This window comes from Bufo bufo, chromosome 9 (genome assembly GCF_905171765.1).
Source record: "Bufo bufo chromosome 9, aBufBuf1.1, whole genome shotgun sequence".
Lineage (NCBI taxonomy): Eukaryota > Metazoa > Chordata > Amphibia > Anura > Bufonidae > Bufo > Bufo bufo.
The window spans coordinates 114,828,596-115,116,953 of NC_053397.1; the positions used below are offsets into that span (position 1 = coordinate 114,828,596).

A 288,358-nucleotide genomic window follows, 5' to 3' on the forward strand; every position below is an offset into this window, starting at 1 on the left:
GATTCCTGACGGCGATTATTTATGGCAAACTCGGCTAACGGTAAATATGATGACCACACCTCTTGGTTTTCAGACACAAAACATCTTAGATATGTCTCAAGGTTTTGGTAGGTACGCTCAATCTGTCCATTCGACTGAGGATGGAAAGCTGAGGAAAAGGACAAGTGTACCCCCAAACGGGAACAAAAAGCTTTCCAAAATTTAGAAATAAACTGGGTTCCCCGATCCGAAACAACATCGGAAGGGACCCCGTGAAGCTTCACGATTTCACTGATGAATACCTGAGCAAGAGTCTTAGCATTAGGTAGTGCGGGTAACGCAATGAAGTGTACCATTTTGCTAAACCTGTCCACTACTACCAAGATAACTGTTTTACCTGCAGACAAAGGTAAGTCAGTGATAAAATCCATTGACAGATGTGTCCATGGCCTATTGGGAATGACAAGTGGCAATAAAGACCCTGCAGGACGTGTATGAGAGACTTTCGCGCGCACAAGTAGAACAGGAAGACACAAAATCTATTACACCCTGACGCAACCTTGGCCACCAAAAACGACGAGACAATAGCTCTAAGATTGCTTTACTACTCGGGTGCCCAGCAAGTGCCGAATTATGATGTTCCTTTAATAATTCGAGACGCAGGTTTAACGGTACAACAATTTCTCTGAGGGGCAAGAGACCGCAGAGACAACCACTCCTCTTTGTAGAATGGGTACCGGATCACTCACATTATCCCCTCCAGGGAAACAACGAGATAGTGCATCTGCCTTGGTATTTTTTGAACCAGGACGATAGGTAATAACAAAGTTAAACCTGGTAAAAAATAGCGACCACGTAGCTTGTCTAGGGTTGATTCGAGGTACAGAAGGTTTTTGTGGTCCGTAATCACAGTGACGGGGTGGATTGCCCCCTCTAAAAAGTGACGCCATTCTTCATAGTTCCCTATTGCCAATATCATAGTTCTTCTCTGATGCAGATAGTTTTTTAGAAAAGAACGCACAAGGACGCCATTTGCCAGGAGACGGACCCTGAGACAGCACAGCCCCCACTCCCACCTCTGACGCATCAACTTCAACAATAAAAGGCTGGGAGACATCAGGTTGGATTAGTACAGGTGCCGAGGTAAACCTCTCTTTTAGAGAGGAAAAAGCAATTTTAGCGGCGTCAGACCATTTAGAAAAATCAGTCCCCTTCCTAGTCATGTCAGTAAGGGGTTTTACAATCACCGAATAAATTTTAATGAACTTTCTATAGAAATTTGCGAAGCCCAAGAACCGTTGCAGTGCTTTGAGGTTCTCAGGAAGATCCCAATCTAAAATTGCCTGGACCTTCCTAGGATCCATACGGAAACCTGAAGCAGATAATAAATAACCTAGGAACTGTATTTCCTGAACGGCGAAGACACACTTTTCAATTTTAGCATATAATTTATTCGTCCGTAGGACCTGCAGTACCTGTCTGACATGCACCTCATGTGTTTTCAGATCAGACGAATAAATTAAAATATCATCTAGGTATATCACCACAAACCTGCCGATAAGATGACTAAAAATGTCATTAACGAAATGTTGGAAGACAGCAGGAGCATTGGTCAGACCGAAAGGCATGACTAGATTTTCATAATGCCCCTCAGGGGTGTTAAAAGCTGTCTTCCACTCATCCCCTTCCTTGATACGAATCAGATTGTAGGCCCCCCTAAGATCAAGTTTGGAGAACAACCTAGCACCCGCAATCTGATTAAACAGGTCAGGAATGAGAGGAAGAGGGTATGGGTCTCGGATGGTTATCCGGTTTAATTCGCGAAAATCTAGGCAAGGACGCAGGCCCCCCATCTTTCTTTTTAATGAAGAAAAACCCTGCAGCCACGGGTGAAGAAGAGGGTCTGATGTGTCCCTTAGCCAAGCTCTTGGAGATATAATCTTTCATGGCTTGTCTCTCCGGACCCGAAAGATAAGATATATAACCTGGTCTTGGGTAATTTTGCACTGGGAATCAGGTTAACCGGGCAATCATAAGGACGGTGAGGTGGTAACTTCTGACAACCCTTTTCAGAAAAAACGTCCTCAAAGTCCGAAACAAATGTAGGTAGGGTAGCTATGGAGGCGACTAAGCAATTGCTATTTAAGCAATTTTCTCTGCAATGCTCACTCCACTCCAATATCTCCCTGGCCTGCCAATCCACCACCAGGATGTGCCCTACCAACCAGGGAAGACCCAACACCACAGGAGTGGGAAGCCCCTCCAGAACATAACATGAAAGCCACTCGTTATGGTGGTCCCCTACCCGAAGGTGTAAGTTATGGACAATGTGAGTGAGGTTTCTCTGAGACAGAGGAGCAGAATCAATAGCGAATATGGGAATAAGTCTCTGTAGCATACAGAGAGACAAACCCATAGTGTAAAATGGGCATCTTTCAAATTTACTCCTGCTCCACTGTCTAGAAAAAAAGAAATAGTCTACGTCTTAACACCAAAAACAACAACCGCTGGCAACACAAATTGCGATGTTCGTATGGAGGAAACGTATACCCCCCGGCTGACATCCTCCACACAGCCTGAGGTTAGTAGTTTTCCGACGGTCTTTTGTTTTTGAGAAAGGAAGGACAGACATTAATAAAATGACCCCTCTCCCCACAGAAAAAACAAACCCCACGCCTACGGCGAGCCTCAGGAGGACGGACCTGACGAGTAGTTCCTCCTAGCTGCATAGGCTCGTCTAAGTCCGTACAGACTAACTGCTGCTTGGGAGGGGTTACCAGTTGCTCCGGATTTTTCAATCTGTCCCTAAGATGTCTATCTATCCTGATAGAAAGGGACATAACCGCATCAAGGGAAAAGGGAGTCTCATACAGCGCAAGCGCATCCTTAATCCTTTCGGATAACCCAGAGCAGAACTGACTCATGAGAGCCGGGTCGTTCCACTGGGTATCCGTAGCCCACCTACGGAACTCTGAGCAATACTCCTCTACTGGCCGCTCTCCCTGTAGGAGTCTCCGTAACTTTGATTCAGCCAGTGCGATTCGGTCAGGGTCATCTTATATGAGACCCAAGGCCCCAAAGAATTCATCCACTGACCGGAGAGCCTGGGAATCAGTGGGTAAAGAGAACGCCCAGGATTGTGGGTCCCCCTGAAGCAGGGAAATAACAACCCCCACCCGCTGTTCTTCATTACCAGAGGAGTAAGGGCGCAGTTTAAAATATAATTTACAGGCCTCACTGAACGTCACAAATTTGTCCCTTCCCCCAGAAAATCTGTCAGGAAGAGCAACCTTGGGTTCCGCAACAACCTGGTTACCTGTAGCAACCGCTGGGCTTGCGGTCTGTAGCAATTGCTGCTGTTGCTGGAGGACCGACGCCTTCAATCCTGCCACCTCCAAAGACAGGCCTTGAAGTTGCTTTGACAAAGCAGCAATTGGATCCATACTGGATTCTAAGTAGGTAGAAAGAAAATTTATTTTTATTTATTTTTTTACCTACACAAAATAAGGGCCAGATATAATGTAATGACCGGCGTCACGCAAAGGGAGGGAAATGGGAAGGCCCTGTCCAAGGGAGAGGGAAAGATGGTGACCCCTGACTCACCTTGCGGCTAGCACCTGACTGCCCTGACATCCCTAGACGGGTTCCTCACCCGTACGCCGATCACGTGCCTAAACCCTGGCTTTCCCTAAGATGAGCCCTATGTAGTGAACGGGGCGATGGGATCACTAGTCCGCACCACTGACACTAAGAGGAAAACACCAAGGAGAGGACAGACAATACAGACAAACATATAATCCCAGGTGGGCGACAACAGCAGACAGCAAAAATTCCAACAGGGATCCGGAGGGTAACGTTCTGGAACAACAACCAGGGAACACAGCTACACAGCTCCAGTGGGTCAGTATAGAAGTCCAGGCAGGAAGCTCTATATCTGGCAACCAGAGAAGTGAGAGATGGGAATATAAGGAGGTTGGGATTGCTACGGATCCCTGAGTGAGCCAAAAAGGATTGCAAGGCAAACCCAGAAAGCTACCATTAATAAACAGCACTGTCTTTAGACATAGAGCGCGCAGCCACCCGCTGCGACTTCCTGACCCCGGATATAACGGAGTCAGGCGTGGCTCTTGACACCCTCGTGACAATATATATGTAAAAATGAGTTTCAATAAGAGAGGGAGGTTGAATGGTGGGCTGTTGGCTGTATATATTGTCATTTGGATAAGATTAAATATATTATTATATGGATGAAGTGGTGGGGGGCGGGGGTAATATAATGTATAGGGTGTTAGTGAGGGGTGGGGGTGAAACAGGGGGGACATGTCCATAGAATGAAACATATTCGATGTTGAATTAGACAAAAAAGGGGGGGTGGGCGTGTAACAGACATTAGGCGAACATTCATTAGAGAAAGTATGTTTGATATGGAATTTGTACAAATGAACAACTGAAAATATGTCATATTCTAGGTTCTTCAAAGTAGCCACCTTTTGCTTTGATTACTGCTTTGCACACTCTTGGCATTCTCTTGATGAGCTTCAAGAGGTAGTCCCCTGAAATGGTTTTCACTTCACAGGTGTGCCCTGTCAGGTTTAATAAGTGGGATTTCTTGCCTTATAAATGGGGTTGGGACCAGCAGTGGCATTGAGGAGAAGTCAGGTGGATACACAGCTGATAGTCCTACTGAATAGACTGTTAGATTTTGTATTATGGCAAGAAAATAGCAGCTAAGTAAAGAAAAACGAGTGGCCATCATTACTTTAAGAAATGAAGATCAGTCAGTCAGCCGAAAAATTGGGAAAACTTTGAAAGTAAGGGCTATTTGACCATGAAGGAGAGTGATGGGGTGCTGCGCCAGATGACCTGGCCTCCACAGTCACCGGACCTGAACACCAATCGAGATGGTTTGGGGTGAGCTGGACCGCAGAGTGAAGGCAAAAGGGCCAACAAGTGCTAAGCATCTCTGGGAACTCCTTTAAGACTGTTGGAAGACCATTTCAGGGGACTACCTCTTGAAGCTCATCAAGAGAATGCCAAGAGTGTGCAAAGCAGTAATCAAAGCAAAAGGTGGCTACTTTGAAGAACCTAGAATATGACATATTTTTAGTTGTTTCACACTTGTTTGTTATGTATATAATTCCACATGTGTTAATTCATAGTTTTGATGCCTTCATAGTCATGAAAATAAAGAAAACTCTTTGAATGAGAAGGGGTGTCCAAACTTTTGGTCTGTACTGTATATATATATATATATATATATATATATAAAAGCTATATATATGTATAGAGACACATTCATGTATGGGGGGGGAATAAATAAAAATTTAATCAGCTAAGTGAATGTACTGATGCGTCCTATTATATTGGGCCAAGGGACAAAAGGTATGGATCATTTTACTTGTGGGGTAATAGTGGTTGATCATTAGTATTTATTGTGTTCTAGAGATTCGTTGAGGCCGAACGGAATGACAGAGTTGAAACGGAAAATCCAGTACATTTCTTTTTGACATAATTGTCGAAAGGAATTCGGAATCCATTCTATAGTGGTCAAGCTCAAAGAAGATGCATTGCCAGAGTGGAATTGTGCGAAGTGTTTTGAGACACTATGTTTCATGTATTCCAACGGTTGGAATCTCAATAGTGAGTTATATTTTGTTTTTTTATATATATTTTTTTGTTTTATTTCTTTTTATTCATTTTCCTTCTTTTACATTATTTATCTATATTTATATTTCTTTACAAATATATATGTGCGTTTCCCTTTATCCGCATACTTCCCTATAGACCATTAGACATGTCAGGCTAGTACATGTCCTTTTCATTTCTTTTTATCCCCATGTACATGGCTCCCCTCGACCACTCCATCCACACCAGTATGCCCACATGCTGCGCTCCACAGTGGAATGCAACACTACTGTGCCTTACACTAGCGCTCCACCTCGGGCGGGGCGAGGATGCGTCCATACTTCTGGGCTTTCGGCCATGAACTGAAAGTTCGGGCATGCGTTCCACTTTGGAACGCATGCAGTAGGAAGCGGAAGTCGTCCTGTGCGTTCCACTCTGGAGCACATGATGGACATATACAACCAACGATACGGTGTTCTGCCGAAAGTCTATAGTTTGCCGAAAGTCTATAGCGGAAGTCGCGTGGCGCGCTGCGCAAGCGCACAAGCGTACTTCAGCGAAGCATTCCTGCAGCACCGCTCGTGCGCACACTTAAGGGTATAGATTTCTTAAAGTGACAGTCATCTCCATTAAAATACAGCTCCATTAATCTACATTAATTTGTACCCTCGCGGGCTCGCTTCGCTCGCCACGCTTTGGGCTCGGCCTCGCTGCGCTTGGCATTTAGTAAAACTAACTCTATGCCGCCATTGATAGTAAAGAAGTAAATGGATAGTAAAGAAAGAGATGGATAGTCTTTCTTTCCTATCCATTTCCTTCTTTACTATCAATGGCGGCATAGAGTTAGTTTTACTAAATGCCGAGCGCAGCGAGGCCGAGCCCGATGCGTGGCGAGCGAAGCGAGCCCGCGAGGGTACAAATTAATGTAGATGCTGTACTTTACTGGAGGTGACTGTCACTTTAAGACGATGATTCGGATGATTTGTGGAAGTGCGCTTGCGCAGCGCACCACGTCACTTCCGCTATAGACTTTCGGCAAGCTATAGAGATCTGGCAGAACACCGGCTCAAGCAAGAGAAACCCTCCTAAAGAGCATTCAACCCCTAAAGAGGCCCACTCACATTCCGCCACCATATGTATACAACATTATTATTCAATAACCATGGGTCACATGACTTGGTCGATCGGACTGGAGGTGAAGCCCCGCCCACTTCCGGTCCGCATCAAATTTTGCCGCCACTTGACTCTTAATTGATTGATTACCACCCCTATTTATGTATGTTGCCATGCAGACTCTTGCATTGTATTTTACTTGCTCTTGAGAAAGGGGGATATATACCCCAAAACGCGTTGAGCTATTAACCATTAAAGAACTCTCCACTTGGAACCCTGGTGTCATTCTTATGGGACGTGGAAGCGAGTCCATATGATCATATCAAGCGATCTCGGCGGGGGGAGGGGAAGGAATAGGTGTCATATGTTTATCCTATACCTCCCTCCCTGGTAAAGTAAGTCCCCAATCTCCGCCTTATATCTATGCAAATATTTATTACACTATTTTCCAGTGTTTTAATAATACACTGTTTTAATACCATTCACTACCGATTTTAATTATTTACAACCGCATACTCTGGGTTGTTTTTTTTTATAAGATTTTATACAAGATTTTCGTAATTCTACTAATCCCCTGGCGCCCCAGTGCTAATCCTCCCCCGACCACAATCAAAGCTAATTCCCACCAATCCCCTAATTAGGGGAACCTCTAGCACAAACATTTTTTTTTCCTTTTTTCTCCCTCAAACTTGCATTCTTCTGCAGTGCACGGTTGTGCACTGTATATGTAAGGGCGCTGCCTCGGGAACGGTCATTCGCCTTCCTCTTTTTTTCCACCACCTAGATGTCTCCTTGGCGCTTTTGAAACCTTCTTTTCCATCACCCTTACTCTTTGTTTTTTTTCCCCTCATTTATATATTTTCAAATATTGGGCAGAGTGATCCAGGAGTGGGACGGAGATGCAAGATCACGAAACAGTGACATAAGCATCTTCTGGGCCCAATAGGGTGCATTGTCCCCAGCCGGGTGACCCCTGGGGGTGACTTTGTGCCCCCTGGTTGTGAATCTTGGCTTTGAGTGGATTGGTGAGTGTGCCATGGTGAATTGAACATGGCGATTATATCACCTGAATTTGATGAAGATATACTGCATAAGGGCTGTGAATGAGGGCAATGATGGCAATTTGTAATTCCAGCCAGTATTCCTCTATGAGATTAACAGTATGGAGTGAAATGCTATGTTTTGAGTGGCAGTCATGTGCCGCGATCATGTGATTTGAGAAATGCATCCACCTCCTTATGGGCTGGAGCATGCGCAGTTATTTTTGACTGCTGGGTCGACATCTTGGTTGTGGTATCGGAAGTCCTCTATGTGAAATGTTGGTCTCGCGGGAAGAGAAGCACCCGACGCCTGCAAAGTATGTTTTACACAACGCCGATCAGGTCCTGCCGTCTCGAGCTACATGATTGATTTTAATTACACAATCATGTACACCTGTGATGAGATGTTTGTTAATTAAGGATATTTTATGATATAGATTGCAGTATATGTATTCATACATGGAATATTAGCACATTGCACTTTATATACTATGGCTTTGGTATTTTCGATAAAGAATCATGTACATCACTTAGGAATTATGTATCTTAACACTGTTTTTAATCATATTGAGGTCTAATCATGTAATCACTATGTCTAATTATGTATGCTATATAAGTACTTGATTTTGCACATTATAACATGGCTTGACATAGAGAGAGCTGAAACGTTGCTATCACATGGGTTAATAAATGACCCACTTTTTTTTTCACTGACTTTTGTGTGCTGCCTTTGCTCTTCTTTTTTTGTTATATTCAAAATATGTTTAAATATAAAACTTAACAAGCATCTGTCCACATGATCACCATACTAAAGCATTCATACTTCCGGTTAGAATTGATCATGGTGAGTTAAAGGGGATTTTATATTGATGACCAATCCTCTGAATATGTGCTTAATATCAGATTCGACACTTGGGACTCTGCCAATTATCTGTTAAAAGAGGCTGGTGGTCTGTGAGCGCCACAGCCTCTTCCTAGGCTAGTGACTGTACTATCACTGTACATCAGTCAAATGGCCAACTTGCAGCTCAGCCTCATTCAATTCAATGGAGCTGAGTTGGAATACCAAGCACTGCCACTATAAGATGTACAGTGCTGTGCTTGGACAGCTGCCAGGGCGCCAGCTGAGCGGTAAACGCGGCAGCTCCCTGAAACAGCTGATCGGCAGGAGTGCTGGGACTCAGACCCCCTCCCTGCCGAAGTCATAATGAAGAACTATCCTCGGGATAGGAAATCATCAATTTCTGGATAAAGCCTCATTCATACATCAGTGTTTTCCATTAGTAATTGTGAGTCCAAACCAGGATTGGAGCCTCCACAGACATAAGGTATAAGGGAAAGATCTGCACCTGTTCTGTGTTTAGAACCACATCTGGTTTTGGCTCACAGTTACTGATGGAAAACACTGATGTGTGAATGAGGCATAATGCCCTTTGAAGGGGTATGTCTGTGGAGGCTCCCATCTCAGACAATGGAGGCATATCGCTAGGATATGCCCCCATTGTCTGATAGGTCGGGTCCCACCGCTGGGATACACACCTACAACGAGAACGAAGCGGGGAGCGCTGTGGCTGGAGGACCCCGGATTTCCTGGGGTCCGTCCACCACCAATCGCTGCTCCCATAGAAGTGAATGGGAGTGTACCGTGCATGCGCGGGCCATGCTCCCATTCATTTCTATGGGGCAGACAGCAATAGCCGAGCCAGAGCTCGGCTATTTTCAGCGGCCCCATAGAAATGAATAGACGGCACAGTGCGTCCTCCGTTCATTTTCCATCTCCGTTCTCATTGTAGGTGGGACCCGCACCTATCACACAATGGGGGCATATCCTAGCGATATGCCCCCATTGTCTGAGATAGGAAAACCCCTTTAACCACTTAAGTACCACAGGTTTATACCCCCCTAAAGACCAGGCCCTTTTTTACAAATCGGCACTCCACAACTTTAGCGGTTTATTGCTCGGTCATGCAACTTACCACCCAAATGAATTTTACCTCCTTTTCTTCTCACTAATAGAGCTTTCATTTGGTGGTATTTCATTGCTGCTGTCATTTTTACTTTTTTTGTTATTAATCGAAATGTAACGATTTTTTTGCAAAAAAATGACATTTTTCACTTTCAGTTGTAAAATTTTGCAAAAAAAACGACATCCATATATAAATTTTTCTCAAAATTTATTGTTCTACATGTCTTTGATAAAAAAAAAAATGTTTGGGTAAAAAAAAAAATGGTTTGGGTAAAAGTTATAGCGTTTACAAACTATGGTACAAAAATGTGAATTTCCGCTTTTTGAAGCAGCTCTGACTTTCTGAGCACCTGTCATGTTTCCTGAGGTCCTACAATGCCCAGACAGTAGAAAAACCCCACAAATGACCCCATTTCGGAAAGTAGACACCCTAAGGTATTCGCTGATGGGCATAGTGAGTTCATAGAACTTTTTATTTTTTGTCACAAGTTAGCGGAAAATGATGATTTTTTTTATTTTTATTTATTTTAGGGGCCCAAATGCGTGCGAAGTAGTTTGAAATCAAAATCTGTAAAAGATGGCCGGTGAAATCCGAAAGGTGCTCTTTGGAATGTGGGCCCCTTTGCCCACCTAGGCTGCAAAAAAGTGTCACACATGTGGTATCTCCATACTCAGGAGAAGTTGGGCAATGTGTTTTGGGGTGTCATTTTACATATACCCATGCTGGGTGAGCTAAATATCTTGGTCAAATGCCAACTTTGTATAAAAAAATGGGAAAAGTTGTCTTTTGCCAAGATATTTCTCTCACCCAGCATGGGTATATGTAAAAAGACACCCCAAAACACATTGCCCAACTTCTCCTGAGTACGGGGATACCAGATGTGTGACACTTTTTTGCAGCCTAGGTGGGCAAAGGGGCCCATATTCCAAAGAGCACCTTTCAGATTTCACCGGCCATTTTTTACAGATTTTGATTTCAAACCACTTCTCACGCATTCGGCCCCTAAAATGCCAGGGCAGTATAACTACCCCACAAGTGACCCCATTTTGGAAAGAAGACACCCCCAGGTATTTCGTGATGGGCATAGTGAGTTCATGGAAGTTTTTATTTTTTGTCACAAGTTAGTGGAATATGAGACTTTGTAAGAAAAAATAAAAAAATAAATGAATCATCAATTTTCGCTAACTTGTGACAAAAAATAAAAAATTCTAGGAACTCGCCATGCCCCTCACGGAATACCTTGGGGTGTCTTCTTTCCAAAATGGGGTCACTTGTGGGGTAGTTATACTGCCCTGGCATTCTATAGGGGCCCTAATGTGTGGTAAGTAGGTAAATGACCTGTGAAATCCGAAAGGTGCTCTTTGGAATGTGGGCCCCTTTGCCCACCTAGGCTGCAAAAAAGTGTCACACATCTGGTATCCCCGTACTCAGGAGAAGTTGGGCAATGTGTTTTGGGGTGTCTTTTTACATATACCCATGCTGGGTGAGAGAAATATCTTGGCAAAAACAACTTTTCCCATTTTTTTATACAAAGTTGGCATTTGACCAAGATATTTAGCTCACCCAGCATGGGTATATGTAAAATGACACCCCAAAACACATTGCCCAACTTCTCCTGAGTACGGCGATACCAGATGTGTGACACTTTTTTGCAGCCTAGTTGGGCAAAGGGGCCCACATTCCAAAGAGCACCTTTCGGATTTCACCGGCCATTTTTTACAGATTTTGATTTCAAACTACTTTGCACGCATTTGGGCCCCTAAAATGCCAGGGCAGTATAACTACCCCACAAGTGACCCAATTTTGGAAAGAAGACACCCCAAGGTATTTCATGATGGGCATAGTGAGTTCATGGAAGTTTTTATTTTTTGTCACAAGTTAGTGGAATATGAGACTTTGTAAGAAAAAAAAAAGAAGAAAGAAATCATCATTTTCCGCTAACTTGTGACAAAAATTAAAAAATTCTAGGAACTCGCCATGCCCCTCACGGAATACCTTGGGGTGTCTTCTTTCCAAAATGGGGTCACTTGTGGGGTAGTTATACTGCCCTGGAATTCTAGGGGCCCTAATGTGTGGTAAGTAGATAAATGACCTGTGAAATCCGAAAGGTGCTCTTTGGAATGTGGGCCCCTTTGCCCATCTAGGCTGCAAAAAAGTCACACATGTGGTATCGCCGTATTCAGGAGAAGTTGTGCAATGTGTTTTGGGGTGTCTTTTTACATGTACCCATGCTGGGTGAGAGAAATATCTTGGCAAAAGACAACTTTTCCCATTTTTTATACAAAGTTGGCATTTGACCAAGATATTTATCTCACCCAGCATGGGTATATGTAAAATGACACCCGAAAACACATTGCCCAACTTCTCCTGAGTACGGCGATACCAGATGTGTGACACTTTTTTGCAGCCTAGATGGGCAAAGGGGCCCACATTCCTTTTATGAGGGCATTTTCAGACATTTGGATCCCAGACTTCTTCTCACGCTTTAGGGCCCCTAAAATGCCAGGGCAGTATAAATACCCCACATGTGACCCCATTTTGGAAAGAAGACACCCCAAGGTATTCAATGAGGGGCATGGCGAGTTCATAGAATTATTATTTTTTTGGCACAAGTTAGCGGAAATTGATTTTTATTTTTTTTTCTCACAAAGTCTCCCTTTCCGCTAACTTGGGACAAAAATTTCAATCTTTCATGGACTCAATATGCCCCTCAGCGAATACCTTGGGGTATCTTCTTTCCGAAATGGGGTCACATGTGGGGTATTTATACTGCCCTGGCATTCTAGGGGCCCTAAAGCATGAGAAGAAGTCTGGAATATAAATGTCTAAAAATTTTTACGCATTTGGATTCCGTGAGGGGTATGGTGAGTTCATGTGAGATTTTATTTTTTTACACAAGTTAGTGGAATATGAGACTTTGTAAGAAAAAAAAAAAAAATTCCGCTAACTTGGGCCAAAAAAATGTCTGAATGGAGCCTTACAGGGGAGTGATCAATGACAGGGGGGTGATCAATGACAGGGGGGTGATCAGGGAGTCTATATGGGGTGATCACCCCCCTGTCATTGATCACTCCCCTATAAGGCTCCATTCAGATGTCCGTATGTGTTTTGCGGATCCGATCCATGTATCCGTGGATCCGTAAAAATCAAACGGACATCTGAATGCAGCCTTAAAGGGGGGTGATCAGTGACAGGGGGGTGATCAATGACAGGGGGGTGATCAGGGAGTCTATATGGGGTGATCACCCCCCTGTCATTGATCACCCCCCTATAAGGCTCCATTTAGATGTCCGTATGTGTTTTGCGGATCCGATCCATGTATCCGTGGATCCGTAAAAATCATACGGACATCTGAATGCAGCCTTACAGGGGGGTGATCAATGACAGGGGGGTGATCAATGACAGGGGGGTGATCAGGGAGTCTATATGGGGTGATCACCCCCCTGTCATTGATCACCCCCCTATAAGGCTCCATTCAGATGTCCGTATGTGCTTTGCGGATCCGATCCATGTATCCGTGGATCCGTAGAAATCATACGGACATCTGAATGCAGCCTTACAGGGGGTGATCAATGACAGAAGGGTGATCAATGACAGGGGGGTGATCAGGGAATCTATATGAAGTGATCACCCCCCTGTAAGGCTCCATTCAGACGTCTGTATGTGTTTTGCGGATCCGATCCATATATCCGTGGATCCGTAAAAAACATACGGACATCTGAATGCAGCCTTACAGGGGGGTGATCAATGACAGGGGGGTGATCAATGACAGGGGGGTGATCAGGGAGTCTATATGGGGTGATCACCCCCGTCATTGATCACTCCCCTGTAAGGCTCCATTCAGACGTCTGTATGTGTTTTGCGGATCCGATCCATGTATCAGTGGATCCGTAAAAATCATACGGACATCTGAATGCAGCCTTACAGGGGGGTGATCAATGACAGGGGGGTGATCAGGGAGTCTATATGGGGTGATCACCCCCGTCATTGATCACTCCCCTGTAAGGCTCCATTCAGACGTCCGTATGTGTTTTGCGGATCCGATCCATGTATCAGTGGATCCGTAAAAATCATACGGACATCTGAATGCAGCCTTACAGGGGGGTGATCAATGACAGGGGGGTGATCAATGACAGGGGGGTGATCAGGGAGTCTATATGGGGTGATCACCCCCGTCAATGATCACGCCCCTGTAAGGCTCAATTCAGACGTCCGTATGCGTTTTGCGGATCCGATCCATCTATCAGTAGATCCGTAAAAATCATGCGGACGTCTGAATGGAGCTTTACAGGGGGGTGATCAATGACAGGGGGGTAATCAATGACAGGGGGGTGATCAGGGAGTCTATAAGGGGTGATCAGGGGCTAATAAGGGGTTAATAAGTGACGGGGGGGGTGTAGTGTAGTGTGGTGCTTGGTGCTACATATTGTTGAGCTAACTGTGTCCTCTGGTGGTCGATCCAAACAAAAGGGACCACCAGAGGACCAGGTAGCAGGTATATTAGACGCTGTTATCAAAACAGCGTCTAATATACCTGTTAGGGGTTAAAAAAATCACATCTCCAGCCTGCCAGCGAACGATCGCCGCTGGCAGGCTGGAGATCCACTCGCTTACCTTCCGATCCTGTGAACGCGCGCGCCTGTGTGCGCGTGTTCACAGGAAATCTCGGCTCACGCGAGATGACGCCAATCGGCGTTAGTGTAGCCTGGGAGAGCCGCCGCGATGACGCCTTTCGGCGTTAGGTGTGCGGCAAGTGGTTAAAGGCAATTTTTTTTATTGCATTGAACTTATTTTTGGCTCAAAATCATATTTTCGATTGGCATTTATTTAAAAATATTGAGCTGTTCAGTCACAAAGGGTTAACTTTTTTTCTAACTGTATAACTAGTACTTTCACTTTGTGCCAGTCATCAAATAAACCTTATCTCTAAACTACTGAGAGGTCATAAACCCTTATTTAAGCCACATTCTTATCAGTAAGATAAGGATTGAGCTTTAATGAGTGTTTATAATGTGAGAGAGTAGAGATAAGAAGTCCTTCTGCTCCTCAGATGACAAAAATGACAAAAATTCCACAGACAGATAGTACAGCATGTCAGCTCTGTACAGAAATAAGGATTCCACATTGTTAATAAAGACCAATTGAAAAAATGATTTTTAGCTCAAAATTAGTACATTGCAATAAAAAAATGCCCCCAAAGGTGTAGATAGCCTTTAACCCTTTCAGGACCAAACCATTTTTCATCTTTCTGCCCAGGCCATTTTTAGCAAATCTGACATGTGTCACCTTATGTGGTAATAACCTTAAAACGCTTTTATTTATTCAGGCCGTTCTGAGATTGTTTTCTCGTCACATACGGTACTTCATGACAGTGGTAAAATGGAGTAAAAAATCTCATTTTTATTTATTAAAAAAATACCAAATTTACCAAAAATTTGGAAAAATTTTCAAATTTCAATTTCTCTACTTTTATAATAGATACGGTAGTAATAATTCCAAAAAAAAGTTATTACTTTACATTCCCCATATGTCTACTTCATGTTTGGATAATTTTGTGAATGCCAATTTATGTTTTGGGGACGTTAGAAGGCTTAGAAGTTTAGAAGCAAATCTTGAAATTTTTCAGAAAATTTCCAAAACCCACTTTTTAAGGACCAGTTCAGGTCTGAAGTCACTTTGTGAGGCTTAGACATCATGCACACGACTGTTGTGTGTTTTGCAGTCTGCAAAGTGCGGATCCACAAAACACGGATGGCGTCCGTGTGCATTCCACAATTTGCGGATTTGATATAACAGGTTATATTCTTTTTGCGGACCACGCCACGGAGCAATGGATTGCGGACAGCACACGGAGTGTTGTCTGCATCTTTTGCGGCCCATTGGGTCCAAAAAACTGTGGCTCGGATGCGGACTAAGACAACGGTCGTGTGCATGAGGCCTTACATAATAGAAACCACCCAAAAATGACCCCATTTTAAAAACTACACCCCTGAAGGTATTCAAAACTGATTTGACAAACTTTGTTAACCCTTTATGTGTTCCACAAGAATTAATGGAAAATGGAGATGAAATTTCAGAATTTCACTTTTTTGGCAGATTTTCCATTTTAATCCATTTTTTCCACTAACAAAGCAAGGGTTAACAGCCAAACAAAACTAAATATTTATTGCCCTGATTCTGTAGTTTATAGAAACACCCCATATGTGGTCGTAAACTGCTGTACGGGCACACGGCAGGGCGCAGAAGGAAAGTATAATTTTAAGCTGCCAGGTCACATTTGAAGACCCCCTGATGCACCCCTAGAGTAGAAACTCCCAAAAATGACCCCCATTTTGGAAACTACAGGATAAGGTGGCAGTTTTGTTGTTACTATTTTAGGGTACACTTTATTGTGAGGCAAGGTAACAAAAAATAGCTGTTTTGGCACAGTTTTTATTTTTGTTATTTACAATGTTCATCTGACAGGTTAGATAATGTGGTATTTTTATAGAGCAAGTTGTTACAGGCGCGACAATACCAAATATATTTTTTTGCTAGTTTATTTCAGTTTTACATAATAAAATCATGTTTTAGTGTCTGCATATTCTGAGAGACATAGGGCCAGATTTATCATGACTCTGACAGCTCACTCCACTTTAACATATGGCTTAAGTCAGTTTTAGCCAAGTCAGATTTATGATCGGCCCTTTAAGACTGTAATAAATGTGGTTTGACGGTAGCAGTTTATCCGTCAGTAAGCAGCTTTACAAAAGTCGCACATCTTTACGAAAAAGTCGCACGTTTTTATGAAAAAGTCGCATGTTCTATTAAAAAGTCTCATAAGATAAGCATAGTCCTCACTGGAGTGAAATTGCGACTTTTTTGCGACTTTTTAAATAGTCCCAATAGTAAATCTGTCTAGAGATTCATTTACATAAGAAAACACGCCCACTTTCAGAAAACTGGCGAGCATAGTGCAGAGCAGAAAAAAGTCGCAAATTTGTGCGCAGTTTTAGCGTTTGGGACTTTTTCACTCCATTATTCTGACCTGAGCTAATGATAAATCTGGCCCATAGTTTTTATTTATTTTTTTGGGGCGATTGTCTTAGGTATGATCTCATTTTTTGAGATATAGGATGATGGTTTGATTGGTACTACACTGCTCAAAAAAATAAAGGGAACACTTAAACAACACAGTGTAACTCCAAGTCAATCACACTTCTGTGAAATCAAACTGTCCACTTAGGAAGCAACACTGAGTGACAATCAATTTCACATGCTGTTGTGCAAATGGGATAGACAACAGGTGGAAATTATAGGCAATTAGCAAGACACCCCCAATAAAGGAGTGGTTCTGCAGGTGGTAACCACAGACCACTTCTCAGTTCCTATGCTTCCTGGCTGATGTTTTGGTCACTTTTGAATGCTGGCGGTGCTTTCACTCTAGTGGTAGCATGAGACGGAGTCTACAACCCACACAAGTGGCTCAGGTAGTGCAGCTTATCCAGGATGGCACATCAATGCGAGCTGTGGCAAGAAGGTTTGCTGTGTCTGTCAGTGTAGTGTCCAGAGCATGGAGGCGCTACCAGGAGACAGGCCAGTACATCAGGAGACGCGGAGGAGGCTGTAGGAGGGCAACAACCCAGCAGCAGGACCGCTACCTCCGCCTTTGTGCAAGGAGGAACAGGAGGAGCACTGCCAGAGCCCTGCAAAATGACCTCCAGCAGGCCACAAATGTGCATGTGTCTGCTCAAACGGTCAGAAACAGACTCCATGAGGGTGATATGAGGGTCCGACGTCCACAGGTGGGGGTTGTGCTTACAGCCCAACACCGTGCAGGACGTTTGGCATTTGCCAGAGAACACCAAGATTGGCAAATTCGCCACTGGCGCCCTGTGCTCTTTACAGATGAAAGCAGGTTCACACTGAGCACATGTGACAGACGTGACAGAGTCTGGAGACGCCGTGGAGAACGTTCTGCTGCCTGCAACATCCTCCAGCATGACCGGTTTGGCATTGGGTCAGTAATGGTGTGGGGTGGCATTTCTTTGGAGGGCCGCACAGCCCTCCATGTGCTCGCCAGAGGTAGCCTGACTGTCATTAGGTACCAAGATGAGATCCTCAGACCCCTTGTGAGACCATATGCTGGTGCGGTTGGCCCTGGGTTCCTCCTAATGCAAGACAATGCTAGACCTCATGTGGCTGGAGTGTGTCAGCAGTTCCTGCAAGACGAAGGCATTGATGCTATGGACTGGCCCGCCCGTTCCCCAGACCTGAATCCAATTGAGCACATCTGGGACATCATGTCTCGCTCTATCCACCAACAGACTGTCCAGGAGTTGGCAGATGCTTTAGTCCAGGTCTGGGAGGAGATCCCTCAGGAGACCGTCCGCCACCTCATCAGGAGCATGCACAGGCGTTGTAGGGAGGTCATACAGGCACGTGGAGGCCACACACACTACTGAGCGTCATTTTGACTTGTTTTAAGGACATTACATCAAAGTTGGATCAGCCTGTAGTGTGTTTTTCCACTTTAATTTTGAGTGTGACTCCAAATCCAGACCTCCATGGGTTGAAAAATTTGATTTCCATTTTTTTTTTTTTGTGTGATTTTGTTGTCAGCACATTCAACTATGTAAAGAACAAAGTATTTCAGAAGAATATTTAATCAATTCAGATCTAGGATGTGTTATTTTTGTGTTCCCTTTATTTTTTTGAGCAGTGTATTTTAGGGTGCATATGACTTTTTGATCGCTTGGTATTACACTTTTTGTGATGTAAGGTGACTTGACAGGGTGTGCGGGCTCCGATATGTTCCTGACCGGAATATATTGGCTAAAATATAATTTTTTCAAATCTGCGTGAGGGTTTAGCCTTCTATTGTTAGTTGCATATTATTGTGGTGCACCATTTGCAGTGATCTATTCACTCCTATATCTATAACTCCTATATGTAGAATGTTTTTGTGGTACTTGTGGTCCGCTGTCGGCATCCTCCATTGTATGCATTTTTGCTGGGGATTGCTGTTTGCAGCGGATCACAAGTGGAGGATCTGCTCCACCGGTTATATACACTACAGTATTTGGAGTTTGAGTATTTCCTCCCAGTAAGGCCACTCTATTCTGTGCAAAAATACTGGAACCAATTTGTCCTACCGCATCCGGGTTTGTTCTGATTGTCGTTCATCCAGGAGACATTCAGAGAGAAGGAAAAGGGGACATCCGGTATGGGTGCCTTAGGCCTCTTTCACACGGGCGTTGCGGGAAAATGTGCGGGTGCGTTACGGGAACACCCGCGATTTTTCCGCGCGAGTGCAAAACATTGTAATGCGTTTTGCACTCGCGTAAGAAAAATCGCGCATGTTTGGTACCCAAACCCGAATTTCTTCACAGAAGTTCGGGCTTGGGATCGGTGTTCTGTAGATTGTATTATTTTCCCTTATAACATTATAGGGGAAATAATAGCATTCTGAATACAGAATGCATAGTAAGATAGCGCTGGAGGGGTTAAAAAAAATAAAAAATAATTTAACTCACCTTAATCCACTTGACCGCGATGCCCGGCATCTCCTTCTGTCTCCTTTCTTTAGGACCTGGGTAAAGGACCTGTGGTGACGTCACTCCGGTCATCACATGATCCATCACATGACTCATCACCATGGTAAAAGATCATGTGATGGATCATGTGATGACCGGAGTGACGTCACCACAGGTCCTTTACCCAGGTCCTAAAGAAAGGAGACAGAAGGAGATGCCGGCTCCGCGGTCAAGTGGATTAAGGTGAGATAATTTTTTTCTTTTATTTTTTTTAACCCCTCCAGTGCTATCTTTCTATGCATTCTGTATTCAGAATGCTATTATTTTCCCTTATAAAAATGTTATAAGGGGAAATAATAATGATCGGGTCTCCATCCCGATCGTCTCCTAGCAACCGTGCGTGAAAATCGCACCGCATCCGCAATTGCTTGCGATTTTGACGCAACCCCATTCACTTCTATGGGGCCTGCGTTGCGTAAAAAACGCAGAATATAGAGCATGCTGCGATTTTCACGCAACGCACAAGTGATGCGTGAAAATCACCGCTCATGTGAACGGCCCCAGAGAAATGAATGGGTTGGTATTCAGTGCGTGTGCAATGCGTTCAACTCACGCATCGCATCCGCGCGGAATACTCGCCCGTGTGAAAGGGGCCTTAAAGTTAAATGGTATAATTTGGGTACTAATCTGTCCCTGTTAACGCCCTGAGGGCTCGTTCACACCACCATTGGTGTCCCGTTCTTGTATTGCGGACCGCAGGAAAGCTACGCAACAAAGCGTGCGCCTTGACGTTCTAAACCCCAGGGCGGTAAGTGACGATGGCGTTAAATCTGGTGAAAAACAATGACCATCTGGCCTACCTTGGGTTCAATGTTGAATCTGTATTTAGCGCACCCTGTATAGAGGCTGACTGTAGGGTTCCACCCCAGTAGATATGACAAAATCTACTACTACCGGTTCCAGCCCACTTCCATCAAATGCGCCATAATATCGCACGGTTAAAATTTCAGGTACTAGAACATGTCCCACTACCACGAAGGGGCGGCGATCGTATTCGACTGCTAAAAATGAGGGAAGCCTATTGGATCCACAGGCTGGACAGCCTTTCACCACATGGTCTCAACCGTGAATATGAGATCCAAAGCTTCATATAATTTCTATTACTGTATTACCAGTTACTGAAATGACTCAAATATGTATACTGCACAACCAGATGTATACTGTACAATTATACTAGTACGCTGATATTAATTATTTTTGTGTTTCTTTCCAGGCCCATTAGAATACTCCCGTGCCGCAGAAGAGTATCCTTTTTTTTCTCTCATAATTTATTCTAGGCTGTCCCTTTCTTTCTATTTCTCAACTTATCCTCATTCTATTTGACCTGATCTCTCCTCAGGTCACTGTACGTTTTATCCTCTTTTCATATTCTCCTTTATTCGCTTATCTTTCTTTCCTCATTTCTCATGATTTGTTCTGACCACGTTACCTGGTAGTGATAGAATATAATGTCCAACACATCTGTTATTTTATGATGACCTTAATCCCCCTCTTTTCTACTCCTTATTTCGCCCATTCACTCTATCTCTCCTTTTAGGTCACTGTACCTTTAAGATCATTTCACTACTATGTCAATCTCTATTATTTTCTCTTATCTCACTTTCTCTATGCCCTCTATGCTTAGTAGCGATATTAGACCATGTATAGCACATTTTGTCAAACGTATCCTCATAGCTGCGATCCCTGTCACCTGCATATAGCACTGGGGTGGATGCGTTCCACGCTGGAACGCATCAACTTCCAGTTTGCGGAGGCCTGAGCGCGTCACTTCCGGTCTGTGAGCGCCGACTGCTTCTAGGCATGCCGAGATGCGTGTCAAGCTGGAACGCATACACTTCCGGTACGGAAGCTCCAGCTGTAGCCTGCCTCCACTCTTTGGCGCCACATAAACCCACACTGCCCCTATAAATATGAAATTAAAGCCATGTACCGACAGACGCCATTCTGGCTTAGCATGCACAGCTCATGCACACTTCACCTGCGTCCTTTCATCTTGTTCCTTTCCTCCTCTGACTGCGGCATTGGTAAGTAGTAGTAACATCTGAATAGCTTGTGCATATTATGTGGGCCTCTATATTCCTTAACACTGGATGAATAGCTAGCACATTGACTCTTCCAAAGAGATTTTTGTGACCGTCTCACCCCACCTATATGGATTCCTCTGCTCTGCTCTCCATGCAGGACTTGAATTATGTATTTTGTATACTGTAATCAATGTACTTAGATTATGGATTTTGTACACTGTAATCAATGACCTGAGTCTTAAATATTTCTGCTTCATGTGATGCACATGCCATAGCGATCCAAATGCAATCCTCTTATATGATCACTGGTTATGCTTTTTTACCTTTTATGTTCTTTGTGTCCAATTTTGATTTTGAATTGTTCTTTTTTTCTGTAGTATCTGACGAAGGCAATTTTCTTGCCGAAACGTTATACTGTCGCATGTAAAAAATATACCTCCAATAAATGTACCCTACCTTGGGTTCAGTCGCTTAGCTGACTCCAGGTAGGCCAGATTCTTGTGATCCGTAATTACCGTAATAGGGTGAATTGCTCCTTCCAACCAATGCCGCCATTCCTCGAACGCCAACTTAATGGCCAGCAATTCCCTATTCCGCACATCATAATTCCTTTCAGCAGTAGAGAGTTTTTTAGAGAAAAATGCACATGGGCGCCATTTACTAGGTGAAGGACCCTGTGACAAGATTTCTCCTACCCCTACCTCGGACGTGTCAACCTCAACAATAAATGGCTGAGTCACATCCGGTTGCACCAGAATAGGGGCTGGAGCAAAACATTCTTTCACAGCAGAAAAGGCCTGTAATGCCACATCAGACCAGACAGAAATATCCGCACCCTTCCTAGTCATGTCTGTTAAAGTTATACCAATATTAACTGGATAGAATGATATCAAAACATCGGACCCCCAAGGAGTCATAATAATCACCAAAAAAAATGAAACTGACTTTCGTATGTATGAAAATCCAAAAAGCTTTATTGTAAATATATATAAACAGTACATACATGTATTATAAAACAGGCAGCACAAGGCGGGACACACAGATGAGGAGCAGGACCCAAGGAGAGGCTGGGAGATCAGTGCACAAAAATACAGGGAAAAAGAATACTAGCTGAAAGAGCATACCTCAGAGCCTCATGGCAGCAACGCCCCAAACACAATGCAACAGAGGCGATTGTGGAGACTGAGGTTAAGATGGAAGGAACACAAAGGAACACAATTAAACATACCCTGAATGGTGCAAAGATCTCTCGGCCAACTCCTGACCAGTAAATCTGGCTTCTTCCGGGGATACGGAAACACATAAAAACATCTCCCCTATATAGTGCCCACACAGGTGTGTGGAAGATAATTAAGATTACAGGACCTGAATGACGTCAGCACCAATGGAATTGAAGCCCCAGTACTTAAGAGCCAATCAATAGAACCAAAAGCAGTTTGTGAAGGTAGACCGAGCCTCTAGGTGCTAATGACGCCCCCATAGCACCTAGAGGCTCATTAGCATATCAATATAAGTTCTTTTTTTAGCGAAACGGATGCCCCAAAAGCAATTATATTAGGATTGTTCGGTAGAGCAGACACTAGCGGATCGCTAGTGTCTGAAAGCTAATTATGTGAAAACGAAGTGGTAGAAACCCTTTAACCACCTCAGCCCCCAGTGCTTAAACACCCTGAAAGACCAGGCCACTTTTTACACTTCTGACCTACACTACTTTCACCATTTATTGCTCGGTCATGCAACTTACCACCCAAATGAATTTTACCTCCTTTTCTTCTCACTGATAGAGCTTTCATTTGGTGGTATTTCATTGCTGCTGACATTTTTACTTTTTTTGTTATTAATCGAAATTTAACGATTTTTTTGCAAAAAAATGACATTTTTCACTTTCAGTTGTAAAATTTTGCAAAAAAAACGACATCCATATAGAAATTTTGCTCTAAATTTATAGTTCTACATGTCTTTGATAAAAAAAAAATGTTTGGGTAAAAAAAAAATGGTTTGGGTAAAAGTTATAGCGTTTACAAACTATGGTACAAAAATGTGAATTTCCGCTTTTTGAAGCAGCTCTGACTTTCTGAGCACCTGTCATGTTTCCTGAGGTTCTACAATGCCCAGACAGTACAAACACCCCACAAATGACCCCATTTCTGAAAGTACACACCCTAAGGTATTCGCTGATGGGCATAGTGAGTTCATAGAACTTTTTATTTTTTGTCACAAGTTAGCGGAAAATGATGATTTTTTTTTTTTTTTTTTTTTTTCTTACAAAGTCTCATATTCCACTAACTTGTGACAAAAAATAAAAAGTTCTATGAACTCACTATGCCCATCAGCGAATACCTTGGGGTCTCTTCTTTCCAAAATGGGGTCACTTGTGGGGTAGTTATACTGCCCTGGCATTCTAGGGGCCCAAATGTGTGGTAAAGAGTTTGAAATCAAATTCAGTAAAAAATGACGAGTGAAATCCGAAAGGTGCTCTTTGGAATATGGGCCCCTTTGCCCACCTAGGCTGCAAAAAAGTGTCACACATCTGGTATCCCCGTACTCAGGAGAAGTTGAGGAATGTGTTTTGGGGTGTCTTTTTACATATACCCATGCTGGGTGAGATAAATATCTTGGTCAAATGACAACTTTGTATAAAAAAATGGGAAAAGTTGTCTTTTGCCAAGATATTTCTCTCACCCAGCATGGGTATATATAAAATGACACCCCAAAACACATTCCCCACCTTCTCCTGAGTACGGAGATACCAGATGTGTGACACTTTTTTGCAGCCTAGGTGGGCAAAGGGGCCCATATTCCAAAGAGCACCTTTCGGATTTCACTCATCATTTTTTACAGAATTTGATTTCTAACTCCTTACCACACATTTGGGCCCCTAGAATGCCAGGGCAGTATAACTACCCCACAAGTGACCCCATTTTGGAAAGAAGACACCCCAAGCTATTCCGTGAGGGGCATGGCGAGTTCCTAGAATTTTTTATTTTTTGTCACAAGTTAGTGGAAAATGATGATTTTTTTTTTTTTTTTTTTTTTTCATACAAAGTCTCATATTCCACTAACTTGTGACAAAAAATAAAAACTTCCATGAACTCACTATGCCCATCAGCGAATACCTTGGGGTCTCTTCTTTCCAAAATGGGGTCACTTGTGGGGTAGTTATACTGCCCTGGCATTCTAGGGGCCCAAATGTGTGGTAAGGAGTTTGAAATCAAATTCTGTAAAAAATGACGAGTGAAATCCGAAAGGTGCTCTTTGGAATATGGGCCCCTTTGCCCACCTAGGCTGCAAAAAAGTGTCACACATCTGGTATCCCCGTACTCAGGAGAAGTTGAGGAATGTGTTTTGGGGTGTCTTTTTACATATACCCATGCTGGGTGAGATAAATATCTTGGTCAAATGACAACTTTGTATAAAAAAATGGGAAAAGTTGTCTTTTGCCAAGATATTTCTCTCACCCAGCATGGGTATATGTAAAATGACACCCCAAAACACATTCCCCACCTTCTCCTGAGTACGGAGATACCAGATGTGTGACACTTTTTTGCAGCCTAGGTGGGCAAAGGGGCCCATATTCCAAAGAGCACCTTTCGGATTTCACTCGTCATTTTTAACAGAATTTGATTTCAAACTCCTTACCACACATTTGGGCCCCTAGAATGCCAGGGCAGTATAACTACCCCACAAGTGACCCCATTTTGGAAAGAAGACACCCCAAGCTATTCCGTGAGGGGCATGGCGAGTTCCTAGAATTTTTTATTTTTTGTCACAAGTTAGTGGAAAATGATGATTTTTTTTTTTTTTTTTTTTTTCATACAAAGTCTCATATTCCACTAACTTGTGACAAAAAATAAAAACTTCCATGAACTCACTATGCCCATCAGCGAATACCTTGGGGTCTCTTCTTTCCAAAATGGGGTCACTTGTGGGGTAGTTATACTGCCCTGGCATTCTAGGGGCCCAAATGTGTGGTAAGGAGTTTGAAATCAAATTCAGTAAAAAATGACGAGTGAAATCCGAAAGGTGCTCTTTGGAATATGGGCCCCTTTGCCCACCTAGGCTGCAAAAAAGTGTCACACATCTGGTATCTCCGTACTCAGGAGAAGTTGAGGAATGTGTTTTGGGGTGTCTTTTTACATATACCCATGCTGGGTGAGATAAATATCTTGGTCAAATGACAACTTTGTATAAAAAAATGGGAAAAGTTGTCTTTTGCCAAGATATTTCTCTCACCCAGCATGGGTATATATAAAATGACACCCCAAAACACATTCCCCACCTTCTCCTGAGTACGGAGATACCAGATGTGTGACACTTTTTTGCAGCCTAGGTGGGCAAAGGGGCCCATATTCCAAAGAGCACCTTTTGGATTTCACAGGTCATTTTTTACTGAATTTGATTTCAAACTCCTTACCACACATTTTGGCCCCTAGAATGCCAGGGCAGTATAACTACCCCACAAGTGACCCCATTTTGGAAAGAAGAGACCCCAAGGTATTCGCTGATGGGCATAGTGAGTTCATGGAAATTTTTTTTTTTTGTCACAAGTTAGTGGAATAGGAGACTTTGTATGAAAAAAAAAAAAAAAAAAAAAAATCATCATTTTCCACTAACTTGTGACAAAAAATAAAAAATTCTAGGAACTTGCCATGCCCCTCACGGAATACCTTGGGGTGTCTTCTTTCCAAAATGGGGTCACTTGTGGGGCAGTTATACTGCCCTGGCATTTTCCAGGGGCCCTAATGTCTGGTAAGTAGGTAAATGACCTGTGAAATCTGAAAGGTGCTCTTTGAAATGTGGGCCCCTTTGCCCAGCTAGGCTGCAAAAAAGTGTCACACATCTGGTATCTCCGTACTCAGGAGAAGGTAAGGAATGTGTTTTGGGGTGTCATTTTACATATACCCATGCTGGGTGAGAGAAATATCTTGGCAAAAGACAACTTTTCCCATTTTTTTTATACAAAGTTGGCATTTGACCAAGATATTTATCTCACCCAGCATGGGTATATGTAAAATGACACCCCAAAACATATTCCCCAACTTCTGCTGAATACGGAGATACCACATGTGTGACACTTTTTTGCAGCCTAGGTGGGCAAAGGGGCCCAAATTCCTTTTAGGAGGGCATTTTTAGACATTTGGATACCAGACTTCTTCTCACGCTTTGGGGCCCCTAAAATGCCAGGGCAGTATAAATACCCCACATGTGACCCCATTTTGGAAAGAAGACACCCCAAGGTATTCAATGAGGGGCATGGCGAGTTCATTGAAAAAAAAAAATTTTGGCACAAGTTAGCGGAAATTGATTTTTTGGATTTTGTTCTCACAAAGTCTCCCTTTCCGCTAACTTGGGACAAAAATTTCAATCTTTCATGGACTCAATATGCCCCTCAGCAAATACCTTGGGGTGTCTTCTTTCCAAAATGGTGTTATTTGTGGGGTGTTTGTACTGCCCTGGCATTTGAGGGTCTCCGCAATCATTACATGTATGCCCAGCATTAGGAGTTTCTGCTATTCTCCTTATATTGAGCATACGGGTAATGAGATTTTTTTTTTTCGTTCAGCCTCTGGGCTGAAAGAAAAAAATGAACGGCACAGATTTCTTCATTCGCATCGATCAATGTGGATGAAAAAATCTCTGCCAAAAAAAGAAAAAGGAGGGGAAAGGCGTCTGCCAGGACATAGGAGCTCCGCCCAACATCCATACCCACTTCAGCTCGTATGCCCTGGCAAACCAGATTTCTCCATTCACATCAATCGATGTGGATGAATAAATCATTGCCGGGATTTTTTTTTTTATATATACAAAGTGTTTGCCAAAGTATATGAACACCGCCACCTCCTCAGCTCATATGCCTCGGCAAACATATCTTTTACTGCAGAGGAGAAATCTCGTCTTGCAGCGCCGCATACACCGACTTGCGTGTAATCTGACAGCAGCACAATGCTTCTGTCCGAATGCACATCAGTGCTGCAGCTGGTCGATCGGTTGGTCCACCTGGAAGGTAAAAAAAACAAAACAAAAAAGAAAAAACCAGGCCGCAAAGCAATAACTTTATTAACTTTAGAACAGAACATATTAACTTTTTTAAACTTTTTTAACTTTTTTACTTACCGGTAATTTTTTTTTTGTTTAGTTTTTTTTACCTTTATAGAACAAACCTCTCCTTCCCCATGGGACAATGTGCAAAGCGCAAATCGCCCAAAGATGTGGCGAAGTACGTTATGCACTTTATCCCAGGTGAAAGGAGAGGTTTGCAGCAGCTGAGAGTAAAAGGGCCCTAATAGCCCTGTGTGCCTGTCCTGTGAGATGCAATCCCTATGCTAGGTGTACCTGTGTGTGGTACTTCCGGAAACACTCTCCATAGCATAGGGCAGGGTGGTCAGCACAGTCAGGACAGAAATAGCGGGTGTCACGCCTTATTCCACTCCTGCTACAGACACGACATCTTTTTCGGGGTGACGGTTGGGTTGAGGTACCAGGAACGACACTGGGGAAATGTCGCTCGTGTAGACGGCTAACTACACTGGGGGATGGGGCCACGGAACCTCCTGGGTAAAGGAGGTTCTCGATGATCTCTTCCTGGAATTTGAGGAAAGATCGTGTTCTCCCAGCCTTACTGTAGAGAACAAAACTATTGTACAGCGCCAATTGAATTAAATATACAGACACCTTCTTATACCAGCGTCTGGTTCTGCGGGAAACTAAATACGGAGACAACATCTGGTCATTGAAGTCCACCCCTCCCATGAGCGCATTATAGTCGTGGACACAGAGGGGCTTTTCAATGACACGGGTTGCTCGCTCAATTTGGATTGTCGTGTCTGCGTGAATGGAGGAGAGCATGTAAACGTCACGCTTGTCTCTCCATTTCACCGCGAGCAGTTCTTCGTTACACAAGGCAGCCCTCTGCCCCCTTGCAAGACGGGTGGTTACAAGCCGTTGGGGGAAGCCCACGCGACTAGTTCGCGCGGTGCCACAGGCGCAAATCCGTTCTAGAAACAAATGCCTAAAGAGGGCCACACTTGTGTAGAAATTGTCCACATAAAGATGGTACCCCTTGCCGAATAAGGGTGACACCAAGTCCCAGACTGTCTTCCCACTGCTCCCCAGGTAGTCAGGGCAACCGACCGGCTCCAGGGTCTGATCTTTTCCCTCATAGACACGAAATTTGTGGGTATAGCCTGTGGCCCTTTCACAGAGCTTATACAATTTGACCCCATACCGGGCACGCTTGCTTGGGATGTACTGTTTGAAGCCAAGGCGCCCGGTAAAATGTATTAGGGACTCGTCTACGCAGATGTTTTGCTCGGGGGTATACAAATCTGCAAATTTCTGGTTGAAATGGTCTATGAGGGGCCGAATTTTGTGGAGCCGGTCAAAAGCTGGGTGGCCTCTGGGACGGGAGGTGGTGTTGTCGCTAAAATGCAGGAAACGGAGGATGGCCTCAAATCGTGCCCTGGACATAGCAGCAGAGAACATGGGCATGTGATGAATCGGGTGCGTTGACCAATATGACCGCAATTCATGCTTTTTTGTCAGGCCCATGTTGAGGAGAAGGCCCAAAAAAATTTTAATTTCGGAAACTTGGACTGGTTTCCACCGGAAAGGCTGGGCATAAAAGCTTCCCGGGTTGGCGGATATAAATTGTGTGGCATACTGGTTGGTCTCTGCCACGACTAAGTCCAAGAGCTCCGCAGTCAAGAACAGCTCAAAAAATCCCAGGGCCGAACCGATTTGAGCCGTCTCAACCCGAACTCCAGACTGGGCGGTGAAAGGGGGAACTACAGGTGCGGCTGAAGTTGGTGACTGCCAATCAGGGTTTGCCAGCACCTCAGGGATTCTAGGGGCTCTACGGGCCTGTCTTTGCGGTGGCTGCGACGGGGTAACTAGTGCACGTGCCACCGTACCAGCTTCAACTGCCCTTCTGGTGCTCGCCACGTCACCATGTTGTACGGCAGTGCTGGTACTAGGTCCAGGGAGGGCTGCGCTGCTGGTGTATGCCTCACCACGTGATCCGGCAGCGACAGCCCCACTCTGCTGCTCTTGAAGCGGATCCTGCATAACCTGTGGTCTAGCGACATGGGGCCGGGTACGCCTGGTGCTGCCAGGGACCTCCACCTCCTCGTCCGAACTTTGGGTCAGAGAGCCACTGCTTTCCACAGGTTCATATTCTGACCCGCTAGATTCGTCAGATGAGGGTTCCCACTCCTCATCCGACTGGGTCAGAATCCTGTAGGCCTCTTCAGAAGAATACCCCCTGTTTGACATTTTGGACTACTAAATTTAGGGGTATTCCCTGAGACTACCCAAGAAAAAAAGCAAACCTGTCTTACAAAGGGGAGGCTAGCGAAGTACCGGAGGCCGCTGCGGTTGATAAAAAATATCAAAACTGATTTTTTTATCGCCGCAGTGCGTGTAAAATGAATGTGCAGTGATCAAAAAATATATATTTTTTGTCACTGCGGTGGGGCGGGCGTGGGTGAACGCACGTGTGGGCGACCGATCAGGCCTGATCGGGCAAACACTGCGTTTTGGGTGGAGGGCGAACTAAAGTGACACTAATACTATTATAGATCTGACCGTGATCAGTTTTGATCACTTACAGATACTATAAAAGTACAAATGCTGATTAGCGATACGCTATTCAGCGAATAAAAGTGACTGCGGTGCGGTGGGGTGGGCGCTAACTGACGCTAACTACCTAACCAAGGGGCCTAAACTATCCCTAAAACCTAACAGCCAATACTAGTGAAAAAAAAAAAGTGACAGTTTACACTGATCACTTTTTTTCCTTTCACTGGTGATTGACAGGGGCGATCAAAGGGGTGATCAAAGGGTTAATTGGGGTGCAGGGGGGTGATCAGGGGCTACAGTGAAGTGTTGGTGCTACTCACAGTTCAGTCTGCTCCTGTGCTGGATCCAACCGACGAAAAGGACCAGCACAGGAGCAGAGAAGCCATATAACAGATCATATTTACTAATATGATCTGTTATATGGCTTGTGATTGGATTTTTTAAAAATCGCCAGCCTGCCAGCCAATGATCGTTGCTGGCAGGCTGGTGACTAACTTGTTCTTTAACTTTTGCCGGCCCGCGATGCGCATGCGCGGGCCGGCTTGGAGCGAAATCTCGCGTCTCGCGAGATGACGCGTATATGCGTGACTGTGCGCAGCGCTGCCACCTCCGGAACGCGAATCTGCGTTAGGCGGTCCGGAGGTGGTTAAGGTGGTTTAAGCTAGGGGAGCTGAGGTGGTTAAAGGTAGATAATAAGAAAATAATGGAACCCACTGTTCAGTGCTGCCAACAATATGGATGGAGAAGCAGTGTTCTTTAAATGTTCTTCTTTATTTATTTTTTAAATATGATAAACGGTCAATGCATTCCCTTCATCAGGACAAGGAGCAGTCGCTGTAGAGGTCTCTGTTAAGGGGGCAGGGAATGGTGGAGGTCACAGTTAAGGGTACTGTAACCTTTGTCAGTGTTAAGGGGCAGATGCTGTAGAGGTCACTGTTAAGGGGGCGGGCCCCTGTGGAGGTCACTGTCAAGGGGGTGGGGCGCTGTGGAACTCACTGTTAAAGGGGCAGGCTGCTGTTAAGGTCAAAGTTAATAGGGTGGGCTGCTGTGAACATCCCATTTTAAAGAGACGAGGCACTGTGTGGGGGAGGGGGTCAGTGTTAAGGGATAGAGGGCTGTGGATATCACTGTTAATGGGGTAGGGTACTGTAGATGTCACTGTTATTGTGGATACTGTCGATATATTTTAATGACACACACAAACATCAAATTAAATAGATGAAATATACCCGTGCAAAGCCGGGTCCTTCAGCTAGCATATTATAGAATGCACAGGTTGGGGCTAGGGCTGCAGCTATCGACTATTTTTGTAATCGAGTATTCTATCAATTAATCCAACGATTAAATTGTTGTCCCCGCAAGCTGAGATAGTAATTGACCGCCGAGAGCTCCGCCTCGTGTGGGATTGAGGGGTAAAGGGCCTCAATGTCAAGTCTACTTCCTGTTAAATGAGAGGTCTTGTGGGACCCCTAGTTCCTGGCACTCCCTCTTATCGATATTTCTAAAATATTTGTGACATCTAAGTTTCCGGGCGAAGAGCTCACAACCTAAAGGTCTTTCACCCAGGTAGAGAGATCAAAGTTGCGTGTGGGGACAAAGGACAGTCCCTTGCTAGGGACCGAAACCTCAGAACAAGTGAGGGTTCTGCTAGAGAGGTTGACTATTTCTGTATTTGTTGTTCCATGAATTGTGTTCGATCCTTTAGGGTGTAATTGGTCCTCATTTAACCAAGAGCCGGTATTTAGACCGCTAGCCAGAAAACCTGCCAATCCATGCCACAAAACAAGGACAATAGATGTTTAAACATGCATTGGGAACTCCAGATACGGGTCCCACTTGTCATGAACAAACAGACTGATGCTGGGGTATCTATGGTAAAGTCAAACAAATAGTGCTTGACTAATATCTCAGGTAAATCGGGCAGATAGTGCCTGACTACCTAGGTATCAGGTAGGTATCTTGCTGCTATTTTTATCAATGCTAGCCTCATAAAAGCCCTACCTAGGTAGTCAGGCACTATCTGCCCGTATTACCCAAGATATTTGTCATGCACCATCTGCTTGACTTAACCATAGATACCTCGGAATCAGTCTGGTATCTATAGCCCATAGTTTACGACAAGTGGGACCCATACCCAGATGTCCCAATGTATAATGAAACATCTATTGTCCTTATATAACTACTTCCCCTGATGAGCATAGCATTTAGCAAAACATGCATATAGGGAATTACATAAGGGCAATTTATTTGAGGGACAGATTCAGGATGCGGTCGCCCTTATCAGGGCGAGTGCTCTATATGTAGGCTTCTTTGTGGCCAGGGTAGCACTCCATTAGAGCATTAAGGCTCTATTCACATGTCCGTAACATGTTTTGCGGATCCACAAAACACGGACACGGCAATATGCGTTACGCATTTTGCGGACCGCACATCGCTGGCACTAATAGAATATGCCTATTCTTGTCCGCAATTGCAGACAAGAATAGGACATGTTCTATTTTTTTCGGGAACGGAAATGCGAACCCAGAAGTGCGGCTCCATAGAAATGAATGGGTCCGCAATTCCGTTCCGCAAAATGCGGAACGAAATTGCGGACGTGTGAATGGACCCTAACAGGGACAGATTAGTTTCCTGAAGGGCTCATGCACACGAATGTGTGCTGCCCGTGGCCGTATTGGGACACCAGGTGTGTGCATTCCGCATCATGGATGCGGACCCATTCACTTAAATGGGTCCACAAATCCGGAGATGCGGTGCCGAACGGAAGCACTACGGAGTGCTTTCATGGTGTTCTGTTCCGCAAAAAGATAGACTTTGTCCTATCTTTTTGCGGAACGGATCAAGTTAATGGGGTCGCGATCCGCATGCGGCTGGCCCACGGTCGGTGCCCGACCATTGCGGACCGCAATTTGCGGTCTGCAGCACACATGCATGAGCCCTAATTATACCATTTACCTTTAAGGCACCCATACAGGAGGTCCCCTTTTCCTTCTCTCTGAATGTCTCCTGGACGAATGACCTACCCACTGCTGGAACGACAATCAGTCTGGAAAAAGTCACAATCATCACAGACCTATGAGCACAGCTTTATATCAATATAGAGCAACTCCACCCCAACATTCAGTCCCATTCTACAAAACATCTCTACCCCAATGTACAGTCCCATGTAAATAACATCACTCCCCTCCCTCCAGCCTCCTCGAAAATACAGTCCCATGTTAAAAAAAAAATATATATATTAAAATGCCTTCAGTCCCTCCAGCATACAGTACCATCTTTACTTTTATTCATACCATGGTACTAGTACCATGTAAAATGCATGACTCCCCCTGCATCAACCCATCCTCATACAGTCCTATGTAATATACATCACTCTCCCTGTCTTCAGCCCCTCCAGCATACAGTCCCATGTAAAATATATCATTTCCCCTGCCTTTAGCCCCTCTAGCATACAGTCCCATGTTAAATACAGCACTCTAGGGCTGCAGCTAACGATTATTTGAATAATGGATTAGTTGTCGATAATTTCCTCGATTAATCGGGAAAAACATCAAAATGACAAAAAAAAGGGGTTTATATGATTTTACTTAAAAAATTATGTTCAAAGGCCATATTAAAACAAATTGTGGATGGCACTGTTATGGGGGATCTGTGGATGGCACTGTTATGGGGGATCTGTGGATGACACTATTATGGGGGATCTGTGGATGGCGCTGTTATGGGGGGATCTGTGGATGGCACTGTTATGGAGGGGATCTGTGGATGGCACTGTTATGAGGGGATCTGTGGATGGCGCTGTTATGGGGGGGATCTGTGGATGGCACTGTTATGGGGGATCTGTGGATGGCACTGTTATGGGGGGATCTGTGGATGGCACTGTTATGGGGGGATCTGTGGATGGCACTGTTATGGAGGGGATCTGTGGATAGCACTTTTATGGGAGGGGGATCTGTGCACTGTTATGGAGGGGATCTGTGCACTGTTATGGAGGGGATCTGTCACGAGGGTGTCGAGGACCACGCCTGACTCCGTTATACCCGGGGTCAGGAATTCGCAGCGGTTGGCTGCACGCTCTATTTAAGATAGGGCTGTTTTCCTTATGGTAGCTTTCTGGGTTTGCTTAGCAAACCCTTTTGGCTCACTCAGGGATCCGTAGCTCCTTCTCCTCAGCTGTTCCTTGTCCAGCACTCCCAGACCTCCTTATATTTCTCTCTCACACTTCTCTGGTTGCCAGAGATAGAACTTCCTGCCTGGACATCTATTCTGACCTTCTGGAGCTGTGTTGCTGCGTTCGCTGGTAGTTGGTCCAGTACGCTACCCTCCAGATCCCTGTTGGACCTTTTTGGTTTATTGTGGTCGCCCACCTGGGTGTATGTGTTTGTATGTTTTGTCTGTCCTCTCCCTGGTGTTTCCCTCTTAGTGATAGTGGTGTGGACTAGCGATCCCACCGGCCTGTTCACTATCCAGGGCTCATATTAGGGAAAGCCAGAGTTTAGGCACGTGATCGCCGCACGGGTGAGGAACCCGTCTAGGGACGTCAGGGCAGTCAGGTGCCAGCCGCAAGGTGAGTTAGGGGTCACCACCTTTCCCTCTCCCTTGGGCAGGGCTTTCCCTGTTTTCCTCCCTGTGCGTGTCGTCGGTCATTACATTATCTCTGGCCCTTATTTTGTGTAGGTAAAAAAAATAATTTTTTTTTTTACCTACTTAGAATCCAGTATGGATCAAATTGCTGCTCTGTCCAAACAATTTCATGGCCTGTCTTTGGAGGTGGTAGGATTGAAGGCGTCGGTCCTCCAGCAACAGCAGCAATTACAACTGACTGCAAGCCCAGCGGTTGCTACTGGTAACCAGGTTGTTGCTGAACCCAAGGTCCCTCTCCCTGACAGATTTTCTGGGGGAAGGGACAAGTTTTTGACATTCCGTGAGGCCTGTAAGTTATATTTTAAACTGCGCCCTTACTCCTCTGGTAATGAAGATCAGCGGGTGGGGGTTGTTATTTCCCTGCTGCAGGGGGATCCGCAGTCCTGGGCGTTCTCTTTACCTACTGATTCCCAGGCTCTTCGGTCAGTGGATGAGTTTTTTGGGGCCTTGGGTCTCATATATGATGACCCTGACCGAGTCGCCCTAGCTGAATCAAGATTACGGAGACTCTTACAAGGAGAGCGGCCGGTAGAGGAGTATTGCTCTGAATTCCGTAGGTGGGCTACGGATACCCAATGGAACGACCCGGCTCTCAGGAGTCAGTTCTGCTCTGGGTTATCCGAAAGGGTTAAGGATGCGCTTGCATTATATGAGACCCCCTTTTCCCTTGATGCGGTTATGTCCCTTTCTATCCGAATAGATAGAAGCCTTAGGGTCAGGTTGAAAAAACCGGAGCAATTGGTAACCCCTCCCAAGCAGCAGTTAGTCTGTACGGACTTAGACGAGCCTATGCAGCTAGGAGGAACTACTCGTCAGGTCCGTCCTCCTGAGGCTCGCCGTAGGCGTGGGGTTTGTTTTTTTTGTGGGGAGAGGGGTCATTTCATTAATGTCTGTCCTTCTTTCCTCAGAAACAAAAGACCGTCGGAAAAACTACTAACCCCAGGCTGTGTGGAGGATGTCAGCCGGGGGGTATACGTTTCCTCCATACGTACATCGCAATTTGTGTTGCCAGCGGTTATTATTTTTGGTGATAAGACGGAGACTATTTCTTTCTTTCTAGACAGTGGAGCAGGGGTAAATTTGATAGATGCCCATTTTGCCCGCACTTTGGGTTTGTCTCTCTGTACTTTACAGAGACCCATTCCCATATTCGCTATTGATTCTGCTCCCCTGTCTCAGAGAAACCTCACGCACATGGTTCATAATTTACACCTTCGGGTAGGGGACCACCATAACGAGATGCTTTCAGGTTATGTTCTGGAGGGGCTTCCCACTCCGGTAGTGCTGGGTCTTCCCTGGTTGGTAGCGCACAATCCAGTGGTGGATTGGCAGGCCAGGGAGATATTGGAGTGGAGTGAGCAGTGCAGAGAAAATTGCTTAAATAGCAATTGCTTAGTCGCCTCCATAACTACCCTACCTACATTTATTTCGGACTTTGAGGATGTTTTTTCTGAAAAGGGTTGTCAGAAGTTACCACCTCATCGTCCTTATGATTGCCCGGTTAACCTTATTCCCGGTGCAAAATTACCCAAGACCAGGTTATATAATCTTTCGGGTCCAGAGAGACAAGCCATGAAAGATTATATCTCCGAGAGCTTGGCTAAGGGACACATCAGACCCTCTTCTTCACCCGTGGCTGCAGGGTTTTTCTTCGTTAAAAAGAAAGATGGGGGCCTGCGTCCTTGCTTAGATTTTCGCGAATTAAATCAGATAACCATCCGAGACCCATACCCTCTTCCTCTCATTCCTGACCTGTTTAATCAGATTGCGGGTGCTAGGTGGTTCTCCAAACTTGATCTTAGGGGTGCCTACAATCTGATTCGTATTAAGGAGGGGGATGAGTGGAAGACAGCGTTTAACACCCCTGAGGGGCATTATGAAAATCTAGTTATGCCTTTCGGTCTGACCAATGCTCCTGCCGTCTTTCAACATTTCGTTAATGACATTTTTAGTCATCTAATCGGCAGGTTTGTGGTAATATACCTAGATGATATTTTAATTTATTCGTCCGATCTGAAAACACATGAGATGCATGTCAGACAAGTACTGCAGGTCCTACGGACGAATGAATTATATGCTAAAATTGAAAAATGTGTCTTCGCCGTTCAGGAGATACAATTCCTGGGTTATTTTTTATCTGCGTCAGGTTTCCGTATGGATCCTAGGAAGGTCCAAGCAATTTTAGATTGAGATCTTCCTGAGAACCTCAAAGCACTACAACGGTTCTTGGGCTTCGCGAATTTCTATAGGAAATTCATTAAAAAATAAATTATTCACTTATTGTAAAACCGCTTACTGACATGACTAGGAAGGGGACTGATTTTTCTAAATGGTCTGACGCCGCTAAAGTTGCTTTTTCCTCTCTAAAAGAGAGGTTTACCTCAGCACCTGTACTGGTCCAACCTGATGTCTCTCAGCCTTTTATTGTTGAAGTCGATGCGTCAGAGGTGGGAGTGGGGGCGGTGCTGTCTCAGGGTCCGTCTCCTGGCAAATGGCGTCCTTGTGCTTTCTTTTCTAAAAAACTATCTGCAGCAGAAAAGAACTACGATATTGGCAATAGGGAACTATTAGCTATTAAACTTGCGTTTGAGGAGTGGCGTCATTTCTTAGAGGGGGCAGTCCACCCCGTCACTGTAATTACGGACCACAAAAATCTTCTGTACCTCGAATCAGCTAAGCGTCTCACCCCTAGACAGGCTAGGTGGTCGCTATTTTTTACCAGGTTTAACTTTGTGATTACCTATCGTCCTGGGGCAAAGAACACCAAGGCTGATGCACTATCTCGTTATTTCCCTGGAGGGGGTAATGTGAGTGATCCGGTACCCATTCTTCAAAGAGGAGTGGTTGTTTCTGCGGTACACTCTGTTTTGGAGGGGAAGGTGTTAGAGGCCCAGGGGGACGCCCCGGTCTCTTGCCCCTCAGAGAAATTGTTTGTACCGTTGAACTTACGTTTTGAATTATTAAAGGAACATCATAATTCGGCACTTGCTGGGCACACGGGTAGTAAAGCAACCTTGGAACTATTGTCTCGTCGTTTTTGGTGGCCAAGGTTGCGTCAGGATGTATTGGATTTTGTGTCTTCTTGTTCTACCTGTGCGCGCGCAAAAGTTTCACATACACGTCCTGCAGGGTCTCTATTACCACTCGTCATTCCCAATAGACCGTGGACACATCTGTCAATGGATTTTATCACTGACTTACCTTTGTCTGCGGGTAAAACAGTTATTTTGGTAGTAGTGGACAGGTTTAGCAAAATGGTACACTTCATTGCGTTACCCGCACTACCTAATGCTAAGACTCTTGCTCAGGTATTCGTCAGTGAAATCGTGAAGCTTCACGGGGTCCCCTCCGATGTTGTTTCGGATCGGGGTACCCAGTTTATTTCTAAATTTTGGAAAGCTTTTTGTTCTCGTTTGGGGGTACACTTGTCCTTTTCCTCTGCTTTCCATCCTCAGTCGAATGGACAGACTGAGCGTACCAACCAAAACCTTGAGACATATTTAAGATGTTTTGTGTCTGAAAACCAAGAGTTGTGGTCATCATATTTACCGTTAGCTGAGTTTTCCATAAATAATCGTCGTCAGGAATCCACTGGCAAGTCACCATTTCTTGGTGCATATGGTTTTCATCCCCAATTCTGTACTTTCAAAGAGGGGGGGTCTTCTGGGGTTCCCGAAGAGGAACGGTTTTCGTCATCTCTTTCATCGGTATGGCAGAAGGTGCAAGCTAACTTGAAAAATATGGGAGGTAAATACAAATGCATGGCTGATAAGAGACGGTCGCCAGGTCCGGACCTAGGAGTGAATGACTATGTGTGGTTGTCTACTAGGAATATTAAATTGAAGGTTCCCTCTTGGAAACTGGGTCCTAGGTTTATTTGCCCTTACAAAATTGTAGCCATCATCAACCCCGTGGCTTTTCGCCTGGAGTTACCTCAGACTTTTAAAATTCATAATGTTTTTCATAAGTCGTTACTCAAAAAATATGTTCCACCTCTAGAACCATCACCGCTGCCACCCCCTCCTGTTGTCGTGGATGGTAACCTAGAATTTCAGATATCCAAAATTGTTAATTCTCGTCGGGTCCGCCGCTCTCTTCAATATCTGGTGCATTGGAGAGGTTACGGTCCCGAGGAAAGAATGTGGGTTCCTGCGTCTGAGGTAAACGCCGACAGGTTAGTTCGGGTTTTTCATGCCTCTCATCCTGGGAGACCTGGTCCTGAGTGTCCGGAGGCCCCTCGTAGAGAGGGGGGTACTGTCATGAGGGTGTCGAGGACCACGCCTGACTCCGTTATACCCGGGGTCAGGAAGTCGCAGCGGTTGGCTGCACGCTCTATTTAAGATAGGGCTGTTTTCCTTATGGTAGCTTTCTGGGTTTGCTTAGCAAACCCTTTTGGCTCACTCAGGGATCCGTAGCTCCTTCTCCTCAGCTGTTCCTTGTCCAGCACTCCCAGACCTCCTTATATTTCTCTCTCACACTTCTCTGGTTGCCAGAGATAGAACTTCCTGCCTGGACATCTATTCTGACCTTCTGGAGCTGTGTTGCTGCGTTCGCTGGTAGTTGGTCCAGTACGCTACCCTCCAGATCCCTGTTGGACCTTTTTGGTTTATTGTGGTCGCCCACCTGGGTGTATGTGTTTGTATGTTTTGTCTGTCCTCTCCCTGGTGTTTCCCTCTTAGTGATAGTGGTGTGGACTAGCGATCCCACCGGCCTGTTCACTATCCAGGGCTCATATTAGGGAAAGCCAGGGTTTAGGCACGTGATCGCCGCACGGGTGAGGAACCCGTCTAGGGACGTCAGGGCAGTCAGGTGCCAGCCGCAAGGTGAGTTAGGGGTCACCACCTTTCCCTCTCCCTTGGGCAGGGCTTTCCCTGTTTTCCTCCCTGTGCGTGTCGTCGGTCATTACAGGATCTGTGGATAGCACTTTTATGGGAGGGGGATCTGTGCACTGTTATGGGGAGGGGGATCTGTGGATGGCACTGTTATGGGGGGGGGGGGGGATCTGTGGATGGCACTGTTATGGGGGGGGGGATCTGTGGATGGCACTGTTATGGAGGGGATCTGTGGATAGCACTTTTATGGGGAGGGGGATCTGTGCACTGTTATGGAGGGGATCTGTGGATAGCACTTTTATGGGAGGGGGATCTGTGCACTGTTATGGGAGGGGGATCTGTGGATGCCACTGCTATATGGAGGGGGATCTGTGCACTGTTATGGGGAGGGGGATCTGTGGATGACACTGATATGGGGGTATCTAGGTATCTATAGATGACACTATATAGCATCTTATGCTATGTGTCATCCATAGATCTACCCCATAACAGTGTCATCCACAGATTCCCCTCCCCATAACAGTGCACAGATCCCCCTCCACATAACAGTGGCATCCACAGATCCCCCTCCCATAACAGTGCCATCCACAGATCCCCCTCCCCATAACAGTGCCATCCACAGATTCCCCTCCCCATCACAGCAGACTATTCTGGCAGTAACTTTTACTCAGCGCATCTTTATTACCTTACAATGAAGCTCCGGTAACAGGCAGAGCGGGCGACGGCGTAACGTCACTCACTCACGTGACGCGCCTGCTCCGCCCACTTTATGAATGAAGCAGGCGCGTCACGTGAGTAAGTGACGTAAAGCCGCCACCCGCTCTGCCTGTTACCGGAGCTTCACTGTAAGTTAATAAAGATGGGCTGATTTAATGTTGAAGTAAAAGTTACTGCCGATAAAGGACCCTGACCGCCCGCTCCCGCCCCAGATAGCAACGAATCGGACGATTATTCGATAACTGGATTCATCGGCAACGAATCCAGTTATCGATTAATCGTTGCAGCCCTACATCACTCCCCCTGCCTTCAGCCTCTCCAGAATACAGTCCCATGTAAAATACATCACTCCTGCCTTCAACCCCTCCAGCATACAGTACCATGTAAATACATCACTCCTGCCTTTAACCCCTCCACATACAGTCCCATGTAAAATACATCACTCCTGCCTTTAACCCCTCCACATACAGTCCCATGTAAAATACATCACTCCTGCCTTTAACCCCTCCACATACAGTCCCATGTAAAATACATCACTCCTGCCTTCAACCCCTCCAGCATACAGTACCATGTAAATACATCACTCCTGCCTTTAACCCCTCCACATACAGTCCCATGTAAAATACATCACTCCTGCCTTTAACCCCTCCACATACAGTCCCATGTAAAATACATCACTCCTGCCTTTAACCCCTCCACATACAGTCCCATGTAAAATACATCACTCCTGCCTTCAACCCCTCCAGCATACAGTACCATGTAAATACATCACTTCCCCTGCCTTTAACCCCTCCACATACAGTCCCATGTAAAATACATCACTTCCTTTTCCTTCAGCCCCTCCAGTCCCATGTAACATACATCACTCAACCTGCCTTCAGCACCTCTGCATACAGTCCCATGTAAAATACATCACTCCCCCTGCCTTCAGCCCCTCCAGACTCATGAAAAATAGATAATTCCCCCTGCCTTTAGCAACTCCAGCATACAGTCCCATGTAACATACATCACATCCCCTGCCTTCAGCCCCTCCAGCATACAGTCCCATTTAAAATTCATTACTCCCCCTGCATACAGTCCCATGTAAAATACATCACTCCCCCTGCCTTCAGCCCCTCCAGACTCATGTAAAATAGATAATTCCCCCTGCCTTTAGCAACTCCCTGCCTTCAGCCCCATGTAAATCTCTCTTCAGATGCCTCTAACATACAGTCTCCAGTACAATGATCACTCCTGCTCCCTTCAGCCCCTGCAAAATGACCCCCAAAAAGGACAATCATTGTTGCCATCCACATACTGACAAGAAGAATCTCCTGCAAATCATGAGGCCCCGCCCCCCATGGATGACGAGACTCCGCCTCTTCCTATGACATCATACCTACCAGGAGCAACTCCATTCTAGTCACTGAGTTCTAGTTACTACCCTGTGACGTGGCATGCTGCCTGTGAGGCGGAAGCTGCACCGTCTACAGTACGAGAGGTCGTCTGTATGTCTGCCTCTGCACGAATGGCTGGCTGGCCTGGCTTCTCTGAGGACGAGCTCAAGAGGATGAGGCCTCCGCAAGGTACAGTTTTGTGGGGATGAAAACTACTCTCGGGGCGCTGTGAGGACTGTGCGGTCTATAGACACGGAGGGACTTCCCTGGATTCATTGGGCACATTTTGTCATGAAGTAGTTACATGAAAACAATACCTGTTTTGGGGAAGATGGTAAGTACACCTGTAAGTAAAGGTGTACTGCCCAGTGTATTAGTACCTGTAGAGACTGTGTGCCCTATGCAGAGCAAGGCGATTGTAGCCTGTAAGGTGTCTTTCAACCCGGTTTGTCCTTATCTACAGCCAGTGGTGTGACTAAGGTGTTTGTGCCCCTCACAGTAGCTATGCCCATGTTGTGCCCAAAATACTCCAAATCCGTACATTGAGTAAAGGTTAATTTTAACATGTACTTGCAAAATGTTAACATATACAGTTAGGTCCATATATTTTTGGACACTGACACAATATATATATTTTTTTACCTGTTTACTAAAAAATCAAGTTATAGTTATATATTGGCCATAAAGTCCAGACTTTTAGCTTTCATTTGAGGGTATCCACATTAAAATTGGATGAAGGGTTTAGGAGTTTCAGCTCTTTTTTACATGTGGCACCCTGTTTTTAAAGGGACCAAAAGTAATTGGATAAGTGACTCCTAGGCTGTTTCATGGGCAGTTGTGGGCTGTTCCTTCGTTATTTCATTCTCAATTAAGCACATAAAAGGCCTGCAGTTTATTTGAGGTGTGGTGCTTGCATTTTGAAGATTTTGCTAAGGAGTAAACAAGCGGTCAAAGGAGCTCCCCATGCAGGTGAAACAAGCAATCCTTCATCAGCGAAAACAGAAAAAACCCATCCGAGAAATTGCTACACTATTAGGCCCCATTCACATGTCCGCAATTTCGTTCCGCATTTTGCGGAATGGAATTGCGTACCCATTCATTTCTATGGGGCCACACTATGTGCTGCCCGTATACTGAATTGCGGACCCGCGCTTCCGGGTCCGCAATTCCGTTCCCGAAAAAATAGAACATGTCCTATTTCTGTTTGCAATTACGGACAAGAATAGGCATATTCTATTAGTGCCGGCGATGTGCGGTCCGCAAAATACTGAACGCACGTTGCCGGTGTCTGTGTTTTGCAAATCCGCAAAACACGCTATGGCCGTGTGAATGGACCCTTAGGAGTGGCAAAATCTACAGTTTGGTACATACTGAGAAAAAGCACTGGTAACCTCAACAATGCAAAAAGACCTTGATGCCCACAGAAGACAACTGTGGTGGAAGATCGCAGAATAATTACCATGGTGACGAGAAACCCCTTCACAACAGTCAACCAAGTGAACAACACTCTCCAGGATATACTGTATTTTTCGCCACATAAGACTAATTTCCCCTCCCCTTTCCCCCCCAAAAAGCGGGGGGAAATGCCCCTGCGTCTTATGGGGCGAATACTAATGAGCGCTTCCATTAGTATGAGCGCTCATTAGTATCGGAGGACTGGGACTACCAAAATGATGGAAAGAAACAAGTATGGCGGAGGCATGGTACAGATCATGATCCAAAGCATTCCACTTCATCTGTAAAACACGGCGGAGTCAGTGTGATAGCTTGGGCATGCATGGCTGCCAGTGGCACTGGTTCCCTAGTGTTTATTGATGATGTGACACAGGACAGAAGCAGCTGGATGAATTCTGGGGTTTTCAGAGACATACTGTGTGCTCAAATGCAGCCAAACTGATTGGTTGGCGTTTCATAATACAGATGGACAATGACCGAAAACATAAAGCCAAAGCAACCCAGGAGTTTATTAAAGCAAAGAAGTGGAATATTCTTGAATGGCCAAGTAAATCACCTGGTCTGAGCCCAATAGAGCATGCATCACCATGATTTTGTGCATAGAGCTGGGGACATGGGCTGCTAGATGGCCGCTAGCTCATCTGCAATACCCAGTCCCCACCGCTCTCTGCTCTTTTATTGTGTTAAAAAACCTTTTTGATCAATATGCAAATGACCTGATATGAGTCCTGTGTCCGGAGATGAGTCAAGCGGAAAGGAGCCCAGCACCGCCCCGCGTCCTCCGAATCTCCTCCTTGCTGGCTGACGTCACAGAGCTGGAGCGCCGAAATCTTGCAATGCGTGAGCTAGCGCATGCGCAGTGTCGGCATCATGTTCATTCCCTGTGCTGGCATCAGCACAGGGAACGAACTACGCATGCGCTAGCTTGCGCATTGCGAGATTTCGGCGCTCCAGCTCTGATCAAAAAGGTTTTTTAACACAATAAAAGAGCAGAGAGCGGTGGGGACTGGGTATTGCGGATGTGCTAGTGGCCATCTAGCAGCCCATGTCCCCAGCTCTATGCACAAAATCCTGGTGACAGGTTCTCTTTAACTTCTTAACGACCCAGGACGAGAATGCTCGTCCTAAATGGCCAGTACTTTGCGCTCCAGGACGAGCATTCTCGTCCTGCTGTTCCGAATGTATTGTACTGAATTGAAACGGGGATCAAACCCTAAAAAGGTGAAGTCCACAGTGGGACAAATATAAAAGTTAAAGTTAAAAAAAAAAAAGCCTCCATTTCCCAAAAGAAAGTAAAAAAAAAAAAATTGGGAAAAAAAGAAAAGTAGACATATTAAGTATCGCCGCATCCCTATCGACCGATTCTATAAAAGTATCACGTGACCTAACCTCTCAGATGATCACCATCAAAAAAAAAAAAAAAAAACTGTCACCTTACATCACTAAAAGTGCAACACCAAGTGATCGAAAAGGCTTATGCCCCCACAAAATATTACCAATCTAACCGTCACCTCATCCTGCAAAAAATTAGCCCCTACCTAAGACAATTCGCTCAAAAAAAAAAAAAAAAAACTGTGGCTCAGATTATGGAGACACTAAAACATGATATTTATTATGTTTTTTGTTTCAAAAATGCTTTTATTCTGCTAAATGTAAAAAAGACATATTAGATCTCGCCACGTCCGTAACAACCTGCTCTATAAAAATACTACATGACCTAACCCCGCAGGTGAAGACCGTAAAAATAAAAAAGTTAAAACTTTGTCAAAAAAGCTATTTTTTTGTCACCTTACATCACAAAAAGTGTAATAGCAATCAATCAAAAAGTCATATGCACCCCAAAATAGTGCCAATCAAACTGTCATCTCATCCCGCAAAAAAGATACCCTGCCTAAGACAATCGCCCCAAAAAAGACTATGGAGACACTAAAACATGATTTTTTTTATTATTTTTTTTTTTGGTTTAAAAAAATATTGTGTAAAACTTAAATAAAATAAATCATACATATTAGGTATTGCCACTTCCATAACAACCTGCTCTATGAAATTATCACATGACCTAACCCCTCAGATGAACACCATAAAAAAACAAAAAAAATGTCTAAAAAGCCATTTTATTTATATTTTTTGTCACCTTACATCACAAAAAGTGTAATAGCAAGTGATCAAAAAGTCATACGCACCCCAAAATTGTAGCACTCAAACCGTCATCTCATCCCGCAAAAAATTAGACCCTACCTAAGACAATCGCATAAAAAAAAAAAATAATGGGGCTCTCAGAATATGGAGACACTATAAAACATGATATTTTTTTTTATTCAAAAATGCTTTTTGTGTAAAACTTAAATAAATAAAAAAAAGTATACATGTTAGGTACTGCCGTGTCCGTAATATATATAAAAATATCACATGACATAACCCCTCAGATGAACACCGTAAAAAAAAAAATTAAGTGTCAAAAAAGCTATTTTTTTTGGTCACCTTACATTACAAAAAGTGTAATACCAAGTGATTAAAAAGTCATATGCACCCTAAAATAGTACCAATCAAACCGTCATCTCATACCAAAAAAAATATTTGACCCTACATATGCAAATTAACCTGAGATGAGTCCTGTCCCTGACTTATCTCACGTACAGGACACATCTCAGGGTAATTTGCATATGTATCAAATCGTTTTTTTAAACAATAAAAGCACACAGAGCTATGGGGACTGGATATTGCGGATGTGCTAGTGGCCATCTAGCAACCTATGTGCTCAGCTCTATACACAAAATCCCGGTGACAGGTTCCCTTTAAAGCTGAAAGTCTGAACTTTAACTGCGCCTGAATTGTTTTGTTCAAAATCCATTGTGGTAATGGTACGGAACAAAAACTAGAAATGTTGTCTCTGTCCAAAAATATATATGGACCTAACTATATTTACAATTTCTATATTTAACAGAATTGCCTTACCCTAGGGGTCCAGATGCTTGTTTATCTGAAGCATTTTTAAGTCATCCGCAGCATCAAACGTTTCCTAAGAAAGATAAAGCCCATCATTCCCCATCCTTTCAGAAGAATACATCATCCCGAGTACACTTACCTAACTCTACCCAAGTTAGAAAACCACTTGAAGAAAAACCTAAAGAACCTGTAGCGGACAACAAAGAAATTGCATCCGAACCACCTAGTATAAGGACGAGAGAAGATGACGAGCTGTCAAAAAAGGAGGTGGAACTGTTAGTAAGACTTTTTTTTTTTTTTTTGTAAGAGAGATGTGTGAAAGTCACCAATGCAGCAAAAGTACGTTCTAAATGTGAGTTGATATCAAATTAAACTGTGATCAGTCACATTTCCTAACCACAGAACTCTTAGGTCTTATTCACACATGAGTGTTTCATTAGTGTTTTCCATCAGTGATTATAAGCCAAAGCCTGGCGTGGTTCCTGCGAACGCTCGTTCCGGATAATCCCAATAAATGTGCTGTCGATCCCCCGATGAACAAGAAAAACAGCTAGTTCCAGTGATCCTGTTGTTTCTTGCAGGCACCACCAATCATCATTTCTGGGCGGCAGATCGTGCTGTCTCAACAGCGATCTGCTGCCTAGAAACAATGATTCTGTACAGGGACAAGGGATCGTTTTAGCAATCCCTCGTCCTCATACGGTAAAGCAGGGGTGCACACCTGCAGTCAAAGTTTGCGGCCCCCGTTCTCCTTGACAGAAACACAGATGATCGTGCAATCAGCTGTGTTTCTGCCATGATCGCCGCACGGCGCATTACGGCTCCTGCACTGTAGCAGGACCGGTACTCAGCTGTCCATGACAGCACGAGACCCGAGGAGAAGGCAGAAGCAGTGTATCAGCGCTTCTGCCTTCTCAGATAGGTGAGCGGCACGCTATGCAGGGTGGACCTGGCTTGGAGACAGAGGAGCGCAGAACTGCAGGGTCAGGAGACCCTGCTCAGCCCCCACTGCAGGCTGATTTGCCCTGTAACTGGGGCTCTTTTGAATGCCCCAGTTACAGTTGAAATAGTGCAAAGAAAATCTCCTATTGTCTCCCAAAGGTCTTTCAGTGACCTCTTGGGGACAGATTATGTGGAAATAATATATTTTAAAAAAATAGGTTAAAAAATAATAAAATTAAATAAAAACAAAAAATATATTAAAACAAAATTGAAAGAAAAAAATAAAATATGCAAAAAAAATTGAAAATGATAAAAAAATACAAATAAAAAAAGAAAAATTCCTTAATATAAGTGTTTACTGACTTTTTAGGATCCCTTGGGTGACATTTTATGTAGCAAAAATATATATTTTAAAAAAATAAGTAATAAACCAATTATAAAAAAATAATACAGTAAAATATTAATAAAATACAAATAAAAGGAAAAAGTGAAAAATTAACAGTGTCAGTGTCCCCCAAAGGTCTTTATTACCTCTTGGGGAATATATTTTGTAGAAGAAATATATAAAAAATTAAGTAAAAAAAAGATATAAAATGCATAAAAGAAAAAACACCCACACCAACCAAAACAGTCAGTTATCGCCCAATTCACTTGAAACCATACATATTATATAAAAAAAAAGACCAGACACAAATTAGGGAACTAATTATAATAATTTATGTTTGTCAGTTTGCATATTTAAAGAATAAGGAGCTATAGTTTGAAAAAAAAACTACTTTTAAAAAAGTTTTGTACAGTTCCCCCCCCCCCCCCCAAATAAAACTAAAAAATAAATTATAAAGCCCTATGTGTCAAGTAAAAATTTGTTGAAAAAATTATTTTGGTAGTCCCAACACATAAAACATTAAAAAGTTCCAAACGTTTGAACCACCACGTGCGCTAAATCACAAAAAAAGTGTCCTTTCAGACCTGGTTATAAAAGTGTTAACCAGTAAGCGCTTTCCCCACTAGTAAGGGACAGTGCTTACTGGTTTTTACATGGCGTCTGTAACTGGGGGGCAGAAGGTGGTAATACTAATGAGCTCCGTCCTCTGCATTTATGAATAGGAGTCAGGATGGAAGGAAATGTCGCCACTTTTCCAGAATTTTCCTGTAAAAATGATTTTTTTTAACAAGTCCCTGCAGCTTGGCCACTGAAACAGAAGATTCATACTTACCTGCTCCATGCCACCCTGGCCCACTCTGCCTCTATCTTCTGGTTCCTGCGCTCTTTACACCTGTCGGTGCATGGACATGGTCACATACACCGCTCCTGTCAATGACTGGCTTTAGTGGTGACACGCTGCTTATGGCCACATCACTGCTGAAGCCAGTCATTGGCTTGAGAGGTGTATGTGACCATGATCATGCACTGCCATGTGAAGACAGCGCGGGGACCGGAAGATGAAGGCAGCGGGGGCAGTGCAGAGGATCGAATCAGCGGGGAACAGGTAAGTTTAACTAACTCTTCGGTTTCTGGGGCCATGCTGCAGGTACGTGTTAGAAATTAATTTTAATGGGAAATCCCTTTAAGCCCCTAATACACTGCGAGATATTCAGGTCAATTATTGGGAATAAGTCTTCATAAGAGCGCTCATTCCGGATAACTGGCAGTATAATCTGGCATCTCTCTGTGTAATGAGGGATGTGCTACTGATAATCAATAGAACTAAATGAAGGAGGAATAACTGTTATAGCGATCATTGTTTTTCCCATCTCCCTCCTAGAAAGAGTTACCGTATTTTCCGTGCGTCTTCTAAAACGAATACTAGTGAGCGCTTCTATTATGGAAGCGCTCACTAGTATGTATTAGAAATGGGGAGCGAAGCAGGCATGTGACAGTGCAGCGCATGCCAGGATGATGGGAGCGCGACAGCTCAAGAGGAGCCGCGGCACTGGGCAGATAAGATGATTTCTCGCCCATATTCATTGGGGAACACAGGAACCGTGGGTATAGCTATGTCCTCTAGGAGGCGTTGACACTAGTAAAAGCTGTTAGCTCCTCCCCTAGCAGCTATACCCCCTCCAGCCTGGAGAGAGCGCTTCAGTTTTTTTCTAATGTCAATAGGAGGCAAGACCTGAAGGGTAGCTCCTGAAGATTTTTTTTTATTTTTTTTTTAATTCCTTCTTTCAGGTGGGAAACAATGGTCGCCTAGCCTCCCTGTTATCTCGGGGGAGCACGCCAGCGTTGGTCCACTACGCTGCCTCCTACCCCCACAAGAAGACAAGGTGGACCAGGGCAGCCTCCCCTGCATCCCGCCAGCAGAAGGGTCACCCATCCAAGTCCCTATTCCAGCGTCCTGCCACTACGGTGCCAGTAGCTGAAGGGGTGACCCTGCTGGACCAGAGGAAGGGTGAAGATGGCGACAGGAGAAGAGAACAGGATGGAGAGGTGAGTACACGGGACTAGGTAAGTATTAACCCTCTTCTCCCTCGTTCATTATCTAGCTGGGCCAGCCTATACTCAGGGGGTTCAGCTTCTGTTCTGGTCTGTAGTCATTTCCCCCTTTACAAGGAAGATCAAGACCCGCTCTACCGATGTTGATGGGGCTAGCATCAATTAACACCCTTACTCCCTGAATCAGGACTCCATATGCCACACATAGGGGGTTAATGGCACTGGGCTGAGCGCACCGCTGTGGATGGGGCGCTCGGTCAGACATGCGGAGGGGGAGAGGAGAAGGCTCCCGCTCCCCGACACCTACCGCCATGATCCACCCCTTTCGGGAGGAGGACGTCGGCGCGCCGCTCCGGAGGGGGTTAACTGCAGCGCGATCGGCCGTGCACCGCATCGGTGTTCCAGCCCGCGCTTTTGTCTGCTCGGAGTTGGTATTGGCCCGGCCGTATTTGCGCTGCTTCGGTACCTCTGTGACCCGGCCAGTGCAGAATTTGGTGGCCTCTCCTGATCGGCTGTGCACAGGGAGGGGCACTCTCTTTGGATCGCTGCTGGGCCGCAGCCTTCGTCCCGGGGGGGACTATCTGGGGTTCTACCTCTAGTACAGTGTCCCATAATGTGGAGGAATTTAATCCCTTCCTGCCTCGTGTCATGAGGCCGGCTTCCTACTTTTCAATAAAAATAAAATAAAAATGCCCACTGCTTCAGATTCATGTCAGGATCTGATCAATCTCCCAAGATTGCGTCTACGGTGGCCAGCAGTACTTGTCGTATGCATTACCCCCTCAGTTTTGCGCTGACTGGGCAAGCGTTGGCTACTACTATGGGAGCGGTATTGCGTTACCACTACATACTTGGGTTCTTAGTGCACAGCTCTTTCATCAGGTGGTGGACTCTTCTAGCACTGAATTCGGTGGCCTCTGCGGGTCGCCCCCTCCTCTGCTGGGGTATGGGGCTAGCAATACAATTTGACTCCCCTTGCCTGGCTTCCTCCTCAGGCAGAGTTTTTGCACAGCCACTTAATCCTTGGCTACTTCTGTATAGCGCTGGTCTCAGACGGGGAATGGGCTTAGACCTAGCCTATTCTTCTCCTGTCTTTTTTTTTTTTTTTCTCCTCTGGCTCATGGTTCATAGCCACCCCGCATGCCTTGGTAGTTCCCATGTTACTACCTTCCCTCATCTGCATTTGCACGGGGTATCCGTTTAGTGGCCTTCCATTTCCATATTTTTTATATTTTTTTTGGGGAGGTGAACAGATGAAAAAAATGGAAATGGGCCTTTTTTACACCTTTTATGCGTTCACCGTATTGCATAAATATTTTTATATTTTAATAGTAGGAGTGTTTTGGGACATGACCAGGATCTTTATTTTTTTTTTTATTGTTTACAAATTTTAGTCATAGTAAAAATTAAAATAGGAGGCACATATGCAAACTGTTGTAATTCCTACACCGTTCACCTGATTTGGATGTAAATACCCTTAAATTAAAGCTGACAGTCTGCAGTTAAAGCACATCTTGTTAGTTTCATTTCAAATCCATTGTGGTGGTGTATAGAGCCAAAAATGTTAGAATTGTGTCTATGTCCCAATATTTCTGGACCTGACTGTGTGTGTGGATATATATGTATGTGTGTGTGTGTGTGGATACATGGGAATCTTCCACCGCTATATTGAGACCAGGTATCTCTGCAACCTACACTGCCAGAACCCTGTCTCTGTGGTTGGGACAGCTAGAGGAGCATATTGAGTCCGGCACGCCTAGAGAAGGCTTCCTTGCTTCAATCCCTATACTGAAGCAGGCTGCCAATTTTATCGCTGATGCTTCTGCAGATATAGTAAGACTATCTGCCAGAACAGCTGCCCTATCAAACGCTTCACGAAGAGCTATATGGTTACGTACCTGGTCAGGTGATACGGCGTCATAAAATACGATCTGTTCTTGGAGTTTTTGGCACGGCTCTGGATGACATCTTGGAAAAGGCATCAGATAGGAAGAAGGGCTTTCCCACTGAATCAAAGTTTTTTTTAAAAAATTTTTTTTATATACAAGAGACGTTCCTTTCGGCCCCAGAGACGTGGTAAATTTGACCAAAAAAAGGAAGGATTCAAAACAATCTTGGCAGTCTACCAGAAGGAAAGGGGTTTTTGTTTAACCCTGACAAGTCCACCTGCACATCCTCCCAATCACTCCAGAGGGGCCGTAGGGGGAAGGCTCAGGTTTTTTCACTCTGCCTGGGAAAATATTCAAGCCTGCTCCTGGGTACTAGAGTGGATAGAAAAAGGATACAGTTTGGAGTTCAGCCATTATCCTCCAGACCGGTATATGGAGAACATAAAATTAAAAGCGGAAAACCAAAAGGCAATAGACCTACAAATATCACTCCTGTTGGACAAGAGGGCCATCGTTCCTGTACCAGTGGAAGAACGTAAGGAAGGTTTTTATTCACCAATTTTTCTGGTAAGAAAACCGAACGGCTCCTTCAGAGCAATAATAAATTTGAAAGCCCTAAACAAGTACATAGTGTACAAAAGGTTCAAGATGGAGACGATAAAATCCGTGACCAACCTCCTTCAAAAAGACTGTTTCATGGTAACATTAGACCTGGCAGATGCCTATTACCATGTTCCAATCCGAGAGAAAGACCAGAAGTTTTTGAGGACGGCGGTATGGTTCAAAGGATCCCTATGTCACTACCAGTTCCAGGTTCTTCCATTTGGCCTCAGTTCCGCTCCAAGACTGTTTACGAAAATCATGACTGAAGTGGCAAAATATTTTCTTCTGGCAGAGATCTTATTCATCCCATACATGGACGATCTTTTGATTGCGGCTCCATCGGAAGACCTGCTGCTTCATCACCTTCAAATTATACAAAAGACGCTGACCAACCTAGGATGGATAATAAACAAGGAAAAATCATGTCTGCTTCCCTAAAAAAAGAATGATATATTTTTGGGAGTTCTGCTGGACTCGATGCTGATGACTTCCTTCCTTCCAGAGCAAAAAACAGGACACCTTGATTTCCAGCACCCAGAAGTTCTGGAGACAGAAGCTTCGCTCTTTCCGGAATATGACAGTCCTGGGTCTTATGACTTCAACAATCCCGTCGGTAAAATGGGCCCAGCACCATACAAGAACACTTCTTCAGACCTTTCTTTTAGAGAGCTGGGACAAAAAACAAACTTCCTTAAACAAAAGAATAAAAATCCCATATCGTGTTAAAACATCCTTATCTTGGTGGATGAATCGAACAAATCTTTCCCGAGGCGTGGCATGGAAGTCGACGAATCAGGTCGTCATCACTACGGATGCCAGCCAACATGGGTCTATGGGAATCTCGCCTACAACAAGCCTTGTCAAACTTGAGAGAGCTGACCGCGGTATGGGAAGCCCTGAAAGCCTTCGCCCCTTTCATCCTCCTGAAGAATGTAAAAATCCTATCAGACAATTCAACGACTGTGGCCTACCTGAACAAGCAGGGAGGAACAAGGAGTCGCTCCCTTTCCTCGGTGACAGGAAAAATTCTAAGATGGTCGGAGAAAAATCTACTGTCTCTGTCCGCAGCACATGTGAGGGGAAAAAAAATCAAGTGGCGGACTTCCTCAGCAGAGACTGACTAAGGGGAGGAGAATAGACTCTGAACCAACAGGTCTTCAAACAAATTTGTTCCAAATGGGGCACTCCAAGTGTCGACCTGTTTGCCACAAGAAAAAACACATAGGTCAGGGACTTTTTTTCCCTGTCAGCCCTAGATTGTCCCCTGAGTGTGGACGTCTTGTCAACACCTTGGTCCCAGCAGCTGCTCTATGCTTTTCCTACTTTTCCCCTGATACAAAGGATCTTAGCCAAGATCCTAGAGGAGAATGCCCAGATCATACTGATAACTCCGTTCTGGCCCAGAAGATCATGGTTCCCAGTACTAAAGAACCTTGCAGGGAAAGACTTTTGGATCCTCCCTCCCCGACCGGATCTATTGTTTCAGGGCCCAGTTCATCTCAGTCACCCAGCTTCACTTAACAGCCTGTAGGCTGAAAGGCGCATACTAAAAGGGAAAGGTTTTTCAGAGGCAGTAATATCCACCCTTTTGCAAAGTAGGAAACCAGTTACATCAAGAATATATCTGAGAGCCTGGGAATCCTTTCTGCGATTTAGCGGCGGCAAATATGATCCTTCCGGAGAACTTCAGGTGGCGCTAATCCTGGACTTCCTTCAAGCGGGACTACATAAAGGACCATCTGTGAGTACATTTTTAAAAGTCCAGGTAGCAGCTTTTAAGTGCATTTTTAAACAGCAAGCTATTGGACATAAATGTTATCAAAAGGTTCCTTAGTGGGGCAAGTAGAATCCTCCCAAAATTAAGATCTTCAGTTCCGCCCTTGGATTTAAATCTGGTACTATCCAGATTAATGTATTCGCCCTTTGAACCTTTAGCAGAAATCCCCTTGATAACATTGACCCTCAAGACAGTTTTTTTTTGTTAGCCATCACTACAGCAAGAAGAGTAGGGGAGATCCAGGCCTTTTCCATCCTACCTCCTTTTATCTTATGATTCTGGAGAATAGAATCATATTAAAACATGCTCCTGAATTTCTTCATAAAGTTGTAACAAAATTCCACTGTCAACAAGAAGTTACTCTTCCCTCCTTCTGTTCCCAGGTGACCTCGGAGAAGGAAAAACTATTTCATAACCTAGACGTTAGGAGATGCGTCCTACAATATATGGAGGCCACGAAGGATCTAAGAAAATCCAACCAGCTACTTGTACAATATCTGGGTCTGCATCGGGGCCAGGCAGCTAGCAAGTCTTCCATCTCTAGATGGATCAAGGCCTGCATTGTCCTAGCCTACGAGATGGAAGGGATTGCTCCTCCACCTTTGTGAGCCCACTCTACCAGGGCATTGGCCACATCCTGGGCTGAAGGGGCATCGGCCTCGATAGAAGAAATATGTCGGGCAGCCACATGGTCAAATCCCGGCACCTTTTTTAAACATTACAAATTGGACGTCTCTACAAATAGACTTATCTTTCGGATGCAAAGTCCTGTCGGCAGTTGTCCGACCCTGATCATGTCTCCTATGTTATTCCTCCACGTAGTGCCATTGTGGAGGCGTCAGGAAAAAATTAAAATTACTCTTACCGGTAATTGGATTTTCCTTTATCCTCCAACGACATGAGGAATACCCCCCCCCCCCCAAAAAAAAACAAAAAACAAACAAGTATTAGATATATGTAAAAAGGGGGATATTTTCGACTATTTAACTTTTTGGGTTCCATTACACTTAGGAGAATTAATCCTGACCTAATTAATCCTGACCTATATTGAGCGATACCGTTTTTCTTAATGTTATATACCTTATTAAATTTGAATTGTTTTGCATCTATCTCTGAGTACTAGGTTACTAAGTGGCAAGACAAGAGGGAGGGGCCCTTTATTGACTGTTATCGGAAGCTGTTTCCTGTCCCTGAAGAAGGCGGGTTAACCCTCCACGTAGTGCTGTTGTGGAGGCTAAAGGAAAATCCAATTATCGGTAAGGGTAATTTTCATTCCCCTCCACTACTGTCACCGCGGCTGCATCACTGCTCTACGCCCCCAGCTAATCGCCGATCCACTGCTCCGGTAAACAAAGCCATTTCAGTCCTGCTACTTGCCTGCAGCAGGGCTAAGCTACTGAACAAACTACCTGCTCGGCGGCCGGAACTGCATGTATTGGGCGATACGATTTCCACACCCCTGTGTGAATGTACGCTCACCTAAAGAATTATTAGGAACACCATACTAATACGTTGTTGGACCCCCTTTTGCCTTCAGAACTGCCTTAATTCTACATGGCATTGATTCAAAAAGGTGCTGATAGCATTCTTTAGAAATGTTGGCCCATATTGATAGGATAGCATCTTGCAGTTGATGGAGATTTGAGGGATGCACATCCAGGGCACGAAGCTCCCGTTCCACCACATCCCAAAGATGCTCTATTGGGTTGAGATCTGGTGACTGTGGGAGCCATTTTAGTACAGTGAACTCATTGTCATGTTCAAGAAACCAATTTGAAATGATTCGAGCTTTGTGACATGGTGCATTATCATGCTGGAAGTAGCCATCAGAGGATGGATACATGTTCTCATTCAGTTTACGCCAAATTCGGACTCTACCATTTGAATGTCTTAACAGAAATCGAGACTCATCAGACCAGGCAACATTTTTCCAGTCTTCAACAGTCCAATTTTGGTGAGCTCGTGCAAATTGTAGCCTCTTTTTCCTATTTGTAGTGGAGATGAGTGGTACCCTGTGGGGTCTTCTGCTGTTGTAGCCCATCCGCCTCAAGGTTGTGTGTGTTGTGGCTTCACAAATGCTTTGCTGCATACCTCTGTTGTAACGAGTGGTTATTTCAGTCAACGTTGCTCTTCTATCAGCTTGAATCAGTCGGCCCATTCTCCTCTGACCTCTAGCATCCACAAGGCATTTTTGCCCACAGGACTGCCGCATACTGGATGTTTTTCCCTTTTCACACCATTCTTTGTAAACCCTAGAAATGGTTGTGCGTGAAAATTCCAGTAACTGAGCAGATTGTGAAATACTCAGACCGGCACCAAGTCTGGCACCAACAACCATGCCACGTTCAAAATTGCTTAAATCACCTTTCTTTCCCATTCTGACATTCAGTTTGGAGTTCAGGAGATTGTCTTGACCAGGACCACCCCCCTAAATGCATTGAAGCAACTGCCATGTTATTGGTTGACTAGATAATTGCATTAATGAGAAATAGAACAGGTGTTCCTAATAACTCTTTAGGTGAGTGTATTTTTTTTAAATACACACACACACACACATTGCTCAAAAAAATAAAGGGAACACTTAACACAATGTAACTCCAAGTCAATCACACTTCTGTGGAATCAAACTGTCCACTTAGGAAGCAACACTGAGTGACAATCAATTTCACATGCTGTTGCGCATATGGGATAGACAACAGGTGGAAATTATAGGCAATTAGCAAGACACCACCAATAAAGGAGTGACCACAGACCACCTCTCAGTTCCTATGCTTCCTGGCTGATGTTTTGGTCACTTTTGAATGCTGGCGGTGCTTTCACTCTAGTGGTAGCATGAGACGGAGTCTACAACCCACACAAGTGGCTCAGGTAGTGCAGCTTATCCAGGATGGCACATCAATGCAAGCTGTGGCAAGACGGTTTGCTGTGTCTGTCAGCGTAGTGTCCAGAGCATGGAGGCGCTACCAGGAGACAGGCCAGTACATCAGGAGACATGGAGGAGGCCGTAGGAGGGCAACAACCCAGCAGCAGGACCGCTACCTCCACCTATGTGCAAGGAGGAACAGGAGAAGCACTGCCAGAGCCCTGCAAAATGACCTCCAGCAGGCTACAAATGTGCATGTGTCTGCTCAAACGGTCAGAAACAGACTCCATGAGGGTGATATGAGGGCCCGACGTCCACAGGTGGGGGTTGTGTTTACAGCCCAACACCGTGCAGGACATTTGGCATTTGCCAGAGAACACCAAGATTGGCAAATTCGCCACTGGCACCATGTGCTCTTCACAGATGAAAGCAGGTTCACACTGAGCACATGTGACAGACGTGACAGAGTCTGGAGACGCCGTGGAGAACGTTCTGCTGCCTGCAACATCCTCCAGCATGACCGGTTTGGCATTGGGTCAGTAATGGTGTGGGGTGGCATTTCTTTGGAGGGCCGCACAGACCTCCATGTGCTCGCCAGAGGTAGCCTGACTGCCATTAGGTACCGAGATGAGATCATCAGACCCCTTGTGAGACCATATGCTGGTGCGGTTGGCCCTGGGTTCCTCCTAATGCAAGACAATGCTAGACCTCATGTGGCTGGAGTGTGTCAGCAGTTCCTGCAAGACGAAGGCATTGATGCTATGGACTGTCCCGCCCGTTCCCCAGACCTGAATCCAATTGAGCACATCTGGGACATCATGTCTCGCTCTGTCCACCAACGTTACGTTGCACCACAGACTGTCTAGGAGTTGGCAGATGCTTTAGTCCAGGTCTGGGAGGAGATCCCTCAGGAGACCGTCCGCCACCTCATCAGGAGCATGCACAGGCGTTGTAGGGAGGTCATACAGGCACATGGAGGCCACACACACTACTGAGCCTCATTTTGACTTTTTAAAGAGGACCTTTCACTAGTTTAAAAACTAACTATATCAGTGGGCAGAGCGGCGCCCAGGGGTCCCCCTGCACTTACTAGTATGTCTGGGCGCCGCTCCGGTGTCTGCAGCTCCCTCTGTTGTACTGGGCGGAGTTTTTGTATTAGGGTTGTCCCTTGCTGCACCGCTGGCCAATCGTAGCGGACAGCTCATAGCCTGGGACTCCCAGGCTATGAGCTGTGCGCTACGATTGGCCAGCGCTGCAGCAAGGGACAACCCTAATGCAAAAACTCCGCCCAGTACAACAGAGGGAGCTGCAGACACCAGAGCCTATATTGGGCGAACGGAGCGGCGCCCAGACATACTAGTAAGTGCAGGGGGACACCTGGGCGCCGCTCTGCCCACTGATATAGTTAGTATTTAGTTTTTAAACTAGTGTGAGGTCCTCTTTAAGGACATTACATCAAAGTTGGATCAGCCTGTAGTGTCTTTTTCCACTTTAATTTTGAGTGTGACTCCAAATCCAGACCTCCATGGGTTGAAAAATTGGATTTCCATTTTTTTTTTTTTTTTTTTTTTTTTTTTGTGTGATTTTGATGTCCGCACATTCAACTATGTAAAGAACAAAGTATTTCAGAAGAATATTTAATTCAGATCTAGGATGTGTTATTTTTGTGTTCCCTTTTATTTTTTTGAGCAGTGTGTGTGTGTGTGTGTGTGTGTGTGTGTGTATATATATATATATATATATATATATATATAAGTCTCCGTCGCTTCAATGCATGTAGGGTTGTGGTCCTGGTCAAGACAATCTCCTGAACTCCAAATTGAATGTCAGAATGGGAAAGAAAGGTAATTTAAGCAATTTTGAGCGTGGCATGGTTGTTGGTGCCAGACGGGCCGGTCTGAGTATTTCACAATCTGCTCAGTTACTGGGATTTTCATGCACAACCATTTCTAGGGTTTACAAAGAATGGTGTGAAAAGGGAAAAACATCCAGTATGCGGCAGTCCTGTGGGCGAAAATGCCTTGTGGATGCTAGAGGTCAGAGGAGAATGGGCCGACTGATTCAAGCTGATAGAAGAGCAACGTTGACTGAAATAACCACTCGTTACAACCGATGTATGCAGCAAAGCATTTGTGAAGCCACAACATGCACAACCTTGAGGCGGATGGGCTACAACAGCAGAAGACCCCACCGGGTACCACTCATCTCCACTACAAATAGGAAAAAGAGGCTACAGTTTGCACAAGCTCACCAAAATTGGACTGTTGAAGACTGGAAAAATGGTTTCTTGAACATGACAATGAGTTCACTGTACTAAAATGGCCCCCACAGTCACCAGATCTCAACCCAATAGAGCATCTTTGGGATGTGGTGGAACGGGAGCTTCGTGCCCTGGATGTGCATCCCTCAAATCTCCATCAACTGCAAGATACTATCCTATCAATATGGGCCAACATTTCTAAAGAATGCTATCAGCACCTTGTTGAATCAATGCCACGTAGAATTAAGGCAGTTCTGAAGGCAAAAGGGGGTCCAACACCGTATTAGTATGGTGTTCCTAATAATTCTTTAGGTGTGTGTGTATGTATGTATGTATATATAAAAAAAATATTTGTCGCCATTTTCTGAAAGACCTCTTTTTGGCACAGTTTTCACCGATGCTGGGGGATACAGCAGGAGCCCAGGTGTCACTAATAATCGGGCCCCTGACGGTGATTTGGAGCTGCAGCCGCCTGATCAGCATACCATATACATACGGATTAAAAAGGAACAGGTGACAGGTGTTTTTTAACTGCCTAAAGACCTAGGACAAGAATGCTCATTCTAGGTGTCCCAGGACGAGCATTCTCATGCAGTGGTCCTTTCCCTCCCCCACATGCGGTGCCACGATCAATGGCAGGGGTCCTGCTGTTACTGACAGCCGAACCCATGCTGCATCCACCAGCATCGGTGATAATGCCAGTGGATTAATCCCTCATATGCCACGGTCAGCGCTGACTGCGGCACATGTGAGGTTCGTGCTCCCACTCCTGAGCCATCAGGTCCCAGCTCTGCGGTGATGGGGACCCGATGCTTGCCATGGCAGCCCCAAGCCTTTCAAAGGCCTTGGGGTCCGGCAGCTACGGGGGCCTATGAGGCCAAGCCCCCAGACTGGGTCTCATAGGCAAACTATCGGTGTATTAGGCCTCATGCACATGACCGTTTTTTTTTGCGGTCCGCAAAAACGGGTTCCGTGATCCACGGAAGAAAAAAGGGACACGGGTCTTCCTTGATTTTTGGAGGATCCACGGACATGAAGGAAAAAGTCGTTTTGCTGTCCACCTGGCCGTGTGGAGCCAAACGGATCCGTCCTGACTTACAATGCAAGTCAATGGGGACAGATCCGTCCCCCATTGACTTTCAATGTAAAGTCAGGAGTCCCTATTAATATACCATAGGATCGGAGTTTTCTCCAATCCGATGGTATATTTTAACTTGAAGCGTCCCCATCACCATGGGAACGCCTCTATGTTAGAAAATACCATCGGATTTGAGTTAGATTGTCAAAACTCAGATCCGACAGTATATTCTAACACAGAGGCGTTCCCATAGTGATGGGGACGCTTCAAGTTAGAATATACTAAGAACTGTGGACATGACTGCTGCCTGGCAGCACCTGATCTCTTACAGGGGGCTACAGTAGCGTCCTGGTTTCCATGGTAATTGATCGGAGCCCCAGCGATTAAACTGTGGCTCCGATAGGAACTCTCCGCTGCCACCAATGATAAGGGGGAGGGGGGGTGATTTTAATTAGGGGGAGGGGAGGCCGCACTGCCCACCAATGAGTTAAATACAGAGGAGGGAGAGAGGGGGTCCGCACTGGCCACCAATGAATGTAATACAGGGGAGAGAGGGAGGGAGAGAGGGGGCCGCCCTGGCGACCAATGAGTTAAATACAGAGGAGGGAGAGAGGGGGGCCGCCCTGGCCACCAATGAGCTAAATACAGGGGAGGGAGGGAGGGCGGGCCACACTGGCCACCAATGAATGTAATACAGGGGAGGGAGGGGGTCTGCCCCCTCCTGCCTGGCAGCACCTGATCTCTTACAGGGGGCTATGATACGCACAATTAACCCCCTGTAAGAGATCAGGTGTTGCCAGGCAGCAGGGGGCAGTCATGTACACAGTTCGTAGTATATTCTAACTTGAAGCGTCCCCATCACTATGGGAACGCCTCTGTGTTAGAATATATTGTCGGATCTGAGTTTTCACGATTTGCGGATCCGTCTGTGTGAAAGTAGCCTGCGGCCACGGATCACGGGCGCGGATGTCAATGTTGTGTGCATCCGTATTTTTTCACGGACCTATTGACTTGAATGGGTCCGTGAACCGTTGTCATATTTTTTTGACGGACAGGAAACACGGATCACGGACGCGGATGAACAACGGTGCATTTTCCGAGTTTTCAACTGACCTATTGAAAGTCAATGGATCTGCAGAATTTCCCGGAAAACGGAACAACTGACACGGATGCACACAACGGTCATGTGCATGAGGCCTTACTCTGTGTAATACACTGATTGTCAATGCAGTACAATACAGATGTATTGTACTGAATTTAAACAGGGATCAGACCCTGAAATGTTGCAGTCCCATAGTGGGACAAAAAAATAAAGTGAAATAAGTGTTTTTAACAATAATAAAAAAAAATTTAAGTTTCAAGTAAAAAAAAAAAGCCCCTTTCCAATAAGACAAATTTTTTAAAAATAGAAAAAAAAAAAAACAGACATATTGGGTATCACCACGTCCGTAACAACCTGCTCTATAAAAATTTCACATGATCCACCCTGTCTGGTCAACACACAAAAAAATACAAATGGTGCCAAAAACGCAATTATTTTTTTTTGTTAACTTACATAACAATACATTACATGATCAAAAAGTCATATGTACCCCAACATAATACCAATCAAACCGGCATTTTGTCCCTCAATAGAGGAGACCCTACCTAAGACGATTGCCCAAAAAATAAAAACGATATGCCTGTCAGAAAATGGAGACCCTAAAACATAATTTTTTTTTTTGTTTAAAAAATGCTCTTGTGTAAAATATATATATATATATATATATTATAAAAAAAACTGACACATTGGTTATCGCTGCGTCTGTAACAACCTACTCTAAAATTAGCACGATTAGGGTTGAGCAAACCCGAACTGTAAAGTTTTTAGGGTTTTTTGTAAACTGACCTGAACCCGAACATTTTCGTAAAAGTTCAAGTTTGGTGATTTAATAGCGCTTGGTGAAAGGCTGTCACACAAATATTTAGACAGCACTCCTTGATGATGATAAATAGTGATTTTTATTTCATATTATTTCAGCCGAGGTCAGTGGTATATCCGTTGCGTGCAACGTTTCGGGCTAACATACGCCTTTCATCAGCCGGCTGTACACACATTGTTGTCTTCATAGTGCCTGATGAAGGGCGTATGTTAGTCCGAAACGTTGCACGCAACTGATATACCACTGACCCCGGCTGAAATAAAATCACTATTTCTCATCATCAAGGAGTGCTGTCTAAATATTTGTGTGATATCTACAGTTCTTGAGGTGAAGCTACAGAACACAACCCGGACGTGCACCCACCCTTGCCATTAATTGAAAAGAGTGCTGTGGCCTATTAACTTGCAAAGCTTGTTGAAAGGCTGCAGGGCAGCCAATCAACAAGCGTTTAACTCGTGTGCCCTTAGAAGCCATCACAGCCATGCCTACTAATGGCATGGCTGTGATTGGCCAGTGCAGCATGTGACCCAGCCTCTATATAAGCTGGAGTCACGTAGCGCCACACGTCACTCAGCTCTTACTAGTGTAGGGATAGGATTCTGCTGCTGTGTGAGGGAGAGAATAGGAAAGAATCTGATATCAGAACTTGTTTTGGTTTAGTTTTTTATTGTGGGTGCAATGCAACATTTTTGTACCCTGCCCTGAGCCCAGTGACACAGAAAAAATAAATAAAAATAAGTTTTATCCGTCTGTTAGTTAGGTGGGCATCGGCGGCCATTTTGTGCAAGTGCAGTGCACCTGCACTGCATATGTTCCAGGAGAAGGGAAAATAATATAGGTAATCCGTCTGTGAGTTCAGGGACCCAGGGGGTGTCATATTCGCATTGTTTTCTGTAAACTACCCTGTGCTGCATATGTGAGTGTAATCCATTAAGTAAATCCATTCTGGGGGGACAGATTAATTATTTTTTTTTGCTAAAAAGTACCTTTGTGGCCTGCACTGCATTTGTGAAAGTGAAAGAAAATCGGTTAAATCCATCAGTTTCATTGTGGGTGAAAAAAATCATATATTTTTTTTCCATAAAGTACTTTTGCGGCCTGCACTGCAAATCTGATAGTGAAATATAATCAGTGAATACAACTGGGACATTGTGGGTCAAAAAACTTTTTTTTTGGCCATAAAGTACTTTTGCGGCCTGTGCTGCATATCTGACAGCCAGGCAAATAAATGCAGTAAATCCATCTGTAGTATTGTGGGGTGACATTTCCACGGTTATCAGGCCAGTCATTCACAAGTGGCTCAGAGGGTGGGTTCCTGCACCAACATAGGCCAGGTACACAATTGTCCAGCCAGGGCACATGCGCATAATTTATCTGTCTGTTCATTCTGTGGCTGATCTTCCTACAGCAATTTTTTTTGTTGGGCGCAATGCAACATCTAAAATAAATATTAATAATTTGCTACTTAAAGAGGACCTTTCACTACTCTACAAACTAAAAACTAACTATACCAGTGGGCAGAGCGGCGCCCAGGGGTCCCCCTGCACTTACTAGTATGTCTGGGCTGCTCCGTTCGCCCGGTATAGGCTCCGGTGTCTGCGCTCCCTCTGTTAGTACTGGAGTGATTTCTTGTATGAGGCGTGTCCCTTGCTGCAGCGCTGGCCAATCGCAGCACACAGCTCATAGCCAGGCTATGGAGGGAGCGCAGACGCCGGAGCCTATACCGGGCGAACGGAGCGGCGCCCAGACATACTAGTAAGTGCAGGGGGACCCCTGGGCGCCGCTCTGCTCACTGGTATAGTTAGTTTTTAGTTTGTAGAGTAGTGAAAGGTCCTCTTTAAAGGTAATCTGTCACCTAGTTTGAGCATATTAAACTGTTAACATTGCAATGTTCAATAAACTACCTTCATTCCAGCATGGGTCTTATTTATTTTATTCAAGTTTTCATTTTGATCAAAAATATGCTAATTAAGCTTCAAGGTGCCCAGAGGGGCGTTATTCCTTTTCTCTAGTGCCCAGCCGGCTTTTATTTCAAGCCCAGCACGCCTCCTCATAAATAAATTTTACTGCCATATCTGAGCCGAACGGCGCCGCCCCCTCCGCTACATCATGTAATTTATTCACCCCACGATCCTTGCTTCCTCCTTTCTCCAGAAATGTCGCGCAGCCACAGTATCGCCGACTGCTTGCGCCTGTACGATACTACGGCTCCTCAGGGCAACAGCCTCAATAGTGTCACTGGGCATGCGCCGAGCCCAGTGACGTAATCAGAGCGCCAAGCAGTCTGAGCCCTAAGTCATGCAGCAGTCTCTTCTGCTTTTTGATGACTCTGCTAGCAGGGTTTACAGGGCCATCCACATAGCCCTGCCCCAGAAGAGGAAGAGCATGAGTGCACTGAAACCCAACCACTTATGTTTCAAGACGAGTACATGGAAGGACCACTGCAGTACGTCTCGGATGATGACAAAACATAGGTGCCAACCGCTGTGGCTTTCTGCAGTGTGCGGACCGACGAGGAGGGCAGGGGTGAAGACTGGGTGGAACCTGATGTGGAGGACTATGAAGTCCTCGACCCTACATGGAATCAAGGTCATGCGAGTGACCTGTGTAGTTCGGAGGAAGAGGAAGTAATCGCACAGAGCCAACAGCACAGCAAAAGAGGGAGCAGGGTGCAAAAGTGGAGTGGCTGTCCCCTAGACAGTATGCCTGCGACTGCGCACCCCACCAAGGGACCGAGCACACCAAAGCCAGCTCCAAGGAGTTCCCTGGCGTGGCAGTTCTTCAGACAATGTGCTGACGACAAGACATGAGTGGTTTGCATGCTGTGCAATCAGAGTCTGAAGCGAGGCATAAACTTTCTAAACCTGAGCTGTGGACGGGCATGGAACAACAGACGAGTGGTTGGTGCCAGTGAGCCTTAAGCCTGGCCTGGTGGTTTGCAATAATTGGCGAAAATCTCGTAGCAGCTCTGGGCCTAGCCGGTTTGTCGCACATCCCTTGCCTGGCGCATGTGCTGAATTTAATTTAATAACTTGACCCACGCTCTCCACCCAATCAGATTTCAGCCATTGACCTCCCTTGGATGTGGTATCCCTTTCTCTGCCTCCCTCTCCGGCATGGAACCCTGATTCCCCGTTACCCGTGATCACCATGGTAAGCGCATAAAAGAACATCGAAAGTTTATAGGGAAGATATCCAAATGGATCGTGGACGTCACGGGGATGTGCGATCAGGCAGAAGTTATCTAGAGTCAACAAAGCAGCAGTAGGGCCTCTCCTGTATAACGTTTCGTCATCCAAAATACTGCAGTGACATTCCCTGTAATTTTTTTACTCATTCTAATAACCGGGCATCTTAGGAGTCCTGTATTGTTATTTATCGTGACTACCTCCCCGATTCGGGAGTGGGTAATTGCCGCGTGCCTCCTGCCTTGCTTTGATTTTTCTGCTTTAATAACCTTGTCCCACATCTCCACCCAATCGGATTTCAGCCATTGACCTCCCTTGGATGTGGTATCCCTTTCTCAGGCTCCCTCTCTGGCATGGAACCCTAATTCCCTGTTACCCGTGATCCCCATGGTAAGCGCATAAAAGAACATCAAAAGTCGATAGAGAAAATATCCAACTGGATCGGGGACGTGCGACATGGTGGAGCAGTATGTTTGCACACGCCTACACGTACTGACTGACTGGGTCTGCCCCCTTCAACTTCTGGGTCTCCAAATTGGGCACATGGCCTGAGCTTGCCCTTTACGCCTTGTAGGTGCTGGCCTGCCCTGCAGCCAGTGTATTTTCTGAACACTTGTTTAGCACGGCAGGAGGGGGTTATCACAGACAAGCGCAGCCGCCTGTCCACAGCCAATGTGGACAAGCTCACGTTCAGTAAGATGAACCAGGCAGGGATCCCACAGGACTTGTCTGTACCTTGTGCATGTATACCGGCCTCACCCAGCAATTGTTGTACCCCAGCGCACTTTATCTTTTTGTTTTATTTTTTATAATTCCCAATGTTTTGGGGTTTAGCCAAATTTAAACAAAAATAAATAAAATAAACAAAAAACAGAGTTGGCTACCTCCTCCTCCACCTACACCGCCACATCTACCGCCTCCTCAACCTCCTACTCCATATGGACCCCCTACTCCTAGAATATTTTTTATGTTATTTTAAGTCCTTTCCCTATCCACATTTGTTTGCAGAGTACTTGACTTTTTTTTAGAGCCATTTTAGTGCTCCAAAGTTCGGGTCCCCATTGGCTTCAATGGGGTTCAAGGTCAAGTTCAAACCCGAACTTACAGGTGTCCGCTCAACTCTACACATGATCTAACCTGTCTGATTAACGCCAGAAGAAAATAAAAAAATAAATAAGAACTGTGCAAAAAAAATACTCTTTTCATCTCCTTAAATCACAAAGTGTAATACCAAGCGATCGAAAAGTCATATGTGCCCCAAAATGGTACCAGTCACCTCATCCCTAAAAAATATGACACTACCTAAGACAATCGCCCAAAAAATTTAAATATATGGTTTTTGGAAAATGGAGATGGAAAAATATGATTGTTTTTCTTTCAAAAAATGCTTTTTTTGTGTAAAACAGACCAAATTAGGTATCGCTGCGTCCGTAACGACCTGCTCTGTAAAAATATCTCATGATTTACCCTGTCAGGTGAAAACCGTAAAAATAAAATAAAAACCATGCAAAAAAATCAACTTTTTGTCACCTTACATCACAAAAAGTGTAATACCAAACGATCAAATAGTCTTATGTATCCCAAAATAGTACTAATCAAACCGTCACCTCATGCTGCAAAAACTGAGCCCCTACATAAGATAATTGTCAGAAAAAAATAAAATAAAAATATGGCTTTCAGAAAAGGGGACACACAAACTTTTTTTTTTTTTTTTTCTTCTTTTAAATGCTTCATTTTGCAGCAAAAGTACTGAAAACGTTGTTTTATCCCCTGCCCGGCGTGCTTCTCCACACATGCCCCCTTCGTTGTGACTGACCGCGCTTATGCACGAGAGTGAACAGCCAGCTGTCAGTCACAGCGAAGGGAAAGGGGGTCGTGGTTACCGTGACTTGAAGCAAGGATGCCGCTGCCTCCTTGACTTCAAGCATGTGTGGAGAAGCGTGCCGGGCAGGGGATAAAACGTTTTCAGTACTTTTGCTGCATCTGCCTTCAGGAAGAAAGGAATCTTCATACACACTGCTGGCGGCTTGGGATGGTTTTGGGAGGTGACTGGTTACCTTTAATCATTCAATATTACACTTTTTAGGGGGCAAAGTGACCAAAAAAAGTCTATTTTGGCACAGTTTTTATTTATTTATTTACTAGCAGAAGGACCCAGCTTCGCACGGGTATATTTCATCTTTTTCATTTAATGTTTGTGTGTGTCGTTAAGATATCGACAGTATCCCCCATAACAGTGACCTTTACAGCACCCCGCCCCTTAACACTGACCCCCCCCCCCCACAGTGCCCACCACTTTAAAATGGGACCTCCACAGCAGCCCATCCGCTTAACTTTGACCTTCACAGCAGCCTGCCCCTTTAACAGTGAGTTTCACAGCACCCCATTCCCTTGACAGTGACCTCCTCAGGGACCCACCCACTTTACAGTGACCTCCACAGTACCCAACTGCCTTAACAGTGACCTCCACAGCAGTTGCGCCTTTAATAGTGGCCCCTGCCCCCTTAACAGTGACCTCAACAGTGTCTGCCCCTTTAATGCTAGGGCTATACAACGACATGTGTGGCACAACATTTTGTCTCAACAATTTTTATAATGATAGGCTATGGTGTTGCACTGCGACATGTGACATGCTGCGACTGTGAAATGACAGTTGCAAAAAATCCATCCAAGATGGATTTTTCTGCGACTGTCATGTCGCAATCGCAGTATGTCACATGTTGCAGTGCAACACCATAGACTATCATTATAAAAATTGTTGCGCAACACATGTCGCAGTGTAGTTGTGCCCTATGTGTCAGCTGACCTACAGCAGTGAAGAAAAATGGCTGGGTTGTTATGGAAACCTGGAGTAAAACTGTGTGTATGTGGAGACTAAGGGCCTACGAGCTTCTATTGGCTGGTAAGGGACATGTGACCGTGTGTATGGCAGTTGGGATATGAAGAGAGACTTGCAGGCTTGTATTGGCTAATGCAGGTCTTTTTTTGGGGAATATCTCAGGTATGGTACATCCTAGAGAGCTGTGACCCCCACAAGGTTTCTTTCCAGGTACCAAGGGATGTGTATACCAGGTTTCATTGAAATCAATGGTTGCGTTTTTGAGTGATCTCAGAACATACATACATACCTGTAGTTAAATAACAAGACAGCACTACTAACTGAGCAAACTCAGTCCAATCTGTGGTGGTGCCAGCAGTGTCGAGTCCCGGCTTCTGTGTCTCCTCACATGACTACCAAAGATGAAATAACCCTCCAACGATTAAATATCCTCCTGAAATTTATTAACACCGAATGCAGTGTGTGTGTGTGTGTGTGTGTGTGTGTGTGTGTGTGTGTGTGTGTGTGTGTATATGAGGGGAGAGAAGAGCTCGCATGCCTTCTCCCCCCTTCTCACTTCGGAATTCAGACTGGCCTATCTTCTGCAGCGAAGAGAGGAGAGAGCCCAATATGTGAGCACTTTTCTCCCCTCATTCTAGCGATCATTGGGGTCTCAGCACAGTTTTTTTTTTTTTTTTTTTTTTCTTTTTCTTTCTTCTAAATGGTTATATACACTCACCTAAAGAATTATTAGGAACACCATACTAATACGGTGTTGGACCCCCTTTTGCCTTCAGAACTGCTTTAATTCTTCGTGGCATTGATTCAACAAGGTGCTGATAGCATTCTTTAGAAATGTTGGCCCATATTGATAGGATAGTATCTTGCAGTTGATGGAGATTTGAGGGATGCACATCCAGGGCACGAAGCTCCCGTTCCACCACATCCCAAAGATGCTCTATTGGGTTGAGATCTGGTGACTGTGGGGGCCATTTTAGTACAGTGAACTCATTGTCATGTTCAAGAAACCAATTTGAAATGATTCGAGCTTTGTGACATGGTGCATTATCCTGCTGGAAGTAGCCATCAGAGGATGGATACATGTTCTCATTCTGTTTACGTCAAATTCGGACTCTACCATTTGAATGTCTCAACAGAAATAGAGACTCATCAGACCAGGCAACATTTTTCCAGTCTTCAACAGTCCAATTTTGGTGAGCTCGTGCAAATTGTAGCCTCTTTTTCCTATTTGTAGTGGAGATGAGTGGTACCCGGTGGGGTTTTCTGCTGTTGTAGCCCATCCGCCTCAAGGTTGTGCGTGTTGTGGCTTCACAAATGCTTTGCTGCATACCTCTGTTGTAACGAGTGGTTATTTCAGTCAACGTTGCTCTTCTATCAGCTAGAATCAGTCGGCCCATTCTCCTCTGACCTCTAGCATCCACAAGGCATTTTTGCCCACAGAACTGCCGCATACTGGATGTTTTTCCCTTTTCACACCATTCTTTGTAAACCCTAGAGATGGTTGTGCGTGAAAATCCCAGTAACTGAGCAGATTGGGAAATACTCAGACCGGCCCGTCTGGCACCAACAACCATGCCATGCTCAAAATTGCTTAAATCGCTTTTCTTTCCCATTCTGACATTCAGTTTGGAGTTCAGGAGATTGTCTTGACCAGGACCACACCACTAAATGCATTGAAGCAACTGCCATGTGATTGGTTGACTAGATGATTGCATTAATGAGAAATAGAACAGGTGTTCCTAATAATTCTTTAGGTGAGTGTATATTAGGAAGGCACAAAGGTCCGTCGTGTAACCGAGGTTCCTGGCCTCGGTGAAGTAAGAGCCGGTATTTCCAGGGGTTCAGCAGCAGCTAATGATGATTGACACTTTGCTATTTTAGTATAGCTGATCAGGGACGGCTCTTACTGGGAGTAGTCAAAGAGCTGAGTGGGTGACTACTCCCCACGTTCCAGGCCGGGTCTTGACTGGCCTATAAAAAACCCAGCTGGCAGTGTCAGCTGAGAGTGATTACCCCTCTCTGACAGAGGAGCTCTGTCAATCGCTGGTGTGGGAACTGAGCCCTGTGCTGGTCTGAAAAGCTGAGACCTGTGTGTTGGGAGAGCAGGCCAGCTAAAGCCTGCATTTGGACTGCTGGAGGCAGAACCGCCGAAAAGGTGACGTTTTTGTTATGCACAAACTTTCTACTCCTTGTGAACACCAACCCTGCAAAGAGTGTTTTTTGTTTGACCTTGTGTGAATAAACACGGACATTTGAATTACGAACTTGTACTTTGCCTCTGTACTGCACCCGCTTATCCCAACTACCAGAGCGAATCCCCACAATATATAAATGAATTTCTGTCTGTGTTCTTTATGCACGGCCAAACAACTGGACAGATCTGCACCAAATTTGGCACATAGGTCATAGGTACATTGGGTGTCTGGGAAGGTTTTAGACTAGGTCTCGGCTCTCTAGGGCGTACCGTTCTTGAGATATTCCCAAAAGAGGCAAATATGGCACCATCACATGACCCTTATCAGCCAATTGAAGCTCGCAGGTCCTCCAGTCTCGACAGACAGTTTTACACAAGGTTTCCATAACAACCCAGCCATTTTTTTTTACTGCTGTAGGTCACCGTAGAAGGGGCAGGGCACTGTGGATTACACTGTTTATAGGGAGCAGAATGCTGCGGAGGTCAGTTAAAGGGGTTGTCTCATGACAGACAATGGGGGCATATTGCTAGGATATGCCCCCATTGTCTTATAGGTGCGGGGTCCACCGCTGGGACCTACACCTATATTGAGAACGGAGCCCCGAAAGTAAAGGAAGGCACATGCGCAGCCGCCCTCCATTTATTTTCTATGGGGCGGGCGAAAATAGCCGAGCGCAGGCTCGGCTATTTCCGTCGAGCCCATAGAAGTGAATGGGAGCAGTGGCCGGTCATGCGCTATGCGCTCCCTTTCACTTCTATGGGGAGCCGGCTTTGTGGTGACCGGACCGGAGTCCTCCAGCCACCACCTTTCAGGGCTCTGTTCTCGATATAGGTGCAGGTTTCAGTAGTGAGACCTGCACCTATAAGACAATGGGAGCATATCCTAGCAATATGCCACCATTGTCTAAGATGAGACAACCCCTTTAAGTGGCAAGGCTGCTGTGGAGGTCACAGTTAAGGGGACAGTCCCGCTATAGAGGTCATTGTTAAGGGGCAACGTGCTGTAGAGGTCACTGTTAAGGGGGCGGGGTGTTATGGAGGTTGCATTTGAAAGGAATAGAGGACTGTGGAAGTCACTGTTAAGGAGTGGGTTATTTTGGAAATCGCTGTTAAGGAGATGGAGTACTGTGGAGGTCACTAATAAAGGGGCGGGTGCTGTGGAGATTACTGTTAAGGGGGCAGGGTACTGTGCAGGTCTCTGTTAAGGGGGTGGGCTGCTGTGGGGGTTACTGTTAAGGAGTTGGGGTACTGTGAAGGTGACTGTTAAAGGGGCGGTGCTGTGGAGGTAACTTAAGGGGGAGGGGTGCTTAGGAGGTACCTGTTAAAGGGACATGACGGTGTGATGGGGTCACTGTTAAGGGAGGCGGGTGGGCTGTTGTGGAGTTCATTGTTAAATGGGCGGGCCTCTGTAAAGGTAAAAATTTAGGGGGTGGGCTGCTGTGGAGGTCACATTTTAAGGAGGTGGGGCATTGGGGGGGGTTTAGTGTTAACGGGTGGGGGGGCTGTGGAGTTCACTGTTATAGGGGCGGGGTGATGTAGAAGTCACTGATATGGGGGATACTGTCTATCTTTTAATGTACACAAACATTAAATGAAATAGATGAAATATACCTGTGCAAAGCTGGGTCCTTTTGCTAATAATATAAGGGGTTGAGTCCGCACAACCTGCCTGCAGGTGCACATCACTATGGCGAACTACATACACAAACGGAAAATGCAAATGTGATCGCACACTACATCCAGCACTCTGCCCTCCATGCTGGATGAGACATTGGTTTATATTTTGGTCAGTATAAAACTGAGTCTGCTTACATAGAACCTACCATTAGCCATCTGGCTCCAGGAGAAGTATATGGTGGGTTCAGCATGCATGTTGGTACTTGCATCCCTGGATCCGATGAAAGCTGTAATGGCACCGGACGGGGTTACAAGCAAAGTGTACTTGGCTTGCATGCTGACCTGCATTCCCTGGATTTTATGTGGCTGTCATGGCCCATGAACAGGTAGGAACAAGAGTTAGGGACCACTCAATTGAGACGACCTTGACGCGGTGAGTGGCTTACTATGCTTTGGCCAAAATATAAACCAATGTCTCATCCAGCATGGAGGGCAGAGTGCTGGATGCAGTATGCGATCACATTTGCATTTTCCTTTTGCTAATAATATTTACCGCAATAAATGTATTAATATAGTTATTGTGGGAATATTTTTGGTATCGCCCAACCCTATTTCATATAACCAAACCCATAAAACTGTGGTGGAATTCCCACTATATCACATGTAATATTGAATGGCGCCATTAGAATCTGCTACTTGACCTACAAAAAGCAAGCCCTTATATGGCTATATGAACGGAAAAATAAAATAAAAGGGCTCCAGGAAGACAGGTAGTAAAAAATGGAAAATCGCTTGATCAGGTTTATTTTTGTTTTTAAGGGTTCAGTTCTCCTATTTAACCACTTAAGGACCACAGGTTTATACCCCCTAGTGACCAGGCCCTTTTTTTACAAATCGGCACTCCACAACTTTAGCGGTTTATTGCTCGGTCATGCAACTTACCACCCAAATGAATTTTACCTCCTTTTCTTCTCACTAATAGAGCTTTCATTTGGTGGTATTTCATTGCTGCTGACATTTTTACTTTTTTTGTTATTAATCGATATTTAACGATTTTTTTGCAAAAAATGACACTTCACTTTCAGTTGTAAAATTTTGCAAAAAAAACAACATCCATATATAAATTTTTCTCAAAATTTATTGTTCTACATGTCTTTGATAAAAAAAAAATGTTTGGGTAAAAAAAAAAATGGTTTGGGTAAAAGTTATAGCATTTACAAACTATGGTACAAAAATGTGAATTTCCGCTTTTTGAAGCAGCTCTGACTTTCTGAGCACCTGTCATGTTTCCTGAGGTTCTACAATGGCCAGACAGTACAAACACCCCACAAATGACCCCATTTCGGAAAGTAGACACCCTAAGGTATTCGCTGATGGGCATAGTGAGTTCATAGAACTTTTTATTTTTTGTCAAAAGTTAGCGGAAAATGATATTTTTTATTTTTATTTTTTTCTTACAAAGTCTCATATTCCACTAACTTGTGACAAAAAATAAAAACTTCCATGAACTCACTATGCCCATCACGAAATACCTTGGGGTGTCTTCTTTCCAAAATGGGGTCACTTGTGGGGTAGTTATACTGCCCTGGCATTTTAGGGGCCCAAATGCGTGCGAAGTAGTTTGAAATCAAAATCTGTAAAAAAATGGCCGGTGAAATCCGAAAGGTGCTCTTTGGAATGTGGGCCCTTTGCCCACCTAGGCTGCAAAAAAGTGTCACACATGTGGTATCGCTGTATTCAGGAGAAGTTGGGCAATGTGTTTTGGGGTGTCTTTTTACATATACTCATGCTGGGTGAGAGAAATATCTCGGCAAAAGACAACTTTTCCCATTTTTTTTATACAAAGTTGGCATTTGACCAAGATATTTATCTCACCCAGCATGGGTATATGTAAAATGACACCCCAAAACACATTGCCCAACTTCTCCTGAGTACGGCGATACCAGATGTGTGACACTTTTTTGCAGCCTAGATGCGCAAAGGGGCCCACATTCCTTTTATGAGGGCATTTTTAGACATTTGGATCCCAGACTTCTTCTCACACTTTAGGGCCCCTAAAATGCCAGGGCAGTATAAATACCCCACATGTGACCCCATTTTGGAAAGAAGACACCCCAAGGTATTCAATGAGGGGCATGGCGAGTTCATATAATTTTTTTTTTTTTTGGCACAAGTTAGCGGAAATTGATTATTATTTTTTTTTTCTCAGTCTCCCTTTCCGCTAACTTGGGACAAAAATTTCAATCTTTCATGGACTCAATATGCCCCTCACGGAATACCTTGGGGTGTCTTCTTTCCGAAATGGGGTCACATGTGGGGTATTTATACTGCCCTGGCATTCTAGGGGCCCTAAAGCGTGAGAAGAAGTCTGGAATATAAATGTCTAAAAAATTTTACGCATTTGGATTCCGTGAGGGGTATGGTGAGTTGATGTGAGATTTTATTTTTTGACAAAAGTTAGTGGAATATGAGACTTTGTAAGAAAAAAAAAAAAAAAAAAAATTCTGCTAACTTGGGCCAAAAAAATGTGTGAATGGAGTCTTACAGGGGGGTGATCAATGACAGGGGGGTGATCAGGGAGTCTATATGGGGTGATCACCCCTCTGTCATTGATCACCCCCCTATAAGGCTCCATTCAGATGTCCGTATGTGTTTTGCGGATCCGATCCATGTATCCGTGGATCTGTAAAAAACATACGGACATCTGAATGCAGCCTTACAGGGGGGTGATCAATGACAGGGGGGTGATCAGGGAGTCTATATGGGGTGATCACCCCCCTGTCATTGATCACCCCCCTATAAGGCTCCATTCAGATGTCCGTATGTGTTTTGCGGATCCGATCCATGTATCCGTGGATCTGTAAAAAACATACGGACATCTGAATGCAGCCTTACAGGGGGGTGATCAATGACAGGGGGGTGATCAGGGAGTCTATATGGGGTGATCAGGGGTTAATAAGTGACAGGGGGGGGGGGGTGTAGTGTAGTGGTGTTTGGTGCTACATATTACTGAGCTACCTGTGTCCTCTGGTGGTCGATCCAAACCAAAGGGACCACCAGAGGACCAGGTAGCAGGTATATTAGACGCTGTTATCAAAACAGCATCTAATATACCTGTTAGGGGTTAAAAAAATCGCATCTCCAGCCTGCCAGCGAACGATTGCCGCTGGCAGGCTGGAGATCCATTTGCTTACCTTCCGATCCTGTGAACTCGTGCGCCTGTGTGCGCGCGTTCACAGGAAATCTCTGCTCACGCGAGATGACGCCAATCATCGTTGGTGTGACCTGGGAGCGCCGCAGCGATGACACCTTTCGGCGTTAGCGTGGCGGGAAGTGGTTAAAATAAAAATAGAAATAGGTTTAGAGTTAGGTTACCAACTGTATCGAGGTCACCTTGCTGTTTGTGGATGGGCCCAAATAATTTTTGATCAAAAAATATACCTGTTAAGAACCTCTGATTGCATATTAGATGAGGTGCCAGTTGAATTATACTGCTGTGCCTGTTTGACTTTTTCCTTTAATTGTGATTTTGTGCACCTGATCCCTCTACTTCATTAAACTAGGGATCGGCTGATACCGATAATTTGTGAACTTTCAGGCCGATAGCCGATAATTTATACCAATATTCTGGGAATTTTAGTTTTTGAAAAAAAAAAATTTTCCTACACATCTGCTGAAAATTAATATGTTTATTGTTAACGTGTATTTTTTTTTTTTTGTAAATCTTTCTCTTTCATTTATACTTAATATTTTAGTGTTTGTGTTTTTTTTTTTTTTTTTTTTTTTTACTAACTTTTAGCCCCCTTAGGGACTAGAACCCTCTATCTCTATCAGGGTGAATAGGATCTCACACTGTCCCTGCTGCTCTGTGCTTTGTGTACACAGCAGCATAGAGCTAAACATGGCAGCCAGGGCTTTAGTAGCGTAACAGGATTACACAGCTGGTGCTCCGATCGGAGGAGCAGGGGAGAGGGCATCCTGTGGCCACTGCCACCAATGATTAATACTGGGGGGGGCGCACTGCGCCACCAACGTTTTTAATACTGGGATGGGGGTGGGGGGCGCACTGCGCTACTAATGATTAATACTGGGGGGCTTGGGGGGGGTCGGGGGGGCGCACTGCGCCGCCAATGAAGATAAGTCTTTAGTTTATTCATATACAGGAGGCGGGAGCTGGCTGCAGAATCACATAGCCGGCTCCCGACCTCTATGAGCGGTAGCTGCGATCCGTGGGCACCTAAGGGGTTAACTACCGCAGATCGCAGCTACCGCTCATAGAGGTCGGGAGCCGGCTATGTGATTCTGCAGCCAGCTCCCGCCTCCTGTATATGAATTAATGAAAGACTTATCTTCATTGGTGGAGCGGTGGCCACAGCCCCTCCCCTTCTTTTGTCCTCTCTCCTCTAATTGGCTGCAGCAGCAGCACAGGGGGAGGGAGACACTGCTTCCTTCTCCCTTGTGCTGCTGAGGGAACGCGGAGAGCGCTGACAGCAGAGCGATCTGTGTTCCCAATACGTTATCGGTATATCGGAAAAATAGATGCCGATAACGGTCAAAATCCTGAATATCTGCCGATAATATCGGTAAAACCGATAATCGGTCGATCCCTACATTAAACCACCAGAGAACGTTTAATAAGTAGAAAATATTTTTCTTTATTTTGTTGTCTAAACAAGGGGTGCATCTTATAGTCTGAAAAATACAGTAAGCATCACCTAAACTTGGAACAGAGTTAAGCCTAACGTTTTTGGCCTTATGATAGTTGTGTGTCACTTTGATCTTACAGGTGCGATGTACTTTTGACCTCTTTAATTAAAGGGGTTGTTCAGGCAGTATATATTAATGACCTATCCCCAGGCACCCCCGCCAATCAGCTGTTTGAAAAAGAGGCAGCGCTCCATGCGAGCACTGCTTCCTGTTCATTACACTGTGCATTGTTTCCCTTTCAGCTGCGGTGCTATATAATTAGGCTACTTTCACACTAGCGTCGGGGCTCCACTTGTGAGTTCCGTTTGAAGGCTCTCACAAGCGGCCCCGAACGCATCCATCCAGTCCTAATGCATTCTGAGTGGACGCGGATCCGCTCAGAATGCATCAGTCTGATGGTGTTCAGCCTCCGCTCCGCTCAGCAGGCGGACACCTGAACGCTGCTTGCAGCGTTCGGGTGTCCGCCTGGCCGTGCGGAGGCAAGCGGATCCGTCCAGACTTATAATGGAAGTCAATGGGGACGGATCCGTTTGAAGATGACACAATATGGCTCAATCTTCAAACGGATCCGTCCCCCATTGACTTTCTTTTTAAATCAGATATTTCTTTATTAACATTTTCCAGTCTTATTTTATCACATTAACATGATATTTTGTAGACCACAGATGTATACATTATCTGTCATATATAGTATATAATATATACATTCTATTACACATATCTACATAGGACATGGCATAAATCCACATATAGCCTCTGGTATCAAAAGTATCTTCAATGTGAGTACAATTATCCATCCTAAACAAATAAACCCATACCCCCCCCCCCCCCCCCTCCCTAATCCCTTTAAGGCAGGACACACTCCTAAAACATCTTCCTTAGTCATCACTCTCGGGGTGTCGGCACCACATTACTCTTAAATAAGCCATCTACCATCATCTAATTCCAATCAGCGATGTTCCATATAACATCCTAGTCCATCATCAATCTTCCCATACAGCCACATTCTAGTTCCAGGTAACCCCCTCACTATCAGGCTTCTATAAATGCCCCACACACCTGCCACCATCCAATATTCTATATATATCATCCATTCTCACTGCATTCACCTTGTCATAGAAAAAGTCCTTGTAAGTGCCAGCCAGGAGCTACAGCACCCAGAATTATCAATCCAGCTGCCCCAGATTGCTTCGAATTTGGACAGACACTTCCTTTTTTGATATACTCCTCTTTCTAGACGAATCACAATATTTAATCTAGCAACATATTCTGATATATCAGGAGGTATGGGCTGGATCCACTTTGCTGCCAATGTTTTCCTAGCTTGATATAACATTCTACCTATTCCAGTAGTTATAACAGACTGTAAATTATTATCTGGTACCAGGCCTAATACACACAGTTTGGGATCCAACTTAAAACTAGCACTATATACTTTGTTCACCAGATGTAGTATTGCTTTCCAATAAGATGACAGTGATGAACATGACCACATCATGTGTAGAAGGTCAGCTTCATCACTTCCACACTTCGGACAGGCTGGACTATTTCTGTAGCCTATTTTATGCAAGAACACTGGGGTCTTATATACCCTATGTATTAAATATAGATGGGATAACCGTGCTGCCTCACTAAGGGATAAAGTAGGGGTAAGTTCCACCGCCTCAGTCCACTGCTCATCCGTGAGTACCCCTAGATCTTTTTCCCACTGACGTCTACTTGTTAATGGATACCCTTTAAGAAAGTCCTCTAATAGGGCCTGATACACCCTGGAGATTGCTCCCTTCACTGAACCAGCTGCAACCACCATATTCAATGTCTGGCTTGACATAAATGTCACTGGGGCTATCTTAGATTGAGCTTCTAAAGCATGTCTAAGTTGTAAGTATCGATAGAACTGTGAAGAGGGCAGCCCATATTCAGAGCACAATTGTTGGTATTGTTTTAAAGTTCCTTTAAAATAAATATGGCTCAGATTCCATACCCCTTTTTTATTCCACTGGGAGAATCCATTCAGATTTTCCAATTCCTGAAGTGCGGGGTTATGCCATAAGGGCGAGATGTTCATCAATCCTGTCATCCCTAAAATACTCTTTGCCTTATTCCATACTTTCCTCATAAGAATCAAGGTCGGAATATTTCCCATTTCTCCTTTTATTTCTCCTTCAATGGCTACCAACGGGGGAGACCTATTTGCAGCCCACTTTATCAGCTGACCACTCTTCCCTCCCATGTCATCTATTACCCCCCACCCTTTAAAATGTTGGAGTTGAGCCGACAGAAAATAGAGCATAGGATTAGGCAAGGCCAGACCACCGGCTTCTTTATTCCTCTGCAGAATTTCATATTTTATTCTTCCTCTATTATTTTTCCAAATAAAAAATCGGAACAGCTGCTGTATTTTATGGAAGAAGTGCACTGGGATCCATATGGGGGAATTATGCAAAATATAAAGCAACTGAGGCATGAATATCATTTTAAGCAAATTGCCCCTACCGATCATAGAGAGAGGCAATTTATGCCAAACAGCAACCTTGCTTCTAAACCTCCCTAACAAGGGTATTAAATTACTAGGAATATAATCTGCAGGGTTCATTGACACAGTCACTCCAAGATATTTAAAAGATTGCACCACCTTGAGTTCAGAGAAAGTAGCATGAGTGGTATGCATTCGAGACGATACCGGGAGAATTACTGACTTATCCCAGTTTATACGAAGTCCAGACTGATCACCAAACTGCGATATTATAGAGATTATGGAGTCTATGGAATCCACCAGATTACCTACATAGATTAGCATGTCATCTGCATATAAAGATACGCGCTCCTCACTAGAGCCCCTCCCTAGCCCTCTCATCAGTGGAGTAGATCGTAAAAGGCACGCCAATGGCTCAATTGCTATTGCAAATAGCAAGGGAGACAACGGGCAGCCCTGTCTCGTCCCCCTCTCCAATGCAACCGAGGGTGATAATTGTCCGTTTACTCTAATTCTGGCTCTGGGCTCACTGTACAGAAGCTTGACCCATTTTAGAAAACTTATTCCAAAGCCCATCCTAGTCATGACCGCCCACAAATACTCCCACTCAACGCTGTCAAAAGCTTTGGCAGCGTCAAGTGAGATCACAGCAGCTTCACTATCCTGACCTTTCCTCCCCTCCAACTGCAGGTTTATAAACAAGCGCCTAAGATTCAATGCCGTGGATTTTCCAGGCATGAACCCAGATTGATCATCATGAATAATAGATTGAATGACCCTAGACAAACGATTAGCCAAGACTTTGGCCAGAATTTTCACATCCACCGTTAGGAGTGAGATAGGCCTATATGAATCTACGAGCGAAGGGTCTTTTCCCGGCTTGGGTATCACTACAACTATGGCTTCTCTCATGGAACATGGCAATTTACCTTCACCGTATGCATCTTTAAAAACCGTTAATAAATGTGGAAGTAATATCTCCCCATGCCTTTTATAAAATTCCCCAGGAAGACCATCGGCACCAGGTGCTTTTTCATTAGGCATAGAATTCAGGGCCATCTCCAGTTCCTCCAGGGTTATATCCTCCTCAAGAAGTGAGCTATTCTCCATAGATAAGGTAGGGACACTAATTCTTTCAAGATAACCAGCTCTATCAGAAGTAGTGGTGACCAGTCTGGACCTATACACCTCTCCAAAGTGGGTATAAAATTCTCCCAGGATATTCTCATCTCCTGTTATTAGTTGTCCATCTATTCCTCTGAGCGAGGCTATGCAGGAGGGACCATTCTGTGCTTTAGTTATTGTAGCCAACAGATGCCCCACACTTTCCCCTTCAGCAAAATACCTCTGGGCCATAAATAAACGTTTATCATCTGCTCTATTCTGTATATGTTCCCTCAAAAGCTTCTGAGCTTCCTTCCATTGTGCTTCATTAGACAACGTGGGTTGTGTTATATACGTTGTTTCCAGTTGCGTAACTCTATCTGATAGCTCCCTGTCCAGAAGACGACTTTTAGTTTTCCTAACACTAATGCGCTTAATGTATAAACCTCTCACAAACGCCTTCAGGGTGTCCCAAACCACCGCCCCTGAAGTCGAGCCTATATTAATAGTTAAAAAGTCAATGATAGCTTTAGATATATCAGTTCCTGTATCCACTATTGATAGCCAGAATGGGTTTAATCGCCAGATGGGTCTAGGAGCACATATGTGCCTCCCCACCTCCAGTGTAATCAACAGTGGAGAATGATCAGAAAGGCTACGTGGCAGATATAAAATCTCTTTTGTTAGGGCTACCAATGATGAGGATCCTATTGCCAAATCTATTCTGGACAGGGAGCCATGTGATGCTGAGTAACATGAATATTGACGCCGATCAGGATATTTGGTTCTCCATATATCACACAGGTCTATCTCCCCCATCAGTTTCGCCAGAGAGGTAGGGGCAGCAGTGTATGTTCCCGACCCATTGTGAAATTTATCCAAAAAACCATTGAGATAGGTGTTAAAGTCACCTACAATTAATGTAGGAACTAACGGAAATTTAGAAGTAAAGGTAATAACCATCTTCATAATTTCAGCCGAATATGGAGGGGGAACATACACCGCCACTAAGATAATCCTAAACTGAAAAATACAGCAGTCTATGCATATAAATCTTCCATCATCATCAACGTACGATTCCTGAGCATTAAACGGAATAGCTTTATGCACCAAAATGCTAACCCCTCTAGCATGTGTGGAGTATGTAGAGTGAAATTCACACCCCACCCATGCTTTATGTGCTAGGTGTGTCTTATCGGCAGTCAAGTGGGTCTCAGATAAACATACAATAGCTGGCTGTATATCTTTTATAGCATGGAAAATAGCTGAACGTTTAGATGCCAAAGACATTCCTCTCACATTCCATGCACAAATATTAACGGAAGACATCATGGTATCTCATAAGCAAATGCAGAGTGTGGTGCCGACAACCCCAAGCAAACCTGCCCCTAGTAGTAATACTGAAAATATATCCTACCTTAACCCTCCCCCCTCCCAACTGTCCCCAAACTACCCTAAACATTCTGTCAGTCATGAACCCAATAAACAGGGGTACACCATAGACATTGAAAGTGAACCTAACCGTCATGGGTTAACACTAAAGGCACAGATGAAAAAAAATAAGTGCTTAGCTTATACCAGCGCTACACCCTGGATGCGCCAGTGTGTTGGCTCACCCAACTTCCCCCCCGACCACATATTAACCCATACAGTGTAGAACCAAACCAGTGAAAAACCAACATATAAAACCTTCCTTTTTAGAAAAGCATTAGATAACTCAATACTATTTCTAGCATTACTGTGTGTCAAATAAAGGACACAAGAAAAAACAAAAACAGTTCCATTGCAGATATCACCATCTCATCAGGTATTGTTGTCACGCCGATCATTTTCATGAGTGTCCAGCCACTGGCTTGCCTCTAGCGGATCCTCAAACATATGTGTGGATCCATTCGCCACCACCCGAAGCTTTGCCGGATACAACATGGAATAAGGCCACTGCAATGATCTCAATCTCTTCTTTACTGCCAAAAATTTCGCTCTCCTCTTCTGTATTTCTGCAGAAAAGTCCGGGAACATTAGAACTCGGCTATCGCCAATTTGAATATCAGGGATATCCCTGGCTGCTTTAAGTATGGCATCCCGGTCTCTATAATGTAGGACTTTAATCAGGAGAGGTCTTGGAGGCGCCCCCGGAGGCGGCGGGCGAAATGGCACTCGATGTGCACGTTCTATTGCAAAGAGTGGGGATAACTTTTCTTTCCCAATTATGTCCACCAGCCACTTTTCCATAAATGAGACAGGGTCTGAGCCCTCAGTACGCTCCGGTATTCCAATTAACCGCACATTATTCCGTCTTAGACGGTTTTCCATATCGTCAGATTTGGATATGAGTAGGGATACGTTATGTATAACTCGTTGCAAGTCCCTTTTAACAGGCGGTAGCTGGTCCTCCATGTCGCTAACGCGACCCTCCAACTCTCCCACTCTTTCTTTAAACTGCCGCATATCTTGCCTTATCAGCAAAACTTCCTCCTTTAGGCCTCCCATATTGGTATTTAGGGACGTGAGGGCTGTGCTGCATTGTGCCACCATTTTATATACGTCCGCTATAGTGGGTTCAGAAATGGGCTCCGCTTCTGGCGGCAACTCAGGACCCACCTTCAGCTTTGTCACCGATGCATATGAGGCCTGATCCACGAACTCCTCTCCTCCAGCCTCATCGGACATCTGAGCATCAGGCTCCGGATCAGCTACTGCAGCTGCTGGGGTACGGGCAAACTTCCCCAGCTTCGCCGCCACATCAGAGATCTTAGCATTCTGCCCGGCGCCATTTTGTTTAGCCGGCGTGTCTGTGCTGCCGTCCTTACTCTCCTTCTCCCTCTGCTTTTGGCGGGTCATATCGAGTCCGGAGTAAACCCCAGCGTTCAGGGAGGCTTCCAGTCACGATCGGTCTCCTCTGAGGTCAGATAGGAAGCGGGTGAGCGATTATATACAGGATACTATCCAGGAGCTCAGCGCCATGCGTCTTTCTACATCGGCGGTTAGGCCACGCCCCCCCCCCATTGACTTTCAATGTAAAGTCTGGACGGATCCGTTCAGGCTACTTTCACACTTAGAAATTTTTCTAAGGGCTCTTTCACACTTGCGTTATTGTCTTCCGGCATAGAGTTCCGTCGTCGGGGCTCTATGCCGGAAGAATCCTGATCAGGATTATCCTAATGCATTCTGAATGGAGAGAAATCCGTTCAGGATGCATCAGGATGTCTTCAGTTCCGGAACGGAACGTTTGTTGGCCAGAGAAAATAAAGCAGCATGCTGCGCTTTTTGCTCCGGCCAAAAATCCGGAACACTTGCCGCAAGGCCGGATCCGGAATTAATGCCCATTGAAATGCATTGATCAGGATCCGGCCTTAAGCTAAACGTCGTTTCGGCGCATTGCCGAAGCCGACATTTAGCTTTTTCAGAGTGGTTACCATGGCTGCCAAGACGCTAAAGTCCTGGCAGCCATGGTAAAGTGTAGCGGGGAGCAGCATACTTACCGTCCGTGCGGCTCCCCGGGCGCTCCAGAGTGACGTCAGGGCGCCCCACGCTCATGGATGACGTGTCCATGCGATCACGTCATCCATGCGCATGGGGCGCTCTGACGTCATTCTGGAGCGCCCCGGGAGCCGCACGGACTGTAAGTATACCGCTCCCCCGATCCCCGCTCCTACTATGGCAACCAGAACTTTAATAGCGTCCTGGGTGCCATAGTAACACTGAAAGCATTTGGAAGACGGTTCCGTCTTCAAATGCTTTCAGTACACTTGCGTTTTTCCGGATCCGGCGGGCACCTCCGGCAACGGAAGTGCATGCCGGATCCCAACAACGCAAGTGTGAAAGAGGCCTAAGTTATAATGCAATAAAAAAATTCACGGCACTCAAAAATTTTGGTATGAATGAAATAAGTAATTTTTATTGAAATGCCACTGGTGATATGTCAGTTTCAGGCCAATGTTTCGGTCCTCCCGGACCTTGTTCACGGCCTATTAATAATAATGAATATCAAATCAATATATATGACAAATAATAAATATACAAAGAAAACAACCATCCAAGGCAAATCTATAGATGAATATATATATATATACATAATATACATAGTATACTCATTAAACATCTGCAAATATATATTTCCATAGTCATGGGGTCATAATCACAGTCACAACTCAACAGTGTAGTTTAAACAAAGCGCCAAATTGGGTATATAATATAGTCTAAGGCAGGATACTATAATGGGCATATAGTTAATCAGGGACCAAACATATAAACATGATAGAAGATTTTTAATACATTATGGTAATCTACATAGGAAAATCATAAACAGACAAAGAAAATGTATAGAAGCTAATGACTCATAGATATATATATATATATATATATATATATATATATATATATATATATATAAAAAAAAAGATGGCAGCACCGTCACAGAAAAAAGGGAATGGAGGGTGCAAAAAGCCCAATGTGGATAAAAGCCAATCCAATAATGCAGACGTAGAAAAAGGGCAGCACTCCAATAAATAAAATGGCAAAAAACTTTATTTACCCATAGGCTGTAGCGACGTTTCGGCTCTAACACAGGAGCCTTCCTCAAGCAGTGCTGCCCTTTTTCTACGTCTATATATATATATATATATATATATATATATATATATATATATATATATATATATATATATATATATATAGTGGCGGAAATAATTATTTGACCCCTCACTGATTTTGTAAGTTTGTCCAATGACAAAGAAATGAAAAGTCTCAGAACAGTATCATTTCAATTAGGGTTGTTGCGGGTATCGAAATTTCGATACCCAATCGATACTTTTGTCCCGGTATCGATACGATACCGGGATTTCCGTTTTTTCGATACTGGGCTGCGCTTCTGCGCAGTCTAGTATCTCTGAACATGAGCGCGCTGCTATCGGCGCGCTCATGTTCTCTCTCAGCAGCACGGGGAGAAGGAAGCTGTCCTCCCTCCCCCTGTGCTGCTGCCGCTGGCGGCAATGAGAAGAGAGGGGCGGAGGAGGGGCGGGCGCACTGCGCCACCAATGATAGGATTACTATCGGAGCGATGGGAGGAGACATCAGCTTCACTAGTGGGCGTTCCTTTTCCCTGCGATGCGATTGGACAGCGCTACAGCCAGGGAGAAGGAACGCCCACTAGTGAAGCTGATGTCTCCTCCCATCGCTCCGATAGTAATCAGCAGCATGTGGAGCAGGAGAGGAGACAGTAATGGGGCACTGCGGGCGAACGGAGCGGCGCCCAGGACTAAATGGTGAGTGCTGAGACATCGCTGGGCGCCGCTCTGTGTGGCCTAATAGTGAAAGTCTGGACTCATATACAGTAGTCAGTCTTTAACACATACAGGAGGCGGGTGCCGGCAGCAGAATCGCATTGCCGGCACCCTGCCCCTGACAGGGAGCTGCGATCAGCGGCAGTTAACTGCCGCTGATCTGCTAGTACCCGCCTCCTGTATAAAGGGGTAAAATCATTGGTGGTGCAGTGTGCCCCCCCCCTCAATCCCCCCCATCCCATTAAAATCATTGGTGGCACAGTGCGCCGGCCCCTCTCAACCCTCCAGTATTAAAATCATTGGTGGCAGTGGCCACAGGGACCTCTCCACTCCCCCTCATTGGTGGTGCAGTGGCAGCTTCTGATCGGAGCCCCAGCTGTGTAAGCCTGGGGCTCCGATCGGTTACCATGGCAGCCAGGACGCTACAGAAGCCCTGGTTGCCATGGTAACATCCCTAATGCTGTGTGCACAAAGCACAGAGCAGCAGGGACAGTGTGGAGTCCTATTCACCCTGATAGAGATCTATCAGGGTGAATAGGAAAAGGGATGAAAGATCCCAGGTTCTAGCCCCTAAGGGGGGAAATAGTTATTAAATAAAAAGTGAAAAAAAAAAAAACACTAAAATATGAAGTATAAATCACCCCCCTTTTCCCAATTTCACATATAAAATATATAAATAAACATATTACATCGCCACGTCAGAAAAGTCCAAACTATTAAAATATAAAAAAAAATCTAGGTGGTGAATGCCGGAACAGAAAAAATAAAATAAAAACTGCGCGATTCGCCATTTTTAAAAATGAGGAATGCACGTGGCTTTTTTTGTTTATTTTTTTCGCGTGGTATCGAGTATCGCAATACTTTTTCATGGTATCGAAACCGAATCAAAAATTTGGTATCGCAACAACTCTAATTTCAATGGTAGGTTTATTGTAACAGTGGCAGATAGCACATCAAAAGGAAAATCGAAAAAAATAACTTTAAATAAAAGATAGCAACTGATTTGCATTTCATTGAGTGAAATAAGTATTTGAACCCCTACCAACCATTAAGAGTTCTGGCTCCCACAGAGTGGTTAGACACTTCTACTCAATTAGTCACCCTCATTAAGGACACCTGTCTTAACTAGTCACCTGTATAAAAGACACCTGTCCACAGAATCAATCAATCAAGCAGACTCCAAACTCTCCAACATGGGAAAGACCAAAGAGCTGTCCAAGGATGTCAGAGACAAAATTGTAGACCTGCACAAGGCTGGAATGGGCTACAAAACCATTAGCAAGAAGCTGGGAGAGAAGGTGACAACTGTTGGTGCGATTGTTCGAAAATGGAAGGAGCACAAAATGACCATCAATCGACCTCGCTCTGGGGCTCCACGCAAGATCTCACCTCGTGGGGTGTCAATGGTTCTGAGAAAGGTGAAAAAGCATCCTAGAACTACACGGGAGGAGTTAGTTAATGACCTCAAATTAGCAGGGACCACAGTCACCAAGAAAACCATTGGAAACACATTACACCGCAATGGATTAAAATCCTGCAGGGCTCGCAAGGTCCCCCTGCTCAGGAAGGCACATGTGCAGGCCCGTCTGAAGTTTGCCAATGAACACCTGAATGATTCAGAGAGTGACTGGGAGAAGGTGCTGTGGTCTGATGAGACCAAAATAGAGCTCTTTGGCATTAACTCAACTCGCTGTGTTTGGAGGAAGAAAAATGCTGCCTATGACCCCCAAAACACCGTCCCCACCGTCAAGCATGGGGGTGGAAACATTTTGCTTTGGGGGTGTTTTTCTGCTAAGGGCACAGGACAACTTATTCGCATAAACGGGAAAATGGACGGAGCCATGTATCGTGAAATCCTGAGCGACAACCTCCTTCCCTCTGCCAGGAAACTGAAAATGGGTCGTGGATGGGTGTTCCAGCACGACAATGACCCAAAACATACAGCAAAGGCAACAAAGGAGTGGCTCAAGAAGAAGCACATTAAGGTCATGGAGTGGCCTAGTCAGTCTCCGGACCTTAATCCAATCGAAAACCTATGGAGGGAGCTCAAGCTCAGAGTTGCACAGAGACAGCCTCGAAACCTTAGGGATTTAGAGATGATCTGCAAAGAGGAGTGGACCAACATTCCTCCTAAAATGTGCGCAAACTTGGTCATCAATTACAAGAAACGTTTGACCTCTGTGCTTGCAAACAAGGGTTTTTCCACCAAGTATTAAGTCTTTTTTTGTTAGAGGGTTCAAATACTTATTTCACTCAATGAAATGCAAATCAGTTGCTATCTTTTATTTAAAGTTATTTTTTCGATTTTCCTTTTGATGTGCTATCTGCCACTGTTACAATAAACCTACCATTGAAATGATACTGTTCTGAGACTTTTCATTTCTTTGTCATTGGACAAACTTACAAAATCAGTGAGGGGTCAAATAATTATTTCCCCCACTGTATCTATCTGTATAAAGCCACTATGTATATATAGACTGGCTATCGCAGGTGGAGAACCAAAGTTCCATAGGTCTATATAGGTGCCACATTCCATATAGTATATTACTAGTAAATAATCAAATAAAATGTCAAATGGAATATCCACGTAGTTAGGAGCAGTAGAATATCTGGCACGTATATAGGGAGAGCCCATGGGATATAATGCATAAAGTTATATGGTTACAAGCAGCATGTACATACCTCCAAGTAGTCCTGACTATGGAAAAGTGGCGTTACGCTGGGTGACCTGCGCATGTCCGGTATTTAAACAGAGCCTGATCTCGTGATGCTCTGATCACGTCATTGGCCGGATATCCGCTTTGCACAGTATCGGAAGTCCGGTTCGTCATAGCAATATATTTTCGTATCGAACGAATATATTTTTTTCGTACGAATATATTTTTTCGAACATTTGAATATATTTAATAGGGACATTCGCCATTAGAGTCAAATAATCGGTAAAAACAAATACTGAACAGTTAAATATTCGATCAAAGTGATGAAAGAACATCAAGAGTCAGGCTTCATATAAAGAAACATAAACAAAATATTTATAGATAGTAAGTATATTAATTTGTTTAGTTAAGTAAAATTAGTATATTAGTCCACTAAACTAACAAACAAGAGTAGGCCACCACAGTTACACAAAAAATCCTACCTGTACAAAGAGTCATTTTGTCTGAAGTTATCAAAGAAAGGGAAAAGGAAGGGAAAAAAAGGAAAACAAATATATTATCATTGTATATAAAACTCAAAGTCCCGATTCAATCCCAATGGGGCTAATGTCCTTAGTTCGTGTATCCAAAAGGATTCACGTTTTTGAAGTAGGAGTTTTCGGTTTCCCCCACGACGTGATAATGGGATATGTTCGATGATCTGGAATCGTAACTGACTAATGTGATGACCGGCCTGAATAAAATGATAAGGTATGGGGAGTTCCGACTTATTACAACGTATGTCAAACTTATGTTTACTAATGCGGTCTCGGACACATTGTGAAGTTTCCCCAACGTATGCGAGACCGCATGGACACTTAATCAAATAAACAGCAAATGAGGTAGCACATGTAAAGAAACCCTTTATGTTGTAGGTCTTGCCCGTATGTGGATGTGTAAAAGTATTTCCTTTCATGACATGAGTGCATTGTATACAATTCAAACAAGGAAAAGTACCCATTTTAGGATTAGATAGTGTGGTCTGTCTTGATAGCTTTTTCTCAGAGCCAATATCTGCTTTAATTAAGGCATCACGTAAATTTTTTGGGCGTTTATAGCACATTCTAAAGGGATTATTAAATTCCTTTATTTCTGGATAAAACTTACCTAGTAACGGCCAGTTTTTTTGTATAATACGTTGAATCATTGGTACAAATGGGTGATATGTCACCACTAGTGGGAGTCTGGGTGTGGATTGTTTTGAACGTGAGGATCTTGATTCACAATTATCTTGGGTAATTAATTTAAACTCTTTATCTAGAAGACCTCGTGGATAACCACGTGCTTCAAACTTATAAGACATTTCAGTCAATCGCTGGTGTTTCAATGTTGGATCACTGACAATTCTCGATACCCTAGTGAATTGAGAGCGAAGTAATGACATTTTTGTATTCTTAGGGTGGCAGCTAGAATACAGAAGTAACGTATTACAATCAGTTGGTTTAGTATAAATGTCTATCTTCAGGGAACCACTAGATTCCTTGATCACCGAAGTGTCTAGGAAATTAATCCTGGTTTTGTCAATATGGGCAGTGATTTGTAAGTCTTCAATGACATGAAAAATTACTTATTTCATTCATACCAAAATTTTTGAGTGCCGTGAATTTTTTTATTATATTACTTGGGAATTACTTTCCATCACCGAGCACCGAAGACTATTATTATACTCAGTGGAGTGCCAGCCACCTATCGTGTTAAGTTATAATGCAGACGGATCCGTTCTGAACGGATGCAAACGTCTGCATTATAGGAGCGGATCCGTCTGATGAAACATCAGACGGACCCGCTCCGAACGCTAGTGTGAAAGTAGCCTAATAAGTACTGGCTCCATTTACTGACATTCTCTTCAACAGCTGGTCAGCAGGGTGCCAGGGGTCAGACTGCCATTGATCAGATATTGATCCGGTATTCTTAGTATAGATCATCAATGTATACTGCCTACACAACCCCTTTCAGTACTTTTTTATATAGCTATTCATAAAACATAATCCACAGTTCGGCCATCTAGCATATTGCAATATTTGGTAAAGAACTGAGTTTTTATTGCATTTTTTTTTTCCCATTTTGCTGGATGTTATATTTTGCTTCACAGTTAATCCTCGAGGTAAACATTTGATGTTGTGTGCTACTTGTTTTATGTTGATGATAAATGCAGTGAAAACTGACATTTAATTCTTTTACAAACAGGAAAGAAAAATCTTGCTTGAAACAACTTCAACTAAAGCAGCGCTTAATGGAAGAAAAAAATAAACGCAAGAAAGCTATACTAGCAAAAGCAATTGCTGAAAGGTGAGATTCTCTCTCTCTCTCTCTCTCTCTCTCTCTCTCTCTCTCTCTCTCTCTCTCTCTCTCTCTCTCTCTCTCTCTCTCTCTCTCTCTCTCTCTCTCTCTCTCTCTCTCTCTCTCTCTCTCTCTCCTTGGCAAGAGTTAAAGAGGATGTATCACATGTTTTTTTGTTTTGTTAGTGGCAAGTAAGGGTACTGGGAGCTTTAAATTCTTTCCTTCATAATGTGCTTGAGAACATCAGTTGCTTTGTGGAGATGTAGAATTGGTACACAGTTCCATAAGAGAAACGACAGTCCATCATTAGTTTAAAAAATAATAACCTAGTTTGTAAGACGGAAAAAACACAATCCATCCAGTTCAGCCTGTTATCCTGCAAGTTGATCCAGAGGAAGGCAAAAAAAAAAAAAAAAAACATGAGGTGGAAACCAATTTTCCTCATTGTAGCTGAAAAAAATCCCTTCCCGACTCCAATCAGGCAGAATACTCCCTGGATCAACGACCCTTCTCCAGAAATCTAATAAATATAGCCTGTAATATTATAACACTCCAGAAATACATCCAGGCCCCTCTTGAATTCCTTTATTGTACTCACCATCACCACCTCCTCAGGCAGAGCGTTCCATAGTCTCACTGCTCTTACCGTAAAGAATCCTTTTCTATGTTTGTGTACAAACCTTCTTTCCTCCAGACGCAGAGGATGTCCCCTTGTCACAGTCACAGTCCTGGGGATAAATAGATAATGGGATAGATCTCTGTACTGACCCCTGATATATTTCTACATAGCTATTAGATCTCCCCTCAGTCGTCTTTTTTTCTAAACTGAATAACCCTAATGTTGATAATCTTTCAGGGTACTGTAGTTGCCCCATTCCAGTATTTACTTTAGTTGTCCTCCTCTGAACCCTCTCCAACTCTGCTGTGTCTGCCTTATTCACAGGAGCCCAGAACTGTAAAGTGGCAGGACTATGTTCTCATCATCATGCCACTTTAGATGCACCCCATAATCTTATTGGCCTTGGCAGCAGCTGCCTGTCACTGGTTTCAACAGTTAAGTTTGCTGTCCACTAAAATCTCAAGTCCTTTTCCATGTCAGTGTTACCCACTGTTTTACCATTTAGTATGTACGGGTGACTTGTATTATTCCTACCCATGTGGATAACCATTTGTCAGTGTTAAACCTCATCTGCCATTTCTCTGCCCAAGCCTCCAATCTATCCAGATCCCTCTGTAGTAGTATACTGTCCTCTTCAGTGTTAATTACTTTACACAGTTTAGTGTTGTTTGCAAAAATGTATATTTTACTGGTCAAACCTTCTACAAGATCATTAACAAATATTTTGGTAATAAATAAATTGAACAGTAGTGCCCAATACTGACACTGACCTAATCTGAGTATGTACCGCTAAAGACCACCCTTTGTTTTCTCTCTCTGAGCCAGTTACATACCCACATAGACACGTTTCCCCCCAGTCAAAGCATTTTCATTTAATGTACCAACCTTTTATTGGCACAGTATCAAATGCTTTAGGAGAAATCAAGATATGACATCCATTGACTCACCCTTATCCAGTTTTTTATGATTGCATTTTACTTATTTTGGGCTAAAAAGCATTTTTTTCAGTTGGTCTTTATTAAAAATATTGATCAGTTCTGTCACAAAGGGTTAACTGTTTTGTCTAGCTCTGTGAATGATACTTTCACTTTGTGCTGGTCATCTAATAAACCTTACCTCTTTAAAAGGTCATGAACACTTATTTAAAGGGAACCTGTCACCGGGATTTTGTGTATAGAGCTGAGCACATCCGCAATACCCAGTCCCCATAGTTCTCTGTGCTTTTATTGTGTAAAAAAAAACTGATTTGATACATATGCAAATTAACCTGAGATTAGTCCTGTCCCTGACTCATCTCAGGTTAATTTGCATATGTATCAAATCGGTTTTTTTACACAATAAAAGCACATAGAGCTATGGGGACTGGGTATTGCGGATGTGCTAGCGGCCATATAGCAACCCATGTCCTCAGCTCTTTACCCAAAATCCAGGTGACGGGTTCCCTTTAAAGGGACACTGACAGGCCCAATATGCATATTTAGCTATATATATGACTGCACAGGTCTTGTAAGGTGTATTAAAATCATATAAGTATACCCCCTGTCCACCTTAAAAATACAGTAAAGTCATGTTTTATAACCTGATAGAATCGTCTTCTTTCTGCCCAAGGGGCGGCGTTTCAGCTCCACTTGCGCCCAGCCAGCCGCCCCCAACCGCCGTTTAGAAGCGCCGCCCAGCTCATCAATATTCACTTCGCTGGGCGGCTTCTGCTGTCCCCGACCTTACGAGATCCGGCGCATGCCCAATACAAAGCTATGAGACTTTGTAAGGAAAAAAAAAAATCATCATTTTCCGCTAACTTGTGACAAAAAATAAATAATTCTAGGAACTCGCCATGCCCCTCACGGCATACCTTGGGGTGTCTTCTTTCCAAAATGGGGTCACTTGTGGGGTAGTTATACTGCCCTGGCATTCTAGGGGCCCTAATGTGTGGTAAGTAGTTTGAAATAAAAATGTGTAAAAAATGACCTGTGAAATCCTAAAGGTGCTCTTTGGAATGTGGGCCCCTTGCCCACCTAGACTGCAAAAAAGTGTCACACATGTGGTATCGCCGTATTCAGGAGAAGTTGGGCAATGTGTTTTGGGGTGTCTTTTTACATATACTCATGCTGGGTGAGAGAAATATCTCGGCAAAATACAACTTTTCCCATTTTTTTATACAAAGTTGGCATTTGACCAAGATATTTATCTCACCCAGCATGGGTATATCTAAAATGACACCCCAAAACACATTGCCCAACTTCTCCTGAGTACGGCGTTACCAGATGTGACACTTTATTGCAGCCTAGATGCGCAAAGGGGCCCACATTCCTTTTATGAGGGCATTTTTAGACATTTGGATCCCAGACTTCTTCTCACGCTTTAGGGCCCCTAAAATGCCAGGGCAGTATAAATACCCCACATGTGACCCCATTTTGGAAAGAAGACACCCCAAGGTATTCAATGAGGGGCATGGCGAGTTCATATAATTTTTTTTTTTTTTGGCACAAGTTAGCGGAAATTGATTTTTTTTTTTTTCCCTCAGTCTCCCTTTACGCTAACTTGGGACAAAAATTTCAATCTTTCATGGACTCAATATGCCCCTCACGGAATACCTTGGGGTGTCTCCTTTCCGAAATGGGGTCACATGTGGGGTATTTATACTGCCCTGGCATTCTAGAGGCCCTAAAGCGTGAGAAGAAGTCTGGAATAGAAATGTCAAAAAAATTTTACGCATTTGGATTCCGTGAGGGGTATGGTGAGTTCATGTGAGATTTTATTTTTTGACACAAGTTAGTGGAATATGAGACTTTGTAAGAAAAAAAATAATAATTTCCGCTAACTTGGACCAAAAAAATGTCTGAATGAAGCCTTACAGGGGGTGATCAATGACAGGGGGGTGACCAGGGAGTCTATATGGGGTGATCACCCCCCTGTCATTGATCAACCACCTATAAGGCTCCATTCAGATGTCCGTATGTGTTTTGCGGATCCGATCCATGTATCCGTGGATCCGTAAAAAACATACGGACGTTTGAATGGAGCCTTACAGGGGGAGTGATCAATGACAGGGGGAGTGATCAATGACAGGGGGAGTGATCAATGACAGGGGGGTGATCAATGACAGGGGGGTGATCAGGGAGTCTATATGGGGTGATCACCCCCCTGTCATTGATCACCCCCCTATAAGGCTCCATTCAGATGTCCGTATGTGTTTTGCGGATCCGATCCGTGGATCCGTAAAAAAACATACGGACGTTTGAATGGAGCCTTACAGGGGGGTGATCAGGGAGTCTATATGGGGTGATCAGGGGTTAATAAGGGGTTAATAAGTGACAGGGGGGGGTGTAGTGTAGTGGTCTTTGGTGCTACATATTACTGAGCTGCCTGTGTCCTCTGGTGGTCGATCCAAGCAAAAGGGACCACCAGAGGACCAGGTAGCAGGTATATTAGACGCTGTTATCAAAACAGCGTCTAATATACCTGTTAGGGGTTAAAAAAAAATCGCATCTCCAGCCTGCCAGCGAACGATCGCCGCTGGCAGGCTGGAGATCCGGTCGCTTACCTTCCGATCCTGTGAACGCGCGCGTTCACAGGAAATCTCGCGTCTCGCGAGAGGACGCATATATGCGTTCAGGAGGAATGAATCAACCACCTCCAGGACGCGTCGCTGCGCTCGGCGGTCCGGAGGTGGTTAAAGGGCATCCATTGAAAAGCAGACATCACTGGGAAAGGGATCTAGGTAAACTCACGGATGAACAATGGTCAGAGGCAATAGAACTTACCCCTACATTATCTCTTAGTGAAGCTGCACGTCTATCCCATTTGTACTTAATACACAGAGTATATAAGACCCCGGTGTTTTTACATAAAATAGATTACAGAGATAGTCCAAATTGTCCGAAATGTGGAAGTGCTCAAGCTGGTCTATTACATATGATGTGGTCGTGCCCCTCTTTGACATCTTATTGGAAGGCAGTATTACATCTTATAAATAAGGTATATAACACCAAGTTTAAGCTAGACCCCAAAACTTGCATTTTAGGATTACTGCCAGAAGATAATATACAATCTGTAATAGCTACTGGGATAGAGAGAATGCTATATCAGGCGAGGAAAACGTTAGCGGCAAAATGGATTCAGGCAGTGCCCCCATTTATCTCAGAGTATATAGCTAGATTGAATGTGGTGATTCGCCTTGAGAGGGGTGTTTATCAAAAAAGGAAATGTCTGTCTAAATTTGAGGCAATATGGGGCAGCTGGATTGATAACTCTGGATGTTGTAGCCCCTGGTTAGCGCTTACAAGAAGCCTACTGAGTGCTCGTTGAGTATGTTAATGGAGGAGATTGTATGTAAACCTGAGGTGTGATTCTGAGTGTGGAAAAAGGGAGAGGCAACCCACAGCTGGTTATGTATATGATAGATATATGCTGATAATTGATGAAGACTGTTCTACATGGAAACGGATTGGGAATTGATGCTGATTGTTAATATAAGAGTTATTAGTACGGTGCCGGCGCTCCAGGAAGGTGGAGCTGAAGAGAAACCACCATGATTGTGTCCTGCTCTTGTGGGGTCTGGGTGGGGGGTGGTATTGTAGGGTTACTTGTTGGTGGGTGGTTACGGGTTTACGTTAAAATTGCATATTCCATTTGATTCTATGCATAGATATATGCCATGTCTTATGTAGTCATGTGGTGTGTATTGTATATACTATATATGATTGATATTGTACATGCCCATTGTTTGTAAACAATGTCTTATTGATGCTGGAGAAAGACAAAAAAACTGATGATAAAAATTTATCTGACTAAAAAAAACAAACACACCCCACGGTCGCACTTTTTTACTATTTCCCCAAAATACACAAATCCCTCACTAACCTTCCGGGAAGACCCATAATTTCTGGTATAGATTCCCTTACTTCAAACCTATCATAATATATTGATGGCATCCTCCAAAAATAATGTCGGCACACTACCCTCATACTTTAGGGACTCTGCACACCTCATTCAAAACTTAGATGATATAACGTGGCAAACTAATTTCATCTGGGCCACTTTGGACGTTACAGCACATTATAGCAACTTTGCACATCCAATAGGCTTAAGAGCCACCAAAGAATTCTTAGATGCTGACACTATCATGCCCTCCTTACAGAAGGATTTTGTCCTAAGATCTATAGATTTTATTTTACGCCACAACTATATCTCTTACAATGACAAATTCTACATCCAAGAAATTGGAACGGCTATGGGCACCAAATTTGCACAGTCATACGCCAATTTATGTATGGGTGCGTTTGAGAACCACTTTGGCTTACTCAATCACCCTAACGTGTTTTTTTTTTTTTTTTTTTTATAAAAGATACAACAATGAAGTTATCATTATCTGGCAAGGGAACATACATCAAAACACTAAATAAAACCTGAGCTTCACCCTTGAGTCCCACCCTAAAGAAGCAATTTTTTTAGATATCAATCTTAACAGTAATAATAACAGTCTTAACAGTGTGTGTGTGTGTGTGTGTGTATATGTATGTGTATAAATATATATATATATAATAATATACACTGCTCAAAAAAATAAAGGGAACACAAAAATAACACATCCTAGATCTGAGTTAATTAAATATTCTTCTGAAATACTTTGTTCTTTACATAGTTAAATGTGCTGACAACAAAATCACACAAAAATAAAAAAAATGGAAATCAAATTTTTTAACCCATGGAGGTCTGGATTTGGAGTCACACTCAAAATTAAAGTGTAAAAACACACTACAGGCTGATCCAACTTTGATGTAATGTCCTTAAAACAAGTCAAAATGAGGCTCAGTAGTGTGTGTGGCCTCCACGTGCCTGTATGACCTCCCTACAACGCCTGTGCATGCTCCTGATGAGGTGGCGGACGGTCTCCTGAGGGATCTCCTCCCAGACCTGGACTAAAGCATCTGCCAACTCCTGGACAGTCTGTGGTGCAACGTGACGTTGGTGGATATAGCGAGACATGATTTCCCAGATGTGCTCAATTGGATTCAGGTCTGGGGAACGGGCGGGCCAGTACATAGCATCAATGCCTTCATCTTGCAGGAACTGCTGACACACTCCAGCCACATAAGGTCTAGCATTGTCTTGCATTAGGAGGAACCCAGGGCCAACCGCACCAGCATATGGTCTCACGAGGGGTCTGAGGATCTCATCTCGGTACCTAATGGCAGTCAGGCTACCTCTGGCGAGCACATGGAGGGCTGTGCGGCCCTCCAAAGAAATGCCACCCCACACCATTACTGACCCAATACCAAAACGGTCATGCTGGCATTGCTGGAGGATGTTGCAGGCAGCAGAACGTTCTCCACGGCGTCTCCAGACTCTGTCACGTCTGTCACATGTGCTCAGTGTGAACCTGCTTTCATCTGTGAAGAGCACAGGGCGCCAGTGGCGAATTTGCCAATCTTGGTGTTCTCTGGCAAATGCCAAACGTCCTGCACGGTGTTGGGCTGTAAGCACAACCCCCACCTGTGGACGTCGGGCACTCATATCACCCTCATGGAGTCTTTCTGACCGTTTGAGCAGACACATGCACATTTGTGGCCTGCTGGAGGTCATTTTGCAGGGCTCTGGCAGTGCTCCTCCTGTTCCTCCTTGCACAAAGGCGGAGGTAGCGGTCCTGCTGCTGGGTTGTTGCCCTCCTACGGCCTCCTCCACGTCTCCTGATGTACTGGCCTGTCTCCTGGTAGCGCCTCCATGCTCTGGACACTACGCTGACAGACACAGAAAACCTTCTTGCCACAGCTCGCATTGATGTGCCATTCTGGATAAGCTGCACTACCTGAGCCACTTGTGTGGGTTGTAGACTCCGTCTCATGCTACCACTAGAGTGAAAGCACCGGCAGCATTCAAAAGTGACCAAAACATCAGCCAGGAAGCATAGGAACTGAGAAGTGGTCTGTGGTCACCACCTGCAGAACCACTCCTTTATTGGGGGTGTCTTGCTAATTGCCTATAATTTCCACCTGTTGTCTATCCCATTTGCACAACAGCATGTGAAATTGATTGTCACTCAGTGTTGCTTCCTAAGTGGACAGTTTGATTTCACAGAAGTGTGATTGACTTGGAGTTACATTGTGTTGTTTAAGTGTTCCCTTTATTTTTTTGAGCAGTGTGTGTGTGTGTGTATGTATATATATATATATATATATATATATATATATATATATATATATATATATATATTATTATTATTCTCATATTCTCCACCAGTACACATTTTAAAAGAGTTGATGCAAACAGTTTCCTAGATTTTAAATTTGCCACTATCATAAATGGAAGACGAGCATACCATTCAGCCAGATGAAACGGTTAGGACACAGTGACATAATGAAAAAACAATTAGACGTTCTCGGTATGAGGTTCATCAGCAAGGGATATCCACCACAGCTTATCAGAGACTCGAAAAATAGGATCTCACTAATTGACCAGAAACAAATTCTTCAACCAAAAAAGAACAAAAAAAATTCTTAAGTCCCATTTAGACAAGGCCTCATAACAAGGTATAACCAAAACCACAAACTAATTAGGCAGATATTAACAAAATACTGGACCGTATTACTCAAACACCCACTATTAGGGAAAGAGATACCAAAACAACCTAAACTGACTTTCCGTAGAGCCAAAACCCTCAAAAACATGTTGGGCCCCCTCATGCCCCCAAAAATATAGCCACCCCAACACTGGAACAGTCACACAAAAAAAATCATCAAAACCGAACGGCTCCTCCAAATGTGGTATACGCAAATGCTGCCAAATGATCACCAGATCCCAAAGAGAGATCAAGTTACCGCACCCAATAGGAAAAATACAGTTCCAACAACCTATGAACTGCGGGAGCAAAAATATAATATATTTACTTCAGTGACCTTGCAATTTTTACTATGTCGGCCGCACCACGCAAACCCTCAGGGAACGTATGAATGAACATCGTTCTAATGTCAACAGAAAGGTTTTAACACACAGCGTATCATGTCATTTTTCATTAACACACGAAGGAAACCTGTCAGGCCTCAGAGTAACACCACTAGAACAAGTTTCATCCTCCTTCCAACAATTATGTTTTGGATATACCAGTTGAATACCCTTATGCCATACGGTCTTAACGAAACATTAGAACACGAATACTAATCTACAATTATATATATATATATACACTCACCTAAAGAATTATTAGGAACACCATGCTAATACGGTGTTGGACCCCCTTTTGCCTTCAGAACTGCCTTAATTCTACATGGCATTGATTCAACAAGGTGCTGATAGCATTCTTTAGAAATGTTGGCCCATATTGATAGGATAGCATCTTGCAGTTGATGGAGATTTGAGGGATGCACATCCAGGGCACGAAGCTCCCGTTCCACCACATCCCAAAGATGCTCTATTGGGTTGAGATCTGGTGACTGTGGGGGCCATTTTAGTACAGTGAACTAATTGTCATGTTCAAGAAACCAATTTGAAATGATTTGAACTTTGTTTTTTGAATCAAATCGTTTTTATTGATCAATAAATGTAAGATATTACAAAACAGTACATTGTCTTTTCTTACTTTTCCCACCTCGTGGAATCCAGTGTACAGCAGTATCCGGTGAAAAACCAACACACATTAACATCATGCATCTGTACAAAGCATGTATACATGTAAGCACAAATATTAAGACAAAGAATTGTAAAATTCCTACCAATCTCAGACCCCCCCCCCCCCCTACACCACCTCCTCCCACCCTATTAACTAGTCATGAACCTAAGCGAGCCTAAATAACTACATGAGTATGAGATAACCAATCACTCCATAATTTTTCAAACTTCTGAGGACACCCTCTCTTCACATATACCCCTTTTTCCAATATCAGCATGTCGTGTACCTTCCGCTCAAACTCTTCCAGTGTAGGCGGACTTCCCTGGATCCACCTCATAGCCACCAGCTTCCTGGCCACATACAGCAATCTCCCCACTGCAACTTTAACCGATTCATTCCCTCCAATCTCAGACACATAACCCAAAATACATATCTTGGGATCATTTTGAATTTCCAACGTCATTTTACTATTAATCATATTCCTTACTTCTCCCCAATAATTACCAATTACTGGTCAAGACCAAAGCATATGCAATAAATCCGCACCATCCTCCATACACTTTGGACACTTGTCATCAATTCTTACTCCCACCTTTTTTTAGGAACACTGGCGTTTTGTATACTCTATGTATGATAAATAGTTGGGACAGTTTACCCTGTTCACTCAGGGACACCTTGGGGACTCCTTCCAGTATATCTTCCCACTTGTCCTTAAATATATCACCCAAGTCATCCTCCCACTTCTTCATTCTTGAGAGCGGAAACCCCTCTAAGAATTTATCAAGCAAAAGAGCGTACACCTGTGATATCAGCCCTCTTTCCCCCCCCCCCGTCGGAAGAACAAGCTTATGAACCACCTCCATTTGGGCTATCACACATCCTTTCCGCAGTGTGACCTCAAGGGCATGCCTCAATTGGAGATATTTATAGAACCATCCCCTGGGGATATTAAATTCCTGCTGTAGGTTCTGAAATGACTTACATACCTTGCCCTCGGTTAATTGGCCAATCCTCATTACTCCATGAGTTTCCCAATTCCTGAGTCCTGATATAGTCAAAAATTCAGGCAATAGGTGGTTATTTCTAATAGGGGAAAGCTCACTGATTCCACCTACACCTCTCAGTTGCTTCACCTTTGCCCAAACCTTTTTCATAAGTTCAATAAGAGGAAGTTTTACACTCCCCGCATGCATTCCTGACCCCTCCAGAATGCCCATGAGGTCACGACTGCCCAACCAATGTTGTAATATCTGCCCTGTCATATCCGGCAATTGGAAGCTAATCCATCCCTTGAAATGCTGACATTGGGAAGCTAAAAAATAAATCCATGCATTAGGGACAGCCAGGCCGCCTTCAGACTTAAAGTATTGCAATGTTTCCAATTTGATCCTAGCCTGACCATATTTCCAAATAAGGTCCCTAAATATAGAATGAATTTTCTTAAATCTATCCAAGGGGATCCATACGGGAGCATTGTTCAATACATAGAGCAACTGGGGCATCATGACCATTTTTAAAAGATTCACTCTACCCACCACCGAGAGAAAGAGTTTGCACCATGACCTCACCTTTAGTCTGAAAGTAGATAGCAACGGAGACAAATTAAGGTCCTCAAATTCTGTCAATCTAGGTGTTATATACAGTCCCAAGTATTTAAATTTATTCACCCAAGGAACCAAACTATCAACCTGTCTGCCTGACAGGGCCTGCCCATCAACCGGCATCAAAGAGGATTTTTGCCAATTTATCTGAAGCCCAGAGAAGCCACCAAATCTGTCAATCAATACCATGGCCGCATCCAGGGATGCACCAGTATCGCCCAAAAAAAGCAGAGTGTCATCTGCGTACATAGCCACTTTATTGTGCAGCCCACCGTATCTGAACCCCTCAATATTTGCTGATAGTCGGATATAGGCCGCAAGCGGCTCTATTGCAAGAGCGAACAATAAGGGTGACAATGGGCATCCCTGTCTGGTGCCCCTGGCCAAAGCAAAACAGTCCGACAACCCTCCATTAGCTCTGATTCTCACCTTGGGACTAGAGTACAGGACCTTTACCCACTGAATGAACCGCGCTCCAAATCCCATGATTCTAAGGACCCCCCACAGGTATTTCCACTCCACACTATCAAACACCTTGGCGGCGTCAAGAGCAAGCAAGGCCCTGTCCCCACAATTGTCCGCCGGAATATTCAAACTAGCATAAAGCCTGCGGAGATTAATAGCCGTCGATTTCCCAGGCATAAAACCCGTCTGGTCCGGGTGCACAATAGTCAGAATCACCTTGGACAGCCTATTTGCCAACACCTTCGCCAGGAGCTTAACGTCAGCCGTTAGAAGCGAAATTGGTCTGTAGGAATCCGGTATTTTAGGATCCTTTCCAGGTTTAGGTATAACCACAATTATAGCTTCCTGCATCGAGTGTGGCAGCGAACCTGCCTCCAATGAGTGCTCAAGCACCTTAAGTAATTCAGGAAGAAGTATCCCCTGCAGCTTTTTATACTGTATACCTCTACTGGGAGGCCATCAGCCCCAGGCGCCTTACCATTCGCCATATCCCCAAGCGCAGCTTCCAGTTCCTCAACTGTGATTGGTTCCTCCAACCTTTCTCTATCCTCCTCTGACAGCGCCGATAACTGTGCCTCCACTAGGAACTTATTCAAAGCCTCCTCAGAGCCAGAGCCGGTGGAAGCATATAGAGACACATAAAAGCTTTTAAGAATATCTAATATACCTTTTGTATCCTGACTACTGTTCCCCATGCCATCTCTCAGTTCCTGAATACTAGAGGGGCCTCTCTGGGCCTGGGAAACCACCGACAGCAGATGACCTACCCTCTCACCCTCTTCAAACGATCTCTGACGATAGAAACTTCTTTTTCTTTCTGCGGCCTGCACTAAATGACACCTCAGCTGCTCCTGAGCTACCGCCAGCGTCTCACTATTAATCAGGGTGGGGGATCTACCAAACTCTCTCTCTGCCTCAGCCACTAGGACATGCGCCTTAACATCCGCCTCCCTAGACCTAGATTTGTGCTTACTAATTTCTTTCATCAAGACTCCCCTCAGGAATGCTTTCATGGCGTCCCAGACACCCAGTACCGAGGCCGACCCTGTATTGATGGCAAAGAATTCCTTAATCTCCAGAGAGATCCCAGACAGGTCACCCAACACATTCAGCCAATGTGAGTTACACCTCCACAGCCTAGGTCCCTGTCTGAGCACCCCCAGGCACAAGTCAATCTGCACCAGAGAATGGTCAGACAACGACCGAGGATGATAGACGACACCCCTAACCAGTGGCAGCATTATATCATTAACAAGGGCCAAATCAATACGCGATAGCGAGTGATGCGTGGCTGATCTACACGAGAATTCACGCTTATTAGGGTTACGCAGTCTCCATACATCATATACACCGATTTCGCACATAATATTTCTAAGAGCCGCACTCCCCGGTAAACCACCTGATCCTTCCACCCTGCATCTATCTAGGAAGTCATTCAGCGTGCAATTAAAGTCCCCAACCAATAGCCAGGGCAGCCCAGGGAAGTCCGCCACAAAGTCCATAATCTCTCTTATCAATGGGGATGCAAATGGTGGGGGCACGTACACAGACACCAGCACCACCTGTATCCCATCCACCTTACACACAACACACACATATCTACCCTCAGCGTCCACACATTCCTGCATATGTTCGTACCTAATGCTACTATGCACAATCATGCTTACACCTCTAGAGTGAGAGGAATGAGTTGAATGTAACGCATGAATCACCCAATTTTTACTCATCCAGTGTAAATTATCTCCAGTCAGATGCGTTTCCTGAAGGCAACATATAGCCGGCTGAAACCGCCCCAAGTACTGAAAAACACACTGTCACATTCCAGCTTAAAACTCTAATCGCCTGTGACATGGTAAAACTTCAGACCATACTTGAATCTCACGACCCACTCAAACTCCTTCTGCTCATAGTTCAAGACCTTAACCCTTCCCCCCCAACCTTCTCCCTACCCCCCCACCCCCCTCCCTCCCTCTCATAATCAGATTACTGTAACTTGGGAACACTTTCCCTTTGGTATCAACCACATACATTAAAACAGGGCAATCCGAGAGCATCTTGTCCCCCAACATATAATAAACATAACAGATTATAACACATTTCCTCAGGTAGAGAATCCTCCCCACTTCTGAGAAGTACATTTTACTCTCTCAACCACCTACTCCCTCCACAGGATCTACCATGTAGTAGCATTGCATAGTACACTTCTTAACTGGTGCAACATTTAAAGCAACCCTAGAGTGCAAATGCATATATAAAATGAACATAAGAAACCATATCTTTGCCTCCTTCAAGTGTCCAGGGCTCCGTTTCTCAATTGTCGCTCGTGGACGTCCAGCCACTGCGCCGCCTCCTCCGGATCTTCAAAAAATCTGGTGGATCCCAATGCCACCACATGCAGTTTAGCAGGAAACAGCATAGCATACTGGACTTGTAAACCTCTCAGCCTTTTCTTTATCTCCATAAATCTGCTTCTCCTCCTCTGCACCTCATTGGAATAATCCGGGAATATGGACACTTTAACCCCATTCAGGACCATCTCCTCATTGTCCCTTGATTGCCGCAGGATAGTGTCCCGGTCTTTAAAATGCAGGATCTTCGCCAGTATAGGACGGGGAGGTCTGCCTGGCGGAAGCGGCCGCATGGGGACTCTGTGCACCCGCTCTACCGCATACAGGGAAGATAGACCTTTCTCATGGAACAGCTGATGCAACCATTTTCCCACAAACTCGGTGGCATTATCCCCCTCCGTCTTTTCTGGCATTCCCACAATCCGCAGGTTATTCCTTCTGGACCTGTTCTCCAGATCATCTGTTTTGGCATATAAAGCAGCTATGTCCTTAGCAGTTGTTTTTGCCGCCATTTGCAAAGGCCGAATATCATCCTCTATCGTGGACACCCTCTTCTCCAGATCAGAGGTGCGCTCAGAAATCTTATGCAGGTCGTGTCTAATTATAGACACATCTGACCTCAGGCTACCAACTTGTACTGTGAGCACCTTCAGAGTACTGTTACAGATGGCCACAGCAGCCATAATATCTTTTAGAGTGGGTTCTTCATTAGCCGCAGCTTTGGGGCCTATTGTGCTTTTAGCTGGACGTGCAGGGGTCAATGGCGGCCAGTTCACCGCATCCAGGGCTTCACCATCGAGGGATCCGTCCTCCTGTTCAGAGGAGGTATGTACGTCCATCTCCTTTCCCTCAGCCCAATCACCCACACCACTATCAGTGCGAGCAAACTTGCTCAGCTTTGCGGCCGCACTCTGGCTCAGCTTTAACTGTAAGGCCGTCCCCTCTTCTTCCTCGGCGCCATGCTGGCTCACCTCTGGCCTGATCGCGGCCCTTTGCTGGACTTCCTCGGCATGTCGGAGCTCACCAAGTCACCACCGCACCCTCCGGTCACTTCTCTCCCACCAGGTAAGTTCAAATCAACGTTTCAGGTAGTGCAACTACTCGATTGTTCAGGATGCTGGCAGGAGCTTTGAGCGGTGCGACTTACTCCATGCGCTCTTAGGCCACGCCCCGATTTGAACTTTGTGACATGGTGCATTATCCTGCTGGAAGTAGCCATCAGAGGATGGATACATGTTCTCATTCTGTTTACGCCAAATTCAGACTCTACTAGGGCTGCACGATAAATCTGAAAATGCCGCGATTATATATGAAGGGGCCCCGCGCACATAACTGGCTTTGTGTGTAAAGTATTTTACTAGTGTGTGAAACAATCTCTCTCCTATTGATAACAGGTCCAGCCTCTGTACTCACTGTCACGATGAATGCACTACAGCGAGCTGGCCGGCGCGTGACTGACGTCACTTAGTAACGCTCCTGCTTCCTGAAGTGGGAGGAGCGTTACTAAGTGACGTCAGTCACGCGCCGGCCGGCCGGCCAGCTCTCTCCCGCTCGCTGTAGTGCATTCATAGTGACAGTGAGTACAGAGGCTGGACCTGTGATCAATAGGAGAGAGATTGTTTCACACACTAGTAAAATACTTTACACACAAAGCCAGTTATGTGCGCAGTTTAGGACACATGAGGGGACACATAGGGCCATTAGGGGGACCAGCATAAAATGCTATTTCTCGCCCAATTCCTTGGGGGACACAGGAAACCTTGGGTATAGCTCATCTCCATAGGAGGCGTGACACTAAGTGAAAGACTGTTAGCCCCTCCTCCAGCAGCTATACCCTCAGCCTGGAGCGAGCGACTACCAGTTTTTTGCTTAGTGTCAAGGAGGCAAGACACTCTCTGCACTGCAGAGCTGTCTTTGCTAAAGATTTTATTTTTTTCTCTTTTTATTATTTTCAACTTTTTTCCTTTTTTCAACAGGGACAACAGAGTCGCAAAGACCTCTCTGTTTTCCCGGGGTTGAGCTGCGCCAGTGCCGGCTATCCGCACTGCTGCCTCCCCCACAGAAGAAAAGGAGGACCAGGGCAGCCCAGCTCCCCTGCATCCCGCCAGCACAAGGGTCGCCCGCCTGCAAGCCCCTCTCCAGCTTCCTGCCACTTCGGTGCCAGTGGCTGAAGGGGCGTCCCTGCTGGATGGACTGAGGGTGAAAACGTCGACTGGTGAGGTGACTATGCAGCCGTTCCTACCCCCCCCCTGTTAGGGTTCTAACTTCTGTGTTCCCTCTGCCTAGCCTTGTCACATTACAAGGCTTACTGTCGGCTTCCCCCCTTTGTGTGTGGAGCAGGACGGAGCGGTGCTCGTGGGGGAGGTTTTACTGCACAAGTTTACCTCAGGTGCTGCGGCCATGTGGGGCCGCCTTTTGTTATCTCGGCCAGTGCTGCCGCTGTGTTCAGCTGCCGGCTGACTTCTCTTGCCGGCTACCGGTGTGTCATTCGCCGCCGGTGTATAAGGAGGTGGTCGGGGGGCAATATTTTCTCGGCGGCATATTTGTTTGAATCGCGCGCGCGCGCGAAAGTTCCAGCGGGGGGCGGAGCTTCGTTCCGCTTCTCCTGTACATGTTAGACATTCAGTCGGGGGGGGGCGGACGTCTTCTTCCCGCTCCTCGCTGGCCCCGCCTCCTCTTCGTGCCAGCCTGCTCTCAGGACGGATCGTTTTTACCTCAGGTGTTGCCGCTGCTGTTGTCGCTGCTGTTGTCGCTGCTGTTGCCGTCCGCTCCCACTGTGACCTGGTAGGACTGTTGACCCCTTCTAGCTCTGCAGCCCTCTGGCCTGGACGCTTTTATATTACTTCAGCCAACATGTCTGACCCCTCAGCGCCGGCCGGTCCTTGGTATCACACCTGCACCGCATGTAAGGCGCCCCTTCCTCAAGGGCAGCCTGACCCGCATTGCTCGGCTTGCAAAGCCCCATTACAGGGTCCGCCATCTGTTGTGTCACCCCCTGGCCTCTTGGATCCCCCTGACTGGGCTAGATCCCTTTCCCAGGCTGTGGTCAGCCTCTCTAACGTTGTGGGCCGCCTTGCAGAGGTATTGCCCTTATCGCAGCCGGATATTTCCCCTGCTGGGCCCTCCGGGTCCGCTATCTTAGCTGACCCGTCTGAGTCCCTCTCTCCAGGCGACACCTCCAGAGCCCGTCAACCCCAGAAGCGGTCTAGGGCGGAGCGCCTATCATCCTCGGATGCTTCAGTATCACCCCCAAGGGTGCGCTCTCAGTCGGGCCCTTCCTCGATACAGGATATGCCCTCTGAAGGGGAACTAGTTGATTCAGATTGTGATATGGACTCGGCCTTGCCTTCAAAACTGGCTTCTGCTGTGGGCCATCTTATTAACAATATTCGTGATACCTTTAAGATTCACGATGATCCTCCTAATTCTGAAAAAAACAGTGTTTCCTTTTTTCGCCATAAACAGACGTCTGCAGTTTTTCCCCTCCACACTGACTTCTCGTCGGTGGTTTCCAAGGCCTGGGCCCGCCCTGATGCCCGTTTTACCCCGCCTAAGAAGTTGGATATCTGTTATCCATTCCCGGCAGATTGCATTACAAACTGGGCGTCACCACCCAAAGTCGACCCCCCGGTGGCCCATTTGGCAAAAAGCACGGCTATTCCCGTTGCTGATGGCTCTTCCTTACAATCCACTGAGGATCGCCGTATAGAGGCCATTACCAAAGGTATCTTTGCAGCCTCCGGTTCCGCCCTCCGGCCGGTCTTTGCTTCCGCTTGGGCTGGAAAAGCGGTTTCAGAGTGGGCTTCTCAGCTGGATCAGGAGCTTGAATCCGACGTCCCTATTCAGGACCTCCGTGCTCTAGCCCAACTTATCGTTCAAGCCGGCAAATTCGTCTGTGAGGCATCCCTTGATGCGGGGGCTCTCATAGCCCGTTCGTCTGCCCTGGCCGTTTCGGCCAGGAGGGAGCTTTGGTTAAAGGTTTGGACGGCGGACTACACGTCAAAGCGGTCTCTTACTGGCCTTCCCTTTACTGGTTCTCGATTGTTCGGGACCCGCTTGGATGAAATCATATCCGAAGCCACGGGGGGGAAGAGTACGCATCTTCCTCAATCTAGGACTAGGACCACCACTCGAGGCCGTCCCACTTTTTCTCGCTTCAGGTCTTCCCGCAGGGCTCCCGCACCTCGCACCTCTTCAGGTCCATCCCCTAACTCTGTCCAAGACAGACGTAAGAAACCTTTTTTTCGGACCCAGCCCTCCTGGCGCAAGTCACAGCCTGCTCGCCCTCCCGCGACCAAGCAGAACACTACCTGAAGGTGCGCCCCCACCCACCCGGGTGGGGGGACGTCTCTTCCTGTTCAGGGACTTCTGGCAGGCGCACGTCTCCGACGCCTGGGCTCTCGAAGTTGTGTCTTCCGGGTACAAACTCGAGTTTACGTCCCTCCCCCCAGTTCGGTTCTTTCGCTCCCGGGTTCCCCGGGATCCCCAAGGGGCGGCCGATTTCTTTACTGCCACTCGCACCCTTCTGGACAAAGGGGTCATCGCTCCGGTTCCCATGGAAGAAAGATTCAAAGGGTTCTATTCAAACCTTTTTGTGGTCCCCAAAAAAGAAGGCTCGGTTCGTCCCATTCTGGATCTAAAACGGTTAAACCGTTTCCTTCGTCTTCAGCGATTCCGGGTGGAGTCTCTCAGGTCGGTGGTGGCCTCTCTGGAAAAAGGGGAGTTCCTGGCCTCTATCGACATCCAGGACGCCTACCTTCATATTCCAATCGCTCGGTGTCATCAGTGCTTTCTGCGCTTTGCAGTGGGGTCCGACCACTACCAGTTCGTCGCTCTCCCCTTCGGGCTGGCGACGGCCCCTCGCGTTTTCACAAAGGTCCTTGCCCCTGTCCTCGCCTTACTTCGTTCCAGGGGAGTTTTTCTTCTTCCATATTTGGACGATCTCCTTATCAAGGCACCCTCTCTGTCACTGACATCCGCCAGTGTGAACCTCTCGCTACAAACCTTACGCCGGTTCAGTTGGATTATCAATCTTCCCAAATCCGCTCTTGTTCCATCCAGGCAACTGATCTTTCTGGGGATGCTGCTGGATACAGATGCAGCGGAGGTTCGGCTTCCGTCAGAGAAGCGCCAGCTCCTTCATCGGTCGGTTCGGAGCCTTCTGACCCACCGCCATCCTTCCTTCCGGTTCAGCATGCGGGTCTTAGGACAGATGGTGTCCTGTTTCGAAGCAATCCCCTACGCGCAGTATCACTCCCGCACCTTTCAGACTGCCATTCTGTCCGCATGGGACAAGTCCCAGGAAAGTCTGGATCAGCACTTTCCCCTTCCCCCCCCAGGTTCGCTCCTCTCTCCTCTGGTGGTTACGGACCCCTCTCCAAGGGAAGTCCTTCCTGCCGATAACTTGGTTGGTGATTACCACCGATGCCAGTCTGCGGGGTTGGGGGGGGGGGGGTGTTTCCTCCTCGGTCCGTACAAGGCACTTGGTCTCCATCGGAGTCCAAACTGCCGATCAACGTTCTGGAGCTGAGGGCGGTTCTCCTTTCACTCCGGCATTGGACTTCGCTGTTTCAGGGTCACCCTGTTCGTGTCCAATCGGACAATGCCACGGCTGTGGCATACATAAATCATCAGGGGGGCACTCGCAGCGCGGCGGCGATGAGGGAGGTGTCTCTAATCCTTCGCTGGGCGGAAATTCATGTTCCAGTCATTTCGGCCATTTACATCCCGGGAGTGGACAATTGGGCGGCGGATTTCCTCAGCCGGACGACGATCGACCCGGGCGAGTGGTCTCTGCACCCCGACGTCTTCGAGTCTCTTTGCCTCCGTTGGGGTCGTCCGGACGTGGATCTCATGGCCTCCAGATTCAACCACAAGCTTCCCACCTTCATGGCCAGAACCAAGGATCCGGATGCTTACGGCGCGGACGCGCTCGTCCTTCCCTGGACGGAGTTCTCTCTCCTCTACGTTTTTCCGCCCCTGCCTCTTCTTCCACGAGTCCTTCGGAAGATCGCGGCGGAGGGCACGCCTGCGATCCTAATAGCCCCGGATTGGCCTCGTCGTCCTTGGTACGCCGACCTTATGTTGCTCCTGGCAGACGCCCCCTTGCCTCTGCCTCTAAGAGAAGACCTCCTCTCTCAAGGGCCGATCTTCCACCAGCATTTTAGGGTCGCTACGTTTAGCGGCGTGGCTATTGAAACCGCGGTCCTAACGCGGCGGGGATTTTCTGCTGACGTGGTCCGTACCATGATTCGTGCGCGTAAACCGGCTTCGTCCAGGATTTATTACCGAACCTGGCGGGCCTATTTGAATTTCTGCGAGACCTTAGATGTTCATCCCCTTCGGTTTTCTCTCCCCACGATTTTATCCTTCTTGCAGTCTGGTCTGGACTTGGGTTTAGGTCTCAGTACCCTAAAGGGTCAGATCTCAGCGCTTTCGATCCTTTTTCAGCGACCTCTGGCTCCGCTCGGTCCAGTTAAGACTTTTCTTCAGGGGGTTGCTCACTATGCTCCCCCGTATCGCGCTCCCGTTCCATCTTGGGATCTTAATGTTGTGCTGACGGCTCTCCAATCTTCTCCTTTCGAGCCTTTGCGCAGGGTTTCCCTTCGCTTGTTGTCTTGCAAAGTTTTTTTCCTCGTTGCCATCACGTCTCTTCGGCGTGTGTCTGAATTGGCGGCACTTTCTTGCGTAGAACCCCTCTTGGTTTTTCACCAGGACAAGGTGGTTCTCCGCCCGGCTCCGGATTTCCTTCCGAAGGTGTTGTCCGCTTTTCACCTGAATGAAGATATTGTCCTTCCTTCTCTGTGCCCGTCCCCGTCTCATCCTCGGGAACGGGATCTTCACCGTCTGGATGTTGTTAGGGCTCTGAGGATCTACTTGGATGTAACTAGACCCTTTCGGCGCTCGGATTCTCTATTTGTGGTTCCGGAGGGTCCGCGCAGGGGGCTGGCGGCATCTAAAGTGGTTATTGCCCGCTTCATCCTGCTGTACAATACCAGCTAGTTTTATGGCACCACAACCGTCTGTTTGACATAATCGCTTACTCCCTCCTCCCATGAGCACACACCCCCTGGGCACGAATAAGTTTAAATCTCTCCCACGAGGTGTATCTTTAGTGCGTGACAATAGCACAACTTCCACTACCGTAACCAAACTTATTCCCAGTGGACTGGCGCTGAGGCTGGGGTCATAGGAGCGGGTTGTTGCTGAATGTGATTTTTTTCGCATCCGACCCACTCGTTTCCCCCCTTTTTATATTAGCTCCTCTATCCAGTAAGTCGAAGTAGCGAGAAAGTGCATCAACTTTGGTATTCTTCTTGGCTGGGTGGAAACTGTGTGAAGAACAGTGAAGTGAATGGGTCTAAGCTGTGCTCAGGCCACGTAACATAGTTGTAACGTCACTGGACTGCAGTAAGCAGCCAGAAGGCCACAACGCTACTGCTACCTTTTCAAACAGCTGATTGATGTGGGTCCCAGGTGTTATCAGATGCGGATGGCCTTTCCAAAGGATAGATCATCAGTAAGAAAAAGATACAAAGCCACTTTAAGAGTGGGGGAATCAATCATTCAGATTTTTTTAATAAATGAAATTAGATTTTGAATATTTATTCATTTTATTACTTTACTTTCTTTTGTTTTGTTTCTGAATGATCTCTACTATCGTTTTATACTGTATATTTATATAACTGAAATAATCTAAAAATATCTGATCATTCTTGTGCTTTTAAATCCATTTAAATTATTTCCTTTCTTTTTTTTTTCATGAAGATCAAAAAGAACCCAAGCAGAGGCAGTAAAACTTAATAGAATCCAGAAACAGCTTCAAGCCTTGGATGAGATAGTGTCCACAGATATTGGTATTTTGCGGAACCGAATTGAGCAGGCATGCATGGAGTTTTCCCAAGCCAAGTAAGCAATATTTCATTATTTATTGTCACCAGGTATAATATCAAATTTTTTAAATATACACAGAATGTTGTACTACTCCACAGAAAGGGGTTGGCCGCTTTATTTATATTGATGTCCTATCTACAACATAGGTCATCGATATCAGATCGACGGGGGTCTGACTCCTACAAGTAAATAGGAAGAGATTTGGACGGCTTGGGTGTAATTACACCTGCTCACATTTGCGGTTGAGACGACGAGCAGGTAAACAATGAAGAGAAGATACCTTCTCTTCATACAGCTGAGGATAGCTCATCAATATAAATAAAGCAGACACTCCCTTTAACCCTTTCTACTCCTGGCCAATTTTCACCTTCCTGTCCACGCCATTTTTGGCAAATCTAACATGTCACTTTATGTGGTAATAACTTTAGAACACTTTTACTTATCCAAGCCATTCTGAGATTGTTTTCTCGTGACATATTGTACTTCATGACAGTCATAATTTCACCTTTTATTTATGAAAAAATCCCAAATTAAAAAAAAAAATCGGAAAAATTAGCAATTTTCAATATTTCTATTTTTCTGCTTTTAAAACCAGAGTGATACCTCATAAAATATGTATTCCTTAAGGCTACTTTCACACTTGCGTTTGGTGCGGATCCGTCATGGATATGCACAGACGGATCCGTTCAGATAATACAAGCGCCTCATCTGTTGAGAACGGATCAGTTTGTATTATCTTTAACATAGCCATGACGTTTCAGTCTTGAACACCATTGAAAGTCAATGGGGGACAGATCCGTTTTCTGATGCGCCAGATTGTGTCATAGAAAACGGATCCGTCCCCATTGTCTTACATTGTGCGTCAGGACAGAACAGTTTGGCTCAGTTTCGTCAGACGGACACCAAAGCGGAATGGAGACGGAACAGAGGCAAACTGATGCATTCTGAGCGGATCCTTATCCATTCAGAATGCATTAGGGCAAAACTGATGCTTTTGGACCGCTTGTCAGAGCCCTGAACAGATCTTACAAACGGAAAGCCAAAACGCCAGTTTGAAAGTAGCCTAACATTCCCAATATTTCTACTTAATGATGGCATCATTTTGTAAATGTAATTTTTATTTTTCTTAGGATGTTAGGTTTTTGAAACTTAGATGCAATTTTTTTAGATTTTCCTGAAACTTTTAACCACCTCCGGAACGCCTAACGCAGGATCGCGTTCCGGAGGTGGCAGCGCTGCGCAGAGTCACGCATATACGCGTCATCTCGCGAGACGCGAGATTTCGCTCAAAGCCGCCCCGCGCATGCGCATCGCGGGCCGGCAAAAGTTAAAGAAGAAGTTCGTCACCAGCCTGCCAGCAACGATCATTGGCTGGCAGGCTGGCGATTTTTAAAAAATCCAATCACAAGCCATATAACAGATCATATTAGTAAATATGATCTGTTATATGGCTTCTCTGCTTGTCCTTTTCGTCGGTTGGATCCAGCAGAGAAGCAGACTGAACTGTGAGTAGCACCAAACACTTCACTGTAGCCCCTGATCACCCCCCTGCACCCCAATTAACCCTTTGATCACCCCTTTGATCGCCCCTGTCAATCACTAGTGAAAGACAAAAAGTGATCAGTGTAAACTGTCACTTTTTTTTTTCACTAGTATTGGCTGTTAGGTTTTAGGGATAGTTTAGGCCCCTTGGTTAGGTAGTTAGCGTCAGTTAGCGCCCACCCCACCGCAGTCACTTTTATTCGCTGATTAGCGTATCGCTAATCAGCATTTGTACTTTTATAGTATCTGTAAGTGATCAAAACTGATCACGGTCAGATCTATAATAGTATTAGTGTCACCTTAGCTAAATTGTGTGGCATACCGGTTTGTCTCTGCCACGACTAAGTCCAAGAGCTCCGCAGTCAAGAACAGCTCAAAAAATCCCAGGGCCGAACCGATTTGAGCAGTCTCAACCCGAACTCCAGACTGGGCGGTGAAAGGGGGAACTACTGGTGCGGCTGAAGTTGGTGACTGCCAATCAGGATTTGCCAGCACCTCAGGGACTCTAGGGGGTCTACGGGCCTGTCTGTGCGGTGGCTGCGACGGGGTATCTATTGCACGTGCCACCGTACCAGCTTCAACTGCCCTTCTGGTGCTCGCTACTTCACCATGTTGTACGGCAGTGCTGGTACTAGGTCCAGGAAGGGCTGCGCTGCTGGTGTATGCCTCACCACGTGATCCGGCAGCGACAGCCCCACTCTGCTGCTCTTGAAGCGGATCCTGCGCAACCTGTGGTCTAGCGACATGGGGCTGGGTACGCCTGGTGCTGCCAGGGACCTCCACCTCCTCGTCCGAACTTTGGTTTTACCGGGCGCCTTGGCTTCAAACAATACATCCCAAGCAAGCGTGCCCGGTATGGGGTCAAATTGTATAAGCTCTGTGGAAGGGCCACAGGCTATACCCACAATCGGATCTATGAGGGAAAAGATCAGACCCTGGAGCCGGTCGGTTGCCCTGACTACCTGGGGAGCAGTGGGAAGACAGTCTGGGACTTGGTGTCACCCTTATTCGGCAAGGGGTACCATCTTTATGTGGACAATTTCTACACAAGTGTGGCCCTCTTTAGGCATTTGTTTCTAGAACGGATTTGCGCCTGTGGCACCGCACGAACTAGTCGCGTGGGCTTCCCCCAACGGCTTGTAACCACCCGTCTTGCAAGGGGGGAGAGGGCTGCCTTGTGTAACGAAGAACTGCTTGCGGTGAAATGGAGAGACAAGCGTGACGTTTACATGCTCTCCTCCATTCACGCAGACACGACAATCCAAATTGAGCGAGCAACCCGTGTCATTGAAAAGCCCCTCTGTGTCCACGACTATAATGCGCTCATGGGAGGGGTGGACTTCAATGACCAGATGTTGTCTCCGTATTTAGTTTCCCGCAGAACCAGACGCTGGTATAAGAAGATGTCTGTATATTTAATTCAATTGGCGCTGTACAATAGTTTTGTTCTCTACAGTAAGGCTGGGAGAACACGATCTTTCCTCAAATTCCAGGAAGAGATCATCGAGAACCTCCTTTACCCAGGAGGTTCCGTGGCCCCATCCACCAGTGTAGTTAGCCGTCTACACGAGCGACATTTCCCCAGTGTCGTTCCTGGTACCTCAACCCAACCGTCACCCCGAAAAAGATGTCGTGTCTGTAGCAGGAGTGGAATAAGGCGTGACACCCGCTATTTCTGTCCTGACTGTGCTGACCACCCTGCCCTATGCTATGGAGAGTGTTTCCGGAAGTACCACACACAGGTACACGTAGCATAGGGATTGCATCTCACAGGACAGGCACACAGGGCTATTAGGGCCCTTTTACTCTCAGCTGCTGCAAACCTCTCCTTTCACCTGGGATAAAGTGCATAACGTACTTTGCCACATCTTTGGGCGATTTGCGCTTTGCACATTGTCCCATGGGGAAGGAGAGGTTTGTTCTATAAAGGTAAAAAAAAACTAAACAAAAAAAAAAAATTACCGGTAAGTAAAAAAAGTTTAAAAAGTTTAAAAAAAGTTAATATGTTCTGTTCTAAAGTTAATAAAGTTATTGCGTTGCGGCCTGGTTTTTTCTTTTTTGTTTTTTTTTTTTTACCTTTCAGGTGGACCAACCGATCGACTAGCTGCATCACTGATGTGCATTCTGACAGAAGCATTGCGCTGCTGTCAGATTACACGCAAGTCGGTGTATGCGGCGCTGCAAGACGAGATTTCTCCTCTGCAGTAAAAGATACGTTTGCCGAGGCATATGAGCTGAGGAGGTGGCGGTGTTCATATACTTTGGCAAACACTTTGTATATATAAAAAAAAAAATCCCGGCAATGATTTATTCATCCACATCGATTGATGTGAATGGAGAAATCGGGTTTGCCAGGGCATACGAGCTAAGTGGGTATGGATGTTGGGCGGAGCTCCTATGTCCTGGCAGACGCCTTTCCCCTCCTTTTTCTTTTTTTGGCAGAGATTTTTTCATCCACATTGATCGATGTGAATGAAGAAATCTGTGCCGTTCATTTTTTTCTTTCAGCCCAGAGGCTGAACGGAAAAAAAAAATCTCATTACCTGTATGCTCAATATAAGGAGAATAGCAGAAACTCCTAATGCTGGGCATACATGTAATGATTGTGGAGACCCTCAAATGCCAGGGCAGTACAAACACCCCACAAATGACCCCATTTTGGAAAGAAGACACCCCAAGGTATTCGCTGAGGGGCATATTGAGTCCATGAAAGATTGAAATTTTTGTCCCAAGTTAGCGGAAAGGAAGACTTTGTGAGATCAAAATCAAAAAAATCAATTTCCGCTAACTTGTGGCAAAATTTTTTTTTTTCTATGAACTCGCCATGCCCCTCATTGAATACCTTGGGGTGTCTTCTTTCCAAAATGGGGTCACATGTGGGGTATTTATACTGCCCTGGCATTTTAGGGGCCCCAAAGCGTGAGAAGAAGTCTGGTATCCAAATGTCTAAAAATGCCCTCCTAAAAGGAATTTGGGCACCTTTGCCCACCTAGGCTGCAAAAAAGTGTCACACATCTGGTATCTCTGTATTCAGGAGAAGTTGAGGAATGTGTTTTGGGGTGTCTTTTTACATATACCCATGCTGGGTGAGATAAATATCTTGGTCAAATGCCAACTTTGTATAAAAAAAATGGGAAAAGTTGTCTTTTGCCAAGATATTTCTCTCACCCAGCATGGGTATATGTAAATTGACACCCCAAAACACATTCCCCACCTTCTCCTGAGTACGGAGATACCAGATGTGTGACACTTTTTTGCAGCCTAGGTGGGCAAAGGGGCCCACATTCCAAAGAGCACCTTTCGGATTTCACAGGTCATTTACCTACTTACCACACATTAGGGCCCCTGGAAAATGCCAGGGCAGTATAACTACCCCACAAGTGACCCTATTTTGGAAAGAAGACACCCCAAGGTATTCCGTGAAGGGCATGGCAAGTTCCTAGAATTTTTTATTTTTTGTCACAAGTTAGTGGAAAATGTATGAAAAAAAAAAAAAAAATCATCAAAGTCTCATATTCCACTAACTTGTGACAAAAAATAAAAACTTCCATGAACTCACTATGCCCATCAGCGAATACCTTGGGGTCTCTTCTTTCCAAAATGGGGTCACTTGTGGGGTAGTTATACTGCCCTGGCATTCTAGGGGCCCAAATGTGTGGTAAGGAGTTTGAAATCAAATTCTGTAAAAAATGACCTGTGAAATCCGAAAGGTGCTCTTTGGAATATGGGCCCCTTTGCCCACCTAGGCTGCAGAAAAGTGTCACACATCTGGTATCTCCGTACTCAGGAGAAGGTAGGGAATGTGTTTTGGGGTGTCATTTTACATATACCCATGCTGGGTGAGAGAAATATCTTGGCAAAAGACAACTTTTCCCATTTTTTTATACAAAGTTGGCATTTGACCAAGATATTTATCTCACCCAGCATGGGTATATGTAAAAAGACACCCCAAAACACATTCCTCAACTTCTACTGAATACAGAGATACCAGATGTGTGACACTTTTTTGCAGCCTAGGTGGGCAAAGGGGCCCATATTCCAAAGAGCACCTTTTGGATTTTACAGGTCATTTTTTACAGAATTTGATTTCAAACTCCTTACCACACATTTGGGCCCCTAGAATGCCAGGGCAGTATAACTACCCCACAAGTGACCCCATTTTGGAAAGAAGAGACCCCAAGGTATTCCGTGATGGGCATAGTGAGTTCATAGAACTTTTTATTTTTTGTCACAAGTTAGTGGAATATGAGACTTTGTAAGAAAAAAATAAAATAAAATAAAAATCATCATTTTCCGCTAACTTGTGACAAAAAATAAAAAGTTCTATGAACTCACTATGCCCATCAGCGAATACCTTAGGGTGTGTACTTTCCGAAATGGGGTCATTTGTGGGGTGTTTGTACTGTCTGGGCATTGTAGAACCTCAGGAAACATGACAGGTGCTCAGAAAGTCAGAGCTGCTTCAAAAAGCGGAAATTCACATTTTTGTACCATAGTTTGTAAACGCTATAACTTTTACCCAAACCATTTTTTTTTTTACCCAAACATTTTTTTTTTATCAAAGACATGTAGAACAATAAATTTAGAGCAAAATTTATATATGGATCTCGTTTTTTCTGCAAAATTTGACAACTGAAAATGAAAAATGTCATTTTTTTGCAAAAAAATCGTTAAATTTCGATTAATAACAAAAAAAGTAAAAATGTCAGCAGCAATGAAATACCACCAAATGAAAGCTCTATTAGTGAGAAGAAAAGGAGGTAAAATTCATTTGGGTGGTAAGTTGCATGACCGAGCAATAAACGGTGAAAGTAGTGTAGTGCAGAATTGTAAAAAGTGGCCTGGTCTTTCAGGGTGTTTAAGCACTGGGGGCTGAGGTGGTTAAAGGGCTTCTGTCAGCCCACTAAACCGTTTTTTTTTTTTTTTTGCTTAATAATAATCCCTACACTGCGATTTATCCATACATAAGTAAAATAATAATTTTGGTTCAGTAGAATTTGCTAAAACCCTATTTTTATAATATGTAAATTACCTTGCTACCAGCAAGTAGGGCGGCTACTTGCTGGTAGCAGCCGCATCCTCCGATGGTAATGACGCCCCCTCTGCTTGTTGATTGACAGGGCCAGCGGACGGGATCTTTCTCCGCTGGCCCTGCCTGTTTTCATTCAATATCTGGCGCCTGCGCCGCGGCCGTACCTCTCTTCAATCGGCGCAGGCGCACTGAGAGGCGGCCACTCACTCGGCCGCTTCATCCTCAATGCGCCTGCGCCGGGTGTAGATGTGACGTCATCGGCGCAGGCGCATTGAGGATGAAGCGGCCGAGTGAGTGGCCGCCTCTCAGTGCGCCTGCGCCGATTGAAGATGGGTACGGCCGCGGCGCAGGCGCCAGATATTGAATGAAAACAGGCAGGGCCAGCGGAGAAAGATCCCGTCCGCTGGCCCTGTCAATCAACAAGCAGAGGGGGCGTCATTACCATCGGAGGATGCGGCTGCTACCAGCAAGTAGCCGCCCTACTTGCTGGTAGCAAGGTAATTTACATATTATAAAAATAGGGTTTTAGCAAATTCTACTGAACCAAAATTATTATTTTACTTATGTATGGATAAATCGCAGTGTAGGGATTATTAAGCAAAAAAAAAAAAAAACGGTTTAGTGGGCTGACAGAAGCCCTTTAAAAACCTTTTATTTTTTTTTTGATAGGACCAATTCAGTTATTAAGTCACTTTTACGGGTTTACATCATAGAAATGTCCAATAAATAACCCCATTTCAGAAACTACACCACTCAAGTTATTCAAAACTGATTTTACAAACTTTGTTAACTCTTTGGGTTAGGGTTGTTTCGATACCAATATTTTGTTTCGGTTTCAATACCATAAAAAAGTAAAAATAAAATAAAAAACAAAGCCTTTTGATTATTTAAACATAAAACATTTATTAAATTAAACAGAATAACCTGCACCAGAGTTGTCAGAGTTCAATATTGAATTTGACAATGTAACAATGCTAATGAGGAGCCTTCACCTCTCCTGCCCAACTCCTCTTTAGGCAAATAATTCTGGAGCATTTATTCTGTTTTACAAACTTAACCCCAACATTAACCCCATGTTGCCCATTATGTGAGATAGTACACTACTTTGGGGCTCACTTACTATTAATGTGAGGCACATGGGGTCCAGTCCAAATGTGCCCAGCCTGACATTAAAAATAAGTGACCCCCATCATGTTTAAAACATGGCAGTGGCAACATTGGGGTTAATGAGTCACATTAACCCCAATCTTGCTGGCTGCCTGATACAAATGTTTTTTGCCTGCCTTTATTTTGAGGCAGGCTAATCAATCTAGACTTGCACTGTGAGGGTGTGGGGTACCATCTATGCTGGCTGTTCAGGGCACTGGTGCTCGGGCTGAAAATGAGCTGTGCACTCAGGAGGAGGAGGATTCTGCCACGTTTCGCTGAGCTCATTAACTCAGCCGCCGCAACGGTAACTTTATTACCTCCCATGTCCCTCCTCCTGCTTTCATGAATAGTCAAACATTCATTTGTGCACCGTCGTAGTGGTGCGGGCAGCTTCAGAGCCCGCTCACTGCATTGGTCTCACAGCGGCTGAGTCATAGGAGCGAGGGATTCCCTCCCTCCTTCTCCACTGTCTGCCGAGCACAGCACACGCCATATTGTCATATAAGAGGAGCGCAGTATAGTACCGAAAAAACTAACATTCCGATACCGAATCGATACTGGCATAAAAGTATCGAAAGTTCAATACCCGATACCCTACTTTGGGTGTTCCACAAGAATTAAATGAAAATGGAGATGGAAAATCTAAATTTAGCTTTTTTGGTAGATTTTTCATTTTTATCCATATTTTCCTGTAACACAGCAAGAGTTAACGGCTAAACAAGTCAATATTTATTACCCTGATTCTGCAGTTTATAGAAACACCTTCTTTATGGTTGTGGACTGCTGTATGGACACATAGCAGGGCGCAGTGGGCAATCAGCAACATTTTTGGAGGGCAGTTTTCACAGGAATAATTTTCATGTGCCATGTTGCAGTTGAAGACCACCTCATGCACCACTACAGTAAAAAAAAATCCCAAAAAGTGACCCCATTCTGGAAACTACACCCCTCAAGGAATCTTTCAAGCCATATATTGAGCACTTTGGCCCCAAAGGTGTTTTCATAGAATTAGGAAATACATGACTGAAAATGAAAAATTACATTTATTTCAATGCAAGAGTTGGTTTAGGCTCAAATTTTTCACTTTCAAAGAGGGGAACTTCAGAAAATACACCCCATAATGTGTTGACCATTTCCTCCTGATTACGGCAATACCTCATATGTGGTTGTATACTGCTGTATGGGCGTACCACAAGGGTCAGAAGGAACGGAGCAACAAATGGCTGATGGAGGGCAGATTTCTCCTGATTGACGGGCACCATCTTGCAATTGAATCCACCCTGGAAACCCCCAAAAAGTGACCCCATTCTGGAAAATACACCCCTCAAGGAATCTATCAAGGCATGTAGTGAGCACTTTGACCCCAAAGGTAATTCATGGAATTGGCTGTGAATATGAAAAAATACATTTTTTTTTTTCAAGGAAAAATGACTTTATGCCCCAATTTTTTATTTTCACAAGGGGGAACTGGAGAAAATACACCCTAGTATGTGTTTCTCATTTTCTTCCCATTCAGGAAACACCCCATATGTGCTTGTAGCCTGCTATATTGTAAACAGATTTGGCAGACATGGATTTTAGGTGCCATGTTGCATTTAAAAAAATTCTTGAGATCCCCAGAAATTAAAAACCACAAGAAATGACCCCATTTTGGAAATGGCACCCCCGTACGAACATTAAGTGGTGGAAAGGTTACTTTTCATTAAACAGGTGTCTTACAGAAGGCAGAAACACTTATTGAAGGATTTCAAAGCACACATTTGTGAAAATGAAAAATTACTAGCGGGCCCCAATTTTTTACTTTCACAAGGGGTTAAAGGAGAAAATTCACCTGAGTACGTATTCCCCATTTTCTCCCCATTCAGGAAACACCCCATATGTGCTTGTATCCTGCTGTATGGGCGCACAGCAGGCAGACAGCTGAATGTGAATTTGTCAGGCCTAGATTGGCAGACATGGATTATTTTTTTTCCTTGTCGCATTTAAAAATTCCTGAGGTCCCCAGATATTAAAGACCCCAATAAGTGACCCCATTTTGGAAATAGCACCCCCGTACGAACATTCTAAGTGGTGGAAAGAGCACTTTTCAGCAAACAGGTGTCTCACAGAATTGAATATGTATTGGTTGGTGAAAAGTGGATATGTAAGCAATGCGGACAAAATTTAGAGATATAAGGTAGTAAAACTACAGGGAGCATCAAGGATGAAATTATTCCATGGATGAGTGGTAGATTCTAAAACACTCCTTCATGCACAGGCCAGGTTTTTCAGGGCATGTTGCACAGTGGTAAATGGTGTCCTTCTTAATCCTCTTTTTGAACACACTCAATCTTAATCCCATCTTTTTGGGTTCCTTCCATTTCTTGCTGTCTGGGGGACTTCACCTGGGAAATGTTGTCCTGGTACTACACGGCCACTGTAACTTACAGAAGTACTGGGCCCTTTTCTGCTTGGTTTGGAAGAATTAGGGCCTTGATCACTTCTTCTTGAAAGTGAAGAAATGTTCCTGTGTGTCCTCTAGACTCAAATGGCACGTACGTGTTTGGCCAGCTTTTTGCACCACACTTTTTTTTGTTTTTCGTGTGGCACTGTAGGGCTTTAGAACTTGATCCGAAAGATCAACCCCGCCCATGTGCCTGTTGTAGTCCAGAATGCAGTCTGGTTTGGGGACAGTGGTACCACGTACAAGGGCAGGGGAGCCGGTATTACTGTTAATGGTGGTCATCAAAAGGACATCCCTCTTGTCCTTGTACTTAACCGTCAGCATGTTCTCATGGAGGAGAGCCCTACTTTCACCCTTTCTCAGTGGTTGTCCTACCAGGTATCTAGGGAGGCCTCTCTGATTTTTGCGTACTGTGCCTCTGGCAGTTAGGGACTTGAATAGGGGTATGCTGGTGTAATAGTTATCCACATAGAGGTAGTAACCCTTATCCAGCAGTGGGTGCAGTAAGACCCACTCTAGTTTCCCCACTAACTCCTAGGACTGCGGAGCATTCTGGGGGTTCAATCCGATAGTCTTTCTCTTCATAAACTTGAAACCTATAGGTGTACCCGGAGCTACTATCAGAGTTTATACATTTTTATGCCATACCTTGCTCGCTTGCTGGGCAGGTACTGGTGGAATCTTACTCTCCCCTTGAAATATACCAGGGACTCATCTATACTGATATTTTGTTCTGGGGTGTACACTTCAGCAAACTTAGTGCTGAAGTGGTCAAGGATGCAACTCATTTTAAAAAGCCGATCATTATAATGCAAACATTTCAGAATCGACTCGAATCTATTCTAGGCCATGGAATTACTGAATATTGGAGTGTGGTACAAGACATCCACACTCCAATACTGTCTAATTTCAGTTTTTTTAACAAGCCCCATATGCAGCACAAGCACCCAGAAGATTTTCATTTCTGCTGCTGTAACTGGGATCCAGCCAAGGGGTCTTGCGATGTGGGGTTCTGGGTAATAAATTGCTGGGCATATAAATTTTGCTTGGGCCACAATAAAATTTACAAAATCTTCACTGAAAAAGATTTTGAAAAAAATCCATTTCTGTGAAGTCCATGCAGTCAATTTGGATTCCAGAGTTTCCAACTAAGGCCTCTTTCACACGGGCGTTGCGGGAAAAATGTGCGGGTGCGGTGCGAGAACACGCGCTATTTTTCAGCGCGAGTGCAAAACATTGTAATGCGTTTTTGCACTCGCGTGAGAAAAATCGCGCATGTTTGGTACCCGAACCCGAACTTCTTCACAGAAGTTCAGGCTTGGGATCGGTGTTCTGTAGATTATTATTTTCCCTTATAACATGGTTATAAGGGAAAATAATAGCATTCTGAATTCAGAATGCATAAAAAATAGCGCTGGAGGGGTTAAAATTTTTTTTAAAAAAATTGAACTCCCCTTAATCCACTTGATCGCGCAGCCGGCATCTCCTTCTGTCTTCATCTTAGCTGTGTGGAGGAACAGGACCTGTGGTGACATCACTCCGGTCATCACATGATCCATCACCATGGTAAAAGATCATGTGATGACCGGAGTGACGTCACCACGGGTCCTGTTCCTCCACACAGCTAAGGCTACTTTCACACTTGCGTTCAGAGCGGATCCGTCTGGTGTCTGCACAGACAGATCCTTTCCTATAATGCAGACGTTTGGATCCGTACAGACTTTACATTGAAAGTCAATGGGGGACGGATCCGTTTGAAAATTGAGCCATATTGTGTCAACTTCAAACGGATCCGTCCCCATTGACTTACATTGTAAGTCTGGACGGATCCGTTTGCCTCCGCACGGCCAGGCGGACACCCGAACGCTGCAAACTGTGCCAGACTGATGCATTCTGAGCGGATCCGCATCCACTCAGAATGCATTGGGGCTGGACGGATGCGTTCGGGGCCGCTTGTGAGAGCCTTCAAACGGAACTCACAAGCGGAGCCCCGAACGCTAGTGTGAAAGTAGCCTAAGATGAAGACAGAAGAAGATGCCGACTGCGCGATCAAGTGGATTAAGGTGAGTTAATTTTTATTTTTATTTTTAACTCCTCCAGCGCTATTTTACTATGCATTCTGTATTCAGAATGCTATTATTTTCCCTTTATAACCATGTTATAAGGGAAAATAATAATGATTGGGTCTCCATCCCGATCGTCACCTAGCAACCGTGCGTGAAAATCGCACCGCATCCGCACATGCTTGCGATTTTCACGCAACCCCATTCATTTCTATGGGGCCTGTCTTGCGTGTAAAACGCACAAAATAGAGCATGCTGCGATTTTCATGCAACGCACAAGTGATGCGTGAAAATCACCGCTCATGTGAACAGCCCCATAGAAATGAATGGGTCGGGATTCAGTGCGGGTGCAATGCGTTCAACTCACGCATCGCATCCGTGCGGAATACTCGCCCGTGTGAAAGGGGCCTAACTCTGGAATTTGGGGCTTATAATCATCAGGGGGTGGGGTCCATATGGAGTCACTCTGGGGGGCTGCCTCAGCTGTTGTTCTGGGGCATCTCCTTAGAGGGGTCCCTCATTAGTGGATGATGATGATAAGGGGGTAGAGGAAAGTGGCATCCTCTTCTCCCTCGCTGGCAGTCTCAGTATCTGAGGCAAGAATGGCGTATGCCTCTTCAGCCGAGTACATTCTCCGAGACATTTTTATTTTTGTGTGTGTGTGTGTAAAGTGTCAGTGAGGTGTATGTAATGATATCACATGGGAAGGGGGATCGGCTTGTAATACATTTCTAATAAGATTTAGGGGAAGAAAAAAAAAAAAAGAGCAGAGTTGTGGTCAGTAAAAATTACGTTACTGATCGGCTTACCTACAGTCGACGAAGCGTCTGAACCCAAGACAGGCCAGATGGTCATTGTTTTTTACCAGATTAAATTTTGTGGTCACTTATCAAAAACGTCAAGGCGGATTCTTTGTCGTGTAGCTTTCCTGGTGGGGGGGGGGGGGGGGGGGGATTTTGGCTGATGGGGTGGTGTTGGAAGCCCAGGGTGAGGCACCGGATTCCTGTCCTCCAGGGAGGTTGTTCCTTCTGGGCTTCGGCACAAGTGTTCAAGGAACATCATGATACTGTCCTTGCGGGACACCCTGGGAGCAGATCCACTGTGGATCTTATTTCCCGGAGATTCTGGTGGCCAGGTTTTTCGTAAAGGTGTGGAGGGTTATGTGGCAGCCTGTGAGACCTGTGCACGTGCCAAGGTGACTCATACTCTGCCTTCAGGATCTTCCTTTGTCCATCCCATACCATCCCTGGACGCATTTGTCGATGGACTTTATCACTGATTTGCCTAGTTCCTCTGGGAAGACTGTGATTTTGGCGCACTTTATACCATTATCAGGTTTGCCCAATGCCAAAACTCTCACTCAAGTGTTTATTGATAACATTGTGAAATTACACTGCATTCCCTCTGATTGGGGGACACAATTTGTTTCCAGGTTCTGGAGGGCATTCTGTACTCGTCTGGGAGTTCAGTTGTCCTTCTCTTCGGCTTTCCACCCTCAGTTGAACGCACAAACTGAGCGCACTAACCAGAATCTGGAAACTTATTTAAGGTGTTTTGTCTCCGAGAATCGGGATGAGTGGTCTTCATTTTTGTGTTTGGCTGAGTTTGCCTTAAAGGGAACCTGTCACCAGGATTTTGTGTATAGTGCTGAGAACATGGGTTGCTAGATGGCCACTAGCACATCCGCAATACCAAGTCCCCATAGCTCTGTGTGCTTTTATTGTGTAAAAAAAAACGATTTGATACATATGCAAATTAACCTGAGATGAGTCAGAGCTTGAAAATATGACTCTCTTCTCTGGTCACACAAGTAAGATATGACTCCTTTATGATGATTTGCATATGTATCAAATCTGTTTTTTTTTCCAGAATAAAAGCACACAGAGCTATGGGGACTGGGTATTGCGGATGTGCTAGCGGCCATCTAGCAACCCATGTCCTCAGCTCTATACCCAAAATCCTGGTGACAGGTTCCCTTTAAATAACCGTAGACAGGAGTCCACTGATAAGTCACAATTTTTTGGTGCATTTGGGTTTCAGCCTCAGTTTGGTACCTTTTCTGAGACAGAGTCCTGTGGTATTCCTGAAGAGGAAAGATTCTCTTCCTCATTGTCATCTATCTGGCGGAAAATTCAAATCAATTTGAAAAAAATGGGCAAAAGATATAAACGTATGGCTGACAAGAGACGTATGACTGGTCCGGACCTGTGTGTGGGTGATTTGGTGTAGTTGTCCACTAAGAACATTAAGTTGAAAGTACCCTCTTGGAAGTTGTGCCCAAGATTTTTTGGTCCTTACAAGATCTCTGCCATTATTAATCCGGTTGCGTTTAGTCTCGAACTTCCGCAGGCTTGGAAGATCCATAATGTGTTTCACAGGTCTTTGTTGAAAAACTATGTAGAACCTGCTGAACCATCTCCCTTGCCACCTCCTCCTGTCTTGGTAGATGGCAATGTGGAGTTTCAGATCACCAGAATAATTAACTCTCTTATTCTTCGTGGTACCTCGTACACGAGGTACGACTGATGTCAGTGCTAGTCGACTTCTGAAGGCGTTTCACAGGGGCGCACCCAGATAAGGTCGGTCCTGGGTGCCCGGAGGTCACCCGTAGAAGGGGGGGGGGGGGTTACTGTTACTGCCTGCCCTGTGAGAGATTTGAGAAGATCGGATAGACTTACAGCACGTGAGTCTATCTGACAGGTCTTTCTGTGTTTCCTTTCTGTTTGTTGTTGTGGGCAGGATCCCACCTCTCCACAGGTTCTGCTCGTTAGCTGTTTAAGAGGCTCTATTTAAGTCCGCCTCTTACTGCTGAGGTTGATATTTTCCTTCTGGAGTTCTATACTGGTTTGAGGATCCTCTACTACCTGGTCGTCTCAAGTTAAGTCCTCCTGTTTTCTCCTTTGTGGGTGTGTTTCTTTTAGGTCTCAGGGAGACGCTGGTCCCTTCACGGTGGAAGATACTGGCTGTCTCATTCCCCGCTCCCTAAGTTAGGGTTTGCGACAGTGTCAGCAGGGCTTAGGTTCCAGCGTATGAGTTTGTTTACCATCAGGACTTGCTCATACTGTCAGCAGTGAGGGACAGGCTCAGGGATTGTTGGGAGGTTACCATTCCCTCCTCCCTAGCCTTGGGGCCTAGTCTGTTTACCTGTTGCTGTTTGTTTACTTGGCGTTCCTATTATCCCCACCTGCCGTGACAGTAGCCTGGTATCGGGCACATAGTGTACCAGACCCTATGGATAAACCCTATACCCTGGCTAGCTGATCTTTCTCTCCCTTACATTTTCAGGGAGAAAAGAATTCTGTTTCAGCTCCTAAAAAAACAAGGAAATGTGGTATATTTTATAAGCAGCTACCCAGCACAGGAGCTAAACCCTCATGTAAAGAATGTACTTCTAATGTGGTAAAAGCTGAATCCTCTAGTTTCCTGGAAGATATCAGGACCTTAGTTAAAGAGGAAGTTTAGTCCGCACTAGCTTCCTGGTATCCAGCTCCATCTAACCCTCCTCAAATCATTTGTGATAATCGCAATCCAGTATCTGACTCATATTCTGATGTTTTAAAAGGATCTGACGCTGAAACGTGCGAAAACACATATGCGTCTTCTGATGAAGATAATGAATATAAACGTTTCTTATTCAATCCGGATGACATTGATGAGCTCATAAAAGCGATTAGAGCCACAATTCAGATGGAAGTGCCTAAAAAGCCTAAGTCGATGCAGGAAGAGATATTTGGGGGGCTGGGGGGAAAAAAAAGGAAGTATGTATTCCCAGTTCTATATAATATTCAAAAGTTAATCAGGTCAGAATAGGAGAAGCCAGATAAAGGATCTTTCATTCCTAGGGGCATCAAGAGGAGCTATCCTTTTTAATGATGAGGATTGCGCAGATTGGGAATCCATCCCCAGAGTAGACGCTCCGGTGGTAAAGTAGCAAAACATACCGCCCTGCCATTTGAAAATTCAGCTCACCTTAAAAATCCGATGGATAGGAAAGCAGAGAGCCTACTAAGGAAAACCTGGGAGGCTACGGCAGCTCTGCTTAAGCTAGGGGTGGTTTTTACATGTGTAGCTAGAACCCTTATTCTGTGGTTAGAACAATTGAAGATTCACATCTAGTCTATAAAACGCCAAGAGATCAGATTCTGGAGGGCAACTAATTTCTTGGCGGATTTTACAGCTGAATCCGTAAAACTTTCAGCATGCACGGCAGTTTTGTCTAACACAGCCAGACTGGTTCTATGGCTCAAAACATGGGCAGGGGATAGAACATCCAAAAATAGACTTATTTCTCTTCCCTTTCATGGCCAATATATTTTTAGACAAGATCTTAGAAAACTCCAGTGGTAAGAAGAAAGGGTTTCCAGAAGAGATTTTAATAAAAAAGGATTTTCGTGGCCGTCAGTACCAATCTGAACAAAGAAAAGATGAGGGAAAAACGGGCAGGTGGAGTTATGAAAAAGGGGGTAGGGGAAGGAATTTCCTTTTCTACCCTAACAGAGGGGAATCCTCCTCCTCTAATCCGAAACAATGACGCCATACATGTAGTGGGAAGACTCTGCTCCTTTTTAAGAGCTTGGGAGCAGATAACCTGAAATTCATGGATCCTAAACATTAGGGCTGCACGATATATCGCAAAAATAATCGAATCGCGATAATCGGCAAATGCGATATGGCGATTTGGCCGACCCGAAAATACCGCGATTATATATGAAGGGGCCCCGCGCACATAACGCTCCTGCTTCCTGAAGTGGGAGGAGCGTTACTAAGTGACGCTGGTCGGCCAGCTCGCTGCAGTGCATTCATAGTGGCAGTGAGTACAGAGGCTGGCCATGTTATCAATAGGAGAGAGCTTGTTTTACACAGTAGTAAAATACTTTACACACAAAGCCAGTTATGTGCGCAGTTTAGGACACATGAGGGGACACATAGGGCCATGAGGGGGACCAGCATAAGATGCTATGTTTTATGCTGATCCCTACAGATCCCCCATAACGGCGTCCTCCACAGATCCCCCATAACGGCGTCCTCCACAGATCCCCCATAACGGCGTCCTCCACAGATCCCCCATAACAGGGCGTCCTCCACAGATCCCCCATAACATGGCGTCCTCCACAGATCCCCCATAACAGGGCGTCCTCCACAGATCCCCCATAACAGGGCGTCCTCCACAGATCCCCCATAACAGGGCGTCCTCCACAGATCCCCCATAACAGGGCGTCCTCCACAGATCCCCCATAACAGGGCGTCCTCCACAGATCCCCCATAACAGGGCGTCCTCCACAGATCCCCCATAACAGGGCGTCCTCCACAGATCCCCCATAACAGGGCGTCCTCCACAGATCCCCCATAACAGGGCGTCCTCCACAGATCCCCCATAACAGGGCGTCCTCCACAGATCCCCCATAACAGGGCGTCCTCCACAGATCCCCCATAACAGGGCGTCCTCCACAGATCCCCCATAACAGGGCGTCCTCCACAGATCCCCCATAACAGGGCGTCCTCCACAGATCCCCCATAACAGGGCGTCCTCCACAGATCCCCCATAACAGGGCGTCCTCCACAGATCCCCCATAACAGGGCGTCCTCCACAGATCCCCCATAACAGGGCGTCCTCCACAGATCCCCCATAACAGGGCGTCCTCCACAGATCCCCCATAACAGGGCGTCCTCCACAGATCCCCATAACAGGGCGTCCTCCACAGATCCCCCATAACAGGGCGTCCTCCACAGATCCCCCATAACAGGGCGTCATACCCAGCCGCGTCAGCGGCTCATATGGGAAAATCCAAGCAAATAGACCTCTAGCACAATTCCCTTTAAAATATCGCATATCGTTATCGCAATTTTAGGGCCCTAATCGCAATTCGCACAAAATTCCCGAATCGTGCAGCCCTACTAAACATCATAAGAGAGGGTTACCGTGTGGAATTAGTCTCCCCCTCCAGAAAAATTTGTTATTACCACTCTTGCTCCCTCTCAACAAGGTACCTTATTGATAGGCATAGAAGATTTACTAAAATTAGGAGCAATAGAACCTGTCCCCGAAAATCAGCTAGAAGATATGGCCACTACTCTCGTCTATTCTTAGTAACGAAACCAAACAGGAAGTCCAGAATTATAATAAATCTAAAGCCATTGAACAAACAAAAGTTCAAGATGGAAACTTTAAGATCAGCAGTAAAATAAAAAAAAAGAGAGCGGTAATGGCCTCAATCGATTTGAGTGATGCTTATTACCATATCCCGATACACAAAACATCTAGAAAATTCCTAAGATTTACAATACAGACAAGGGGTCACATCTAACATTATCAATTGGTGTGTCTCCCTTTCGGAATTTTCTCAGCGCCAAGAGTCTTCACCAAGATCATGGTAGAGGCGGTAGCAGCTCTGAGACAAGAAGCAATTAGTGTCATCCCATATCTGGATGATCTTCTAGTGATAGCGGACAACAAAGGTCTATTACAAAACCACTTACAGAAAGTTCTAAACCACCTCCAATTGTTAGGGTGGATCATCAATTGGGAGAAATCAAACCTTTCCCTAAGCAGCCGGAAAACGTTTCTAGGGATATCTTTGGATTTCGTTTCTCAGAGATCATTCCTGCCTTCTCTCAAAATAGAGAAACTGAAAAACCAGATAAGAGAATTCAAAAAGAGGAGATTCTGCTCTATCAGGACGGCAATGAAGATTCTAGGAAGTCTCTCATCATGTATCCCAGCTGTTGCTTGGACTCAATTCCATTTAAGACACCTTCAGAAACCTATTCTATCCAGGTGGAACAGGTCGGAAGCGACCCTAGACAAACAGATTTTTCTAGATGAAAATGTAAAAAAAACTCCCTAAAGTGGTGGCTCATAGACGACAACCTAAGGAAGGGAATACACTGTAACCAGGAATGTTCCCTCGTAATCACAATGGACGCCAGTCTTCAGGGTTGGGGGGCCGTAGTTCAGCAGGAAACCTAGCTGGGCAAATGGCCATTCCTCATAAGACAACAATCTTCAAACTTCAGAGAACTACAAGCAATTTGGGAAGCTCTGAGGGAAACATCACATTTATCAAAAGACCGTCATGTTCTAATTTATTCGGACAATTCAACAGCAGTATCCTTCATTCAGTATCAGGGGGGACGAGACACCATCCACTTCAAAGTCTAACAAACAAAATATTTTCCTTGGCAGAACAAAATATAATCTTGATCGCAGCAGTTCACCTAAAGGGATCTTTGAAAACAAAAGCAGATTACCTGAGCCGTCATGTTCTGGACCCAGGAGAGTGGACTTTATGCCCAGAAGCATTTCAGCTGACAATAAGGAAGTGGGACAAATTGTCAAATAGATCAATTTTTCTCCCTCAATCCGAAAGATCTCCCAACCGCTGTGGATGCCTTCAATCAGGACTGGACATCTCGCCTAGTCTACGCATTCCCGATTATTTCTCTAATTCCTAAGGTCCTTCAGAAATTTCATAGAGAAAAAAGTACCTTGATTTTGGTAGCTCCCATCTGGCTCAAGAGGAGCTGGTTTGGTAGTCTCTCAGCATAGAAGCCCCCCTTCTACTACCTCTGAGATCGGATCTATTGTACCAAGGTCCCTTTCTCCACCCGAATTTTAAAATCCTAAAGATGTTGGCCTGGATTCTGAAGAATTCATCCTCTTAAAGTTGGGGTTCATCCTCTTAAAGTAAGGTGGTTTACACCCTACTCCTTAGCAGGAAACCAAATACAAACAAGGTGTATTTTAAAGTTTGGAGTATATTCGCCTCTTGGTGTGAAGATTCATTTGATCAATTTAGACCCAGCGTATCGTTGATCTTAGATTTTCTTGAGGACAGATTAGACCTGGGGCTTTCTCCTAATACCCTAATGGTTCAATTGTCAGCATTGGGGGCTTTATATAATACTAGTCTGGCAAAGTTTCTCTGGATAGCCAGGTTTCTGAAAGCAGAATACAGGCTTAGGCCTCTTTCACACTACAGTATGTCGATTTCAGTGTTTTGCGTTCCGTTTTTCACGGATCCGTTGTTGCGTTTTTTTGTTTCCGTTGTGTTGCCGTTTCGGTTCCGATTTTCCGTTCCGTTTTTCCATATGGCATATACAGTAATTACATAGAGAAAATTGGGCTGGGCATAACATTTTCAATAGATGGTTCAAAAAACGAAACGGAAGACATACGGATGCATTTCCGTATGTGTTCCGTTTTTTTTGCAAACCCCTTGACTTGAATGGAGCCACGGAACGTGATTTGCGGCCAAATATAGGACATGTTCTATCTTTCAACGGAACGGAAATACGGAAACGGAATGCATACATAACACATTCCGTTTTTTTTTTTGCGGAACCATTGAAATGAATGGTTCCGTATACGGAACGCAAAAAAACGGCCCGCAAAACGGAAAAAAAAAAAAACGGTAGTGTGAAAGAGGCCTTAGACCAACAATCAGGAATATGGTAGCCCCTTGGAACCTTAACACAGTTTTGTCAGAGTTAAATTCCGGCAGCTTTGAACCATTAGAATTTATTTCTATAAAAATGGCTCACCCTAAAGACCATTTGTTTGGTAGCTAGAACATCAGCGAGACGTGTCTGTGAACTCCAGGCCTTGTCTGTCCAGGATCCTTTCCTCAGTATCTTTCAGGACAAAATAGTGTTTAAAGGGATTCTGTCACCAGGTTTGACCCCTGTCAGCTAAACATATGCTGATGTTCAGGGCGTCTTCACGATTCCTAATGTGGGCTTATAAATGTCATCTGTGGGCTTATTTAGCTAAAAAACAGCTATTACTAACCTGTCAGTCAAACAAATAAGGTGCCCAAGGGGATGTTAATGGGTGCAAGATGCCCGCCGCACCCACCGTCGTTCGTGCCCAGCGCCGCCTTTCCGGACTTCTGCGCCGCCTCCTAATCCTCTGTGCCGCCTCTCCCTTTCTCCCCCCTCCTTCTGCTGTAAGATCTCGCGCTTGCGCACAGGGCTCTGCCTGATGCGCCCGTGCGGACTTCTCCATTTGGCTTCTTACAGCGAAGTACGCATGCGCCGGCACTTCGCTCAACCCCTGTATGCGCGAGATCTTACAGCAGAAGGGGGAGGGAGAGCGAGAGGCGGCGCAGAAGTCCGGAAAGGCGGCGCTGGGCACGAACGGCGGTGGGTGCGGCGGGCATCTTGCACCCATTAACATCCCCTTGGGCACCTTATTTGTTTGACTGACAGGTTAGTAATAGCTGTTTTTTAGCTAAATAAGCCCACAGATGACATTTATAAGCCCACATTAGGAATCGTGAAGACGCCCTGAACATCAGCATATGTTTAGCTGACAGGGGTCAAACCTGGTGACAGAATCCCTTTAACCACCTCAGCCCCCATAGCTTAAACACCCTGAAAGACCAGGCCACTTTTTACACTTCTGACCTACACTACTTTCACCGTTTATTGCTCGGTCATGCAACTTACCACCCAAATGAATTTTACCTCCTTTTCTTCTCACTAATAGAGCTTTCATTTGGTGGTATTTCATTGCTGCTGACATTTTTACTTTTTTTGTTGTTAATTGAAATTTAACGAATTTTTTGCAAAAAAATGACATTTTTCACTTTCAGTTGTAAAATTTTGCAAAAAAAACGACATCCATATATAAATTTGACTCTAAATTTATTGTTCTACATGTCTTTGTTAAAAAAAAATTGTTTGGGTAAAAAAAAAAATGGTTTGGGTAAAAGTTATAGCGTTTACAAACTATGGTACAAAAATGTGAATTTCCGCTTTTTGAAGCAGCTCTGACTTTCTGAGCACCTGTCATGTTTCCTGAGGTTCTACAATGGCCAGACAGTACAAACACCCCACAAATGACCCCATTTCGGAAGGTAGACACCCTAAGGTATTCGCTGATGGGGCATAGTGAGTTCATAGAACTTTTTATTTTTTGGCCCAAGTTAGCGGAAATTATTATTTTTTTTCTTACAAAGTCTCATATTCCACTAACTTGTGACAAAAAATAAAAACTTCCATGAACTCACTATGCCCATCAGCGAATACCTTGGGGTGTCTTCTTTCCAAAATGGGGTCACTTGTGGGGTAGTTATACTGCCCTGGCATTCTAGGGGCCCAAATGTGTGGTAAGGAGTTTGAAATCAAATTCTGTAAAAAATGGCCGGTGAAATCCGAAAGGTGCTCTTTGGAATGTGGGCCCCTTTGCCCACCTAGGCTGCAAAAAAGTGTCACACATGTGGTATCTCCGTATTCAGGAGAAGTTGGGGAATGTGTTTTGGGGTGTCATTTTACATATACCCATGCTGGGTGGGAGAAATATCTTGGCAAAAGACAACTTTTCCCATTTTTTTTATACAAAGTTGGCATTTGACCAAGATATTTCTCTCACCCAGCATGGGTATATGTAAAATGACACCCCAAAACACATTCCCCAACTTCTCCTGAGTACGGCGATACCAGATGTGTGACACTTTTTTGCAGCCTAGATGCGCAAAGGTGCCCAAATTCCTTTTAGGAGGGCATTTTTAGACATTTGGATACCAGACTTCTTCTCACGCTTTGGGGCCCTTAAAATGCCAGGGCAGTATAAATACCCCACATGTGACCCCATTTTGGAAAGAAGACACCCCAAGGTATTCAATGAGGGGCATGGCGAGTTCATAGAAATTTTTTTTTTTGGGCACAAGTTAGCGGAAATTTATATATATATATTTTTTTTTTCTCACAAAGTCTCCCTTTCCGCTAACTTGGGACAAAAATTTCAATCTTTCATGGACTCGATATGCCCCTCACGGAATACCTGGGGGTGTCTTCTTTCCGAAATGGGGTCACATGTGGGGTATTTATACTGCCCTGGCATTCTAGGGGCCCTAAAGCGTGAGAAGAAGTCTGGAATATAAATGTCTAAAAAATTTTACGCATTTGGATTCCGTGAGGGGTATGGTGAGTTCATGTGAGATTTTATTTTTTGACACAAGTTAGTGGAATATGAAACTTTGTAAGAAAAAAAATAAAATAATTTCCGCTAACTTGGGCCAAAAAAATGTCTGAATGGAGCCTTACAGGGGGGTGATCAATGACAGGGGGGTGATCAGGGAGTCTATATGGGGTGATCACCCCCCTGTCATTGATCACCCCCCTATAAGGCTCCATTCAGATGTCCGTATGTGTTTTGCGGATCCGATCCATGTATCAGTGGATCCGTAAAAATCATACGGACATCTAAATGCAGCATGACAGGGGGGTGATCAATGACAGGGGGGTGACCAGGGAGTCTATATGGGGTGATCACCCCCCTGTCATTGATCACCCCCCTATAAGGCTCCATTCAGATGTCCGTATGTGTTTTGCGGATCCGATCCATGTATCAGTGGATCCGTAAAATTCATACGGACCTCTGAATGGAGCCTTACAGGGGGTTATCAATGACAGGGGGGTGATCAGGGAGTCTATATGGGGTGATCAGGGGTGAATAAGGGGTTAATAAGTGACGGGGGGGGGGTGTAGTCTAGTGTAGTGGTGGTTGGTGCTACTTAACTGAGCTACCTGTGTCCTCTGGTGGTCGATCCAAACAAAGGGGACCACCAGAGGACCAGGTAGCAGGTATATTAGACGCTGTTATCATAACAGCGTCTAATATACCTGTTAGGGGTTAAAAAAATCACATCTCCAGCCTGCCAGCGAACGATCGCCGCTGGCAGGCTGGAGATCCACTCTCTTACCTTCCGTTCCTGTGAGCGCGCGCGCTCACAGGAAGTCTCTCGCGAGATGACGCACGGATGCGTCCAGGAGGAATGAATCAACCACCTTCCGGACGCATCCGTGCGTTAGGCGGTCGGGAGGTGGTTAAGTTAGATCCCTGTTTTTTTGCCAAAAGTTGTTTCTACTTTCCATATATCGCAAGATATAGTAATTCCCTCGTTTTGTGCCAACACCAAAAATGAGCAAGAGACTATCTTTCATACCTTAGACGTCAGACGAGCAGTACTAAGGTATCTAGAAATGACAAAGGATTGGAGAATTGACAAGAACCTTTTTGTCCAATTTTGTGGGCCAAATAAAGGTAGAAGAGCGATAAGTGCTATTTCAGAAGCCTATAAATTGGAAGGAAAGGAAGCCCCTTCTTCACTTAGAGCACACACTACAAGAGGCATTGCTGCTTCTTGCGCAGAGATCATCAGCCTCCATACAACAGATTTGTAGGGTGGCAACCTGGAAGAGTACATACCTTTACCAAGCATTACAAGCTAGACATTTATTCTGGCGAAGATATGGCCTTTGGATGGAAAGTCCTTTGTACTATTGTCCCCCACCCCTAATATATTCTTTGTTATTTCTCAGGATGTGTTGTCATGGAGACAACTAGGGAAATGAGTATTACACTCACCGGTAATCCGGTATCCTGGAAGTCTCCATAACACCCGTTTATTTTGGTACATTGAATATATTTTATTTTTCTAAATCTAAGTCACTTGTTATCCCTTTATCCTGGTTACGTTGAAAATACACTGGTGATAGAGGAGAGGGGTGGGATTTAAACCTGTGTTTTTTCTGTCCTATCAGAGGAAGTCAGTCTCATGATGTGGTGTCTTGGAGACTTCCAGGAAACCGGATTACCGCAGTAAACTAAGCAGATTAATCAGTAAAATGGACGTTACTGATCAGCGCTCAGCAGGTGCAAAAAGCGCACACGTGCATGCAAAAATCTACTCTCACAAAATAGAATTTTATATAAAAAAAAAAATAAAGGGAACACAAAAATAACACATCCTAGATCTGAATTAATTAAATATTCTTCTGAAATACTTTGTTCTGTACATAGTTGAATGTGCTGACAACAAAATCACACAAAAATAAAAAGATGGAAATCAAATTTTTCAACCCATGGAGGTCTGGATTTGGAGTCACACTCAAAATTAAAGTGGAAAAACACACTACAGACTGATCCAACTTTGATGTAATGTCCTTAAAACAAGTCAAAATGAGGCTCAGTAGTGTGTGTGGCCTCCACGTGCCTGTATGACCTCCCTACAATGCCTGTGCATGCTCCTGATGAGGTGGCGGACGGTCTCCTGAGGGATCTCCTCCCAGACCTAGACTAAAGCATCTGCCAACTCCTGGACAGTCTGTGGTGCAACGTGATGTTGGTGGATAGAGCGAGACATGATGTCTCAGATGTGCTCAATTGGATTCAGGTCTGGGGAACGGGCGGGCCAGTCCATAGCATCAATGCCTTCGTCTTGCAGGAACTGCTGACACACTCTTGCATTAGGAGGTACCCAGGGCCAACCGCACCAGAATATGGTCTCACAAGGGGTCTGAGGATATCATCTCTGTACCTAATGGCAGTCAGGCTACCTCTGGCGAGCACATGGAGGGTGTGCGGCCCTCCAAAGAAATGCCACCCCACACCATTACTGACCCAATGCCAAACCAGTCATGCTGGAGGATGTTGCAGGCAGCAGAACGTTCTCCACGGCGTCTCCAGACTCTGTCACGTCTGTCACATGTGCTCAGTGTGAACCTGCTTTCATCTGTGAAGAGGGCGCCAGTGGCGAATTTGCCAATCTTGGTGTTCTCTGGCAAATGCCAAACATCCTGCACGGTGTTGGGCTGTAAGCACAACACCCACCTGTGGACGTCGGGCCCTCATATCACCCTCATGGAGTCTGTTTCTGACCGTTTGAGCAGACACATGCACATTTGTGGCCTGCTGGAGATCATTTTGCAGGGCTCTGGCAGTGCTCCTCCTGTTCCTCCTTGCACAAAGGCGGAGTTAGCGGTCTTGCTGCTGGGTTGTTGCCCTCCTACGGCCTCCTCCACGTCTCCTGATGTACTGGCCTGTCTCCTGGTAGCGCCTCCATGCTCTGGACACTACGCTGACAGACACAGCAAACCTTCTTGCCACAGCTCGCATTGATCCATCCTGGATAAGCTGCACTACCTGAGCCACTTGTGTGGGTTGTAGACTCCGTCTCATGCTACCACTAGAGTGAAAGCACCGCCAGCATTCAAAAGTGACCAAAACATCAGCCAGGAAGCATAGGAACTGAGGAGTGGTCTGTGGTCACCACCTGCAGAACCACTCCTTTTTTGGGGGTGTCTTGCTAATTGCCTATCATTTCCACCTGTTGTCTATCCCATTTGCACAACAGCATGTGAAATTGATTGTCACTCAGTGTTGCTTCCTAAGTGGACAGTTTGATTTCACAGAAGTGTGATTGACTTGGAGTTACATTGTGTTGTTTAAGTGTTCCCTTTATTTTTTTGAGCAGTGTATGTATGTGTGTGTGTGTGTGTATGTATTTATTTATATATATATATATATATATATATATATATATTTATTTATATTAGGAAAGCGTAAGGGGCCGTCATTGACAGATGTGTCACCGAGGTTCCTGGCCTCGGTGAGGTAAGAGCCGGTAATTTTAAGTGTCAGCGACAGCTAGTGCTGACTGGACACTATTGATTATTTAGTGTGGCTGTAAAGCCAATCCAGGCCGACTCTTACTGGGAGCAGCCAAACTGCAGGGTGGGTGGCTTCTCCCCATGTTCCAGGCCGGGTTTTGGTTACGGATATAAAACCCAGCCAGCAGTCTCAGCTGTGTGGATTATCCTCCATCTGACAGTGGAGCTTTGTCAGTCTGGGTGTTGGAGCTTGAGAGTTTGGGCCGGGACTAAGGCCTGCTATATTGTATGGGGAAAAAGCATGTGGACTTCTGCTTCACTCAAGGACTTATGTGCGGCAGCCTGGTGTGAACAAACACCAGACTTAAGGTGACTGTTGCAGCAACAGTACAGACCAAAAGTTTGGACACACCTTCTCATTCAAAGAGTTTTCTTTTCTTTTCAAGACTATGAAAATTGTAGATTCACACTGAAGGCATCAAAACTATGAATTGTAAGAGGCGACACCTATAGAGTGTAATTACATGGGCTAAACACAAGTAGCCTGTGTGTGATATATATATATGTGGGAAAGAGCAAGTCCTCCTGAATAACACAATTATATTAATCCTCTTAGAGGACATAGATACGGAGCCCACAGGTCCAGGTCCTCCATATATCTTTTAAAAGTGTGTGTTTTTTCTGTATTGAATATAGTTTAATAAAAGGCAAATAAAAGTTATATTTTAATAATAGGACCAGAAACGGGAATTATAGTCAGCAGGCTATTGGAACAATTGAATTAACTTCCTGGGTTAGTGGATCATTTGGTAATATGTATTAGTAAGTTGAGGGAAGTCCCCAAGAGTGTGCAAAGCAGTAATCAATGCAAAAGGTGGCTACTTTGAGAACCTAGAATATGACATATTTTCAGTTGTTTCACACTTGTTTGTTATGTATATAATTCCACATGTTTTAATTCATAGTTTTGATGCCTTCATAGTCATGAAAATAAAGAAAACTCTTTGAATAAGAAGGTGTGTCCAAACTTTTGGTCTGTACTGTAGGTGTCATCGAGGAGTCAAAAAGTGAATGGGCCAGTCTGATAGTCTTAATACCCAAGCCAGACATTGCGGTTCTGTAACGACTTCCGCAAACTTAATGAGGTGTATAAATTTGACGCATATCCCATGCCCCGAGTAGATGAGCTGATTGAGAAGTTAGGCCAAGCCCGGTATTTTTCTGTGTTGGACCTCACCAAAGGGTACTGGCAGGTACCCTTGACTAAGGCTGCCAAGGAAAAAACAGCTTTCATCACGCCAGAGGGGTTGTATCAGTACAAGGTATTACCCTTTGGTCTACATGGCGCTCCCGCCACGTTTCAAAGGCTAATGGACATTGTACTCCGTCCACATCATCTGTACACTTCGGCGTACTTGGACGATATTGTTATCCACAGCACCGACTTGGAAAGTCACCTACCTAAAGTACAGGCTGTAGTGGACTCCCTTAGGAAGGCTGGATTAACCGCTAACGCGAAAAAGTGCACGATAGGGTTAGAAGAGACCAAGTACCTGGGGTATGTAATTGTGCATGGAATTATTAGACCTCAGGTAAACAAAATTGAGGCAATTAGGAATTGGCCCTGACCTGTCACTACTCGGCAAGTAGTTCCTGGTTATGGTGGGGTACTATATGAGGTTTGTACCCAATTTTGCTACAGTCACCGCACCATTGACAGGCCTTGTAAAGGGACACAAGTCAGTGACTGTTCAGTGGAATGAACAAGCAGAAAAGGATTTCTCCACTCTGAAGTCGGCCCTGTGTGGGTCCCCGGTGTTGGTTACTCCCGACTTCAAGACAGAGTTTGTGGTACAGACAGATGCCTCTGAAGTAGGCTTCGGAGCTGTACTTTCTCAGGACATCAATGGGGAGGAGCATCCCGTTGTTTTCCTGAGCCGCAAACTTACCCCAGTCGAGACCAGGTACAGTATAGTGGAGAGAGACTGCCTGGCCATCAAGTGGGCACTCGAGTCTCTGCGCTATTACCTGTTGGGAAGAAAGTTCAGTCTGGTAACCGACCATTCCCCTCTCTCAATGACTGAGACTATTGATTATTTAGTGTGGCTGTAAAATCTGATCCGGGCTGGCACTTACTGGGACCAGCCAAAGTGCAGGGTGGGTGGCTGTTCCCCACGTTCCAGGCCAGGTTTTGGTTTGGGATAAAAACCCAGCCAGCAGTCTCAGCTGTGTGGATTATCCTCCATCTGACAGTGGAGTTTTGTCAGTCTGGGTGTTGGAGCCTGAGAGTTTGGGCCGGGACTAAGGCCTGCTATATTGTTTGGGGGAAAAGCACGTGGACTTCTGCTTCACCCAAGGACTTATGTGCTGCAGCCTGGTGTGAACAAACACCAGACTCAAGGTGACTGTTTTTCCCTGAAGCTGCCTTTTTTGTTGTCACTTTACGTATGTGTGAATAAAACACTGCACCGTTTAAGTTAAAGACGTTGTCATTGCCTCTGTACTGCGTCCGCAAGCCTATCTACCAGAACAAATCCCCACATAAATAAGAGAACTGTGCACAAAAGTGACCAGTAAAAAATAAAGTACTGGTTGGTGCCCAGGGCTGCAGAACGCATGCAAGCTGGTGTTTGGTGCGTCCATGCAGACACTGCAGTATGAAACTTTACTGCAGATTAGAGATGGCCCGAACTATCCGACGGCGAACAGTTCCCGGCGAACATAGCTTGTTCGCGTTCGCCTCTGCCGGGCGAACACATGCGATGTTCGGTCCGCCCCCTATACATCATCATTGAGCAAACTTTGACCCTGTACCTCACAGTCAGCAGACACATTCCAGCCAATCAGCAGCATACCCTCCCTCCCAGACCCTCCCACCTCCTGCACAGCATCCATTTTAGATTCATTCTGAAGCTGCAGTCTTAGTGAGAGGAGGGAGACTGTAACTGCTGCTGATTTAATTGGGAAATCGATAGCTAGGCTAGTGAATTCAGTGTCCACTCCAGTCCTGAAAGACTCATCTGATCTCTGCTGTAAGGACAGCGTCCTGACAGCACCCCAAAAAGCCCTTTTTAGGGCTGCAACATTAGTCTGCTTTTTTTTTTTCCTTTATATACATATTGCAGTTGCCTGGCCTGCCTGTGTGTGAGGAGCTGCAGGCCCACAGACTGTAGTGTGCCCACTGCCAGTGCTCACCCCTGTCATTCCGTGTGGCACAGGACTTTGCTTAAAAAAAGGCACTTAATTTTTACACTTTAATCTAAGGTTAGTTGCCTGCCAGTGTGTGTCAGGCTGACTTCCACTGACTGTAGTGTGCCCACTGCCAGTGCCCACCACTCATACCGGCTGGCACAGGACTTTGCATAAAAAAGGCATTTAATTTTTACACTTTAGTGTAATTTCAGCTGCTTGCCTGCTGCTAGTGTGTGTCAGGCCGACTTCAACTGACTGTAGTGTGCCCACTGCCAGTGCCCACCCCTGTCATCCCGTGTGGCACAGGACTTTGCTTAAAAAAAAGGCACTTCATTTTTACACTTTAATCTAAGGTTAGTTGCCTGCCAGTGTGTGTCAGGCTGACTTCAACTGACTGTAGTGTGCCCACTGCCAGTGCCCACCCCTGTCATCCCGAGTGGCACAGGACTTTGCTTAAAAAAGGCATTTAATTTTTACACTTTAGTGTAATTTCAGCTGCTTGCCTGCTGCTAGTGTGTGTCAGGCCGACTTCAACTGACTGTAGTGTGCCCACTGCCAGTGCCAACCACTGATACCGGGTGGCACAGTAGCTTGCCGATAAATAAGGCATTTAATTTTTAGACAGTAGTCTAAATTCAGTTGCTTGCCTGCTGCCAGTGTGTGTCAGGCCCGCTTCCACTGACTGTAGTGTGCCCACTGCCAGTGCCAACCACTGATACCGGGTGGCACAGTAGCTTGCCGATAAATAAGGCATTTAATTTTTAGACAGTAGTCTAAATTCAGTTGCTTGCCTGCTGCCAGTCAGTGTGTCAGGCCCTCTTCCACTGACTGTAGTGTGCCCACTGCCAGTGCCAACCACTCATACCGGGTGGCACAGTAGCTTGCCGATAAATAAGGCATTTAATTTTTACACTTTAGTGTAATTTCAGTTGCTTGCCTGCTGCCAGTGTGTGTCAGGCCCGCTTCTACTGACTGTAGTGTGCCCACTGCCAGTGCCAACCACTGATACCGGGTGGCACAGTAGCTTGCCGATAAATAAGGCATTTAATTTTTAGACAGTAGTCTAAATTCAGTTGCTTGCCTGCTGCCAGTGTGTGTCAGGCCCTCTTCCACTGACTGTAGTGTGCCCACTGCCAGTGCCAACCACTCATACCGGGTGGCACAGTAGCTTGCCGATAAATAAGGCATTTAATTTTTACACTTTAGTGTAATTTCAGTTGCTTGCCTGCTGCCAGTGTGTGTCAGGCCCGCTTCTACTGACTGTAGTGTGCCCACTGCCAGTGCCAACCACTGATACCATCTCCCCGTTCGAAAAATCTATTCAATAAATGGCACCCAGATTGGGGACGTTAGAGGGATTAAACTGATGAGAATAGTACTACAGAAAATACCACTCATATCGGGTGTGACAGTAAATTGCACGGCGCAGACGCAGTCACCGTGGATTAAAACAGAGTGGAGGGAGCCAGCGTTTTTTTAACCATCTCCCCGTCCGAAAAATCTGTTTAATAAATGGCCCCCAGATTGGGGAGTCGGGGACGTTAGAGGGATTAAACTGATGAGAATAGTACTACAGAAAATACCACTCATATCGGGTGTGACAGTAAATTGCACGGCGCAGACGCAGTCACCGTGGATAAAAACAAAGGGGAGGGAGCCAGCGTTTTTTTAACCATCTCCCCGTTCGAAAAATCAATTCAATTGACCTTTCGGGGACCCTTGGTGTTGTACGTGGCTGGGTGGAGGAAGAAACCTTCAATGACATCACCGGGACGTGGCTAGCTTGGTATCCAACCTTGTGCAAATGGGGAGTTTGCGGTTGTGCAAATGAACTGTTTGCGGTGCATTAAAAGGGGAGTTTGGTCTGTCAATGTCTGTGATGCGGGCGTAACCCTTACACTACCTGATCGATACAACATCATACCTGATCGTATACACACACTGGATGTTTTAAAGCACGTTATTCCAAACAATTTAGGAATGTTAGTTGATTTATGCCCTTTATGGATTAAAACCCGACTCTGCGTCCACTACGTAATTTTCCATGGGAGTTTTGCCATAGATCCCCCTCCGGCATGCCACAGTCCAGGTGTTAGACCCCTTGAAACAACTTTCTCATCACTATTGTGGCCAGAAAGAGTCCCTGTGGGTTTTAAAATTCGCCTGTCTATTGAAGTCTATGGCGGTTCGCCCGGTTCGCCAGTTCGCGAACATTTGCGGAAGTTCTCGTTCGCTGTTCGCGAACTGAAAATTTTATGTTCGCGACATCACTACTGCAGATACAAAAAAGAATACTATCTAAAAAAGATATATATATATAAAAAACAAAGAAGTAGGACTGCACTCCAAGATAGTGATAAAATCAGCAGTTGTTTATTCACCCATAATATGGCAAGTCTTGCGACGTTTCGGCTCACAAGAGCCTTCCTCAAGCATGGTAACAGTGAAAGTGAGAGCATTATAAAGGCATTTACAAAGTGTCCAACCCATATGCAATATATGACTAAGGGATGCCGTCCCTTCAAAGTGAATAAAAATGTATGCAATACTTCATTTAGGTTAAAATCACAATTACATAAGTGATTATGTGATGAAAGTGGATCACAGAAATCAGACCATAGGTAGCAATGGGGCCCGCATATACCATATGTAATTGTGATTTGAACCTAAATGAAGTATTGCATACATTTTAATTCACTTTGAAGGGACGGCATCCCTTAGTCATATATTGCATATCACTGCTCACTTTATGCACATGCACTTTATTGTATTGATTTGTATCAGATGTTTGTAATTGCAATTGATTGTAACCACACCCATATGGGTTGGACACTTTGTAAATGCCTTTATAATGCTCTCACTTTCACTGTTACCATGCTTGAGGAAGGCTCTTGTGAGCCGAAACGTCGCAAGACTTGCCATATTATGGGTGAATAAACAACTGCTGATTTTATCACTATCTTGGAGTGCAGTCCTACTTCTTTGTTTTTTATACCATTGGGGATTGCCGCTGCCCTGCGCTGGACCCTGCACCCACATTCTGGTTGGTGCTCCCACTGGACTTTTTCATATATATATATATATATATAGGCAGCACCACTGTCTGTATAGTACAGTCGGAGTGCCAGCGGCTGAGTAGGCGATCCACCTCCAAAAATGTAGAATAAAAGAATTCCGCAGCACATCCACGTAGTAACGAAGTAAAAAGAAGCTTTATTCACCAAGCATGCGACGTTTCAATCCTCTCAATGGGATTTTTCTCAAGCAGTCAGTTACTTTGTTACTACGTGGATGTGCTGCGGAATTCTTTTAATATATATATATATATATATATATATATATATATATTGCTCAAAAAAATAAAGGGAACACAAAAATAACACATCCTAGATCTGAATTAATTAAATATTCTTCTGAAATACTTTGTTCTTTACATAGTTGAATGTGCTGACAACAAAATCACACACCAAAAAAAAAATGGAAATCTAATTTTTCAACCCATGGAGGTCTGGATTTGGAGTCACACTCAAAATTAAAGTGGAAAAATACACTACAGGCTGATCCAACTTTCATGTAATGTCCTTAAAACAAGTCAAAATGAGGGCCAGTAGTGTGTGTGGCCTCCACGTGCCTGTATGACCTTCCTACAACGCCTGTGCATGCTCCTGATGAGGTGGCGGACGGTCTCCTGAGGGATCTCCTCCCAGACCTGGACTAAAGCATCTGCCAACTCCTGGACAGTCTGGGGTGCAACGTGACGTTGGTGGATAGAGCGAGACATGATGTCCCAGATGTGCTCAATTGGATTCAGGTCTGGGGAACGGGCGGGCCAGTGCATAGCATCAATGCCTTCGTCTTGCAGGAACTGCTGATACACTCCAGCCACATGAGGTCTAGCATTGTCTTGCATTAGGAGGAACCCAGGGCCAACCGCACCGGCATATGGTCTCACAAGGGGTCTGAGGATCTCATCTCGGTACCTAATGGCAGTCAGGCTACCTCTGGCGAGCACATGGAGGGCTGTGCGGCCCTCCAAAGAAATGCCACCCTACACCATTAATGACCCAATGCCAAACCGGTCATGCTGGAGGATGTTGCAGGCAGCAGAACGTTCTCCACGGCATCTCCAGACTCTGTCACGTCTGTCACATGTGCTCAGTATGAACCTGCTTTCATCTGTGAAGAGCACAGGGCGCCAGTGGCGAATTTGCCAATCTTGGTGTTCTCTGGCAAATGCCAAACGTCCTGCACGGTGTTGGGCTGTAAGCTCAACCCCCACCTGTGGACGTCGGGCCCTCATATCACCCTCATGGAGTCTGTCTCTGACCGTTTGAGCAGACACATGCACATTTGTGGCCTGCTGGAAGTGATTTTGCAGGGCTCTGGCAGTGCTCCTCCTGTTCCTCCTTGCACAAAGGCGGAGGTAGCGGTCCAGCTGCTGGGTTGTTGCCCTCAAACAGCCTCCTCCACGTCTCCTGATGTACTGGCCTGTCTCCTGGTAGCGCCTCCATGCTCTGGACACTACGCTGACAGACACAGCAAACCTTCTTGCCACAGCTCGCATTGATGTGCCATCCTGGATAAGCTGCACTACCTGAGCCACTTGTGTGGGTTGTAGACTCCGTCTCATGCTACCACTAGAGTGAAAGCACTGCCAGCATTCAAAAGTGACCAAAACATCAGCCAGGAAGCATAGGAACTGAGAAGTGGTCTGTGATCACCACCTGCAGAACCACTCCTTTATTGGGGGTGTCTTGCTAATTGCCTATAATTTCCACCTGTCCATTTGCACAACAGCATGTGAAATTGATTGTCACTCAGTGTTGCTTCCTTAGTGGACAGTTTGATTTCACAGAAGTGTGATTGACTTGGAGTTACATTGTGTTGTTTAAGTGTTCCCTTTATTTTTTTGAGCAGTGTGTGTGTGTGTGTGTATATATATATATATATATACAGTCTTGTGAAAAAATTAGGACACCCTTTGAAAGCATGTGGTTTTTTGTAACATTTTTAATAAATGGTTATTTCATCTCGGTTTCAACAATACAGAGAGATTAAAGTAATCCGACTAAACAAAGAAAACTGAAGAAAAGTCTTTTCAAGATCTTCTGTAAATGTCATTCTACAAAAATGCCTATTCTAACTGAGGAAAAAGATAGGACACCCTTGCCCCTAATAGCGAGTGTTACCTCCTTTGGCTGAAATAACTGCAGTGAGACGGTTCTTGTAGCCATCTACCAGTCTTCGACATCGGTCTGAGGAAATTTTACCCCACTCCTCAATGCAGAACTTTTTCAGCTGTGAGATGTTTGAGGGGTTTCTTGCACGTACAGCCCTTTTCAAGTCACCCCACAGCATCTCAATGGGATTCAAATCTGGACTTTGACTTGGCCATTCCAGGACTCTCCATTTCTTCTTTTTCAGCCAATCTTTGGTTGATTTACTAGTATGTTTTGGGTCATTGTCATGTTGCATGGTCCAGTTCCGCTTCAGCTTTAATTTTCTAACTGATGGTCTCACATGTTCTTCAAGCACCTTCTGATACACAGTAGAATTCATCGTGGATTCTATGATGGTGAGCTGACCAGGTCCTGCTGCAGCAAAGCAGCCCCAAACCATGACACTTCCACCTCCATGCTTCACAGTTGGTATGAGGTTCTTTTCTTGGAATGCTGTGTTTGGTTTACGCCAAACATGTCCTCTGCTGTTGTGTCCAAATAATTCAATTTTGGACTCATCTGTCCAAAGAACATTATTCCAGAAGTCCTGGTCTTTGTCAACTTTATCGCTGGCAAATGTCAGTCTGGCCTCGATGTTTCTCTTGGAAAGCAAAGGTTTCCTCCTTGCACACCTCCCATGCAAGTTAAACTTGTACAGTCTCTTTCTGATTGTAGAGGCATGTACTTCTACATCAACAGTAGCCAGAGCCTGCTGTAGTTCTCGAGATGACACTTTAGGGTTTTTGGATACCTCTTTTAGCATCTTGCGGTCTGCTCTTGGGGTGAACTTGCTGGGGCGACCAGTCCTGGGCATGTTGGCAGTTGTTTTGAAAGCCCTCCACTTGTAGACTATCTTCCGGACAGTGGAATGGCTGATTTCAAAATCTTTTGAGATCTTTTTAACCACCTCCGGACCGCCTAACGCAGATTCGCGTTCCGGAGGTGGCAGCGCTGCGCACAGTCACGCATATACGCGTCATCTCGCGAGACGCGAGATTTCGCTCCAAGCCGGCCCGCGCATGCGCATCGCGGGCCGGCAAAAGTTAAAGAACAAGTTAGTCACCAGCCTGCCAGCAACGATCATTGGCTGGCAGGCTGGCGATTTTTAAAAAATCCAATCACAAGCCATATAACAGATCATATTAGTAAATATGATCTGTTATATGGCTTCTCTGCTCCTGTGCTGGTCCTTTTCGTCGGTTGGATCCAGCACAGGAGCAGACTGAACTGTGAGTAGCACCAACACTACACCTTAGCCCCAGATCACCCCCCTGCACCCCAATTAACCCTTTGATCACCCCTTTGATCGCCCCTGTCAATCACCAGTGAAAGGAAAAAAAGTGATCAGTGTAAACTGTCACTTTTTTTTTTTCACTAGTATTGGCTATAGGGATAGTTTAGGCCCCTTGGTTAGGTAGTTAGCGTCAGTTAGCGCCCACCCCACCGCACCGCAGTCACTTATATTCGCTGAATAGCGTATCGCTAATCAGCATTTGTACTTTTATAGTATCTGTAAGTGATCAAAACTGATCACGGTCAGATCTATAATAGTATTAGTGTCACTTTAGTTCGCCCTCCACCCAAAACGCAGTGTTTGCCCGATCAGGCCTGATCGGTCGCCCACACGTGCGTTCACCCACGCCCGCCCCACCGCAGTGACAAAAAATATATATTTTTTGATCACTGCACATTCATTTTACACGCACTGCGGCGATAAAAAAATCAGTTTTGATATTTTTTATCAACCGCAGCGGCCTCCGGTACTTCGCTAGCCTCCCCTTTGTAAGACAGGTTTGCTTTTTTTCTTGGGTAGTCTCAGGGAATACCCCTAAATTTAGTAGTCCAAAATGTCAAACAGGGGGTATTCTTCTGAAGAGGCCTACAGGATTCTGACCCAGTCGGATGAGGAGTGGGAACCCTCATCTGATGAATCTAGCGGGTCAGAATATGAACCTGTGGAAAGCAGTGGCTCTCTGACCCAAAGTTCGGATGAGGAGGTGGAGGTCCCTGGCAGCACCAGGCGTACCCGGCCCCATGTCGCTAGACCACAGGTTATGCAGGATCCGCTTCAAGAGCAGCAGAGTGGGGCTGTCGCTGCCGGATCACGTGGTGAGGCATACACCAGCAGCGCAGCCCTCCCTGGACCTAGTACCAGCACTGCCGTACAACATGGTGACGTGGCGAGCACCAGAAGGGCAGTTGAAGCTGGTACGGTGGCACGTGCACTAGTTACCCCGTCGCAGCCACCGCAAAGACAGGCCCGTAGAGCCCCTAGAATCCCTGAGGTGCTGGCAAACCCTGATTGGCAGTCACTAACTTCAGCCGCACCTGTAGTTCCCCCTTTCACCGCCCAGTCTGGAGTTCGGGTTGAGACGGCTCAAATCGGTTCGGCCCTGGGATTTTTTGAGCTGTTCTTGACTGCGGAGCTCTTGGACTTAGTCGTGGCAGAGACCAACCAGTATGCCACACAATTTATATCCGCCAACCCGGGAAGCTTTTATGCCCAGCCTTTCCGGTGGAAACCAGTCCAAGTTTCCGAAATTAAAATTTTTTTGGGCCTTCTCCTCAACATGGGCCTGACAAAAAAGCATGAATTGCGGTCATATTGGTCAACGCACCCGATTCATCACATGCCCATGTTCTCTGCTGCTATGTCCAGGGCACGATTTGAGGCCATCCTCCGTTTCCTGCATTTTAGCGACAACACCACCTCCCGTCCCAGAGGCCACCCAGCTTTTGACCGGCTCCACAAAATTCGGCCCCTCATAGACCATTTCAACCAGAAATTTGCAGATTTGTATACCCCCGAGCAAAACATCTGCGTAGACGAGTCCCTAATACATTTTACCGGGCGCCTTGGCTTCAAACAGTACATCCCAAGCAAGCGTGCCCGGTATGGGGTCAAATTGTATAAGCTCTGTGAAAGGGCCACAGGCTATACCCACAAATTTCATGTCTATGAGGGAAAAGATCAGACCCTGGAGCCGGTCGGTTGCCCTGACTACCTGGGGAGCAGTGGGAAGACAGTCTGGGACTTGGTGTCACCCTTATTCGGCAAGGGGTACCATCTTTATGTGGACAATTTTTACACAAGTGTGGCCCTCTTTAGGCATTTGTTTCTAGAACGGATTTGCGCCTGTGGCACCGCGCGAACTAGTCGCGTGGGCTTCTCCCAACGGCTTGTAACCACCCGTCTTGCAAGGGGGCAGAGGGCTGCCTTGTGTAACGAAGAACTGCTCGCGGTGAAATGGAGAGACAAGCGTGACGTTTACATGCTCTCCTCCATTCACGCAGACACGACAATCCAAATTGAGCGAGCAACCCGTGTCATTGAAAAGCCCCTCTGTGTCCACGACTATAATGCGCTCATGGGAGGGGTGGACTTCAATGACCAGATGTTGTCTCCGTATTTAGTTTCCCGCAGAACCAGACGCTGGTATAAGAAGGTGTCTGTATATTTAATTCAATTGGCGCTGTACAATAGTTTTGTTCTCTACAGTAAGGCTGGGAGAACACGATCTTTCCTCAAATTCCAGGAAGAGATCATCGAGAACCTCCTTTACCCAGGAGGTTCCGTGGCCCCATCCCCCAGTGTAGTTAGCCGTCTACACGAGCGACATTTCCCCAGTGTCGTTCCTGGTACCTCAACCCAACCGTCACCCCGAAAAAGATGTCGTGTCTGTAGCAGGAGTGGAATAAGGCGTGACACCCGCTATTTCTGTCCTGACTGTGCTGACCACCCTGCCCTATGCTATGGAGAGTGTTTCCGGAAGTACCACACACAGGTACACCTAGCATAGGGATTGCATCTCACAGGACAGGCACACAGGGCTATTAGGGCCCTTTTACTCTCAGCTGCTGCAAACCTCTCCTTTCACCTGGGATAAAGTGCATAACGTACTTCGCCACATCTTTGGGCGATTTGCGCTTTGCACATTGTCCCATGGGGAAGGAGAGGTTTGTTCTATAAAGGTAAAAAAAACTAAACAAAAAAAAAATTACCGGTAAGTAAAAAAGTTAAAAAAGTTTAAAAAAGTTAATATGTTCTGTTCTAAAGTTAATAAAGTTATTGCTTTGCGGCCTGGTTTTTTCTTTTTTGTTTTGTTTTTTTTACCTTCCAGGTGGACCAACCGATCGACCAGCTGCAGCACTGATGTGCATTCGGACAGAAGCATTGTGCTGCTGTCAGATTACACGCAAGTCGGTGTATGCGGCGCTGCAAGACGAGATTTCTCCTCTGCAGTAAAAGATATGTTTGCCGAGGCATATGAGCTGAGGAGGTGGCGGTGTTCATATACTTTGGCAAACACTTTGTATATATAAAAAAAAAAATCCCGGCAATGATTTATTCATCCACATCGATTGATGTGAATGGAGAAATCTGGTTTGCCAGGGCATACGAGCTGAAGTGGGTATGGATGTTGGGCGGAGCTCCTATGTCCTGGCAGACGCCTTTCCCCTCCTTTTTCTTTTTTTGGCAGAGATTTTTTCATCCACATTGATCGATGCGAATGAAGAAATCTGTGCCGTTCATTTTTTTCTTTCAGCCCAGAGGCTGAACGGAAAAAAAAAATCTCATTACCCGTATGCTCAATATAAGGAGAATAGCAGAAACTCCTAATGCTGGGCATACATGTAATGATTGCGGAGACCCTCAAATGCCAGGGCAGTACAAACACCCCACAAATAACACCATTTTGGAAAGAAGACACCCCAAGGTATTTGCTGAGGGGCATATTGAGTCCATGAAAGATTGAAATTTTTGTCCCAAGTTAGCGGAAAGGGAGACTTTGTGAGAACAAAATCCAAAAAATCAATTTCCGCTAACTTGTGCCAAAATTTTTTTTTTTCAATGAACTCGCCATGCCCCTCATTGAATACCTTGGGGTGTCTTCTTTCCAAAATGGGGTCACATGTGGGGTATTTATACTGCCCTGGCATTTTAGGGGCCCCAAAGCGTGAGAAGAAGTCTGGTATCCAAATGTCTAAAAATGCCCTCCTAAAAGGAATTTGGGCCCCTTTGCCCACCTAGGCTGCAAAAAAGTGTCACACATGTGGTATCTCCGTATTCAGCAGAAGTTGGGGAATATGTTTTGGGGTGTCATTTTACATATACCCATGCTGGGTGAGATAAATATCTTGGTCAAATGCCAACTTTGTATAAAAAAAATGGGAAAAGTTGTCTTTTGCCAAGATATTTCTCTCACCCAGCATGGGTATATGTAAAATGACACCCCAAAACACATTCCTTACCTTCTCCTGAGTACGGAGATACCAGATGTGTGACACTTTTTTGCAGCCTAGCTGGGCAAAGGGGCCCACATTCCAAAGAGCACCTTTCAGATTTCACAGGTCATTTACCTACTTACCAGACATTAGGGCCCCTGGAAAATGCCAGGGCAGTATAACTGCCCCACAAGTGACCCCATTTTGGAAAGAAGACACCCCAAGGTATTCCGTGAGGGGCATGGCAAGTTCCTAGAATTTTTTATTTTTTGTCACAAGTTAGTGGAAAATGATGATTTTTTTTTTTTTTTTTTTTTTCATACAAAGTCTCCTATTCCACTAACTTGTGACAAAAAAAAAAAATTTCCATGAACTCACTATGCCCATCAGCGAATACCTTGGGGTCTCTTCTTTCCAAAATGGGGTCACTTGTGGGGTAGTTATACTGCCCTGGCATTCTAGGGGCCCAAATGTGTGGTAAGGAGTTTGAAATCAAATTCAGTAAAAAATGACCTGTGAAATCCAAAAGGTGCTCTTTGGAATATGGGCCCCTTTGCCCACCTAGGCTGCAAAAAAGTGTCACACATCTGGTATCTCCGTACTCAGGAGAAGGTGGGGAATGTGTTTTGGGGTGTCATTTTATATATACCCATGCTGGGTGAGAGAAATATCTTGGCAAAAGACAACTTTTCCCATTTTTTTATACAAAGTTGTCATTTGACCAAGATATTTATCTCACCCAGCATGGGTATATGTAAAAAGACACCCCAAAACACATTCCTCAACTTCTCCTGAGTACGGCAATACCACATGTGTGACACTTTTTTGCAGCCTAGGTGGGCAAAGGGGCCCATATTCCAAAGAGCACCTTTCGGATTTCACTCGTCATTTTTTACTGAATTTGATTTCAAACTCCTTACCACACATTTGGGCCCCTAGAATGCCAGGGCAGTATAACTACCCCACAAGTGACCCCATTTTGGAAAGAAGAGACCCCAAGGTATTCGCTGATGGGCATAGTGAGTTCATGGAAGTTTTTATTTTTTGTCACAAGTTAGTGGAATATGAGACTTTGTATGAAAAAAAAAAAAAAAAATCATCATTTTCCACTAACTTGTGACAAAAAATAAAAAATTCTAGGAACTCGCCATGCCCCTCACGGAATAGCTTGGGGTGTCTTCTTTCCAAAATGGGGTCACTTGTGGGGTAGTTATACTGCCCTGGCATTCTAGGGGCCCAAATGTGTGGTAAGGAGTTTGAAATCAAATTCTGTTAAAAATGACGAGTGAAATCCGAAAGGTGCTCTTTGGAATATGGGCCCCTTTGCCCACCTAGGCTGCAAAAAAGTGTCACACATCTGGTATCTCCGTACTCAGGAGAAGGTGGGGAATGTGTTTTGGGGTGTCATTTTACATATACCCATGCTGGGTGAGAGAAATATCTTGGCAAAAGACAACTTTTCCCATTTTTTTATACAAAGTTGTCATTTGACCAAGATATTTATCTCACCCAGCATGGGTATATGTAAAAAGACACCCCAAAACACATTCCTCAACTTCTCCTGAGTACGGGGATACCAGATGTGTGACACTTTTTTGCAGCCTAGGTGGGCAAAGGGGCCCATATTCCAAAGAGCACCTTTCGGATTTCACTCGTCATTTTTTACAGAATTTGATTTCAAACTCCTTACCACACATTTGGGCCCCTAGAATGCCAGGGCAGTATAACTACCCCACAAGTGACCCCATTTTGGAAAGAAGAGACCCCAAGGTATTCGCTGATGGGCATAGTGAGTTCATAGAACTTTTTATTTTTTGTCACAAGTTAGTGGAATATGAGACTTTGTAAGGAAAAAAAAAAAAAAAAAAAAAAATCATCATTTTCCGCTAACTTGTGACAAAAAATAAAAAGTTCTATGAACTCACTATGCCCATCAGCGAATACCTTAGGGTGTGTACTTTCAGAAATGGGGTCATTTGTGGGGTGTTTGTACTGTCTGGGCATTGTAGAACCTCAGGAAACATGACAGGTGCTCAGAAAGTCAGAGCTGCTTCAAAAAGCGGAAATTCACATTTTTGTACCATAGTTTGTAAACGCTATAACTTTTACCCAAACCATTTTTTTTTTACCCAAACATTTTTTTTTTATCAAAGACATGTAGAACTATAAATTTAGAGCAAAATTTCTATATGGATGTCGTTTTTTTTGCAAAATTTTACAACTGAAAGTGAAAAATGTCATTTTTTTGCAAAAAAATCGTTAAATTTCGATTAATAACAAAAAAAGTAAAAATGTCAGCAGCAATGAAATACCACCAAATGAAAGCTCTATCAGTGAGAAGAAAAGGAGGTAAAATTCATTTGGGTGGTAAGTTGCATGACCGAGCAATAAATGGTGAAAGTAGTGTAGGTCAGAAGTGTAAAAAGTGGCCTGGTCTTTCAGGGTGTTTAAGCACTGGGGGCTGAGGTGGTTAAATCCCTTCCCAGACTCATAGGCTGCTACAATCTTTTTTCTGAAGTCCTCTGACAGCTCTTTTGCTCTCACCATGGTGCTCACTCTCACTTCAACAGTCAGGAGCACACCAAACTAAATGTCTGAGGTTTAAATAGGGCAAGCCTCATTCAACATGCAGAGTAACGATCTACTAATTATGTGCACCTGGTGTGATATACCTGTGTGAGATCTGAGCCAATTTAAGAGGGAATACATGTGAGGGTGTCCTATCTTTTTCCTCAGTTAGAATAGGCATTTTTGTAGAATGACATTTACAGAAGATCTTGAAAAGACTTTTCTTCAGTTTTCTTTGTTTAGTTGGATTACTTTAATCTCTCTGTATTGTTGAAACGGAGATGAAATAACCATTTATTAAAAATGTTACAAAAAACCACATGCTTTCAAAGGGTGTCCTAATTTTTTCACATGACTGTGTATATATATATATATATATATATATATATATATATATATATATATATATATTAAAAGCACAGATGAAAAAAAATATCTGCACCCAAAAAATTTGCCCATGTGCTGAACAGTGAAGTACAGACTGATCAGCAGGAAAACAAAAAAAAACTGATAAGTGACAAAAAAAATGTCACAATTTGTTCGCTTAGTGGACAGGGGGGATGGGGGATAGGGATTAAGGCTACTTTCACACTAGCGTTCGGGGTTCCGCTTGTGAGTTCCGTTTGAAGGCTCTCACAAGCGGCCCGGAACGGATCCGTAGAGCCCCAATGCATTCTGAGTGGATGCGGATCTGCTCAGAATGCATCAGGATGGCTCCGCTTGGCCTCCGTTCCACTCAGCAGGCGGACATCCGAACGCAGCTTGCAGCGTTCGGGTGTCCGCCTGGCCAATATGGAGCCAAGCTGATCCGTCCAGACTCACAATGTAAGTCAATGGGGACGGATCCGTTTGAAGTTGACACAATATGGTGCAATTTCAAACGGATCCGTCCCCTATTGACTTTCAATGTAAAGTCTGGACGGATCCGTCTGACTAACTTTCACACTTAGAATTTTTTCTGAACTATAATGCAGACGGATCCGTTCTGAACGGATCCCAACCTTTGCATTATAGGAGCGGATCCGTCTGTGCAGACACCAGTCGGATCCGCTCTGAACGCAAGTGTGAAAGTCGCCTAAGACTTGGGAAGCTTGCACACAGAAAATGTGGTGCACAGCAGGGAAAAATAAATATTAAAAAAGCAACATAGTACGGTATATAAGGCCGAAAAGACATTTGTCCTTCCAGTTCGACCTGTTATCCTGCAAGTTGATCCAGAGTGACCCAATAAAAGTAAAAAATTGTTCACCGTCTGGAAAAAGCGACAAGGTGAGGGGTAGAGGGGGGTAGACACAGTGATTAGGGCTTGGGAAGGTGGGGGGTTGGATTAGGGATCTGGAACTGCTGCAAAAAAATAAAATAAAATCACTGCAGCAGTTCCAGATGTTCTTCCTTCTTCTTTACAGGAAGCAGTAGATCGCTGTGGTGGTGAGCCACAAGTACCAGCAAGCAGGTACAGCACAGAGGGGCACAGGTCCACTCTGTATGCAGTTGCCAGCTAGAATGACTGCATGCAGAGGGATTCTTCCTGTTCCCTCTGCTGCTGTAGCGCTGCCATTGGCTTGAGCGTTGTTCCTGCCAATCGCAGCACTGGCAGGGGACCCCAAACACTGGAGTCCCCTGCCTGACCTGAAAGGAGACCGGTGCTGACTAGTTCAGCACCGGTCACCTCCACATGACCCTGCGGAGCTGCGATGGGCCGGTCTATGGAATCCGGCTAATCGGGGCTGCAAGAGACGGGGAAATACTTCTCCCAGCCCTTAGTTAGCATCTAGGTAAATCTAATGGTGGAGCAGACGAACCTGTACGCCCAACAGTTCGTTGCTCAACACCCGGGCTCCTTTTTGGCTAGGCCCAGTGGCTGGACGCCGGTCAGTGCAGCCGAGATGAGGACATTTTGGGGCCTCGTGCTGCATATGGTCCTCTTCCAGACCCCACTTTACAGTGCGGCCATGACACGCTCCCGGTTTGAGGCCATCCGGAAATGCCTGCATTATTCAGATAATGCAGCATGTCCCCCCGAGGTGATCCTGCCTATGACCGCCTGTACAAAATCAGGCCGGTCATCGATCACTTTGGGGCCACATTTGTACAGGCCTATGTACCTGAAAGGGAGGTCGCGGTTGATGAGTTTCTCATTGCGTTCAAGAGGAGACTCATTTTCCGCCAGTATGTTCCCTCAAAGCGGGCGAGGTATGGCGTGAAGCAGTACAAACTTTGTGAGAGTACCTCAGGGTACACTTACAAGTTTTGTGTGTACGAGGGGCGAGATTCCCGTATTCAACCCCCAGAATGTCCCCCCACTCTGGGTGTTAGCGGAAAACTTGTGTGGGACCTTATGCACCCACTGCTAGATAAGGGTTACCACCTGTACGTGGATAACTTTTATACTAGTATCCCCTTGTTCCAGTCCCTCGCCGCCAGATCCACGTCCGCTTGTAGGACCGTGCGGAAAAATTAACGTGGCCTCCCTGCCCACCGCCTCCAGGTACCTATCCCCAGGGGTGAGACCCGTGCCCTTGCCACTGGAAACCTGTTGCTGGTCAGATATAAGGACAAGAGGGATGTCCTTGTACTGTCCACAATTCACAGTAGCGGCATCACCCCTGTCCCTGTGCGAGGTACCGCGGCAACGGTCCTCAAGCACGATTGTATCGTCGACTACAATCGGTATATGGGAGGAGTTGATCTCTCTGATCAAGTCCTCAAGCCATATAATGCCATGCGCAAAACCCGGGCATGGTACAAAAAAGTTGTGGTCTACTTGGTGCAGGTTGCCATGTACAACTCTTTTGGGCTGTCCCGGAACGCTGGCAACACAGGGACATTCCTTCAGTTCTATGAGGCAGTCCTCAAGGCCCTGATCTTTTCGGACCGGGAAAGAGCCGGCCGGAGTACCTCGGGAACTGGAGGCGCCCGGATCGTCCCTGGCCAACACTTTCCAGGTGTGGTCCCCCATACTGGAAAGAAGGGACGAACCCAAAAAAGGTGCAGAGTGTGTCACAGGAGGGGGATACGGAAGGACACCACTACTCCGATCATCCGGGCCTCTGCATTATTGGTTGCTTCAGGGAGTACCACACTTCCATGGAGTACTAAATTTATATCCCAATGTAGCCATTGACAATCGGATAAAAAAAAAAAACTATGGTTCTCAGACTTGAGACACCAAAAAAAATTGTAAAAACTAAAATATTTAAAAGTATACAAATTGGGTATCTCTGCGTCGGTAATAATCTCCTCTATTAAAATACCCCATGACCTAACCCCCCAGATTTAAAAAAAAAACGCGCCAAAACAGCTATTTTTGGCACTTATCCATTTCAATCCGTTTTTTCCGGTAACAAAGCAAGGGTTAACAACCAAACAAAACTTAATATTTATTACCCTGATACTGCAGTTTACAGAAACGCCACATTTGTGGTCGTAAACTGCTGTATCACTAAAAGGCAGGGTGCAAAAGGAAAGGACCGACATGGTTTCTGGAAGGCCGATTTTGATGGCCTTTTTTATTGACACAATGTTCCTTTTTGAAGCCCCCTGATGCACCCCTAGAGGAAAAACTCCCTAAAAGTGACCCTATCTAAGAAACTACACCCCTCAAGGTATTCAAAACTGATTTTACAAACTTTATTAACCCTTTAGGTGTTCCTCAACAGTTAATGGCAAATGGAGATGAAATTTCAGAATTTCAACTTTTGGTAACCTTGCCTCACAAAAATATAATATAGAGCAACCAAAAATCATATGTACCCTAAAAATAGTCCCAACAATACCGCTACCTTATCCCCGTAGTTTCCAAAATGGGGTCACTTTTAGGGAGTTTCTATTCCAGGGGCGTTGAAACAGGACACGGTGTAAATAAACCAGTCCATAAAAATCAGCCCTCCAAAAACCACACGGCGCTCCTTTCCCTCTACGCCCCGCCGTGTGTCCGTACAGTAGTGTACGACCACATATGGGGTGTTTCTGTAAACGGCAGTGTCAGGGCAATAAATATACAGTCTTTTTTGGCTGTTAACCCTTGCTTTGTTAGTGGAAAAAATGGGTTAAAATTTAAAATTTGGCAAAAAAATGAAATTCTCAAATTTCATCCCTATTTGCCAATAACTCTTGTGCAACACCTAAAGGGTTAACAAAGTTTGTAAAATCAGTTTTGAATACCTGGAGGGGTGTAGTTTCTTAGATGGGGTCACTTTTATGGAGTTTCTACTCTAGGGGTGCATCAGGGGGGCTTCAAATGGGACATGGTAAATAATCCAGTCCAGCAAAATCTGCCTTCCAAAAACCCTATGGCGCACCTTTCCCTCTACGCCCTACTGTGTGGCCGTACAGTAGTGTACGACCACATATGGGGTGTTTCTGTAAACGGCAGTGTCAGGGCAATAAAGATAGTCTTTTTTTGGCTGTTAACCCTTGCTATGTAACTGGGAAAAAAAATATTAAAATTTAAAATCTTGTATCTCTATTTTCCATGAGTTCTTGTGGAACACCTAAAGGGTAAACAAAGTTTGTAAAATCAGTTTTGAATACCTTGAGGGGTGTAGTTTATAGAATGGGGTCATTTTTGGGTGGTTTCTATTATGTAAGCCTCACAAAGTGACTTCAGACCTGAACTGGTCTCTAAATATTGGGTTTTTGAAAATTTCAGAAAAATTACAAGATTTGTTCTACACTTCTAAGCCTTGTAACATCCCCAAAAAATAAAATATCATTCCCAAAATGATCCAAACATGAAGTAGACATATGGGGAATGTATAAGTAATAACTATTTTTTGAGGTATTACTATAGAAGTAGAGAAATTGAAACTTGGAAATTTGAAATTTTTTACACATTTTTGGTAAATTTGGTATTTTTTTTATAAATAAAAATAAAATTTTTTGACTTCATTTTACCAGTGTCATGAAGTACAATATGTGCCGAAAAAACAATCTCAGAATGGCTTGGATAAGTCAAAGCGTTTTAAAGTTTTCACCACTTAAAGTGACACTGGTCAGATTTCCAAAAAATGGCCTGGTCCTTAAGGCTGTGTCCCAAAGGGGTTAATAATGAGATAGGCCTATAGTTAGCGCATAATGTGATATCTTTATCTTCTTTGGGAACAATTGTTATATGGGCCTTGAGGGTTTCCGAACGGAATGAATCACTGGTTGATATGTTGTTAAAATAAGTACACATATGCGGGGATAAAACTTTATGAAATTTCTTATATTAACTGACGGTCATGCCATCGAGACAATTGACTTTTGCCATTAGGTAATGACTTCACAACTGACTCTATTTCAGTTTGTGAAAAGGGGGTGATTAAGCCATTTTGTTAATTCGCAGTTAGTTTAGGGAGGTTAATTGAGCTCAAACATTTTTTTTATTTTGTTTTCCATGTCTATCTTTTCTGGCATATCCTTTTTAAGATTATAGAGTTTTTCATAGTATGTCTTGAACGCCTCAGTTATGCTCTCAGTAGTGTTACATATGTTGTTCTTGTCTCTAATCTTGACTGTATGATTTATTTTTTTGTTTTTGTAGTAATCTTGCTAGTCTTTTGCCACATCTGTTATCCTCTAAATAACTATACTATCTAGCTATGTATACGTTTTTCTGATGTTTTTGATCTAATAGCTCAGATAGCTTATACCTCAGCGAAGTAAGAGTCTTTTCTCTTGGGATAGTTTGTGCAGATTCCAAACATTTTATTTGAGATAAAGTCTCGATTTTTCTCTCTTAACTACTTTTTGTATGTTCCAAGCCTGATGAGTCTTCCTCTTATTACTGCTTTGTATGTTTCCCACTCAGGAGAAGTGCAGTCTCTCCCCCGAAGATTTTCAGTGAAGAAGGATTCTATGTCATATTTCTATGTCAAATTTAGTATTTTGAACAAAATGGGTGAATATTATTGCCGTATTTCAAGCTTGTATTTCACACTAACAAATGCAGCATAGGCCCCAGATGTAGGGTATTGCCAAAAATGGGTGTTTTTTTAAACCAAGAATATTATTGCATTATTTCTAGCTTGTATTTCACACTAACAAATGCAGAATAGGCCCCAGATGTAGGGTATTGCCAGAAATTTGTCTTTTTTTAAACGCAGAATATTATTGCAGTATTTCAAGCTTGTATTTCACACTAACAAATGCAGTAAAGGCCCCAGATGTAGGGTATTGCCAAAAATGGGTCTTTTTTTTTAACCTGCTCAGGACCGCCGTACGCAGGATTGCGTCTTTGCGGCGGTCCTGTTACTCTGGGTGGACGCGCCGGTGCGTCCTCTCACGAGACGCGAGATTTCGGGCAAAGCCGGCCCGCGCATGCGCATCGCGGGCCGGCAAAATTTAAAAGACAAGTTCGTCATCAACCTGCCAGCCAATGATCGTCGCTGGCAGGTTGATGATTTTCAAAAAAACAAATCAGAAGCCATCTAACACATTATATTTATAAATATAATGTGTTAAATGGCTTCTGTGCTCCTCTGCTGGTCCTTTTCGTCGGTTGGTTCCAGCAGAGGAGCACACATCACTGTGAGTACCCACCAACACCACACTTAGCCCCCAGATCACCCTCCATCACCCCAATTAACCCCTTGATCACCCCTTGATCGCCCCTGTCAATCACCTAGTGAAAGGGAAAAAAGTGATCAGTGTAAACTGTCATTTTTTTTTTTTTCCACTGGTATTGACTTATAGTTTTAGGATAGTTTAGGCCCCTTGGTTAGGTAGTTAGCGATCGTTTAGCGCCCAGCCCACCGCACCGCAGTCACTGATTTGCTGATTAGCGTATCGCTAATCAGCATTTGTACTTTTATAGTATCTGTAAGTGATCAAAACTGATCAGTCAGATCTATAATAGTATTAGTGTCACCTTAGCTCGCCCTCCACCCAAAACGCAGTGTTTGCCCGATCAGGCCTGATCGGTCGCCCACACGTGCGTTCACCCACGCCCGCCCCGCCGCAGTGACAAAAAAATTTTTGTTTTTTGATCACTGCACAATCACTTTACAAGCGCTGCGGCGATAAAAAAAAAATCCGTTTTGATATTTTTTATCAATCGCAGCGGCCTCCGGTAGTTCGCTAGCCTCCCATTTGTAAGACAGGCTTGCTTTTTTTCTTGGGTAGTCTCAGGGAATACCCCTAAATTTAGTAGTCCAAATGTCAAACAGGGGGTATTCTTCTGAAGAGGCCTACAGGCTTCTGACCCAGTCGGATGAGGAATGGGAACCCTCATCTGACGAATCTAGCGGGTCAGAATATGAACCTGTAGAAAGCAGTGGCAGTCTGACCCAAAGTTCGGACGAGGAGGTTGAGGTCTCTGATGGCACCAGGCGTACCCGGCCCCTTGTTGCTAGACCACAGGTTGCACAGGATCCGCTTCAAGCGCAGCAGAGTGGGGCTGGCGCTGTCGGATTACGTGGTGAGGCATACACCAGCAGCGCAGCCCATCCTGGACCTAGTACCAGCACTGTGTTACAACATGGTGAAGTGGCGAGCACCAGAAGGGCAGTTGAAGCTGGTACGGTGGCACGTGCAATAGTTACCCCGTCGCAGCCACCGCACAGACAGGCCCGTAGAGCCCCTAGAGTCCCTGAGGTGCTGGCAAACCCTGATTGGCAGTCCCCAACTTCAGCCGCACCTGTAGTTCCCCCTTTCACCGCCCAGTCTGGAGTTCGGGTTGAGACAGCTCAGCTCAGATCGGTTCGGCCCTGGGATTTTTTAAGCTGTTCTTGACTGCGGAGCTCTTGGACTTAGTCGTGGCAGAAACAAATCGGTATGCCACTCAATTTATAGCCGCCAACCCGGGAAGCTCTTATGCCCAGTCTTTCCGGTGGAAACCCGTCCAAGTTTCTGAATTTAAAATTTTTCTGGGCCTTCTCCTGAACATGGGTCTAACCAAAAAGCATGAATTGCTGTCATATTGGTCCACGAACCCAATTCATCACATGCCCATGTTCTCTGCTATGTCCAGGACACGTTTTGAGACCATCCTGCGTTTCCTGCACTTTAGCGACAACACCACCTCCTGTCCCAGATGCCACCCAGCTTTTGACCGGCTCCACAAAATTCGGCCCCTCATAGACCACTTCAAACAGAAATTTGCAGATTTGTATACCCCTGAGCAAAACATCTGCGTAGACGAGTCCCTAATACATTTTACCGGGCGCCTTGGCTTCAAACAATACATCCCAAGCAAGCGCGCCCGGTATGGGGTCAAATTGTATAAGCTCTGTGAAAGGGCCACAGGCTATACCCACAAATTTCGGATCTATGAGGATGACATAATTGTTGAAACATCTTTGGGGTCCTTCAACAAGTTTTTGTTGAGTGACCAGTTAAATGTTTTATTTTTAGTATCCCCAGGTGAGAGCTGCACTATCAATGGGGAATGATCTGACAGGTGAAATGACCTTATATGGGACTTTTTTTTAGCATCTGCACATCCCTATGATTCATTAAAATATAATCTAGGCTCAAATACATATTGTGAGTAGAGGAATAGAAGAAGTCCTTACAACTGGGATTTGTCAATCTCCAAACGTCAATTAGGTTATGATGATGTAGTTGTTTCTTTAGGGCTTTAACCCCTTCACGCAACATCACGTACATGTACGTGGGGGAATGTGGTGCCTCACCGCATCCCCACGTGGATGTACGTGATCGGCTTTCTGTGTCAGCGCAGGGAGCGAAGCGCTGAAGGTTCAGTGAAGCCGGCGTGCTGGGGTTGCTAGGCAACCAGAGAAGCCGGCAGGCACTGTATAGGAGCTCTGACCCGCCCGCGATCGCTGTGATTGCTCCATTACTGCAGAGGGACCAATCGCAGCGCATCGGGGCAGGTAAGGGGGGTTAGGGAGGGAATATGTGCTTCTTCTTCTCTGATCGCCCCAATTCCTGTCAGCGAAGCGATCAGAGAAGGAGATAGTGTGAAAATATTCCCGACCTATGACGAGTATACTCGTCATGGAGCACTGCTACTTAGCGCGCCATGATGAGTATACACGTCATGGCATTTAACTGTCACCATGTCTGCAGACATGGTGACAGCGCTGAGATCCCAGCTGTCACACACAGCCGGGCACCTTGGGTCAATGCCGAGGGGGGTCCTGTGACCCCCCCCCCCTATCGGCGATCGCTGCAAACCGCAGGTCAATTCAGACCTGCGGTTTGTAGCGCTTTCTGCAGTTTCTGATCGGACCGCGGGGATCAGAAACTTTAGTATGTCCAAAATAAAGCCTTTTCACCCCCCCTGCACCCCTGAATGATATTATGTGGGCGGGTGGTGCAGGGGGGGTGTCGCAGGCGGTGGGGAGGTGCGGGAGGCAGGCGGGATGGCGATCCCCCGCCCGCCTCCCCTTGAATGATCGTTGGCGTCTAGTGGGTATACCAGGGTGCCAGCACATTGCTGGCACCCTGGTATAAACGGCTGACATCTGCGATGCGATGTCAGCCGTTTAACCCTTTCCATACAGCGGTCCATACGGACCGCTGTATGGAAAAGGATAACAGCGCAGGGAGCTCCCTCCCTCTCCCATCGGGGGGCTGCTGTGCCTTTGCAGCCCCCCGATGGGAGAGGGAGAGAGCCCCCAGAGAGCCCCCCTCAGCCCTGTGCTTACCCTTCCCCGTCTGCGCAGTTCTGACCAGTACTGAGCAGACGGGGAAGGTTCCCATGGCAACAGGACGCCTCTCAGGCGTCCTGCTGTCCATGGTGCTGAACAGATCTGTGCTAAAAGGCATAGATCTGTTCAGACAAGTGTAAAATACAGTACAGTACAATATATATTGTTCTGTACTGTATTATACAGACATCAGACCCACTGGATCTTCAAGAACCAAGTGGGTCTGGGTAAAAAAAAAAGTGAAAAAAAGTGAAAAAAGTAAAGTTTCAAAAAAACACATTTATCACTTAATAAAAAAAATTAAATAAATACACTACACATATTGGGTATCGCCGCGTCCGTAACGACCTGATCTATAAAACGGTCATGTTACTTTCCCCGCACGGTGAACGCCATAAAAATAAAAACTATGAGGAAATTGAAATTTTGCCCACCTTACTTCCCAAAAAAGGTAATAAAAGTGATCAAAAAAGTCGCATGTACGCCAAAATAGTACCAATCAAACCGTCACCTCATCCCACAAAAAATGAGCCCTTACGTGAGACAATGGCCCAAAAAATAAAAAAAACTATGGGTCTCAGACTATGGAGATACTAAAACATGATTTTATTTATTGTTTCAAAATTGATATTATTGTGTAAAACCCTGATAAATTATAAAAAGGTAGACATATTAGGTATTGCTATGTCCGTAAGAACCTGATCTGTAAAAAAAAATTAAATAAAAACGGTGTCAAAAAAGCTATTTTTTTGCTACCTTACATCACAAAAAGTGTAATAGCAAGCGATCAAAAAGTCATATGCACCCCAAAATAGTACCAATCTAACCGTCATCTCATCCCGCAAAAATGATACCCAACCTGAGACAATCGCCAAAAAACTGAAAAAACTATGGCTCTCAGACTATGGAGACACTAAAACATGTTTTTTTTTTTGTGTCAAAAATGATGATATTGTGTAAAACCTAAATAAATAAAAAAGTATACATATTAGGTATCGTCACGTCCGTAAGAACCTGCTCTATAAAAATAGCACATGATCTAACCTGTCAGATGAACGTTGTAAATAATAAAAAATAAAAACAGTGCCAAAACAGCTATTTTTTGGCAAATTTTCCATTTTAATTCAATTTTTCCCATAACAAAGCAAGGGTTAACAGCCAAACAAAACTCAATATTTATTGCCCTGATTCTTTAGTTTATAGAAATGCCCCATATGTGGTCGTAAACTGCTGTATGGCCACACGGCAGGGCGCAGAAGGAAAGGAGCGCCATATGGTTTTTGGAAGGCAGTTTTTGCTGGACTGGTTTTTTGACACCATGTCCCATTTGAAGCCCCCCCGATGCACCCCTAGAGTATAAACTCCAAAAAAAAAACCCATTTTGGAAACTACACCCCTCAAGGTATTTAAAACTGATTTTACAAACTTTGTTAACCCTTTAGGTGTTCCACAAGAGTTAATGGCAAATGGAGATGAAATTTCAGAATTTCTATTTTTTGTTACTTTGCCTCACAAAAAGTGTAATATAGAGCAACCAAAAATCATATGTACCCTAAAATAGTACCAACAAAACTGCCACCTTATCCTGTAGTTTCCTAAATGGGGCCACTTTTTTGGAGTTTCTAACCTAGGGGTGCATCAGGGGGCTTTAAATGGGACATGGTGTCTAAAAACAATCCAGCAAAATCTGCCTTCCAGAAACCATATGGTGTTCCTTTCCTTCTGCGCCCTGCCGTGTGCCCGTACAGCAGTTTTTACGACCACATATGGGGTGTTTCTGTAAACTACAGAATCAGGGCCATAAATAAAGAGTTTTGTTTGGCTGTTAACCCTTGCTTTGTTACTGGAAAAAAAATATTAAAATGGAAAATCTGCCCAAAAAGTGAAATTTTGAAATTGAATCTCTATTTTCCATTATTCTTGTGGAACACCTAAAGGGTTAACAACGTTTGTAAAATCAGTTTTGAATACCTTGAGGGGTGTAGTTTCTTAGATGGGGTCACTTTTTTGGAGTTTCTACTCTAGGGGTGCATCAGGGGGGCGTCAAATGGGACATGGTGTCAAAAAAAACTGTCCAGCAAAACCTGCCTTCCAAAAACCGTATGGCATTCCTTTCCTTCTGCGCCCTGCCGTGTGCCCGTACAGCGGTTTACGACCACATATGGGGTGCTTCTGTAAACTACAGAATCAGGGCCATAAATAAAGAGTTTTGTTTGGCTGTTAACCCTTGCTTTGTTACTGGAAAAAAAATATTAAAATGGAAAATCTGCCGAAAAAGTGAAATTTTGAAATTGAATCTCTATTTTCCATTATTCTTGTGGAACACCTAAAGGGTTAACAACGTTTGTAAAATCAGTTTTGAATACCTTGAGGGGTGTAGTTTCTTAGATGGGGTCACTTTTATGATGTTTCTACTCTAGGGGTGCATCAGGGGGCTTCAAATGGGACATGGTGTAAATAAACCAGTCCATAAAAATCAGCCTTCCAAAAACCAAACGGCGCACCTTTCACTCTACGCCCCGCTGTGTGGCCGTACAGTAGTTTACGGCCACATATTGGGTGTTTCTGTAAACGGCAGAGTCAGGGCAATAAAGACACAGTCTTGTTTGGCTGTTAACCCCTTGCTTTGTTAGTGGAAAAAATGGGTTAAAATGAAAAATTTGACAAAAAAATGAAATTCGCAAATTTCCTCCCCGTTTGCCAATAACTCTTGTGCAACACCTAAAGGGTTAACAATGTATGCAAAATCAGTTTTGAATACCTTGAGGGGTGTAGTTTCTTAGATGGGGTTATTTTTGGGTGGTTTCTATTATGTAAGCCTCGCAAAGTGACTTCAGAACTGAACTGGTCCCTAAAAATTGAGTTTTTGTAAATTTCGGAAAAATTTCAAGATTTGCTTCTAAACTTCTAAGCCTTATAACATCCCCAAAAAATTAAATATCATTCCCAATATAATTCAAGCATGAAGTAGACATATGGGGAATGTAAAGTCATCACAATTTTTTGGGGTATTACTATGTATTACAGAAGTAGAGAAACTGAAACTTTGAAATTTGCTAATTTTTCCAAATTTTTGGTAAATTAGGTATTTTTTTGTGCTAATTTTTTTTACTTCATTTTACCAGTGTCATGAAGTACAATATGTGACGAAAAAACAATCTCAGAATGGCCTGGATAAGTCAAAGCGTTTTAAAGTTATTAGCACTTAAAGTGACACTGGTCAGATTTCAAAAAAATGGCCTGGTCCTTAAGGTGAAAATGAGCCCGGTCCTTAAGGGTTTAAGACTATGATATGCCAATCTTGCTTTACCAGTATATGTATCTATGGTCGGTTCTAAGGGGTGTTTAACCCCTTAAGGACTCAGCCCTATTTCACCTTAAGGACTTGGCCATTTTTTGCAAATCTGACCAGTGTCACTTTAAGTGCTCATAACTTTAAAACGCATTGACTTATCCAGGCCGTTCTGAGATTGTTTTTTCGTCACATATTGTACTTCATGACACTGCTAAAATTGGGTCAAAAAAGTTAATTTTTTAGCATAAAAAAATACAATTTTTACCAAAAATTTAGTAAAAATTAGCAAATTTCAAAGTTTCAGTTTCTCTACTTCTGTAATACATAGTAATACCCCCAAAAATTGTGATGACTTTACATTCCCCATATGTCTACTTCATGTTTGTAGCATTTTGGGAATGATATTTTATTTTTTGGGGATGTTACAAGGCTTAGAAGTTTAGAAGCAAATCTTGAAATTTTTCAGAAATTTACAAAAACCCAATTTATAGGGACCACTACAGGTCTGAAGTCACTTTGCAAGGCTTACATAATAGAAACCGCCCAAAAATGACCCCATTCTATAAACTACACCCCTCAAGGTATTCAAAACTGATTTTACAAACTTCGTTAACCCTTTAGGTGTTGCACAAGAGTTATTGGCAAATGGGGATGAAATTTGAGAATTTCTTTTTTTGCCTAATTTTCCATTTTAACACATTTTTTCCACTAACAAAGCAAAGGTTAACAGCCAAACAAGACTGTATCTTTATTGCCCTGACTCTGCCGTTTACAGAAACACCCCATATGTGGCCGTAAACTACTGTACGGGCACACAGTAGGGCGTAGAGGGAAAGGTGCGCCGTATGGTTTTTGGAAGCCAGATTTTGTTGGACTGGTTTTTTGACACCATGTCCCATTTGAAGCCCCCCTGATACACCCCTAGAGTAGAAACTCCATAAAAGTGACCCCATCTAAGAAACTACACCCCTCAAGGTATTCAAAACAGATTTTACAAACTTTGTTAACCCTTTAGGTGTTGCACAAGATTTAATGGAAAATAGAGATACAATTTCAAAATTTCACTTTTTTGGCAGATTTTCCATTTTAATATTTTTTTTCCAGTTACAAAGCAAGGGTTAACAGCCAAACAAAACTCATTATTTATGGCCCTGATTCTGTAGTTTACAGAAACACCCCATATGTGGTCGTAAACCGCTGTACGGGCACACGGCAGGGTGCAGAAGGAAAGGAGCGCCGTAAGGTTTTTGGAAGGCAGATTTTGTTGGACTGGTTTTTTGACACCATGTCCAATTTGAAGCCCCCCTGATGCACCCCTAGAGTAGAAACTCCAAAAAAGTGACCCCATTTTAGAAACTACAGGATAGGGTGGCAGTTTTGTTGGTACTAGTTTAGGGTACATATGATTTTTGGTTGCTCTATATTACACTTTTTTGTGCGGCAAGGTAACAAGAAATAGATTTTTTGGCACGTTTTTTTTTTTGTTATTTACAACATTCATCTGACAGGTTAGATCATGTGGTAATTTTATAGAGCAGGTTGTCACGGACGCGGCGATACCTAATATGTATACAATTTTTTTTATTTATGTAAGTTTTACACAATGATTTCATTTTTAAAACAAAAAAAATGTTTGTGTCTCCATAGTCTAAGAGCCATAGTTTTTTCAGTTTTTGTGCGATTATCTTGAGTAGGGTCTCATTTTTTGCGGGAGGAGATGACGGTTTGATTGGCACTATTTTGGGGTGCATATGACTTTTTGATCACTTGCTATTACACTTTTTGTGACGTAAGATGACAAAAAATTGCTTTTTTTATACCGTTTTTATTTTTATTTTTTTAGGTTGGTCACCTGAGGGGTTAGGTCATGTGATATTTTTATAGAGCCGGTCAATACGGACGCGGCAATACCTAATATGTATACTTTTTTTTTTTTTTATTTAAGTTTTACACAATGATTTCATTTTTGAAACAAAAAAAATTATGTTTTAGTGTTTCAATAGTCTAAGAGCCATAGTTTTTTCAGTTTTTGGGCGATTATCTTGGGTAGGGTATGATTTTTGCGGGATGAGATGACGGTTTGATTGGTACTATTTTGGCGTACATGCGACTTTTTTGATCACTTTTATTACCTTTTTTGGGAAGTAAGGTGGGCAAAATTTCAATTTCCTAATAGTTTTTATTTTTCTATTTTTATGGCGTTCACCGTGCGGGGAAAGTAACATGACCGTTTTATAGATCAGGTCGTTACGGACGCGGCGATACCAAACGTGTAGGGAATTTTTTTTTTTTTTCATTTTTAATCAGTGATAAATGTGTTTTTTGATTTTTACTTTTTTTTCACTTTTTCACTTTTTTTTTGACCCAGACCCACTTGGTTCTTGAAGATCCAGTGGGTCTGATGTCTGTATAATACAGTACAGAACAATATATATTGTACTGTACTGTATTTTACTTACACTGTACAGATCTATGCTTTTAGCATAGATCTGTTCAGCACCATGGACAGCAGGATGCCTGAGAGGCGTCCTGTTGCCATGGGAACCTTCCCCGTCTGCTCAGTACTGCTCAGAACTTCGCAGACGGGGAAGGGTAAGGAGGGGATCTGTCGGGGGGCTGTCTGGGAGCTCTCTCCCTCTCCATCGGGGGGCTGCAAAGGCACAGCAGCCCCCCGATGGGAGAGGGAGGGAGCTCCCTCTTACTGTTAACTTTTTCCATACAGCGGTCCGTACGGACCGCTGTATGGAAAGGGTTAAACGGCTGACATCGCATCATCGATGTCAGCCGTTTATACCAGGGTGCCAGCAATGTGCTGGCACCCTGGTATACCCGCTGAACACCAACGATTATTCAAGGGGAGGCGGGCGGGGGAGCGCGATCCCGCCTGCCGCACCGCCCGCCTCCCGCACCGCCCCCACCGCCCACAACTCCCCCCCCCTGCACCACCCACCGGCAAAAAAATCATGCAGGGGTGCAGGGGGGTGTAAAATATATATTTTAGGGACACTAAAGCTTCTGATCCCCGCGGTCAGGGCCCGCGGGGATCAGAAACTGCAGAAAGCGCAGCAAACCGCAGGTCTGAATTGACCTGCGGTTTTATGCGATCGCCCCCTGCATGGTTACGGGATGCCGGCTGAATGATTTCAGCCGAAATCCCGTTCCGATTAACCCCTGGGGCGCCTGAATACCGATTTCAAGTTATGACGTACCGGTACGTCATGGGTCCTTAAGGACTCGGGACCCATGCCGTACCGATACGTCCTAAGTCCTTAAGGGGTTAAGTCTCCTCCCATTATCAGGACACCCTCAACAAAGGTATCTAATTTATTCAATATATGTTCCAGAAAACAAGATTGTAAAATATTTGGGGAATAGAAACTAGTGAAGGTATATACTTTCCCATGAAGTTGACCTTTTAACAATCACATCTTCCAGGGTATCCATATGTTGAAAACCCAGTCTTCTATAAAAGACAATAGACACTCCTTTCCTTTTCATTATTGGGGTAGTTGAATTGTACCATTGATTATACTGAAATTTTTTGGAGAAGGGGGGAAAGTTATTTTTAAAATGTGTCTCTTGGAATAGAATAACATCTGCCTTCTCCTTTTTCAAGTATGTTAACATTTTTGATCTTTTCCTGGGATTATTTAAGCCTTTGATATTATATGATGCACATATAAAGCTAGTCATGGTTATATAGTTTTTTACATGAACTTTGGCCTAGCAAGAGTGTGAGTTCCTGACATCTGATCTCAGAATAAGTGGGGGTGGTTGTAGAACAAATTAACTTAACAAAGATAGGGTAGTACATATTCATAACTGAAATACTTTGTTCTTTACATAGTTGAATGTGCTGACAACAAAATCACACAAAAATAAAAAAATGGAAATCAAATTTTTCAACCCATGGAGGTCTGGATCTGGAAAATTAAAGTGGAAAAACACACTACAGGCTGATCCAACTTTGATGTAATGTCCTTAAAACAAGTCAAAATGAGGCTCAGTAGTGTGTGTGGCCTCCACGTGCCTGTATGACCTCCCTACAACCCCTGTGCATGCTCCTGATGAGGTGGCGGACGGTCTCCTGAGGGATCTCCTCCCAGACCTGGACTAAAGCATCTGCCAACTCCTGGACAGTCTGTGGTGCAACGTGACATTGGTGGTTAGAGCGAGACATGATGTCCCAGATGTGCTCAATTGGATTCAGGTCTGGGGAACGGGCGAGCCAGTCCATAGCATCAATGCCATCGTCTTGCAGGAACTGCTGACACACTCCAGCCACATGAGGTCTAGCATTGTTCTGCATTAGGAGGAACCCAGGGCCAACCGCACCAGCATATGGTCTCACAAGGGGTCTGATGTTCTCATCTCGGTACCTAATGGCAGTCAGGCTACCTCTGGCGAGCACATGGAGGGCTGTGCGGCCCTCCAAAGAAATGCCACCCAACACCATTACTGACCCAATGCCAAACCAGTCATGCTGGAGGATGTTGCAGGCAGCAGAACGTTCTCCACGGCGTCTCCAGACTCTGTCACGTCTGTCACATGTGCTCAGTATGAACCTGCTTTCATCTGTGAAGAGCACAGGGCGCCAGTGGCGAATTTGCCAATCTTGGTGTTCTCTGGCAAATGCCAAACATCCTGCACGATGTTGGGCTGTAAGCACAACCCCCACCTGTGGACGTTGGGCCCTCATATCACCCTCATGGAGTCTGTTTCTGACCGTTTGAGCAGACACATGCACATTTGTGACCTGCTGGAGGTCATTTTGCAGGGCTCTGGCAGTGCTCCTCCTGTTCCTCCTTGCACAAAAGCGGAGGTAGCAGTCCGGCTGCTGGGTTGTTGCCCTCCTACGTTCTCCTCCACGTCTCCTGATGTACTGACCTGTCTCCTGGTAGCGCCTCCATGCTCTGGACACTACGCTGACAGACACAGCAAACCGTCTTGCCACAGCTCACATTGATGTGCCATCCTGGATAAGCTGCACTACCTGAGCCACTTGTGTGGGTTGTAGACTCCGTCTCATGCTACCACTAGAGTGAAAGCACCGCCAGCATTCAAAAGTGACCAAAACATCAGCCAGGAAGCATAGGAACTGAGAAGTGGTCTGTAGAACCACTCCTTTATTGGGGGTGTCTTGCTAATTGCCTATAATTTCCACCTGTTGTCTATCCCATTTGCACAACAGAATTGATTGTCACTCAGTGTTGCTTCCTAAGTGGACAGTTTGATTTCACAGAAGTGTGATTGACTTGGAGTTACATTGTGTTGTTTAAGTGTTCCCTTTATTTTTTTGAGCAGTGTATGAAGATCTCAAATAGGTGGGGGAATGTAAGTAAACTTTAAAGGTAATGAACATTAGAGACTGCTCCTCAGTCTCAGTGATAGTATATGAATGACTATTGACTCGAGTAATTCAGTAAGGAGTTAGCCTATCATTCATGTAGACCATATATATATTCTGAGTTAGTTATATCGTCTGCATGAACAAATACACAATCAGCCTAGGCAATCCTCAGGATGTGGACCTCCACGCTCAACTTGGAAGAACTCCATCTCAAGGACAATACTCTCCTGATTATCTTCTCAACTGTATACATGTGTACACTAGGCTGTCATCGTTAATACAAACATGTGTGCGACCACAAAAATTAAGAGTTTAGTGTAGTCCTCCACAACCTGTGTGTGGAGAATCACACCACGTCCATAACAAACATCAAACAAAGGGTAGCTGACATGACGCGGCCATTTACATTAAAAACATAGATAATCTCGACAGATGGGAGCGAAAGCATGGATCAGCAGTTAAATCACTTGCTGGTGCTCGTTGAGACTTTTGCGGAATTCTTGGAACAGATGCTGTATCCATGGTCTTTGGCTTCTTTGCTTTGGGTGTCGAGGCTGTTATCCATTGCTGAATTTTTGGCAGTTGAGGCTCTGTTTCTTTTTCTCCTATGATCCCGTCTTGAATTTCTAGATGTTGAAGATGAAGTCTTTGAGCAGCCTTTTGCACATCAGCAGGCTCCCTGATAATTATAGGTTTCTCGTTGCAATTAACAAAAAGACCAAACGGGAAGAGCCACTTGTATTTTATACCCTTATCTCTCAGTGCTCTGGTGAGCATTAAGATTGCGTCTTAATTCAAGGGTATGTCTGCAGATGTCTTGATATATTTGAATTTCTTTATCTTCGCATTTAATTTTTTTTGCTAGTCTGGCCTTGAACAGTATTTCTTCTTTAATTTTGAAATCTAGGAGACAACACAATACATCTTTCTGTAAATCTCTATGTGAGTTTCTGGGCCTGTAGACTCTATGCATTCTTTAAAATCCCAAATCAAAAGATTCCTCCTTACCCAGGAGTTTGCAGAATATTTGAGTGAGAACTGATGTTATCTCATTATCTTTAAAGGGAACCTGTCATGTGGATATTTGATTATAATCTAACTAATTATATACAATTTTAATAAGGAAATATGTCGCACTAGAGTGAACAGGGAACAACATGAGGTGCACCCACTCACAGATCACCAAATCTGAAAAAGGGGTTATAATAATGTAATAAAAATATAGAAGGGCACTCTCTAAAGCAATGGGAACAGTGGATATTGGTACATAAGAATTTTATTAGTATCTTTAAAATATGTGGTTCAACATTAATATTCAATTGATTCACAGTGTTGATAATATATGCTAATGAGCTGATTTGAGTCCAGCGTGATGTCGGAGTCCAGCGTTTTTTTAATTCAGATATATAGCCACTCCCCTGCCCACCTGCTGCTGATTCATATGGAAAATAACTGTCAATCAGCAGCGGGTAGACGGGGAGAGTCAGGAGCTCATGAATATTCAGGACTCATCATTATGAGCTGGAGCTTTTCAATACAAGATGTTGGCAGATTGACTGGGTCAATTAAAGAAAGAGAGAATCAGTCACTTATTTATGTTGCCCTTAGTTAGGACACATAAAAATGGTGACCAGTTCCCTTTAACATTTTCCGTGAGACCTTTGATTCTCAGGTTATTCCTTCTGGACCTATTTTCTAGGTCGTCCAGGTGAAGTTTAAGAACATAGTTTTCTTTCTGTTGATCTTTCAACTTTCTAGATAAATAGCTGGCATGAAACGATAATGATTGCGTGGCATCTACCACTTTCGTCATCTGGTCTGAGATTTTTCCAATGTCTGATCTCAGCTCAGATATATCTTCCTTGATAGAGTCTGAGAATTCTCTAAACATATTTTTATGCAACTTGTCGTGGTCAGTGATCTGATAAGAGATTGAATATCTTCTGGTTCTGAGGTTGCATCCTCGTCTTCATCGCTCCCAGACCACTTCCCAGTTGGAGAAGTACAGTCGTGGCCAAAAGTTTTGAGAATGACACAAATTAGTTTTCACAAAGTTTTCTGCTAAACTGCTTTTAGATCTTTGTTTCAGTTGTTTCTGTGATGTAGTGAAATATAATTACACGCACTTCATACGTTTCAAAGACTTATCTACAATTACATGACATTTATGCAAAGAGTCAGTATTTGCAGTGTTGGGCCTTCTTTTTCAGGACCTCTGCAATTCGACTGGGCATGCTCTCAATCAACCTTAGGGCCAATTCCTGACTGATAGCAACCCATTCTTTCATAATCACTTCTTGGAGTTTGTCAGAATTAGTGGGTTTTTGTTTGTCCACCCGCCTCTTGAGGATTGACCACAAGTTCTCAATGGGATTAAAATCTGGGGAGTTTCCAGGCCATGGACCCAAAATGTCAACGTTTTGGTCCCCGAGCCACTTAGTTATCACTCTTGCCTTATGGCACGGTGCTCCATCGTGCTGGAAAATGCATTGTTCTTCACCAAACTGTTGTTGGATTGTTGGAACAAGTTGCTGTTGGAGGGTGTTTTGGTACCATTCTTTATTCATGGCTTTGTTTTGGGGCAAAATTGTGAGTGAGCCCACTCCCTTGGATCAGAAGCAACCCCACACATGAATGGTCTCAGGATGCTTTACTGTTGGCATGACACAGGACTGATGGTAGCGCTCACCTTTGCTTCTCTGGACAAGCTTTTTTCCTGATGCCCCAAACAATCGGCAAGAGGCTTCATCGGAGAATATGACTCTGCCCCAGTCCTCAGCAGTCCATTCACCAAACTTTCTGCAGAAGATCAATCTGTCCCTGATGTTTTTTTTGGAGAGAAGTGGCTTCTTTGCTGCCCTTCTTGACACCAGGCCATCTTCCAAAAGTCTTCGCCTCACTGTGCGTGCAGGTACCTGCTGCCATTCCTGAGCAAGCTCTGCACTGGTGGCACTCCGATCCCGCAGCTGAATCCTCTTTAGGAGACGATCCTGGCGCTTGCTGGACTTTCTTGGACGCCCTGAAGCCTTCTTAACAAGAATTGAACCTCTTTCCTTGAAGTTCTTGATGATCCTATAAATTGTTGATTGAGATGCAATATTAGTAGCCACAATATCCTTGCCTGTGAAGCCATTTTTATGCAACGCAATGATGGCTGCACGCGTTTCTTTGCAGGTCACCATGGTTAACAATGGAAGAACAATGATTTCAAGCATCACCCTCCTTTTAACATGTCAAGTCTGCCATTTTAACCCAATCAGCCTGACATAATGATCTCCAGCCTTGTGCTCGTCAACATTCTCACCTGAGTTAACAAGACGATTACTGAAATTATCTCAGCAGGTCCTTTAATGACAGCAATGAAATGCAGTGGGAAGTTTTTTTTGGGTTTAAGTTAATTTTCATGGCAAAGAAGGACTATGCAATTCATCTGATCACTCTTCATAACATTCTGGAGTATATGCAAATTGCTATTATAAAAACGTAAGCAGCAACTTTTCCAATTTCCAATATTTATGTAATTCTCAAAACTTTTGGCCACGACTGTATACCTGATGAAGGAGCCTCAGTGCTCTGAAAGCTTGCAAACATCATTTTTTTGTTGTTCGCTAATAATGGTATCACTGCTGTAATACATTGAATTTACCTATAACAGCAAGCAACTTTTCTTTGGAACTTGTTTGGTTATTTAATGTATTATTTTGCAATACCTAAGTGTATATTCATTGGAGAGTCATTGACTGTATCACTTTTGAGTAAATGACCCACTCAGATGCCATGGCATCTGAGGGGTTAAATGTCTGCGATCAGCATGGTTTCCGGTCAACTACTCTGCTAGTTGGTGACTGCTATTTAAAATAGCAGGCACTGGATGGCTATGGTGCCTGCTCAGCAGGCTCCATCTTTAAAGGGTTTCTGTCATCAGAAATTACGTTATGTAGCTGACTGACATTAGCGATGTGCTAATGTCAGCAGTACATAACAGTGTGCTTTAGAAGTCTCTGCCTACCGCCATTCTCTTTAAATAAACACTTTTAAAATAGGCACAGTGAGTGAGGCCGGCAGGAGGAGTGCATCCTTCACTCACTGCGCCTGTGCCGAATACTAAAAGGGACGGCGCAGGCGCGGGATTTGCTGGACGAAGAGGAGAACTCGCTAGTCAATCAACTGGACCTGGCCGTGCCAAAGGGTGAGTAGACCGAGCCTCTAGGTGCTGAAGCAACGCCCTCATAGCACCTTGAGGCTCATTAGCATATTTTAAAACTGTTTATTTTAAGAGAATAGCGGCAGGCAGAGACTTATAAAGCACATTGTTATGTACTGCTGACATTAGCCCATGGCTAATGTCAATCAGCTACATAACATAATTTCTGATGACCGAAACCCTTTAACTGCTTTCAGACATGTGCCTTACATGTATGGCGCGCTGATTGACCGGGCGCTGGGGCCTGGCTGTTAAGGACAGGCCCCTGGTGTATCTACCTGCATTGCTGGAAATGCTGGTGCCAGCTGATTAGCCCCTTGCGGACTACCGCATATAAGGGGTTTACAGAGGGCAGGGGCTTCCTCTCACCCCATCGGCTTCCTGCACTTTACACAGGCCTAGAAACACAGGATAATGCTTTACACGGGCCTAGAAACACAGGAAACCTATAAGGCATAACCCCTAGGCTGGGTAGCGTAGGTGAGCTGTCAGTGTAACACTGACAGTTCCTGTGCAGTGCAATACAGCATATTGTACTGTATTGGAAAAGGGATAAAACCCCAAAGTTGAAGTCTCATAGCGGGATAAAAAAATAAAATAAAAAAATATATAATTGATAAATATTTTGAATACAAAAGTGCCATTTCCCCTCATCAACCCATTTACAATAAAAAAATAAAAATAAAACAATTACATAGTTAATACTGTTGAAGATAAGACATAAGTCCAGCAAGTTCAACCAAGGGATAGGTGGGGATGCGAATCCCAGAAAGAAAGTGAGATTCAGATTTCTACACGTTGTCGTTTACTTTTAAGAATTCATCTAAACCCTTTTCAAAACTGTCCACTGTTCCTGCTGTGACCACGTATATTCCACAGATTCACATTTCTTCCAGTAAAGAAACTTTGGCGCTTCTGGAGACTGAACTTTTTCTTCTCAAGTTGTAGGCAGTCACCCCTTGTCTTTTGAGGGGAGTTTACATGGAACAGCTTTTCACTAGGGCTGCACGATATGGGAATTTTGTGCGATTGCGATTAGGGCCCTAAAAATTGCGATAACGATATGCGATGCGATATTTTAAGGGAATTGTGCTAGAGGTCTATTTGCTTGGATTTTCCCATATGAGCCGCTGACGCGGCTGGGTATGACATAGTTATAGGGGATCTGTGGATGGCACTGTTATGGGAGATCTGTGGATGGCACTGTTGTGGGGGGGTCTGTGGATGGCACTATTGTGGGGGATCTGTGGATGGCACTGTTGTGGGGGATCTGTGGATGGCACTGTTGGAGGGGATCTGTGGATGGCACTGTTGTGGGGGATCTGTGGATGGCACTGTTGTGGGGGATCTGTGGATGACGCTGTGTTGTGGGGGATCTGTGGATGACGCTGTGTTGTGGGGGATCTGTGGATGACGCTGTGTTGTGGGGGATCTGAGGATGACGCTGTGTTGTGGGGGATCTGTGGATGACGCTGTGTTGTGGGGGATCTGTGGATGACGCTGTGTTGTGGGGGATCTGTGGATGACGCTGTGTTGTGGGGGATCTGTGGATGACGCTGTGTTGTAGGGTGGATCTGTGGATGACGCTGTGTTGTGGGGTGGATCTGTGGATGACGTTGTGGGGTGGATCTGTGGATGACGTTGTGGGGTGGATCTGTGGAGGACGCTGTGGGGTGGATCTGTGGAGGACGCTGTGGGGTGGGGTGGATCTGTGGAGGACGCTGTGTTGTGGGGTGGATCTGTGGAGGACGCTGTGTTGTGGGGTGGATCTGTGGAGGACGCTGTTATAGGGGATATGTGCTATGACACATAGGGCCATGAGGGGGGGGGCAGCATAAGACATATAGCATCTTATGCTGGTCCCCCTCATGGCCCTATGTGTCCCCTCATGTGTCCTAAACTGTGCACATAACTGGCTTTGTGTGTAAAGTATTTTACTAGTGTGTAAAACAAGCTCTCTCCTATTGATAACATGGCCAGCCTCTGTACTCACTGTCACTATGAATGCACTACAGGGAGCGAGCTGGCCGGCCGGCGCGTGACTGACGTCACTTAGTAACGCTCCTCCCACTTCAGGAAGCAGGAGCGTTACTAAGTAACGTCAGTCACGCGCCGGCCGGCCCGCTCGCTGCCGTTCGCTGCAGTGCATTCATCGTTAAAGTGAGTACAGAGGCTGGACCTGTTATCAATAGGAGAGAGATTGTTTCACACACTAGTAAAATACTTTACACACAAAGCCAGTTATGTGAGCGGGGCCCCTTCATATATAATCGCGGCATTTTCGGGTCGGCCAAATCGCCATATCGCATTTGCCGATTATCGCGATTCGATTATTTTTTCGATTTATCGTGCAGCCCTACTTTTCACCATATTTTTTGTATGGCCCATTCATATGTTTGTATAGGTCAATGATGCCCCCCTCCCTAGATGCCTCTTCTCAAGACTAAATAATTAATTATTTTAATCTTTCTTCATAACTAAGACCCTCCATGCCCCTTATCAGTTTAGTCACTCTCCTCTGTACTTTTTACAGCTCCAGGGCATCCTTTCTATGGACTGCTGCCCAGAACTGAACTGCATATTCCAGATGAGGCCGCACCAAAGCTTTGTAAAGTGGTAATATTACATCCCTGCCCCGCTAGTCCATGCCTTGTTTAATGCATGCCAATATCCTTGTAGCCTTAGAAACAGCTGATTGACATTGTATGCTGTTATTTAATCTTTGATCTACAAGGTACAGCGTTACATCCCCTTCTAGGACATATGATGCACAGAAATAATTACTACCAAGATGCATAACTTTTATCCATATTGAACCTCATTTGCCAAATTGATGCCCAATCAGTGTCCAAGTCAGCTTGTATTTTATGGACATATACCTTAGACTGCACAGTACTAAATAACTTAGTGTCATTTTCAAAAATAGAAATGGTGATATTCCATCCTCAATATAATTAATATAGATAATATTAATAGATAATTAATGTATAATAAATAATTTATATTTTTGCATAGACACTTGTACCTTATTTACGGATTGCACAACAGTACCTAGCACTGAACCTTGGGGTACACTCCTTATAACCCGGGACCATTCTGAATAGGAATGATTGATCACAACTCTCTGGACACGGTCCTTCAGCCAGTTTTCAATCCAATTGCAAACTATTCTTTCCAAGCCTATAGACCTTATTTTACCTATTAAACGTCTATGAGGAACATTATCAAAAGCGTTTGCAAAATCCAGAAACACTACATCCACAGCTGCCCCTCTGTCCAGGCTTCTAAAAACAAATCGGGTTAGTCTGACAACTTCTGTCCTTGGTAAACACATGCTGGTTATCACCTATGATATTATTTACAGTCACATAGTCCTATAAGAGCCCTTCAAACATTTTCCCTACAACAGAAGTTAACCTGTTCGCTTCCAGCGCCATACTTGTACGCCGCTGAATCGATAGGCAAACATGGCGCCCGCTCGGACGTGCACCAGGCGTCGTGACCAGCAGGTCTCTGTTGTTTCAGCTGAGACCTGCCGCTAATTACAATGCTGATCGCGGTAATTAAAGGCTTTAGATGTCATGATCAAGTGAGATCACGGCATCTAAATGGTCAAAAACCCTCCACTGACATCCCCTGCGGCCAATGAGGATGTCTGTAGTTGCTTTCAATGCTGTGTGTCTCGCTGACGAGACGCACCTAATTCATGCTGCAATTCAGATTTTGGCCACCAGTAGGCATACCAACATAAGAAATTAGCAATTGACAGTAATAAACTCATTTTAAAATACATAATGGTTCAAAATTAAATATTAAGCATATTTTACAGGCTCGTAGATCAGCTTTAAAATCATTGCAATTTTTTTTTAATGTATAAATAAAAAAATATTAAAGTTTTGAATCACCCCCCTTTCTATATAATAAAAAATAAATATCTAAATGACAAAAAATATAAACATCATGGGTATCACCGTGACCGAAAACACCCTTACTATTCAAATATAAAAATATTTTTCCAATACGGCAAATGGCGTCACGAAAAAAAGGGTCAAAATGGCTAATTTGCCATTTTTTCATTGCTTCTCTTACCCCAAAAAATGTAATAGTGTGATCAAAAAGTGTCACACTCCAAAATGGTATGAATAAAAAGTTCACACTGTCCTGCAAAAAATGAGCCGCTATACAGCTCAGTAGACAGAACTATAAAAAAGGTTATTTTTTTCAAAGTTAAAATAAATTTTTACACCATTTAAAAAATATACATATTTAGTATTGTAATCGTACTGACACAGAGAATGAAGGACATGGGTCAGTTTTGCCACAAAAGAAACACAGTGGGAACAAAACCCGTAAAGCGGTGGAGAAATTGTTTTTTTTTTTTTTTTCCTAATTCCACCCCATTTGGAATTTCTGTACCGCTTCCCACTACATTGTATGCCATAATTAATGGTGGTGTTAGAAAGTACAACTTAGCCTGCAAAAAATGGGCACTCATACAGGTATGTAAACGGAAATATAAAAAAGTTATGGCTCAAGGAAGATAGGGAAGAAAAATCAAAACGCAAAAATGTAAAAACCTCCGGTAGTGAAAGGGTTTACCTAACTGGTCTATAATTACTTGTAGAGGACCTAGATCCCTTTTTGAATATGGACACTACATTTGCCTTGCGCCAGTCACTTGGCACTGTACCAATCCCTAGAGAATCTTAAAAAATTATAAACAAGGGCACAGCAATGACAGAACTGAGTTATTTAAGAACTCTTGGGTGTAATCCATCTGGACCTGGAGCCTGGTTCACATTTACCTTATTTAACTTAGCTTGGACCATATCTACAGTTAGCCAGTTGAGTATATTACTGGATGTACAAACAGCCCTGGCACCACAAATATCAGCTCCTTTCTCCTCTTTTGTATATACAGAGCTAAATAAAAAATTATTTAGTAACTCTGTCTTTTCCTTATCTTCAGTGACTAAGCCCCCTTTACCGTTATTTTAGGAGACCTACTTTGCTCAGACCTTGTTTTTTTAGCGTTTATATATTTAAAGATTTTTTGGGGATTTGTTTTGCTCTTTCACCTGCTGTTCATTTTGTATTTTTGCAGACTTTATCTCCCATTTTCCCTATTATCTTGGGTGTAGCTCTATAAAATTATCACATGATCCACCCCATCAGGTGAATGGCATAAAAAAAAAAAAAAATGTGCCATTTTCTTGGTCACCTTGCCTCACAAAAAGTGTAATATCAAGTGATCAAAAAGTACTATGTAGCCAAAAATTTTACAAATAAAGGGGCACATTTATTAAGACAGGCGTGTTAGACGCCAGTCTTAATAAAGCCCATCTCTGGCAATGGATCCGCCGAAGTTATGAAGAGCCTTCCTCTGCCAGTTCTAACTGTAAGACAGCCGTAGAAAGTGGTACATGAGACTGTCTGCTGGCCTGTCCCCTTCCCCACCCATGCCAACTTATTTAGACCTTGCGTGAGCGGGGAAAAGTTGCAGATTGCGGCACAACAAACCGTTGCACCTGAAATATGCCTAATATAGGCGTATTTCAGAATAATATATGACCCCCAAAAACATTCTCATTCCACAAAATACAAGCCTCAAACACCAGAAAAATAAAAACCATATGGTGCTCCTTCCCTTCTGAACATATTGCCCACCACATATGAGGCGTGTCTGTAAACTGCAGAATCAGGGTAATTAATATTGAGGTTGCTTTTCCACTGTAGCAGAACTTCAGCTGTGTTTTTGGTGGCTACTCAGGCACTCAGGTAAGGAATTTGTTAGATTTTTGCTATTGTCTGATTGCAAATAAGCATAGGGCCATTAAGGTGTTACATTTGTTGTTGGGGAGGAGCTTTTGTGTGAGCGTGTGTATATATAGCAACATAGTATTAGCTTGCCTAATTATAGCTTGCATCATTCTCAAAGTGTAGCATTTCTAAGTGCTCTAGAGATATTCAGGAGATACTCAGGAGGTAATCTGGAGGTGGATACAATCTAAAAAAGTAAGATTTGTTTGTTTAAAATGTTTCCCCTCTTTAAAATGGCAGATCTGGTTCTGTGCAGGAATTGTGCTTTTATTTCATGTTCCACTCTTCGGAGGTTTGGATGCTGTCTGATCTGTAGACAGCTCTCCGTAATGCAGCAGGAAATTGCATTTTTTAAATCTGTTTGTAAATTAACTGTTAAACAAACTCAGGCTGGGAATGTTGCAATGCCACTGCCACAGAGGCCCCCTAGAAATGGAAGATGGGTTATTGTAGGTTCTAGTAGACTTGGGCCCCTTGCAGACAAGCGTGTCCGGATGCGTTGTCTGTGATCAGGGAAAATCGTGCAAGAAGGTATGCAATTGCAGTCAGTTTTGACTGCGATTTGCTTTCCAATGTACAGTTTTTATCGTGCGGGTGCACTGCGTTTTGCATGCGTGTGATAAAAAACTGACTGTGGTACCCAGACTCCAACCCGAACTTCACTGAAGTTCGGATTTGGGTTAGGTATTCTGTAGATTTTAGGTCCCTGCAAAAGGACCTGCGCTGACGTCACCGTGCTCTTCACGTGGTGGGCTCGATTACCTCATCTAAGGTCCTTTTGCAGGTCCTGAAAGAAGCAAGAGGAGGATGCCGGCTGTGCGATCAATTGGAACAGGTAAGTTATTTTTATTTTTTTTAACACCTCAGTCTACAGTTTACTAAGCATTCTGTACTAAGAATGCTATTATTTTCCCTTATAACCATGTTATAAGGGAAAATAATACAGGGAATACACTTTTAATGGGGTCCGGGGTTGCTTTCATCCCTATCATCTGCTAGCAACCATGCGTGAAAATCGCACTGCATCCGCACTTGCTTGCGGATGCTTGCGATATTCACGCATCCCCATTCATTTCTATAGGGCCTGCGTTGCGTGAAAAACGCAGAATATAGAACATGCTGCGATTTTTACGCAACGCACAAGTGATGCGTGAAAATCACTGCTCATCTGAAGTGAATGGGTCCGGATTCAGTGCTGGTGCAATGCATTCCACTCACGCATTTCACCCGCGCTGAATTCTAGCCCGTCTGAAAGGGGCCCTAGAGTTGTTGATAGAAGACATGTCCCACAGTCTGTGGCTCTCCATAATTCATTTGCAGCACTTTCAGAGTGCAAGAGCAACATGGAGGATTGCTCAGGCACAGTGGGTGAGGAGCAATCATCTCCTATGTCTAAGGTATGCAAGCCTGCAGCCAAAGACAAAAAGGATAAGGTGAGGACTGATAGTAAGCAGCTGTTGGTGGGCGATTCTATCATAAGAGGTGTGAAGCTTGAGGAAAATGGTTTTGTGAGATGTCTCCCTGGTGCTACCGCTAGCAGGAACAGACGACGTATCCTTAATATTGTAAAGCAAGCAAAGCAGGAAAGGGAGGTGGATGTTATTGTCCATCTTGGGACAAATCATCTGGCTTGCAATGAGGTTTCAAAGGTGAAGAAAGCTTTTCACACACTTGGTAATGATATACGGGAGGTTGCATCGACTGTTTCATTCTCTGCAGTTTTGCCTGTGCATAACCTTTAGCATGACATGCACATTAAGGAATTCAATGTATGGCTTGGTGAATGGTGTGTGAACCAAGGGTTTGGCTTTGTGTCTCATGTTAGCTCTAGTTGGAATGGAAAAGAACTGTACAAGAAAGATGGTTTGCATCTTTCTCTCAAGGGAACGAATGTCCTCGGTGTACAGTTCAAAGTATTTGCTAAGGAGCATTTAAACTAGGAAAGGGGGGCAAAACAGTGATAATCCAGCAGTCAGACTGCCCCCGGAACAATGCCAGAAGATGCCAGTAGCACATAGGTTAAGAAATGACAAGCTCTGAGTCTTGTCTACAAATGCTCGCAGTTTAGGGAATCAGATCAATGAACTTGAGTCTATAATGGCATCTGAGAATATAGATTTAGTGGCTGTTACTGAGACATGGTTCAATGCGAGTAATGACTGGGATATAACCGTACCAGGGTTCTCTCTATATAGGAAAGACAGAGAAGGCAAGAAAGGGTTAGGGGTGGCCCTGTATGTGAAAGATAGCATTAAATCTAATCTAATACAAGTTAGCGAGACCAATTTAGAGTCTGTTTGGGTTACCTTGCAGCTTGATAATCATAAGGTAACTCGTGTAGGTGTGATATATAGACCACCTGGCCAAGTCAAATAATTTGATCTACTAGTTGAGGAAATGGCTAAAATGACATTGAAAGGGGATGTTATCATTATGGGAGATTTTAATCTTCCTTATGTAAACTGGAAAACCACACAAAAACAAAAGTTTTAGATTTTAGAAAAACTGACTTTTCTAAAATTAGATTAGTGGTATCCGAGTCCCTATCAGACTGGAACAGTTTCAATGGAGTCCAGGAGAAATGGGGCTACTTAAAAGTCGCACTATTGAAGGCAACAGATAATTGCATCAGGCTTGTCAGTAAAAGCAAAAAAGGAAGATACCACTGTGGTACTCAGCAGAAGTGGCCAAAATCATTAACAATAAAAAGATAGCATTTAGTAATAAAAAAAATTAAAAAAGTGACAAGACATCCTTCAGATACATAAATGAAATAAGGAAATTAAAACAAGGAATTACCAAATTAAAAACAAAAGAAGAGATATACACTGCTCAAAAAAATAAAGGGAACACATAAATAAAACATCCTAGATATGAGTTAATTAAATATTCTTCTGAAATACTTTGTTCTTTACATAGTTCAATGTGCTGACAACAAAATCACAAAAAAAAAAAAGGAAATCAAATTTTTCAACCCATGGAGGTCTGGATTTGGAGTCACACTCAAAATTAAAGTGGAAAAACACACTACAGGCTGATCCAACTTTGATGTAATGTTCTTAAAACAAGTCAAAATGAGGCTCAGCAGTGTGTGTGGCCTCCACGTGCCTGTATGACCTCCCTACAACGCCTGTGCATGCTCCTGATGAGGTGGCGGACGGTCTCCTGAGGGATCTCCTCTCAGACCTGGACTAAAGCATCTGCCAACTCCTGGACAGTCTGTGGTGCAATGTGACATTGGTGGATAGAGTGAGACATGATGTCCCAGATGTGCTCAATTGGATTCAGGTCTGGGGAACAGGGGGGCCAGTCCATAGCATCAATGCCTTTGTCTTGCAGGAACTGCTGACACACTCCAGCCACATGAGGTCTAGCATTGTCTTGCATTAGGAGGAACCCAGGGCCAACCGCACCAGCATATGGTCTCACAAGGGGTCTGAGGATCTCATCTCGGTACCTAATGGCAGTCAGGCTACCTCTGGCGAGCACATGGAGGGCTGTGCGGCCCTCCAAAGAAAGGCCTCATCACCATTACTGACCCAATGCCAAACCGGTCATGCTGGAGGATGTTGCAGGCAGCAGAACGTTCTCCACGGCGTCTCCAGACTCTGTCACATGTGCTCAGTGTGAACCTGCTTTCATCTGTGAAGAGCACAGGGCGCCAGTGGCGAATTTGCCAATCTTGGTGTTCTCTGGCAAATGCCAAACGTCCTGCACGGTGTTGGGATGTAAGCACAACGCCCACCTGTGGACGTCGGGCCCTCATATCACCCTCATGGAGTCTGTTTCTGACCGTTTGAGCAGACACATGCACATTTGTGGCCTGCTGGAGGTCATTTTGCAGGGCTCTGGCAGTGCTCCTCCTGTTCCTCCTTGCACAAAGGCGGAGGTAGCGGTCCTGCTGCTGGGTTGTTGCCCCCCTACGGCCTCCTCCACGTCTCCTGATGTACTGGCCTGTCTCCTGGTAGCGCCTCCATGCTCTGGACACTACGCTGACAGACACGGCAAACCTTCTTGCCACAGCTCGCATTAATGTGCCATCCTGGATAAGCTGCACTGCCTGAGCCACTTGTGTGGGTTGTAGACTCCGTCTCATGCAACCACTAGAGTGAAAGCACCGCCAGCATTCAAAAGTGACCAAAACATCAGCCAGGAAGCATAGGAACTGAGAAGTGGTCTGTGGTTACCACCTGCAGAACCACTCCTTTATTGGGGGTGTCTTGCTAATTGCCTATAATTTCCACCTGTTGTCTATCCCATTTGCACAACAGCATGTGAAATTGATTGTCACTCAGTGTTGCTTCCTAAGTGGACAGTTTGATTTCACAGAAGTGTGATTGACTTGGAGTTACATTGTGTTGTTTAAGTGTTCCCTTTATTTTTTTGAGCAGTGTATATATGTATATGGTAGAATAAAAAGAACTAGCTGACTGCCTCAATGAATACTTCTGTTCAGTTTTTACAAAGGAAAATGAAGGAAAAGGACCTGTTAGGGTCCATTCACACATCCGTAAGTGTTTTGTGGATCCGCAAATTGCGGATCCACAAAAAACTGACATCGGCAATGTGCATTCTGCAATTTGCGGACCGCACATCACCGGCGCTATAACAGAAAATGCCTAATCTTGTCCGCAATTGCGAACAAGAATAGGACATGTTCTATTTTTTTGCGGAAACGGAAGCACGGATGCGGAAGTGCAGATCCGCAAATACGGATGCGGATCCGCAAATGCGGACAGAACATTCCGGCCCCATTGAAAATGAATGGGTCTGCACCCGTTCTGCAAAATTGCGGAACGGATGCGGACCCATTTTGCGGGTCCGCAACACACCATCCCGTCACCCCCATAGAAATGCCTATTCTTATCCACAAGCTGCGGACAAGAATAGGACATGCTCTATCTTTTTGTGGAGCTGCGGACCCAAAATCGGGGCCGCGCTCCGCAATTGCGGCTGCAGACAGCACACTGTGTGCTGTCCGCATCCATTCCGTCCCCATAGAGAATGAATGGGTCCGCACCCTTTCCGCAAAATTGCGGAAAGGATGCGGACCCATTTTGCGGACGTGTGAATGGAGCCTAAGGGAGGAAGACTTATAAATCTTTTGATGCATGTGTGTTTACAGAGGAAGATGTTCTAAGTCATCTGTCTTAAATTAATACAAATAAGTCACTGTAATATGTCTCCAAATATAAAATATTTATGTATGAAAAATGTATCAACCTGATTTGGTAATCTTCTCCAAATCTAGTAAAGAACACCTGGAGGACTCATCACCAGGATTCAACAAGAGTTATATAAAAAAAATGAATAATGTGATTTATTTTCAGTCTTCATTAGAGTTGATTACTTATAGAAATAGTTTAGGAAAAGTCTTAGTTTAATTGTCCATGAGTGAATGTTGGTAGTCCTTGAGGTATCTTTGTTGGAGGTCAGGAATCATCTTTTCAAGACTCCACGTGTCCATCTCTAGCCATCGTAAAACAGCCCCCAACAGAGTGTGTGAGTGAGTGTAAGAAGACCCCCCTTGTCTGTCCCTGTCAGTCATTTATAACATAGATACAGGCGTGTCTTTACAAATGTATGGGCTTACACATTGTCATATATGGTAGACACAAATATGTTTTTTTATAAAGGTAAAACATATCAATTCACTTTTACCACGGATATGAAGTACAGTGTATCACAACAAAACCACCTCAGGATGGCTAGGATACTGTAAGGACAAGTATTTCAAAGTTATTACCAAATAAAGTGATACATGTCAGATTTTCAAAATTTGGCAAGGTCCTCAATGTGAAAAATCGCTTGGTCCTGAAGGGGTTAAAGACACAACATTGTTTCTTTAACTGTTACATTTATTATTACTTCACATACAGTATGATGCTTGTTTTATAAAGTTGGTCCAAAAAGGCATTACAGAGGGCCTGTCAGCGCTCATGTCACATGTGTTGCAGTCAGTCAACACTTGTATTCCCCATCTCAGCAGCAACTTTCTTTCTGCATTTTGGTTTGCCCGTTATTCTTCCTGGAATAATTTTTTTTTAAAAATGACAACTAGGTGTTACCATTTTGTCAGTGACACATTTCCCTGCACAGCCTGACACTGTCTGATGTAGAATTGTATTTTTCATGAAGTAACAAGTGTTTCCTAAAACATTCATGTTGTAAGATTAACCTACCAGTCATATTAAATTGCAAAAATGTCATTTTTTTTATTGTAGATTGTGAATTTATGTCTCAAGCAAATACAATTGGCACATAACTCAGGTTCCTTTTAAGTGCTTTTTTTTTTTTTACTTTCAAGTTTTATTGATTTTTTTCCAAATTAAGTAAAGGAAAAACAGTAATCATTAAAGACGTCACTTATAAAAGTCAATCACAATAATAGTACATGTATCTGACATCTATGACATACATCACATTCTTACATAGTCACTAAAATAAAACGGTAATTTTAACAAATCGAGATCTTGTTATCCCTCCATGAGGCGTAGTATATCTTAGCCACTCAAAACTAAAGTATGAGTACTGTAGCATTATAACCCAAATATATATATATATATATATATATATATATATATTTATGTGTCATTATATAGCCGTTCATTCACTGCTTCTCCCCAATGCTTTTACTATATTACCGATCACTACAAAGCCACCGATAGAATTTTAGATGCAAACGAGGAAGAATTCCATATTTCCCATCTTTTAAGTGTTTGTTAGCGCTCCATATAGGAACCTGCATATATATATTCATGTTGCATATATTGGTTCACTAAAGGGATCAAATCCGTTAGCTTTGGAGTAATCGGCAATTTCCACGAGGTAGCAATAAGCTTCCTTGCTGCTGATAAAACTCCCATTATGACCGGTCTGTGACTGTAAGGCAGTTCGCCTATCTTGATGGATAAAACAGCTAGCTAGTGAAGGGTTGAGAGGAATTGTGAAACTCACCACTGATGAAAGAAGATTAAAGACCTTTTCCCAAAACGGGAGAATAGTAGGGCATGACCACCACATATGCATTAAAGTTCCTTTTTCCCCACAAGCCCTCCAGCAGCTTGGGCTATAGTTAGGATCTGTGTGGGCTATACGAGCTTGAGTTAGATACCATCTAAGCTGTATTTTCCTATTTTGTTTAATGTGGTTGATACACTTGGAGTTAGCTGTCATCCAATGAAAGGCATCCTTCCATTCCTCAACTGTACAGGAACACCCCAATTCTTCCTCCCACTTCTCCATAAAGCTCAATTTGGTTTCTAAAGCAGGGCCCAAAGCTTGGTATGCAATAGAAAGTCCTTTCCCTTCACACTTTCGATTGTTGAAATAACTACAAAAAGGGGTGCTCCTAGACAGCTGACCAAAAGACGACCTCATCTTGCTCAGCATATGTCTAATTTGAAGTTATTGATAAAAACAGGAGTTAGGGATACCATATGCCTGCTGCAAAGTTTCAAATGTTTTTATACTAGAGTCATCATATATTTGCTCCAAACATGGTATACCAGCCTTCTCCCATTTGTCCAGCGAGAGGCCCGGGATTCCATAAGTAAGTGAAACTAACGGGATTTCGGATCTCACTGGAGAGAAGAGCTTCCCTTCTATACAATGGCACCAGGTCCATACTGCTGCTCGCATAGTTAAGAGGGAGGTTGAAACCTTTGGTGCTACCAAGGAATGAGCAGCAAGGAAACCTGGGAGAGAGCCCTTTTTTGTATAAGTGGACTTCAACTCTATCCACCTCTGACGTGAGGACGGTGACCACCACTCTTTAGTTTGCTCAATGAGGTTCGCCTTATAATCAGGGCTGTGGAGTCTGAGTCTCGGAGTCGGGGGAAATTTTGGGTACCTGGAATCGGAGTCGGCAAACAATGCACCGACTCCGACTCCTACTAAATTTAGATTGGAATTTAAAAAAAAAATTTAAATGTCCCAATTCACAAAAAGTTATAATTAATGACTTCTCTACTGTAAGAATAAAGACCAATGCATGCAGTGCCTCACGTAACCGCAAAACGAACACGTTAAGTGACCGTGAAGAAGCATGCTTTTCATATGCTTCACTATATGGCACGCAACGCACAATTAGGAGCTGCAATACTTATACTTTCCATAGTGTTGTGTTCTGCTTTTACAGGGAACGCAGCGTCCATGTGTAACCTAGCCTCTCACTGATAAGGGATTAAATAAATATGTTTTTTGCAGGACTAGAGAGTGAGACACTTGTATAAGTGAAGGGAATGGAGGGCCAATAGTTCAAGACTGAAGCTGTAAACCATTGGAAAAACTGCTGTCATTTAGCTAAGGCTATAAAAACTTGTAAACTCCGATTGTTAGCTTAAACCTTAAACATGACTATGGGATTCTCCTAGGAAAATCATGTTTTAGAATAAATGCCCCTTCCTGGATCCTCCCACTGCCCTATCTTCAGCATCAGTGTTTGTCTTTTGCTTAAACTGTGCAATACAGTAGACTGTTGGCTTCCCAGCCAGTAGTCCTGTGGTAGGTTGCGTTTCTTTCCCTCAAGGAATGTATAATACGCATATTAATACAGAGGAGTCTGAGTCGGAAGTACATAAAACGTCGGAGTCGGAACATTTATCTACCGACTCCACAGCCCTGCTTATAATACCATAATAGATCTGGGACACCTAATCCCCAGTCTTTTTTAAATATGGGTACAAGGCTCGCCGGTCCACTCTAGGAGATTTATTGCCCCATATAAATTTTAGGAGGTCTGTCTGTAATAAAGTAGTGTTTTAGAGGGAATAAGCGGTATACATCTAAACTTATAAATAATTTTAGGTAATATCATCATTTTAACCACGTTAATTCTGGTTATCCAGGACATAAAGTGCAGAGAGTACTCAGTATAGTCTGCTAACAATTCCGTTCTCAGGGTCGAAAAGTTACGTATCACTAAGTTTTGCAGTCGAGACGTTAATGTGATACCCAAGTATGTTATGCCATCTACTGCCCATTGAAACTGAGCTTTCTCCAAGAGTTTCCTTTTAAGAGAATCCCGAATCGCGAGGGGGAGTACATGCAAATTAGTGATATTCAGTTTATATAGGGAGGCTTGTGCATACTCCTGCAAAACTGTTATGACTTTTAGAAGAGAAATTTCCAGGCGTGTGAGAGATAACATAGCATCGTCTGCATATAGGCCAATTTTATGTGATATGCCCCCTATTTGTATTCCCGTAATACCTGGGTCTGCACGGATTCTTTCTGCCAGGGGTTCCATTACCAACGCAAACACTAATGGTGATAAAGGGCAACCTTGTCTGGTTCCATTTGTTATATTAAAACTCTTGGAATAAAAGCCAGATGCCAGTACCCGGGCAGGCAGGTGGAAAGGAGTAAAGGTTTAGGATAGTGGACAGAATAGGGCCATGGAACCTGAAACGACTTAATACCTCTGCCAGAGACCCCCAGTGCACCCTATCGAAAGCTTTTTCCGCATCTTGAGAAACAAAAATCGTGGGTGCACCTGAGGCCTCCAACAGCTGAAGCAAGTCAATCATTCTACGAGTTCCATCTCTGCATTGATTACCTGGAATGAAACAAACTTGGTCTGGGGATATTAATTTAGTAGAGGTTGTATCCTTAAAGCCAGCAGCTTATAAAATAATTTTAAGTCATTATTTAATAAAGAGATGGGCCGGAAGTTCGATGGGCTATCTTGAGACTTCCCTGGTTTAGGGATTGTTGTAATATTGTCACCTAACATTTCTTTAGGTATGCTGCCGGGTAAGATACGGTAGCAAGTTTGCTTTGAAGGTTTTGTAATAGTCCCCGGAAAAACCATCTGGACCTGGGGCTTTATGCAATTTCAGGGTCTTTATGGCAGTATCTACTTCCAGTTCCGAGAAGGGATTATTAAGCGACCTCAGGTCTTGAGGGGTAATACTTGGGAGAGACACTGTGTCTAGGAAATTCAATATGATTTGTAAGGTAGGTTGTGGAGTGGCGTTATCATTTTGTAGGTTGTAGAGAGAGTTAGAATAGTCCCCAAAAGCGTCCGCAATATCGATTGGTGTGTAGTCATCACTCCATTGCTCTGCTTCATTAATTCAATACGGGAAGAAGCTTCCCTTTTTTTCAATCTATGCGCCAGCATAGCTCCTCTCCCAAATTATATAGTTTTGCTTTTGAACGGGTTATGGCCCTTTCATTTCTGCAGAGTAGGAAAGAACTAAATTGAAAGCGTAAGTCTGTAAGTTGGGCAGATACTGTATAAATAGGAGCTGCCTTGTGTTGTGATTCCACAGCCGCTATCCGAGCTAAAATATCTTGCATTTGCTTTTCTCTTTGTTTCTTAAGCTTAGAAGCGGTCTGAATGAATAACCCTCTGATATAGCTTTTATGAGCGCACCATAGTGTGGAAATGTTAATATCTGAAGTGTCATTGAGTTCAAAATATTCATCTAATGCTTTAGAGAATAGACTATACTGTTCTTCATTTCTCAACAAATAAGAGTTAAGATGCCAAAGCGGCGGGTTAGGATTGGGGTAGTTGTCTAAAAGATGTAGGAAAATTGGAGCGTGATCAGACCACTTAATATTGCCTATTGCGGTGTATGTGGTTTTATGTAATAAATCTTTGGAAATTAGAAAATAGTCTATCCTAGTCAAGGAGACGTGAACCTGAGACGCAAAGGTGAAATCCCTCTCCGTCGCATGTTGATATCATCTTTAACTCTGAAATCTAGGATTTTGCAAATTATATCTCTAGGGGGGATTAGCAGGGCCAGGTCTCTGTCTCAGAGCCCTATGCGCTCTCTCTATTTCAATAGAAAGGGGGCAGCGATCGCCTAGTAGTACAACAGCGATCTGTTTTACTGTAGAGAGTAGTGATTCTGAAGCATACATTTCAGGTACACCTCGAATTCTTAAGTTGTTGCGTCTATTACGATTGTCCTGGTCTTCTATATGGGTATAAAGTGGATTTAGATGATCTTGACAGGTTTGGAAGTGGGTGGCAACCTCTTTAGAATGATTACATAGCTCTGCTGTGGTATCCTCTAAACCATCCACACGATGACCAATATGAGGTAGATCCTGTTTAATTTCCTGCAAATTCTGTGCTAAGGGTGACAGTGGATTAGTGAGGGTTTGTTGAAAAAAGTCCCTTGATAAAGGGAGGTCAACTGACGCTGCAGCTTGCACCTCAACTTGCATTGTATCATCCAGGGTTAAAGGCATAGCCACATGGGTGGAAAGATCTGCGCATGCAGGCGTTTTTGTGACAAATCTTTCCATATTACCTCTGACTTTTTAGTTTTTTTTTTTTTTTTTAGGTATAGCAGGATCCTTCGCTTCAGGTTGTCCATATTTGACCATTTCAAAACAGGTGTTTTATGTCCCTTGATTGAAGAAACAGGACACTGTTTAATGTTGCAATATACGTGTGCTTTAAATATCCTCGAAAAAGATTAGTAAGGTGCCCAATGAGGCTGTGATCTTATTCAAAGATCCAGAAACATTGAGCCTGTGGCTCTAAAAAGTGATGAAAATGTTCAGATGAAAGACCCCCTTTAGGAAAAGGAGGAACATTTAAAACATTAGGACATAGTCCTCCAGATAGAACATAAGCAGGAGAGGTTCCAAATGTGGCACACAATAATACTTCTTCCCCCTGGTTTACATGTGGGCTGAGGAGAGTAGGACACACTGTAGTGGCACAGGCTTTCTATGAGGGGGTGTAGGGTAACAGTACCTCAATTGGGAGAACAGGTCCCACAGTTGTTGATCCCCTCAAGAAGCAGGTCAGCTCCCCTTCAGTCTGGGCTGGAAGAGTCAGGGCCCGACGTCTGGATAAAGTTCTCCACTGCCGGCTTCTGGCACTTTTTATGTGAGGGGTGATTTCCAAGATGGCGCCCCTCAGAGCCCTCTCTGTGGGCACCCGCACTGTGAAAAAAGTCTATGGTGTACCAATATGCCTTAGACTTTTCCTGCCATTCATCAGCGCAGGGCGCACTATGAACAGCACAGGCAGGGCACTGAATGTAGGCAGGCTTTAATAGCTAAATGATAAAGTACATGGAATATATACTATATTGAACTATAGTATTCAGGTTAAATTGCCGTGTTGGCACTTTACGATAAACAAGTGGGTTTTGGGTTGCAGTTTGGGCACTCGGCCTCTAAAAGGTTCGACATCACTGTCCTAAATAGCTCCAGGTGGGTTTTATCTGTAGCGGGCATTACATAGAATCCAGGTAGAAAGGGTTTGGGGATTCAGGAAATGAATTTCAGGGAGGATGGTGCTGGATTTGATCTAGGTAGACTGAGCTGCTCCAGAGCACGTCCTTCTTCCTAGTCCGTTGCAAGCCACGCCCCCCCTTGAGTGCTTATTAACCCCTTAATCACTCAGCTAATTTGACCCTTTAAGGAACAGTAAATTTTTCCTTAACTGCATTACAATTCTCCTAAAATGTGTGTTAATTTTTTCTTTAGTGTATCTCTACATGGGACCTTGGTTTACTAGTATGAGTTAGTTTTTCTAGGAACCATTTTGAGGTACATTTATGCTAGCATTTAATTTATATTGTGGACAAAATACAGATGTTTTGGGGGAAAATGTGTTTGTTTTCCATAGTTGTCCTTTCGTGCCATTCACTGCTTATTAATTTTTTTTTATTATTCATATTATGTGTTATGAAAATATGTAATATATTTGGTAGTTGCCACAAGATGTATGTTTAACCCATTTGCTATCATAGCTTCAGAAAAGGCACACTAAAAGCATAGTTTTTTATTTTAGATAATAAACATAAAACTAGATTTCAAGTTTACGTTTAACAATAATGATTTAAAAACAGTAATAGATGTTCAGTTCATAAAAACTGTTTTTATTAATTACGGTTGGATGAGAGTTAACTAAAATTTCAATTTGGCATGGTATGCCTGTGTAACGGATCTCCTGGCACCTCGACTGGGTATCTCAGTTGATGGATGCTCCTAGTGCTTCCTGAGGGCTCCAAGCACTCCACTTGACACCGTAATCACTGCCGACCCCACGAACCGCCGCAACTTGGTTGAGATCTCGCCGTCTTCCACCCACCCTGTGCCCAAGGCCAGGATCCAGCTTCCAGTGGGTAGAACCGTGTTGTAATCCCAGGGGAATATAATACTGATAGCAATCCCCAAAGTAAATATAGCTGTTCCCCCCACACATGAGACGATGCTCTATGTTGAGGGTAAAACAGGAACTCTTTAATCGGGCTACCTGTCAGCCTTTTATGCAGGTCTTCCAGCAAGAGACACTCCCCCTGCGGACCTTGTGGAAGACTGAGATTGTTTTTACATTAGTCAATCACTTGAATTTACAGTATTGAAACACTCCCAGCAATTGTACATAACCCCCTCTGCCTGTGATACAATTAACAAAATACAATGGGCATTGCCTGTGACACAATTAACAAAATACAATGGGCATTGCCTGTGACACAATTAACAAAATACAATGGGCATTGCCTGTGACACAATTAACAAAATACAATGGGCTCTGCCTGTGAGACAATCAACAAAATACAATTGGCATTGCCTGTGACACAATTAACAAAATACAATTAACTTAATCACTCACAGGCAGAAAACACACATTTTTCCCAAAACACAGAAAACACCTCAAAACCCCACATATCCACCTAAAATATACATAGCTGGGTAGCTCTGATCTGGGCGAACAACATATCCAAAAATCGCCCAGATCTGAGCAGGGGTTCCCGAATTCCACGAAAGTCACATTTGACCGATCGCAAGCATGTCCTGTCCAAAACAGTTCCACAGATTTAGGTCTACCGGTCTATCTTCTCCTTCCAGAATGTACATGGGCCATAATCCTGAGGCAAGATTCTGGCAAACAGGCCCCTCCATAACCCAGTGGCGAGGTTACTTTCGCCACAGCCTGGAAGCTGTTAATTGCACAAACATCACAGTAGGTGCTGGTTTCTCTTCTGTTTCTTTCATCTTTCTTGTTATGCATTTTACAGCACACTGACTAATTGGATGGGGGAGGGGGGGGGGGGGGGTGGCAGGTGGGGGGATTTTTTTCTGGGAAATGACGGCCCTGAAGTCTCAGGAGAGTATGTCTTCTGGGCCTTCCAGTTATTACTTCAACAGAGTATTTTTGAAACACCTGTTCAACTAAATCCATTTTAAACTGGATTTTTAGTATACAGAACAAATGCATTCAAAATAGCTTGGTCAAGCAAGTGAAAAAATAGGAAGTTGAAAACTGGCCCGGGGTAGAAGAGGGTTAATGTAATTTGTCTGCTCTGTATTTTTCTTTGCTGGAAGAAAGCGCAACATAAACTTCATGTATTCATTTGAATGCTTTTTTATTTTTTCTGCATCCAAAATGCAGCACCGCTTCGACATGTGGAGGCACCCTTAGAGAGCTAACCCAGGATGCAATTCTGAAGAACAATGTATGCAATTATGTAATCCTGTAATAATTTTACCATTGAGTTGTGGTACAAATTGTACAGTATGATCTGCAGGTTATCTAAAGAAGTTTATCTGTATCTAAAATCATTTATACATTGTTGCATCCTAGACAGAAATTTGGCAGACCATAAACCTTGAGCATAAAGTCACATTCCAGACATGATTGATAAAAATAAAGTATTTTCTAAAAATACTACCAATAATACATAGAAATAATTTGCAGTCTGTTTATCTTACAGGAAACGTTATGACAGAGCAGAATCTGAATATGTTGCAGCAAAATTGGACTTGTACAAGAAAACCCAAGTGAAGGAGCAATTAACTGAACATTTGTGTACCATCATACAACAGAATGAGCTTCGTAAAGCTAAGAAACTTGAGGAGCTTATGCAGCAGTTAGAAGTAGAAGCTGATGAAGAGAGACTGGACTTGGAAATAGAAGTAGAGCAAATGTTACAGCAACAAGAAACTGAAACAAGGAAGCCCCTGGTATCATCTACATCAGAAAAGAGCCAGCAGGTTTCAAAACTAGATTGCAGTAAACTGCCTTCAGAAAAAGAGTTCACTACAGAAACAGATCAAGGACAGTTTATGACTGGAACTACAAGTAACATAGGTGACACTAACAAAATTAACCAGAAAGACTCTGTTCACAGTGCACAAGGAGACAGTATTCTTTCTTGAGACAAATTTACAGTAAAGGCGCATTCACACGACCGTGCCGTGTCTTGCTGTCCGCAAATTGCGGATCCGCTAAACATGGATAACCGGCTGTGTGCATTCCGCATTTTGTGGAAAGCACAGGGCCGGCACTATATAGAAAATGCCTATTCTTTTTCGTGAATAGGAAATGGACAAAGTTGCGGAACGAATGCAGACCCATTCATTCAGTCGTGTGTTGATCTTATACTTATACTTTTTCTATTCTTGATCTTATACTTGCTGTATTGGGATACTAGACTATAAAAATGATTCTGTATATTAAAAAATATATCCCAATACTCTTTGATTTATAAAGCTATATGTTATTCATGATTTTGACAATAGGAAGAAAGTGCAGAGAATCTGCAATAGTAAACTATTGCAGTCTGTAGTATAAGCAATCAATCTCATGTTGAAGTTTACTAGGGGGACTGAAAAAAGGAAAAAAATTGTTTTTTTAGAAATATAAAAAAAATATATAAAAAATGTTACATATCAAAAAAGTATATTTGGTATTGTCGTGTCTGAAAATGTTTGTACTATTAAAATATAGAAGTATGTTTCCTTCATGTTAGTGGGAAAAAAATCTAAATGGCCAAAATACAGTTTTTTGTTCACCTTTCCCCATGATTTTTTTTTTTAATAAAAAGCGATCAAAAGGTTTTTATTTTTTTTAAGTAGTAGACAAAAAATTAAATAAAAACTAATATAAATTTGTTATTGATGTAATTGTGCTGACCTGCAGGCTAAAGTAGTCATGTCATTTTTTAGTGCATAGTGAAAGACATGAGAACAAAACCCGAATACTATAGGATAGGGATGGCCGACCTGAGGCCCTCCAGCTGTTCCAAAACTACAACTCTAAGCATGCCCTTGCTTCCTACAGCTATCAGCCCACAGCAGGGCATAGTGGGAGTTGTAGTTTAACAGCTGGAGAGCCGCAGGTTGGCCACCCCTGCTATATGATATTTAAAAGGGTTATCCCAGCTGGACATTTATGGCATATCGATAGGATTTTCCATAAATGTCCATTAGGTGAGGGTCCCACCTCTGGGACCCGCCATCAATGGAGAGCATGCTGCCTATGCATCACTTTCTCTATTCACTGCTATGGGACTTCCAAAAATAGCTGAGCCAGCACTTGGCTATATTCAGAATTCTCATAGTAGTGAATGGAGAAAACTGCACAAGTGGCGGGGCCCTATTCTTGTGATAGGAATGGACCACAGAGATGGCACCTGTTCCTATTGGACATTTGATATTATGGTATCAATAAAGACACTCCTCATGAGCTATATTAGAAAAACACTCCCTTTAAGGTGCCAGCATGATATAAATCTAGCAGAACAATGAATGGGGAAATCTCTGGTTACATGTGAGATACAGGGCTGGTTCTAGCTTTGTTAGAAAGAAATTGTCATGTAATATATCATGTCTGATTTTCATTTTTTACATTAATCAAGAGAAAACCCCGTTAAAACATATTGCAGCACACACTAGTTTAAAGCCAGATTCATCTGAGCTTGGTTCCAAGGATCCCAAACATGTAGAAAATGGTCAGAAGATACTGTGGGCCATTTAGGGGTTTCTATTTAAGAAGAATGACCTTTCTAGTATGTAAAAAAAAAAAAAAAATATATATATATATATATATATATATATATACATACACTCAAAGAATTATTAGGAACACCTGTTCTATTTCTCATTCATGCAATTATCTAGTCAACCAATCACATGGCAGTTGCTTCAATGCATTTAGGGGTGTGGTCCTGGTCAAGACAATCTCCTGAACTCCAAACTGAATGTCAGAATGGGAAAGAAAGGTGATTTAAGCAATTTTGAGCGTGGCATGGTTGTTGGTGCCAGGCGGGCCGGTCTGAGTATTTCACAATCTGCTCAGTTATTGGGATTTTCACGCACAACCATTTCTAGGGTTTACAAAAAATGTTGTGAAAAGGGAACAACATCCAGTATGTGGCAGTCCTGTGGGCAAAAATGCCTTGTGGATGCTAGAGGTCAGAGGAGAATGGGCTGACTGATTCAAGCTGATAGAAGAGCAACGTTGACTGAAATAACCACTCGTTACAACCGAGGTATGCAGCAAAGCATTTGTGAAGCCACAACACGCACAACCTTGAGGCGGATGGGCTACAACAGCAGAAGACCCCACCAGGTACCACTTCTCTCCACTACAAATAGGAAAAAGAGGCTAAAATTTGCACGAGCTCACCAAAATTGGACTATTGAAGACTGTAAAAATGTTGCCTGGTCTGATGAGTCTCTATTTCTGTTGAGACATTCAAATGGTAGAGTCCGAATTTGGCGTAAACAGAATGAGAACATGTATCCATCCTCTGATGGCTACTTCCAGCAGGATAATGCTCCATGTCACAAAGCTTGAATCATTTCAAATTGGTTTCTTGAACATGACAATGAGTTCACTGTACTAAAATGGCCCCCACAGTCACCAGATCTCAACCCAATAGAGCATCTTTGGGATGTGGTGGAACTGGAGCTTCGTGCCCAGCATGTGCATCCCTCAAATCTCCATCAACTGCAAGATGCTATCCTATCAATATGGGCCAACATTTCGAAAGAATGCTATCAGCACCTTGTTGAATCAATGCCACGTAGAATTAAGGCAGTTCTGAAGGCAAAAGGGGGTCCAACACTGTATTAGTATGGTGTTCCTAATAATTCAGCACTATATAGTAGATTCTTGTGCAAAATCCTCAGACCATGGGCAAAACTGTCATCAATGTTTGTAGTTCTCCAAAAAAGAGGCAGCACTCCAATGTAAAAGTGAAATGACCCGCTTTATTCCCCTCTGCAACGTTTCAACTGCTCATTGCAGTCTTTATCAAGCATACAAACTGGTGTCAGAATATCCACATTTATACCCACAATGCCTTGTGAGTCATTAGTGAGTTAATCAGTGACAATTACATAATCAAATATACAAAATGTTTAAAAATACATGATCCAGTGTGAGAACAAGATACAAAAAGTACAAAACATATAATAAATCAGTGGAGCACATATCTCGTGAAGCCATGGTTATTGATCTTCAAAAATCACATACATCAATACATATTTTCATAAAGTGGCATGTGCATTTAATCAAAGTGATCACCTGTGTGTGTTAAATAGCGGTCAACCGGCCACATAGGTTGTATAGAAAATAACTTACACAGCGGTATACTATGATGGCGTCCATCTCGGTGTCCCCAGTCCGTCATTGCGCATGCCCGATTGCCCAGTAAACCAGTATACACACGATCCCGTGACGCGTCACCTGATACGTGACGTCAATCGCGAGTCGTGCACCAGCAACCTGGCTCCTCCCCCGGAGCGTGACGAGCCAGAAGGTTACGTCCCAGCAGCCAAGTCTCAGGATCACGTGAACACGTTACATGAGCCGTAGCTCGGCAACCGGAAAGCGTCCCAATACCGGCACATCACTACCACCCAGGGCAGGACAGGGCACCGCAAATCCAGATTTAAACGGGGAAAGAAGTCACATGTGGGGCATGATCAGGTTGCATAATATTACTTAGAGAGTTTAGATGAATACTAATGACGAAGGATATCAAGCCGCATATTTCAGAAGCAGATGGAGACACAGGTCCCTTAAAGGACCAGTGCCTCTATAGTAAAATAAAGTAATATTGAAGCTGATTGGAAAAGGTGCGGTTTATGTGGTTGTGTCACTTTAGTGACCATCGCCACACACCTGTTATGGCACCTAGGTATCGAGTGCTGTCAACACCCAAAATCCTCTGAGCCAAAGTCCACCCATAATCCTCATCTAAAGCTGAGTGACAATCTTCCATTTACGACTTATCCACACTATATTTATTTATCTGAATAAACTGTGATTCCAACCCCATTCCCCCACCATGGGACTAAAAACACCGTAGATGGTAGCCATCTTTTTTTACCGCTGTGATGATAACCTTGAAAAACTCAAAAAAATCTATCAGATCCGATAAAATCTGAAAATAGAAGAAAAGAAAAACATAATAAGTAAGTAAGATATTAAACACCTTAAGTGATAACAATACCAGAGTATCAAATAAGGGAGACAAACCCACAGGAGAGAGGTGAGGATTACCCCAAAGTCACACTACATAATATTCCATTTGAAATCGACATTCAGGCCCTGTGGTTTGAGGGTCTGAAGATGATGTATCCAACGCAGTTCCCTTTGTTTAAGGGTCAAGGTGCGATCCCCACCTTGTCTAGGCCTTGGGACCTGGTCTATTATCATGCATTTTAGTTCTCTCTCAGCATGGCCATACTCTATAAAATGTTTAGGAACCGGCAAATCTGTTCTTTTACGCCTTATAGAAAAGCGGTGATTATTCAATCGTGTTTTCATGTCACATGTGGTCTCCCCACATAGAGGAGACCACATGGACATTGCAATACATATACGACAAACGAGCTGTCACATGTAAAAAATGACAGATATCAAATTGTGATCCCGTACCCGGGTGTGTGAAAAAACTTCCCTTTATCATATAAGGGCAATTCACACACGTCAGGCACGGGAAACAACCCATTTTTCTTGGACCAAAAAAGGTTTGCACCTTTCTTTTAACAGGGACATCCGCCCTTACCAGCTTATCACGTAAGTTGGTAGGACACCTGTATGACAGGAGTGGGGGAGAAAAGAAGGACTCTATCATGGGAAAATTACTCTTTAGGATGGGCCAATGTTTCCTCAAAATACCGGCCACATCTTTACTTTGTTCTGAATATGTTGTGACAAATGGGATCTCTCTAGGTTTGAGTTTCTTTTCTCTCGTCTCAATTCCCTGAGGGTATCGTATCTTCCTCAGATGTTTGTAAAGGTTCCCTCGTGGGCACCCTCTCTGTCTAAATTTATCAATCATTTGTTCAAACCGAATAGGTAAGCATTCAGGGTCTTGTACAATCCTCTTAACACGTTGCAGTTGGCTACGTGGTAGGTATTCAATGGTAGGTCTGGGATGGCAGCTTTCATAGCCAACAAGGTGTTAGTCAGTCGGCTTGGTGAAAATGTCAGTAGACAGTCTGTCACCAACAATAGACCCCATCGTGTCAAGGAATTGTACCTGCTTGTCAGAATGTGTGAGTGTAAAAGCAATCTCACTGTCCAAATGATTCAGGAAACCATGAAGTTGCTCTAGGGACTCAAAATCACCTTGCCAAATGAGGAAGACGTAGTCTATGTACCGCTACCACCCCAACACCTTGCTGAAGTGGTGGGATACATAGACAAGGTCCTCCTCAAGTGCCGCCATGAAAACATTTGCATACGTGGGCGCCACATTGGACCCCATTGCGGTCCCACGTAATTGCAAAAAGAACTGGTCCCCGAACATAAAATAATTATGTCTCAGGACCAGATTCAATAATTCGATGAGAAAATCACAACATTCTGTGAAATAGTCACTATATTCCAGACATCTCCTCACCGCATTAACTCCCCGTACATGATCAATCGAAGTATAAAGACTGGTGACCTCAAAAGATGCCACCAGGCATTTATCAGGCAATTTCACAGTGGAAATTTTTTGCAAAAAATCCTCTGTATCCCTGATATAGGATTTAGTATTAGTAGCGTACATGCGAAGTATGAGGTCCAGGAAGATGGAAATATGTGAGCAAACAGAGTCAATACCCGACACGATGGGTCGCCCAGGGGGATTCGTCAGGGACTTATGTATTTTGGGCAATACGTAAATAATTGGCGTGCGTGGATTTTCTATCAATAAAAAGGAATATAAACCTTCATCAATAATACCTTGATCACGTGCCAAATCCAATACATTTTTGATCTTATTGATATACTCTAATTTGGGGTCACCAGACAATTCCCTATATACATTCTGGTCACTCAACTGTCTCCTTATTTCACCCATATACCAGGATGTGTCCATGACAACCGCCCCTTATCGGCCGGTTTTATGGTAAGGCTGTTGTCATGGCACAACTCCTCCAAGGCTTCTATGTCGGCTGAAGTCATATTTGGGTGTTGTAATGGTGTATCAAAGACCCTGGATTTGAGCCTGTCGATATCGAATGCCACAGCTTTCATAAATGTATCTAAAGTGTGAGAACTAATTTGTGGTATGAAATCACTCCTGGGAATCAAATTAAACTGTCCAAGAGTGAGTTCAGACTTTCCTACGGTCAATACATTGTCAGCTGGGGGTGGATGTTCAGAAAACCAAAAACCTGTAGAGCCGCTGCATATCCACCTCCTGCTGAAACCAATCGACCTTGGTAGAAGGACAAAATGACAACCCTTTGGATAATAAACCCATTTGTGCATGAGACAAAGAGACAGAGGACATATTTACCACCGTAGGCTTTTGAACAGGAAACTCTTCCACCCCTACTGATTGCCCTTCTTGCGAAGTGCCATTTGTTTCAGAGGTCTCAGATTTTTGGGATTTCCTCCACTTATGTTGCCTTCTGCCTCCCCGTCTGGTTCTTTTAATATTGGCCCCTGCCCCAAAAAAGGCGGTAAGGATAGAGAAGTGTCAGCTGTAGACGTGGTAGCGATATTATTTTGTTGTTGCTGATTTGATTGATGATATTGTTTTCTCATCGCTGGTCGATAAGAGGGTGCCTGTCTCCTCTGTAGATCTTGTTGCCACGTGTATATTTTCCCTTTGGCATAATCGTCAGAATCTCAGAGCCATTTGGAGGATTCCCTTGCAAACTGGGAGTAGCATGAACAACAGGTGTCCGAGATTTGGGAAGCAATCAAAGGAATGGATAAAAATGGAGGCAGAGCAGGCAGACACTTGACCACTGAGGAAGGGAGAGTGAATCTACCCGTAACGCGTATGGTGAAACAAGTGATGTACCTGCATTGAAAAGCCTCCGATAATACTGTATGGCCATACAGAAGAAAATCTCTACAGTAAAGGATTAACTATTCTTATCGTCGAAAGCTGCACCAAAGGAAATTGCGGAACAGAGTGGCAACTCCTGCGATCTTTGGAACTCCTGCGAAATTTAAACCAGCTTGCTGTATGGAGCGACTGAATAAGCCGGCAAATATTTAAAGCTCCATTGAAGCAATAGGGAGACAGCAGACGCTAGACGGTAAGCCAAATATCGATTTAAAGTTTTCTCCAATCCAAAGCTCATATCGAGCTTAAAAGGATATGCTATAAGAGACTTTTCACATTATCAGGATTCCTGTGGACACTTTATGAACATATTGCGCTCCCAGTGAATACACCTACAACATTTTCAGTGACATTCAGTTTCCCAAATTGGGATAGAGCTCTAGAAGATAATACCCCCTCTTTCCCAAATAACAGCATATACTTGAAGTTTCTTGGTGTGATATATATTATTGAATTTATCGACACTATTGAGTCATATGAATATAGTGTCGATCATATCTACCACAATATATGTGACTGTAATGTTGTATATTATTGCTACATTGTTCTTATAAATTTTATTACTTGTATTTTATGGGGATATAATAAATATTTTCTGCACATGTCAATTTGGTTGCCAAGTGTATGAGTGCTCGCTCATTTTCCTATTACTACATTTGCCTTTAAGAGAGGGTGGGGTGATTCCCTCTATATGAGCTTGCAGCACCATACCTTAACTACTTGCTAGTGAGCCACCACAACCTACCACTATTTTTTGTTTTCTCATCGCTGGTCGATAAGAGGGTGCCTGTCTCCTCTGTAGATCTTGTTGCCACGTGTATATTTTCCCTTTGGCATAATCGTCAGAATCTCAGAGCCATTTCCTCCTTTTAGAAACCTCTTGTTCCTTCACAAACTTATCAAGGAACCGGGTGCAATTGATGTCATACTGATTCCATTCATCTGTGCTGAGTGCTGACTGGAGTGCAGTTTTGGTTTTCAGGTGTCTCTCCTTAACTTCCACCAATTCCTGTTGCAAATATTCCAAATTGAGTAAAATAATATCAAAAGCATATTTGTTTGATATTTGTACAAACTTTTGTGCAAACGCCGATCCACCAGGGAATAGGTTTGGTTTCAATTGTGAGCGAATCCCCCTGGGAATTCTATGTTCCTTATAATACTGTCCCAGTGTCATAAGATGCAAGTCCATAGATACAATTTTTTGGGCATCGGCTTCATATTGTTTCTTCAAATCAACAGTGGTGGGAGTTGCTAAAAACAGGGGATCACTCACCAAACCCTGTAAGATTTTTTTGACATGTGACAGCTCGTTTGTTGTATATGTATTGCAATGTCCATGTGGTCTCCTCTATGTGGGGGAGACCACATCTGACATGAAAACACGATTGAATAATCACCGCTTTTCTATAAGGCGTAAAAGAACAGATTTGCCGGTTCCTAAACATTTTGTAGAGTATGGCCATGCTGAGGGAGAACTAAAATGCATGATAATAGACCAGGTCCCAAGGGCTAGACGAGGTGGGGATCGCACCTTGACCCTTAAACAAAGCGAACTGCGTTGGATACATCGTCTTCAGACCCTCAAACCACAGGGCCTGAATGTCGATTTCAAATGGAATATTATGTAGTGTGACTTTGGGGTAATCCTCACCTCTCTCCTGTGGGTTTGTCCCCCTTATTTTGATACTCTTTTATTGTGATCACTTATGGTGTTTAATATCTTACTTACTTATTATGTTTTCCTTTTCTTCTATTTTCAGTTTTTATCGGATCTGATAGATTTTTTTCGAGTTTTTCAAGTTTATCATCACAGCGGTAGAAAAAGATGGCTACCATCTACGGTGTTTTTAGTCCCATGGTGGGGGAATGGGGTTGGAATCGGTTTATTCAGATAAATAAATATAGTGTGGATAAGTCGTGAATGGAAGATTATCACTCAGCTTTAGATTATGGGTGGACTTTGGCTCAGAGGATATTGGGTGTTGACAGCACTCGATACCTAGGTGCCATAACAGGTGTGTGGCGATGGTCACTAAAGTGACACAACCACACAAACCGCACCTTTTCCAATTAGCTTCAATATTACTTTATTTTACTATAGAGGCACTGTCCCTTTAAGGGACCTATGTCTCCATCTGCTTCTGAAATATGCGGCTTGATATCCTTCGTCATTAGTATTCATCTAAACTCTCTAAGTAATATTTTGCAACCTGATCATGCCCCACATGTGACTTCTTTCCTTGTTTAAGTCTGGATTTGCGGTGCCCTGTCCTGCCCTGGGTGGTTGTGATGTGCCGGTATTGGGACCCTTTCCGGTTGCCGAGCTACGGCTCATGTGACGTGTTCACGTGATCCTGTGACTTGGCTGCTGGGACGTAACATTCTGTCTCGCCACGCTACGGGGGAGGAGCCAGGTTGCTAGTGCACGCCTCGCGAATGACGTCACGTATCAGGTGACGCGTCACGGGATCGTGTGTGTACTGGTTTCCTGGGCAACCGGGCATGCGCAATGACGGACTGGGGACTCCAAGATGGACGCCATCATAGTATACCGCTGTGTAAGTTATTTTCTATACAACCTATGTGGCCGATTGACCGCTATTTAACACACACAGGTGATTACTTTGATTAAATGCACATGGCACTTTATGAAAATATGTATTGATGTATGTGATTTTTGAAGATCAATAACCATGGCTTCACGAGATATGTGCTCCACTGATTTATTATATGTTTTGTACTCACACTGGATCATGTATTTTTAAACATTTTGTATATTTGATTATGTAATTGTCACTGATTAACTCACTAATTGACTCACAAGGCATTTGAGGATGCCTGCGTTTGAGGATGCACCATACTGTAGATGCTCAATAGGGTTTAGGTCTGGAGGCATGCATGGCCAGTCCAGCCCCTTTACCCTCAGTTTCTTTAGCAAGGCAGTGGTCGTCTTGGAGGTAAGTTTTGGGTCGTTATCATGTTGGAATACTGCCTTGTGGCCCAGTTTCCGAAGGGAGGGGATCATGCTCTGCTTCAGTCTGTCACAGTACATGTTGGTATTCATGGTTCCCTTAATGAACTGTAGCTCGCCACAGCCAGCAGCATTCATGCAGCTCCAAACCATGACACCATGCTTGACTGTAGGTAAGACACACTTGTCTTTGTACTCCTTACCTGGTTGCCTCCACACATGCTTGACACCATCTGAACCAAATAAGTTCATCTTGGTCTCATCAGACCACAGGACATGGTTCCGGTAATCCATTTCCTTAGTCTGCTTGTCTTCAGCAAACAGTTTTTGCAGGCTTCCTTGTGCATCATCTTTCCATTTTCCTTCTGGGAAGCAGACTAATTTGATGCAGTGTGCGATGTATAGTCTGAACACTTACAGGCGGACCCCCACCCCTTTAGTAGTTGGTTGTGATTAGTAGGATTTAAACCATTATTGAACTGATAGGAGTGGTGCCGGCCGATCTGCTTCGGGTTTGGGACTACTAGAGGATCGAGTTCACGCCATAGGAGTTGGTTGGGGAAAGGTTTAGTCTGGGAATAGTCATTTTAGGTAGCTTGATAAGCCTGCCTGAAAAGATGTGTTTTTAAGGCATGTTTGAAGGTGGAGAAGTTGTGAATTGACCTAGTATTCCGGGGCAGAGTATTCCAGAGAGTAGGTGCAGCTCGAGAAAAGTCTTGAAGACAGGAGTGAGAGGTATGAATTATGGAGGTTATTAATCTTGTGTCGCTAACAGAACGGAGAGCATGGCGAGGCCTGTTCTCAGTGGAACCTGTCTTGTTAAACCGCTGTATGGTCTTGGCCACTGTGCTGCTGCTCAGTTTCAGGGTGTTGGCAATCTTCTTTTAGCCTCCTAGGCCATTTTTATGTGGAGGAACAATTTTTTTTTTCCAGATCCTCAGAGTTATTTGCCATAAGGTGTCATGTTGAATTTCCAGTGACCAGTATGAGTGTCAGAGCGATAACACCAAATTTAACACACCTGCTCCCCATTCACACCTGAGACCTTGTAACACTAACGAGTTACATGACAACGAGGAGGAAAAATAGCTAATTGGGCAAATTTTGCCATTTTCACGTAGGGGGTGTCCCAACTAGGGATGAGCGAACTTGTGTTTTCAAGTTTGGCGTATCAGGTTCGGTTTATGTAAAAATTCTGTTATGGATTCTGCTACTACGGACCATAACTGAGGGTCCATTCACACGTCCGCATGATTGGGTCCGTATCCGTTCCACAATTTTGCAAAAGGGGTGCGGATTCATTAATTTTCAATGGGGCTGCAAAAGATGCAGACAGCACACCATGTGCTGTCTGCATCTGCACTTCCATTCTGCGGCCCCGCAAAAAAATAGAGTAGGTCCTATTCTTGTCTGCAGCCACGAGCAAGAATAGGCATTTCTATCATAGTGCCGGCCATGTGCGGTCCGCAAAATGTCATGCAGATGGCCGGTGTCTGTGTTTGGTGGATCCGCAATTTGCAGACCGCAAAACAGTTGTGGACGTGTGAATGGTCCCTTATGGTTCATGTTAGCAGAATCCATAACTGAATTCTTAGATAACTTGAACCTTGTACTCCGAACTTGAAAACAGAAGTTCACTCAACACTAGTCGCAATGTTTTAGCTCATAGCTAGAGATGTCGCGAACATAAAATTTTTCGTTTGCGAACGCGAATTTCCACAAATGTTCGCGAACGTGCGAACGTGCCAACCGCCATAGACTTCAATAGACAGGCGAATTTTAAAACCCACATGGACTCTTTCTCGCCACAATAGTGATGGAAAAGTTGTTTCAAGGGGACTAACACCTGGACTGTGGCATGCCGGAGGGGGATCCATGGCAAAACTCCCATGGAAAATTACGTAGTTGACGCAGAGTGTGTTAAGTTGAATTCGCAATGCGATTAATATAACCTGCATTAATCGCAATGCGATTACAACTTAGATCTGAGTTCCTAATGGTTGTATTGCTAGAATTGACGAATATAGCACTATATTCTCAATCTTTGTTATATTCTAGCAATACAACCATTAGGAATCCAGCTCTAAGTTGAATTCGAAATGCGATTAATATAACCTGTATTAATCGCATTGCGATTACAAGTTAGTCAAATTTGTGACACTGCAGCTTCCAAATGAATCTAAGATGGATGCTGTCCTTGCTTTTTGATAGGAGGTGGGAGGGTATGCTGATTGGCTGGAATGTGTCTGCTGACTGTGAGGTACAGGGTCAAAGTTTACTCAATGATGACGAATAGGGGGCGGACCGAACATCGCATATGTTCGCCCGCCGCGGCGAACGCGAACAAGCTATGTTCGCCCGGGAACTATTCGCCGGCGAATAGTTCGGGACATCTCTACTCATAGCTTGAAAAAAAAAAAGCTCTGTGAATGAGCTGAAAACAGTGCAACCACAGGGGTGAATAAAGTGTTTGAGAGTGTGGACATTTTTTTCTTTATTTTTATAGATATATGCACTGCTCAAAAAAATAAAGGGAACACAAAAATAACACATCCTAGATCTGAATTAATTAAATATTCTTCTGAAATACTTTGTTCTTTACATAGTTGAATGTGCTGACAACAAAATCACACAAAAAAAAAAAAATGGAAATCAAATTTTTCAACCCATGGAGGTCTGGATTTGGAGTCACACTCAAAATTAAAGTGGAAAAACACACTACAGACTGATCCAACTTTGATGTAATGTCCTTAAAACAAGTCAAAATGAGGCTCAGTAGTGTGTGTGGCCTCCACGTGCCTGTATGACCTCCCTACGACGCCTGTGCATGCTCCTGATGAGGTGGCGGACGGTCTCCTGAGGGATCTCCTCTCAGACCTGGACTAAAGCATCTGCCAACTCCTGGACAGTCTGTGGTGCAACGTGACGTTGGTGGATAGAGCGAGACATGATGTCCCAGATGTGCTCAATTGGATTCAGGTCTGGGGAACGGGCAGGCCAGTCCATAGCATCAATGCCTTCGTCTTGCAGGAACTGCTGACACACTCCAGCCACATGAGGTCTAGCATTGTCTTGCATTAGGAGGAACCCAGGGCCAACCGCACCAGCATATGGTCTCACAAGGGGTCTGAGGATCTTATCTCGGTACCTAATGGCAGTCAAGCTACCTCTGGCGAGCACATGGAGGGCTGTGTGGCCCTCCAAAGAAATGCCACCCCACACCATTAATGACCCAATGCCAAACCGGTCATGCTGGAGGATGTTGCAGGCAGCAGAACGTTCTCCACGGCGTCTCCAGACTCTGTCACGTCTGTCACATGTGCTCAGTGTGAACCTGCTTTCATCTGTGAAGAGCACAGGGCGCCAGTGGCGAATTTGCCAATCTTGGTGTTCTCTGGCAAATGCCAAACGTCCTGCACGGTGTTGGGCTGTAAGCACAATCTCCACCTGTGGATGTCGGGCACTCGTATCACCCTCATGGGTTTCTGACCGTTTGAGCAGACACATGCACATTTGTGGCCTGCTGGAGGTCATTTTGCAGGGCTCTGGCAGTGCTCCTCCTGTTCCTCCTTGCACAAAGGTGGAGGTAGCGGTCCTGCTGCTGGGTTGTTGCCCTCCTACGGCCTCCTCCACATCTCCTGATGTACTGGCCTGTCTCCTGGTAGCGCCTCCATGCTCTGGACACTACGCTGACAGACGCAGCAAACCTTCTTGCCACAGCTCGCATTGATGTGCCATCCTGGATAAGCTCCACTACCTGAGCCACTTATCTGGGTTGTAGACTCCGTCTCATGCTACCACTAGAGTGAAAGCACCGCCTGCATTCAAAACATCAGCCAGGAAGCATAGGAACTGAGAAGTGGTCTGTGATCACCACCTGCAGAACCACTCCTTTATTGGGGGTGTCTTGCTAATTGCCTATAATTTCCACCTGTTGTCTATCCCATTTGCTCAACAGCATGTGAAATTGATTGTCACTCAGTGTTGCTTCCTAAGTGGACAGTTTGATTTCACAGAAGTGTGATTGACTTGGAGTTACATTGTGTTGTTTAAGTGTTCCCTTTATTTTTTTGAGCAGTGTATATTACACACACACAGTATCTCACATTTTTGTAAATATTTTATTATATCTTTTCATGGGACAACACTGAGGATCTGACACTTTGATACAATGTAGTCAGTGTACAGCTTGTATAACAGTGTACATTTGGTGAGCCATCAAAATAACCCAACATCCAGGGGGCGTGGCTAGCTGCTGACCGGGGAAGACGTTTCTCACAGCAGCTCCGTCACAGCAAACTGAATCTAACCTCATCCGCCCAATATATTAAGTCTACAGACCTCATCTCAGATCATAGGAGACTCTGATTAACATCAGCTTTGATTTGAGTCCTCTCTGGAGCCGAAAGACCGCTCCGACCCGGCTATACGAGTGAGGCCTAGCGGAGGAAGAATCCCCGGCCTAGATTTGTAGCGGAACGTAGGAGAAGATAGAGACTCACCCCTGTCTCAATCGGCAAAAATAACGCCATTGCAAGTCTGACACAAGGTAATCTACCCCATAGAACGAGCCTACCTTAGTCCGGCAACAGAGGAGGTCACAGCGCCATTCTGAAAGCTGGTTTTCCCAGTGCAGGCGCCATCTTGTTAATCGGACAGAGCGATCGGAAGGCTTGTCATCAGCGGCATCTGCAAGCCTTATATCCAATAAATAAAGCGCTTATTAGCCAGGGAGAGACCTCTATTGCAGGTGCCTGATAGTTGCAAGGGCTGCCTGTTAGAAAGCTGTGGGATTGCTTCCAGTCACGGTCACATCCCGTTCACAGCAAGCTCCTTATAGCTCCCAGATCCCTGCTAAGTGCTAGACAACAGCGTTTTTCATCTCACCTGACCCTCTGGCAGATAGTTGACAATACTGGAGGATTATAGGCTGTTTAGGGATTGCCTTCCCTGAACTCTCTTATTTAAAGGGACAGTGACCTATTTTGGTCGTTAATCCAAAATGGCAGATGATATCTAGCCACATTCACAGTTTGTTTTAAAACTTAAAAAAATAAATTAAATTCCAGAGCGGAACTAGCACCAGAACGAGATGGCCTAATCTCGCTATTCCGATCCACTATACACCCTAATAGCGTGGCAATACAGCCTGGTTTAACCAAGATGGTAAAAATCGGCTCAAAAGCTGGGGAATCAGCTGGTCAGCTAAAATTGAACCCAAGTGGAGAGATGGACAAATTCATCAGGAAAGCAGCCGCAACCGTCGTGGCCAGAGAACATAAAATGGCGCCTGACACCCCGATTGCTTCAAGCCGCAGACAGGCGAAACCCCCAGCTCAAGAATGGGAAAGCGGGGAAGATACAGACAGCTTACCTATTTACAGATCTTTTCTGAAAGAAGCCCTGGCATCCTCGCTTTCTTCAGCGCTAGAACCTATCAGCTCTGACCTGTCGTCCATCAAGCTAGATGTGAAGCAGATAGGTAGAAGAGTCGAGACCCTGGAAGAAAACCAGGCAAGCGTCATTCAGCATCAGAAAGCGATTACAAACAGTGTCTCCTCGATTCAAAAAATTCTTAACAGCTTATTCAGCGCAATTGAAGACCAGGAGAACAGAGGTAGGCGTAATAACCTTCGCTTTCGTGGCATACCCGAGTCTGTAGCCGCAGGTGATCTTCCCTACACAGTAGTACAGATATGCCTCATGCTTCTGGGACCTGACACAGCCCACGAAGTTATCCTGGAGAGGGCCCATAGAGCTTTAAAGCCCAGACCTGCACCGTCTGAGGGACGTGATCTGCAAATTCCTGGCATTCCCTGTGAAGGAAGCAATCATGTATAAAGCAAGATCCGGGGGCCCCATTCAATGGGAAGGAAAAGATATCCTCATATTTCAAGACCTGGCACAGTCCACCCTGAGGAAGCGGAGAGCACTTAAACCTCTTCTTGACTTAGGTCCAAGAAGATTCTCTACCGATGGTCTTTTCCTTTTGGGATATCGTTTATGTTCGAAGGACGCAGACTGTCTATCACCTCACACCAGGACTTAGAGTCATTATATGATCTGCTGGGCTGCGGTCCTCTAAATATCCAAAACTGGGATCCTGTTCAAGATCTTCTGGAGCTTCCAGAGATACCCAATTTGGAGCCTTGGGAAAAACAGCGTACACCGAAGTCCCAAAGACACAGGAGAAACATCCGTGGCCCATCTCCAAGACGTCTGCCAGTGGACAATTGATACCCAGATGACCGCCACTAAGTATACACTGCTAGAAGCATACTGATTTAATAAATTTTTCCTATCCCTCTATCTTAACTTCCTCTCATGTCAACTTGCTTCTCTAAGGATATGGTATATCCTCTATAGTCATATATATATTGTATCCTAGATGGTTACTAACCTCTTCATAGGGTGATCCAATTAAAACCAAGTCCTTTCCTTCCCCCCCCCCCCCCCCCCCCCCCCCCCGCTCTTCCTACCCGGTTCTCCCGGGTCTTGAATTTACTAACTACTACTACTTAACTTACTTCTAAAAGTTATCTTGTTGTATTGTTCAGCAATGGCTCGTACATTAACCCGGGCATATTGATCATTTCTTGTTCATGGTATTGTTAGTTTAAAGGGACACTATGGCGCTATACAGAATCTGAATAATGGGGACAACTTATGTCATATGAGTGGGATGGTGGCTCCTCTGGATGCTGGAGACTCGGAATCCATCCACACCCAAGCCCTTGTTGCAAGCCTGAGATACTCCTTCATGTTTATGCCATGACAGACCTCCAGATTTCCTCATACAATGTCAAAGGCTTCAAATCACCTTCCAAAAGAGCCCAAATATTCTCTCTACTGAAAAAAGAGAACTGCTCTATTATTTTCTTTCAAGAGACACACTATAAATCTGACCAATATCCTAATCTCTCATTTTCTAATTTTCCAGTGTGGTATCATAGTGGATCCGATTCTTCAGCCTCCAGGGGAGTCAGCATAGGTTTCAAAAAATGTAGTCCATTCCAGTATGGCTCCCATATTCAAGATCCTGACGGCCGTTACATAATGGTGAAAGGTACTTTTGCGAATCAGTTGTACACTTTTATCAACATCTATGCCCCTAACACCCATCAACACAAATGGTATACTGCACTCTCTCCAATAGTGGAAAAGTTTAAAGAAGGTATAGTCGTTATGGGTGGGGATTTTAACATCTCACTAGATCCTACTCTAGATTCCACCTCCCAAAAATCCTCTCTCTCCCAAAAAAATCTCAGGACTATCCGCAAACAATTCCACTCTCTTCAGTTGGTGGATGCATGGAGAATTTTAAATCCCCTATGTGGAGATTATACTTTTATTCCAATATGCATCAATCCTATCATAGATGGATTATCTTTTTATCTCTAAAGAACACCTCCAGTATTGCACTAATGCCAAAATTGGATCCATACACCTTTCAGATCACTCCCCCATTTATCTATCGATTAACATCCCCCAGAATACGCCCAAAGCATTCAAATGGAGGTTAAACGAACAACTAATTACTATCCCCGAACTTAAAAATCAAGTACAAAATCTCCTGGAGGAGTACTTCCACCTGAATGCCATTCCTGAGACCTCCCCCCATGTGGTGTGGGATGCTCATAAAGCTTATATAAGAGGACAGTTTATCAAACTTGGAACTCAACAAAAAGAGGATGGCGAGGGTGGAACAGCTTCTCTTGGAAATCCAGAAAATAGAGGAGATCCACAAAAAGACTTTACTAGTTTCAAATTTCTCCCAACTGAATGATCTTAGATCAGAACTAAAGAACCTCCTCAATACAAAATCAGCCAGACTTTACTTACACTCCCAATTTAAATACTTTGCTCATGGCAACAAAGCTTCCAAGTTAATGATGGGCCTCATAAAAAAGAGGAAAGTCCAAAACCATATTAGTAAAATTAATAAAAAAGAAGGAGGTACGGCCATAACCTCTAAGGAAATTGCTCTTCAGTTTCAAGAATACTACCAAACTCTGTATAACATCCCACAAAGCAGGTTAAGAGACCAAAATTCATCAATCCCGGACTCCATAGATTCCTTCCTCAATGCCATCACCCTCCCCAGATTGACTGAAACTCAAAAGTCAGCCCTCATTGCTCCCTTCAACTCTGAAGAACTCAAAAAAACTATAAATAATCTCCCAAATGGTAAAGCTCCTGGCCCAGATGGTCTCCCGGCCCTTTATTATCGCTCCTTTAGTAATACCCTCATCCCGCATTTGTTACAGATATGTAATAACTCCCTCCTAGGTTTACCCCTCTCAACAGATATGACTAAAGCCCATATTACCATTCTTCCCAAAGAGGGTAAAGATCCATCTCAGTGCTCAAGCTATCGCCCTATATCCCTGCTAAATTTAGACTTAAAACTTCTCGCTAAAATGTTAGCTAATCATCTCGCCCCATTCCTTCCGGACCTGATCCATAGAGATCAGACAGGGTTTGTAAAAGGCCGAGAAGGGAAAGACAACACTGCTAGAATCCTCAATGCCATTTACTACGCAAAAAAGAAATGTATCCCCCTGACATTGCTAAGCACTGATGCAGAGAAAGCATTCGACAGGGTCAACTGGGAATTTATGCGCTGTGCACTGAATAAGTTTGACATTCCTATCCCATTTATACAGGGAGTGCAGAATTATTAGGCAAGTTGTATTTTTGAGGATTAATTTTATTATTGAACAACAACCATGTTCTCAATGAACCCAAAAAACTCATTAATATCAAAGCTGAATATTTTTGGAAGTAGTTTTTAGTTTGTTTTTAGTTTTAGCTATTTTAGGGGGGTATCTGTGTGTGCAGGTGACTATTACTGTGCATAATTATTAGGCAACTTAACAAAAAACAAATATATACCCATTTCAATTATTTATTTTTACCAGTGAAACCAATATAACATCTCAACATTCACAAATATACATTTCTGACATTCAAAAACAAAACAAAAACAAATCAGTGACCAATATAGCCACCTTTCTTTGCAAGGACACTCAAAAGCCTGCCATCCATGGATTCTGTCAGTGTTTTGATCTGTTCACCATCAACATTGCGTGCAGCAGCAACCACAGCCTCCCAGACACTGTTCAGAGAGGTGTACTGTTTTCCCTCCTTGTAAATCTCACATTTGATGATGGACCACAGGTTCTCAATGGGGTTCAGATCAGGTGAACAAGGAGGCCATGTCATTAGATTTTCTTCTTTTATACCCTTTCTTGCCAGCCATGCTGTGGAGTACTTGGACGCGTGTGATGAAGCATTGTCCTGCATGAAAATCATGTTTTTCTTGAAGGATGCAGACTTCTTCCTGTACCACTGCTTGAAGAAGGTGTCTTCCAGAAACTGGCAGTAGGACTGGGAGTTGAGCTTGACTCCATCCTCAACCCGAAAAGGCCCCACAAGCTCATCTTTGATGATACCAGCCCAAACCAGTACTCCACCTCCACCTTGCTGGCGTCTAAGTCGGACTGGAGCTCTCTGCCCTTTACCAATCCAGCCACGGGCCCATCAAGACTCACTCTCATTTCCTCCAGTCCATAAAACCTTAGAAAAATCAGTCTTGAGATATTTCTTGGCCCAGTCTTGACGTTTCAGCTTGTGTGTCTTGTTCAGTGGTGGTCGTCTTTCAGCCTTTCTTACCTTGGCCATGTCTCTGAGTATTGCACACCTTGTGCTTTTGGGCACTCTAGTGATGTTGCAGCTCTGAAATATGGCCAAACTGGTGGCAAGTGGCATCTTGGCAGCTGCACGCTTGACTTTTCTCAGTTCATGGGCAGTTATTTTGCGCCTTGGTTTTTCAACACGCTTCTTGCGACCCTGTTGACTATTTTGAATGAAACGCTTGATTGTTCGATGATCACGCTTCAGAAGCTTTGCAATTTTAAGAGTGCTGCATCCCTCTGCAAGATATCTCACTATTTTTGACTTTTCTGAGCCTGTCAAGTCCTTCTTTTGACCCATTTTGCCAAAGGAAAGGAAGTTGCCTAATAATTATGCACACCTAATATAGGGTGTTGATGTCATTAGACCACACCCCTTCTCATTACAGAGATGCACATCACCTAATATGCTTAATTGGTAGTAGGCTTTCAAGCCTATACAGCTTGGAGTAAGACAACATGCATAAAGAGGATGATGTGGTCAAAATACTCATTTGCCTAATAATTCTGCACGCAGTGTAGAAGCTACTTTTGCCATGTATTCCAATGCCTCTGCATCAGTACTGGTAAATGACACCATATCCCCCTCGTTTGCAATTAGAAACGGCACGAGGCAAGGCTGCCCCCTATCCCCCCTTTTATTTGTAATAACCATGGAACCACTCTTACAGACTATCAGACAAGATTCAAAAATAGCGGGGATAAAAATGGAAAAACAAGAACACAAGGCCGCGGCTTTTGCGGATGATCTTTTAATCCTCACCACAAATCCACAAACCCACAAACCTCCTTAACTGTCATATACAATTTACTGGAACGGTTCAGTCCCCTGTCCAATTTCAAAATTAATATGAGCAAATCTCAAGCCATGAGAATCGGCATCCCCATATCCACGATAACTTTCCTAAAAGCTAAATCACCCTTTAATTGGGATAACCCTTATATCACCTATTTGGGAATTAAAATAGGCTCTGATCCCAACAACCTCTTCAACCTCAATTATACCCCGTTACTTCAGTCTATATCTGACCAACTCCACCATTTAGACCTTCAGACGCTGTCGTGGTTCGGTAGGAAAAACTTAGTCACTTCCCTAATTATTCCTAGACTTAACTACTTGCAACAAGTACTTCCTATCTCAATTTTTAAAAAAAATTTCACTACCTTAATAAAAATGGTCCGTAGATTCATATGGAAACGAAAAAGCCCGATACTGGCGACAACTACTTTGCAAAAACCCAGGGACATGGGGGTATAGGTCTTCCCAACCCCCAACTCTACAACAAAGCTATCCATTTGATCAGAGTTCTAGACTGGTTTCGTAAGCCATCTCATAAATTCTGGGTGGAAATGGAGTCCTCCATAGTCCAATTCTCATTCAGAGCACTACTGACGGGTGATAAGGAAAAATTTGCCTCTCTTTCTAACACCAACCAGATTATAAACTCCTCGCTCAAAGTATGGAAATGGTTTCAAGAATCCAGTTGGGGTTTTCCCTTACCCTCACCCCTGATTCAAGTGAGAGATGTGTTGGAGTTGGCCCCATTGGAATTGAAACAATGTCTTCACATATCACTTAAAACATCCCAAATCCCTATTATTTCACTGTTTGATGTAGAAGGGAAGCTAGCAAATAAAAAAAGAAATTGCCTCATTACTCTCCACCTCGGACTCACTTCCTTCTCCAATATCTTTCCTTCACACTTACATTACTAAACACATCCCCCTTCAAACACTTCTCAGACCAATCACTTAGTTTGAAGGATGGATCTGCAGCCAAACTACAATTAGTAAGCCGATCTCTCAACTATACAAAAAACTGAATACCCCTATTAACATGCCAAAGCCAGCTTTTGTGGGCTTATGGGAAAGAGATTTGGAAATTTCATTCTCACCACAAGACTTAAACAAACTATTTATTACCCCACATAAATCTTCAAGGTGTGTCCTCATTCAGGAAAACAGCTACAAATTGCTAACAAGGTGGTACAAAACCCCTGACATCACGTCCAAATACAAAAGTTCTAGATCAGATAAATGTTGGAGGTGCAATGAATCAAGGGGAACCTTTCTCCACATTTGGTGGCTATGCCCTCGAGTATTAAGATGGTGGGAAAATATATTCAACCTGAGTAACAAAATAACCCAACATCCAGCCATTACTGTCTAAACGGCTTGCAACAAAAGTGAGTACACCTCTAAGTGAAAATGGCTAATTTGTGCCCAATTAGCCATTTTCCCTCCCCGTAGTGATGTGACTCGTTAGTGTTACAAGGTCTCAGGTGTGAATGGGGAGCAGGTGTGTTAAATTTTGCTCTCACACTCTCTCATACTTGTCACTGGAAGTTCAACATGGAAACTTATGGCAAAGAACTCTGAGTATCTGAAAAATAAGAATTGTTTCTCTACATAAAGATGGCCTAGGCCAGGGCTGGCCAACCTGCAGCTCTCCAGCTGTTGTAAAACTACAATTCCCACCATGCCCTGCTGTAGGCTGTCTGGGCATGCTGAGAGTTGTAGTTTTGCAACAGCTGGAGAGCCGCAGGTTGGCCATCCCTGGCCTAGGCTATAAGAAGACCAACATCATAAAACTGAGCTGCAGCACGGTGGCCAAGACCATACAGCAGTTTAACAAGAAAGGTTCCAATCAGAACAGGGCTCTCCATGGTCAGCCGAAGTTGAGTGCATGTGCTCAGCATCATATCCAGAGGTTGTCTTTTCAAAATAGATGTATGAGTGCTGCCAGCTCAGACCATACGCCGTACTCTGCATCAAATTGGTCTGCATGGCTGTCGTCCCAGAAGGAAGCCTCTTCTAAAGAGGATGCACAAGAAGGCCCGCAAACAGTTTGCTGAAGACAAGCAGACTAAGGATATGGATTACTGGAACCATGTCAGATCAAGATGAACTTATTTGGTTCAGATGGTGTCAAGCGTGTGTGACGGCAACCAGGTCAGGAGTACAAAGACAAGTGTGTCTTTCCTACAGTCAAGCATGGTGGTGGGAGTTTCATGGTTTGGGGCTGCATGAGTGCTGCCGACTGTAGGGAGCTACAGTTTATTGATGGAACCATGAATCCCAATATGGACTGTAACATACTGAAGCAGAGCACGATCCCCTCCCTTCAGAAATTGTGCTGCAAGGCAGTAATACAACCTATAAACGACCCCAAACACACCTCTAAGGCGACCATTGCCTTGCTAAAGAGACTGAGAGTAAAGTTGCCGGCCAAGCATGTCTCCAGATCTAAACCCTATTGAGCATCTGTGGTGCATCCTCAAATGGAAGGTGGAGGAGCGCAAGTTCTCTAACATCCACAAGCATCGCGATGTCATCATGGAGAAGTGGAAGAGGATTCCAGTGGCAACCTCTGAAGCAATAGTGAACAAGAGAGTTAAGGCAGTGCTGGAAAATAATGGTGGCCATACAAAATATTGACACCTTGGGCACAATTTGGCCATTTTCACTTAGGGGTGTACTCACTTTTGTTGCCAGAAGTTTCGACATTAATATACAGTTGCAAGAAAAAGTATGTGAACCCTTTGGAATGATATGGATTTCTGCACAAATTGGTCATAAAATGTGATCTGATCTTCATTTAAGTCATAACAATAGTCAATCACAATCTGCTTAAACTAATAACACACAAAGAATTAAATGTTACCATGTTTTTATTGAACACACCATGTAAATATTCACATTGCAGGTGGAAAAAGTATGTGAACCCTTGGAGTTAATGTGAAGCTCCTTTGGCAGCAATAACTTCAACCAAACGTTTCCTGTAGTTGCAGATCAGACGTGCACAACGGTCAGGAGTAATTCTTGACCATTCCTCTTTACAGAACTGTTTAAGTTCAGCAATATTCTTTGGATGTCTGGTGTGAATCGCTTTCTTGAGGTCATGCCACAGCATCTCAATCGGGTTGAGGTCAGGACTCTGACTGGGTCACTCCAGAAGGCGTATTTTCTTCTGTTTAAGCCATTCTGTTGTTGATTTACTTCTATGCTTTGGGTCGTTGTCCTGTTGCAACACCCATCTTCTGTTGAGCTTCAGCTGATGGACAGATGGCCTTAAGTTCTCCTGCAAAATGTCTTGATAAACTTGGGAATTAATTTTTCCTTCGATGATAGCAATCCGTCCAGGCCCTGATGCAGCAAAACAGCCCCAAACCATGATGCCCCCACCACCATACTTCACAGTTGGGATGAGGTTTTGATGTTGGTGTGCTGTGCCTCTTTTTCTCCACACATAGTGTTGTGTGTTTCTTCCAAACAACTCAACTTTGGTTTCATCTGTACACAGAATATTTTGCCAGTACTGCTGTAGAACATCCAGGTGCACTTGTGCAAACTGTAAACATGCAGCAATGGGTTTTTTTTTGGACAGCAGTGGCTTCCTCTGTGGTATCCTCCCATGAAATCCATTCTTGTTTAGTGTTTTACGTATTGTAAATTCGCTAACATGATTGTTAGCATATGCCAGAGACTTTTGTAAGTCTTTAGCTGACACTCTAGGATTCTTCTTCACCTCATTGAGCAGTCTGCGCTGTGCTCTTGCAGTCATATTTGCAGGACGGCCACTCCTAGGGAGAGTAGCAGCAGTGCTGAACTTTCTCCATTTATAGACAATTTGTCTTACCGTGGACTGATGGAGATACTGTTATAACCCTTTCCAGCTTTATGCAAGTCAACAATTCTTATTTGTAGGTCTTCTGAGAGCTCTTTTGTGCGAGGCATCATTCATATCAGGCAATGCTTCTTGTGAAAATCAAACCCAGAAGTGGTGTTCGTTTTTTTTATAGGGCAGGGCAGCTGTAACCAACACCTCCAATCTCATCTATTGGACTCCAGTTGGCTGACACCTCACTACAATTAGCTCTTGGAGATGTCATTAGTCTAGGGATTCACATACTTTTTCCACCTGCACTGTGAATGGTGTGTTCAATAAAAACATGGTAACATTTAAATCTTTGTGTGTTTATTAGTTTAAGCAGCCTGTGATTGTCTATTGTTGTGACTTAGATGAAGATCAGATCACATTTTATGACCAATTTGTGCAGAAATCCATATCATTCCAAAGGGTTCACATACTTTTTCTTGCAACTGTATATATAATGTCATTTATCAAACTGGTGTAAAGTAGAACTGGCTTAGTTGCCCATAGCAACCAATCAGATTCCACCTTTCATTTTTCACAGCTTCATTGGAAAATGAAAGGCGGAATCTGGTTGCTATGGGCAACTAAGCCAGTTTTCCTTTGCACCAGTTTTGATAAATCTCTCCCACTGTGTACTTATATGTGTACATAGAATTGTGTGTCGTCACACTGTACTAATCTGTGTGGGAAAAGTGACCGCTCACTGTGCGGACTGCACACAATACTGTGTTCAGAAGAGAGTGCGTGTAGTGAGAGCTGTCAGTAATGAGATCTATATACGGCTTATAACTTCATGGTTCTGACTGTAGATCGCTGCACTAATGTTATCAGCAGAAATATCTATTGTGTCTACAAATAATGGACTTTCTACAGAATGGAAAGTGAGAAATACAGGCTGTAGCATACTGTAAGACTTACCATGTTGTGGATTGGAAGTGAAATCTTACTACCAGGTCACTTGGTAGTTCCAGCAGCCTATGTTTAAATGGCTGCTAGCTGTGCTGTGTAACAGGATATGTGGGCGGGGCAGCAGAGCTTGTGCTGGTGCATGTGAAATCCACAGGAACGCCCACAGAGCCTGATGAGACATCCGAACAGTGAGTGAATCTCATAGAAGAGCATTTCTGAGTGCATGTGAAGCAAAGCTGATACCAGTAAACAAATAAGTGCAATTTTATTATGTGCTGCATTACGGTAAGATATGGGTTTATTGATTTTTAGTGCACAAAGGTGTCCATAGCCTTTAACTGTGGGAATTTTTCTGCTGTCTCCGATTGACAGTCTGTATTATTTATGTGAATAAATTAGAATCTGTAATGAAGGAGATTCTAATCTATTATCATAAATACCAAGCTAAAATGAGCTCGTGATCTGCGCTAAGTTCACGACAAAAGAAGGCGGTGGTATAGCAAAATATACACTCACCTAAAGAATTATTAGGAACACCATACTAATACGGTGTTGGACCCCCTTTTGCCTTCAGAACTGCCTTAATTCTATGTGGCATTGATTCAACAAGGTGCTGATAGCATTCTTTAGAAATGTTGGCCCATATTGATAGGATAGCATCTTGCAGTTGATGGAGATTTGAGGGATGCACATCCAGGGCACGAAGCTCCCGTTCCACCACATCCCAAAGATGCTCTATTGGGTTGAGATCTGGTGATTGTGGGGGTCATTTTAGTACAGTGAACTCATTGTCATGTTTAAGAAACCAATTTGAAATGATTCGAGCTTTGTGACATGGTGCATTATCCTGCTGGAAGTAGCCATCAGAGGATGGATACATGTTCTCATTCTGTTTACGCCAAATTCGGACTCTACCATTTGAATGTCTCAACAGAAATCGAGAGTCATCAGACCAGGCAACATTTTTCCAGTCTTGAACAGTCCAATTTTGGTGAGCTCGTGCAAATTGTAGCCTCTTTTTCCTATTTGTAGTGGAGATGAGTAGTACCCGGTGGGGTCTTCTGCTGTTGTAGCCCATCCGCCTCAAGGTTGTGCGTGTTGTGGCTTCACAAATGCTTTGCTGCATACCTCGGTTGTAACGAGTGGTTATTTCAGTCAACGTTGCTCTTCTATCAGCTTGAATCAGTCGGCCTATTCTCCTCTGACCTCTAGCATCCACAAGGCATTTTTGCGCACAGGACTGCCGCATAGTGGATGTTTTTCCCTTTTCACACCATTCTTATGCGTGAAAATCCCAGTAACTGAGCAGATTGTGAAATACTCAGACCGGCCCGTCTGGCACCAAGAACCATGCCACGCTCAAAATTGCTGAAATCACCTTTCTTTCCCATTCTGACATTCAGTTTGGAGTTCAGGAGATTGTCTTGACCAGGACCACACCCCTAAATACATTGAAGCAACTGCCATGTGATTGGTTGACTAGATAATTGCATTAATGAGAAATAGAACAGGTGTTCCTAATAATTCTTTAGGTGAGTGTATATTTATTAAATAACACTAATATGGTGCGAACAAATATATAAGAAAATTGGTGGCAATTGAAATTCAATCAATAATATGCAAAATAGTAAGAAAGTCAAAATAATCTAAAGTATATATATATATATACAGTACAGACCAAAAGTTTGGACATACCTTCTCATTCAAAGAGTTTTCTTTATTTTCATGACTATGAAGGCATCAAAACTATGAATTAACACATGTGGAATTATATACATACCAAACAAGTGTGAAACAACTGAAAATATGTCATATTCTAGGTTCTTCAAAGTAGCCACCTTTTGCTTTGATTACTGCTTTGCACACTCTTGGCATTCTCTTGATGAGCTTCAAGAGGTAGTCCCCTGAAATGGTCTTCCAACAGTCTTGAAGGAGTTCCCAGAGATGCTTAGCACTTGTTGGCCCTTTTGCCTTTACTCTGCGGTCCAGCTCACCCCAAACCATCTCGATTGGGTTCCGGTCCGGTGACTGTGGAGGCCAGGTCATCTGGCGCAGCACCCCATCACTCTCCTTCATGGTCAAATAGCCCTTACTTTCAAAGTTTTCCCAATTTTTCGGCTGACTGACTGACCTTCATTTCTTAAAGTAATGATGGCCACTCGTTTTTCTTTACTTGGCTGCTTTTTTCTTGCCATAATACAAATTCTAACAGTCTATTCAGTAGGACTTTCAGCTGTGTATCCACTTGACTTCTCCTCAACGCCACTGATGGTCCCAACCCCAATTATAAGGCAAGAAATCCCACTTATTAAACCTGACAGGGCACACCTGTGAAGTGAAAACCATTTCAGGGGTCTACCTCTTGAAGCTCATCAAGAGAATGCCAAGAGTGTGCAAAGCAGTAATCAAAGCAAAAGGTGGCTACTTTGAAGAACCTAGAATATTACATATTTTCAGTTGTTTCACACTTGTTTGTTATGTATATAATTCCACATGTGTTAATTCATAGTTTTGATGCCTTCATAGTCATGAAAATAAAGAAAACTTTATACTGTATATATATATATATATATATATATATATATATACAGTACAGACCAAAAGTTTGGACACACCTTCTCATTCAAAGAGTTTTCTTTATTTTCATGACTATGAAAATTGTAGATTCACACTGAGGGCATCAAAACTATGAATTAACACGTGGAATTATATACATAACAGACAAGCGTGAAACAACTGAAAATATGTCATATTCTAGGTTCTTCAAAGTAGCCACCGTTTGCTTTGATTACTGATTTGCACACTATTGGCATTCTCTTGATGAGCTTCAAGAGGTAGTCCTGAAATGGTTTTCACTTCACAGGTGTGCCCTTTCAGGTTTAATAAGTGGGATTTCTTGCCTTATAAATGGGGTTGGGACCATCAATTGCGTTGAGGAGAAGTCAGGTGGATACACAGCTGATAGTCCTACTGAATAGACTGTTAGAATTTGTATTATGGCAAGAAAAAAGCAGCTAAGTAAAGAAAAACGAGTGGCCATCATTACTTTAAGAAATGAAGGTCAGTCAGTCAGCTGAAAAATTGGGAAAACTTTGAAAGTAAGGGCTATTTGACCATGAAGGACAGTGATGGGGTGCTGCGCCAGATGACCAGGCCTCCACAGTCACCGGACCTGAACCCAATCGAGATGGTTTGGGGTGAGCTGGACCGCAGAGTAAAGGCAAAAGGGCCAACAATTGCTAAGCATCTCTGGGAACTCCTTCAAGACTGTTGGAAGACTATTTCAGGGGACTACCTCTTGAAGCTCATCAAGAGAATGCCAAGAGTGTGCAAAGCAGTAATCAAAGCAAAAGGTGGCTACTTTGAAGAACCTAGAATATAACATATTTTCAGTTGTTTCACACTTGTTTGTTATGTATATAATTCCACGTGTTAATTCATAGTTTTGATGCCTTCATAGTCATGAAAATAAAGAAAACTCTTTGAATGAGAAGGTGTGTCCCAACTTTTGGTCTGTACTGTATATATAAAGAAAACTTTATACTGTATATATATATATATATATATATATATATATATATATATTCACTACTTTGCCTTAGTATAACAATACCCCTGAATTATATTTTAAATCAATTTAATACCTGATTTCTCTCAGCCGACAAATGTCTGATTAAACCCAAATCTGGTTTATCTTTTATCTATACAGATATATATACATAATCAACCATACTGGTCTAGAACTGAATTCAGTTCTTGGAGATGATACCGTGTTTTCACCAGTATATTTTAAATCTCCCTGGATTGGATTAAGTTTTAAATAGTAATGGGATGGCTCACTCTCTATATACACGGATAGGTGTGAATGTCCAAAATGAATCACCCCTTCAAAAACAGTAAAATAGAATAGTATTGGACCGGCACTCAAACATAAGGGTTCATGGGGGGCGTGGCCTAACCGGCATGGAGTAAAGACGTGCGGCGGTGAGCTCTCCCGCAATCCTGACTAATCCTGAGCTCCCATACTTATATTTGGCCGATAAACCTACTGGAGAGTCTCCTGGGGATTGTCCCTTGCTCTGCACGGACGATCGTGGCAGGAGAGGACCTGATTTGGCGGGCAGACGCGCACATGTGAAGTGGCCATTGCAGGGTGGCAGGAGGAGCGCACGGCCGACGGACAAACTTGCATACTGAGATCAGCTACTGAAGAGACTGCCTGGTGGTGAGTCGGCTGGGGAAGATTGCGACAGGCTATAAGGGGATCCTCTGGTGCGGGACTGCAGCAGGCAGAAGAAGGAGGGCAGGGCGGCAGAACCCTGTGTGCGCCGGCAGCCATTTTACAGGGACATCACGTGGCTGTATTAGCGCCATTCTACAGCTGAAGAGGGGAAAAGCAGATCGCCCTGTGATATAATTATAGAGCTGCGTGTACTCAGCTCATATGTACCCAGCTTTGCTAGAGTCGGTCGGCTTGGGCTCAGCCTGCATGTATCCAGTCAGTCTGCCTGCATTCTGAATGTAGTCCTGTGTCCAGCACATGTGTGCTCAGCCTGAATATATTCTATAGTTGTGTATTCATATTCAGCCTCAATAAACTCAACAACGGTGTGTCCAACCTCATTATACTCAACAACTGAGCGGTTTGAAGCGGCTAGCACAGCGTGTCCCGTGCATATTGGTGAGGCAGTGCAAACTGAGATTATTTAGGGGTGCAACTCATCTGCAGACCTCTAGAAGGCCGCCCTTCAGTGTAGAGGGAGATCAACCGGGTTCCCTAAGCTTTTGGTCGGCCGGTATATGGGGCGAAAAAACCAATCAGTGCCTCCTCAGACCCCAAATAAAATCTTCATGGATAACATGAGTCAAACCGAAGGGGAAGGGGCAGCGGGCAATATAGTGGCGGAACAGGCACACACAGACAAAATTATGTCAGCAATAGCATCCTGTCAAGCGGCCTTGACGGCGAAAATTGATCATCTTCAAAGCGACATTAATTTTCTGCGCCACGATATAGAAAAGATGAGAACACGAACAACGGAAGTAGAACGCAGAGTGGGGGAGGTGGAGGACACTGTTAGAGGCCATAATGATTTAACCTCTTCACTGCTGCTGCAAGTTAAGGCTCTACAAGCAAGGACGGAAGATGCGGAAAATAGAAATAGGCGAAACAATATCCGTATATTGGGCCTGCCGGAAAGAGTTGAAGGGGCTGAGCCCGAGTCGTTTGCAGAAAATCTGATAAAAACACATTTGGCTCCATTGCATCTATCCCAGTGCTTTGTGATAGAAAGGGCCCACAGAATTCCGACAAGACCTTTGCCCCCAGGGGCACCACCGAGACCGTTCATTATGAAGGTTCTGAATTATAGAGACCGCGACGAGATCCTGGCAGCGGCAAGGAAAAAAGGAACTATCTCTTATGAAAACACTAGGATTTCCTTTTATCCTGACTTCACCACTGAGATACAGAAGAAGAGGAAGCAGTTCAACCAAGTCAGAGCACGACTCAGAGAACTGGGTATACAATATGCCATGCTGTACCCTACGAGGTTACGGATCCAAGTTGATGGAGGAGTAAAGTTTTTCCTGACTCCGGAAGAGGTCTCGGATTGGCTGGATACTCGTCGGTCGCGGGAGGAGCAGCGGTGAAAAATTATAATGGACCGGTTCGATATAATTGTTGAGTTCAGTTTATTGTTCCCTTCTCTATTTCCTTGTCTATTTTAATTGAAAAGAGGGGGGAGGAATAGCAAGGGGAAGGTAAAGAGGCTGGAGGTGATACGCTTATTCTCTGTTGTAGTATTAGGGAGTACATTAAACTGGGAGGTAGTATGCTATTAGAGGGAGAGCTTTTTTCTTAGAAGGAGGGTCTTTTCGATCTTAACTCTTGAAAGTTGTCCTTTCTACAAAAGGATTTTTCCTGTTGAGAATTGTTTTTCAATAGTTTAGTGGGCAGGTTGGGGTTGAGCGGAGTCCTACTTAGCTAGAAGTGGTGCTAGCCGCTAGTTGAGGGGTCCCTTTTGAAGGGGTCCGGGGGGGAGCATTGTAAGGAACGTTCGCTGGGATTATATGGTGAACATAGCTAGTTGGGTTGTGTTAGAGGCTTAGGAGCACGCCCTTAGCCATTGTTAATTACTAGTTCGGGATCTGAGGCCCAGACAGGTTGGGGATGTGTGGGCAGGGTGGGACAAAGGGAACAATAATGGGATCTTTAGATAGGTGTGAATGGATTTGTGTGTGTTACCGCAGCGCTGCAGATGTTGGTCAAGAAGTATATAGCACTGAACGGAGAGTATGGCTATGATCAAAATAATTTCTTGGAATGTGAGGGGTCTTAATTGTAAAATAAAACGATCACTGGTGTTTAATTATGTCAAAGTGCATGCTCCTGACATTCTTATCTTGCAGGAAACGCATCTTAGAGATCGGAAAATTCTGTCTCTTCGACGACCATGGGTGGGACAGACATACCATGTGACGTATACTAACAATGCAAGAGGGGTTTCAATCCTGATTAGTAAAACCTTACCGTGGCAGCTGAACAAAGTCCAGGTAGATATGAATGGTAGATTTATTATCCTGCATGGAGTTGTCAGGGGTGATCCTCTGATAGTGGTGGGATTGTATGTGCCTCCACCATTTGCCAGATCCTTATTGGATGAGCTCATGGTGAAGATTGCACTACTGCCCCTGGCCCCATTTGTAATACTAGGGGATTTTAATGCAGTATTAGATAGCCAACTTGATAGATTGAGACCGCCACATAGACACAATGCAGCTCTGGTACACTGGGCGCAGGCTCACAATCTGATAGAAATTTGGAGATGGAGGAACCCATCCCTTAAGCAATTCTCCTGTCAGGCAGCTTCAGGGGATAGTATGTCACGTATTGACTTGGCTTTTGGAAGTCAGGATGTTCTACCCTTGGTCCGGGGGGCGACGTATCTACCACGGGGTATCTCGGATCATGCCCCTTTACAGATTGTTCTGTCTCAAGCCATAGGGAAACCAGAGAGGGTATGGAGATTGAATCCGGTTTGGCTGCAGGTGATGCCGGTGGAGTCGTCCTGCAGCGCTGAGTTAGAAGAATATTGGGAATCTAATGAAGGATCCACTGACCCGATAACAGAATGGGAGGCCTGTAAGGCAGTTTTAAGGGGAGCATATATAGCAGCTATAGCTACGCACAGGGCGCAGTTGCAAATCACCCGGGCTGAAATAGAAGGAAGACTGGCAGAGGCGGAGGAGGCTTTCATTAGTGATCCCTCTAGGGAATGTAGAGAGGAATGGCTAGCCATTCAAAGGGAGTATAAGCTACATCTTACGGAGTACACGCAGAAGAGACTTCTTGCACAAAACCAGATAGTATTCTCTGATGGAGATAAGAATGGGAAGGCATTAGCATATTTGGCCAAGGCTGAGAATCCGCAGACTGTGGTGGCAATGATAAAAACGGATTCAGGGTCTGAGGTCCATAGACCTGAGGAGATTTGTGCTCAATTTGCTAGATATTACACCAATTTATATTCTTCCACTCTTGCGTATACTCCGGAAGAGATACAGGGTTATTTGGGTAGGCTGATGTTTCCACAACTATCTAGGACAGATAAGGGAATGCTGGATTCTCCAATTACACCCTTAGAAATTCAGGCTGCCATAGGCTCCATGGCACCACATAAAACCCTGGGGCCAGATGGGTTTCCTGCAGAATGGTACAAGTTATATGCGGAAAAGCTTAGTGAGAGATTGAGCAAATTATTTACCTACTCGCTGGAAGTCTCAAAGTTACCTCCATCGTTCTCTGAAGCTATCATAGTGGTAATTCATAAGCCTGGGAAACCAGCAGAACAGTGCAGCTCCTATCGCCCTATTTCCCTCATAAATCTAGACGCTAAGATATTGGCGAAGGTCCTGGCATCGCGTCTGTCAGGGATTATTTTATCCTTGGTGGGCCCAGACCAGTCAGGTTTTATGCCTGGGAAGTCAACTGATATAAATCTTAGGAGACTTTATACCAACCTGCAAGTTCAACATGACAATGGGGGGGATAGGGCGATAGCGTCTTTAGACAATGAGAAAGCATTTGATTCTGTTGAGTGGCAATTTCTATGGGCAGTATTAGCAAAGTTTGGGTTCCCAAAGAACTTCTTGAAATGGCTGTATCTGTTGTATGCGGATCCTTTGGCGAGAGTGCGTGTGAACGGGACGCTTTCTAGGCCCTTTCATTTACGTAGAGGGACCAGGCAGGGGTGTCCACTATCGCCGTTACTCTTCGCTCTGGTGATGGAACCAGTATCTATTTTGATAAATAACAGCCCAGGGATAGAGGGTTGGAATATTGCGGGCATCACAGAGAAATTATCGCTTTATGCCGATGATATGTTGGTATATTTGGGAGATACGGAGAAATCACTAGATACACTTTTAGAAGTGATAGATGAATACGGGTGGTATTCAGGACTTAAAATTAATTGGGCCAAATCCGTGTTGTATTTGGTGGATGACACAGAGAATAGGAGAGTATCGGCAAGGTCAAAACTCTTAGTGGTTGATAAGTTCAAATATTTGGGAGTCACAGTGCATAAAGAGCCTAAACAGTTCACCTCTCTCAATCTGCTTCCGACTATGGAATATATTATGCAAAAATTGAGGGCTTGGGTAGCTCTTCCGCTTTCCCTGGTGGGGCGGATAAATATCTTCAAAATGGCCTTGTTACCAAAATTATTATATATGTATAGGGCGGCGCCGGAGCTTTTAAAGAAATCCCATTTTGAGGCGATTGATAAATTACTGACTCCTTTCCTATGGCCCAATACACAGCCCAGAATTGCTAGAGATACGCTGAAAGCGTCTTATGTCAGGGGTGGTTTGGCTCTCCCTGATATGTACAAGTACTACCAGGCAGTGCAGCTGACATATGCCAGTTGGTGGATCAGGGCGGACGCCAATAATCCGGCGACTGTTCTGGAGGCTGCATTGTTGGGATCCTATGAAGCTTTAACAAACTTCATATATAGGGAGGGTAAATATCCGGTTAGATGTCTTACTTCTAATATGTTGGCGGTATTGACCATTTGGAGGAAAACAGTACGGGTGAACAAGAATAGGGAAGACAGAGAGAAGTTGTCTCCGGTGATGCCGTTGTGGCGTAATCAAGGACTACAGGAATTGTATAAGCTGCAGGATTTTGAGTTCTGGCCGCAACATGGGGTGAAGTACGTTACCCAATTGTATGTAGAGGGAGGCTTCAAGACATTTAGAGACTTCAGGGAAGAATTTCAGATCCCCAAATCTAGTTTATTTAGATACTTCCAACTTAGACATGCATGTACTAAACAATTTGGTAAGGATCCCATTAAGCTAGAATATAATTCCATTGAAAAGGTTGCTAGATTGAGAGAGTTGTGTAAACCAGTATCTTCCTTCTATGTGGAACTGATGTCGCAGGCCTCATCCCCCCTATCTAAATCTTTGGCTAGGTGGAAGGTGGATATTCCGCAATTGGAGGATAAGCACGAGAAAGAACTAGTGCATACTTGGAGGCACTCGGTAATCAGTGCAAGGGATCAATTAATACAGGCTAAATGGCTGCATCGCACATACCTGACTCCTGTAAGGCTACATTGCATGCGTAAATTGGATACCCCTCAATGCTCTAGATGTGGCGCAGAAAGGGGAACCTTGATTCACATGATATGGAGTTGCCCAGTGATAGCACAGTTTTGGTCGGGAATTCACAAATTTATTAATGAGAAATTAGGGTTGCCAGCAGTATGCTCCCCAGAGAATAGCTTATTGGGACTAGTGAATGATCTGATTCAGACTAAGTATGCTAGGATACTGTATAGACTCTTAATGTTCTACGCCAGGAAGGTCATTTTACTGAATTGGAAACCTCCGGCAGTCCCGTCAGTACAAAAGTGGATCCAAATTATAGATGCGGTTTTGCCGATGTATAAACTAACATTTCTGGCGAGGGGCAATGCAGAGAAATTTGAGAAAATTTGGGGACTCTGGCTACAAGCGAGGCCAGCGCATGAGATAACATGAGTGCATATATTACTTACAGGAAAGAAGAAAGTGGAGTGCAGTAGGCTTATTATTATTAATATGAACAGAGGAGTGCAGTCTTATGTTATAAGAATGAGTCCCCTCAGTACTCTTACATAGGTGGTGATACATATGAGTGGTTTGGCTGACGACTCTTTCCTTTCTTGGGGGAAGCTGCAGCGCTGCGGTAGGTGTGATTGTGAGTATGAAAGTGGTCTTAACTCTGGAGCTTCGGATGCAGAACAGTATAATGTGGGGTGATATACGCTGATATTCTGCACTGTCATGAAGTAAACTCCTGTAACACTTTAACGGTGTACTGTCTATGCAACTCTGTTGGCACTAGTCTTGAGACCTGCGAGTCTGATGTGTTGTTGTTACTCTTAATTTTTGTCTTGAAAATTAAAAATAAAGCCTATTAAAAAAAAACATAAGGGTTCATGCAAAGAACTAATAAGGTAAAATGGTGCAATTTATTAAAACATAAGGACATAAAAACATACATACACTTAATAGTGGGATGGATGAGATAATAAATAAACTATCTCATGTATCAAGTCCGTAAGGTGCAGGTATATCTGTTAGATTGGATCAAACCTAGCTAGTTGGAAAAAATGGATAATGTCCCGTTCTTATGCTAATATTCCTATTAGGCAAAATCCATAGCAAACAGTCACATAGCATGATACGTAAAGTACTCACTATTTAATGCGCAACTCTGTGGCGTGCCACATGTAAGAGCGCTTACCTCAGTGTCGATTCAATCAAATGCAAACGGCAAAGTGTAGTTGCTTACTGACGTCACAAAATTGAAACTCCGTAAGATCGCTTCAATTATCGCGAGATGAGCTGTTACTTTTTCTTTCGTATAATACAGACTCTTTAATCGCGGCTAAAAATTGCAGCGAAGCTTCGATCTTGTCATCATAGATTGCTATCAGTAGCCAGCCGTTAATAAAGTTGACCACCAGTCGGTTTTCTTTCGTTCTTTTCAGAAAGTAATTTCCTTGGTATCTTTCAATGTTGCATGGCCATGCTTACAATTTCAGACTCTTTATGAATATCCCATCGATCCCAGATGCGTTTCGAAATAGAGCCCTATTTCTTCCTCAGTGGGTTTGTTCATATTCAAGAGTCCAAGACCTTATATACCTGTTTGTTAATTGCTGGGGCGGGTCCCAGCAAATCAAAGAAAGAATGCAACACATGGGTCAGGGGCGGGTCAGTAGGTATTCTCCACCTTTTTTCTTCCAAAAACCAGCATTGCTGTAATGATGCGTCTTTAATGCGATTTATTCAGCATACATGCGTTTTTTGGTTAGTAGTTGCAGAATATAATAGCAATGACAGCCAATGTTTCAAAATCACATTCCCACTTTTAGATTTAAAAATACAATCATATACAATATATTGCACATAATATTAGGTAATATAGCTAAAATCAATAAATGCACATATACTATACTGGTTGACGAATCCTTCTATGTAAAATAAGATATAAAATTTCATAAAATTTCAAATGAGTTCTAAGATGGAGTGTATGGAGGTGCCCATCACCGAGGGGACACACCAGTGCTGATAAACAGCCAGACATGGTATATCCCATCAGCAAGGGACATCCCTATAAATACTTTTATCTGTTTCTCAGCATTTTTCATAGAAAACCAAAAATTTCCAGTTCGGCATTTAATCCTGCAGGTGATACACTGCCAAAATCCAAAATTCGTCTAGACTCCCTCCGTGACATTTTTGCAATATAATTGCCTCCCCTCCAGTGTCTATCCACCTTCTCCAGTGCCGCAAATGCCAAGCCACTCGGATCCTGGTGGTGAAACTCTTTAAAATGTTTGGATAAAGGATGGGTTAACATTCCTTTTTTTATGTTGTTGATATGTTCGGCCAAGCTTACCCTCAAGATTCGCTTTGTTCTGCCGATATACTGTTTTTGGCACGGGCACTGGATAATGTAGATGACACCCGAGGAGTTGCAAGTGAGGCATTCTTTAATGTCAAGGGCAAAATCATTCTGAGTAGACTCAAATCTAACCATCTTCTTGCTTGATGTAGTGCTTTTACAACCGACACACCTACCACATCTGTAAAAACCCTTCATTTATACCCAATTTTGCAATGAAACGTTTTTTTTTTTCAGATGATTTTTTACAGTAGGTGCTAATTTAAGCCCTAAATTGGGTGCCTTTGTGAATGTTATGAGGGGGGATGTGTTTAGTAGGGGTCCTATAACCTTGTCCTTTAACACAAAGTGCCAATGTCGGTTGATAATATGTCGTATTTAAGATAGTGGTAGGTCGTGGTGGCTCACTAGCAAGTAGTTAAGGTATGGTGCTGCAAGCTCATATAGAGGGAATCACCCCACCCTCTCTTAAAAGTCAAATGTAGTAATAGGAAAATGAGCGAGCACTCATACACTTGGCAACCAGATTGACATTTGCAGAAAATATTTATTAAATCCCCATAAAATACAAGTAATAAAATTTATAAGAACAATGTAGCAATAATATACAACATTACAGTCACATATGTTGTGGTAGATATGATCGATACTATATTCAATAAAAATATATTCAATAAAAATATTTGATAAATTGAATGGTAGAAAATTCAATGTTAAAATATTCGATAGAATATTCGATACCACTCAATAGTGTCGATAAATTCAATAATATATATCACACCAAAAAACTTCAAGTATATGCTGTTATTTGAGAAAGAGGGAGTATTATCTTCTAGTACTCTATCCCAATTTGGGAAACTGAATGTCACTGAAAATGTTGTAGGTGTATTCACTGGGAGCGCAATATGTTCATAAAGTGTCCACAGGAATCCTGATAATGTGAAAAGTCTCTTATAGCATATCCTTTTAAGGTCGATATGAGCTTTGAATTGAAGAAAACTTTAAATCGATGTGAAGATATGCGTATTGTGTGGCCTGCAATTGTACCCTGTAATTTGTCTATTGGGGAATTTCCGTGGGTTTAGTGTCTGGAGTGTCTTGCATGGGGTACAGTATAAATACAAGTTCTGTTCAATAAAAGAGAGTCTTTTTACAACCTTCATCATGTTGAGGCTGATGTTTGGGTACCTGTGATGTGTGTGGGAGTGATACCGCTGAGATTTCTGGATGTTATACCTTGGGAATCTACCGAACAAGCAACCGAATGGAGGGCTATACTCACTGCGTGCTTTTCCGTTCGGGTAAACCAGACGAACCAGACGCTACTATTACGGGGTTCGTTACAATTGGTGGCAGCAGTGGGATGTCGTATCCCGAAGGGACGTCCCGGACAGGAGAATAAGTGAATGGCTCAGCAGTACGAGCTACTAAAGAGAACCACATTAAAAGACCTGCTGGAAGCCCGAGGCATTGCGGCAAGTAACAAGTCGAAAGCTTCACTAATTGCCGAACTAATGCAGAGTGACGGAGCCAGCAATATGGAGAGAGGAAATACGGAACCAGATGGAAAAGAAACTGCAGATGTTTATTCGGCTGCTAGGACCAAATCCCTCGGAAGGGGCTGTGGTACAGTTGATTGCGGACACCTACAAAGCACATGTAGCGCAGCAATCCAGAATCGGGTCAATGCAAGGGGACTCGCTACATTCCCCTGGATTTACAAATGGACATCCTAAAAAGGTAAATCATGCTGCTTTTAAAAATTTTGATGACAACGGAGCAGATATTGATGGCTTTTTAAAAGACTTTGAACGCCAATGCATGTTAGAGGGAATGGAGGAGGAAAGCTGGGTCTCAGTACTCAGCAGCAAGTTAACTGGGCGGGCGGCAGAGGCTTATAGAGCAGTACCGGACGAGGACATTCGGAATTATCAAAAGATAAAGGAGGTACTGTTGTCCCGATTTTCCGTCACCCCAGAGGTGTATCGCCTGAAATTCAGAGAATTAAAAAAGACTGGGAAAGACTCCTTCACCGAATGGGCCTGCAGGTTAAAGAGGGCAGCACACAACTGGCTGCAGGGATCCCAAGCTTCAACGTTGGAGGATGCTTTGCAGCTCCTCACGTTGGAACAATTCTATGAAGATCTGGAGAAGGATCTCAGGCATTGGGTGAGAGATAAAAAACCCAAAACAGTAGAAGAAGCAGCAAAATTGTCGGATGAGTATCAGGACACCAGACGGTCGGAAGTCAAAGAGGTACGAGCCAGCTCCAAACCGTTTGTCCCTTTTTCCCCAATACAAAAGCCCGTACCCTACCAAGCAACTACAAACCCTAGGCATCAACCAAAAGTGTGTTTTCTGTGCAACCAACCTGGGCACATTAAGCCCCATTGTCCACTCAGAAACAGAGGGGGCTCACCAGCTGCACATCCTTACAAGGCCACCGCTCACTGTTACCAGCAGGAGCCTAATGTCAACCTTGCGTCCAGTGAAGAACAGTGGAACATTTTGTACGAGGCCAATACGGCACAGGCGGAAACTGACAACCGGAATCATCACCGACAGTGGGTTACCGTAGATGGGGAGAAGGCCGAAGCTCTACGCAACACTGGGGCCACAATTACACTCGTTCAGCCGCACAAAATTCGGCCGTCTGCCTGCACCAACCGCACTGTGGCAGTTCGAGTAGCAGGGGGAGCTATCCACAAGCTTCCTACAGCGAGGGTGTCTTTGAATTGGGGCACCGGCAGTAAACAGATGGATGTGGGCATTATGCAAACTTTGCCGGCCGAAGTATTGTTGGGGAATGATGTGGGTTGCCTTACATCCCATTTGGCTGGCCAATCTCCAATGGAAGGGTTACCCGTTACTACCAGGGCTCAAGCACGGAGGGGAGAACCTGCGCACCCGGAGGAACCTCAGGTAGGAAATTCGTCCCTATTGCCCCCCTTGACCCCTACTCCCTTTTGGGATACCCCAGCAGGGTTTGAGCAGGCTCAGAGGGGGGATTCCACCTTAGCAGGTTACAGGAGGGAGGCAGAGAAACCCATGGAAGAGCAGGGAGGAGAACGGTTTAGTTGGGAAAAGGGGCTGTTGTATAGGATAACGGGGGGAGTCGGGAAGGGAGATACCCAAGTAGTTAAACGGCAACTAGTATTACCCCGGAAGTTTAGGGCAGAACTGCTAAAGCTTAGCCACGATATTCCGTTGGCTGGGCATTTAGGAGTGACCAAAACGAAGAATAGGTTAACGCAGACCTTCTTTTGGCCAAAAATTTCTCAAGACATTAAACTATACTGTAGGACATGTGAGATATGTCAGCGGACAGGTAGGAGGGGGGATCGCCAGAGGGCTAAACTTCACCCCCTCCCTATTATTGAAGAACCCTTTAGCAGGGTAGCCATTGATTTAGTAGGGCCGCTCCGCAAATCGGCCACATCTGGAAAGAGCTACATCCTCACAGTGGTAGATTTTGCTACTCGGTATCCGGAGGCTGTGGCTCTGTCCAATATAGAGGCCGAAACCGTGGCAGAAGCCCTAGTAAAGATCTTCACCCGAGTAGGATTCCCGAGAGAAATTCTATCGGACAGAGGGACTCAATTCACGTCCCATCTGACCCAACAATTATGGAAAAGTTGTGGCGTGAAACTCCTGTTCAGTACACCCCATCACCCGCAGACGAATGGACTCTGTGAACGGTTCAATGGCACTCTGAAACAGATGCTCCGAACCTTCACAGCGTCCAGTCCTCACTGGGAAAGATTCCTACCTCACCTCCTGTTTGCTTACCGGGAGGTGCCCCAGGCATCCACGGGGTTCTCCCCCTTCAAACTTCTTTACGGAAGAAGAGTCCGAGGACCCCTGGATCTCATACGGGAGCACTGGGAGGGCAATACAGGAGAGGAGGGGGTACCTATCGTCCACTATGTGCTGGAGTTTCGGGACCGGTTGCAGGCGCTCACCGAATCTGTGCAGGAACACCTGCAGACGGCTCAGACACGCCAAAAGAGATGGTACGATAGGGGTGCCAGAGATAGGGTCTTTGACATAGGTCAGCAAGTCTGGGCTCTGAAGCCAGTTAAGCAGGACAAATTACAGGCCTCTTGGCAAGGCCCTTTTAAAGTAGTAGAGAAGCTAAGCGACACTACGTACATAGTGTGCAAGAGTTCAGATGAGAGGTTCAGACGTGCCTTTCATGTGAACATGTTAAAACCATATTACGAACGGGCAGAGGATATAGCGGCGGTGTGCGCGCCGGCAGGGGACGATAGTGAAAACTTACCCCTGCCAGATTTACTCACCACTGACCCTATCTCTATAGACCAAGTGCAAATAGGCGAGGGGTTAAACCCCGAGGAGAAACAGTCAGCCTCTCAATTACTACAGGGATACAAGGAGATGTTTTCTGCTGTCCCGGGGTATACCTCTGCTGCAGTCCACCGAGTAGAGACTCAGGGAGACACCCCCCTGCGACAGCAGCCTTACCATATCCCTGTAGCTGTTCGAGATAATATGTTAGCGGAGATACAAGAGATGCTGCAGCTAGGGGTGATAGAGCCATCCCAAAGTCCTTGGGCCTCTCCGGTAGTACTGGTGCCAAAGCGAGACGGTACGACTCGGTTTTGCGTAGACTACCGGAAGCTCAACGACCGCACTATAACAGACGCATACCCCATGCCTAGAATTGACGAGTTACTGAATAAGATGGCTGGGGGTCATTACCTAACCACTCTAGATTTATGCAAAGGCTACTGGCAAATCCCTCTGGAGCCAGCAGCCATTCCCAAGTCGGCATTCGTCACTCCATTCGGGCTATACCAATTCAAGGTTATGCCCTTTGGAATGAAGAATGCGCCGGCTACCTTTCAGAGAATGGCTGACAGACTTCTGGAGGGGTTTCAGGACTTCTCATGTGCGTACTTGGATGACATTGCCATTTATAGTCGCACATGGGAATCCCATCTAGAACACATAGTCTTAGAGCGCCTCCAGACCGCCGGACTAACGTTGAAACCGGACAAATGCCATCTAGAAATGGCGGAGGTCCAATATTTAGGGCATAGAGTGGGGTCAGGTAAGCAGCGTCCCGAACCGGCCAAAGTAGAGGCCATCGCTAATTGGCCCCGTCCTACTACCAAGACTCAAGTATTAGCGTTCTTAGGAACGGCGGGGTATTACCGGAAATTTGTCCCAGAATATAGCGCCCTGGCCAAACCCCTGACCGACCTAACCAAAAAAGCCCTTCCCAAGCTCGTAACCTGGTCTCCGGAGTGCGCAGAAGCGTTCCAGCAACTAAAGTTAGCCCTCAGCAAGGCACCTGTGTTGGCAGCACCAGACTATAACAAAACCTTTCTTGTGCACACAGATGCCTCCATGTATGGGCTGGGAGCCGTGCTGAGCCAGGTGGGGGAAGATGGGTTGGAGCACCCAGTGGCGTATCTCAGCAGGAAACTTTTACCCCGGGAGGTCAGCTACGCCACTGTGGAAAAAGAATGCTTAGCTCTGGTGTGGGCCTTAAAGAGGCTCCAACCCTATTTGTATGGTCGCCCCTTTACGTTGATGACGGACCACAATCCGCTTGTATGGTTGAACTGCGTCTCAGGGGACAATCCAAGACTATTACGCTGGAGTCTGGCCTTACAACCGTACAATTTTACTATGCAGTACAGGCCAGGCAAACATCATGGGAATGCGGATGGATTGTCCCGTCAACCGGACTTGGACACATAAAAACTTCCGTTCTTCGGACATCTCTGAGCCAACCCGACAGGGTCTAGGCGGATATGCCGACCCATGGACTTAGGGGGAGCCGTGTGAAGATATGCGTATTGTGTGGCCTGCAATTGTACCCTGTAATTTGTCTATTGGGGAATTTCCGTGGGTTTAGTGTCTGGAGATAGTTAAGTTATACAGTGTCTGGACTAATTGTCTCCAGGCAAACAAAGGGAGAGACCTGTGAAGATATGTGTATTGTGTGGCCTGCAATTGTACCCTGTAATTTGTCTATTGGGGAATTTCCGAGGGTTTAGTGTCTGGAGATAGTTAAGTTATACAGTGTCTGGACTAATTGTCTCCAGGCAAACAAAGGGAGAGACCAAACTGTAAAGCATGTACTATTGGTTGTCTCTTGCCTCCCCCTTGCATGGGGTACAGTATAAATACAAGTTCTGTTCAATAAAAGAAAGTCTTTTTACAACCTTCATCATGTTGAGGCTGATGTTTGGGTACCTGTGATGTGTGTGGGAGTGATACCGCTGAGATTGCTGGATGTTATACCTTGGGAATCTACCGAACAAGCAACTGAACGGAGGGCTATACTCACTGCGGCTTTTCCGTTCGGGTAAACCAGACGAACCAGACGCTACTATTACGGTGTTCGTTACAATCGATATTTGGCTTACCGTCTAGCGTCTGCTGTCTCCCTATTGCTTCGATGGAGCTTTAAATATTTGCCGGCTTATTCAGTCGCTCCATACAGCAAGCTGGTTTAAATTTCGCGGGAGTTCCAAAGATCGCGGGAGTTGCCACTCTGTTCCGCAATTTCCTTTGGTGCAGCTTTCGACGATAAGAATAGTTAATCCTTTACTGTAGAAATTTTCTTCTGTATGGCCATACAGTATTATCGGAGGCTTTTCAATGCAGGTACATCACTTGTTTCACCATACGCGTTACGGGTAGATTCACTCTCCCTTCCTCAGTGGTCAAGTGTCTGCCTGCTCTGCCTCCATTTTTATCCATTCCTTTAATTGCTTCCCAAATCTCGGACACCTGTTGTTCATGCATTGGTGTGATATATCATTGTGTGAAATATAAACTTGATATCTGATTGCTAACACTTATAAAATGACTTTGTATAATAAAATATTATTAAACAAATTTTCAAGATTAAAATATCAATATAAGAATATAAAACAATAAATAATAAATGTGAAGAATCTTGAAAGTTTCATAGGAATCCTAGAGTTTGATACAATTATTCGGATTTGATAGAGAAAGAAGGGTGGGTATCTCGGAGCCAAGGACACGTCGCAGCGCCGATAAACGGCCTAGCATGCGACGTGCCGTCGGCCACGAGACACCCAACCTACATAAATCCAAAAATTTCCAACTCCGAATTAAGGCCTTTCAGTTGTAGAGATCCAAATTCATAAATGCGTCTGGATTCTATCCTAGACATTTGTCTAATAAAATCACTGCCTCTCCAGTGTTTCTCCACCTTCTCCAGTGCCGTAAACACCAGACTTGATGGATCCTGATTATGCATCTCTTTATAATGTTTAGATAGGCAATGTTTATCATAACCCTTCCTGATGTTGGCAATATGTTCGGCCACTCTTTTTTTGAATGGCCTCTTGGTACGTCCTATATATTGTCTGTTACAGGGGCACTGGAGAAGGTAGATAACTCCACTGGAGTCACATGTGAGACAATCTTCTATCCCCCAATTAAAATTGTTCTGAGTCGAGGGGACATTAGTCGTCAGGCAGGGTTTTTTATTCATTCTACAACCCATACACCTTCCACATTTATAAAAGCCCTTCAAACTCAGCCAAGTTCCTGAAAAACTCAACTTATTCTGTTTCCACGGTTTTACGGTAGGGGCCACCTTGATACCTAGATTGGGTGCCCTAGTGAAGGTAATCGTCGGAACAGTCGGAAGTAAGTGTCCCACAATTTTGTCATTCAACACATGGTGCCAATGGGTTTTAATAATTTTCTGAATCTTCTCATTAAATGGAAGAACAACTCTCATGGCTTCTTCTTTATTTTGTGTTTTATCTCTCATTATCCATCTCATTTTTATCTTTATTGTCCTCCTTATTAAAGAACTCTCTTCTATCTAATTTCCTAATTTGGTTGAGTGACTTCTCCACTAAGTTTTCAGGATATTCCTTCTCAATAAATTGTCTTTTCATCTCAATGGCTTCCATCTCAAAAGTATGTCCCTCTGTGCAGTTCCGCTTAATCCTACGGAACTGACCAGAGGGAACATTTGTCAGCCATTTTGGCAGGTGACAGCTAGAAATATCAATATAACTATTTCTAGCTGTAGATTTACAAAATGTCTCACATATATATTTATTACCAGATTGTGTGATTAATAAATCCAAGAATTCGGTGCTCTCCTGTATGTTTGAGGTAAAGACCAGATTTAAATTATTAATATTAATTGTTTCTAGGAATTTTTCCAATTCTTCTTTACTCTTTTTCCAGATGAAGATCACATCATCTATATAACGGCGCCACAGGGCCAGATCCGTCCCCAGCCTTGGCCTGATGAGGTTGTACTCCCACTCAGCCAAGAACAAATTAGCATAGCTGGGGGCGAATCTGGTCCCCATGGCGGTACCCCGCTTCTGCAGGAAGAATTCCCCCTCAAAAAAGAAGTAGTTGTGGCTCAGGATATACTCTATTCCTTTCGTTATAAATTCTTTTTTTATTGCTCCATACGAGCCATCTCTTATTAATTGCATTTTTACAGCATCAATTCCTTGCTGATGTTCAATCACAGTATAAAGTGACTGAACATCAAGTGTACCCATAATCCATCCAGACTGAACATCTAGGTTTTCCAGAATCTGTATGATTTGGGTAGTATCCTTGATATAGGAATTGGTTTTCATGACTATTGGCTGTAACTGTACGTCTATATATTTGGACAGGTTGGATGTGATAGATCCAATCCCTGAGACGATAGGGCGTCCTGGGGGATCATTCGGATTTTTATGCACCTTGGGCAGGCAGTAGAAGCATGGTAGCCTCCTCTGTGTGCCCAAAATGAAATCCAGTTCCTGCTGTGATATTATACCATTATCCAATCCGTCCATACTGTATCTCCTGAGCACCAACTCAAATCTCTCAAGGGGGTCTCCCCAGTGGCGTCTCTAGCTTTTTAAATTTTGGGGGGGCACACTGGGGGCCAGGACAAAAGTAGGGGGGGCAGCTATAACAACGATACATTTACACAAGTATGCTGTAGAAATGCTGCGATACTTTACCCAATACCTAAAACCGCAATAGGGAAGAAAAACTCCAATCACTCAGATTTCAACATGTCCTAGCTGCCTGGGCATGCTGGAATTACTACAATTACAGCATCTACCGGCTGTGTCAAGTCCCCTTCTCTTTGTCACATGGCATGACCCGATAGTATCGCTATCAGCGAGCATCTGAAGTACTTGTACTCAGTATTAAAAATATATATTTAGTGCATTCCTATAAAATAATGAATAAAACAATAACCTCCTACTGCAATTTTTAAAGAAAACAAAAACACAAGATACAAATTTTAGCTTTTGTTTTTATTGCAACTCGTAGTAAACCAAATGAACAACAATTGTAGTAAGTACTTAGAGTGTATCTGTCACTTAATCTATAGTGGTTATACTGGCGACACTGTGTAGTAGGGGGTTAACAAGCATATGCCAGGCATACCTTTGTTTGTAGGTTTGGATACTTCGCAATGTCATATACTTGTTAACCCCTACTATATAGTGTCGTCGGTTTAACCACTATATACAGGCACTTTAACTTTCAAGTATTACTGAATTAACAGACCTTATAGAATTACAATTAAATAAGGAAACAGGTACACACTACAAAATAAAGTGCAACATCAAAAAAACCAACAAAAGTGAAAGGTTATCCTGTTACTGTAAACTGCAACAAGAGTGTATCTGTCACTTAATCTATAGTGGTTATACTGGCAACACTGTGTAGTAGGGGTTAACAAGCATATGCCAGGCATACCTTTGTTTGTAGGTTTGGATACTTCGCAATGTGATACTTTCCAATAAAACAAAACATGTTTTATACCATCTCCATGACCAGTGCCAGAGTGACCAGGGGTCCGCAGCGGCTCTGTCCGCTGACATCAAGCCACTCTGCCTGGTGATTGACACACAGGGCTGCCATGAGCAGGGGGCACTGTGTGTCAATCACCAGGTGGAGCAGGCATGGCGTCAGAGGCGTTGTGGCCTGAGCCTAACAGACCCTGGGCCACGCCTCACACTTGGGCATGCTATAAAGCACTTTTTTTTTTATTGAACCAAAGCATCCAAAACTATAAAAACAAAAAGGTCTGCCTGGCAATGTCATATACTTGTTAACACCTACTATATAGTGTCGTCGGTTTAACCACTATATACAGGCACTTTAACTTTCAAGTATTACTGGATTAACAGACCTTATAGAATAACAATTAAATAAGGAAACAGGTACACACTACAAAATAAAGTGCAACATCAAAAAAACAACAAAAGTGCAAGGTTATCCTGTTACTGTAAACTGCAACAAGATGTGTCACTTAAATGCAGTCATTCACACTAATAAAGGCTTAAACGTGAGTTTTTATGGATTGATGCAAACCTGTTAACTACAAGATCCATATCTACTTTGGATGCAAAGCTGCACTCTATTGCCAATGTGGCTAGATCTGAAAGCCTTTCTTCAGTCATTGTTGTGCGTAGGAATGATTTAATTAATTTTAGTGCAAAAAAGCTCCTTTCACATGATGCACTGCTGACTGGCAAAACACAAGCTATTTTACACAACCTGTAAATCTCAAGGAAAGGAACAGAGTACGGCTCCAGAAAGTTGGTGAACTCTAGAATTGTGTCCACTTTAAGGGCATCTGATTACTTTTTTCTTTGTAGGGTTAGCGATGCCTGCTTCAGCTCAATCTCCAAGTTTTCTATGTTGCATGCATAGAATTTGGCCATTGGTAGCAATTCCTCAAAAAGTAGAAAGGAATCTGATCGGGGATTCAAAGACTGTACACCTTCCATGATCTCCATAGAATCTTTGGAGAATCGAGATTTTAGCTCTGAAATGATTCTGTCAAGAACAACATACATGAACATTTTAATGAAATCTTCTTTTTTGAGCAGTTGTTGTCTATAACCTACAGTTTCAAAAATGACGCTATTTCTTAAATGGAAAGGGGGCCGGCGATCTCGCTTCTTGGAAGGCGGCTCTAAAGAATCTTCAGTGGGTGATGATATTCCACACTTCATGCTCAACTTGATAGTTTCTGCCCAGACACTTTCTACTGTTGCAGAATAAGCAGAAGCTTCAGGTTCACTCTCTGGATGGCGAACTTCTTCAAGCTCTTGTGTGACTGTTCGCACAAGGAGGACAGCTGATGCCAAGTCAAGATCTTTGGCTTGTAACATGCTAGAGAGAGTCTGGGTCCTTTTCAATATATTTTCAAAAAACACTAGTGCCAGAATAAAACCAAAGTCAATGAACTGGCGAATGGATTTTGCCTCAACTGCTCTCTCAGTATGGGTTCCTTCAGCTAAAATATTAAGCGTTTCCAGCAGAGGGTCAAGCGTTTTAAGTACAGCATTGCAGGCCGCATGTTGGCATGTCCACCTTGTGTCACTTAGTTGCTTAAAGAGGACCTTTCACCAAAAAAACTATGTGAACTAACAACACTACCTTATGCTGCTGCTGCCAGTGATGCCCAGACACGTTTTCTTATTTCTAATGGACCCCCCGTTCGTCCGCTTTGCCCCCCGTTATGTTTGGCGCCTCATATGCAAATGAGGCGCCAAAGTTATAGTAGGCGTCGATTCCCTAGGTATGGTAGGCAGTCTTCTGTCTCCCTTGCTGCGAGCGCATCCAATCGCAGCGCTCGGCTCTTAGCAAGGGAGACGGAGCTCAAGTTCTCGCGAGAACCGCGAGAACTTGAGCTTGCAGAGTTCCGGAGCCGGCGCCATCTTGGAGTCCCCAGCGCAGAAGACAGCAGCAGCAGCAGCAGTGACGGCATCGTTCGGGTAAGTGTCAAAATCACCCCTAGATGAACGAGCATGATGTCTCTAAATAAAGGGGGTAGTATTAGCTACCCCTCAGTTCCACCTCCCCTGAGACAACGAGCATGCAGGGGGGTAGTATTAGCTACCCCCTCCCCTGAGGCAAAGAGCATGCAGGGGGTAGTAGTAGCTACCCCCTCAGTGCCCCCCCCTTCCCTGAGGCAACGAGCATGCAGGGGGTAGTAGTAGCTACCCCCTCAGAGACCCCCCCTCCCCTGAGGCAACGAGCATGCAGGGGGTAGTAGTAGCTACCCCCTCAGTGGCCCCCCCTCCCCTGAGGCAACGAGCATGATGGGGGTAGTAGTATCTACCCCCTCAGTGGCCCCCCTTTCCCCTAAGGCAATGAGCATGATGGGGGTAGTAGTAGCTACCCCCTCAGTGGCCCCCCTTTCCGCTAAGGCAACGAGCATGCAGGGGGTAGTAGTAACTACCCCCTCCCCTGAGGCAACAAGCATGCAGGGGGTAGTAGTAGCTACCCCCTCAGTGCCCCCCCTCCCCTGAGGCAACGAGCATGCAGGGGGTAGTAGTAGCTACCCCCTCAGTGCCCCCTCCTCTGAGGCAAAGAGCATGATGGGGGTAGTAGTAGCTAACCCCTCAGTGGTCCCCCTTTCCCCTAAGGCAACGAGCATGATGGGGGTAGTAGTAGCTACCCCCTCAGTGGTCCCCCTTTCCCCTAAGGCAACGAGCATGCAGGGGGTAGTAGTTGCTACCCCCTCAGTGGTCCCCCTTTCCCCTAAGGCAACGAGCATGATGGGGGTAGTAGTAGCTACCCCCTCAGTGGTCCCCCCCCCCTTTCCCCTAAGGCAACGAGCATGCAGGGGGTAGTAGTAGCTACCCCCTCAGTGGTCCCCCTTTCCCCTAAGGCAACGAGCATGCAGGGGGTAGTAGTAGCTACCCCCTCAGTGGTCCCCCTTTCCCCTAAGGCAACAAGCATGCAGGGGGTAGTAGTAGCTACCCTCTCAGTGGTCCCCCTTTCCCCTAAGGCAACGAGCATGATAGGGGTAGAAGTAGCTACCCCCTCAGTGGTCCCCCTTTCCCTTAAGGCAACGAGCATGCAGGGGGTAGTAGTAGCTACCCCCTCAGTGGTCCCCCTTTCCCCTAAGGCAACGAGCATGCAGGGGGTAGTAGTAGCTACCCCCTCAGTGGTCCCCCTTTCCCCTAAGGCAACGAGCATGATGGGGGTAGTAGTAGCTACCCCCTCAGTGGTTCCCCCCCCTTTCCCCTAAGGCAACGAGCATGCAGGGGGTAGTAGTAGCTACCCCCTCAGTGGTCCCCCTTTCCCCTAAGGAAACGAGCATGCAGGGGGTAGTAGTAGCTACCCCCTCAGTGGTCCCCCTTTCCCCTAAGGCAACGAGCATGCAGGGGGTAGTAGTAGCTACCCTCTCAGTAGTCCCCCTTTCCCCTAAGGCAACGAGCATGATAGGGGTAGTAGTAGCTACCCCCTCAGTGGTCCCCCTTTCCCTTAAGGCAACGAGCATGCAGGGGGTAGTAGTAGCTACCCCCTCAGTGGTCCCCCTTTCCCCTAAGGCAACGAGCATGCAGGGGGTAGTAGTAGCTACTCCCTCAGTGGTCCCCCTTTCCCCTAAGGCAACGAGCATGCAGGGGGTAGTAGTAGCTACTCCCTCAGTGGTCCCCCTTTCCCCTAAGGCAATGAGCATGCAGGGGGTATTAGTAGCTACCCCCTCAGTGGTCCCCCTTTCCCCTAAGGCAACGAGCATGATGTGGATAGTAGTAGCTACCCCCTCAGTGGTCCCCCTTTCCCCTAAGGCAACGAGCATGCAGGGGGGAGTAGTAGCTACCCCCTCAGTGGTCCCCCTTTCCCCTAAGGCAACGAGCATGATGGGGGTAGTAGTAGCTACCCCCTCAGTGGTGCCCCCCCCCTTTCCCCTAAGGCAACGAGCATGCAGGGGGTAGTAGTAGCTACCCCCTCAGTGGTCCCCCTTTCCCCTAAGGCAACGAGCATGATGGGGGTAGTAGTAGCTACCCCCCCAGTGGTCCCCCTTTCCCCTAAGGCAACGAGCATGATGGGGGTAGTAGTAGCTACCCCCTCAGTGGTCCCCCTTTCCCCTAAGGCAACGAGCATGATGGGGGAAGTAGTAGCTACCCCCTCAGTGGTCCCCCTTTCCCCTAAGGCAACGAGCATGCAGGGTGTTGAGGGAAGTTTGGATTTAAATATATATGTATATATGCCCTTACATATATGCATGTATATTGGCCCTTTGGCATGGGCCGGTCCAGGTGGTATGGGTGTATACATGGAGATGTATGTAGGTACAATATATAGGGTTCGGACCGCGCTTCTGGTCCAGGTCAGTATGCAAGTTCTTTAATCCTTCTCACTTCCTCGTTTGCAGAGAGAGCCTGAGGGCTGCAAATATCCCTCAAGTAGATATCCTGCAACCAATGGAATTATAATAGTGTAAATCCGTATGTAACAATAACCTGCATTGCACTGATTGTACTCACACACTGCGTATCACACAAGGCGTAAATGTAATCTCTCCGTGGTAGGTTGCTCTTATTCTGTCGAAACAGCCACGTTTCCATACAATCTGGTTCAGTCCCCACACGGACTCAAATGGTATATACCACAGACAAATCTGTATTTCTTTTCTTCAGATTCCTGGAAGTATTCTGTGGACAAGAATGGCTTCTGCAATAGTGAAGCTCCGTAATACTTCTTTAAAACTTTTTATTTGTCCATACTCACAAGACAACTTTCTTAAAACAGCTTTTAAAACACAAAAAATTCCCAGCGTCTGCTGCTTCTGCCCGACCCGGGTTTCACTCCTAGAGCTTCGTCAGGGGCACACTTGTTTTCTCCCTCCCCCACCTTCTTATTCCTTCCTTGCAACTAATCAGGAATCAGGTGTATTCTTCCACAGTATTTTCCTCTAAAAGTCTGCATACAGGAACACATAAGAAATATAAAAAAAGGTCTTGAAAGTCATGGAGTATCGGCCCATTATAAAAAATACCACCAAAAAAACCCAGAGGGTCTAAAGTTTATGGGAGTGGAATCCGTACAAAACCATTGGAGGGGAGGCAGTCTTTTGGAAAAAATCAATAGGCAGGAAACCAAGTGGATATACGAATTAGGTACACTACAGCCGGGAGGTCTAAATGTAGATTTTGACCTGCAGGCTGTATTGAATTAGTGAAAAACCGTTATACTAAAAAGCATGCTCATGTGAATGGGGACGTAACTACATGCGTCTTCTTTCCCCTGGGGATGAGGAGAGTCCAGTATAGGGTTAATAGCAGGATAGGAAAATACTGTGGAAGAATACACCTGATTCCTGATTAGTTGCAAGGAAGGAATAAGAAGGTGGGGGAGGGAGAAAACAAGTGTGCCCCTGACGAAGCTCTAGGAGTGAAACCCGGGTAGGGCAGAAGCAGCAGACGCTGGGAATTTTATGTGTTTTAAAAGCTGTTTTAAGAAAGTTGTCTTGTGAGTATGGACAAATAAAAAGTTTTAAAGAAGTATTACGGAGCTTCACTATTGCAGAAGCCATTCTTGTCCACAGAATACTTCCAGGAATCTGAAGAAAAGAAATACAGATTTGTCTGTGGTATATACCATTTGAGTCTGTGTGGGGACTGAACCAGATTGTATGGAAACGTGGCTGTTTCGACAGAATAAGAGCAACCTACCACGGAGAGATTACATTTACGCCTTGTGTGATACGCAGTGTGTGAGTACAATCAGTGCAATGCAGGTTATTGTTACATACGGATTTACACTATTATAATTCCATTGGTTGCAGGATATCTACTTGAGGGATATTTGCAGCCCTCAGGCTCTCTCTGCAAACGAGGAAGTGAGAAGGATTAAAGAACTTGCATACTGACCTGGACCAGAAGCGCGGTCCGAACCCTATATATTGTACCTGTTTATAACGTGATTGAACCCACATCACTTTTCGGACCTGCTGCATAACATTATTGCGGACTGGTGATATATTTATTTCTTTAATGGAGATGTATGTATGCCCCCTTGTCAGCATACATCTCTATGTATAATATAATCTTATGCAGGTGGGCTTATTACTGCCCATTTATGATATTGTGTATATGGACATGCATGTAGATGTGCCCCAAACATCTATATGGATGTATATACCTAAGTATCCCCAGGTTGTGTAGTGTGTATATGTGTACATATATATATATATATATATATATATATATATATATATATATTGATCAGCCTGGTTCGTTTATGACGTGTGAGTGGGTGATGTTATGTTGTACCAGCTGGGGGGAGGCTTACAGCTTGTGCAGGAAGTCCTTTGTTTCAGCTCTAGCATTCCGTCACACGACCCCACAATGATGTCATCACCCTCCTGTTGAAGAAGGAGGAGGGGGCTGCTTTTGTGCTATAAAGCCCCCAGCAGGCCAGACATGCTTTCGCTTGGATTCCTGGCCTGCAATGACAAACATGGGAGCTGCACCCTGAAGAGAGGCCACATGGCCCTGAAAAATAGCTGAGTACCAACCATCCCCTAACCCCTGGCTGCTGACTTCATGTCTCAGCATTAATCCTTGATGAGCCTGTACCCTGGAAGCAGCCCAGTCACCCCCTGTATAACCCTTGGTTACCCTTATCCTCTCCTGCCCTGAGTCCCCCTATAATCCTAATATCCCCTGTGTTCCCCCAGGATTGTAGATCCCTCATATCCCCTGTTCCGTAATAACCCCTGGTTTTTCCCCGTAGGGATAGTATATTGTCAGGATTGGGTGGGCTGCTGGTAAAGTGTATGATGTTGGGGAGGACTTGGGACCGTAATAGTGTATTGTTATAGCGTGTGTACTTATATTGTTGTGTGCTGCTATAAATATATATATATCTATTCCATTGATATAGATATATATAATTATAAGCAAATATTAGACTGTGACATATAGTGTGTGAATAAATCCCTGCAGAGCATTAAACCCTTCAATGCCTGATCCCTGCTACCACTGCCCTGATAACTCATAACCCTGTGTCCCTTGGCCTGCAGGTATTAATCCCCTGCAGAGCCATCATTGTGTTTAACTCCTTGTACCCCATAGGGACAGTGATTAGTCAGACGGGTGGGTTACTGATATTTGTGTGTGTGCGAATGTATTATTGTATTATATAGATAGTGTGTGGGGTGGAATTTGGGATTGTGCTGTGTAGAGTAGTTAGGCTTGTATTGTGTTTATTGTAGTACCATTTCTATACTGCGGTGTGTACTTCTGTATGTATATATATTCATATCCATTGATCTATGAATATATATAGATATAGCATATAGTTAGACTTGTATAATTGTATTGTGTAATAAATATTCCTTATTGTTCATAATACAGTGTATGGTGTTTTTACTAGTCGCCGCCGTAGTATAGTCATAGTAAGTCGCACGTAGTGTAGTTCAGTGTAATGTATATGCAATCAGAGGTAATCAGTAGTGTTTTATGTTTATTTAGGTATAAATGGGCGGAGTCATCAATAGACGGCTCCTCCCATTTATGAATATTAATTATCGATATTTGCATAAATATTGGTGATTAATATTCCCCCTTAACATTGGCAAGCCAGGCCCACTGCTAGGAATTTGTTTTCTGTGTTTGTTTTTGGTGAAAAAAAATTGTTTACGCTGTGAACTAGTCAGACAGAAGGGACGCGGTCAGTGGATTCTGAGCGTCCATTGCCTGATGGTTCGTACAGGTAAAGCGTTTTGTTCAATCAGAACCAAACACGGAGCAATCTCTACAGCAGAGAATTTAAATCTTTCTGATTTGTGTATTAACGATTTTCTGATTGCCTTGCACGCCCACTGAACACTGGAGAGAAGTCGTCGCATACGTCACTGAAGAGAGGACCATCGCCGTTGGAGCTGAACAGAGAAGTCCGGCTGAGCGGGAGAAGGCGTTCCAGATACTACAGGACCTTCTCCACGCAGCATACAAGGGACAACAAAGGACAACACCAAGGAAGATGACCTCTCATCAAAACGGGAGTATGGACTTCTCCACACTACACCAGCTAGCTAAACACAGCACATTTAACCCCATCCTCCCCACCACTCACAAGTCAGCAGAAATGCTGTGGTCCGATTTGTTAACACAGGCTTGTAGTTACGACAAGCTATGTGTTAACAAACAGACGGTGTTGAACAAGGCCACCAAACGGCTTCGGATGCTAGCCAAACTCGTTCATACGTTTGAGGCTAGCATCTGCAAGCCAAAGGAAGTCGCGCTGGTGTCTCAGTCAACGGAGACAATTCCTCCGAACATTCACTGCCAATGCTGTGCCAGTAATTCGGACCAGGTTTCGGCATTGCGGGCACAGCTGGCAGAGAATGTGCAGTCTACTGTTGACCGAGATGCGCAGGTGGCTAGGATAGAGTCACAGTTAGTAGATCTGCAGAGGCAGAAGGAGGAAATTGAGGCTAAGTTGGCTCAGTCTTATACTGAGGTCAAGGCCTTCAAGGAGCGGACTGCCTCTACTGACGTGATGGTAGCCAAATTGAAGGCTCAGGTTGCTGTAAGGTCCCAGCTAATGTCTGGCATGCAACAAGTTATCACCAAGTTGGTGCCGGCCCTTTCTTTTTCCGTAAAGCCAGGGTTGGAATCTCCCAAAACGTTGCCCTGTGCAGGGCCACAAGGGGGGAGAGTAGTCTGTGACTGGTCTAATCATCAGGTCAAGCCGGTCCAGACTAACAGAGATTTTTCCCTGACTTTGGGAAAAAGAACTGTTGTGAAGAGTGCGTCCCTGAGGATGGAACAAATCAGGAGAAGGGAGCACGACGGCAGTATAGATGGACCTGGGCCATGCAGAGCAAGCATCAGATGTTTTGCATGTGGTGGCCTAGGTCACATAGCGAGACACTGCAAAACAGATAGGATCATAACACACAGGACAGGAAACCAAGTCACGTGTTTCAGGTGTGGGAACAAAGGACACATTGCAAGGAATTGCCCTTGTGCAAGTAATTGCAATGTGTCCAACAGTATCAGCCAGGTAACAAATTGTGCTGTGGGGTCTAGTCAGCCTGGCCATAACGGGGTTACCCCTCGGCAGCATCACCAGCTGCTGAGGGGTCAGTGGCCAAGCTAGGCTAGGCAACATTTGACACCCCTGTACTATTTGTTACACCGTTTGTTCCCTGTGTATGTCCATGTTGTGTGTTTTTGTTATCTGTTTGAGTTTTTCTTGATGTTGATGGTGGTAGTCCTTGTCTGCGGATGTGTTCTACCATGCTGATTTATGTAGTGTTGTAAGTCCCGTCTGCTGTCTGTTTCATTCTGTGTCCCCTTGCAGTAGAACAGTGTTATACTGTGGATCGAGAACGTATAGGCTTGCGAGCAGATAATTTCACACGGGAAATCCTACACAAAGGATGATGTGATTTTATTCTGGGCAGCCAGGGTCTCGGATAGATACAGATAACACTGTTTTGCTCAAGGTTTTCGGTAGGGCTGTGTTGCGCTGGGGACTGGGGCGGACAGACAACATTGGTGTAATGTTGTGCTGCGCACTTAATTCTAGTCCGGTCAGGTAGCACAGCTCTGATAGGGATTGGACGCAGAGTGTTTGGCAGCAGAGTGTGGACTGTGTTCTTGTGTTGTGGTGTCCTGGGGAGCCAGGGCATGATTATGCCATTGGTTCTGCGGGCCTCCACAAGACGGGATCACAGGGGGAAGTCAGCCTGGGTACACATGGGTGGACAGGGATGCGGTGCCATCAATAACAAGATGGTGCTTTGTCCACAGAACTCCAGTTATCCTAACCTAGTAGGGTGGCCATCCTTATCTGTTGGTGCAGAGGGATGTGTAGCAGAGGACGCAATCCTCTGAAGGTAGGGTGTTCAGACACCAGTGTTGGGATAACGAGGGGTCCTGTGAGATAAAGGGCAGCCCAATACCTTTCTCTACCCATGGGTCAAAGGTATTGGGGCTGGGAATTTTCACATTTAATTGCACTGTTAGGGGAGAAATTCCACTGGGAGCGCCTGGTGTTTTCTTCTGCCATAGGTGTGATTTTATATGGAGCGGAAGAAAAACCTAGGAGATGCCACAGAAGAGGCCAGCTATTCCCCCTGACACTGTTGTGAAGCTCCAGAGGATCCCACTGGATTTTGGCAACTAAGCAACCTCTGCCTAGAGGTGTTCTAGAGAAGACTGTGCCACAATCCAGCGGGAGCATTATTTAAGGCTCTGGAGGAAGACTTGGGAGACGTTCGGGTGGAAGAACTTATCACTTGTTTCACCCAGTGGTTCTGGTCATCGTCATATCGGAGGGTCAAGGGACTTATTGACCAAATACACCAGAACCAGACAGAACTTTACCAAACTAACCGGAGGAGGAGGCTCAGGACATAACTCAAACATTGTCCTGTAGCCAAAGATTTCATGGACACACTTTGTTTCCTATGAGGGTTCAGGACGTATAACTTGTGCTATCCTGAAACCCCATAGCCCTATGTACATATTTATTTTGTTTGTTGTTGATTGTGTACCCATGGACACTCTAGGTACAAATGTGTGACAGCCTATACTCAGGGAAACTCGCCCAACACACTGCTGTGAGTTATAACTTGGCTGTACACATTTGCATCCTATAGTCGTTTCCCATTGACACGGGGGTCCGTGACCTACCTGTGTCTTTGGAGGTAGAGAGATATGCCAGGTTGCATGAGTCTCTATGGGTACACACATTTAATGGAATTTGGTGGTGTTGGGAGGGATGTGACCTGTTTTTGTGTGAATGGGGAAGAGTAGATTCCCTAGGGACAGGCCACCCCCCTCCTTTACCAAGTTCATTTGCCACTTTAACCCCAAGAACGGTGACGTTTGTAAGGGTTGGACTGAATGTCAGTGAGTGCGGTGTTCTTTCCCGCAGTTAGTATTTAGGTACTATGACATCACCTCTTATCAGAAATTCTGACCTGCCTTGTAAAGACCTACGTATCTGTCCATGGGAGAACCTCTCCAACAACTGAGTCTAAAGTTGTACTTGTGTTAAAAGGTCAGCCTACGGCCGTCCGTACCCCATAAGGAGGTGCTACATGGATTAAGGGTAAAGTCATTCTGGAATCATTGGGAGTGACTGACACCGAAAGACTGGCACTGACATTGGGGGTGACGGACGCCAGAAGAACAACACTGGCAAAGAGAAAGAACACGGTCGCTGAGTGGAGTGATAAAAACGGCGAAGGTGAAGCCATTCCCGAGTCAGAAATAGACTACATCGGGAGTGGCTGACACCTGAGGATCATAATGTAAGATGCAAGTAAATTCCAGAGAAGAAGACGGTGTATTCTGTGGATGGAGACGCCTGGTTACGTTGAAGGGCAGGTCGGAGGTGTTAGTGCACGATGGGTGATGACTAGGTACCTAAGGGCCATATTACTTCAGTCCTTCCTGAACTGTTACCAAGAGGGGGGTTGAGGGGGCAAATATATCCCAACACTTCCCCAAAGTTTATTGTCGAATTGCGACAACAGGGGGATTGTTGAGGGAAGTTTGAAGTTAAATATATATGTATATATGCCCTTACATATATGCATGTATATTGGCCCTTTTGCATGGGCCGGTCCAGGTGGTATGGGTGTATACATGGAGATGTATGTATGCCCCTTTGTCAGCATACATCTCTATGTATAATATATCCATATGCAGGTGGGCTTATTACTGCCCATTTATGATATTGTGTATATGGACATGCATGTAGATGTGCCCCAAACATCTATATGGATGTACAGTCGTGGCCAAAAGTTTTGAGAATGACACAAATATTAGTTTTCACAAAGTTTGCTGCTAAACTGCTTTTAGATCTTTGTTTCAGTTGTTTCTGTGATGTAGTGAAATATAATTACACGCACTTCATACATTTCAAAGGCTTTTATCGACAATTACATGACATTTATGCAAAGAGTCAGTATTTGCAGTGTTGGCCCTTCTTTTTCAGGACCTCTGCAATTCGACTGGGCATGCTCTCAATCAACTTCTGGTTCAATTCCTGACTGATAGCAACCCATTCTTTCATAATCACTTCTTGGAGTTTGTCAGAATTAGTGGGTTTTTGTTTGTCCACCCGCCTCTTGAGGATTGACCACAAGTTCTTAATGGGATTAAGATCTGGGGAGTTTCCAGGCCATGGACCCAAAATGTCAAAGTTTTGGTCCCCGAGCCACTTAGTTATCACTTTTGCCTTATGGCACGGTGCTCCATCGTGCTGGAAAATGCATTGTTCTTCACCAAACTGTTGTTGGATTGTTGGAAGAAGTTGCTGTTGGAGGGTGTTTTGGTACCATTCTTTATTCATGGCTGTGTTTTTGGGCAAAATTGTAAGTGGGCCCACTCCCATGGATGAGAAGCAACCCCACACATGAATGGTCTCAGGATGCTTTACTGTTGGCATGACACAGGACTGATGGTAGCGCTCACCTTTTCTTCTCCGGACAAGCCTTTTTCCAGATGCCCCAAACAATTGGAAAGAGGCTTCATCGGAGAATATGACTTTGCCCCAGTCCTCAGCAGTCCATTCACCATACTTTCTGCAGAAGATCAATCTGTCCCTGATGTTTTTTTTTGGAGAGAAATGGCTTCTTTGCTGCCCAGGCCATCTTCCAAAAGTCTTCGCCTCACTGTGCGTGCAGATGCGCTCACACTTGCCTGCTGCCATTCCTGAGAAAGCTCTGCACTGGTGGCACTCCGATCCCGCAGCTGAATCCTCTTTAGGAGATGATCCTGGCGCTTGCTGGACTTTCTTGGACGCCCTAAAGCCTTTTTAACAAGAATTGAACCTCTTACCTTGAAGTTCTTGATAATCCTATAAATTGTTGATTGAGGTGCAATCTTAGTAGCCATAATATCCTTGCCTGTGAAGCCATTTTTATGCAACGCAATGATGGCTGCACGCGTTTCTTTGCAGGTCACCATGGTTATCAATGGAAGAACAATGATTTCAAGCATCACCCTCCTTTTAACATGTCAAGTCTGTCATTTTAACCCAATCAGCCTGACATAATGATCTCCAGCCTTGTGCTCGTCAACATTTTCACCTGAGTTAACAAGACGATTACTGAAATGATCTCAGCAGGTCCTTTAATGACAGCAATTAAATGCAGTGAAAAGTTTTTTTTGGGATTAAGTTAATTTTCATGGCAAAGAAGGACTATGCAATTCATCTGATCACTCTTCATAATATTCTGGAGTATATGCAAATTGCTATTATAAAAACGTAAGCAGCAACTTTTCCAATTTCCAATATTTATGTAATTCTCAAAACTTTTGGCCACGACTGTATATACCTGAGTATCCCCAGGTTGTGTAGTGTGTATATGTGTACATATATATATATATATATATATATATATATATATTGATCAGCCTGGTTCGTTTATGACGTGGGAGTGGGTGATGTTATGTTGTACCAGCTGGGGGGAGGCTTACAGCTTGTGCAGGAAGTCCTTTGTTTCAGCTCTAGCATTCCGTCACACGACCCCACGATGATGTCATCACCCTCCTGTTGAAGAAGAAGGAGGGGGGCTGCTTTTGTGCTATAAAGCCCCCAGCAGGCCAGACATGCTTTCGCTTGGATTCCTGGCCTGCAATGACAAACATGGGAGCTGCACCCTGAAGAGAGGCCACATGGCCCTGAAAAATGGCTGAGTACCAACCATCCCCTAACCCCTGGCTGCTGACTTCATGTCTCAGCATTAATCCTTGATGAGCCTGTACCCTGGAAGCAGCCCAGTCACCCCCTGTATAACCCTTGGTTACCCTTATCCTCTCCTGCCCTGAGTCCCCCTATAATCCTAATATCCCCTGTGTTCCCCCAGGATTGTAGATCCCTCATATCCCCTGTTCCGTAATAACCCCTGGTTATTCCCCGTAGGGATAGTATATTGTCAGGATTGGGTGGGCTGCTGGTAAAGTGTATGATGTTGGGGAGGACTTGGGACCGTAATAGTGTATTGTTATAGCGTGTGTACTTATATTGTTGTGTGCTGCTATAAATATATATATCTATTCCATTGATATAGATATATATAATTATAAGCAAATATTAGACTGTGACATATAGTGTGTGAATAAATCCCTGCAGAGCATTAAACCCTTCAATGCCTGATCCCTGCTACCACTGCCCTGATAACTCATAACCCTGTGTCCCTTGGCCTGCAGGTATTAATCCCCTGCAGAGCCATCATTGTGTTTAACTCCTTGTACCCCATAGGGACAGTGATTAGACAGACGGGTGGGTTACTGATATTTGTGTGTATGCGAATGTATTATTGTATTATATAGATAGTGTGTGGGGTGGAATTTGGGATTGTGCTGTGTAGAGTAGTTAGGCTTGTATTGTGTTTATTGTAGTACCATTTCTATACTGCGGTGTGTACTTCTGTATGTATATATATTCATATCCATTGATCTATGAATATATATAGATATAGCATATAGTTAGACTTGTATAATTGTATTGTGTAATAAATATTCCTTATTGTTCATAATACAGTGTATGGTGTTTTTACAAGTCGCCGCCGTAGTATAGTGATAGTAAGTCGCACGTAGTGTAGTTCAGTGTAATGTATATGCAATCAGAGGTAATCAGTAGTGTTTTATGTTTATTTAGGTATAAATGGGCGGAGTCATCAATAGACGATCCTCCCATTTATGAATATTAATTATCGATATTTGCATAAATATTGGTGATTAATATTCCCCCTTAACACAGGGGGTAGTAGTAGCTACCCCCTCAGTGGTCCCCCTTTCCCCTAAGGCAACGAGCATGCAGGGGGTAGTAGTAGCTACCCCCTCAGTGGTCCCCCTTTCCCCTAAGGCAACGAGCATGATGGGGGTAGTAGTAGCTACCCCCTCAGTGGTTCCCCCCCTTTCCCCTAAGGCAACGAGCATGCAGGGGGTAGTATTAGCTACCCCTCAGTTCCACCTCCCCTGAGACAACGAGCATGCAGGGGGGTAGTATTAGCTACCCCCTCCCCTTAGGCAACGAGCATGCAGGGGGTAGTAGTAGCTACCCCCTCAGTGCCCCCCCCTTCCTTGAGGCAACGAGCATGCAGGGAGTAGTAGTAGCTACCCCATCAGAGACCCCCCCTCCCCTGAGGCAACGAGCATGCAGGGGGTAGTAGTAGCTACCCCCTTAGTGGCCCCCCCTCCCCTGAGGCAACGAGCATGATGGGGGTAGTAGTAGCTACCCCCTCAGTGGCCCCCCTTTCCCCTAAGGCAATGAGCATGATGGGGGTAGTAGTAGCTACCCCCTCAGTGGCCCCCCTTTCCCCTAAGGCAACAAGCATGCAGGGGGTAGTAGTAACTACCCCCTCAGTGCCCCCCCTCCCCCCCCTCCCCTGAGACAACGAGCATGCAGGGGGTAGTAGTAGCTACCCCCTCAGTGCCCCCCCTCCCCTGAGGCAACAAGCATGCAGGGGGTAGTAGTAGCTACCCCCTCAGTGCCCCCTCCCCTGAGGCAACGAGCATGATGGGGGTAGTAGTAGCTACCCCCTCAGTGGTCCCCCTTTCCCCTAAGGCAACGAGCATGATGGGGGTAGTAGTAGCTACACCCTCAGTGGTCCCCCTTTCCCCTAAGGCAACGAGCATGCAGTGGGTAGTAGTAGCTACCCCCTCAGTGGTCCCCCTTTCCCCTAAGGCAACGAGCATGATGGGGGTAGTAGTAGCCTCCCCCTCAGTGGTCCCCCTTTCCCCTAAGGCAACGAGCATGCAGGGGGTAGTAGTAGCTACCCCCTCAGTGGTCCCCCTTTCCCCTAAGGCAACGAGCATGCAGGGGGTAGTAGTAGCTACCCCCTCAGTGGTCCCCCTTTCCCCCAAGGCAACGAGCATGATGGGGGTAGTAGTAGCTACCCCCTCAGTGGTTCCCCCCCTTTCCCCTAAGGCAACGAGCATGCAGGGGGTAGTAGTAGCTACCCCCTCAGTGCCCCCCCTCCCCTGAGGCAACGAGCATGCAGAGGGTAGTAGTAGCTACCCCCTCAGTGCCCCCCCTCCCCTGAGGCAACGAGCATGCAGGGGGTAGTAGTAGCTACCCCCTCAGTGCCCCCCTCCCCTGAGGCAACGAGCATGATGGGGGTAGTAGTAGCTACCCCCTCAGTGGTCCCCCTTTCCCCTAAGGCAACGAGCATGATGGGGGTAGTAGTAGCTATCCCCTCAGTGGTCCCCCTTTCCCCTAAGGCAACGAGCATGCAGTGGGTAGTAGTAGCTACCCCCTCAGTGGTCCCCCTTTCCCCTAAGGCAACGAGCATGATGGGGGTAGTAGTAGCCTCCCCCTCAGTGGTCCCCCTTTCCCCTAAGGCAACGAGCATGATGGGGGAAGTAGTAGCTACCCCCTCAGTGGTCCCCCTTTCCCCTAAGGCAACGAGCATGCAGGGGGTAGTAGTAGCTACCCCCTCAGTGGTCCCCCTTTCCCCTAAGGCAACGAGCATGCAGGGGGTAGTAGTAGCTACCCCCTCAGTGGTCCCCCTTTCCCCCAAGGCAACGAGCATGATGGGGGTAGTAGTAGCTACCCCCTCAGTGGTTCCCCCCCTTTCCCCTAAGGCAACGAGCATGCAGGGGGTAGTAGTAGCTACCCCCTCAGTGCCCCCCCTCCCCTGAGGCAACGAGCATGCAGAGGGTAGTAGTAGCTACCCCCTCAGTGCCCCCCCTCCCCTGAGGCAACAAGCATGCAGGGGGTAGTAGTAGCTACCCCCTCAGTGCCCCCCTCCCCTGAGGCAACGAGCATGATGGGGGTAGTAGTAGCTACCCCCTCAGTGGTCCCCCTTTCCCCTAAGACAACCAGCATGATGGGGGTAGTAGTAGCTACCCCCTCAGTGGTCCCCCTTTCCCCTAAGGCAACGAGCATGCAGGGGGTAGTAGTAGCTACCCCCTCAGTGGTCCCCCTTTCCCCTAAGGCAACGAGCATGCAGGGGGTAGTAGTAGCTACCCCCTCTGTGGTCCCCCTTTCCCCTAAGGCAACGAGCATGATGGGGGTAGTAGTAGCTACCCCCTCAGTGGTTCCCCCTTCCCTTTCCCCTAAGGCAACGAACATGCAGGGGGTAGTAGTAGCTACCCCCTCAGTGGTCCCCCTTTCCCCTAAGGCAACGAGCATGCAGGGGGTAGTAGTAGCTACCGCCTCAGTGATCCCCCTTTCCCCTAAGGCAACGAGCATGCAGGGGGTAGTAGTAGCTACCCTCTCAGTGGTCCCCTTTTCCCCTAAGGCAACGAGCATGATGGGGGTAGTAGCTACCCCCTCAGTGGTCCCCCTTTCCCTTAAGGCAACGAGCATGCAGGGGGTAGTAGTAACTACCCCCTCAGTGGTCCCCCTTTCCCCTAAGGCAACGAGCATGCAGGGGGTAGTAGTAGCTACCCCCTCAGTGGTCCCCCTTTCCCCTAAGGCAACGAGCATGATGGGGGTAGTAGTAGCTACCCCCTCAGTGGTCCCCCTTTCCCCTAAGGCAATGAGCATGATGTGGGTAGTAGTAGCTACCCCCTCAGTGGTCCCCCTTTCCCCTAAGGCAACGAGCATGATGTGGGTAGTAGTAGCTACCCCCTCAGTGGTCCCCCCCTTTCCCCTAAGGCAACGAGCATGCAGGGGGTAGTAGTAGCTACCCCCTCAGTGGTCCCCCCCCGCCTTTCCCCTAAGGCAACGAGCATGCAGGGGGGTAGTAGTAGCTACCCCCTCAGTGGCCCCCCTTTTCCCTAAGGCAACGAGCATGCAGGGGTTAGTAGTAGCAGCTACCCCCTCAGTGGCCACCTCCCGTGAGGCAACGAATATGAACGGACGAGACACGTTGTCCACTGTGGCAACATTACTGTTGCCATTTATACTCTCTCTCCTTACTGAGGGCTAAATAACTTTATTAATTTTTCACCAAATAAGTTGTCATTGTGTCAAAACATCTGTATTTATATTGTCAAGTAATGATTTTACATAACGCATTGAAACCTTTTTTTTGTTTGTTTTTTTACAGATAAGAGATTGGACGTCATCCAGTTTGCAGAAGGGAACTGAAAAGTAAAGCGTAAACTACTTATTAAAATGGTTGACGAGGGCCTGAGCTGGGGAGTCATTATTTCAATAAAGTGGTTCAAAACATGGCTATTTGTACTCGTGCTATTCTATACTTGCAGTGGTAGTAATGGTTACCTCTGTACTGAGGCTCCAATCACTATGACAGGCTCTTATTGTCGGCCAGCTTGTTTTGGATTGTGACAACTGTGCCCACAGTAAAACCCAAATCAATTACCCCGGTATCCAAAGCCCCAGGGATGCCGGGAAGAGCCGGGTTGCCGTCAAGCCAGAAACCATCTGATGTGATGGTTTCTCTCTTGGGACGGCTGTGGGCTGTTATTACTAGGCTGAGAAGCAGCCAAAAACCATGGCCCTTCTCACCCTGATAATGGCAGCTCACAGCTGTTGGTTTACCTTTGGCTGGTTATGATATTTTACGGGGGACCCCACGCCTTTTTTTTTTGGGCATTTTGGCTTTAAAAAGGCACTGAGGCTAACCGTGTTATCATAATCAGCCACGGATCAACCAAACGAGGATAATACATTGTTTTCTACTATAATGCGAGCTTGTTGGACAACTGGCTTGGGTTACTTTCACACTTGCGCCAGCACGGATCTGACAGGCCGTTCACCCTGTCGGATCTGTTGTTTCGCCGTGTCGGCGCTCTGTCCCCATTGACTATAATGGGGAAGTGGGCAGCGCTCCGGCGCAGTACGGCAGTGCGCGGCGAAAGTCCACCGGACTGAAAAGTCAGACATGCAGGTTTTTTACTCCGGCGGACTTTCGCCGTGTACTGCCGTACTGCGCCAGAGCGCTGCCCACTTCCCCATTATAGTCAATGGGGACGGAGCGTCGGCACAGCGAAACAACGGATCTGACCGGGTGTACAGCCTGTCAGATCCGTCCTACCGCAAGTGTGAAAGTACCTTTATGGTGGATTGTTTGTACTCCGGCTCTCGTTGGGTTCTTCTCAGCAAGCTGTGAAAAACTGCCAGTAACACTCCCTTTGCCTACTATAATGTTACAGCTGCTTCCGTTTCTAACACTGCAAGTAATTTTTCCACATACAAACAAGCCATGTTTGACTATAACCACTTTATTGAAATACATGCTACACTAATACAGTACTCTCATTTTGATATCTTTTTCCAATCGGTTATATGCTAAATATAATACATTCCAAGTATTGTGTAGAAAAAGTACTGACGTCAAGTGTCATATGACTGTAATAACCCAATGAAAATAGACCCTATTGCTGGTTTTATGGGGTACAGTGGATAGAAGACTGTTACGTTTACTAGTACATATAAAAAAATTTAAAAAAAAAGGCATTTTATAATGGTGGGACAGTATACGTATCAGATCAACCACGCTTTCACACAATAAATTTTAGTGACCACACTCAACAACCCGGTAATCATAATATTGCAACCATCAAAATAAAAATGTTTAAATGAAATTTTTTCAAGTGTCAAAACTTTTTTAGTTTACTGAACACAATTTTATTGAACCCCCAAATCGGGATGGCCTATAACAGTATTTTTATACTTTATATATATTCTATTATTTATTTTAGGATATCTAGCATATCTTTGTGTGACCAAGATCGTTTCCAATATAAAACCATATCAAACAGGTACTTATTAATTTTTTTTTTTATATAAAATATTTTACTGAAAATCGTATATATATATTTTTTTATATATAATTTGAATACTTTTGGTTGTTATAGTGGTTTCAGTGGTAAGGATTTGTGGGTACGGACCATACAGGTAAGTTAAACTACAACGTTCATCGCTGGAAGAAGAATCATCTTGCGTGAAGTTATGAAGTTCAAAACCCAAATCAATGTTGCAAATGGGTTGTTTTCAAGTTCAACGATTAAACGTTTTTGTGTTTATACATTTGAAAAAAATTTAAGGTAAGTAAAAAACATTGGTAAGTATTGAATACAGAAGTGTCCTTCAAAGCTTCAACAATGGACGAAGACAGAAGATTAATATTCTTTCGGTGTTCCCCAAAAATATTCCATGTTGGAATAAGTTGTCTACTAGCTCTTCGGTTCTACGTTACAAAGTTTGTTATATTTTACCAAAAAAATGGTAAGTTTAATTTTTCATTACCGTTGCTATCCATACAAAATGTATTTATTTTTATTTTTTTATTTTTTTTCCAACAGGATTTTTGAAAATGCCATCCACTTGTTGGATCAAGAACTGTTTTTTTGTTGCAGGACGTCTCCACAACGGCCACGAAATTAAATTGCACTGCTTTCCCAACAGTAGGGAAAGAATAATGGAATGGTTGTCAATATTAATTCCTTTGGGGGGAGAGGAATTAAATTGTATAGCCGAAGACATTATTACTTGCAAAAAGAAAAATTATAATAAATATAAACTGTGTTCTTTACATTTCACAGAAGACAGTTTCATTGTCAATGCTAGCGGACGTCTAATTCATCCAATTTCAAATCCAACATATTTGAAAAATTATTGGATTCAGAAAGGAAAGTGCCAGACAATTTGAAAAAAAGAAAAAGAATAACAAAAAAACAATCTGAAAATCTGAGTGGGCAACAGTTTGAGAATATAGTTGTGTCCTCATAATCATTTTTAAATACAGAGTCTAGCGATCAGACTGAATTTGTTTCTTGCGTGGAAAATCAACAAGTAACAGAGACTGTTGAAATTCCAACTTTAAAATTCAGTGATGCTTCGATTTTGATTTAACAAATTCAATTATTATTAATCTAGAATCAAACGTGGTCCTTGTGGAACAAGAATCCCCTCTAAGACAACTTACTCATATTGTAACTGAATCCACACCTTTGCCAAAAGCTTCAACTATTCTAAATCAAAGTAGTATTCCTTTTGTTAGCCTGCTGTCTCCCATTACTATTGAAAAAGACCAAATTTTGTTGCAACCTGAAGATGTTGATAACTGTGATGATGATGTGGTTAGTGGAATTTTTCCATTAACTGGTGAAAATCAGGAGTTCAGCAATATTTTCAGTCATGCTGAAGCTGATGTAGGTGAAGGTCTGGATTCAAGGGATAACTTGTATGACCCTTTGATGATAAGCCACTGCTCATCTGATTTGATTGCATTACAGTCAGTTTTGGAAACTTACCATGATAATTCTATCCCTGAACCAACAGTTGAAGACATGGTGACCGATGATAAATTTATAGTTAACGAAAGTTGCCTTGATGCACTTCTACGTCAGGTGAAATGTCAGTATATTGACGGTTGTAATCTAACCGTATGTTCATTTTCAAAAGAAAGGCTGGGAAGTGCTTTGACAATTCGCGGTAGTTGTAGGAGGGGGCACTCGTCTTTATTATGGAGTAGCCAGCCTAAAATTGGTCATTATTGGAGTGGCAATGTTCTTTTAGCTGCTTCAATATTGTGCAGTGGACTAAATTTTCAAAAGGTCAAAGAGTTTTTTAACATTTTTGGTTTAACCGCAATTTCAGAGACAAGTTTTTACCGTTATCAAACCAAATTTGTTTTCCCTGCAATTGATATTGCCTGGCAGGAAGAAAAAAGGAAAGTACATGAAGAAATGCATGAATTTCCCATGTGTATAGCTGGAGATGGTCAATGTGATAGCCCCGGCCACTCAGCAAAATATTGTACCTATACAGTTATGGACCTATATACAGAAAAAATTATTGATTTTGAAGTTGTGCATCGAAGCCAGTGCAGTTCTTCAGTTGCTATGGAGAAGTTTGGTTTTAAAACAGTTATGGAAAGAATAATTAACAACGGCTTTGACGTATGTGTCTTTGTCTCTGATCGACATGTCAGTATCCAAAAGTTGATGCGTGAGTTGTACACTGACATAGATCATCAGTTTGACATTTGGCATTACGCAAAGTCTTTACAAAAAAAATTGTTAAAGGCGAGTAACGGAAGAGCTGGAAAGGAACTGAAACCATGGATCGATAAGATAGTTAACCATTTCTGGTGGAGTGTAAAAACGTGTGACCACAATGAATTTTTCTTCATGGAACGTTGGAATTCTGTTCTCTATCACATACTAGACATGCACGAGTGGGAAAATGGAGAACACTACAAAAAATGCTTCCATGATGAATAACCGGAAAACCCTTTAGTATTATGGCTAAAAAAGGAGAGTACCGCTTTTCGTAGACTGGAGGAGATCGTCCAAAATCAACAATTCTTGAGTGATGTTCCACACTTGATCAGAAATTGCCACACCGGACCACTTGAAGCCTTCCACAGCTTAGTACTAAAGTTTCGTACTAAAAGAATACATTTTGGAATTGATGGGATGGAAGCTAGAACAAAACTTGCTATTTTAGCACATAATAAGAATCTTGGAAGAGAACAAGCAGTAGTTAAACTTCCAACATCTGTCTCAGCTCCCATTGGTACAAAACAAACAAAATTAATTCTTGCAAAGGGCAAAAAACGCTGGACGGTGAAAAACATTTATGAAGCAATGAGTATAGAACATTGTGAGAAAATTTTAGCCGACTGTTTAAAAATAGCATTAGGAGACCTCACATCAGAATGGAATAGTCGGACACCAGATCTTCCACCCAACATTGCAAATGTTGAGCGGCCTAAAAAAGAAGTTGTTCTACGTCAACATTGGTCTCGGTTTGGCAAGTAATAATTATTGACTGGTCAGCTATCCTGAGAAACAAAAATTTTATTGTTCAGTTCCATCCAATATCTTTTGTTGCTTTTCCGTTACTTAACTATTTTTGATTGGTTATTGGTTTTGCTTTATGAGAAGCCGAAGTATTTTTTAAGTATTTTAATGTTTGCAGATTCAAAGTTTTTATATTTCCTGGTTTGAGAATATGTCTCCACCCGTGGCGTGCGAATGTTCCAACCAACTCTATGGTAGGTGGCTGCAAAGAGGAAAAGTTTGAGCGTTTCAGTGTATTTCTTTTGGGATGACTAACAATTACCTTTGTGCACAGGTGGAGAAGAACGGAGGAAGGCCACACTGTCTTTCCAGGACGTGAGATAGCCGATTATGCAAGCGGTAAGAAAGGAGTAACGTGGACATATCCCACTGTACGGATTCCTAATTGGTGTTATTCATTTTTCATATCCCTTTTTATTTTGGATACAGGTGGATTGACTGTGTGTTGAGAAGGAATTCTCTCCAGCCGTGGCGTGATATTGTTCCAACCAACTCTACGGTAGGTGGATGCAAGGAGAAAAAGTTTGAGCGTTTCAGTGTGTTTCTTTTGGGATGACTAACAATTACCTTTGCGCACAGGTGGAGAAGAACGGAGGAAGGCCACACTGTCTTTCCAGGACGTGAGATAGCCGATTATGCAAGCGGTAAGAAAGGAGTAACGTGGACATATCCCACTGTACGGATTCCTAATTGGTGTTATTCATTTTTCATATCCCTTTTTATTTTGGATACAGGTGGATTGACTGTGTGTTGAGAAGGAATTCTTTCCAGCCGTGGCGTGATATTGTTCCAACCAACTCTACGGTAGGTGGATGCAAGGAGAAAAAGTTTGAGCGTTTCAGTGTGTTTCTTTTGGGATGACTAACAATTACCTTTGTGCACAGGTGGAGAAGAACGGAGGAAGGCCACACTGTCTTTCCAGGACGTGAGATAGCCGATTATGCAAGCGCTAAGAAAGGAGTAACGTGGTAACATCCCACTGTACGGATTCCTAATTGGTGTTATTCATTTTTCATAGCCCTTTCTATTTTGGATACAGGTGGATTGACTGAGTGGAGGAGATAATCGCTTCCGACTTGCGGTGTGATATATTTTTTTCTGTGTGGCTCTACGGTAGGTGCATGAAAATAGAAAATGTTTTCCAGCTTTGGTGTTTGACTTTTTTTTTCAACAGGCAGTATTTTGATCATAATTTTGATGACTAACAATTTCCTTTTTACACAGGTGGAGAAGATGGAAATGCCCTGGCTTGCCTTGATGGGACAGAACACAGCGATCTATATAACTCAGAGAGCACAGTGTTTCTAGCAAAGTCAACACACTACAAAAAATTGTATGCTCTGTGTCAACATAAGTCATTGTAATTTAGATTGTCTGTGACAATTCTAGAATTTTTGTAAAAATTTTTTTTTGTAATGTTGAAGTTTTATAGCCAAGTAGAGTAAATAACATTTTAATAATATTATGCTCTGTATTTAGCAAAGTCATTGGCTGTTATACTATTGTAAAAATTGTCATAAAAAAGTATATATGTTTATGTAAATTTATATTTTTAGACCGAATTCAGAAAAAAGAAAAAAAAAATTCTAATTATTATGCTCTGTAATGAGCTACGTTATTATCTGTTTTATTTTATCAGAATTCCAGAACTCTTGTAAAATTTTTCGGAATACATATATACAGGGAGTGCAGAATTATTAGGCAAGTTGTATTTTTGAGGAATAATTTTATTATTGAACAACAACCATGTTCTCAATGAACCCAAAAAACTCATTAATATCAAAGCTGAATATTTTTGGAAGTAGTTTTTAGTTTGTTTTTAGTTTTAGCTATTTTAGGGGGATATCTGTGTGTGCAGGTGACTATTACTGTGCATAATTATTAGGCAACTTAACAAAAAACAAATATATACCCATTTCAATTATTTATTTTTACCAGTGAAACCAATATAACATCTCAACATTCACAAATATACATTTCTGACATTCAAAAACAAAACAAAAACAAATCAGTGACCAATATAGCCACCTTTCTTTGCAAGGACACTCAAAAGCCTGCCATCCATGGATTCTGTCAGTGTTTTGATCTGTTCACCATCAACATTGCGTGCAGCAGCAACCACAGCCTCCCAGACACTGTTCAGATGTAGTGAAGGGGTACTGTTTTCCCTCCTTGTAAATCTCACATTTGATGATGGACCACAGGTTCTCAATGGGGTTCAGATCAGGTGAACAAGGAGGCCATGTCATTAGATTTTCTTCTTTTATACCCTTTCTTGCCAGCCACGCTGTGGAGTACTTGGACGCGTGTGATGGAGCATTGTCCTGCATGAAAATCATGTTTTTCTTGAAGGATGCAGACTTCTTCCTGTACCACTGCTTGAAGAAGGTGTCTTCCAGAAACTGGCAGTAGGACTGGGAGTTGAGCTTGACTCCATCCTCAACCCGAAAAGGCCCCACAAGCTCATCTTTGATGATACCAGCCCAAACCAGTACTCCACCTCCACCTTGCTGGCGTCTGAGTCGGACTGGAGCTCTCTGCCCTTTACCAATCCAGCCACGGGCCCATCCATCTGGCCCAAGACTCACTCTCATTTCATCAGTCCATAAAACCTTAGAAAAATCAGTCTTGAGATATTTCTTGGCCCAGTCTTGACGTTTCAGCTTGTGTGTCTTGTTCAGTGGGGGTCGTCTTTCAGCCTTTCTTACCTTGGCCATGTCTCTGAGTATTGCACACCTTGTGCTTTTGGGCACTCCAGTGATGTTGCAGCTCTGAAATATGGCCAAACTGGTGGCAAGTGCATCTTGGCAGCTGCATGCTTGACTTTTCTCAGTTCATGGGCAGTTATTTTGCGCCTTGGTTTTTCCACACGCTTCTTGCGACCCTGTTGACTATTTTGAATGAAACGCTTGATTGTTCGATGATCACGCTTCAGAAGCTTTGCAATTTTAAGAGTGCTGCATCCCTCTGCAAGATATCTCACTATTTTTGACTTTTCTGAGCCTGTCAAGTCCTTCTTTTGACCCATTTTGCCAAAGGAAAGGAAGTTGCCTAATAATTATGCACACCTAATATAGGGTGTTGATGTCATTAGACCACACCCCTTCTCATTACAGAGATGCACATCACCTAATATGCTTAATTGGTAGTAGGCTTTCGAGCCTATACAGCTTGGAGTAAGACAACATGCATAAAGAGGATGATGTGGTCAAAATACTCATTTGCCTAATAATTCTGCACGCAGTGTATATATATTTTTTGAAGTGTTGTTTCACACTTGCAGCAGGATGGATACGTCAGCCAGTTCACTGTGTCTGACCAGTCCTGTCGCTATTTCACCGTACCGCCACTTCATCCCCATTGACTATAATGGTGACGGTGGGGGAGCTGCGGCGCAGCATGGCAGTGCCAGGGGATAGTACATTGGGCAAAAATTAAAGCAAGTCTTACATTTTTCGTCCAGTGGCCTCTTTCCCCGCACTGTCTTGCTGAGCCGGATTTCCACCACCATACCCATAATAGTCAATGTGGACGGAGCAGAAAAATAGATGCAGGACTGATCCGACAGGGTGAACAGGCTGCAGGATCCATCAAGCCACAAATGTGAAAGTACCCAAATTTACAAGTTTAATAGCCCAGTAGTGGTACTTTTACATTTGTGGCCTATTGGATCCATCCGGCCGCAAGTGTCAAGCTACACTAAACATAAGAAAAAAATTGTATCAATATTTTGAATGAAAATGTATGATTGATCAGGCATTTTTAAAAATGATCCTGATCCTGATCATTGTTACAAATGCCATCTGTTGCCATACGTATCTAATGCTCCGGCAGACAGTTCCATCAACCAAACTGCTTGCCTGATCACTCTCCCGCAAGTGTGAAAGTATCCTTATGTGACAAATCAAGAACCCTTGGAAAATTATTTGTAATATGTATGGTTTGGGTTGATTTTGCTGATAAGTAAGCCTGGCTAACCTAAGAAAAAAATTGTAACAATATTATTCTGTGTATGGACAAAATTCATTGCCTATATTTTTATTTATCAAATACAGAACTCTTGTTATATTGTTTGTTTCAAATAAACTGTAATTAACTTTATTATAATTAAAGTTTTGTGTATTTATTCTCAATATATATGAATTATTAATAAAAATAAGGGTTGAAATATAATAATTTTCCAAAAAATAGAAAAATTTAAAACTTTATTCCATGGCTAGGTACTCTGCAGGCTCTTCCCTGTACATAAGAAATCCACAATAATCTTGGTCAGGGTCGGGAAATACAGTTCTTATCACAGAGACAGCACAAGATGGAATCGGTCTTCTTTTGCCAACACCAAGATAGCCGTGTATCCAAGCAGTGAATCCTCTATAAGCAGTTTTTCTTAACAGCGTGTATGTTCAAAAAATTTTTTAAAAATTCAGTCATTACAGATTATCTGTAATTTACGTGACATTCACGATTGCATTTATCTATTACAGAACACTGTTTGGTCCAGGGTGCTATATGATAGGAAAAAAAATATCAATTCAATCCCCATGCTTTCTAAATGGAGAGCAATTCATTCATTATGTCTTCAGTTCAGTCTTTTTAACTGATCTTTACTGAAATAATTTCACAGCATTGTAAGATTTTATATTTTGTCCAAAAATAATACATTTTAGCTGGAATACTGGATCAAGTTTATTTTAACATATCAAAATCTACAAATGCTGGATCTATCCTTACTGTGCATGTAGAGGCCTTTATAACCCCGTAATGCTAGGCATTTTAGTAAACGATCATGCATTTTTAATACCCGATAATTTACATCCGTTTGCATATAGTTTTTCTGAAACTTGCAGCCAATTCTGTCAAAATCTGTTTGATGGATCAGTTTTCCCCATTGGTGAAATTAGCCTCATCAGAAAAAAAGAATAGAAAAATTATTTAGGAAAATACACTTATATGTTAAAACATACATGACAAATTAGAGAACCTATTCATATCTTTATCCGGTGGCGGATGCATAACTTGACCTATAGCACGCAACGAGACCTCAACCCTTCCTCGATCTTCACAAAAGTGATGAAAGTATTCATGTTCAATTATACATTTCATGTCTTCAATATAGGGTTCGATATTTGAGACTTCTTTACAGCAGATAGATTCTACTGCAGTAGGCATTGGTTTACAATTTGTACAACTACACCATATGGTATTTCCAATTCTGTTTTCAGACTCGTCAATTTCACTATTCTCCACAATGTTTGTAGAACATGTGGGATTATCCGGAAAACATGGTTCGGAATTATCTGTACCACCGTATTTTGCTTGAAGACGCTTCTTCAGCCATTCCAACTAGACACGACAAAAAGTGATGATTTAGCCAAAAGTCTGATAGTACTATTATATGAAAAATTTACAAATAATAAATAGAAAAAATTTACTTTGTCAGATCTTGTTGATGAAGGATTCAGTGGTACTTCCTCATTGACAACGTCCATTGTTATACCTGTTAGAAAAAATTCAAATTGATATTTTTTTAAACGAGGTAGACTAATTATTAATATCATGACATCTTTACCAGGTTGTTGAGTGTGACCACTATAATTTAGTAACTGCATGCATGGTGGATCAGTAAACTCATATGACACTTGACGTCAGTACTTTTTCTACACAATACTTGGAATGTATTATAATTAGCATATAACCGATTGGAAAAAGATATCAAAATGAGAGTACTGTATTAGTGTAGCATATATTTAAATAAAGTGGTTATAGTCAAACATGGCTTGTTTGTATGTGGAAAAATTACTTGCAGTGTTAGAAACGGAAGCAGCTGTAACATTATAGTAGGCAAAGGGAGTATTACTGGCAGTTTTTCACAGCTTGCTGAGAAGAACCCAACGAGAGCCGGAGTACAAACAATCCACCATAAAGGTACTTTCACACTTGCGGTAGGACGGATCTGACAGGCTGTACACCCGGTCAGATCCGTTGTTTCGCTTTGCCGACGCTCCGTCCCCATTGACTATAATGGGGAAGTGGGCAGCGCTCTGGCGCAGTACGGCAGTACACGGCGAAAGTCCGCCGGAGTAAAAGTCCTGCATGTCTGACTTTTCAGTCCGGTGGACTTTCGCCGCGCACTGCCGTACTGCGCCGGAGCGCTGCCCACTTCCCCATTATAGTCAATCGCGACAGAGCGCCGGCACGGCGAAACAACAGATCCGACAGGGTGAACGGCCTGTCAGATCCGTGCTGGCGCAAGTGTGAAAGTAACCCAAGCCAGTTGTCCAACAAGCTCGCCTTATAGTAGAAAACAATGTATTATCCTCGTTTGGTTGATCCGTGGCTGATTATGATAACACGGTTAGCCTCAGTGCCTTTTTAAAGCCAAAATGCCCCCAAAAAAAAGGCGTGGGGTCCCCCGTAAAATATCATAACCAGCCAAAGGTAAACCAACAGCTGTGAGCTGCCATTATCAGGGTGAGAAGGGCCATGGTTTTTGGCTGCTTCTCAGCCTAGTAATAACAGCCCACAGCCGTCCCAAGAGAGAAACCATCACATCAGATGGTTTCTGGCTTGACGGCAACCCGGCTCTTCCCGGCATCCCTGGGGCTTTGGATACCGGGGTAATTGATTTGGGTTTTACTGTGGGCACAGTTGTCACAATCCAAAACAAGCTGGCCGACAATAAGAGCCTGTCATAATGATGGGAGTCTCAGTACAGAGGTAACCATTACTACCACTGCAAGTATAGAATAGCACGAGTACAAATAGCCATGTTTTGAACCACTTTATTGAAATAATGACTCCCCAGCTCATGCCCTCGTCAACCATTTTAATAAGTAGTTTACGCTTTACTTTTCAGTTCTCTTCTGCAAACTGGATGACGTCCAATCTCTTATCTGTAAAAAAACAAAAAAAAAAAAGGTTTCAATGCGTTATGTAAAATCATTACTTGACAATATAAATACAGATGTTTTGACACAATGACAACTTATTTGGTGAAAAATTAATAAAGTTATTTAGCCCTCAGTAAGGAGAGAGAGTATAAATGGCAACAGTAATATTGCCACAGTGGACAACGTGTCTCGTCCGTTCATATTCGTTGCCTCACGGGAGGTGGCCACTGAGGGGGTAGCTGCTACTACTAACCCCTGCATGCTCGTTGCCTTAGGGAAAAGGGGGGCCACTGAGGGGGTAGCTACTACTACCCCCTGCATGCTCGTTGCCTTAGGGGAAAGGCGGGGGGGGGCCACTGAGGGGGTAGCTACTACTACCCCCTGCATGCTCGTTGCCTTAGGGGAAAGGGGGGGACCACTGAGGGGGTAGCTACTACTACCCCCATCATGCTTCTTGCCTTAGGGGAAAGGGGGACCACTGAGGGGGTAGCTACTACTCCCCCCTGCATGCTCGTTGCCTTAGGGGAAAGGGGGACCACTGAGGGGGTAGCTACTACTATCCACATCATGCTCGTTGCCTTAGGGGAAAGGGGGACCACTGAGGGGGTAGCTACTAATACCCCCATCATGCTCGTTGCCTTAGGGGAAAGGGGGACCACTGAGGGAGTAGCTACTACTACCCCCTGCATGCTCGTTGCCTTAGGGGAAAGGGGGACCACTGCGGGGGTAGCTACTACTACCCCCTGCATGCTCGTTGCCTTAAGGGAAAGGGGGACCACTGAGGGGGTAGCTACTACTACCCCCTATCATGCTCGTTGCCTTAGGGGAAAGGGGGACCACTGAGAGGGTAGCTACTACTACCCCCTGCATGCTCGTTGCCTTAGGGGAAAGGGGGGCCACTGAGGGGGTAGCTACTACTACCCCCTGCATGCTCGTTGCCTTAGGGGAAAGGGGGACCACTGAGGGGGTAGCTACTACTACCCCCTGCATGCTCGTTGCCTTAGGGGAAAGGGGGGGGGAACCACTGAGGGGGTAGCTACTACTACCCCCTTCATGCTCGTTGCCTTAGGGGAAAGGGGGACCACTGAGGGGGTAGCTACTACTACCTCCTGCATGCTCGTTGCCTTAGGGGAAAGGGGGACCACTGAGGGGGTAGCTACTACTACCCCCATCATGCTCGTTGCCTTAGGGGAAAGGGGGACCACTGAGGGGGTAGCTACTACTTCCCCCATCATGCTCGTTGCCTTAGGGGAAAGGGGGACCACTGAAGGGGTAGCTACTACTACCCCCATCATGCTCGTTGCCTCAGGGGACGGGGGGGCACTGAGGGGGTAGCTACTACTACCCCCATCATGCTCATTGCCTCAGGGGAGGGGGGGCACTGAGGGGGTAGCTACTACTACCCCCTGCATGCTCGTTTCCTCAGGGGAGGGGGGGGCACTGAGGGGGTAGCTACTACTACCCCCTGCATGCTCTTTGCCTCAGGGGAGGGGGGGGGCACTGAGGGGGTAGCTACTACTACCCCCTGCATGCTCATTGCCATCAGGGGAGGGGGTAGCTAATACTACCCCCCTGCATGCTCGTTGTCTCAGGGGAGGTGAAACTGAGGGGGTAGCTAATAATACCCCCCTGTATTTAGAGACATCATGCTCATTCGTCTAGGGGTGATTTTGACACTTACCCGAACGATGCCGTCACTGCTGCTGCTGTCTTCTGCGCTGGGGACTCCAAGATGGCGCCGCCTCCGGAACTCTGCAAGCTCAAGTTCTCGCGGTTCTCGCGAGAACTTGAGCTCCATCTCCCTTGCTAAGAGCCGAGCGCTGCGATTGGATGCGCTCGCAGCAAGGGAGACAGAAGACCGCCTACCATACCTAGGGAATCGACGCCTACTATAACTTATGCGCCTCATTTGCATATGAGGCGCCAAACATAACGGGGGGCAAAGCGGACGAACGGGGGGTCCATTAGGAATAAGAAAACGTGTCTGAGCATCACTGGCAGCGGCAGCAGCAGCAGTGTTGTTAGTTCACATAGTTTTTTTTGGTGAAAGGTCCTCTTTAAGCTGGATAGTTGGCTTGCTTGACATTTCTTGTTGCACTTTACAAAATATTGAGTGAACTACTGAAGTACTGCAAAACACATACAGATTTTCTAGTTTTACAAAAAACTCAGATGCTGACTGTACATTCTTTACAGTATCAAGCACAAGGCACCTCCTTTTTAATGCGTGCTTGCACGCCATGCAGTCGGCCACTCATTACAGACGCTCCATCATAGCCTTGTCATTTTTGTCTATGCCTAAAGATGTTAGGACATGGAATATATATCTTGTTAGAGATTCGGCATTAAGGCTATCTGCTGCATAAAATTTTAAATAACGTTCATGGACTGTCTGATCATGAAAAAATCGTACTACGACAGACAATTGTTCTGTTTTACTTAGATCTTTTGTTTCATCCGCAATGATGGAAAAGGGACTTCCTTTAATGCTCTGTGCAATACCTTCTCTAACAAGAGCAGCCATGATTGACAGCAGTTCATTCTGAATAGATGGGTGTAGATATCTTGCATTTCTTGGTCCACTAATTTTTTTTCTTACAATGCTATCTTTTTTAGCAATTAAATATAAAATTTCCCGAACATTCCCATGATTGATATTATCTGCATTATACCGATGCTCTCGCTGGGCAATTTTGTGTCACTACCAGAGCTTTGGGACGTTCTCACAGCTCTGTTTCTCCACCCCTGTGATGATGTCACTACTAGAGCTGGGAGGAGTTCTCACTACTCTGTTTACTTTTGGTTTCTTTCACCACAGCTGTCCTTCATGTGTTTGATTTCCCTCTCTTTATATCACCCCTCCTCCTATGATAGGATGTGGATTATAGTTCTCACTTCAGTTGTAGCTCTGGCTTTAGTTTCTTCACTTGTAGCTATCAGTTCACTGGACCTGTGTTCTGCTGCAGCTAGCACTCCGGATATTGCCAGCCTGTCCTTGGATCCGTCTTCTCTGCGGCTGCAACATCTTCAGCTAAGTGTGCAGACATTGTTGTGTTCCTGTTTATTTTCTGACTGGATCTGAGGTGGCCACGGTTCCCTCCATATACTGAGTAGGGCACTGGTGGCCGTGCCCCTTCCACTATTGTAGGGGTTACAGGGGTCATTAGTCTTAGGCACGAGGGCATGCCTCGTTCCGCCATTTGGATCCGGGCATGTGCTTTAGCAGAATAGGGAGAGCGTTGAGGGTCGGACAGGGGTCACCCTTTATCCTCCCTAGTTCTGGGTCCAGTCAGTAGCTCTGTACTGTGTATTACTATTGTTGCTCACATACACCCGTGACATTATAATCCACCAAAACTGTCCTTTTTTGACATGGATCCGCTTTCTGACCTGGTTGACCGCATGCAGGGTCTTTCTTTGGAAGTAGCGGATCTCCGTCAATCTATGACCCAGCTTCAAGCATTGGGCCCTGCTCCGGCTCATGGAGTCTGTTGCGAGCCCAAGGTCTCACTTCCGGAGACGTTCTCCGGGGGCAGTGAGAATTTTGTTCGTTTCAGAGAGGCATGCAAACTCCATTTTTGCTTGTGTCCTCACTCTTCTGGTAATCAAGAGCAGAGGGTGAGGATTGTCATCTCCCTGCTCAGGGGTAATGCTCAGACTTGGGCTTTTTCGCTGCCATCAGGGGATCCCTCCCTTCGATCCGTGGAGGGATTTTTTGTGGCCCTGGGGCAGATTTATGATGACCCGGATCGTGTTGCTCTGGCCGAATCTAACCTACGTGTTTTATGCCAGAACAAACGGTCTGCGTAGCTTTATTGTTCTGAATTTCGGAGATGGGCAGCTGATTCGGGTTGGAATGATGCTGCACTCCGGAGTCAGTTCTGTCATGGTCTCTCGGAGAGATTAAAAGATGCGTTTGCTTTCCATGAGAGACCAACGTCCTTAGAGTCTGCCATGTCATTGGCGGTACGCCTTGACAGGCGTCTAAGAGAAAGAAACGAGACCTCTCTGTCCAGCCATTGTCAGTCTAGGGGCAGTGGTGCGGACTCATTCAGTGTGCAGGGGCCTCATCCTGTCTCGCTCCCCTCTGAGGAGGAGCCCATGCAGCTAGCTCGACTTGCCCCTGATAAAAGAGGATTTAGTCCTCAGAGTATGGTCTGTTTTTGTTGTGGGGGCATAGGTCATTTGGCAAATGTTTGTCCGTCTAGGAGATTCTTGAACCGTACTAAGAGCGATAATAAGAGAAAAATCTCAAAAGGTAAATCATCAAGTTCTGCTTCATCTGCTACTTTGGGCAAAGTTGATGTAGGATTTGATGCTTTTCCTCTGACCTGCAGTTCCCGTTTTCTCCTGTCTGCCAGGGTGGCGCTAGAGAGCAAAGTCATTTCTTGTGAGATTTTTGTCGATAGTGGAGCGGCCGTCAATCTTATTGACACTCAATTTGTAGCCATGCATGGTTTTCAGGTTTGCACATTAGATAAAGATATACCTGTTTTTGCTATTGACTCTGCTCCACTCTCACAGAGATCTCTGAAGGGCATTGTTCACAATATCCGGCTAGCTGTAGGTGACACTCATGTGGAGGATATATCTTGTTTTGTCCTTAACGGATTGCCTTCTCCTCTAGTTTTGGGGTTACCCTGGCTCACTAGACATAACCCCACTATTGATTGGCAAGGAAGGCAAATAAATGAGTGGAGTGATTTTTGTAGAGAGAATTGTCTCACAGCGACTTTTGCAGAGGTGTCTACTAAAACGGTGCCATCATTTCTCTCTGATTTCTCGGACGTGTTTTCCGAGAGCGGTGTTCAGGAGCTACCTCCTCACCGGGAGTTTGACTGTCCCATTAACCTCATTCCCGGCGCCAAGCTGCCAAAAGCACGCCTCTACAATCTCTCACAACCGGAAAGAATCGCTATGCGAACTTACATCTCCGAGAGTCTCGAAAAGGGGCATATTCGTCCCTCAAAGTCACCTGTGGCCGCGGGTTTTTTTTTTGTTAAAAAGAAAGATGGCTCTCTGAGACCTTGCCTAGATTTTAGGGAGCTGAACCGTATCACGATTCGCGATCCCTATCCCCTTCCTCTGATCCCGGACCTCTTCAATCAAATTGTTGGGGCCAAGGTGTTTTCCAAATTGGATTTGAGAGGCGCGTACAACCTGGTCAGGGTCAGAGAGGGGGATGAATGGAAAACGGCCTTTAATACCCCTGACGGGCATTTCGAGAATCTCGTTATGCCTTTCGGCCTGATGAATGCTCCGGCCGTCTTTCAGCATTTTGTTAATAGTATTTTCTATCATTTAATGGGGAAATTTGTATTGGTGTATCTTGATGATATTTTGATTTTTTCCCCTGATGTTCAGACCCATCAGGATCATCTTTTTCAGGTTCTGCAGATTCTGCGGGAAAATAAATTGTACGCCAAGCTGGAGAAATGTCTTTTTATGGTATCGGAGATTCAATTTCTGGGTTTTCTCCTCTCTGCTTCTGGTTTTCGCATGGATCCCGAGAAGGTCCGTGCTGTACTTGAGTGGGAGCTTCCTGAGAATCAGAAGGCATTGATGCGCTTTCTGGGTTTTGCGAACTATTACAGAAAGTTCATTTTGAATTATTCCTCTGTTGTCAAACCCCTCACTGACATGACAAAAAAGGGGGCGGATTTTTCCTCTTGGTCGGAGGAGGCGCTTGCAGCCTTTTCTAAGATTAAAGAGAATTTTGCGTCTGCTCCCGTCTTGGTGCATCCCGATGTTTCCTTACCCTTTATTGTTGAGGTGGATGCTTCCGAGGTGGGTGTGGGTGCGGTTTTGTCCCAGGGCCCTTCCCCTGCCAAGTGGCGACCCTGTGCCTTTTTCTCTAAAAAACTCTCCCCGGCAGAGAGAAACTATGATGTGGGAGATAGGGAGTTGTTGGCCATCAAGTTGACTTTCGAGGAATGGCGCCATTGGTTGGAGGGGGCCAGGCACCCTATCACCGTTTTTACCGACCATAAGAATCTGGCATACTTGGAGTCGGCCAGGCGTATGAATCCGATTCAGGCCAGATGGTCTCTGTTCTTCTCCAGATTCAATTTTGTTGTTACATTCCGACCTGGGATAAAAAATGTGAAGGCTGATGCTCTCTCTCGCTGTTTTCCGGGAGGAGGAAACTCAGAGGACCCGGGTCCCATTTTGGCGGAGGGGGTAGTTGTTTCTGCTCTATATTCCGATTTGGAGGCCGAGGTCCAGGCTGCCCAGACTGAGACACCTGCCCGTTGTCCTTCTGGGAAGTTGTTCGTGCCTCCTGAGCTACGTCACAAACTCTTTAAGGAGCATCATGATACGGTTCTTGCTGGTCACCCCGGGAGTAGAGCCACGGTGGATCTCATTGCTCGGAGATTTTGGTGGCCGGCTCTTCGTAAGTCGGTGGAGGGTTTTGTGGCTGCTTGTGAGACGTGCGCTCGCGCTAAGGTCCCTCGTTCACGGCCTTCAGGTTCCCTTCTCCCGTTACCCATTCCTTCCCGTCCTTGGACACACCTGTCCATGGACTTTATCACGGATCTTCCTCGTTCCTCGGGGAAGTCGGTGATCCTGGTGGTGGTGGACCGTTTTAGCAAGATGGCTAATTTCTTACCTTTCCCTGGTTTACCCAATGCTAAAACGTTGGCGCAAGCTTTTGTCGACCATATTGTTAAATTGCACGGCATTCCCTCTGATATTGTTTCCGATAGAGGCACGCAGTTTGTGTCCAGGTTCTGGAAGGCTTTCTGTTCTCGCCTGGGGTTTCGGCTGTCCTTCTCTTCTGCTTTTCATCCGCAGTCGAATGGTCAGACTGAGCGCCTCAATCAGAATCTGGAGACATATTTGCGCTGTTTTGTGGCAGAGAACCAGGAGGATTGGTGTTCATTTCTCCCTCTTGCTGAGTTTGCTCTGAACAACCGTCGTCAGGAATCTTCTGATAAGTCACCATTCGTTGGTGCATATGGGTTCCATCCGCAGTTTGGGACATTCTCGGGAGGGGCTCTTTCTGGTTTACCTGAGGAGGAGAGATTTTCCTCGTCTTTGTCTACCATTTGGCAAAAGATTCAGAGTAATCTTAAAAAGATGAGTGAGAGGTATAAGCGTGTGGCTGATAAGAGACGTGTGCCTGGTCCGGACCTGAATGTGGGTGATCTGGTGTGGTTGTCTACTAGAAACATTAAGTTGAAGGTTCCCTCCTGGAAATTGGGTCCCAAGTTTATTGGGCCTTATAAAATCTTGTCAGTCATCAATCCTGTTGCCTTCCGTCTTGATCTTCCACGGGTTTGGAAGATACATAATGTATTTCACAGATCTCTCTTAAAACCATATGTCCAGCCCACGGTGCCCTCCTCTTTGCCTCCTCCTCCGATTTTGGTTGATGGCAATCTGGAGTTTGAGGTTTCCAGAATTGTGGACTCTCGCATGGTCCGCGGTTCTCTTCAGTACCTCGTTCATTGGAAGAGTTATGGTCCTGAGGAGAGGATGTGGGTTCCGGTGTCGGAAATTAAAGCCACTCGCCTCATCAGGGCATTTCATAGGGCTCATCCTGAGAAGGTGGGTCCTGGGTGTCCGGAGACCACCCGTAGAGGGGGGGGGGTACTGTCACTACCAGAGCTTTGGGACGTTCTCACAGCTCTGTTTCTCCACCCCTGTGATGATGTCACTACTAGAGCTGGGAGGAGTTCTCACTACTCTGTTTACTTTTGGTTTCTTTCACCACAGCTGTCCTTCATGTGTTTGATTTCCCTCTCTTTATATCACCCCTCCTCCTATGATAGGATGTGGATTATAGTTCTCACTTCAGTTGTAGCTCTGGCTTTAGTTTCTTCACTTGTAGCTATCAGTTCACTGGACCTGTGTTCTGCTGCAGCTAGCACTCCGGATATTGCCAGCCTGTCCTTGGATCCGTCTTCTCTGCGGCTGCAACATCTTCAGCTAAGTGTGCAGACATTGTTGTGTTCCTGTTTATTTTCTGACTGGATCTGAGGTGGCCACGGTTCCCTCTATATACTGAGTAGGGCACTGGTGGCCGTGCCCCTTCCACTATTGTAGGGGTTACAGGGGTCATTAGTCTTAGGCACGTGGGCATGCCTCGTTCCACCATTTGGATCCGGGCATGTGCTTTAGCAGAATAGGGAGAGCGTTGAGGGTCGGACAGGGGTCACCCTTTATCCTCCCTAGTTCTGGGTCCAGTCAGTAGCTCTGTACTGTGTATTACTATTGTTGCTCACATACACCCGTGACATTTTGGTCTTCGCTGTTAGCAGCAAAACTTGTTTTTATATAATGCCTATTTTCGTTAACCTCTCTTGTATGAGCTTTAGTCAGATCCTTCATGATCGATGTATCTTGGGTTACACTTTTTTTGAAATCCTCCTATCTGACATATGAATCTTTGTGTGATGCTGACTTCTCATGCTTTAAAATTCCCTTTCCACTTTCAAGTGCATTTTTCCAGTTCGTGTACCCTATGTTTACAAATAGTACTTTTTTCACATGCCCATGGAGATACTTTGAGGTAGAAAAAAAACGGCATGAGAAACAGTACGCTGCATCCTGGGAAATAGAATACTCCAGCCATTCAAATGATTTAAACCACTGTGGTCGGAATGACCTAAAGCGCTCTCCCATTTTTTTAGAGGGATATTTTTTTTAACACAGGCTGTCGTGGCCCTTCTGTGGTGCATTGGCTGATATCATCTGGTCCTTGCTCCTTTGTTTTTTCACTGGTGGTAGCAGATGTTTCTTCTCTTTGTGGCAGTACGGCTTCACTCAAAACCTCTTCATAAGCACTGTGCTGGATATTGCTTTGTGAGGAGTTGCTTCCTTCTTCAATCTGGAATGAAGGTTCTTCTTCATCATCATCATCATCTATTTTTTCAGCAGTGTCGCACTCATATTCAACGTCATCCTCAAGCTCTTCACATTCCTCAAACAAAGAAGAAGGACCAGGCTGACTTTTTTCTTGTTGTTGCTGCTGCTCTTCAGCCTTCTTGGCCTTAACATTTAATACTGAATAAAATGAACGGATGTCCATTTTAAACTAATGAGTTAAATCTAAGAATTAAAAAAAAATATATAAGCATGTTCTTATGGGACCCTTAACCAGAGTGAGCTCACACGAGTATATAGAAATTTTGTGCCTACTTATTTACCTCTTTATTCTAAACAAATGTTTTCAACAATGGACAAATCTTGTATATACATACCGCTAAATACTACACATCTACCATGCCTATAGGAGACTCAGTCAGGTGTTTTTTTATTTTATTTAAACTATTCACCTTTCAGGATGAGTAATGTTATATTTGGATAGTTCCGACAATTCTGCATGCGGTCATACCACATATTTTTTGGAAAATGGGGAGTTAGTAATTTTTTTTTTGGGAGGGGTTTAATTAAATATTTAAAACAAATAAATTTGTCCACATAGCGAGCTTGCATGAGGAATCATTTAATTGCTCATACAAATCAATGCAGTACATATGTACTGCACTGATCAAGGAGATATGCGCTCAATCAATATCAGAGTCCGAGCAGCTATATAGGCCTAACAAAGGCCTCTGACTGCCATAACAACAGATCTGCTGCCTGCAATCGCATCGTAGGCAATAGATCGCAACCATTGCACCACCAATAACATGAAAAAAAAAGGCATTTTAAATGCCTCTGTCAGTATTGACAGCAGCATCTAAATGGTTAATAGCCAACAGCAGGGATTGCTCTGCTCCGGGTATTAACAACAGCCCTCTGCTGTTGAAAACAGCCAGGTGCCGCTGGGTATGGAGCGGACTCAAGTCCCAAGCCCTCTCCATACTCTCTTAAGGGCCACATGATGTGTATTTACATCATGGGTCGTTAAGGGGTCAAAACAATATATTTAAAAGGGAGTCTTTCACCTAATCTGAGCATTTTAGACCGCTCAGATCAGGTTATAGACTCTTTGACCCTCATTACAATCATACCTTTCTCTTGTGTGTCCCTCGTCCAGATAATGAAAATAACACACCTCCAGCCGACGGACGTCACGAGCAGCACCAGAGGACGGCGGGCTGGGAGCTGGCCCGCACCTGCACACTGCTCTGCCCATTATGGGGAGAGGAACAGCTTTTCATATTGCGCATGCGCCGGCCAACTAAAGACAGCCGGCCGGCGCATGCGCAATATGAAAGGATGTTCCGCCGGCTGGAGGTGTGTTTTTCTGGGCACATCGCCCAGTAACGCCGCCCCTGGGCACCTTCAGAAGATCATTTGCATAAGTTTAATAAGTGTTATTTTCATTATCTGGACGAGGGACACAGAAGAGAAAGGTACGATTGTAATGAGGGTCAAAGAGTCTATAACCTGATCTGAGCGGTCTAAAATGCTCAGATTAGGTGAAAGACTCCCTTTAACAAAAATAGAGGCACAAAGGAAATGGTGGAAAATTGTGTGCAAATATTACTCCTAAATAACTGCAGTGTAAGGAATATCTTCAGTTTTATACATACCTTTGCAGTCTTCCCTTCTTTTCTGCAGGGGGGCATCAAGCTCTCATGGGCTCGCCACCCTGAAGCTGAGCCTCACCCACTGCCCTTTCACGATACAAGAGTTCATGTCACAGGGTTTTATATTGTGTTCTTAGGACCTTCAGCATTGATAAAAAAATAAAAAAATAAAAAGTAAATAATATATATATACATTTGAATAGCGTATCCCTGTTTACAGTAGAAGAGCAGGGGTTCCTGTCAAAATGATAGAATAACATTAAAGTGCAGAAACTTCTAAGTGCAAAAGGTGCGCCAACTCTAGCTGGGCCTGTGGCCATCAGCACTGCAGTATAGTATAACTGTCATGATATTATGACAGGTCGCCTGTGAGATCCACTGGCTTCTTGTTGCCATGGCAACCAGCCAGGTTCTGCCACCGATCTCGAGGTGCAGTGAGAATGCAGGACGTATGCATACGTCCAGTTGTGTGAACATTGCAGCTGCAAGGACATATGCATACGTCCTGAAGCGGGAAGGGAAAAACCCTTTAACACCCTCTCATTAAGTTATATATATCCACAGTATATGGGATACCAAGCAAATAGGTGGGAATCTGACTGCTGGAACCCCTGCCGATCCTAAGAATGTAGACATGCATAGGGAATGGATGGAGTGGTGGACACGCAGGTGCAGTCCCCACTATTCACTCCAGGCACAATTATGTCCCATTCTCAGGATTGGTGGGGGCCACAGTGGTTAGACTTCCATCTGCTGCTTTAGCTTATAGAGCAGTGGTCTCCAAACTGTGGAGCGCCAGATATTGCAAAACTACAACTCCCAGCATGCCTGGAGTGGACAGCCAACGGGAGTTGTAGTTTACTGAGGGCAGTGATGCGGCTGAATTCAGGAAAGCGCCCGCAGCTGCTGGCCAAGTGCATGTGCCCGAAGCTCCTAGCATTAAGTAATTCTGAGAGCATCAGATCATTAGGATCTGTGGGTCACACACTTATGGAGGGGGATCTGTGGGTCACACACTTATGGAGGGGGATCTGTGGGTCACACACTTATGGAGGGGGATCTGTGGGTCACACACTTATGGAGGAGGATCTGTGGGTCACACACTTATGGAGGGGGATCTGTGGGTCACACACTTATGGAGGGGGATCTGTGGGTCACACACTTATGGAGGGGGATCTGTGGGTCACACACTTATGGAGGGGGATCTGTGGGTCACACACTTATGGAGGGGGATCTGTGGGTGACACACCGTTTATAGCATCTTATGCGATATGTGTCATCCACAGATCCACCCCATATCAGTGTCATACCGGGATCCCTCTCCCTATAAGGCCCCATTCACACATCCAAAATTTGCATAACGGAATAGCGGACCCATTCATTTCTATAGGGCAACACGACGTGCTGGCGGATACGGAAATGCGGACACGCACTTCCGGGTCCGCAATTCCGTTCCCAAAAAAAAAAAAGGACCCGCACATTGCCGCTGTTACGGATATCTGAATGGAGCCTAACAGTGTCAGCCACAGAGTAGCACAGATCTACCCCCCCATAATCGTGTCATCTACAGATCTCCCTCCCTATAACAGTGTCATCTACAGATTTCCCCCCCCCCCCTAACAGTGTCATGAAATCCACAGACCCCCGAACCCCATCCCTATAACACTACAAGAGTATCATCCACAGATCCCTCCCCCCTATAACAGTGTAATGACTCATGACATCCACAGACCACAGATCACCCTCCCACCGCTCCCATTTAAACATGATTTCTCTAAACGGTAAAGTAGTACGCACTGTAAACATCCAGGCTGCACTGACATTAACTTTAAATGGGTTCTGCACTTTCATTTAACTGATGATGATCTATACTCTGATAGATTATCAGCTTCTGATCGGCGGGGGTCAGACACCCGGCACCCCCGCCGATCAGCTGTTTGAGAAGGAACCTGCGCTCCAGGCCCAGCAGCACTGCGGACTTCTCACTGTTTACCGCCAGCCCACTGACATCACGACTAGTATCAACTAGCCTGAGCGCGGCTAAGCTCTGTTCACTTGAATGGAGCTTAGCCGCACCCATGCTAGTTGATACTAGTCGTAACTCGTGACATCACTGGGCCGGTAAACAGTGAGAACGCTGCGGCGCTACTGGAGCGCCCCACCGGTGCCTTCTCAATCAGCTGATCGGCGATTCGGCGGGGGTCCCGGGGGTCGGACCCCTGCCGATCAGATGCTGATGATCTATCCAGAGAACAGATCATCAGTTAAATGAAAGTGCAGAACCCCTTTAACTTTTAAATCAGGAAGATTCAGGGAATCGGGGCAGCCGCCAGCCAGCTCTCCTCTCAGACTCAGTCAGATCTAATTTGTCTAGAGTTAGAAATATAGAAAGAGACTTAGTCCACTAAGTCACTAGTAATTTGTACCTTATTATTAAGTTAACCCCTGACTCTGTGTCGTCCTGCTACACTCCTTCACCTGTTCACCACTAGGTCTCTCTGGTCTGGTCTGGTTCAGTCCAGTCTGTTAGGGTAGGGGGCCACGCCGACGCCACACTGTCTCCTCTGTCCTCTGTCTCTAGTCTGGGCCTGGCTGGCTTAAGCAGGTCAGACTACAGGCAGTGGGCGGGGCTTCTCACGGTGATGTCACACGCCGGAGGAGGAGCAGGAGCGCAGCCCACACTGCTGCCAGACGGCGGGGCGACGCCAGTAATGAATTAATCTAATCACTCAGCGCACTCACACAGTCAGCAGCTGAGCGGTGCCTGAGGCTCTGAGCTAGTCTCGACTAGCGGCAAGCTGAGCTGATGAGATGATTCAACTCGTCAGATCCTGGGGGCGGTGCTGAGGATGCGGCGAGAGTCAGTGAGAGACTAAATGAAGATGTTGCGCTTGTCCGGTTACGGTACAAACACAGTCAGTGACTGCACAGCAGCGCAGCAGGCACCGGCACGACGCAGCAGCATATGTCACTCACACAACAGACAGAGACAACTAGTAGTACTAAAATGAATGGGGGCATTTTAGTTGGGGGGGCACATGGGGGGGCACAGCTTGATGTAGGGGGGGGCCTTGGCCCCCTCTGGCCCCCCCCTGGCGACACCACTGGGTCTCCCCCCAATTTTTGATAGGTCTCCCCATCTGAGAGTTGTCAGAGACATTCCCTATTATAATTAATTGTGTCCATCACCACTACCGCACCTCCCTTATCCGCGGGGCGTATAGTGATGGAGTGTTTTTTTTGTAGTTGTTTCAATGCCTCAAACTCTCCTCTGGTAAGATTGTTTGTGGCTCTTGGTCTAGCCTTTAATTTGCAGATATCTTCCTCTACACACTTCTGAAAGGCTCCTATTTCTTTACTGATTTCACTCCTTGGAAACATATTTGATTTATTTTTTAGGAGGTTTTTGTTAGGGTTTTTTGTCTTTTTTACGGTTTTTTCAACTATCACTTTCTCATTCCTCACAATTGGATTTTTGATAAAATATTTTTTGAGGCAGATATTCCATATTAGTTTTTGTACTCCTATATATGTAGAGAATGTATCCATCTTATTGGTGGGG

At 44.4% G+C, this 288,358-nt stretch overlaps 1 protein-coding gene and 1 long non-coding RNA gene across 2 annotated transcripts; both read left to right on the plus strand.

Annotated features, from left to right (window-relative positions):
* Nucleotides 1-41,466: 41,466 nt before the first annotated feature.
* GORAB (golgin, RAB6 interacting) lies at nt 41,467-198,011 on the plus strand. The gene is made up of 5 exons (XM_040408028.1): nt 41,467-41,655; nt 45,866-46,142; nt 89,929-90,030; nt 111,427-111,567; nt 197,348-198,011. The coding sequence occupies exons 1-5, from the start codon at nt 41,580-41,582 to the stop codon at nt 197,790-197,792; spliced, it is 1,041 nt and encodes a 346-aa protein (XP_040263962.1). The 5' UTR covers nt 41,467-41,579; the 3' UTR covers nt 197,793-198,011.
* Nucleotides 198,012-267,695: 69,684 nt separating this feature from the next.
* LOC120978676 lies at nt 267,696-268,184 on the plus strand. Its single transcript, XR_005774163.1, has 4 exons — nt 267,696-267,761; nt 267,852-267,921; nt 268,002-268,066; nt 268,157-268,184. It is a non-coding gene; the product is annotated as an uncharacterized LOC120978676 (long non-coding RNA).
* The last annotated feature ends 20,174 nt before the right edge of the window (nt 268,185-288,358 follow it).

What these genes read in the sequence shown, in the direction of transcription:
- GORAB (XM_040408028.1), top strand. Translation starts at nt 41,580, where the DNA reads ATGTCTGCCTCTGCACGAATGGCTGGCTGGCCTGGCTTCTCTGAGGAC. An exon ending in GAGGATGAGGCCTCCGCAAG is followed by an intron (nt 41,656 to 45,865) that starts GTACAGTTTTGT and finishes TATATTTAACAG; the next exon opens with AATTGCCTTACCCTAGGGGT. An exon ending in ATGGAGTTTTCCCAAGCCAA is followed by an intron (nt 111,568 to 197,347) that starts GTAAGCAATATT and finishes TTTATCTTACAG; the next exon opens with GAAACGTTATGACAGAGCAG.